A 207,567-nucleotide genomic window follows, 5' to 3' on the forward strand; every position below is an offset into this window, starting at 1 on the left:
CTGAGCTGAAGGCAGACACGTAACGACTGAGCCACCCAGGCGCCCCTGAGCGTCCCACTCTTGATTTTGGTTCAGGTCACGATCTCAGGGTCCTGGGATCGAGCCCCACATCGGGCTCCACACTCAGCAGGGAGTCTGCTTGAGGATTCTCTCCCTCTCCCGCTCCTCCCCCCCCACTCATGCACTCTCTCTAGGGAATAAGTAAATCTTTAAAGAAAAATACCGTCTTTAAAACTATTTTTTGCTGTAAGGCTGCTTTTTGCTATAGTAACTGCACAGTATCTATAGGTGAATCTAAAACTACATAGATAAAAAATTTTTTACACCTTCCATATGAAAAGACCCTTTTCCTTAGAGACTGAAAGAGTTTCTCTATGAAGTTTAGATGAAAGAAACATGCTTTTTGTGAAAGAAAAATTGGGGAATAGGAAATATTTCTAAAGATTCTTCCATTTCTCTCTGTGATCATGTACTCTAAACCTAGGAATTTCTTAATCTAGAATCTCTGGTTCCCTAGAAGATCTATGAAGAGAGAAAGCAGACCTCCATGATTGCCCAGAAATTCTATTGAAATTTTTGTGTACATGGATATGTGTATTTTTCTGGGAAAAGGATCCCTAGCATTAATCAGAAAAATTTAAGGACAATCTTAAACAATTTGCTTTCAAACTTATTTTTTAATTCATTTTGAAGACTATCAAGTGCCATTAGGTATCAGGCACTGTGCTTGGCTACTGAGGAACCAAAAAAATGACAAAAAATCCTGAGCTCAAGTTGCTTAACTGTAGTGGGGAAGACAAATATGTTTATTTATTTATTTATTTATTTTAAGATTTTATTTATTTATTTGACAGAGAGAGACACGGAGAGAGGGAACACAAGCAGGGGGGGTGGGAGAGGGAGAAGCAGGCTCCCAGCTGAGCAGGGAGCCCCATGGGGGCTCGATCCCAGGACCCTGGGATCACAAGCTGAGCCAAAGGCAGACGCTTAACCGACTGAGCCACCCAGGCACCCCAAGACAAATAAGTTTAAAATACATTGAGAAAAATTATAGAAGAAAGGTATGTATAAAAAGCCTTTCTATTGTTTTTCTTGACACTGGTTGACTCCATTGTATAATTTGACTTTTGTGTCACCAAATTTTATGATTTTCATGCCACCTGCCACCACAGACTTATTTCTAACAAAATGGTTGATTTTATCTTTTCAGCCTGTCAGCAATGGAACTAAATGGTGCTCTTCCGTCTCTGTTACATCCAGGAGTTTCTTAGGCCCTGTGATTACGGGATTTACAAGTAAGAGAGGAAAATACTCACTTTAACCCTATCTGTGTGCTGTGATCAAATGGTTATAAACCAGGGCATCTGGGTGGCCTAGTTGGTTAAGCATCTGACTCTTGAGCTCAACTCAAGTCTTGATCTCAGGGTTGTTGAGTCCAAGCCCCACGTTGGGCTCCATGCTGGGCATGGAGCCTACTTAAAAATTAAAAAAAAAAAAAAAAAAAAAAAAAGGTTATAAACCTCTAGCCCTTTGAGGACTGACATGGGACTCCTCTTGACCTGATAAGTATAATATACCCAAGAAGCACTGGTACATCCTATAAATCCAGAAAACACACTGTTAATTAAGATGAGCATTGAGTTGTTTAGATATGGTCCAGAATGAGTCAAGATTCCTTACTTCCTTCTCCCATCACTCTTAATTTTCCGTTACTACTAATAAGAGCTGACGGAAAAGCACCCAACTCTTCAATCCCTTACTGCCCATTTTACTTCTCTAACTAGGGATAGCAATTAATTAAGCAGATCAATGCAAGACAAAAAACTTTAGAGTTCCAAGTTTCATGACAACTTTTATACCCCATTTCCTTGTGTAAATGTACTGTAATTTATTTAATCAATTTCCTGTCAATGAGCTTTTAGGACATTTTCACTCTTCAGACATTATAAACAATGCTGCCAAGATTATCTTTTCAAATACATCGTTTTCCACAGCTATCAGTTTATCTTAAATAAATTCTTGGAAGTGTAGTTCCTGGTTCAAAGGGTAGAAGCATTTTAAGTATTGACAAATATTATCAAATTAGAGCCATGTCTCTTAATACTGTTTACTACAATTGTTTAACATTGAGGCAGTCACTAAAGATAAATGAGGAAAAGTGATGATTAGCAAACAAAGCAAAAAAAAAAAAATCTGGTGTGATATCTTTTATATTGCTTTCTTTCCCCCACTGGGTGATGAGAACTAAAGTATACTTCTTTGGGAAAGTGGTAGGAGTGATTCCAGACAGGAATTTTCTTTCAATTAGTGATTGGATAAGTCCTGCAAGGAATGTAAGACTTTATCCCAGAACAAAGCAGTCATCAGTCCTTTGTATTCAGGGCTAAGTGGGGAAAACCAAAAGATCCATTTTGTCATCCCTGTCCCAAATCAGATGCCTTTCTAGGGTCTTAAACATTTGTGTGACTGACAAGTGGGACTTGTGTTGTAATTCACAATGCAATCACTGTTCTAAACACGCACATGGCCCACTCTGCCTCAGCTTCAATTATAAAATCTTCAGCCAGAGGCTATTATCCTCTGTTTTGTTCAGTCAGCAGCACAGTTAGCCAGTGAATTTCCAACTGGGATCAGGTGGCAAGAAAGAAATTTCTCACACTTCATCTATCAATCCCTTATATACCCCAGCATATTTCTTCCTTTGGGGGGCCCATGTTGAGGGCAATTTTTCTGAAGCCATTTGGGAAGGTGACCCAACTTTACATTTCCTTTTTTAATTCCGCCTTAATTAAGGAGGGAAAGAGGACTAGTTGAATGTGACTTATCTAAATGAAGACAACCTCGAAATTCACAGAGCTCAGTCCTTCTGTGTAATGATTTTCATGTCACCAATTCTTCAGTAGATAAGCTACATCCTGTGGTCTAACCAGCCCTATGAATCCTCACTTTCTCTCCTGCCTTCCCTTTATTTCATCTTTCTCCCAAAAGACTAATTAGATAAATGGAAGATTTACGCAAATGTCTCCAAATCCCAGGAGGAGCATGACAGAGGTCTGAGGCAGAATGCGTAGCTAGTGAGGCCATGGACAAAGATCGGGGTGCTTTTTAGTTTGAGGGCGGGGGCTTGGAGGGCTTTACTCACAACATCCCATTTTAATTACAGTCAATATTCTAATGCCTGCATGCTAAATAAGACGTTTGGAAGGACTAGAATAGGGTAAATTATATACAACCACCCCTACAAGTAAATGCCATTTTAAAATGTTTGCAGAATTCTTAAGAGCTCTCAAAGATCTGGCTTCTTTCATAGCTCATCAACCCAATTTTAAGCAAGATTATATACTTGTTCTAGAAAGCCAGAATGCTGCTACCTGGTTGACCTTTTATCTATTGAAGATCAAGTTAAGGTGGAAAAAACATTCATTAAGCCCTAGTTAAATGTTTTGAATCCTAATTTAACTTTCCCCTAGTTAAAGCCAACTGCTTTTATAAGGGTGGTATGTATGTGTGTTCACTTCTGCAGAGACCTGAGTAGTTCCTCTGTCTACCTAATAAGATTCTCAGGACCATATCCAAATTTAGCCGGGCGTGTTAGTACAGCAACACACTGTTGTCTGTGGTGCCAGTAGACAAAATGTCAGTATGCCTGCTGCATTCCTCTGGGATAATAGAAATGAAGTCATTACATCAGAAAGTGGATCATGTGCTCAGGATACACTTCTGTCCCCCTGAACACACTGGCTCTCCCAGGTTAAGGTCACTGAACCAGCAGCTGGAAGGGTGCTCATAGCCGGGAAAGGGTGAGGCAGACGTGCCACTTAGCGACACAGAGGTTTCTGATATTGGAGACGGGAATGACAGAGGTTGGTATGGAGGCTGCAGTTTGAAGGTAACTGCCGGGAGGTCAGTGTTAGAATGCAGGGGCAAGAACCTGACAGCAGGAAGTGCGGGCTGCTAACCATTGCAGGACTCAAAGGGGAGGGGGGCCCTGATATTTAAGAAAAGAGTGTTTGGCTTCAAGATATACCTGTTTTGTTTTGTTTTTAAGATTATTTATTTATTTATTTGACAGAGAGAGAGACAGCGAGAGAGGGAACACAAGCAGGGGGAGTGGGAGAGGGAGAAGCAGACCTCCCACCGAGCAGGGAGCCCGATGCGGGGCTCGATCCCAGGACCCTGGGATCATGACCTGAGCCGAAGGCAGACGCATAACAACTGAGCCATCCAGGCGCCCCAAGATATACCTTGTATATAATAATATACAAATTATTATTTTAATTCAAGATAAGTAGGGGAAGTTTTCTTTTCAAAAGTAATATAAGAGAATATCTCATTACTTTCCAACAAATGTTCAGATCTTACTAACCTTTAATAATAAAAAGGTATGAAGTTAGAAGAAAACTCCTAGAGGCACCTGGCTGGCTCAGTTGGTGGAACGTGCAACTCTTGATCTCGGGATTGTGAGTTGGAGCCCCATGTTTGGTGTAGAAGTTACTTAAAAATAGAATCTGAAAAAAAAGAAAGAAAAAGAAAACTCCTAAAAACTTCCTTATTATCTCTTATGTATAGAAACTTTTGTAGTCTTGTTTTAATGGAACATTACCAAAGTTGACCTTTACTGTGCATGCCAGAAGAATCTAGCTGTCATCTTGAGACTCTAGAGGAAGCAATAAAAGGAGCTGTTTGACAAACTTGACAACCGTTTCTAACATTTCTAAACAGCCTAATCAATAAACAAAAGGATAAGTGGTGTGGGTCAACTCTCTAGGAACCTATAACCAACATAAATAACTCTCCCCCATCAGACTTGTGTCTCAAGTCTTAGAAATTATCCTTTTTATCATGATTTTTATCTTGAATACTTCTTTGTGCCCACAAAGCTCAGCCTGCACCTCCACCCTCTCATACAACGTTCTCACTTACACCACATTCTTTGGGTAAAGAAAATACAGTTTCAGGGTGGGTGCTTCTTCTGATACTAAGACACTTAAAAGGTAAGTGTGGAAATGCTTATTCCTTGCCCATCTGGATTTTGCAAAGCAAACTGCAAGAGAAAACAGCACGGTCTCAATCAGCGTGTGTTTAATTTCCTCTTGTCTCTCTCTCACTCCCCTCAGGATTAAATGTTCCCCTTGTCCTCAACCAAAATGGAAATATGATCTCATGTTTGTTTATTGGGTTGCCTTTGCATTTCCTAGGACAATGGAGTGTATATTTTTATTTACTGACCTTACCTCTTCCCCCAAACACAGGGAAAGTCCTCAGGGAGCTTGCTGTAAGCATATCCAAGTGCAGCTGAATCTCTTAGGTGTAGACACTGTAAAAATAAGAGTGGTGCTTTAGGATGCTAAAGTGGCATCATTCAGTAGTGTCATCTCTACACTCCAGATGCAAGTCCAAGGATTCTGCTAAACAGAGTTGCCAAATACTAATTAAACTAATTGGTTATCAATGCTATTCTTAAACCTTCTGACTTTGGGATTTCTCCCGTGAGAAGAAAGAGGGATATATTTCTTCCATTCTCCATACAAGATACACAGATTCTGATCACATTGTATATTTAGTTAAGTGAGCAAAACATTATCAAGAAAAATTACTTTATCTCAACAGCTTTGAGAGAAAGTGATGAGTGTGTTTATTTCTTTTCTCTCATTGTCATTTCACTGTGTCTAATAAATAATAAAATATATTTCAAAGGAAAAAGGCTAACTTAAATAAGACATATCAAGATGAAGAGACTCATAATAAGCACTACAATTTTCCATGATGAGGGAAAGAAAACAGATTTCCAACCTAGAAAATGGGATAAATTCAAGAAACTGTAGAGTTTCAAATGCATAGGAAACAGAAGGGAAGGAAGAAATTACTATACTTCTGAAACCAACAATGTTATTCCACATCACAGGCAGCAATACGACAAGATCTATTAAGGTTGAAGACTAACATGTCCAATAATTCCACTCCAAGATAGGTACCAGACAAACTCTTCTGAATGTGCATCATGAAATATCTACTAGAATGCTCAAATAGCTTTGTTTGGAATTGCAAAATAGTGAAAACCAAGAAGATATCCATCAACAGAAGAGTGGATAATACCCTGGGGTATATGTGAATAATAGGCTCTATTGCAATCAAGATGAGTGAACTAAAGGTACATATATCAATATAGGTATCACTTAAAAGAATATTGAATGAAAAGTCCCATTGCAGAAGGATATGTTCAGATTGGTATTTATATAAACTAGTGTATGTGTGTGTGCATGTGTGTGTGTATGTATTTAAAATAATACTATATCTTAAATCTATAGGTAGTATTAAAAGTATAACAACATCCACATGAAAAGACACCAAATCCAGAATATGATTTCCTCTGGTGAGGGAAAAAGAATGGATCTGGGAGAGATGCTCAGGGTGCTCCAACTATAACTGCAGCAGTTTTTTCTTTAAAAATCCAATGCAGGATGCCTAGGTGGCTCAGTTGGTTTAGCGTCCAACTCTTGGTTTCAGCTCAGTGCAGAATCTGCTTGAGATTCTCTCTCTCCCTCTGCCCCTCCTCCACTCACGTTTTCTCTCTCTCAAATAAATCTTCTTGAAAAATCCAGTGCAAAGATCACATAACATTAAGGTTTTCTAGAACTTTTTTATTCCTTGAAATATTTTTTAATTTAAAAAAATATAATACTTTTGAGAGATTTATCAAAGCAAATTTTTACCAGTCCATCCAACCTCAGTCTTTTTTTTTTTTTAAAGATTTTATTTATCTATTTTGACAGAGAGAGACACAGCGATAGAGGGAACACAAGCAGGGGGAGTGGGAGAGGGAGAAGCAGACTTCCCGCGGAGCAGGGAGCCCGATGCGGGGCTCGACCCCAGGACCCCGGGACCATGACCTGAGCCGAAGGCAGACGCCCAACGACTGAGCCACCCAGGCGCCCCATCCAACCTCAGTCTTGCAAGATGCAGGCATAGATAATTCCCACATTCAAGCATTTTAAGGATGCTCCGTGGGTGTCCCCACAGAAGTCAAAAATGAGCATTTTTAAAAAATTTTATTATGTTAGTCACCAAAAAATGAGCATTCTAATCCAATGAAAATCAAGTTGAGGTTGTTACAGGAAAAACATGAGAGTGAGAGGACCCAAGTCCTGCTCTCATGGCCTCCATGGTACTCTTAGCCACAGGACTTAACCTGAGAGAGTTGGATTTGACTCCTGACTGCTCTTTCCCAGGTGGTAGTACTCAACCAGTGCTCATTACCATTCCGCTTTCTCCTCTTTCCTAACAGAGCCCAGATTCTCAAGTATCTTGATTCATCTAAGGGCAATCCCATGGCCCTTGCCAATAATTGGCTCAGGAATGGGGATATGAATTCCTCTGGGCCAATGATAAGTGAGGGAAATTTGCTAAGGACTTCTGAGGATGGGTTCCTCATTTTCAAGACAAAGGGACAGAAAGAAATGCTCTTCTCCTCTGGCACTGTCATGTATAGTGTTGAGGCTGAGAACTGTATGAGGCTCAAGATGAAGCCAGTACTTCATGTAGGGCAGAACCAAGAGAATTGCAAAGAAATACAGTCAAGTGCAGCTAGATTGTGTCAAGTCTGAAGACCACCTCACCTCTGGGCATCCAAGTAAGTGAGCCAGCATATCTCTGTGTTATTTAAACCAGTTAGAATTGGGTTTTATTACTTGTGACCAAAGACATTCTAGCTGAAGCATACACCCAGGATTCAGCTTCCTCAGCCATCTGCGATGATATTAATGTCGGGCCTGCCCCACCAACTCACTGAGTGGTTTTGAAGCTCAAGATGAGCCAACCTGTGTGAATGTGCTTTGTTAACCATAAGTTGCTATTCAAGGGCAAACTGGTGCTATTATTAATAATTTTGCTATAAAGTTGGGATAAAAATTTTAGTTCTCTGTGAATTATGTATGTCTTAGAATGGAGTTATTTGATTCATTTATTTTAAATGATACTTCAGAAACCTTATGAGAATGTGTACGTCATTCTTTTGAATCACATAGAACAGTTATGTATTTATAGTATCAGTTGAGAATATCCTCAGCAAAGAGTTTTTACACGAGTACAGGACCGAGGCATTTTAAATAGCCATTTATGTTAAAGGAGTTAAAAAAAAAAAAGTTAAAAAAATTTGTCCGTAAAATATGGTCTCCTTACTTAAAAACTGTGGGATCTTTGGTATAACATGTCTGTATCTCAGCATCTGCTGTATTTGTCAGGGTTAAAGGAGAAAATTCCTGGGCGCCTGGGTGGCTCAGTTGGTGGAGCATCTGCCTTCAGCTGAGGTCATGATCCCAGGGTCCTAGAATCGAGTCCAGCATCGGGCTCCCTTCTCTGCAGGGAGCCTGCTTCTCCCTCTGCCTGCCACTCCCCCTGCTTTCTCTCTCTCTGTCAAATAAATAAATAAAATCTTTAAAAAAAATGGGAGAAAATTGGTGTAGAGTACTTAGAGCTTTATTAACACTAACTACATTCTAGACATGCTCTATGCACCTCACATTTATCAACTCATACACCAGAACTGGATTGTAGAGTAATTTTTAAAATAGCTTTATTCTTTTAGGGAAAATGTTATGTGCTTATTACTTTAAAAATTAAAACAATATAGGAAAGTATACAGATTAAATGGTCATCTTACTACCTGGGTGCTGAATAAGCTGGGTAAGCAACCAGACACATCTCTGTTTAATGTGGCATGTACACATGCATGCACATGCATATATACACACAAGTATATGTATGTATGAGCGAATGGTATATGTGTGTGTGTGTATATATATGTACACACACATACATACCTATACATAAGTTATACAGACATGTACACATCTCTTTTTAGTAGGAAAAACAAGTAGCATTTTAAGTATATATCTGATTCCACCTCCTAGGGGGTAAAGAAATAAGATTTTTTTTTTTTAAGATATATTTATTTTAGAGAAAGTGTACATGCGTGAGTGGGGGGAGGGGCAGAGGGAGGAAATCACAAGCAGAGCCTGATATGGGGCTGGACGCGGGGCTCCATCTTATAACCCTGAGGTCTTGACCTGAGCCGAAATCAAGATTCGGGGCTCAACCGACTGAACCACGCAGGTGCCCCAAGAAGTAAGACTTTTTCGTATTGTTTGGGTTATTGCTTGTAAGTGATTAATGTCTAGTTAGGCAGTAGACACCTAAATACACCTTTACATAAATAAGGTCATGCTTTCCTTTTTTACTGGTTTTAATTTTTTTTTTTAAAGATTTTATTTATTTATTCATGAGAGACAGAGAGAAACAGAGGGAGAAGCAGGCTCCCAAGGAGCGGGAAGCCCGATGCGGGACTCGATCCCAGGGCCCTGGGATCATGACCTGAGCCGAAGGCAGACGCTTAACCATCTGAGCCACCCAGGCGCCCCTTAATTTGTTTTTAATTTAAAGGAGCCCTCCAGTCACAGTATCTCACCACTATATTTTTCATCATAGCTACTTATTCCTACCTAACACTTCTCTTGTTAATTTGTTGGATAACTCCCCTAACAATAGTCTTTTCTCTTTTTTTGCTTTTTAAAAAACTTTAAATCGTATTTTTTCATCAAAAAAAATTTAATTGTGGTAAAAAAAAACAACAACAAAATTTACCATTCACCGTGTTCAAGTATATGGTTCAGTAAAGTATATTCACATTGTTGTGCAATAGATTCCCATACGTTTTCATCTTGCAAAACTGAAGCTGTACACTACTCCATCTCCTCCTCCCCTATCCCGGTACCATTCTACTTTCTGTTCCTATGAATTTGCAGCAATCGTATCTTCCTTTAACTCAACATTTATTCCCCAGCACCCAGTATAGACATGTTCCACAAATATGTGTTGGGTAAATGAATGGATTTGTATTTGCACTATACAGAAACAAGTAAAGAAACAAAAAGAGATCACAGCCTCATTTGTGCTAGGAAATCAATAACCCCCAAATAGCTAAAATGTATCGAACATCTACTGTGTATCAGATCTAATTCTGCACTTGGCCTCTGCAGTCAATTCCCAACATAGCAGCGAGAGTGATTCTTTTAAATAAGTCAGTCCTCTACTCAAAACCCTGCAGTGGGTCTTAATGACACTAAGATAAAAAGTCAAAGTGGACTATGGGCCTTATCCTAGCTGGACCTCTCTACTTCTCCTACCTTTTTCTGCTTTCTTTCTCTGTCCCTCCCACTCCGAACACACTGGATTCTTTGCAGTTTCTCAAACATTCCAGCAGTACTCCCCAGTGGGCTGTTGTGCGTGCTGTTCTTTCTCCCTAGACCATTCTTGTCCTCATATCCACATTGTTCATGGCCTCACTTCCATCTACAACTTGTTCAAACATCACCTTCTGGTGATCTGGTCCCCGACTACCCCAGTGAAAAGAGCAACATGTGCCCCACCCCCACCCTGGTTCTCCCCAATTACTTTCTCTATTTTTATCTGTGGAAATTACCACCATATGACCTACCTAAATTTTCCTTATAGATTTTTGTTTGCCTTCTGTTTCCCTCTACATAATGGCAGCTATTTTTATCTGTTTTATTCACTACTATGTCCCAGTGCCCAGAACTATGCCTGACACATAGTAAGTGCTCAATAATATTCGTTTAAAATGAATGAATCGATAAATCGTGACAGAACGCACATCAGTGGTTGCCTTGGGCTGGTGAGTAGGGGCAGTTGACTGCGCAGGAGTACAGGGAACTTCTTCTACATCTTGATCATGTGTATGATTACACATGTGTGTAAATTTGTTACAACTCATTGACATATACACTTAAATTATATCATATGTAAATTATACCTCAAGAAATAGATTTTTTTTTCACGTAGCAATTTGTTTAAAAGTCAGCGTTTGCCGAGTAGTAAAGCTGTAATTCAATCCCAGGTGTGTCTGATTCCAAAGTCCATCCTCTTTTTATGAGGCTGTACCACCTCCCCTAACCTCTGCCCTGCCTAGTTTCCATGACTGGCGCCACTGAGGTCTTCACCAGAAGGCTCAGTCTCAGTCGATTTCAGGTTTATAAATCTCCAAGACAGGCAATACGTTTTTGGGTTTTATCTCTCCCACATTTTTAGATCTTAGGAATGATAATCATAACAGATGGGTGGAATGCATTTGTCTCCCCTGGGGAAGCATGGTGTAATGCAAACTCAATGATACCGAACTGGTGTAATGGTCAGTTTAATTTGTCAACTTGACTAGGCTATAAAGTACCTGGTTATTCAATCAAACACTCATCTGGGTGTTTCTCTAAAGGTATTTTGTAGATGTGATAAACATCTACTGTTATTTGACTTTAAGGAAAGGAGATTATCTTCCATAATCTGGGTGAGCCAGAACCAGTCAGTGGGAAGGTCTAAGAACAGAATTGAGGTTTTTCCAAAGGAAGAAGAAATGCTGCCTGTTGACTCAAGGGTCAACTCCTTCCTGAGAGTTTCCAGCCTGTCCTTCCTCATGGCTTGCCCTGCAGATTCTGGACTTGCCCAGTTAGCCCTCACAATCACATAAGCCAATTCCTTGCAATAAATCTCTGTCTTTGTCTCTCTTTCTCTCTGTCTGTCTGTCTGTCTCTCTCTCTGTGTGTGTGTGTGTGATATAAATGAAAAGCATGCAGGAGTGCTGAAAATGTGACTTCTTCCAACTATTAATGTCATAATGATAATGCCTGGGGCTAATCAGTCCCCAAGTATTCATGTTCTTAACTGGACTTAGGATGTCTGCAGGGATGAGCCCTGAACGATTATGGTAATGTTACCATCTCCTCCCTCTCCCTGTCTATGGTAAGGTCAGCTCTGTATTGATCTTTGTACTTAAATTATCCCCCTATCCTTCCCTGTCCTTCTACCCCTTGCCCCTAGAGCACCCTTTAGACTGAGTCCTGAGTGGTGAGTACCTCCTGAGTTTCCACAGCTGTGCCCAGCCTGCTTTATTGGAAGCCCAGTGGTTATCACTTCTGGAATTGAAATGATTGTGTCCTTTGGACACTGCATCAGTGGCTCTCCCTGTCCCAACTGGCTAGGCTTCTGGAGTCCACCTTGGCAGCCAGGTCTGTCCGCTGTCCAACCATGTTCAGCAGATCTTAAACCTTCCCCATCTCGCCAACTTCATTCTGCGGCCACCAGCAAAACATCAGGCATGCTAGTCCTGGTATAAACTGTAAAAGATGATTAGAAAGACAATTCCAAGTAATTATAAGTGGTTCAGTCACAAAGAATAGGGCCTTTTTCTAAAAGCAAATCAAACCCAATCTTCCAAAGCTGAGATTGAAAACATGCTCTGTGTGTGTGTGTGTGTATACATGCATAACTTTGTGACTTTGATTATTTTCAGAAACTAAATTATTTTTCAACTAGCTGTTTTGTTGTATTATCCATAGTTCTTAACCATTCTATCTATGCAGCTAACAGCCCTATAAATTCTGTAAACTCTTAAATATCACTGAGAACGGGACAATGTTAAGCAAATATCGACTTCTTAAAAATTATTCATTTTAGTCAAGAATTTCAACTTCCTTCACCACAAAAACCTTGCATCCAAGTTGTGAACAACTACCAAGAATGACTAATTTGAGATTCTTTTTCTCTTCTCACTTCTCCCTTCATAATACTTAAAGCAGTGATTGAAAACAAACAACAAAAAGTGAGAGATCTTACTTATCTCTAGACTTAATGGTGGAGATTTCTGTACCTAATAGCCGCGTTCTTGGGCAGATCACTTAAGGTCCTTGAACTTCAGCAGCAGCTAAAGCAACTAGCCTGGCTGTTTTTCAAAGTCTCTTTTAGCTCTAAAGTCCTGTGAGGCTATGTGCTCTGGCCTTGGGAATCAAAGCAGTGTTTGAATTTGCCCAAGGAAGGAGGAGGCACAGGGCAGGAAGGCAGTAGTCCTGTTTGCATAGGTTCTCCTGGGCTCCACCCACAGCGAGTTGTAGGTTAAAAATATGGCCAGTGGACTGTGGGCCCCCCCCCCCCCACATAAAACAACAGAAGGACACCCTTCTTTTCTCTTTCTAGATGAAAAGGTGATTTTAACTAAGTAAGAATGGGGTTTTAGAGAGTGAAACGGGGGAGGGGGGCCGGTGTTTGTTTTTGTTTTATTTTTCTCTTGGTGGTTAGAAGGGAAATTGCCACAGAATGGAAGATATTCTAAGGTAGATTTCTTATGTGGATCCTGTCACAGGGGCTCATCAGGGGAGCTGGGGTGCTGCTGACCTGCCTAGGTGTGACTGAGCAGAGGCCAGGTCAGGTCAGTCAGGACCCAGCCCTCCTTCATGCCATTATCACTCCACCATCACCCAGTCCTAAGCCAAGCCCTGTCTGCCCACCTTCGTGCCACCATGGCCACTGAGAGGAATAGCAGAGGGGACTTGGGAATGGAGAGCCTCCCCACCAGAATAAGGTTCTTCCATCAGCGGAGCTGAAAGCTGCCCCCACCTCTGGAGAGACGGTCCCTGAAAAGGATAGAAACTTACCGTCAGATTGAAGAGAGGGGTATACATGCTCCTTTTGAGGCCAGGAGCTGAGGTTGTCGAAAATGCCTGAGAGAGTTGCACAGGCTGGGGTCACAGCAGTCGTGGCCATGACTAGCTCAGTCCCTGACAAAGATTAAAAACTGGTAAGAGCCAGACTATTTCTGAGAACCTGGAGAGCTATAATCGCTGACAGGCCCGCCTATTTCAGGTGGGCTGAAAGAGCGGACATGTCTGTTGAAAACATCTGCCTGTTATTACCCACAATCTCCCCGTGTCTTTCAGGTAGCTGGTAGAAGCTGAAGAAATAAGGGTCACGTATAAATAAACCTAACTGGATTGAAGGAAATGAAGAGGATTAACTCAATCCCTATTAATTTGGATTAATGTCACTTATACCTTCCAATGTAGGCCAAGCCTGGCTAAGGGAAATGAATTAAGATGAATAACAGTTTTCCGTTTTCCAAAGTCTACAGGTATTTTTCTGACAAGTTAGATCTTTGTTAGTCATGACAGAAATAGCTCTAGGTAGGAAAAGAAATTGTTTTTATTGTGGTAAAATAATCTATAACATAAACTTTACCATTTTCACCATTTTTTTTAAAGATTTTATTTATTTATTTGACAGAGAGAGAAATAGCGAGAGCAGGAACACAAGCAGGGGGAGTGGGAGAGGGAGAAGCAGGCTTCCCGCCAAGCAGGGAGCCCGATGCGGGGCTCGATCCCAGGACCCTGAGATCATGACCTGAGCCAAAGGCAGACGCTTAACGACTGAGCCACCCAGGCGCCCACCATTTTCACCATTTTTAAGTGCACAGTTCAGTGGCATTAAGTACATTCACATTGTTGTAGAACCATCACCATTGTATCCATTAAACCAACTCCTTATTCCACCCTCCCCATCCCCTAGCAACCAGCATTTTACTTTCTATGAATTTAACCACTCTCTAGAGCTCACGTAAGTGGAAATATATAGTATTTGCCCTTTTGTGTTTGGCTTGTATTATTTAGCATAATGTCCTCAAGGTTCATCCACATTGTAGCATGTATTAGAATTTCTTTCCTTTTTAAGGCTGAATTAACATCCCAGTGTGTGTGTGTGTGTGTGTGTGTGTGTATCACATTTTGATTATCCCATCATTTTGTCTCAAACATTTGGGTTGTTTCCACCTTTTGGCTATTGTGACTAATACTACTATGAACTTTAGTGTGCAAGTATCTGTTCAAGTCCCGGCTTTCGGTTCTTTTGCGTATATATATGGAAGTAGAATTGCTAAATTATATAGCAATTCTATGTTTAATGTTTTGAGAAACCACTGTATTGTTTTCCACAGCAACATTCCCACCAGCGAAGCAGAAGTGTTCCAATTTTTCCACAAAATTGTTATTGCCACATGTTATTTTCTTTTTTTTCTTTTTTTTTGTAATAGTCATTCTAATTGGTGTGAAGTGGTATCTCATTGTGGGTATGAATTGCATATCCCCTAATGATTAGTGATTTTGAGTATTTTTTATGTGCTTGTTGTTCATGTACATATCATACTTAGAGAAATGTCTGCTCAAGTCCTTTGCCCATTTTTTAGTTGGGTTGTGTTTTTGTTGTTGAATTGTAGGAGTTCTTTATATATTCTGGATATTAATCCCTTAGCAGATATATGATTTTAAGTACTTTCTCCTAAAACAATTGTTTAAGTTGGCATGTTTTAACTTTTTTCAAGCCAGAACACGTGTATTTTAGGACTAAAGAAATGAACAGGCTCATGATATGGTTTAAAAAAAAATAAAAGGAATAAAAAAGTAAAAACTACTCGAAACTTCACAACCCAGAGATAACATTATTTTGCTGTATATTCTTCCAGGCATTTTCCTATGCATGTAGAAAATTTTTCACAGCCCAGACTATACATGCTGTTCTATAACCTTTCCCTAGCATTAAACACAAGTATATATGATTGGTCCAAAGTACCACAAAGTACTCCACTGAATAGATATATCATAATGTATTTAATCACTCTACCAGTGATAAAAGATTTAGGTGGTTTCTAACTTATCCTTATTGTAAACAATGCTTCATGAAGACCCTTTATGTATCTCTTTACATACTTGTTCAATTCGTTCACTGGGATAAATTCCCAAAAGTTGAATTTTGGGGCCAAAATATATGCATGTTTAAATTTTTGATATCCTTTGTATTGCCAAATTACCTTCCAGAAAGGCGGAACCAATTTATATTCTTACTGCCTATGAGAGTACCCATTGTCCCACACCCTTGCCAAATTGGCATGCTTTCAACAATGGTAAAAATAGGTTCTTGTCTGCTTTCCTCCCATGAATCCTGCCAAAGTGCATGACGTGAAACTAAATGAGAGGAATATAAAGTTGACAGATGGGAGGTATTTTGGTCACTGTAATGTTTTATCTAAAGCACACCATTTTCCCCTCAAAGCAAATGTGATAGATAAGTCCTCTTCATTTTTTAGTACAAGTTCTAGGAAGCAATTTCCTAAATGGATTGATTCCTTAGAGAGAGAATGTCTCTGAGGATGTAGAAATTATTCAAACCAAATGTGCTTTCGGTTGATAGAGGATATACATTTTTTTGACGTAACAGTATCTTTTTTAAAAAGATGCAACGTGTTTCACTCTGTACTATTTATTCAAAGTGTCATATCACAGCTGATTCTCAATGTACTCATTTATTTGTCTAAAGTTCCTGCAGAGAAATTTTTTTCACTGACCTTGTTTAATGTTTTGTAAGTTTTTTAATTGAGGTATAATTTACATTTAGTGTAAGTTTTTTCTCTTTAAAATTTGATTGCACATAACTTTTTTTAATAATTTTATTTTATTATGTTAATCACCATACATTACATCATTAGTTTTTGATGTATTGTTCCATGATTCATTGCGTATAACACCCAGTGCTCCATGCAGTACGTGCCCTCCTTAATACCCATCACCAGGCTAACCCATCCCCCACCCCCCTCCCCTCTAGAACCCTCAGTTTGTTTCTCAGAGTCCATAGTCTCTCATGGTTCGTCTCCCCCTCCGATTCCCTGCCCTTCATTTTTCACATAACTTTTAAAGATAATCCTTTTACCTCAAATTAATGAGAGAGAAGTATATATTTAAATATACCCTCTTTGGAAAGCACAGAAAGAAAAGGAGGGAGAGTTTTTTTTTTTCTTAAGATCTCATTGATTTGTCAGAGAGAGAGAGAGTACAAGCACGGGGAGTGGCAGGCAGAGGGAGAAGTGGAGAAGTGGACTCCCTGCTGAGCAAGGATCCTGATGCTGGACTCAATCCCAGGACCCTGGGATCATGCCCTGAGCCCAAGGCAGATGCTTAACTGACTGAGCCACCCAGGCGTCCAAGAAGAGAGTTTTAAATCAGCTATTTCACTCTGTGGGTACATAATCCCAAGCATTGAATTTAACATAATAGGCTTGTTTTCTCATCTGATAACCTAGAAAAATGAAATCTATTCTACCTTCTCCATAGAGGTGTTGGAAAGACAGAGATGTCCCAATCCTATAGGGAACTGAATTGTACATTAAAAAAAAAAAAGTGTAGGGGCGCCTGGGTGGCTCAGTTGGTTAAGCGACTGCCTTCGGCTCAGGTCATGATCCTGGAGTCCCGGGATCGAGTCCCGCATCGGGCTCCCTGCTCGGCGGGGAGTCTGCTTCTCCCTCTGACCCTCTTCCCTCTCATGCTCTCTGTCTCTCATTCTCTCTGTCTCAGATAAATAAATAAAATCTTTAAAAAAAAAAATGAAAAAAAAAAAAAAAAAAGTGTAGCCAGTCAAATATATCTAATTGACTTATATCTGACCTTGAAGTTTTTGTGCCCAAAGGGATGTCTTTCATTTTCAAATGAAAACATGTAAGTCAGATGTATGCTTTACAATACAAAATTATCCTCTTGTTTTGGCATTCATATCAATTAAAAGCATTTTGAAACTGTTCAGCTTCACTGATAGAATTAATGAAACTTACATGACAAAAAGCCAGAAAATAGTTAAGATAATTATAAAATGAGAACTGTACATTAATAATCCTTCTTATTTTTCCCCCTTTTGGACACTTAATAAATTAAGTGTATCAAATTATTATTAATGTAGCACTTCCAATGTTAGCAAAATTATATTTTTAAAAAGGCACACCAATAAAATTATTTTGAGAAAAGAGAAAGACCCCCTCCAAATCCTGTTATCCTAGTAACAAAACTATGAAAAACTTCGCCGTTTTTCATATTCCTTCCGAGGCTATATTCTAATGTGTTTTTCTTCTAACAGACTGGTTAGAATCTGTCTGCTTCCCAGTGGGGACAACTTGGAGGAACTCAGGCCTCTCCTCCTTGCTCACTCTCGCCTTGGGAAAAAGCACCTTCTTTGGTGAGACTGAGTGAGGGGAAGTGTTAATGTGTCACCAGGCCCTTCTTCTCTTTCAGAGGGGCCTGTCCTTAAAGACTGACCTTGTGATAACCTTACTACAGTAGGTCCTGTCCTGCAAGAAGGTCTGAAGTTCGAAGCAGTTTATTTTAATCCTGCAAAGTATTAGTAAGCTCATTTGACCACAGATCTACATCACAGTCTCCTATCAGCTTTATTAGTTAAGAAACTGACTTCTATAAAAATTATTTTTTATTATGGTAAAAAGCACAGAACGTAAAATTTACCATCTAAACCATGTCTAAGTATACAATTCAGCATTGTTAATGATATTTGCGTTGTTATGCAGAGAATCTCTACAACTTTTTTTTGTCTTTCAAACTGACACTATCTGTTAATCAACAACTCCATTTCCCCTTTCTCCCAGCTCTTGGCAACCACTGTTCTACTTTCTGTTTCTCTGAATGTGATTACTCTAGGTAGCTCAGATAAGTAGAATCCGGCAGTATTTATCTTTGTTGTGATTGCCTCATTTCACTTAGCATATCTTCAGGGTTCATTCATGTGAAGCATGTTTCAGAGTTTCCTTCCTTTTTCAGGCCGAATAATATGCCATTGTATGTGTTTACCACATTTTCTTTCTCCATTTATTCCTTGATGAAGCTGACATTTTGAACTCTTACCTGACTGATTCTGGCTTCTCTTTCTACTTCTCTGTTGGTTCAAAACGGAAGATGGGAAGGGTTGGTGTAATTAATTTTCATCCCCTAAGACGAAGCAGACTGGACAATAGAGTGTTTGTGGTAAACATCTATTGTTTTGTGTGGCCAGTGCCAAGTAAAAAAACAAATCTGGAGTGAGGTAAGGAGAGACTTTATTCAGAAGGATTACTGCAGTGAAGGGAGGGGGACTGTTGCAGTAGAGGAGTGCTCTAATCATAGGCCATAAGACTTGCAAGCTTCTCAGAGGTCAGGCAGGTCAAAGGTAGGCCAAGTTCAGGGACCAAATTTAGGGGGAAGGAGAGAAACCTGATTAAAGTTTACTCAAGTTAAGTTAACGGCCATTTGTCCAGCTTGGTCAGTGACCCCACAGTTCAGCGAATCATTTATGAGACAAAGAATGGAAATTTATAGTCTGTGTCTGGCCTTGTCATAGGTAGACAAGGTGGTCACGAGTCTTCTCTAAATCACATGGGGAAGGGTGGTTCTTTGCAGGAAGCCATTTCTTGGAACACAAAGGATGAGTGGGTGTGTGTATGAGGGAGATTATGTTCCAGGAGAACAGGGCTCAGATAAATTTCAACATGGTCACCAATTCCTTTGCCACTCCATGTGGTAACAGAATGCACCTTGTGGAGAATCCACTTCACTTGTTTTGAGTGAGGTTGATCCCACTTCCCTCTTTATATGGATGAGTATGTGCCCAGGCCTTGACCATATCTTCTCCTTGGTCACTTATTAATGATCCAGGATAGGGTACATGATCCAAGCAGGACCACTTGGTCCTCTGAGATTTGATCACATGGGTGCTCAGAGAGAGAACCCTGACATTATCTAAGACCCTGGACTCAGCCTCGCCCATTAGTTCTACCTCTAGACTTCCCAGTTATATGAACCAATAAAACACCCTTAACTATGTGGTATTTCCCCCCCCCAAAAAATAACTGTGTTTGTAGTCCCCGAGGCCTTGGTTGGTTTGGGATGGTTGAAGGGCCCTGGTTATCTCTGATTATGGAAGATTCCAAGGGTCTTGTTTTAATTCCAAGAGAAGGAATATTGACTACAGAATTTTGGATATATTTCAAGCTTAAGTAATTCCATCTGCCCTCCCTGAAAATTTTTACTGCAAAAATATTCAGTATTCTTTACTTCCCTCACTGGACTTCTAAGCATCATGAGATCTCCTGGATCATTTTTCACTAATCAAAGACAAGTCCTGAATTTGGGGGAAAATAATTAGTAGCCCAACTTAAATTTTAAAAAGAAATCATGGTTTTTAAGGAGAAATGAGCTGCAATGCCCTAGAGTTAAATTGATTTTCAAGTTCTATTTTGTAAGTTATGTGAGCAAGAGATTAACGTAAGGAATGGAAGGAATTGTTTTTTTCAAATATTCAGGAGAATGCACAAGGAGGCATCACAGAAGAAATGCAATGTGGTGTTAATATAAATCATGAAGATTTTGTTTACATTTGACATTTTCCTAATTTCAACAGACATTTTGTATTTAATAACTACATTGTTCTGATAAATAAGAACAGTTGTAAAATGGAACATGAAAAGGAATTAAAATATTTTAATTATGAGGAGGAAAAAATAAAAAGTAGCAGCTAATCTTTGTAAGTAAGTGTGAAAAAAATAGCTAATTCAACAAATATTTCTGGAGTGTCCATTATGTGCCGGGCATCAGGATATAGCAGTGAACAACACAAACAAAATCTCCGCCTTCGTGGAAATTCTGGTGGGAAAATGCACCAGTAAAATAAAAATGACAAATCTCCAATAATAAACACCATCTGGGTTCCTAGAGCAGGAGAGCCTCTGACCTGCTCTTGGGCTGTTCTCTACCTATTAGAAATTGTCCTATACTGAAATGCTACAGTGGTCATCTTGTGAGTGATTTTTGGTTTCTCCTTAAAGTTCTTTTGTATTTCCCAAATTTTCTACATTGAAACTGTGTTACTTTTTAATTTAAAAAGAGAGAGAGAGAGCGAGCTTATCAAGAGGAAAAAAAACCTGACAGACGAGAAGTTCAAAGTATTAAATCTTGGGAGCGTGGAGGGCTGACCTCTTGTTGGCACCTTATTGCCTCTCCGGAACTCTGGGGCGGGGGGGAGGGGGGGAGAGGAAAGAAAAAAAGAGTCTTTAAAAAGCAGCACATATTACTTTCACTTTGGGTGACTCTTCCTGCCCTTCTCTTGTTCTTGAGCTCCTCGGATCTAGTCGAACACAGCTTATTTTGAAGTTTCACACACCTTTTTAAATTCACTTGTAAACATTCTGGCTGCCAAGAGCCTTGTCTCTTCCTTGCCCCTTTCTACCTGGTTCTCCTGTCCTTTTCCCCACCAAGGTCACCATTGCCCTGCCTCTGTGTGCCAGGTAAACCTTAGTTACTCATTACTGCCCTTGTCACTTCCATTTCAAGCTGCCACTTTTCCACAAAGTGAGCTCTGTCTCCAGGTTACCGCGGTGTCCCCAGATAAAAGGTCAGTCTAAGTTCCCTTTTATTCACCTACGTTTCTAAAAGTTGCCTAATAAATGTGTAAAAGAACTCCTTGCCCCTGGTCGGTCGAGGCATTACATTACAGTCTTTTCAGCTTTTGGGTTATGATAGAAAATTCTGGTTTTGTTTCTGTTTTGTAATTGATTTAATCGGGATTTTATTTTTACAATCAATAGTTGCTTCAAACTTCTCTCTTTCTTTAACTTAAAGAAGTTTTTGGTATTTTCCTTATTGCTTTGTTTTTTCCTTACTGACTCTTAGTATGGAAGTTGCCTTGACTTTTATCGATGTAAAGGGAGAAATCATTTTACGTTTGGGTGAAATTTTTAAAAATTATTTTATCTACTTTTTTTCAAATTGGTAACGTATTTTTTATGCTTTTTAAAAACTTTTAAAAATTCCATTAACATACATACAGTAAAATACACTCATCTTTAATGTAATGCTCAATTATTTTTTCCATATGTATATATCTGGTGTATAATCATATTTTACATGTGTATATATCATTTTAACCATCACCCACCTCAAGATATAGAACACTGCCAAGAACCCCCAAATTTATCCCTTCCCAGTCAATATCCTCCATGCCCCACCCTCTTAGCCCTCCATACCAGAGGTAATCACTCTTCTGACTTCTGTCACCATTGATTACTTTTGCTTGTATTTGATCTTGAAATAAATAGAATCTTCCAGTATTTACCCTTCTGTGTTGAATCCTGTGGCTCAACCTTCTATCCCTGATAGAATGCATCATGGTTTATTCTTTTTTATTGCTATATGGTATTCTATTCAATAAATATAATTCAATGTATATATCAATTTTCCTATTGATGGACAGTTGGAATGTTTTCAGGTTTTGCCTATTATGAGAAAAGCTACTGCAAATATTCTTGTCCATGTCTTTCAGAGAACATATGCATTCATTTCTCTTGTGTTTATACCAATGAGTGGAACTGCTGGTTCATAAAGCAGACGAATCTTTCCCTTTAGTCAAACTGTTGACATATTTACATGGCACAAAATTCTGAAGGCACAAAGGAGTATAGAGTCAAAAGTCTTTCTCCTACCCTTATATCTCCAATTTCATAGTTCTCCTTTCCAGAGGCAACCAACATTGCCAGTTTCTTGTGTGTTCCTGTGGAAACACACTCTGCATTTGGGAAGCCTATGTATGAATCATCTCATGTTTTATACCAAAGCAACCACACAATACAAACTCTTTTGTCAACAGCTGTGAATTAATCCCCCCCAGATAGAAGGATCAAGGTTTTCCAGGGGGCCGTAGTAATTTGTACAGATAGGTAACTCAGGTAGCTTGATGTGACTAAAGCGAGGCCATGAGTGTCCAGGGGCTGGGGACAGACAATGCTGAAATGATAGCCAGAGAGGACAGATCCTGGAAGTCCTTGGAGGCCATCCTAGAAAATCGTGGATGTTATCTTGAAGGAAACATAGAACCACCGAATGGTTCTGAGTTGTGGGTAGAGCTGGGGTGGGGGAGGGGCAGGATTAATTTGTAATGTTAAAGATCCCCGGGGAGGATTAAAGGGAGGAGGACCAGCCTGGCAGCTGAGAAACTGTTAGTCCACACAACAGTTGGCGATACAGCAATATGAGAAAGGTGAAGAACACACGCTGGTACTTGATGACTAATCAGATGTAGGCAGTGAGGCAGAGCTGAGAGATAATGGGGTGTGGAGTACACAACTGTTTTGGAAAAGATAAAGAATTCAGAGATGTTGTGTTTGAGGCCAAGTGTGACACCCAAATGTAATTCTAAGTAATTTCCAAATTTCCTGAGGTCACAAGAGACCACATCGATATGGTTAATTAAAATTGATCTGGGTCATTCCTAAACCTCCTTCTTCCCTTGTTCACTGATTTTCTGGGAGTTGGCTGTCTTCCTGGGAGCCCTGACCGAGCCACACTTTCACACAGGCACTCCTAGGAAAATTACAGCCCAGGATAGGTCCAAAGGCCTTGAGCTTGACTCACAGCTTTTTCTCCTGGCAGAATTAAGGAGGAGATTAATGGCCACAGTAGAAAAGAGAATAAAAAAGGATTGAACAATTTGAAGCACAGATAACTGATCTTTGAATAGATTTTTAGAAAAGTATAAGTTTCCTGATTTTTGAAATATAATATTTTCCCCCAAATGGGAAAATAATGGAATGAGGGAAAGTTAGTTCTGATCTAGTCCTTCCAATGTAACCACCGTAAGCATTATGGAATACTGTGCTCCCTCCCATTTCTTCCTTAGCCCCTTTTCACATAGCTGTAAATCATACTGCAGTCGTTAGGAGGATAAAATAGATTGTGGGATCTTAGTGCCATAGGATGATTTTTTTTTTTTTTTAGGCTAGAAGAATATTGAATATAGAGTAGTAAGTTATCACTGTTCTCTCCGTACCCCGGAAGAAGTTGTTACTCTCTTTAAGAAATAGAAGGAAATGTGGGCATACGTTGCACATACTCTAATATATAAACAGGAAGTAGCATTGACGCTGAGACAGTCTGGCTTATCAGCACTAGAATGGAACCTACGACTATTTTTTAAGTTAGTAAGAACTTTTTTTTTTTTGATTTACAGAGATTATGTGGCATGATGGTATGAAAAGAGCAGTGGTGCTTGGAATATACCCCTAGTTTGGGCATTAACTTGTGTGGTCTTGGATTTACTTTAACCTCTATTAAATCATTTCAGATTCATGCCTGTCAGTGAATGCTTAGTGTGATCTCCTTTGTCCATGCCTGGTTTATTCCCATTCCTGGACTTAGGGCTGGGATCAGCCCTCTAAAAACAGGAAGATCATGAATCAGAGAGGAGTACCAAAGAAAATTCCATGAGATGGGATGTTACCAGAAGAGGAAATAAATTCTGGGCAGGCAAAAACGCTAGATAGATATCCATCGTAATCTTAGTAATCTTGTAATCTTAGTTTCTTTATCTGTAAAATGATGGGGTTGGGGTAAAATGTTATATTCCTTAGTCCATGTGGATCAGTTTTCACAGGATTGAAAATACAGTACTGCTCAAGTTAAAGTAGGAGAAAAGCTGTGTTCTTCTCAGGACTTCTAATTTGTGATCTCCATTCCTTGTGACTTTAGGGCAATTTCATGAGTTCAGACCAGGAGTTTTAAAGCAGGTTCCTGAGTGACTTTCCTGTTTTTGTGTGCTGTCTGTGTATACTTCCTGCAGAGAGACTGTTTTAATAATAGCAACATACGCCCTGAAACAACATACTTCTTTGACCCCATCACCGTTTTTATCTTTGGAAAGGCTATGATGTGTTACTGGGTGTTAAGAATAGTTTCCTCTTCAGTGTGCTGTGGCCAAACTGAATTTATTTTTACTCAAATGGGATAGGGCCTGACTAATACAATGACTCCCCAGAATTCAAGTTTTTTCATAGCATATCTTGTTATCCTACAGCTCTGGGGGAGGGGTAGTATCAGGGAAGGCACAAACATACTTGGAACAGAATTTTGCCCCAACAACTGTTTTCTCTCCAATCTGTACTTCAGTGATTATTTTTAATGCAACTGGCTCTGGAAAGATAATCCTTGCAGGACCTTTAAATTATGTAATTACACAGAGATGAGGCCTAAGAAAAAGTTCCCTGCTCTATAATTCCAGCAAATTTGTCTATATATCAAGTTCATTAGCAAACTGGAATAGTAACATGGTTATCTCCCTATCTCAGAAGGTTGTCGAGCTGCTTAAAATGAGACAATACATGTAAAACACTTGGGCACTGTGTCTGGCACAGAGTAAGTGGTGGTAGTATTAGCTATTACTGATTATCTATACAAAGAATAGAATTCCTGTCATAGAGAGTTGTTCTGGGGATCAAAAAGGATAAAGCTGTGAACATAGCATTCAGCACAAAGGAGAGTTAGAAATAGTTTCTGCTGTTGCAACCAATAGAAAAAACTCATGGTTGTTTTTAAGAAATAATAATATTTCCAAAATCAATAGCTAGCAATCTTTACATTACTTGTGAATGAAAAAAAATTTTCTGATTAGAATACTGCTTTTCCTGCTATTTGTCAGTTTAGCCCGATTTTGAGTCAGCAAAATAGAATTATGGTTAATTATATATAATGTATTATAATGAAAAACCCATCCCAGGTTGCCATTTACCAGCTGTTCCATCTGGGGAATTCGAATCAAATGGGGAAATCAAACCGTTGATTTTTCTAAGCCTTCATTTCTTATCTTTAAAAGGTCTATAATAGGGGCACCTGGGTGGCTCAGTCAGTTAAGCATGTGACTCTTGGTTTCGGCTCAGGTCATGATATCAGGGTCGTGAGATCCAGCCCCACATCAGACTCTGCACTGGGCGTGGAGCCTGCTTAAGATTCTCTGTCTCCCTCTCCCTCTGCTCCCCGCCCCCCCCCCCCACACCACTCACACACGCTCTCTCTCTCTCAAAATAAATAAATAAATAAATAAGTAAATAAAATTTAAAAATAAAAAATAAAAGGGCTATAGTGATATTTACCTTACATACTTCACATGACTATAATAAAAGATCCTATGAGATTGGATTAATTAAAGAACCCTGAAAGGGACAAAAGAATAGCACTGCAAAAATAAAGTTTCTTGATTTTTACTGTGCCAAGCTACCAAATGCCAAGCTTATGCTAAGTGCTTTATTCATATTATCTCATTTAATCCTCAAAATAACCCCATGAAGCAGGTATTATTTTTGTGTTTGCTTTTACAAGGAAGGATACTAATTAACACATTGAAGATACAAGTGAGGATACAAACTAACATTTATTCAGAATCTTGAATACTCTCGACCTCTTTACAAATGCAAGGTGTTATTATCTTTGTATGGGGATACAATAAGCAGTTTTTATGACATGGTGGCATAGAAAGCACATACACGTGATTATTTCAAATAATAATTAACTGACATGTTTTACTCACACATTTCATATACTTTTAAGGGAATAGTGCTAAATAAAAATAATGACTACCTCTTACAAACTGATAAATGATCGTTTCCTAAGATGACATAGACAGTTCCTTTTCCAAATAGGAACCAGGCCAAACAGTGCCCCTTTCTATTCTGGAAGGCATCCACTTGAGGGACACAGGACTTCACAAGGAAAATAAATCCTTTCTCTAAAGTAAAGAGATTACAACTTATAGTTGGGTCAAACAAAATGGGATCTGGAACAGCTGCTCTCTTCTCAAAGAGCATTTGAACTTCATGAGAAAAAAGGGGCATGGTCAAGCATGCAACCATTACTGCTAATAAGTTGATTTAGTTGTTAGGTTGAATATCCTTTAAATTTCAATAAATTCCATGGTTCTAGCCCCAAATAATTAGTTTACTTTAGACTATAATTCTTATAAAAATTCTTATAAATAAACCTCCTAAAAGTGCTAATAGCTTAGCTTTCACATTGTTAGACCTTGGAGTCTTTGAAAGTCCATGCTGAGAAACTTGTGATCTAGGTGTGAGCTGGGCTTTCCTGCTTACCTACACTGAATTTTAAATAACAAAATGGCCTCAAGTCTAATAATCGCAGTGTATTTTAGCTGTCAATCTGTAGTCACTCACCAGAAAACCAAGATTGTTGATTCTTGGTGAGGTAGAATCCGCCGCATACTAGAGCCAGATGGTGAGAGCTGATTGTTAAATATTCATGATTTTGAGTGCTGGTTATTAGACCTTGGTAACCTAAAATCAGTCACAATGGAAGCATTTACACCACAGAAATTGGCAAACGCTGGAAATCAGCCCTCTCCCACCTGACTTCTGCCCCACAGAGCTGGTTTACCATCACACCCAGGGACATCCTGTTTGCAGTGAGATGCTATTGCCCAAGATCAGCAACCTGCTTCTCATAATACCTAGAAAGTTACCAACCCAGGCAAATATGAAACTCAGAATAGCAATGTTTAGAGATCAGTTTCCATCTCTGAAGGGCAGAAGCTCTCTTTCAAGTGTCAGCTGCTGCTTGGCAACGAGAGGTTGACATGGAGTACCAAAATATCCTGAGGTCTGTGGCAAGTGAGTTACTCATTCTCCTGGGCGGTAAAGTGAGGGGACATTCATCCCTCCCAACATGATGGGATTATCCTTCCAATACTCCATATGTTTGAAGATTATAGAGTAACAAGATGGGAAAAATCGGAACTCACACAGTTGAAATACTTGAAGAACAATTCTCCACTAGACTAATCATTCATTATTCTACTAATATTGCCTTGTATAAACGCTGCTTTCTCTGTATGTCAGTCAGGCCAGAGCTTCTAACTTAACATTTCCCCTTCCAAGGAATGTTCTAAGAACCGTGTTTGTCATTTTGTTTGTTTTCTGCAGATTAACCAGACCTCTATTTAATTCACCTGAGTCCGAACAGAATGTCTGACTCAAGGCCGTGAATACTTATATTTCTTAGCCTTTGTGGCTTAAAAGTGTAGAAATGAAATTCAGCCTTGGAATACAATCTAGGATCTTTGCCAACAAAAGAAATATAAATTTCTTCAGACTGTTACTATATAGTGCCTGGTTTGAATCTAGTGAGATCTCCCCCAAATGTGGAATGCATATCATACTTTCAAGACAGCCTCAGAAAAAGGAAGCTACATCAGGCATATTTATGAGGTGGGTGGGCATGGAATTCCAGAACTTCTAAAATTAACATTTAAAGCAGGAATCCTCAATTGTGGCTCATGTTAGAATCACCTAAGGGGATTAAAAAAACAAAAATCTCAATGCCCAGGCTCAGACAAATTAAGTGAGAATTTTGGACCCAGACATTGGACATGGGACCCAGACATTGATAGTCTTTAAAGCTCCCCAGATGATTTCAGTGCACACCAAGGTTTGAGAACCATTGGCTTAACATAGTAGGATTAGTATTCTGGCAGGTGAGATTTATTACATTCAGTCGACTTCCTACTACATTAGAAATCTTCATTTCTAAGGTGTCTGATTACCCCGTTGTTGGCTTTGAGACTTAAAATAGACAATGAGGGGCGCCTGGGTGGCTCAGATGGTTAAGCATCTGCCTTTGGCTCGGGTCATGATCCCAGGTCCTGGGATCGAGCCCCACATCAGGCTCCTGGCTAAGCAGGGAGCCTGTTTCTCCCTCTACCTCTGCCTCTCCCCCTGCTCATGCTCTCTCTCTATTTCTGTGTCTCAAATGAATAAATAAAATCTTAAAAAAAAATAGACAATGCATCATGCATTAAAAACAATGATCTGGAATTAGCCAGCTACCTGACATACCACAGTTATGATCATGTCACATCCTTGCTCAAAAGCTTCTTTGTTGATATGATCTGATGTTGGTGAAGGTGCAGAGAAAAAAGCATTCCAAAACACTTTCTTTGACCGTAGAAACTGACATAATTTTTCCAGAGGACAATTTGCAAACATATATCAAATTTTAATGTATATATATATTCAGCAATTCCACTTTTAGGAACATAGCCTAAAGAAATAATTGGGCAAGGAAGATAATCATACAAGGATATTTATTGCAACATTGGTTATGTTAATATATTTTAATATATTTTTTCTAATTTTTTTTTTCCATTTCAGTGCATCCAAGCTTTGAAATGCTTGGGGCTGCCCAAGAATCCTCATAGCATGTATTAACATGCAGCAGTATTCCTGGTACATTACTGAGTGAAAAAAACAAACCAAAAAAAACCCCACAAAAAACAGGTGGCCAAAAAACATGATGGTATATTCCACTTATGTTAAAAAGTAGATCCATATTTTTATGAATTTCAAAAGGTTGGAGGATGGAACCCAAACTATTAACAGTGACTGTTTCTGGGAAGTAAAATTATGGTATGGTGGGAGGGAGGAGAATTTTTGCCTTATTCTTTCTATACTTCTGTATTATTGAATTTTTTAAACATGCATATGGTACAACTATCATTTAAATAATTTAAACATGTGTTAAATCATTTTTGAATCACCACTTCCTGTGGAATAAGTCTAAACTCCTTAGTTTCATACCTAAAGCACTCAACCGCTTGTCCCCAAACCACGTTTGCCAGGCTTTTAGAAGTATTTGTTGATAGAATTTCACCTTCACTCTCCTACTTATACTCACTTGAGCCCAACTGTTCTCACCAAATTTGCTTTCATGTTTTCGACCTCTGGGAATACCTTCCCTCTTGCTTGCTTGCTTTCCCTCTTCTCCAGGAGCTAAAACCCAACTAAGCTACAAAGCTCAGATTGAGTGCTATCAAACAGAGCTCTCTGTCCCCTGAATTCTTATATACTATGATTCTGATACTCAAGAGGTGATCATTATTGAAGAAAGGAATAAATCTTCACAGTCATGTTCAAAATTTCTGTTAAGTTTGGTATTCTCATTTGTAAAATGGAGACATACTACCTATTATGTTCGGTTATTGTGAGGATTATAATAATTATAAAAAGCACTTACCATATTAGCAGAACATAGTAATCCATAAAATAGCTGGTATTATGATTATCTTTTATATCATCTGATGACATCTTATCTCTCCATCTAGACAGTCAACTACCAGGTAGCAGAAACTGTGTGCCATATATTCTAGTATCCTCCAAACTCTATGCAATAGGGCTTCCTATATGATATGCACTTATTGCTTGTTGTTAATGATGATCATGAAGATTGTGAAATATACATACTATTAACTTTCAAAGAAATAACAACTCAGTTTGGAAAAAATTATGACTTCATGGTCCTAAGAATAAAATATTAACAAGAAATTATAATAGTAGGGCGCCTGGGTGGCTCAGTTGGTTAAGCGACTGCCTTCGGCTCAGGTCATGATCCTGGAGTCCCTGGATCGAGTCCCGCATCAGGCTCCCTGCTCGGCAGGGAGTCTGCTTCTCCCTCTGACCCTCCCCCCTCTCATGTGCTTGCTCTCTCTCATTCTCTCTCTCTCAAATAAATAAATAAAAATCTTTAAAAAAAAAAAAGAAATTATAATAGTAAAACAATGCTGACATGAAATGCACAAAAGAAACAATATGCTCTTTCTTCAGTGAAATCCCAGAAAATAGGATAAGTCATTCCTAGAATTCTATTTTCCCAGTCAATATTTACAAGACGCTAGACAACAATAGTGAATTATTTACAGAAAACACCAGATGAATTTGGTTAGTTTAATATCTTGTTGGCAGATAACACATCATGCTTCTGTAGAAGGCTCCATGTGTTCAAGATTTTTGACATAATGGGATTTTGTATGTTGTCATAGAAGTAGAATGCTCTACTGCAAAGACATAACAGGAATCCCCAAATCTTGTTATGTTTACTTCCTCGGGTTCTAGCTTTAAATCACTACGAAATTACTGCTTTCAAATCTCAGTCAAGTTATTGGCAGCTTGACGGGACAGTTTCTGTTGTCACTTAATCCTACAGGACAGACGTGATCCATGTGGCACAGCAGAGTACCACTGAAACGATTGGAATCACCTGCTACACTACATTACCCAAGGACAACGCACTGATCCTGGAGTCCCGGGATCGAGTCCCGCATCGGGACTGCTCGGCGGGGAGTCTGCTTCTCCCTCTGACCCTCCCCCCTCTCATGTGCTCGCTCTCTCTCATTCTCTCTCTCTCAAATAAATAAATAAAATCTTAAAAAAAAAAACAAAAAAACAATAGCAACAAAAAGTACAAAGTATCTGGGAATACATCTAACAGAACATATGCAAGATAGAGATAATTATATACTTTATTGATGGACATTAAAGGAGATTTCAGTATCTGGAAAGATAAACCACTTTTTTAGATAGGAAGACTCAGTATTTTAAGGAAATTCTCACAAAATGGGTCTATGGGTACAGTGGCAGAATAGTGATTGTGCTGGTGTGGTATGAACAGACCGATGGAAAAGAACGGAGAGCCCAGACACAATTGGCACATTATGGGAATGCGGTTTATGGCCGTGTCACAAAACCGTTAAAGACAATTGTCTTGCCCAGAGTGATGCCGTCTCCCTGTGGCACCCTATAGCTAACGCGTGGCCACGTGGGACTGTGAAGGCCTAGCCCCCGAGCCCCAGAGAGGGACAACTCTGAAGTACCTCAGATTCAAAGCTCCCTGTGAGTGAGCGGAGGCTTTCCTCACGATTGCTTTATAGCCCAACTTCTCCCTCTGTCCAGCCCGGCTTCAACCCCTTCCCTCTCCCATCCACACTTGGCGCTGATCCCAAGAGTTCTCCCTAATAAATTTTCTGCACATAATCTCTGTCTCAGAGTCTGCTTCCCTAGTGGAATATAAATTGTTATGAGCACTTTATAAAACCATTGGGGATTACTTGGTGAAGTTGAAGACGCATAAATCTTAAAACTTCCCTTCCAGATCTAGGTATATATACTCGAGAAACTCTCACCCAAAAATTTACGATGGGGTTCTTCTTGGTGGAAAGAGATGAAGATGTTATCAGGAAGGTACCACATGGGCTTCTAAGGTACTGGAAAAGGCTAAATTACCTCAAACAATAACAAAATACAGAAGATTGTTCCCATAAAATGAAGAGAGGGAGGACTGACTTGTCTGAGGGATCATGACTTTGTTTTCAGGTGCTGAGGGAATTGAGGATGAACTCACTGACTGAACTCTCTAACTCATGGGTAAGAGAATCCAGAACAGTTGCACATCTGTAGAAGGGGAATCTAGAAGTTGGTTCTGAAGCCGGCTTTACATCTGAATACGCGGGAGGCAAGTTGAGGGGGTGGTCCAGGTAAAGGGAACAGCACCAGCAAAGTCTAAACTGGACAAAGCAGAAAGAGTCCAACAGATAGTTAGAAATTTTGCTGTAAAGAATGAGGCCAGGGGGGCGCCTGGGTGGTTCAGTCGGTTGGGCATCTGACTCTTGACTTCAGCTTGGGTCATGATCTCAGGCCATGGGGTCAAGCCCTGAGTCAGGCTCCACTCTCAGCGGGGAGTCTGCTTGTCCCTCTTCCTCTGCACCTCCCCTTGCTCTCTCTCTCTCTCAAATTAATAAACAAATCTTAAAAAAAGAATGAGGCCAGGTAATGGAATATCTTGAAAGCCAATTAGAAAGATGCATATTTGCTACATTGGAAAGAAGAGCCAGAACAGTTGTGAGCACAGGAAGAGCATCCTGGAAGAGGCATTTCAGGAAGAGGTAACCAGCACAGTTCCTGTTCCTGGGAGTAAGATTTCCACCTTTATAAACATGTACTCTTGTCCTGACTGGGGGGGGGGGAGAAAAGGCTTCTAATAAATGGCATTGGTGAATAATAAGACCAGCAGCTAACTTGGACCAATCTCTAAATTAATTACCAGACTGCTATTTGATTGCCCAGTTTGGTGCTGGTCTCTGATGAGGAGTGTATTCTCAGATGCAGCTGATGTTTCTGACAGCGTTGTTGTCTTTGCATGCTAAAATGGCTAACGTTGTCCTTAAATGACTGACGGAGAGCTGCTCTGTGTGGGATTTGGGGTTACAATAGCATCTATGTCTGATCTTAGACAAGCCGTGCTTATGTTCATGCATCTACTGATTGCAGTGGGAGAGTCCATCCTGCCATTCTGTTACGTGCACTATGTCAGTGACACATTCTGTTTCTCCACAAAGCTAGAAGCCGTGAAGGTAATAGACAAAGTCTCACATCCTGAAGAGGTTCAAGGTTGCTTTGGTTTCCGGTGCCTCTTACCTTTTGGAAGACACTTGATTAAAATACAATGTTATTGGGCCTAAGGTTTCAGGTTAATCCCTTGGTGAGAGTGAGTTTCCTTTAGTTTCTCTGGCTTTGGATGGTATTTCTAATGATTGCCCTGGCTCCTTTCACAAAAATGGGGCCACACAACAATCCTTCCCTGTAGTTTAATTCCACTGCAGATTCTGGAGCTAATCCTCTTGTCAGACCAGGGAAATCACAGAACCTGGGATATTAGTTCCACGGCGTCGAGCAAAATTATCACTGTATCCGGTCCCCTTCTGTTAGTGCAACCTCCAGGCAGGAAAGGACACTGGTCTACCTTTTTGTGACCAAGTCTCTGCAGTCCCTGTAAGTACCTAGTCCTATGTCTGCAGATGTCCCTTTCCTTTAGGGTTCCGGACTTTCCCTCCTCACTCGCAAATTTCAGGAAATGCACTCTACGCATACCGATTGCCCCCGTCTGGGACTGTGTTGCTGCCAACGCATCCCCGGCACCCTGCAGCAACTAGAGAAGATGCAAAGTGGCCCCTCCCTACACTGTTCCCGAGGAAGAGGAGCTCAGATGTAAACTGGCCAATGTCCTTGAGCTATATAACTTGTGCGGTGTGAAGGTGTGTTGCGGGGGTGGAAGGAAGGAAAGGGAAATGGGGTGAAAAATAAGTGATTTAAAAAAGTAAGTGAATTAAAAAGTAAGTAAATTAAATTTTTTTCTACCCCATCTTGAGGTGTAACATACAGAAAGCGTAGACGTTTTAAATGTATATTTTAATGAATTTTTACATATTGGATACACTCAGGAAGCTCCTACCCAGATCAAGACACAGAACATTCCTCACAGCCCCAAAGAGATCTTGAATCCCTTTCCAGGCAATATCTAACACCCCCACCAGCCTGTACCCAGAGATAACTACTATTCTGACATCTGTCACCATATGTTAGTTTTGCTGTTCTTGAACTTGATATAAATGGAATCATACAGTATGTTCTTTTTGTATCTGGCTTCTTTTGCTCACTGTTATGTCTGTGCTATTCACCCATGTTGTTAGTCTTTGTTCTTTTAACTGGTTCATTTTCCTTAGGTTTATCTCCCCTTGGCTCATTCCACCATTGGAGTGGTGAGACCAAGAGTTAGGAGAGAGCATGCTTTCAGGGTGGACTTTAGGTCAGAGGAAAAGCAGTCTCTGTGGCTCCCACACAATCTACCCAGTTGTAAGACACAAGGTTCCATGTAGGCTTTAGGACTAAAGCTTAATAGGGACGTTCCTAGAGCTTTGCAGTGGACACCTGGATGATGGTGAAACTTTCCATCTTGCCTCAATCAGTGCTGTGTTCCGTTTATCTTTTGGCATCTGCCTTGGCATATTCCTCTGACTATGACGCTTGCCAAACAGGGTTCTCCCCTGATCGTGTGATCTTCTGTGAGTGCTTAAGTACAGATCCTGCTAATTCCTAACCTGTACACTGCTCTCACTCCTGACCAAAGAGTAAAAGAGTAGAGCTGGTTTAGGACAAATCCACGATTATTCTTCACAGAGCAAGTCCTACTGATGGGGGCGCTGTAGCATTCTTACTGTTGACAAAGGGCAACTCATTAATTTAGTGTAAAATTTATTATCTTGCTGATGTCAGCTCTTGTGCTAGTCTTCCAGAAGATGCATTAACTTTCTGACACTTTGTTCTTTTTCCATGTGCAAGTAATTAATTCATATCCTGGTACAAAACTTTGTATCCCTCCCATTCTATCCCTTTAAACACTTAATTTAAATGTTAGGTTCTCATTTTATAAGAAAGGACTATGAATCCATTCTTTGCCTGCTCCCCGAATCCACATCCCCCTCAAAGTAGAGAGAAAGAGAGAACATGAGTCTTCTGGTGCCCCCCACTGATCCCTGAGCTCATCTTTGGTACAATCTTCCTAGAACTTCTACTGCACAAACCTTTCATTGTCATCTAATCACCTAATTTCTTTTCCCGTAAATAACCTGCCCTTTCTATTACTATCTTCTTCTGGAAAGGTTTGTGATTCCTTAGCTACTCACCTATGGAAGAAAAGGGGTGGGGGTGGAGGTGGGGACGGTTTGGTTGTGGGTATGTGTGTGTGTCTTCAATGAAACTCTACTTAGTGTTGGCTTTTATTACTTCATTTCAAAGAAACCTTCACATTTCTCTCTTGTCCTGGTACTGATGCTGTCACAGGTGTTTGAGGAAAAACATGGCTTATCTGCGTCCAAGTTTTATTTACTCATCTGTCTTCCTCATTAGGTTAGACTTCCGAGGATAGCACTGCACCCAATGCATAGCAGCTTTTCAGTGAATGGTGACTGCATGTGTCAGCACAGAGGTACTGACTTCAAGGAGAGTGATGAGAGTAGTGGACAGGACTCACACTTCACCCCTGCTTGGAAAACCAGGTCCTGCTCTGCTGCTGCTGGTAGCCATTTACCACTTGATTCATAATCAACACAAAGGGAAGATAAGTTCCAATGTGATCAGTATGACTTTTTTCGACACTGAGTCAAATGTAGAAAATAGTCGGATGACGATCTTTTTTGTTTGTTTCATAAAGGGCTTAGAACTTCAAGAAGGAGTGAAACAAAAGCCTTGTTGAAAGTGAAGACTTTTTCTTCCCTTTATCCCCATTCAACCGCATAGTTTGAGCACTGATTATGCATTAGACACTGGGAACACAAAGGGTTGGTGAGGAAAAGATCCCTTGTTTCCAGACTGAGAGTAGCAGGCCAGAAAGGCAGACTGACGCGGGGCATAAACGACAATTGAACACGAGGTGGTGAGTGCTGTAACGAAAGGAGGAAACTCAGTGGTGTGGTGGCGGAGAGGCGAGAGGCCAGCTCTGCCTGGGCAGTCTGTCCACCCCACATAGACATGACTAACCAGAGAAACTGGCTGATAAGAAAATTCATGAAAGCAGGATTCTCTGTAACCAATCATCACAGTTTGTGTACTCCTCTGGGAAGTGGACCTTCAGGCGCAGCTTACTGGTTGGTATATTTGCCAGGGGAGAGAGAAAGGATTGAGCAGAGGGAGAAGTCAAGCTTCAGTGCACGCCTCAGGCAATTCCTTAGGGAGCTCTGGAGCTTCCATCAGATCACCCCTCAGACTTGTCGCACATTGGGCCAAATGAGCCCGGCCTTTATATCCTTACCTTAACCCTTCACTGCGTATGGGCTACCCGAGAAGGGTGTGACCTTGGGGAAGGCAGATCTCTGCAGCTCAGGCAATCCCCACAAGAACCGACAGCTGAGGGCAGTCTGTCAGGTGCACTGCCAGATAACCCCTGTGCTTTGTGTATATCCAGCAGGCCTCCCTTCCTCAGGAGGGGAAGGCTAGCAAAACAAAGTACACCTGCTATTGCTGAGCCTAGTCTTGGGCCTGCAACCAAGACTCAGTGTATCTCTCCGCCACTCACCATTCTGGAATCCCCTCACTCTCAGGTAGCATCTCGGTTTCGGTGGCTTAGCTGGTGGCCTGACCATTCCTAAGGGGAATGAGCCCCTTGTCTCCATGTCCTTCTCAAGCTAGGGGTACTTACTCTCATCTCTCTCATCTGTTTCCACCACCATCTGGCAAGAGTGTAGCAAGAGGTACCCAAGTAGAGTTCCTGAGTTCCACAACATGTTCCTCCATGCCTCCATTGTGTAACAGTGGCCCTGCCTCCTCTTGATGATCAGGGTCAATTATTCCTGCCTGAATAGTGACTCCTCTTCACCTTTGCTGGTCCCTTAACACAAGAAGCTTGAAATGCTCAGGGATAGCCTGCTTGTAGCTTAATGAGGTTCTTACTGTTTTCCCTGGGGGAAAACAGTTCCCTTTGGCGATCAGAATCGCTAATCCTGAAGAACCTAATGTAAGGAGATGGTCAGCACAAATTCCCTAGGTGGGTTACTGGAATGATGGTAAGTAGGATCATGCCTGCTTTGACCTTTTGTCTCCTAGTATCATGAACTTGTTCTACTGGGGACACTGCACCCTGAGGATGGTGCCCCGTCCTTACAAACTATTGGCCCTGAGCTGATACTTAAGCATGTCTTCAGCAAGCCATTCCAAATATCTGTCTGGCCAATAGCTTCTGGTTGGGATGGTATGTGATAAAGCCAAGGGAATCCCATGGTCATGGGTCCATTCTCACAGTTCCTTTGCTGTGAAGTGGGTCCTTGGTCTGATGGCTATTATGTGGGATCCCATGTTGGTGGATCAAATGTTCCATAAGCTCTTGGACAGTGGTGCTAGCGGAGGCTCTGTAGGCAGAAAAAGCTAGCATATAACCAGAATATTTGCCTATTACTGTCAAAAAAAATAAGTGGAAGGGGTCCAGTGTATTCAACTTCTTACCAAGGTGCTATTTGGTATCCCTTCCTTGGGAAACACTGTTGCAGTGGTGGCTCAACATTGCTTTCGTTACTGACACGTTGCCCACTGGACCGTGACACTATTAGATCAGATTCCGTAAGTGGTGGCCTGCGCAGTTGGGCTCATACGCAGTCTCTGTTTTTCCCCGTGGCTCTGTCCATGTGCCCATCATGCCAGCTGTGGGGTGGTCAATGACGTAGGCTGCCTGACATCAACCAGCCAAGTCATTTTGTCTGTCTGGTTGTTTAGTGCCTCTTTCATGGTGGTTTCTCCCTAGTAGGTGTTAATGTGTGAAACAAAGATCTTCACATTCCATGCCAACTCTCATATGTCCATCCACAAATATATACGCTACTTAATGAGAAATACTCTCAAGACACCAAAAATCAGTCATTTCCATTTAACCTCTGGGAACTCATTATTCAAACTTTCCCAGTCTAACCTTTGGATAACTTTCCCCACAAGGACTATCTCTACATTGACAGCAGAATTGAGTGTCAAGATGCTTTTCAACTGTTTTTAGAAAAAGACACCACTGAAGCTTGCTCTCCATAAAAGGTCAGTAATTTATTACTCCCACCTATCTTCAAATATTCTAAGACCTCTATCCCTAATGTTGTTTGTCTTTGAGGAATGTTGGGCTGTGTTTTAAGATTTGATCTTTAGAATGTGTAACTTGGCAGGGCAGTCTAAAGTTTTACACTTAAAGGGATTAATCTCCATTACAGGAAGGTGAATGAAAAACAAAGCATTCTTATTCTGAGGGATGATTTTTCAACATGAATTTTTAAACCATTCAGAAAATGTTGTCAACCCTTTTAATTTGGGAAATATCTTCTATGTTATGTAACTATCTCTAACATTAAAAGATATTAAAATGTTAGTATACTCTTCGTTGCTGAAAGCTAGTCTCCCAACTTCGTTTTGTATATGAGCAAAGGATGAAATTATTTCTGACACCTACAATAAAAAATATATTGTTGTTGAATAAAGGGTTGTTATTAGAAAGAAGTTATCCAACCAGTTAGGCCTGTGGCAGTTGCATAAACAGGGCCATGTTCCCTGTTAATGGTAGTATCCCACAAACCCTGTGGGCTCACAGGTAAACCAAAAGTACAATCCAACTTGGCTTATGGGTTTATAAGGGCATTTCATCTTTTTCTGATGTACAACATGAAAGGTTTAGCATTGCAAGAAGTCTTGGTCATCAGCATCTCCCCATTTTAGCTACTCTCACCAATTAATTACACAATTATTAAGGCAAAAGACTGATAAAGCTCAGTGTTACATACCTTAAAGTTATCAAGAACTTCCTATAGTTGGTTCATTTCCTTCAAGGTTGCAGGTAGTATAGGAGTATTTTTTGGTTCCTTTGTATTTCTTTTTTCAAGGATGCTTGCTTTGAACCATGAATCACAATTCTACCCCTCCTGTTTGTACCTGCCCTTTCCCCCCTCTTTTTCCTCCTCTTTGGTTGCTACACCCCATTCATACCCATGAGAGAGTGAAGGAAAGCCAGAGGAAACAAAAGAAAAGGCTCAGTTGAGTCAGGGAAGTACCTTATACTAGAGAGAAGTGCCTATGTGCTGTTCCATTGCTTTCTCCGAAACACAATATAGATTGTTTTATATTCTTCCACTGTCTGCTGCTGTTAGAAGTAAAAATTCAGTGCATGAATTTGAGTATCAAGAAAAATCATGAATACAGTTATCTGAAACCCACTTCATTGGACACCGATGAATGTAACTGGGATACCAACCCCTTGTCAAATCAAAGGAAAGAATTAAGCATCAATTCTCCGTTTAAGCTAATAGGTTTAGTTGAGGAGGAAACATTCTTGTTTACAGAGAATTTCAGCTAAGTGTGGAAGGAATGATAGCTTTGTAAAATAATTATTTGAAATCCCTGAAATAACTGATTCAGGCAAAGATCGTCAACGGTTGATACCATTATTGGAAGGGCTGATGGGGAACTTTACAAGGGAGGGGTTCGCTGTCACTACATGGACCCTCTAATAATCTTACCATCACCAAGAGTGGAACAACCAGACATGTGGGCCTCCTCATACAGTGGTCTAGGAAGCTCACAGTGTCTCTGTGAAGTGTTCTTGCAGCAACAATTTTTTTAAAAATGAACTTGAATATAATCAAGCCTCTGGAGTTTACTTCCATCAGTAGCAAATATGGGAGATAGAGAAATAAGTTAAATGATGCCACAAAGAAGCAAACAGATAATTTCAGAATGTGGGACATTCTTCAGGGCAGCTCACCTGGTTTCTGCCACTGGTCAAGAGCAGTGGGTGGAGAAGAGCTGCTCCAGATTGGGCTGCACAGTAACCAGATGCCATGTGTTTGCATCCTGCTTTGAACAAACCAACTATGAAAAGACTTTTTTAAAATTTAAATTCAAATAACCAACCTATAGAACATCATTAGTTTCAGATGTAGTGTCCAAGAATTCATCAATTGCATATAATACCCAGTGCTCATCACAAGACTTTTTCAAAAAAGATTTTAATTTATTTGAGAGATAGAGCAGAAGTGGGAGGGGCAGAGGGAGAGGAAGAAGCAGACTCCCTGCTGAACAGGGAACCTGACAGGGGGCTTGATCTCACAACCCTGAGATCACGACCTGAGCCAAAACCAAGGGTCCGACGCTGAACCGACTACAGCACTCAGGCACCCATATGAGGAGCTTTTTTTTTTTTAATAATCTGAGAAACTTTATTAAGGAATGGATTTTAGATCACATAAAGGCATTATTGTTAAATTTTTGGTGTAATAATGGCAGTATGAGTGTGATTTAAGGGTTCCTAATTTGGGGGGCACCTGAGTGGCTCAGTTGTTAAGCGTCTGCCTTCAGCTCAGGTCATGATCCCAGGGTCCTGGGATCGAGCCCCGCATCGGGCTCCCTGCTCCGCGGGAAGCCTGCTTCTCCCTCTCCCACTCCCCCTGCTTGTGTTCCTGTTCTCGCTGTCTCTCTCTGTCAAATAAATCAATAAAATCTTTTAAAAAATAAATAAAGAATTCCTAATTTGGGGCACCTGGGTGGCTCAGTGGGTGTGACAGACTCTTGATTTTGGCTCAGGTCATGATCTCCAGGTTGCAGGATCCGCCCACATCTGGCTGGCTTGGGCTCCGTGCTCAGCATAGAGTCTGCTTGGGGTTCTCTGCCTCTCCATCTGCTCCTCCCCCAGCTTGCTCTTGCTCTCTCTCTGAAATAAATAAATAAATAAATAAATAAAATCTTTAAAAAATAAATTAAAAAAATAAAGTTCCTATTTTTAGAGATTCATAGGTCAAGTATGCAGGGATGAGGTGACTTGATGTCTGAGATGTACTTTTTGAAATTTCAGCAAAGGCAAAAACAGGGACAAATAAATGTTGCAAAATTTTATAATTATGTGATTACGATTATATGTAATTATAATCAGGGTGAAGGGTATATGGAGGTTTATTATACTATATTTGCTGTGCTTATGTGTGTTTGGAATTTTTTTACAAAAATTCCAAATGGGAGAGAGAGAAAAGAAGGCAAAAAAGCAAGAACATATACTAAAATGAGAGGACATGTAAACACTTTAAAACCTAAGAACCAAAGCTTAAACAACTTTAACTTTTTATAGGAGCTCACAGATTTCAAATATCCTATTATGGAGGAAAAACATTGCATGAGAAAACGATACAATGAAGTGTGTGTATGTGTGTCTGTGTTTACATTTCTAATTCCTTAAATAGCAAGCAACAAATTTAGTCTTTAACAAAATGATAAAATTCCTATATCCTATAGAGTATGTTCCTAGACAGACAACCCACGTGCAATATATGAGATAAATATTTTAATCTTACTGCATTTTTAACCCCCCCAAATGTCTTCATTTGAAAATAACAGTTAATAATTATTGGGGAACCTGGGTGGCTCAGTTGGTTAAGCATGGGACTCTTAGTTTTTACTCAGGTCATGATCTCAGGGGTGTGAGATGGAGCTCCACCTTGGGTTCTGGGCTCTCTGAGGAGTCTGCTTGAGGTTCTCTCTCTTCCCGTTTCCTCCCCCTCTGCCCTTCTCCCCACTCTCACTCTCTCTCTCTCAAATAAATAAATAAAATCTTAAAAAAAAATAACAGTTAATAATTATTGCCAATGTAAACAGCAAACAGAGAGATACAGCTTAGAACAGATGTATTATTAGTTCACTGTAATTGTATACATGGGGATTCAAATGTACCAAACTAAACAAGAACTAGTTTGGTACCTTGCCCTGCATTACAAAATGCTAGATCCCTGGGAATTAGAAGACCTGAGATTCATCCCTCCCCTGCCATGACGTATTATATGACCTTGGGCATGTTCATTCACTTCTCTTGGCTTTGTTCCCCCTTCTACTGAATGTGCATAATACTTTCCATCTACTTACCTTGGGGAAATGGTGAGGACTAATGAGAAAACATCAGTAAAGTGCTTTGAGCTCCTTAGGAAAAAAAATATTGTTTCAGTATTACAGTGTATTACATTTTTATTTTGACAGAGAACCACATAAAGCTTCTGAATTATAGACAACAAACCAAGCTTTACAATCATCAACAAACGCCATGTAAATCAAATTTCCTAACAAGGAATGCCGTCCAAATAACTTTTTAATTGAACTCAGATTCAATTCACATTTAAACCTCATAGTTTCACTAGAAAGGCTGTGTAAATTGCAATTAAGCAGAGATTTGCAAGATTTCAGCTATTCACTTAAAGGTCTAGAATGAAAGGTTTTAAAACCCTGAATTCCAGCTGGATGTGACTGTTACAGATTCTGATTTTAATTGAGATAACCACATGGGAGCAGAATAGGTTAAAATTAGTAATTACTTTAATTTTAATTCTTAAACAAAATTACTTTCTAATCTCCCCTTGGTAGGAATAATAAAAAAAAAATTAAATGTCCAGGGAATGTTGATTCTTCACCTAGAAACACTATTGGCAGGGATATTTCTAAATTCTCCTTCAATTAAGGAAATGGAATGTATAATAAATGCATTTTAATGTATCAACAAATCATTCTGGGTCCTGAAATGCTGAAAAGCACAAACACATGGTTTTAGTTTAAGTAAGAGAGGTTGAAAAAATACTTTTTCTTTCACTTTTAACTCCTTCCTCCTCAGTCTATAAATTCAAGAATATTTAGGTAAAGCCAGTCACTGGCTTAGAACCCTCCAGTGGCTTCCCAGTACCCTGTTTATTCAAGCGAACTCCCCAGCACAAGCTGAAGGCTTTGCTCCATCAGCTCCCGCCCACTTCCTTGTGCTCATCTGCCCTGCCACATTGTTTTTTCTTCTGTTCCTTGAACTTGCAAATTTATTCTTTGCACTTGCTATTCCTTCCAACAGGATTATTCTTCCTTCATTTCTTTACATGCCTGCCTCCTTTTCATTATTCACATCTCAGCTCAAAAGTCACTTCTTTATTTTTTATTTTTTTTTTAAGATTTTATTTATTTATTTATTTGAGCCAGAGAGAATGAGAGACAGAGAGCATGAGGGGGAGGAGGGTCAGAGGGAGAAGCAGACTCCCTGCCGAGCAGGGAGCCCGATGCGGGACTCGATCCTGGGACTCCAGGATCATGACCTGAGCCGAAGGCAGTCGCTTAACCAACTGAGCCACCCAGGCGCCCCAAAAGTCACTTCTTTAAAGAGGCCTTCGTTGACCCCCTATTGTAAGCAGCCCCCTCCCTCCCCCCACCCTCTATCAGTCAGCCTGTTTTCACATCATAACATTGATCACTTTCTGATTTTATCTTCTTGATTTATTTGTTTGCTTGCTGTCTGACTCCTCCCTTCTCTACAGCAGGGGCTTTATCTCTTGTTCACCTCAGTTTCTGGCATATTCCCATAAAAATATTCTAACTATTCAACCCTTCCATTCAAAACCTCTGTCACTGCATTGTTCTGTAGCACTAATCTTCTTCTCTTATTTGTTTTTCTGGAATCTAAGGTTGAAACCATCTAATCCCTAGAAGAATACTCCACCAAGGAAAAGAAAAGCAAATTCACTCTGCCTAGTTTATAACCCGTTTTGAAGATGAAATTATTTCTATTGGAATCAGGGATTAGGGGCTTTTTACAAGTCACATGCCTCAGATTCTTAAGGAAACAACTAGCTCTCAAGTCAGTTTAATCTAGGCCAGGCTCTACCAAAAATCAGAGTCTTGATTTTCTCCAATCTGGCCTAGGTCTACAGGCTTACTTGCTAATCCAAGCAGTCAGAATAATTTAACATTTATTTATAAATGTTCCAGCAGCCAGGGAACCTGTTATTTCTATAACTTTTTATTCATTCATTCAACAACTGTTAGTTGAGAAATACTGGTTCTAGAACTTTACTAGGTTCTTTACAAGACCTTTACAATATCACTTTAGAAGCGATGTAAAAGTAGACAAGACACTCTATTTGTCCATAGGGAGCTACCGATCTAGTAGAAGGACACAGACAAGTAAGCAAAAAATGAAAACACAAGGGTAAGTGGGGAGCATTACAGGAATATAGTAAGGTACCTTACTCAATCTAGGGCGTGAGTGATTCTGGGAAGGCTTCCCAGGGAACATGCCACTTACACTGAGATCTGAGACTGAGTGTAGCAGATAACCAGTATCAGGTGATGCAGAGAAGCCAGAGTGTTCCAGGTGGTGAGTGTGGTATATGCAAAGACCAGGAAATAATAAGGCACACAAAAAGAAGCTCATTGTGGCCCTGACAAGGTTTGGGGGAAGAGGAGGTGGGAGGGGGCTGAAACTGTAGAAATGAGTAGGGACCAGATCATGAAAATCTTATAAACCTAGGTTGAGAAATTTGGACTTAATTCTGAGGGCAGTGGACATCCAATACATCATTTGTAGTATAAGAATGACATGATCAGATTTGTGTTTTAGAATGATCACTCTAGCTAGATTAGATCTTCAAGGACAGAGACCAAAGACAAGGAAGTGATTTAGAAAAATTTTGCAGTAATTGAGGTGAGAAATGTTAGTGGTCTAAACTGTGAGTGGCAATGATGATGAAGAGAAGTGATTTGAGATCTGTTTAGCAAGCAAAATCAAAAAGACTTGACATTTGCATGTGGGGGATGATGGACAGGGATGGGTCAAGATAATAGGTTGCTGGCTTGGGAAACTAGGTCAATAGTGGGGCCATGCACTTGGGTAAGAAATTAAAGATGAAAGAAGAAATTAAAGTATGGAAAGAAGGGAAGTTTTGAATACATAGCATTGAGGTGCTTCTGGTACATTCAAATTGAGAAATTTAGCAGGTAGTTGGTTGTCAGGGGCTCAGGAGAGAGAGATCTGTCTGGGCAAGAGATGGAGAACTGGGAGCCATTGGCGTAGAGGTGGGAACTGAAGCCACAAGACTGGATAAGATCTACTGTTCTTCATGGGGTAGAGTGGACAAAACAATCACTTGACTTTTTTAGAAAGCGATTGATTTTTTCAATGAGAATGGCTAGAAAAGGATAGAAATATGCTACCCGAAAGACTGAAGCAGTGTATCATTACTACTCTCAGAATTTAGAGGCTTTTAAGTTCAAGGCTAAGTGCCCAAGATGGCTCAAAAGTTCGAATGACCAAGTAGTGAACAGGTAAGAACACTGTCTTTTGAGCAGGGGGGGAGGGGTTCTACATTATTGATTGAGAGAGCTCATGCTTCTTCCCATATTTCTTCCACCTAATGAGCTTTTAAACAAGTGCTCTGAAATGTACAAATAATGATTGTACTGGCTATTTCTCCCAGAATATTACCTCTGTCCTTCCACTTCCAAGAGTTCAACGCCCCTACGAACCAGTATAGTGGCTCTCAGGGAAACTGTCAAGAAATGAAGTTAACTTTGCTTTACTGGAAGGGCCATTTTCCAAGATATTTGTTTAAACTTTTATAAAGGAAAAAGACACATAAAATCTGGAGACTTTTTGTTGGGCTAAGAAATGCTACAGGAAAAAAGAATCGAAGGTAAAAATGGTTGTTGAGTTCCTTTATTGTTTTCTCAGGCATCACGAACATGAGAAGGAAATAAGAGCATTTACAGAATACCTACTTTCTCTACCATTACCTAATTTAAACAAATAGTCACAAAATCTAGTACCATCTGCAGGCTCTTGGAAACTGATTTCTGTCATATCCCATTTGTGTAAGATGTGCAGTTAGGTCAGAGGCCCTAGTTCATGTTCTGAATGTCCTGAAACATACACGTGCAGATTAAGACAAAAATTGGTAGCCACACAAGGAATAATGATCTGAAGACTATGTACAAGCTTTCTATGGAATTACATCCAGAAAGAAGAATCGCATTCCTGTTAAAAGACTAGAAGCAGAGCCATTAATGCTAAGTTCCTATGGGGACAGTATGTCACTCAAAGTTAAGACAAGAGTGTGTTGATTCACTTCATAAATTGAGAACTCAGAGACGTCAAGCATCGGAAAAAAAAGAAAAAGATACATTAAATACATCAGACCTATTTTTAAAGTTTATTGATTTTTGTTAATTATACGAAAAATACAGCCCTCCCCTTTGTAGAAACATTGGAGGAAAAAATGAAAGAAAACAAAAACTAATCATAATCCCACATCCACCAACCTTAACATTTTGTTGTGCTTTCTTCCATTCTTTTCTCCGTGTAGGTGTATGTTTATGTGAGTTCGTGTGTATTTAAGACATATTCTTATATTACAGCTTATCTGATATGCTAGTGAGGCTTAAGATTGTTGGCTATATCTAATTTCATATTTGCTTTTTCCCTGAAAAGGAAGAAAAATGTTTCAAAATTTAAAATTGAGAATTATAATGTATGATTTTATAAGAATTGAATTTCATACCATTTTATTTAGAGGTAAGAGCACTTGCTCATATTAGGATAAATACTATAAACTGAAAAGAGGTTATTTCAGAATATTTTGTGCAGAGGTAGGAGCTATAAGAGAAAGAGTGGTGGCAAGCAAGGTGACTTTCAGGAAAATTTAATAAAGTCCTAATCAAATAAATTAGATGTCCAGGTATTCTTATACTATACAATTCTCTAACCGCAGAGCCAACCTTATTAATGTGTGTCCTGGATATAAACATACCCTCAACTCAAAGGAAATATTCTAATGCCTTCCTTCCAGGAATTCAATAAAGACAATATCCACGAACAAAACTATATTAACACAATTTAATAAATTAAACTGATAAGATCCCTCTTTTCCATGGTTCCTGCCAGGCGAGTCTCTACTACCAAACAGGACAATCTTGTTTTTCAACACATAAGAAAGAATAGTTCCTTTCGGGGTGCCTGGGTGGCTTAGTCAGTTAAGCGTCTGCCTTCAGCTCAGGTCATGATCCTGGGGTCCTGGGATTGAGTCCTGTGTCGGGCTCCCTGTTCGGTTCGGCGGGGAGTCTGCTTCTCCCTTTCCCTCTGCCACCGCCCCCTTCTTATGCTCTCTCTCTCTCATACTCCCTCTATCTCTCTCAAATAATAAAAAATAAATAAAAACAGTTCCTTTCTCCTGAATACACCTGTAATTGGCTTAAGTGTTTCTCCGATCCAAGACTTGTGCTAAGGTCTGGGGTGTAACTGTATATGATCCCTGTCTTCCTGGAGCTGAGAGTCTTGTGTGGAAAGCAGGGGAAGTGAAGTAAGTACAGAGCAGTGAAATAACAGGCAATGAAAGGACGTACAGGGTGCTCTGAAAGAGAGGGTGTCTTCACCCAGATTTCGGGGGGCTGAGAGGCTTTCCATGGGATGTGATATCTACAAGAACTCAAGAATAGGAATTAGCCAGGCAAAGATGACTCTTCTGCTAGCAGACTCTTCTGCTATCCCAAGAGTCAGAGAACGCATGGAAAGTCAGAGGAGGTTTTCCAGAGATGGAAAGCTCAGATGGGGAGGGTGGCAAGAGATGATGATGAAGAGGCAGGGACCACATCCTGAAAGGCCTTGTAAGTCACATGAAGGAATCTGGATTTCCTCCCGAGGAAAATGGTGAGCTATCCAAGGGCTTTGAGCAGGAGCGATATGATTAGATCATGGGCCGCAAAGTGGAGAAAAAGGACAGAGACACAGGACTAAAAATAGAGTGTTGAGGAGACTAGAGGCAAACAGGAGAGAGCATCTGATGTCCCAGGTTAAGATAGGAGCAACAGGAATGGTGAAAACTGGACACTTTTGAGAGGTGGTCATTTAAATTACTTCTAGCCATTTCTGCCTCAGTAATTTTCCCATCAAGGTTCCACAATGACCAATAGCAAGGAGAAGATAAGTCTGGTTCAAGGGCTTGCCCTCAAATAACAAGGTAGATCAAATAGCTATTTTTAGTTAGCGACGTTCCTTGTTAAAAGAAGCTTATTAAAACAAGATCCAGGGGCACCTGGGTGGCTCAGTCGTTAAGCGTCTGCCTTCGGCTCAGGTCATGATCCCGGGGTCCTGGGATTGAGTCCCACATCGGGGTCCCTGCTCAGCAGGGAGTCTGCTTCTCCCTCTCCCACTCCCCCTGCTTGTGTTCCCTCTCTCGCTGTGTCTCTCTCTGTCAAATAAATAAAATCTTTTAAAAAAAAAAAGAAAAAACAAGATCCAAATTATGTGGAAAGGGAAGGAGATGAAAACCCACAGTCAGATCAATGGAAAAATGTATATGGAGTTTTTTTTTAAAACTTTTGATATTGACTGAAACCTGTATCAAAGATTTCCTTTCTTATTAATTAATAATTCAGTTAAGGTTGACTAGATAATACATACATATGATATAAAATTTCAAGGAGTACCAAACAGGTGTGAAATGAAAATTCTCCCTTCCACCTCCATCCCTTGCCCTGTAAGTTTCCTTCTGAGAGGCAATTAGTACCAATTTTTTGTATCTTCTTCTAAAGATATGCTATGAATATAAAAATATAAAGCATAGGATCTTGATACTTTATATATTATTTGATATATTATTTAGAAATCTCAGGTCTATAAATATTATCATAGACTTATTGGCAAATTATCCAATAATGTGATATTTTAATAACATACTGATATGTTTTTGTATATAATATAATAATTATTTTCCAGATAAGCCGATCTCATTTTCCATATAAGTAAACATTTAAGAACTTTTTAGGAATCTATGATCTAAAGTGTTTCATAAATACCATAAGAGGTAGATTAAGACTGACTCACCATGCGTTCTGCCACTCTCAAATTCCCCATCCTTTCACTCTTCATTCAATATACTTCTTGTTCCAGTCTAGTCAAACAGAAAACCCCTTACTATACCCATTATTTTCGTCTCTCACTGCAGCTGCATTGTGTTGAGCACTCTTTCATTGTGTCCCTGAAAGTCATCTCTATTTTATTCTTCAAAATATTTTAAAAACCAACCTCTTCCAAGAAATTGACACTAAAACACTCCAACCTTTGGAAATAATTTAAAGTGATGCAGAATGTTGTGGAATCTTATTCTCTGTTGTGTTTTTGCCCTGTGTTCCCCTCAACTCTGAAGCCAACCTTTCCTATGAATTTTTCAGTTTCAAAAGACAGTGCATTCCTTGAGATCTTGCCTTTTGCAACAACATGGATGGACCTAGACAGTATAATGCTAAGTGAAATAAGTCAGTCAGAGAAAGACAAATACTATATGACTTCACTTGTATGTGGAATTTCAGAAACAAAACAAATGAGCAAACGAAGAAAAAAAGAGACAAACAAAAAAAACCAGACTCTTAAACACTGGGAACAAACTGGTGGTTGCCAGGAAGGGAAGGTGGGGGAGAGGTGAAACAGATGAAGGGGATCAAGGGTACACTTATCTTGATGAGCACTGAGAGATGTATAGAATTGTTGAATCATTATATTGTACACCTGACACTAATGTTACATTGTATGTTATTTATGCTTCAATTTAAAAAAAAAAGGAAAAGTAGAAAGAATACAGTACATTCTCTTCAGTGTGTCAAAATGACTAACATAGATGGCTCTTTATGGTTAAGTTCTTCCTCCCATCAGATCCAAAGTGTCCATTAAACCTTCCATCCATTTGTATTTCCTACTAATGAAATGAGATTAACTCTTCCCTTATCTGCATAACAGCTGTTCAAATGCAGAACACAATCAGGCCTACCATACACCATTTCCTTTTCTTGTCCATAATAAACTCCTCCAGCTTCTTCAGTTTTTCCTTTTGTAACACATTCTTTTTCAGTCTTTTGGCTAAGATCAAACGTGTACATGTGGCATGGTTTCTAGATATTTCATCATCTTGATTGTCCTTAGCTTATTATTATGTCTTAACAAGACTCACATAACCAAATATAATGTTCCATCTTAGAGCGAACTGAGACATACCGAATCCCCTCTCCAAATTATTAGGGCCCGGAGCATGACCCAGGCTAGAAGATTTAGGCTGGTTGTGGGAGTGGACCTTGCTGGCTTGGGTCTGTGAAGTACAAGCAAAGAGACTTCCCATTTAGGTGTGGACCAGAAGTAAGGGACAATTCAAAATATCAAGTAAGAAGAACAGAGGGCAAGAATTGGACCTGAAGCAAAAAATTAGTAATCCAGAATGGTTAAATTGAAGTGTCCTAATGTGTTCTTGTTAGTTGTCTGTATGGGGTAAAGCCTACGTATTTCCAGTGACAGTAAAACACAAGAGGGGCGCACCTGGGCGGTTTGGTCAGTTAAGTTTGTGACTCTCCATCTCAGCTCTGGTCTTGATCTCAGGGTCGTGAGTTCAAGCCTGCCTTAAAAACAAAAACAAAAACAAAAACAAAAAAACCCACACAAGAACACAGGGATAGGAGCTGAATCTTTTTACAGCATCCTATCCGAGACACTGGTCAAGGAGAGAGAAGTCAAAGATGCTGAGCTATTTTGAACAGAGCTCCTATTGCTTTGAATGGGATATTCTATCTTGATTAACATAGCCTCAGGCGGCATCTGCTTTTTTACCTAGCGCATCACTCTGTGGGCTCAGCTGTGATGTGGTCAACTAAAGTCATCAGGTCTCTTATATGAAATGTGGCCATTCACAGTACACAGTTCTTCCCTTGTGTGATTTATTTTTTCCTCTTAAATTCAGGAATTTACATTTATCCCTCGTAGAATTACTTTTCTGAGCATTGTACCTGCTTAAGAAGTTACGTGCTTTGACGTTAGACTGCCTGGGTTCAGAACTCAGTTCATCCATTTTCTGGCTGGCTGACGCTGGGCAGACTGTTTTGCCTTGTTAATATTTTCTTAAATAACATTTTTTTCTTACTAGCCATATTGGCTTTGTCTCTTAGTCGTGCGACATCTCTTGCCATCCGTCCATTTAGTTACTCACTTATTCAACAAATACGTGCCTTTCTTGTTCCAGGCAGTGTCAGATATACAATAAATGTGGTTTTTTTCTGGTGGTCTTTGTTAAATTCACGAATAAAATTATTGCACACACTAGTTTCAAGGACCAACCCCTGGACACATCTCAACTCTTATTTTTTCTCTAAGTAGATATCTATCTATTCATGAACATACAAAAAGTATGGTTGTTGAACCTGATAGAAATACAAGTGAGTCGACTTTTCCCATTCCACAAGCACATCTGTTCAACTTTTTTGTTAAATGCTTCACACTGGGCAGACAACAGAGTTCAGGACCCAGTCGGTTTCATTAATGGAAGAACGAGAAGAAATACAGTCAACCTATGTAGTCTCCTGAAGAAGGTACACTTTGCAGCCTGTTTTTTTTTTTTCCAAAGAATTACTATTTTTTTATTTTTTTAAGATTTTATTTATTTATTTGGCAGAATGAAAGAGCAGGAGAGCACTAGCAGTGGAAGTGGCAGAGGGAGAGGGAGAAGCAGACTCCCCACTGAGCAGAGAGCCCGATGCGGGGCTCGATCCCAGGACCCTGGGATCATGACCTGAGCTGAAGGCAGTCGCCTAACCAATTGAGCTACACAGACGCCCCGAGAATCACTATTTTTAATAATTCCAACTGAAAACAAGCCACCAGTAGAGAAATTAATTGTGGGATATTAACTCATTGGATTAATACATGGCAACAAAAAAAAACCAATTACAGTTACACACACACACACACAAAACCTGGATGAATCTCGCAAAGTAATGCCAAGTGAGACAAGCCAGACACAAAATAACACACATTATATTATTCCACTTAAATAAAATACAAATATGGGCAAAAGTTATCAACGCTGTTAGAAATCAGTCTGGTGACTATCCTTGGGGGAGTTAGCGAGTAGAAGGGGTCATGTGGGGGGTTAGCCTGTGTTTTGTACTTACTCATGTACCATCCTGCTATCAACACTTAAGACTTTCTGATAGAAATAGATTTTTGACCATAAACTATATATAAAACACATAAAAGAGGCTAAAACATACTTTGCTTAAATGCATCAGAAATACTATCAAATGTATATTTCGGTTAGAAGTGATTACTTCTTCTTTGTGAAAATCTTTATTCATCAGGCCTATAGCTTCTCAGGCTCAATATGCTTTTTGGAATTTGGTTGCCTGACCCAAGCGTCTGGCAGACTTTCTGCTAGACCAGCTGTCAATGAATGAAAAACAGGCAAGCTCTCAACTGCACAATGTGTATCGAGTCATTCAGTTCTATAAAAGGAATACTTGATTTGATCATCAGTGGCTGGGGTCTGGCAGCCGGAAGGTGATTACAACCATGTCCTGTATTTATATCAACCTCAATCACTCACTGTCTACCAATTGAGAACCTTGGTTCTAATAAGATGCTCTCAGCCCTATATTTAATTTCCATAAATTACTTGTTTATTATCTACACTGCAGGTTATCTGCAATAAATTTTCTTTGTCCCGGGTCAGCTTCTTCTTCTCCTCTTTGCCACTTCCCCTACCACCCAGCTGGTGCGTGCCAGCAGAAGAGACAAATTAGCTTTGATATTGGTGTGAATCAGTGGGTTTCAGTTGGGACTGGCTTTGCCTCGCAGGGGACAGTTTTGGTTGTCAAAACTGGCATCTGGTGAGAGAAGCCAGAGGTGCCAGTGGCATCCTACAATACACAGGGTACCTGCAACAAAGAATAATCAGGTCCAGAATGTCAGTAGTTTTAAAGTTGAGACATTTTGACCTACATAAAGATACAATAAAGAAGCAATTTACAATGAACAAATGTATTTCAAATTGAAATATGAGTGATTTGGGGGTTATCCTGTGTTTGGAATGCCCTATTCCATCGCTTCTCTTCATGGACAAGGATAATGGACATTGAATACTAACTCATTATTCCTTGTACATGGCCTTCCCCTGGTAGACACCCCTTCTTTTTAAGTGGGAATGTCTAATGCTGGTCATATGTACAATGGCTAAGGGCGCATATTTGTGGGCAGTAGAAATTTATGTGAAGAACTTTTCAGAGGCTTAACTAAGAGTGTGGAAAATATTCTCAGTGTCAGATCTTTTGGACTCCAAGAGGGTAAGACCTCTGGATTTTTTGGTTTCTGCATGTTCACCCAATTTTTACATGTTCTTTTTTTTACCTCAAAGGCATATTTCATTATCCTCCCTTGACCCTGAGTAACTGAGTTACTTGCATACTCCGACTTCAGTTCTGCACGACTGGACAAATTCTTGGCATGAAACTTACTCTCTCATTCTCATACTAAAAGTACTGTTAATATTGATAAATTTAAATTGCTTTTCACGTTTCTTTCAAGAGTGGCCTTGTATTGCTCTTAAATTTACATTTGTCTCAACAGCTCTGGAAACAGCATTCTTTCTTTTAACTGAATAAATTACATTTTATTTGGGAAAATTAAGTCAGTACAATGCAAAGTTCTAAGAAGGCTCCCTATAGAGACACTTTTCATTTTGTGACTGCTTGTGTGCACCCAAATCCTAGGTAGCTTACTGCTTCCCTAACTTGAGTCTTCAGTGTCTAAAGGGTCAGTTGAAAGAGCCCAAGAAATGTGATCTTATTAATAGTCCATCTAGGAGTGTGGCCACATGTCTGGTTCAGAATTGAAATTCATAACAGCATCAAAGGGAATGGATTGACTCCAGGATCCTTGCAGGAGCTCTAAGCCATGCCAGAACACCATAATAGGTCCAAATACTACCACCTCTTAACCAGAACTCACTCCTGAGAACTTTGGAGTACAAGGAAGAAGTAAGCAGTAGGTCTTAGGAGCAGCATGCTGCCATAGGAGTATACAAATAAAGTACACTTCAAGCTTCTAAATTAGAAGAATGTGAGAGGTGACTACATTTCTTAAACTCAGATCTAACCCAAACCCTGATCTTCTCCCCAGACCCTGGAGACTCTAAAGTGGCTGAGTTTAGAAAGATAATTATGTAATTTCCCCCCCAGCAATTCCAGAAAGCTGCTGACCTCGTCTTGGAAAAATGTGTTCAAAATCCATCCTAAATTGCACCTTCTTGTTGACTCTGTCTCTCAGCTGAAATAGAGCAAATGTACCACCATCATCATTATTTGACATGACTATGAAATTAGTAAGAATAATCATCATAGTAATGATTTCTATGAAAACATAATTAACCAATTTTTAAACATCGCAGAAACACAAGTTTAAAAGTAAACATGGCAGACATCTTAAGTCAACTATATCTGAAAAGTTAGGAAATAATATATTATAACCACAAGAATGTGTAACTGGTCCCTATATGGCAATCCAGAGCTGGTATAGTCAAACTACTATAACATGGTGGTTAAGAGTAGTGATTTGGTGTCAAACAGACCTTTGGTGAAATCCTGTTTTTGCCGCTTACTAGCTGAGTGGCCTTCAACAAGTGACTTTAACTTTCTTAGCCTCGGTTTCTTCAGATTTAAAATGGAGATAATAATGGTACTTATCTCATGGACTTTTGGGAATATTAAATGATATCTTATGTGTAACATGTTTATTCAGTCCCTCAGTAAATATTAGTTTATATTTATTCTTTCTATACAACAAGCAAGTAATAATGTTTTGGACATCTGTCTAAAGAACATAACTTTATGGGGCGCCTGGCTGGCTCAGTTGGTAGAACATGCGACTCTTGATCTCAGGGTCATGAGTTTGAGCCCCACAGTGGGTATAGAGATTACTAAAACAATAAAAAAATAAATAAACTTTCAAAAAACATAACTGAAGTATGGCAAGATCGTGGTACTTGGTGAGTTTCATTTAATACTAGGGATAATGTGCAGTAACTTGTTTTACTTTCTTTAATTTTATTTTTTTATTGTAGTAAAATATACATAATATAAAACTTACCATTTTAACCATTTTTAAGTGTACAATTCACTAGAATTAAGTACATTCACAGTGTTATGCCACCATCACCACTATCTATTTCCAGAACTTTTTCATGATACCAAACAAAAATTCTGTATCTATAATACTAATTTATCATTCATCTGGTTGTTTTTAAATGATTATTTTATTATTTTTCTATATAAAGTAAAGCACATTTCCCTATAATATTATGCAAGTATATTGTCATTGGAGAAAATAAGAAAATACAGATAAAAATTAAAACTAAAATTAAATAATCTAAAATTTCATCCTTCACAAATAAGTACATTGTTATTTTGGTATATCATGTCACTGCTTTTTTTTCTTGAAAAATTTATACAAAATGGAATCCTATTATGAATTTTGTTTTCTAACCATTAAAAAGAATCCTTTAGGGGCACCTGGCTGGCTCAGTCAATGGAGCATGCAACTCTTGATCTCGGGGTTGTAAGTTTGAGCCCCATGTTGGGTGTAGAGATTACTTAAAAAAATAAAATCTTAAAGAAAAAAAGAATCTTTTAACTAGGTAAGCACATTTCTGTAGAGGTGGTAAATAACCATGAAGAAGAGAGCCAGAGAAGTACTTCTCCATTTAAAAAAGGCTTTGATGGCGGGACCCCTCGCTGCCTCAGTCAGTAGAGCATGAGGACTCTTGATCTCCTGGTGGTGAGTTCAGGCCCATGTTGGGCACAGAGCCTACTTAAAAAAAAAAAAAAGGCTTTGATGGTGAAGCCGTGAGAGAAAAGCCAAAATGGCTTGTTTGTATGAAGACCACTGCATCTGAACACTAATTCTTCCTAAATCTACAGCTGTCATGATCCTAGGAATTAACTGTAGCAGTTCAGCCTAAATACCAATTGTCATTCTTCACAGTCTCTCAAAATAACATAAATGAATGAAAATCTTTTAAAAACATAGTGCTAAACTGAAACTAATAAAAAATCACCATCTTGAAAAAGAAATGAATGGAGTGGTGGGGAAAAAAAATGAACCGGCTTCTCTGAAGGTATTTTGTTAGATCATTTGGCCATGTAAAGTATATGAATGTTGCACATATTCAAAAAATAAAATAAAAACCTTTTTAAAGCAATCTATAAAAATTACAAACAGACTGAAACAAATGAACTTAACTTGAACTGAACTGAATGAATTGAAACAAATGAACTTAATATCAAGTCAGTAACACAAAAGATACAACTAAAAAGATACAAAGGTTTTCAGGGTAAGGGAAACATGTAGAAAATCAGAAAATTTAAGAAAAATCCTACAGGATTATGTTGTTATAATGTCACAGTATTAATTTTGAATTGGAATTATCACTACTATCAACATTTTTTTCTTTTTCTAATTTACATGTTTCCTACTACTAGCTATTGAAAAGGTCTAGGAGCAGTGATATCCCAGTAGCAATGATGTAATACTTGACTCAGGCAATAATCATCATTGAGTGAAACCATTAGTTGGAAGGCAGATGAGAAAGAACTTTACCATGAGGGATAATAAGGCTGTCAGCATGACTAATCAATCTTAGCACCTTAAAAGTGAAACAACAGATACCTTGTGCCTCCCGATGTGATGTATTATGACACACATGGCATTTATCAAGTATCCTTGTGGGGGGAAAAAAGTTGACCCTGAATCTAATCAATTCTTTTGATCCAACTTTCATTTACAGTAACTACCGGGAATAAAGGTGCAAGCTAAATGACACCACAAGAAAGCAAACATTCTTCAGACATTATCTGGTTTCTGCAAATAGTTAATGGCCGGGGGGAAAGGGTTGGAGAAGTGATTTTTTTAGGAAAAAAAAAAAAAGGAGGCTAACAGGCACAATAACCACATGCTATATGTAGACATTGTTTGAATTCTTATTCTGAGAACTGTAAAAACACAATGTTGAGGCAATCAAAAATTCTGATTATAATCTGGGTATTAGATGATGCCAGAGAATTTTTGTTAATTTTGTTAAGTGTGATGATAACATTTTCATTATGTGAGAAAATGTCTATTTTTTTAGATATTCATACTGAAGTATCATATGATACTTGACATAACACATTGTCTAGGATGTAGTTTAAAGTATTTCAACAAAGAAGAAAAAGGGGACAAATGAAGCAATGTGGCAAAATTTTAATGTGTTGAATCTGGGTTATATACATGAGAGTTCATTGTATAGTCTCTCTACTCTAGAATATATTTGAAATTTTTCAATAAAATTTTTTTTTGTTTCAACACAAAAAAAATTTTTAAGTAAAAAAATTTGTATCTGTTCTGGTTACTATTGCTGTGTAACACAATACCCCAACATTTATTGGCTTAAATGCTATAAATATTATATCTCGTATTTTCCCTGAGTCAGAAATTTGGGGAGGGCATGGATACGCAGTTCCAGCCTTCATAATTTCTCATGTGATTGTGGCTGGAGCTGTGACAGTTATGGGGAGGGGAGGGCTGGAAGGAGAAGGGAGGCTGGCAGAACTTGAGAATGGCTGGTCAGCTCTCTCAATTCCTATTTATAGTCACAGGGCCTCTCTGTGTGGTCTTGCCATGTGGCTAATTTGACCTTTCTCATACATGATGGCCTCGGGGAAGACAGAACGTTGAGTTGGTAGCTGATGTCTTCAAAAGCTAGTATTCCAGTGAACAAAGTAGCATATTGCCTTTTATGCCCTCACCTAGGGAATCACATAGTGTCATTTTCTCTGTTCTCTATTGGTTGAAGCCAAATCAAAAGCAGCCCATTTACAAGTACAGAGTTCATAGATTGCACTTTTGGTGAGAGGGATATCAAAGAATTTGTAGATATATTTTATTTTATTTTAAAGATTTTTTTTTATTTGAGAGAGAGAGAATGAGAGAGCACATGAGAGGGGGGAGGGTCAGAGGGAGAAGCAGGCTCCCCGCCGAGCAGGGAGCCCGATGCGGGACTCGATCCTGGGACTCCAGGATCATGACCTGAGCCGAAGGCAGTCGCTTAACCAACTGAGCCACTCAGGCGCCTATTTTATTTTATTTAAAGACTTATTTATTTATTTTAGAGAAGGGGTGGGGCAGAGTGAGACGGAGAGAGTCCCAAGCAGACTCCATGCTGAGCGCAAATTCTGACGACCCTGAGATCACAACCCCAGCAGAAACCAAGAATTGGTCACTTAAACAACTGTGCCACCCAGGCACCCCAAAGAATTTGTAGTTATATTTTAAAACTGCCACACCATCCCATATATCTGATGAACAGTCCCCAACTCAAAAGACCACAAAAGAATTGATGGTCTGTTTGTAATGGTAACTCCTAAGTGGGGACTTTTCTGATTCCTAGGACCATAGAACAGCTGATTCTTCCTGAAATTCTAAAATTGCCATATAAATCATAGATTTCTCTAAGACTTCTTAACTTGATATCTCTTAAATTGCCTTGTGAGATATCACTTGTGAAACGCCTAGCCTCATACTGGATCCGTAATAGATATTCCACAAATGCCATTGATATCTAACGTCTGTTTGAATTCCTGAAGAAGTTTTTACTGTTTGAGTGTACCATTAATAAATAACAGGTGGTGTAACTTTGTGATTTTTTTCTGAAAGGCCTGGCACAGTTCCAATTTGAAGGAGCGAACCCCTGTAGAAATTTATTCTAGGGGCTCCTGGCTGGCTCAGTCAGTAAAGGATGCTACTCTTGATCCCAGGGTGGTAGGTTCAAGCTTCACACTGGGTGTAGAGATTACTTAAAAATAAAATTTAAAAAACAACAAAACAAGAAATTTTGAAGTTGGGCAATTGTTGGACATAATAGGGAGTGAGTTGTTGCATAGGCCAAAGTGCCTATTTTGTTTTTACCTTCTATCAGTTGTCTTTGTCCCCAGATTGTCTTTTTTTTTTTTAAATACTTTTTTTTAAAGATTTTATTTATTTATTAGAGAGAGAGAGCGCAAGAGGGGGTAGGGTTAGAGGGAGAAGCAGACTCCCTGCCGAACAGGGAGACCGATGTGGGACTCGATCCTGGGACTCCGGGATCATGACCTGAGCCGAAGGCAGTCGCTTAACCAACTGAGCCACCCAGGCGCCCCCCAGATTGTCTTTTTAAAAACTTTTTTGAGCAACAGAAAAGTAAGAGCATCTCCCTTACATGAAGTATGAATGTGTCATGCCAGAACTTTTTATAGAATACTAATGATGTTTAGGATCCAGTCTGTTTTAAAATATTTCTGAAGATTAAGCAAAACATACACCAGATTTTCAAGTCTATAAGAAACTGCAGATTTTCTTTTTAAATCTTAAAAGTCAAAGAGAACCTTACATTATGATATTAGACATCAAATCAATTTGTAATGTAAATTAATGTCTCATTTTACAAGCTGATAGAAGTGTTAATCAGATAATTACTATAGTTATTCAAAGAAAAATACTTAATATTTTATTTCCTTTAAAAGGAATTTAATATTTTACTATTCTAATATTTTCTTTTCCCTGAAAATTACAAGTCACATAAACAATGGGCTAATTATAAATTAATTATAAATTAATTATAAATTATGCATATTCATTTGTTGAAGTATGTCATTAATTTTTATTGATGTTACTGTATTACTTAAGAACAATAAAATTACACTGTAGTGTTCAAACTCTTCACTAATATAGATTGCCTACCCTTCCTTCACTTGTCCTGATTAGCAGGCTTTACTTACCTAGGGATATTTGTGGGATTGATACTTAGTTCCACATACCTTAGTCTAATAGCTTAAGAACTCCATGTTCCCAATCAGTCAAATATGATATATCATAAGGTATAAAATTTCTTTGGTTCAAAGGCTTGTTGACTGAATTCATTTGTGATGTTTGTATCACAGGCAAAAAAAAAAAAAACCTTTCAAAAATTGTGAACAAGTGAGCCTAGATTGATTGAAAAATCTCTTTACATTCTCTGCACTAGCTTATTTACCTTCTAAACCATGTTCTATAAGAACAATGCTTTTTTTGGAGATGACATGTTATTGAAATCAAGAGAAGGGATAAAAAAAAAGAGAGGTACTATGTATATTTCCTTTATTACATTCTTTGTGGAATATGTTCTGGCAAAATAGAAGGCATTACAGAAATCATTTGACTGAGGAAGAAATTCTACTCTGCACAAAACTCTCATTGATGTCAGTGGGAGATCTGTGAATGGAACAAATGTTGAACTTGACCCTGTAATGTTTAAACTGCAGTCCCTGCTCTTGGCAGAGCCTGGCTTCCCACTGAAAGGCGTTGTAGTCTGTGCAGGGATTACACAGCGGGTTAATAGTCTAGTTTTTCGCTTCTTTTGGAGCAACAGATGAAACACGTAATACCTTCCTTTAGGGCTATTACATACTTTTAAACACAAAAGACTTTAAATGAGGTGGTGTGAGAAAGTAAAAAGTAGAGTCTGTGGATGGAAATTTATGTTGGTAATGTTTGTTTGGTTTTTTTTATTTGACAGAGAGGGAGACAGAGAGAGCAGGAACACAAGCAGGGGGAGTGGGAGAGGGAGAAGCAGGCTTCCCGCCGATCAGGGAGCCCGATGCGGTTCTCGATCCCAGGACCCTCTAATCATGACCTGAGCCAAAGGCAGCTGCTTAACGACTGAGCCACCCAGGCGCCCCTGTTGGTAATTATTTTTAAACTACCTTCTCTGCCAGTGGCTCAGAAGCATCAATGAGTCATATATACATTAAAGGAAGAGAAGAATATCAAGATATTAGACACCACTTAGTACATCGGTATTGATGCCATGCTCACTCTGTTTCTGTCATACTCCATTAAGCATGCATAAAGAATAATTATCAGCAAGGTTCCGATGCAAATGGTTTTTGGTAAAATGAGACGGGATGATTACATAAGCGGTTAAGAGAAAACATACAATCAACACTTCAAAGTAAACTACTGCAGTACCAAATTGGAACAGCTTATTTTTTATCCAATCCCACCAATAAAGATGTAACTCCAGTTGTCAGTCTAGCATAATCTTGGCTGCTGCACAAAAATGAGCATCGGGTTCTGCAGAAAAGGCCTTAAACTACCGAGTCTCTACAGATATGTTCAGGCACTTGAATAACCTCATTACCAGGGTCCTATTTTTAATTGTTTGTATTCGGTGGAATATTTTTTTCTTGTTTTGTATACTTTGTAAGCCCTTTATTTTCTACAATGTATACACATGGGTTTTACAATAAAGAGGGAAACAAGAAGAAAAGAAAGGGACGAGCTTTTGTTTTAAATGAGCAGAGGAAGAAGCCTAAGAAACAGGAAGTATTTCAAGATGAAATTAAAACTGCTTTTGTTTTTATTCTACGGAAGGCTGTGAATTATGAAAAAAATCCCCAGTGATTAAAAGTGAGAATGTCGGCTTATAAATGGCTGTGGAAAAGCTACTGGTCCAGGCATTAAAAGTCATTACAGAATTTAATGGTTGGCATTGACACTCCGGGTTCAGGTTGCTGCGTTCATATTCTCGCTCTACAAATTCCTACCTAGGTGATCTTGTACAGGCAGGTTATCTATTAACTGGCAATATAACTTACTATGCCGATAAGAAGAGGAGGGAAGTCAGGGCTTGGCTTGGGAGAAGTTCACGCAGGCCAGGTAGTGCTACTTGAATCAGCTGTAGAAGTCAGATCTTGGCTTCCACAGGTAGCTCAGGGTCCCAGGGCAGCTTCGGAGGAGCCCTCTGTTCCATTAACTTAGGAGGTCCTGGGACAGCAGGACCCTGTTTCCTAGAGATATCAGACTTACTCAGAAACTGAATGGCCTCGAGCAGTTTTCTTTCTTTCTTTTTACACATTCACAATTATTATTATTTTTTTATTGTTTTATGTTATAGATTTGGGGGGTTTCTTTGTCTTGTTTTGAGTTTATCCAACGTCATTCATCGTTTGTTTTTTAGTTTCCCCCCTCATATATATAGTATGTTGAAATCAATCTCATTTTCTGGCTTTTAAGAAGGTTTAAATGTATTTTTTTTTTTTAAGATTTTATTTAGGGGCACCTGGGTGTCTCAGTCGTTAAGCCTCTGCCTTCAGCTCAGGTCGTAATTTAAGATTTAAAAAATCTTAAAAAAAATATTTTATTTATTTATTTGACAGAGAGAGAGAGAGAACACAAGCAGGGGAGCTGCAGAGGGAGAGGGAGAAGCAGGCTCCACACTGAGCAGTCGCAGGGCTCAATCCTAGGATCCTAGGATCATGACCTGAGCCGAAGGCAGATGGTTAACCGACTGAGCCACCCAGGTGTCTCTTCAACATAATTTTTTTCTACTTGCTCTTTTTAGTGATTTCTGACTCTTATTTTCTCTCTCCCTTCATCCATTGTGTTTTCTACAAATTTATTTCAATCTTTTAAAAATATTTTGCTTCACTTTCTGGTTTTAGGTTTGGTTTCTTTTTAAAAATTGTTTTAGGACTACTTTTTTCTCTTCTTGTCTTACCTGATCCCATTTTTCCCCTATTACTTGTCTTTGGAACACTTGCCCGAAGCAAGTCCAAGGAGGTGTGAAGAGTGGGGAGAGTTCACATTACAAAGAGAGGCTGACTTTCTTCTGCCTCTTCCCCACTCCTATGGCTACTCCTGCACTTGACTCCTTGGATCCTTTCACAGGATTCCCCAGCGCTAAACAGAACCTCAGTCTGTAACCCTAAGGGAATTTGGGAGTTGATTTCAGGGCCTTAAACTCATTACATAAACACAATTTTGATTTGCTAGAACAATTTGTTACCATCTCACACTGTTCAGCACTTATTTGAGAACGCTAGTATCTTAAAATCCATGGTTTTGAAAGTATATAACCTTAATTTGAGCACAATGTGGCAAATGCATATCTAGAAGCCTGGTGGTCTGGCCTAGGGGAATATGCCCAAAGAGAGGCCCACTAGTGTATGCCCAGCCCTGACCCTTTCCAGTTGGTGCTGTTGAGCTTCCCTATAGACATTCATAGAGAGCAGCAGCACCAGAAAAGACTAGTTTCTGGGACCACATTTAAGTTATTTATTTATTTTTTTTAAGATTATTTGAGAGAGAGAGCATGTACATGTGAGCGGGGGGGGAGCGAGGGGCAGAGGGAGAGGGAGAGAAGCAGAGGCAGGGCTCCATCTCACGACCTCAAGATCATGAACTGAGCTGAAATCAAGAGTGGCCACTTAACCAACTGAGCCACCCAGGCGCCCCATAAGTTAATTTAATTCCAATTTAGTTGTCATCAGAATGGCTCACTTCCCTTTCTATCAAAGACATAGGATCATCTTTTGATATAGCCCACTGGGGTTCCTTTTGCTCATTGAGAGAGTTGAAAAGGAGCTATCACCCCAACTGTAATACCAATAGCAAAAGCTGACTGGACTTTCAGTTATCTTGTTTTGTTTTATTACAAAGTTTATTTATTTATTTTAGTAACCTCCACACCCAATGTGGGGCTTGAACTCACAAGCCTGAGATCAAGAGTTACATGCTCTTACAACTGAGCCAGCCAGGTGCTCCAAGTTATCTTGGTTTTTAAATGAGATTGTTCTCTACCTGCTTTTTGAGGCCATTATGTATTTCTTTTTTTTTTAAGATTTTATTTATTTATTTGAGAGAGAATGAGATAGAGAGCATGAGAGGGGGGAGGGTCAGAGGGAGAAGCAGACTCTCTGCCGAGCAGGGAGCCCGATGCGGGACTTGATCCTGGGATTCCAGGATCATGACCTGAGCCGAAGGCAGTCGCTTAACCAACTGAGCCACCCAGGTGCCCCTGAGGCCATTATATATTTCAAATGTTTATTGGTTCTTCGTGTGTGTGTATCAACTATTGATTTATGTCTTTTGTAAATACTTCTATTGGATTATTATTTTGTTCTGGATTTATAAAAGCCCTTTATATATTATAAATATTAGCTATTGTTTCTTATATATGTTTGTTTGTTTTTTTCTCCAACTGTCATTTGTCTTTTAACTTGGTTTATAGTGGCTTTTGCCAAAAGAAGTTCAATACATTTAGGTAGTTCTGTCCAACTTTTCTTGGCGGTTTCTGGTTCTTTCATGTTTGGATTACTATATGGTGGCAGTATGGTATAGAAGAACACATACTGAAATGGGGGGGGAACTGTGTTCTAATTATGGTTCTGCCTCTAACCAGTAATAAGACTTTGGGCAAGTCTTCAAATCTAAGTTCTCTCACCTATAAAATGCAGCTGAACTAGGGGCGCCTGGGTGGCTCAGTTGGTTAAGCGACTGCCTTCGGCTCAGGTCATGATCCTGGAGGCCCTGGATCGAATCCCTGGATCGAGTCCCTGGATCGAGTCCCTGGATCGAGTCCCGCATCCGGGCTCCCTGCTCAGCAGGGAGTCTGCTTCTCCCTCTGACCCCCCCCCCCAATGTGCTTTCTCTCTCTCTCAAATAAATAAATAAAATCTCAAAAAAAAAAAATGCAGCTGAACTAGAAACCAGATGACCCACCTCTTAAGGTCCCTTCATGCTTATTCAAACACTACTAAAAATGTTCAGATTCTAGAGTTTTAAAAGCTTATTATCCTTAAGTAGGCCAAAGATTCTCCCTAAAATTAACACTTCTAATTTGCCTAGCAACATTTCATGGTGTAAAATCTAGCCAGTGTGTGAATAATAAAGCTTCTGAATTTTGGACAGCTGAATTAATGACTTGAATCTTTATATAGAATTTGATGGGTTTATACCTACCTCTTATTTTAGGTTATAGACTTTATAGAAAATAAACCCTGCATATAATATGTAATCTAATGTATGCACACTATTAGAGCTACTAAGTCAAGGGACATAGAATATGGCTTATGATATTTTATTGATGATAATAATGAAACATATTACTACTGATATAATAGAAAAAAGACAGTTTTTATTTATGTAATATTTATAGTGTGCTTTCATGTACCTCATCTCATTTGCTGTCTACAATAACCCTATGAGATATATAAGAAAAGGCTTATCTTTCCATTTTATAGATCATGAATTATTGCACAGAGATCAAATCATTTGTCCAAGGTCATCAGCTAATAAATGCTAATGTCAGTGCCAGAACTTTTCTGAAAGATGACAAGATTGATGACAAAGAACTTATTAGCTAAGGTTTCATTATGACAGAAGACAAACTAGAAATATCCGTTATTTATGAGGTAAAGTGGCTGGAAAGCAGGTAAATGAAATAAAATATCAAAAATGAAAAAGAAAAATTTTGTTGAAATTATCAAATAAAATATTTGAAAACTATTTCTTCTCTACATACTTATTTCTACGTAAAGAATTACAAATCCTTTGGAAGGAAAATGACATCTCTATTAATAGTTTGGCATGGTGTATAGCAGGAAATATGAAAAATATACAATAAAAAGTTTTGTATAAGGAAAACATAAACTCTCGGAGGGAGTTTCCAGAGGTAGAAGGAAGACAAATTTAGTATCTATTTTAGAGGGAAACTGGAAGATTTAAAAACTAAGAAAACTAAAATACTACATGATTGATCTGATGGTTGACATTAATTTAATGGCAGAAAAATAAAGGGATTGGGCTAGGGAAAACAAGATAGAGGAAACATTTTAAAATATGCTATTGTTTACCTCAACATCTTTGAAGGAAAATTTACACTCAATTCCCAGAAAATACATTTTTTTTCCCCAATGGAAGAAAGTATGAGTGTTAAAGTATATCCAGAATTATTTTAGAAAATCCAATTGAGAAGTTTCATTTTCCAAATACTGATTAAACAAGATTTAAGTGAGATTTCTCCAGTATTCTGATGATATTGCTGTCATCAACAACATAGAGATGATTTACTTTGAAATAGGAATGGTATGTTGCTTAGCTAAACAAGTTTTTATGTTACATAGTTGCCATTGAGAGCAAGGCATTTAGCCTCACACTACATCTCAAATTATGCTTCACACTCATGTATTGGCTATTTTCATTCATATTTGATGCTAAACAGTTTTTTTTAAAAATACTATAGAAAAATATAAAGTTAAGTGTGCGTTTAAGTAGGAAAACAGCTGTTTCGTTACACAAAGAAAGATGGTATTCTTTTTTTTTAAAGATTTTATTTATTTATTTGAGAGAGAGAATGAGAGAGAGAAAGCATGAGAGGGGGGAGGGTCAGAGGGAGAAGCAGACTCCCCGCGGAGCAGGGAGCCCAATGCAGGACTCATCCTGGGACTCCAGGATCATGACCTGAGCCAAAGGCAGTCGCTTAACCAACTGAGCCACCCAGGCACCCCGAAAGATGGTATTCTTAAGTGAAAGCCTGCATTGAAAGGCAGCAGTATTTAAACTTTTTTCTTGATTAATACTGTTATGATTTAAAAGGAAGTGTGCGTACTATAATATGATTGACATAGATTATGATTCATACCAGGGAAGATACGAGAGGGGAAGTGATCAGAAGGAAGTAGTAAAGTTGGAAATGATTAGGGTGACTATTTGTTTTAGTTGGTCCAGGACAGTCATGGTTTTATATTTGTTGTCTCTGTGTAATTGTTATTAATGTGTACTTTTCCTTTCAAAAGTATTCTGGTTTTAATAATACACTATATGGCCATCTTAGAAATGATGGAAGCATGGTACATGTTATCAGTGCATTTTAAAGTGAACTACTAATAATAGTTAACACTTCTATGTGCCAAACACTGTGCTAAGCAGTTTATGAGCATTGTCCTATGATGTCCTCCCAATAATCTATGAGGCAGTTAATATTATAGTCCCCATTGTAGAGATGAGGAAGCTCAAGTTCATGTTTATAGATGTTCAGGAACTTGCCCAAGGTCACTCAGTAGCCAAGTTTCTAATTCAAACTGTCTTGTTTCAGAGGTCATATAATCACCATGAATTATTTATTTTCTCTCCACTTTAAAAAAATTCATAAGACAGCTGAAAAGAAATTCAATCCTGTTAGGCTACAAAATGTATAGGATGGAAAAAAAGATTATCAAGCATATACAAGGGCAAAAAACTTGAAAGCTTTTCATAAAGCTTTTCACAAGAGGCAGACTTACCTCTGTTTCAAAAAATATTATTGGAAATATGTCAGAAAGGCAGGCTACGGGAGGGATGATTCCATTCCCAAAGTATTATAAAATCCCTAATTTTGGTTCCTGCATGTATTGCCTCTTTTGAACCCAAGTGTCCTTTTCCCACATACTTGCTACCCTAACCTCCTGCCCTCTCCCTATGAAGGCGCTAAGATGGAAGTGAAAATAGGGAAGTCAATCCTTATTAAAAATACATGTTATAATGCATTTTGATCTAGTTGATCTAATGCTTCCAGACTTTTAAAAAATCTAAATCTATTCTAGATTGATTTTCCCCTAATACTACCGTGATAAAGACTTTGGTTTTAGGTAACCAATTCTTCACTAGGTGTTGAGAAAGAAAGAAAAGAAGAATGATCATCCTGAACTTCTCTTACTTTCTTTTCATAGTGCTTCTGCATAGCTGCCTAGCTGGTATAGGGAAATGACAGGCGGACCCTTTTTAAAACAGTAGACAGGCTCTGTGCTGAGACTTTTTTTTTTTCTTCCCCTGATGGATGCTGTGTGCATTCCCTGGAATGCTTAAGACCTTAAGACTTTCCTTCAGATATGTGGCTTATCTCTAGCAGACAGTAATTCCTCTCCTGAGCCCAGCCATTGGGAAGGGGAATCCCAAAGAAAGAATTCCCTGCCTTTCACAGAGAATTATTTAGAGAATCACAATGGGGAAGATGAAGCTAGAGTATCAACAAAGTTATTAGCTTTCTCTCTAAGGTGGTCCTGGAGTTCAGTTAATCATTACAGAATCACAGGCAGGCTTGTTGAAGGTGGGGTTTTAGTTCTCCTTTTAATCATAATTGAAATGTTAAGTCCATCTTAGTTGAACTGTGGGAGGATTTTCAAAGGAAACTAATCTGTAAAGCACAGAACAAGAATGCCTTATAATAAAAGAACAAATGGAAGATTTGGCTATATCTGTATGTGCTGCTCATGTGAGTTAGAACTAAGTAGTCAGTGATGAATAACAAAGATGAATCATTATTTCTGATTACTGAATACCCTGATCATATATCTGTCATTTCATCTTCTATATGAGCACAGATACAGAGTTCCTGCCGAAGATACTTTACAAGGACATCATTAAAGAAATATTTGTCAAAATAGGTAATATTGGTAAGTGTATCCTGGCTTCCAACCCCTTAAGGTCAGTGCTTTGGGGCTTATTTTGCAGTACACGTAGGACTTATTTAACAATCAAATGGGAGCACTTTATTGTCGATACTTCTCTTCATGTATTTCCCCAAAGAATGGAACCACATTTCCCTCTCCTACCTTTTCAGTATCAGCATATGCTATCTCTATATTCCCTCCCATCAAAAGCTGCTTTGGGGAAGCAATCTGATGAATTAGGTATAAATGACTAATAAGGCTTAAATATTACCTTTCCCAGGATTATGGCTTTGTGGTAGAGAAATAAACGACTCAAAGGGATTAAACTCCAGCATTAAAATTTTAGGTGAGTTGGAGGAGGGGTTTTGGTTATAGAAACTTTTCTAGCCTAAATGGTAATCGTCCAAATTGGACCCCAGTAGAAGTTTAAGTAGGGTGGAAAAATCCCTAACCTAGGGACTGGTCTGGTCCTATTATTTAGGTTTGGGAAGGGGTGGTGGTGGTTAGGCTTAGCTGAATCTATGATGCCACATTTAAAGGGCTCTTGAACCAACCTGAGACTAAATACAACATTGAAATTGCAGATTCCAGGTGGTGACATGTTGGTATGGGAGATACTCCATCTTGGGATGCTTTAGTAGAGTGACCCTTTGAGTTCAGGGCTATGCTACTGAGTTTGGTCAGACTCAAGCCTGTTTTTGAAAGGGGAGCAGGAAATCTTTCTTGTGAGATTAAAAATAGTATAAGCAATATACCAACTTTAGATCTTATACAATGGCTAAGATTCATATTCGCATAAGATGGCTTAACTAGCTTGGTGTTACTATTACACCTGGCTGTCGTTTCATTTCCTAGCTGTAGTTAAATGCTCTCTTACCTCCGTCCCGCACTGAGTAAAACTGAACACTTTGGTACTATTTGGGAACCTTCAACTTCTGCTCTATCCTAAAGTACTACCTGTGTTAATTCCAGCAGTTCTGGAAGTAGTTAAAATGCTGTCACACTAACAGAATGTCTCGAACACCTTCGGAGTTATTTCAAGAGTTTTCACTAGCGTACAACTCACTTTGGTAAACAATTCTTTGATGGACTTTATGAACTCCTTCCTTTGGATGCAAGTCAGTAATTATCTATAGGGCATACAGGTCTTTGTTCAAACTTGGTAATAAATAATTATCTCTGGAACACAGACGGAAGAACTGAAGCAATGACTTCGGGGACACAGAGACTAATGACCATCATTGTACAGGGTTAAGAACAGCAGAGACTGGGGGGCGGGGAATGGTTTGTTCCGTATTACGTTCCTTCTCCGGTAAAACAAGGCCGTCTTGTCTGTTAACATATTTAAAGCAGTAACAGCAAAAACTGTGCAATGTTATGGTTGAAGCGTTTTATGCCATATGTGTTGATTGAATGCTTAAGAGTCTCTCTCCGCAATAAACGCAAACCCTGCCAGACTGAATTATTAGGGCCAGCGCAATTCAAGACTGCACCACCGAAACCGCCGGGGTTGGAAGCCTACGTCGCATTCGGAGTGTGTCCAATGCTTCCTCTAACAAAGGCACTATCTTGAGGCAATTTCGCGGGCCATTTTTCCCCTCCCAGCGCCAGCTTTGTCTCCTCGCCGGTGTGAGGCTGAGACTTGGAGGAGCCCCCACTGCTTTGCTGTGCGAGCAAGCTCTAAGCGAGGGCCGGCGTGGGAAGCTCCACCGAGCCGCCGCTGTGGTTTCCTGCAAACCGAGCGTGCCATTAGAGGAAGTTGGGAGGGCTGCAGTTGAAAGAGATACCTGCAGCCTTAAAATCGGGGCTGGACTTGAACCCTTCGCACCGATTACTGTCTTATAAAGAAACTCAATTGGCCGGGACGTAGGAGGCTTGGGGGCTCTCAGCCTCCCCGGCGGGGCGCAGAGGAATCGGAGTCCACGTCGTCGGCGTACCCCACCTCCGGCGGCTGGGGGCGGCAGGCAGGCCTCCCCGGGCCTGGGCCTGAGCGGGCCTAACGCCGCGCCTCGCACGCGAACCCCCGCCGCCGCCGCCGCCGGCCCCTCCCCCGCCCGGCCCCGGGTCCACCGCCCCCCGCCGCCGCCGACGTCTGCCCGCGCCGCCCTCGCGCGCGGTGACTGGCTCGCGCCGGCCTCCAGCCCGGCTGTTGGCGGTTGGGGCGAAGCCGGCGGGAGGCCGCCCCGCCCCCGCCGCGGAGCAGCGGCGCGCAGTCTCTTCCCCCTCACCGCCGAGGCGGTGGCGCTGTTGCCGCCGCGGCCTGTGAGGCAGTAACTCCCCTCCGCCCCAGCTCCCTTCCTCCTCCTTTCTCTCCTCTCCCTCCCCTCCCCTCCCCAACCCTCCCCTCCCCTCGCAGTCTCTCGCTCGAGTGAATGTGGCGCGGCGGCGCGGGACGCAGCCTCGGCCCCTGCCGCGGCCCCGCGAGCTCGTGAGGAGACCGAACCGCCGCCTGCCCCCACCCCCTGCGCTTCCCGGGGGAGCCACCGCCGCCTTGGAAGAAGAACGAGGAGGGGAGCGAAGGGACGGCGGCGGGAAAACGGGAGAGGGAGAAGAGGGTTCGAGGGCAAGAAGGAAAGGCGGGGAGGGACAGACGGAAGAACGGACGGCCAGACGGACTGCCCGGGGAAGGGGCCGCCTTCGAGCTTGCCCGGCCCCTCGGCTCCGGCCCGGGTCGGCCGCGACGGCGGCGGCGGCGGCGCGGGCGAAGGGCGCGGCAGGCGCTATCGAGACAATAACCCCGCCGCCCGGCTCTGGGGGCGGCGGCGAGGAGGAGCTGGCGGCCTAGCGCGGCCGAGGCTCGCCCAGCGCCCCGGCGGCATCTTGGTCCCCGCCGGCCGGGTTCCGCCGCCGTCGGGTGTGCGGGGCGCGCCGGACGCCCGGAGCTCCAGGCTCTCCGCGGACGCCCCCTGCCCTCCCCCTCCCCGGCGTGCGCGGAGCTGGTTTTCCGGGTTCCCGTGGACCGAGCTGGATCCTGCTTCTGCGCCAAGGCAGGAAGTGAGTTTCGCACGGTAATTCCGGGCGGTGTCACGAGTGAAAAGTTTTTTTTTCGGCGGAGATCCTAGTTGGGGCTGGGAAACTCCTGTATAACTTGAGACCAGGAAACCAGCCCGCTTCCCAGCCCCCTCCAAAGCCACCTACTCGTCCTACTGCGGGAGGCCACCCCACATCCGCTCTCACCGGAGAGAGAAATTCGGCTGGATCCAAACTGACTAATGAAGGGAAGGAAATCATGTCAGGCGAAGCCTTGAAAAAGCTGCCCTGAGACACTGCCCGACCGAAAGGTAATTTTCACCGAAAGTGTGTCTAGAAGTTACAAAGCTTTGGGCCAGGAAAGAGAGGGTCCTTTAGGGTTTCTCACTATTTCCCTAGTTGCCCTAAATTAATCTTTTGTAGTGTCGAAGTGGATAGTATTTCAGTTGCTAAATAGTGGAACTGATTTTTCCCCCCTTCTACCATCTGGACTCTGGTTACTTTAGAAGAGATTCTAAGAATGTGGTGAGACGAAAAGTTTTAAGCAATCGGAAGAAAGAGTGCCTTTGTTCAGCACTAGGTCCAGAAGTTTTAGTTTCCTAAAACATATACAATGTATATTTTTTTATTTATTAAGTCACGGAACCTGGCAACTTCTGTTTTGGAAAAAAGGTCGCTGCAGCGAGGGATTTACTGTTGTTGAGATGGCTGCCACATTTGTTTATACGGTTACCGATTTTTTGACTTTTGCGTTAATTGTATATAGAGTTATTTTTAGTTGCAACCCTTAGAAACGTATTTGGTTGGATTTTAGAAACAAACACTGCCCTTCTTATTTTTTGGTTTTGTTTTTTAGGTGGGAGATGTATTTTTTTCAGTAAATGGCTCCTTTCAGACGTTTACAATCTTATGATACTTGTTTGGTTAATTAATCGAAAGGAAGTGTCTGCTTAATTTTTCTTGTAAGTGGACCTAGGAAGGAGAAGGAGAGAGTATTATGGATAAACAGAGTTGTAATTAAAAAACAAAAACAAAAATACACCCGTAAGTACTCTGATCTGATAGGACTTCTCTGTAGTTAAGAACAGAATATATAGAGAAAGGGAGGTAAAACGCTTTAAAGGATTTTTATGGAAGTCGTATTGATTATAATAAACATCAGTTCTTTTAGAATAGTACTTTTTTACATTTTTGTATTGGTCCAAATGTTTTGGCCGGTTCTGTCTAGTAAGTGATAGGTACCTACAGTGGTGGCAGGAATTAGTGAAGCATGGGAGACATTCCGCCAGTCAGAGTTATAAACACTTTTGAACCAATCAGTAGTCCTTAAAGAAAAAACTAGTTCACAACAAACACAAAGGGCTTTTTTATTGGTATTTTAGTGTGTCTTAATTTTTTTTCGTCACTATTTCTGTGGTAAAGGAGGTGAAACATAATACCGTGCTTTGGAATAAATATTAAATAAGTATGGCATCCTGTTGGTAGGTGTATCTTAAATTAATATTTAGTTTGCTCATGCTACCCCATGAAAAATAGTTGACATTCTTTAGTTCAAAGAAAAGATAGCTTTTGAAGAGCAGGATCAGTTTATTTCACAGCTTGTTATGATGTTAAGTACATTTCAAAATGGGAGTCTTTTAAATATTACTATATGTTGTTTTGATTTTTTCCCCTCAGAGTGTAGTCTCTGGAGATCCTTTTTAAAAATTTATTTATTTATTTGTGTTGGTAAGATTGTGAGCCATCAAGTCATTCCTGTTAAGTCAAAATAGCTTTATGAAGGAATTTAAAGTGTATAAGTGATCTGCTTTATGATTTGGGGATGTAATATTAAGCAACGAAAGAGGTTATTCTTGGGCATCGGAAAGAGCAGAACAAAATAAATGGCATTGAACTTCAGTTTCCTTATATGGCTTATACTTGGCCTCAGAGCAACAGAGCCTTAATAGAGCAAGTCTTTTATAGAGAATTACCAGTCTGTGAAGATGTTTCTCTGCATAGTAAATTTTACAAGTGAAAAGTATTGTAGCACTTGAAAATGACTGCTTAAATCCGTTTTTAAATAAAGTTCTTGATTTTTTTACTTTTAGCATCTGTAGTAGTTTAGATGCAGACAGCACACTTTAAAAATGTGAAACGTGCACCTTTGTAGAACCTTTGATTCCTTTTGTATCATCAAGGCAAAATTTACTTTGTGGTTTACTTAAAATTTTGTTACTTCAGTACTGAATTAACTTAATGAATTTTAGGCTTATTACTATTGTCAAACTATACATATTTTCAAGCCTTGTTTAAAAGGTGACTACGGGGTTTGAAAAGAGGTTAAAGAAAGATGGTAATCAGTTGAAATATTCAAGTGGCTTTACATTTTGGATATTCTTCTTAGTATTCTTCCTCTATACTTAGTATTGTATGGGTTTTCTTAGATTAAATTGGTAAATCTAAAGTACTTCCAAAGCTTTTGTTTACACTGCACAAAATACATATTTAATGGCACTATTTATGAAGGGTACTTAGGAGTTTTCAATAGTGATAAACTTAATCCTTCAACTAATCAATTCAAATATTATATTATGAAGTCCGCCTGTTGTTTCAGATCAGGCTTTTGCGAACTTTTCATGTCTGAAAAGCTCACAGTGGTTCAAATAATGGAAACCAAATTTTTATTGCATGCTGTTTGTTAATGAAGCGGTAACTGTAGTTAGAGACATTTTACGTATATCATTGGTAAATCTCTAAATTCACTTCTTTTAGAGATTTTGATAAACAATATCTTACTTTAAGAAACACTTAAAAATTTCAGAAAATTAGGTGCATCTTTCAGCATTTATTTTAAATAATTGCTTATAGATAACATAATTTAGACTTAAAGCTGTTTCGGCTAGGAATAGATTGTGGCAGTGTTTATAAAGTATTTGGATTTATGCAGAATTTTAGTGATGCTGGATAGCAAAGTAATTCTCTTTTGTGAGTGCTGCTTAGCTAGATTCTTTTTAAACACACTTTGTTGCTTGCATTTTTTTTTTTTGACTCTTTCCCTTGCCCATTTCCCTATTAAATGCCTTTTTTTTTTTTTTTGGGGGGAGGGGGGGTTGGGGGGGGGGGGGGGGACACCTGTGTTGTAAATTCTAAAGAGGTCGTTATCTTTTCTTTGCTTGACAACATAAATTGTACTTATGCTTTGCTGGTCAAAATAGATTATTCAGTTTTTGCATGCAGGCTTTTTGCTCTTGCCATAGAAATGAATATGTGAATTATGCTTTACAGTACATACTTCTGAATTTTGTAAGGAAAGAGCTCAGCACTTCTGCCTCCAAGTTTTTTTTGATTGACTACACATTTTTTTGTTTTTCTTGGTGCCTCTCATCACTAACTCTTGAACCATACTACACCCATTTTTCAGATGTACCTTTACTTTCTCCTCTGTCTTAGGTTTCCTAATTGTAAAAAAGGAATCTAGCTATTATTAGGCTTTGTCTTCTAATTTCTTTAGCTTCCTATTTTGTAGTTTGCTTCATTTACTTCCTTTATTTTCTCCATGTTCAGCTGTGCTTTCTTGATTATATGTTGCCCTTCCCCTCTTTTCTAAACTTTCAGTCCATGCTCATCACCTAAAAAAATTATTCACAACATGAATAGAAAAAATTTATTTGCCCCATTTAATTGTAAATATGCCTTTTGCATTACCACTCAGTTTACATGAGTAAACAGGTTACAGTATTGTAACCTGATACTCACTAATAGATTTTTCACTTGTTTCCTAAACTCTTTTTTTTTAAATATCCCCAGAATTACCTCTGTTAAGATAAGATCAGGTTGTTATGTACTTTTTTATTACGACTCTACAAACCCCTGTACCTTTTTGTTTCATTATGCTTTTGGCTTTTTAAAACACACAAGCTTATATCTATTATAGCATAGTATAATTACAATAATTAGACCTAAAGCAACGATTCCAAATTTTTTGGTCTTAGGATCCCTCTATACTCTTAAAATTACAAAGAACCCCACAGAGCTTTGTTTTATGTGGGTTATATTTATTTCCCTTATTAGAAATTCTTAAATATCGGGCACCTGGGTGGCTCAGTTGGTTAAGCGACTGCCTTCGGCTCAGGTCATGATCCTGGAGTCCCGGGATCGAGTCCCACATCGGGCTCCCTGCTCGGCAGGGAGTCTGCCTCTCCCTCTGACTCTCCCCCCTCTCATGTGCTCTCTCTCATTCTCTCTCTCTCAAATAAATAAATAAAATCTTAAAAAAAAATTCTTAAATATCAATTAATTTGTTTAAAAAACCATAAATCTGGGATGCCTGGGTGGCTCAGTCAGTTAAGCGTCTGCTTTTGGCTCAGGTCTTGACTGGGATCGAGCTTGCTTCTCCCTCTCCCTCTGCCCCTTCCCCTGCTTGTGTGTGTGCAGGCGCAACTCTCTCAAATAAATAAAATCTATAGAAATAAATAAATAAACCCATAAATCATGGTACGTTATCATGACACTGATGTAACAAAACAATTCAAAACAAATCTTTAGCAAAAAGAGGGACATTGTTAATTTTGCAAGTTTCATGTGTCTGGTTAAATAGAAACAGCTTGATTCTCACATCTACTTTTATATTCAGTCTTCCAGTATGTTGTTTTGGTTTAAGTATATGAAGAAAATCCAAGATTATACAGATACATAGTTGGAAAAGGAAGGAGTATTTTCATTGCTTTTTTTAGATAATTGTGGATAAAAAAAAATTTTTTTTTAAATAAAGATTTTATTTGTCAGAGAGCACAAGCAGGGGGAGCTGCAGGCAGAGGGAGAAGCAGGCTCCCTGCTGAGCAGGGAGCCCGATGTGGGACTCAATCCCAGGACCCTGGGATCATGACCTGAGCCGAAGGAAGATGCTTAGCTGACTGAGCCACCCAGGTGTCGCCACACCAGAATTTCTTAAATAGCTGCAATGTCAAATCTCACACTGTATCAGTGAATTTTTCATTCTTCTTACCTGAAAATCCATTAGTTTATCTTGCACTTTGAATCTTTTACATGTTCATGGTTTTTGACATCATGTAATGGTTGTTAGAGAAATACTGGTTCACTGAGTTAATATATTTTCCAGAATTTGGTGCATTTTGTTAGGTAGTAGCAAACAAAAGAAAAAATTGTTAATATCACCACTAATTTCAACAAAAAAGTTTTTAATATTGTGAAGCTGTCAATCAAATTCAGGGTGGCAGGTAAACATTATCCACATTTCTAAATTTTCACTTGGAAGTTTGAATATTAATCACTGGTAACAAATACTGTTAGTGTTTTTCCCTTGAAGTTGCAGGCGTACTTGGTTTATTTTTTGAGAAAATGTCTGCCAGATTCCTAAGTCTACAAGCATACATAGTTTGTCATCTGTTCTTTTAGGTCAAAATCGTGTTTAGCTCGTAATTTGAAGTATTTACACAAGTGCTTCTCCTCAGCATTGCCATTCCTTCACATAAAATGTTAAAAAGTCATGTATTAAGGAGTTGACATTTAATAAAACTATTTTTTTACTGCTTTATTAAAGATACTAAGTGAACATGGCATTTAGAAAGAAATCTGGGAATTAATTATGGAGAACAAACTAATGGTTACTGGAGGGGAGGTGGGCAGGGGATGGGTTAAACAGGTAATGGGTATTAAGGAGGGCACTTGTGATGAGCACTGGATGTTGTAAGTGATGAATCACTGAATTCTACACCTGAAACTAATAATGCACTGTATGTTAACTAGCTGGAACTTAAATAAAAACTTCAGGGGAAAAAAAAAAAAGAAACCTGGGAATATGCAGTCGTGCTCATATAGCTTGATGCCAGTGCTTTTGCACTAAGGTGCTAGCAGTTTTACCCGCCCTATTTTTGCACCATTGCTGTTAATATAAGAGGAAAGGGCAAATGATGTTTCAGTATAATTGTGAAAATAGTTTTGATCTTGAAGACTCTTTCAAAGTGTCTGAGGAATTCTAAGGCCCAAGGAGTGCACTTTGCACTTTGAAAACTTAGGTGGATGTTGGGATTTATGGAGCTTTCATTACTTCCTTTGATTTTGCACGTGCGCGCTTGCGTGTGTGTGTGTGTGTGTGTGTGTGTCTCTCTCTCTCTCTCTCCCTCCCCTGGTATTACATTCTGGAAGAATCCTGAGGCTTGATATTTTAGTTCACCAATTTGGTCTTCACTTCTTTTTAATTTATTTAGTAGGGAGAGGATAGTGTTTCTGGGAATTCTTGCTTTTTCATGGGAGTTGATTTTTTTTTTTTTTTTTTTTGAGGGAGAGGGGTCTTTTTTTGGGGTTTTTTGGTTTTTTTTGGGGGTTTTTTTTTTTTTTTTTTTTTTTTGAGAGAGAGGGATCGAGAGCACGTGTGCAGTGGCAGGGGGTGGGTACAGAGGAAGAGGGAGAGAGAATCTTAAGCAGGTTCCACACTCAGTGCAGAGCCAGGATGGGGGGCTTGATCTCACAATCCTGAGATCATGACCTGAGCTGGAATCAAGAGTCAGATGCTTAACCAGCTGAGCCACCCAGGCATCCCATAGGAGTTGATTTTTAATTTTTAGTTGTATTTTTGATTTACTGTAACCTGTTGAATCTCTGAGACAAAACTTTTACATTGTTCTCTGTTTCCTCCGTTAGCAGTATAGGAGATTTGATCTTATTGTATTTGGTATATCCATCATGCTTCTAGGTTTTCCTCAAATGTTAGATTTTTCATTGTGGTTAAAGCTTTGTATTATGGTCCAGATTTTATGGTATTGGTCATTTCATGGTATTCTCCCAGCCCATGTGAATCCCTGTTCTTCTGGCTTTCGTATATTTAGTTAGCTAATGGCTTTTTCCTTTAGGGTATGTGGATAGCCTGTCCTCTTACACGTGTTTCCTGTCCCTCAGGGGATAGTATTTCCCTATTTTCACAGTTATACTGCCCAAGTGTCAGAAATCCCACAGTACAGAGTGCTTGCTGGAGGCCTTAACCGTGCAGCTGTCTTCTATGGTTTTATTACCTGGATGACTGCCCAGGACATGCTTCTCCCAATTCTTCTTGCTAAGAAAACTTACTCTTTTTGGAGATCCCACTTTGATTGTTTTGTATAGTTGGTTCCTCAGATGTGTTGTGTTTTGTTGTCATCCCCTCCCTTCCCCCCATTCACTTTGGATTCTCAACAAATTCCATTCTGTGTTGTTATCTGTAGATATACTCCTCTCTGGTACTGCTATATATTTTTTGTAATTTTTCCTTCATATTTAAAAGTTTAGAATAATGACAAATATACAGAAAAGTTGAAAGCATAGTACAAAAAACTCTTTTGTCCCTGACATATATGACGGTATGTTGCCTACCTGATTGATACTCCATTACCCCCCAATACTTCAATGTTTATTTCCTACAAACAGGGACATTATCCTATGTAATGACATCATAACTGTCAAAATTAGGACGTTAACAAAGAATACATTACCAACACCTAAATCTTACCAGTGACCCCCACGTCTTTTAGAGCAAAAAGATCCACATGACAATCTTGCATTACATTTAGTTGTCATGTCTTTTAGTCTCTTTTAATCTGGACCAGTTTCTGTGTTTACTTTCAAGGACCTGACCCTTTTGAAGATTATAGATCTAGTTATTTTGTAGAATATCCCTTAATTGTATTTCCATGACGTTGTTATGATTAGATCTTTGATTAGGTTTTTCATGATTAGATTTATAATTTTATGATTAGATCTTTGGCAGGGTTATCATGGAAGTGATGCTGCATTCTTCTTATTGCCTCTTACCAGGTCGTAGGCAATTTCAGTTGTCTCATTTTTTTTTTTTTTTTTTTAAAGATTTTATTTATTTATTTGAGAGAGAGAATGAGAGAGAGCAAGCACATGAGAGGGTGGAGGGTCAGAGGGAGAAGCAGACTCCCCGCCGAGCAGGGAGCCCGATGCGGGACTCGATCCCGGGACTCCAGGATCATGACCTGAGCCGAAGGCAGTCGCTTAACTGACTGAGCCACCCAGGCGCCCTGGTTGTCTCATTATTGATGGTAGTCATCGATTATGCAATTATGGTTGTAACTACCAGATATCTCCTATGTCAAGGTATTCTTTCCTCACTTGTAATCAATAAATATTTTGGGGTAGGTACTTTGGAATTATGTAAACATTTTGTTCTTTATTTTTAACTTACTCATTTATTTACATCACCATAATTACATTCACTGGGTTATAATCCATTATCATTTGTTTTGATACTCATTATCAATTGTTCTGGATTCAGCTAGTGAGAACCCCTTCTAGCTGGCTTAATTTCTTTTTTCTTTTTGATACAGTTCTTCCTCCTTGAGCACTTCTTTTTTTTTTTTTAAAGATTATTTATTTATTTATTTAACAGAGATAGAGAGCACAAGTAGGCAGAGCGGCAGACAGAGGGGGAGGGAGAACCAGGCTCTCCGCCGAGCAGGGAGCCTGATGCAGGGCTCGATCCCAGGACCCTGGGATCATGACCTGAGCCGAAGGCAGCCGCTTAACCGACTGAGCCACCCAGGCGCCCCCTCCTTGAGCACTTCTTGTATCCAGCACAATATGGTGTTCTAGAGTTACCATTAAACTTGCTCTTGTAATTTTTAGTGGAAAATGGTACTTAGAAGCCAAGATCTGGGCCCTTCTTGTCTTTGTTGCTCTTGGGGTATTGATGCTCCCAGGACTTCTTAACTGCATAAAGCTAGGGGATACTTTTATTTGCACACATGTACACGTTCACATTTATGAGTATATTTCAGTAAATATAGAATGGTTTCTCAGTGATACATCTGATTTTAATTCAGTACCACAGGGTTTATTCTCATATTTTCCCTTTCCATAGTTGTAATTTATCTCTGACAGTGAGAATTAGTTTTGTTTCTGTACTTTTTTTGGTGAGGGAGATGAGGTAAACATTTGTTCAGACAGACATTTTCAGACAGAAGTCAAGTCCCTGTAGTCAAATTAATTTTCAAAGTATTTCTAAAGGGATACAATTCTAAAATGTAGTATTTGGTACAATACATTTAGGTGAAATATTTCATTCCTTAGTAATCCCAGGTTACTATGTGAAAGGTGGATGGAAAGAATTATCTACATTGGATGCATCCTTGTGGAGGTAATGTTGGAGCTCAATTTTAGTTGAGTGCAGTAATTTTGATGTAACTGTGTTTTCCACATTGAAGTTATATTGTTTATATGATTCCAAAGTTTGGCATATGTATCTATCTTTCTGATAATGATGTCCTTGGAATTTCAAACCTTAGACTAAATCTAGAGTCTGGATTGGATGGATGGGGATGAGATTGTTTCAATTGTATTAGGACCAGTGTAAGAAACCTATAATCTCCCTGCCAAGGCTATCACTTAGCCTAGAATTGGTTTGACTTCACCATCCTTGGAGATTTTGAAGTGATTTAAGAGTATATTGGCGTGGCATCTGGGTGGCTCAGTCGTTAAGCATCTGCCTTCAGCTCAGGTCATGATCCCAGGGACCTGGGATCCAGCCCCACATCAGGCTCCCTGCTCAGCGGGAAGCCTGCTTCTCCCTCTCCCTCTGCCTGCTGCTCTCCCTACTTGTGTGCTTTCTCTATCTCTGTCAAATAAATAAATACAGTCTTAAAAAAAAAAAGAAGTATACTGACATTTCTTTTGTGACTAGAATTAAGATTTGCTTTCAGTCTTCTAGGAAAAGATAAGGATCCTGGCAGCAGCAAATGAATTCTTTGGGTGCCCTGTTAATCTCTGGGGACTTCAAAAGATTTTAATTATCCTGGGACCAACTGCAGAATAACAGAGACTGTATATAGTAGATACACTTTGATTTGTCAGAGATACTTGATATCAACATAGTGTCTTGTCTGTTCTTGTGAAAACCATCCCAAGCCAGAAACCTTGGGAGTCTTCTTCCTGGCCTTAGTTACTGATTCCAGCACTACTTCTATCAGTTCTTTCTTTTACGTATGTATGGACTGAGTTATTTTAGGGTAGGTGAGAAAGACTGGATAAAGTACAAGCAGTGAGAGGCTTTGGTAGGTAAAGGGCTAAAACAATTACATTAATTTTTTTTTTCTGATTATAAAAATTCAAATACAGAAATATATAGCAAATGAAAATTTCCATAATCCCATTTCCCAGAGATATTCTTATCAGTGTGGTGTGTATTTTTATGAACACTTCAGTGTGTATTCCATCATTTCACTGTGCATGGATATACACGTGTAAGTATTTTTAAATATAAATGGGAGATATATTTCAATTATATATATGGAGATCTAGTAGGTATGTATATGTGTTAATCAGCATTATGGTTGTTATACATACAGTACTGTACAGAATATATGTTTATTCTCTACTCTTTGCACATAAATGTTTGCACTTTTATATGATTTTTTTCTGTTGGATAAATACCCAAAGTGCTTTTGCTATGTATGTAATTCAAATTGATTGATAGAAGCAAATTCCCTCTGAAGATTTTGTATCAATTTATACTTCCACAAGTAGTATGTAAGAGTACCTTTCTAAGTGCATTCTTGAACAAATTGGATATTAGCTGTCTTAAAATACTTGCGCAAATCTGAGACAGGTAGTAAAGTATAAGAGGTAAGAACATAAGCTTTGGAGTCAGATTGCCTAGATTTAAATCTGCTGCTTACTAACTGTGACATTGGCAAGTTCATTGTAAGAATTCTTTAAGGAATACTATGTTTTTGTGTGCCTTTTGTGTTTCACATGGATTTAATTGGTTTGTTGCTTATATGCTGTTTGGTTATATAGAAGTTTAAATTTTGATATAGTCAAATTAATCTTTATGCATTTTTGCGTTTAATGATATTCTTGGAAAGGATTTGTGCCAAGATTATAAATATAATAACCTAAGTTTTTGGCTTAAGGAGTGAAATAATCATCTGGATTTATTCTTACAATATTTCTATCTAGTTGTATCACCATTTGTTGGGTAAATCATCTTTTTACCTATAAAATTTTATCTTTATCAATAGTAAATTCCCAAATATACTTAATATCAAGATTTTTGTTTTTTGGTATGATAATACTATGCTGTCTTGATTTTTTTTTTTTTCTTTCTTCATTATAGTATGCTTAATACCTGAAAGTTTTGGCTTATCACCCTATTTTTGTTTTTTTTTGTTTTTTTTTTTTAAAGATTTTATTTATTTGACAGAGAGACACAGCAAGAGAAGGAACACAAGCAGGGAGAGTGGGAGAGGGAAAAGCAGACTTCCCATGGATCAGGGAGCCCAATGTGGGGCTCAATCCCAGGACCCTGGGATCATGACCTGAGCTGAAGGCAGATGCTTAACGAATGAGCCACCCAGGCCCCCCCTATTTTTGTTTTTAAAGATGTATTTATTTATTTGGGGGAGAGAGAGCGTGCATGCACATGCATGCAGGGGGGAGGGGCAGGGGGAGAGGGAAGAAGACAGCCCAGAAGACACCAAGCTGAACATGGAGCCCAACCTGGGGCTTGACCTAACCACCCTAAGATCATGACCTGAGCCAAAATCAAGAGTCAGATGCTTAGCCGACTGAGCTACTCAGGCATGCCTATCACTGTACTTTAAAAATAATTTTCCAGATAGACTTGAGTCATTTTTAGTAAGTTCTGAATGCTTGTTGGTGTGTTGATTGAGAATAGCTTTTCAGCCTTTTGGCTAAGAGCAAGTGTGTGGTGTGTTGATTGAGAGTGCTTTGAGTTCATAGATTAACTTAGGAAGTAATTGATACTTCTAAAATAGCATATGTCTTTATAGGAAGGTAAGTTTTCCATTTATTTAATAGTTATGCCTTTCAGTGGCGTTTATGATTTTCTTGTCATATCCATGTTTCTTATTAGTATGCATTTTTTTTTTAAAGATTTTATTTATTTATTTGACAGAGAGCACAAGTAAGGGGAGCGGCAGGCAGAGGAAGAGGGAGAGGGAGAAGCAGGGAGCCCAATGCGGGGCTTGATCCCAGGGTCCTGGGATCATGATCTGAGCTGAAGGCAGGACACTTAACCGACTGAGCCACCCAGGTGCCCCTAGTATGCATATTTCTTGTAATTATAAAGAAATGTGTATATTTTTTGCTGTGTTTATTTCCACAAAGTTAATGGAGGGAGGGTGAGAGCTATTGCTGTTGTGAATGAGGCTGTTTCATTAATTGTATTCTTATCTGGATATTTAATAGAGGAAGGAGATTGATTTTTCATATGTATCACCTACTGTATTCTGAAGACTTGAAAAAATTCTAATAGATTTTTCTAGTCATGTGCTTAGATCTAGGTATATAATTTGTTGCACTAGTCAAAGTACTTTTTTTAATTGAATCAAATATATTGTATATTCTAACATTTGTTAGTGTGCATATGAACAAGTAATTAATAACCCATCTTTTTAACTACAAAATTTTTTGAAGTTTTTATTTAAATACCAGTTAGTTAACATACAGTGTACTATTAGTTTTAGGTGTACAATATAGAGATTCAACACTTCCATATATTACCCTGTGCTCATCACAAGTGTACTCCTTAATCCCCATCACCTATTTCACCCATCCCCCCACCCACCTCCCTTCTGGTAACTATTAGTTTGTTCTCTGTTAACTGCAAAATTCTTTCCTCAGTTTCCTTACATTGTTTGAGACCATCACCTCTGTCAGGGTAACAACATGATTAATTTAATCTTCATTAATGGGATAGGTAATTTTTATTGCTGCTCAGGACTTTCTATTTAATCACACTGTATTTGCTTTCTTTAGCATTGTTTGGCTGTGGGAATGGGAAGGAAAAAATATTATTTGCTAAACTGAGTGCTATTTGTTAGAAAAGTAAAAATCCTTGGGTTGATATAAGTAGAAATTGGTATCTTCTATAGTTCTGCCCCTTAATTGCCTCTTGAAGGTGTTTTCAAGTAATATTTGAATGGCTTCATGAACCTTCTTGTTTCTTAACAAGAAAAAAAATAATTCTAATTACAAACATTTTCCTTGAATTTGCTTAGTACTTAGTATGATGCATAGTAATAATTATGTATACCATTAAATGGCAGTTATTTTGGTCCTTTGATTATAATAGTAAATTCTCTACGTACATAGTTTATTTACGTAATAACCGTTTTTGTCAGTTTACATGTTTCACTGCTCTTGACCTTATCCTTCCTAGTCATATAATTCATAGATAATTTGGGTGTGAATGAAAGATATGTTCCCCAGAATGCTGATATTTTTCTCATATTCAATGGATTTTATCCCTGAAAGTGACTTAGAAAATAGTCTAGTCTAGATAACCACCTTTTTTTTTTTTTTAATTAGCAGAAAAGGAAACTATTGGCCCAGATGAGAAAGTAAAATCCTAGAGGTCATTTAGTTTGTTAGTGATGTAAATGAGGTTTGAAAAATAAATGCTGTTTTCCTGACTGCATCGGTTTTTCTCTTTTTTTTAAAATTAATTAATTAATTAATTAAAAGATATTATTTATTTGACAGAGACACAGTGAGAAAGGGAACACAAGCAGGGGGAATGGGAGAGGGAGAAGCAGACTTCCCGCTGAGCAGAGAGCCCGATGTGGGGTTCCATCCCAGGACCCTGGGATCATGACCTGAGCCGAAGGCAGACGCTCAACGACTGAGCCACCCATCTTTTTTTTTTTAATTTAAATTCAGTTAGCTAGCATATAGTACATCATTAATTTCAGATGTTGGTTTTTCTCTTATACCAACACTTTCCTAGGTATTTTTGGAAGTATACATTTTCTTTAGAATAGCACTGTTTGGGATGCCTGGGTGGCTCAGTTGGTTAAGCATCTGCCTTCGGCTCAGGTCATGGTCCCAGGGTCCTGGGATCGAGTCCCACATCGGGCTCCCTGCTCAGCAGGGAGCCTGCTTCTCCCTCTGCCTGCTGCTCCCCCTGCTTGTACATGCGCATGCGCGCTCTCTCTCTCTCTCTGACAAATAAATAAAATCTTAAAAATTAGAATAGCACTGTTTTTTGTGCCAGATGTTTATTTTTTGCCTTTTAATTTTCACCCCTCCCCAGCTTTATTGAAATATCATTGACATATAACATTTTGTAAGTTTATAGTGTACAGTGTGTTGATTTGATTGCTTCCACTGTTAGCTGACACTTTCATCACAGCACATAATTTTTTCTTAGCAATTTTCATGTATGTAATACTGTATTAACAATAATCTATCACAATGCTGTGCATTAGATCCCCACAACTGTACTTCCCCCCCCCGCCCCCCGAACCATACTTGTAACTGGAAGCTAGAATAGCAATATTTTCCAAATAATTTTAATAGGTATTATAGAAAAACAAGTTCTGGGTTCATGCAAATGATGAAACCTTGGACTGATAAACTCACCCCCCCCCCTTTGGCAGATGCCAGTTTGTCATAGATGATCATTTTTAAATTTAGAAGTAACTGGAATACAGCTCGTTTTACCAAAAAAAAAAAGTTGACATCAATATTTGAGCCAAGGGAAAGATTTATCCTAAAACAGTATGTATGTAGTTTGTAATCTCAAATTAAAAGAAAAATTTTTTTAAAGATTTTATTTATTTGAGAGAGAACACAAGCAGGCAGAGCAGCAGAGGGAGAGGGAGAAGCCACTAATCAGGGAGCCTGACATGGGGCTGGATCCCAATACCCTCAGATCATGACCTGAGCTGAAGGCAGAGGCCCAACTGACTGAGTAGTCCCTGTATCTCAAATTTTAAAAAACACTACTTTTTGAGTAGTTTCAGAAAAATTAAGAAGGAAGTATGGAGTTGCCATCTACTCTGTTCCATTCCTGTTTCCCCTTTAATTGATTGGTACATTTGTTACAGTTGGTGAACCAATATTGTTAACATTATTAACTCATAGTTTACATTAGGATTTACTCTTTGTGATGTACATTCTGTGGGTTTTATTTTTTATTATTTTTAAAATTTATTTATTTATTTGACAGAGAAAGAGCAAGAGCCAGGAGCAGGGCAGAGGGAGAGGGAGAAGCAGACTCTCTGCAGAGCAGGGAGCCCGATGTGGGGCTCGATCCCAGAACCCTGGGATCATGACCTGAGCTGAAGTCAAATGCTTAACTGACTGAGCCACCCAAGTGCCCCCATTGTATGGGTTTTGACTAATGTGTAAGGACTTGTGTCCACCATTGTTGCTAATGATAGCAGCAGCTTATTCATTGTTGACAGTTTATGGATGAGTGAAATTAATGACAGCAACCTTATATAGAATGAGAGGGAGGAGTTGGGAATATTCTCAGAATTCTCTTTTATAATACTCTGCATTACTTGAGAAGATCAAATTACTTTTTACTGGCATATATGTAGGAATAGTGTAATGCAGAATGTAAAATTACCGGTATTGAATATTTGGAAGCTGATTTTTAAAGAAATTATAAACATTTGGTAATTCATGTCCAGTGTCTGGAAAACTAAAAATTTAAATATTGACCTGTTTCGTTTCTGAGAAACAGGCACAATTATAGATGGAAGTGGGAGTATTCTCATCATTAAATTTTTTAATGATTGTTCTACAACTCCTACTTGGCTTCTTTCTACACACTGTCATCCATCAAGTCCAACTCAGGTACCACTGTTTCCACTGAAGCTTCCTCAGGTATTTAAGTTTTCCCTTCTTTGGATTATAACTTAAATTTTTTTTTGAATTGTGGTAAAATACATATAACATAAAATTTACTGATCTAACTATTTTTAAGTGTACAGATCAATAATAAGTACATATTTTTGTGCATTAATCACCACTGTCTATCTTTAGAACTTTTCATTTGGCATAATTGTAACTCCATACACATTAAACAGTAACTTCCCCTTCCTTCCCTCTTCTTCCCAGCCACTGGCAACTGCTATTAACTTTCTGTCTCAATGATTTTGACTAAAGTGCCTCATAAAAACAGAATTGTACAATGTTTGTCCTTTTGTGTCTGGCTTATTTTACTTACCATAATGTTCTCAAAGTTCATCCATACTGGGGCGCCTGGGTGACTCAGTTGGTTAAGCGACTGCCGTTGGCTCAGGTCATGATCCTGGAGTCCCTAGGATCCAGTTCCGCATCGGGCTCCCCACTCAGCAGGGAGTCTACTTTTCCCTCTGACCCTCTCCCCTCTCATGCTCTCTCTCACTCTCTCTCAAATAAATAACATCTAAAAAAAAAAAAGTACATGTTGTAGCATATGTCACAGTTTCCTTTTTAAGGCTGAATATTCTATTGTATATACCACATTTTTCTTAACTATTCATCTGTCAACAGACATTTGGGTTGCTTCCACATTTTTGCTATTGTAAATAATGCTGCCATAGAAATGTGTATCTCTCTGAGACCCCATTTTTAAATCTTTTGGTTATATACCCAGAAACAGAATTGCTGGGTCATAGGATAAATTTTTTTTGTTTGTTTTGTTTTGTTTTGAGGAACTACTGCATTGTTTTCCACAGTGGCTATATTATTTTACATTCCCATCAACAGTGCACAAGGGGTCAAATTTCAACATATCCTTGGCAACACTTATTTTCTGGTTTTTTGTTTTTGTTTTGTTTTTCATAGTAGCCATTCTTATGGGTATGAGGTGGTATCTTGTAGTTTTTTGTTGTTGCTGTTTTTTGTTTTTAAGTAATCTCTACACCCACTGTGGGGCTCAAACTCAACCCTGAGATCAAGAGTCACGTTCTCTACCAACTGAGCCAGCCAGCTGTCCCTCTCATTGTAGTTTTGATTTGCTTTTCCTTGATGACAAATGATACTGAACATCTTTTCATGTGCTTACTGGCCAGAAGCACTTTTCATGTGCTTATTTTGGAGAAATGTCTGTTCAAGCCCTTTGTTCATTTTTGAATCAGGTTGTTTTGTTCTTCAGATTTAGGAGTTCTCTGTATTCTGGATATTAATCCCTTGCCAGACATATGATTTGCACATACATTCTCCCATTTTGTGGGTTGCTTTTTTTTTTTTTTTTTTTTTACCCTGTTGATAGTGGCTTGTTGTACACAGATTTTTAAATTTTAGTGAAAGCCAGTTTATCTAATTTTTCTTTTGTTGCTTCTGCCTTTGGTGTCACAGTCAAAAACTCATTGCCAACTCCAATGTCCTGGAGCTTTTGTCCTGTGTTTTCTTTTAGGAGTTTTAGTTTGGATTTGTAACTTTTTTTAAAAGATTTTATTTATTTATTTGAGAGAGAGAGAGAGAATATGAGTGGTAGGGAGGGGCAGAGGGAGAGGGAGAAGCAGACTCCCCACTGGGCTTGGAGCCCAACTTGGGGCTCGATCCCAGGAACCTGAGATTCTGACTTGAGCTGAAGGCAGATGCTTAACCAACTGAGCCACCCAGGCACCCCTGGATTTATAACTTTTAAAGTGCTTAGCTATTTAATTTAAAACTTAAATACATAAACTGTTTTGTATTGTTTCTAATTGTCAGAGGATATTTTGATTGGCCTAACTAGATTTTTCTTTTTAAAATAGAAGTAAAAGTGCTAGCATTCTCTTCTCCCCCATTTTATAAATGTTTCATTTCAGGCTTCTTTCTGGAATTAAATCCTTTAATTTGAGATAATCGCAGATTCACAAGCAGTTTTAAGAAATAATATAGTGAAACCTTATGTACTTTTTATCCATTTTTCCCTTGAGGCAACCTCTTGGAGAACTATAGTACAGGGTCACAATCAGAATATTAAAATTGACCACAAGATACAGAACAGTTCCATCATCACAAGAGTGCCTGGTGTTGTCCTTTTATTACTACTATATTCATCTCCTCCCCATAACCCTTTCCCCTCCATTTTTGTCTTTTCAGAACTGTTATAATGGAGTCTTACAGTATGTAACTTTTGGGATTGGCTTTTGCACTCAGTCTAACTTTTTGGAGATTCATCAGAGTTGTTGCTTGTAGTAAGAGTTCATTCATTTAGGGGCACCTGGGTGGCTCAGTCGTTAAGCGTCTGCCTTCGGCTCAGGTCATGATCCCAGGGTTCTGGGATCGAACCCCGCATTGGGCTTCCTGCTCCGCAGGAGGCCTGCTTCTCCCTCTCCCACTCCCCCTACTTGTGTTCCCTCTCTCGCTGTGTCTCTCTGTGTCAAATAAATAAATAAAATCTTAAAAAAAAAAGATAAAGAGTGCATTCATTTAAGTGGTATTCCATAGTATGGACATACTAACATTTTGTTTAACCATTTCACGTTGAAGGGCATCAAGGTTGTTTCTCATTTTTGGCTGTTATGAATAAACCTCTATGAATGTTTATGTACAGGTTCTTGAATGAAGATAAATGTTCATTATTTAGGATAAGTATTTAAGTGTAATTGCTGTGTTGTGTAGTTTAGTTATATGAGAAACTGTCAGAGTATTTTCCAGAGTGGCCGTAGCAGTTTGCATTCTCACCAGTAGTGTGTGACAGATCCATTTTTCCCCATCTTCACCAGCATTTTAGTGATGTTACTATTTCTTTCTATTTTTTATTTTAGCCATTCTTAAAGGTATGTAGTGGTATCTCATCGTATTTTTAGTTTGTATTTCCCTCATGGCTAATGATATTGAATATCTTTCATGTGCTTGTTTATCATCTGTATATTCTCTTCAGTGAAATGTCGGCTCATTTCTTTTGTCCATTTTTTAATAGGATTTTTTTTTCACTGTTGAGTTTTTGAGACTTATGTATTCTAATTACTGATCCTTTCTCAGATGGGTGGTTGGTATGTATTTTCTGCCCTTTGTTGCTTGTCTTTACATTCTTTTAAGATTTTATTTATTTGTGAGAGCGTGTGTGCACACTCGGATAGTGGGGAAGGAGAGGGAAGATGGGGAAAGAATCTCAGCAGACTGCTGAGCATGGAGCCTGATGCAGGCTGATCTCACGACTGTGGGATCATGATCTCAAATGAAACCAGGAGTTGGACACTTAACCAACTGAGCCACCCAGGCGCCCCTGGTCTTTTTTGCAAAGCAAATGTTTTTAATTTCATGAGGTCCACTTTATCAGTCTTTCTTTCATGGGTTGTGCTTTTGTTAAGTCTAAGACTCTTTGCTTATCTGTATGTCCTGAAAATTTTCTCCTTTGTATTTTTCTGAAAGTTTTATCATTTTACGTTAAATCTGTGATTCATTTTGAGTTAATTTTTGTATAAGGTGTGAGATTCAGGTCAAGGTTCTTTTTTTGACTTATAGGTGTCTACTTGCTCCAGCATTATTTCTTGAAAAGGTTACATTATTACTCTATTGAATGGCTTTGAATCTTTGTTGAAAATCAGTTGGGAATATTTGTGTATAGACATTTTTAACTTAAGGAAAGGTTTAAAATAGTAAATAAAAATCACATGTATTTCCACCTCTGTGAGATAATCACTATTAATATTTTGTTGTGTTTATTTCTAGTCTTTTCTTGAACTTGTGTATATGTGCATGATATGATATACTTTTTGTTTAGAAGAAACAAAAATTGTGCCAACCTTTGTGCTTTTTATTATTTTGTTTTATGTAGGTCTACTGTAGTTGATTGATGAAATTTTATATAAATTATACATTTTTTTTTTTTTTAAAGATTTTATTTATTTGAGACAGAGAGAATGAGAGAGAGAGCACATGAGAGGGGGGAGGGTCAGAGGGAGAAGCAGGCTCCCTGCCGAGCAGAAAGCCCGATGCGGGACTCGATCCCGGGACTCCAGGATCATGACCTGAGCTGAAGGCAGTCGCTTAACCAACTGAGCCACCCAGGCGCCCCAATATATAAATTATAAATTTTATATATTTGACATACATCCCCTTTTTTTAAAAAAATATTTATTTATTTTAGAGAGAGAGCACGAAGAGAAGCAGACTCTCCCCTGACTGTGGAGCCTGACATGGGGCTCGACGCGGGGCTAGATCCCACGACCTTGAGATCATGACATGAGCTGAAATCAAGAGTTGGTTGCTTAAACCACTGAACGACCCAGGTGCCCCTCTCATAGCTCTTTAGACTTTAACAGCATTTAAGCACCTGCCTTGTACTAAGAACTGTCCTAGGCTCAGGGGAGAGGACAAAGAACAAATAAATCTATTAAGTCTTTCTTAATTATATTCCTCGTCTGTAAGTAGCCCTACCTGTATTTTGGTAAATGAAGAAACTGAGGTATATAGGGATTCTTTTGTCAGGGTCCCACTGTTCTCTTTAGTCTCTTTACTTAAGCAGTTAGTTTGCTATGTCACTTTCTAGCATTTTTTGTTTGGTGATCATTATAGATTTTTTTATTTTAAGTATTCTCTATACTCAACGTGGGGCTTAAACTTACAACCCTGAGCTCAAGAGATGCATGCTCTACCCGCTGAGCCAGCCAGGCGCCCCTGATTGGAGATCTTTTCAGGTAATAAAAGGGCAGCCTTTTTAAAAAGAAAAAAATCAGTTTTTCTTTTATTCTTTTACTATATGATAGAGTTACTTAAATAAGATCTTTTTGTGTGTTCAATTTGACATTATTTTTAATAGTTCTTCGTAAATATAAGATTTGAAGTTACTTTTAACAGGATGTAAATACTGTAGTTAATAGAAATAGAAAAATCACATCCAAGGAAATGAATATAAGGAAATAAATAGTTTTTAAGTAATTTAGCATGATTGCTGTGGTAGACCAGATTTAGCTAAGCTTCCTGGGAGCCAAGGTTCTCATTACCCTAAATAAAGAAATGTATCACAAGTTCTGCAGAGGAGACAAAAGATTTTCCTTGCAATTCTAAATGATTTCTAAAATCTGAATTCCCTTATGTAAGAGCTATTTAGTAATGAATAGACAATATTGTTGACAACAATTCAATAGCTCATTCTATAGCTCTCAGGCTCTTTTTCATAATGATTTTTTTTTTCAGATTTTTTTAAAAATAATGATTTTTTTTTAATAAGAGAAGGGTATAAATATAAAAAGCTCAGTGAAGATGGATTATATACAAGGATAAGATAATATAATTCAAAATAATAGTTTTTTTTTTTTTTGGTACTCTAACTTGATTTAAGGGTAAAATAGATGTGGATGGATATTTTTTATACCCCTCTATCCACCATTGTTCTAATTTGGACTTTTGCTAGCTGGATAGCAGACTATTTCAGGATTTTGTTTTCTAACGAAGGAATGACATATCACAATTCTATTTTGCTTATTGGTGGACTGGAAATCAGTTGAGGAAATGGTTTATTTTCATATTATGAAAGTTGAGAAGTATTTATGTCTGAGAGAAAGCCATTCCTTCTCTACAAGGTGTTCTTGCCATTATAAAGCTTGTAGTTTCCTCAGGAGGCAAGTTTACATCTGCTCCTGTCACCCAATGCAAATGCTTTACTGAGACCACTAAAACACTAAGAATATGATACAGATGATTTTAGCTTAGGAGGTTTTCAAGATTTCCAGTAGTATAGCCAGTCACATGTCTGCTATTAAAAAATCCTCATAGTCCCAGGAAATGTCAAATTTTGATCCGCATGGTGTCCCAGTTTGCTTGACTGAGTTGGCTTTAAAAATACAAAGAAAAACTTTTCAGCTAATTGAAAGAGGTGACTTTAGAGTGAGGTATTATTTAACACTGAATGGTTGCATGTTGGATGGAGTATGAATGTCACTGACAGAAATTGTAATTCTCCCAGCTAAGGTACACCTATTCCTTTTTTCATAATAAGTGTCAGGACTAGTTATCCTTTTTAAAAATAGAGTTAATTTTTCAGAGCAGTTTTTTAGGTTGACAGCAAAATGGAGCATCAGGTCCAGAGATTTCCCCATATACCCTTTGTTTCCACACAGGCATGGTTATCAGCATTCCCCACCAGAGTGGTGCATTTGTTACCATTAATGAACCTACACTGATGTGTAATTATTACCCAAAGTCCATCGTTTACTTTAGGGTTCATTCTTGGTGTCATACATTCTGTGACTTTGAACAAATGTATGATGACATGTGTCCATCATTAGAGTATTATACTGGGCAGTTTTAGTGCCCTAAAAATCCTCTGTATTTCTTCCTCTTCATCCACTAGTCCAACTCCTGGAAAGTTTTGATGCATCGTTTTGCTTTTTCCAGCATGTCATATAGTTGGACTTTTGTATATATGTATGTATGTAGACTTTTCAGAATGGCTCCTTTTACTTTGCAATATGCATTTATAGTTCTTCCATGTTTCTTCATGGCTTAATAGCTCATTTCTTCTTGGTGCAGTATAATCCGTTTACTGAATGTACCATTTTATCCATTCACCTATGGAAGGACATCTTATTTGCTTCCAAGTAATAACAGTTGTGAATAAAACAGTATGCAGGTTTTTCTATGGTCATAAGCTTCCAGGTCCTTTGAGCAAATACCAAGGAGCACAATTGCTGGATCATATTGTAAGATTATGTTTAGTTTTTTAAAAAACCACGAAACTGTCTTCTAAATTGTCTGTGAAAGTTTTGCATTCCCACCAGCACTGAATGAGAGTTTCACATCCTCAGTAGCATTTGGTATTGTCAATGTTCCAGATTTTGGCCATTCTAATAGTTTGCAATCGTATCTCATTGTTTTAATTTGAACTTCCCTAATAACATATGATGTGGAACACCTTTTCATGTGCTTATTTGCCATCTGTATGCCCTCTTTGGTGAGGTGAATATTAAGGTCTTCAGCCCATTTTTATTTATTTTTATAAAGATTTTTATGTATTTATTAGAGTGCGCACGAGGGGAGGTGTGGCAGAGGGGGAAGGAGAGGGAGCAGATCTCAAGCCAAGTCCACACTGAGCTCCAAGGAGCCCAGGAGCCTGGCTCAATCTCATGACCTGAAACCAAGAATCAGATGCTTAACTGACTCAGAGCCACCTAGGTGCCCCCTAGAAGTTATTCTAAAGGTGTCAGCAATGTAATTTTTTCCTCTCATCCATTTTGACATAGAACATTTGTATTGAAATTTTAGAATGGTTCCCACCCAAAGGCCATGGTATTTTATTGCAAAAGACTCCCAAGTCCATAGGCATGTAGGAGTTTTCTCAACAGGAACATTGAAAGTGTAATTTATTATTATGTTGGTCCTTGCCATTTATACACCCACATTGTCCTTAACAGTCATTGTAAATCATTGATGTCATGGGATGCTGTTATTTATTTATTTATTTTTAAGTAATCTCTATGTTCAGCTCATGACCCCAAGGTCAGGTTGCATGCTCTACTGACAGAGCCAGCCAGGTGCCCATATATTTGGAGTCTTAAGACTTCCTTCTTATTTGTCTTGTGAACTTTGTTTATATTTAAATATGCATAAAATACCTAACTTAGAGGCATGTCAGAGTTCAACGTATATGAGTGAACTGGGCACAAAACATGCACTTTTTAGTTGCTCCAACAATAATACTTTTTCACTTTTCCACAGAAAAAAAAATTTTTTTTTTTTTTTAAAGATTTTATTTATTTGACAGAGAGAGACACAGCGAGAGAGGGAACACAAGCAGGGGGAGCGGGAGAGGAAGAAGCAGGCTTCCCGCGGAGCAGGGAGCCTGACCTGGGGCTCGATCCCAGGATGCTGGGATCATGACCTGAGCCGAAGGCAGACGCTTAACGACTGAGCCACCCAGGCGCCCTCCACAGAAAATTTTTAAGAAATTTGTTAATTAACAGAAGTTCTTTCAAAAGTAGTGTTTGAAAAATGAAGGCTGATTTCCACACATTATAAATTAGGTAAGTCCAGGAGGACTTAAGTATAGGCAGGATATGTGTAGTAGGTAAAGATCTGGGACAGTGAGCCAGCAGGGCTGAGTTCAGGGACTCTTTATGACCACTTTCCTAATACAACCTAATTAAGCAACATCAGTCCCTCCTCTGTGAAATGGGGATAAAATTAGGGTTAGGGTTAGAACCTACTTTACAGGATTATTTTGAGAAATAAGATTATGTATGTAAGCATTTAACAGAGTATCTGGCACAGAGTCGCTATCAACAAATGCCCATTTTTATTTTGTATCATCAAGTAGTGAGACTTAATCCCTAAACCTTAATTTATTTTTTTAATTTTTATTTTTTTAAAGATTTTATTTTTATTTATGAGAGAGAGAGAGAGAGATTAGAGAGAGCATGAGTGGGGGGCGGAGGCAGAGGGAGAGGGAGAAACTCATCCCTCAGCGGGGAGACGGATCTGGGGCCTGATCCCAGGACCCCCAGATCGTGACCTGAGCCGAAGGTAGACATTTAACCAACTAAGCCACCCAGGTGCACCCCGTACCTTAATTTAAATTCTGACTTTTAGACACAGCCATTTCTTACAATCTTAGGAATACCAACACTTAGAAGTTTCTAATTCTATATTGGTTAAATGGAACAGTTTATAAAAGTTGGCACTACAGCAAGATAATGTTTTAAACTGTACATTCTCTATTACAGTGATTTCTTGCTAACATTTGGGATTTCTTCAAAGCCCAAAACATCATTCTCCATGATAACATAATAACAACAAAGGAAATAGTTTCTGGCATTCAGACTCTTAATAAAATGTTTATTTTTCACTTTGTAGCAGATTCTTAATGGTGTGCCCTTTTAATTATTGCCCTTTAGTCTTTCTAAACTAAATTTGTCTTGTATCCCCTATTATATTTCTAAGCCCTTTGAGATTGGAAAACCACATATTATATTTTATGTTCCCCCAACACCTTTGTAGTAAGGCATTCAATAAATAAGGAACTAAATGATGTGGTTAAAAAAAGGAAAAAATAATGTTTGAGTAGTAGAAGAAGCTTAAAATTTTCTCCCTTATTCTTTTCTATGGGTATTATGCTATTTTACTTAAAAAATAGATGAATCTTGCCATTTGCAGCGACATGGTTGGAACTAGAAGATATTATGCTAAGCAAAGTAAGTCAATCAGAGAAAGACAATTATATGATCTCACTGATACATGAAATTTAAGAAACAAGGCAGAGGATCATAGGGGAAGAGAGGAAAAAATGAAACAAGACAAAACCAGAGAGGGAGACAAACCATAAGAGACTCTTAATCTTAGGAACCAAACAGGGTTGCTGCAGGGGAGAGGGGTGAGGGGATGGGGTAACTGTGTGATGGACATTGGGGAGGGTATGTGTTGTAATGAGCAATAAAAAATGATTTTAGAAAATGTATGAGTCTTTAGGGGTGTCTGGCTGGTTCAGTCAGAGGAGCATGTGACTCTTGATCTCTCAGGGTCATGAGTTTGAGCCCCACGTTGGGTGTAGTGATTACTTTAATGAATAAAAACTTAAAAAAAAATAGATGAATTTTTTGCCCTAAGGGATGTTTGGGATGACTTAATAGAATAACAGATGTTATACCTAAATATTAATCTGAATTCTAAGACTTTTATGAAGTGGTGGTATTTTTAAGTTTTACGGATAAATCTTCTGCAACAGGGTGTTGAGAGTAATCTGGTTTTCTTTCTTTGGAAGGTTTGTGATGTTTATAATCATACCCCAACTAAGTTATCCCCAAAGCAAACACATTAGCTTTACAGAAAAATGAGGATTCAGACTGGCTTCTTGTTTTGGTTCTACCACTTCCTGCCCTTTTCTGGTGTTTGCTGGTGGTTTCTTCTCTTGAACCCAGGAAAAAATATACTTAGTAGGAAATTCACCTTAGGAAGTTAGGGCCTTGTCTTCACCATGTGAATTTGCATTTTAATAGAGGTTGATTTTAGAGGGTCCAGAAAATATAGCTAATGGAATTTCAAGCAGTGGGATTTGTGTCCAGGATTCTCAAATCAGGTCATGTGTTTCCACAGGTTAGGTTCAGTTTCTAGGACAGTGTACACACTGTATAAAAACATATTTTATTTATAGATCTCTTCATTTAAAACATCACATAGAGGACCAAAGAAGTAATTACCATGTTGAAGTGGCAGGTGGAATGAGAAGTCTGTAGTAAGGTAAAAGACCTCATCTGAGCAAGGGATTTGACTGTCTGGCTTCTTTACCATAGCATCATGTTTCCAAAGTTCATCCATGTTGTATCATGTATCAATAGTTAATCTCTTTTTATAGCTGAATAATATTCCATTGTATGGATAGACAACATTTTGTTTATCCATTAATTAGTTAATGGGTATTGAATTGTTTCCACTTTTTGGTCACTATAGATAATGCTGCTATGAACTTTAGTTACAAGTTTTTCAGAGAGGGTATGTTTTCACTTCTCTTTGTTACATACCTATGAGTGGAATTGATGGATCATATGGTAACTATGTTTAACTTTTTGGAGGAACTGCCAAACTTTTTTTCAAAAGTGACTGTACCAATTTACATTTCCATCTGCAATATATGAGGGTTCCAGTTTCTCCACATCTTCCCTGGCACTTGTTTTATTGCCTTTTTGATTATAGTCATCCTTAGTGGGTATAAAATTTTATTTCAGTATGGTTTCGATTTGTGTATCCCTAATGACTGATAATGTTGAGCATCTTTTCTTGTGCTTATTGACCATTAGTATATCTTTGGAGGAATGCCTCTTCAAATCCTTTGCCTGTTTTTAAGTTTTGTTGTTTGTTTTTTTTTATTGTTGTAAGAGTTCTTTATGTATCCTGGATAAAATTCCCTTATCAGATTTTCTCTCATTCTGTGGGTTGTCTTTTTCATATGCTTGATAGGGTTGATATTCTTTTAAATTTTATTTTATTTTTAAGATTTTATTTATTTGAGAGAGAGTGAGCAAGAGAGAGAGAGCACAAGCAGGGGGAGCTGCAGGCAGAGGGAGAGAGAGAAGCAGACTCCCCGCTGAGCAGGGAGCCCAATGCGGGGCTCGATCCCAGGACCCTAGGATCATGACCTGACCTGAGGGCACATGCTTTTTTATTAAAGATTTTATTTATTTATTTGACAGAGAGAGAGAGACAGGAGAGAGGGAACACAAGCAGGTGGAGTGGGAGAGGGAGAAGCAGGCTCCCCGCTGAGTAGGGAGCCCGATGTGGGGCTCGATCCCAGGACCCTGGGATCGTGACCTGAGCTGAAGGCAGACACTTAATGACTGAGCCACCCAGGCTCCCTGAAGGCAGATGCTTAACCATCTGAGCCACCCAGGTGCCCCTTCTTTTAAATTTTAATGTTAATGTTTTTAGTATTTATTTTATTTTCATGAACGTGACACAGATGTTTGGTTTTTTATTGAGGAATTATTCTGTTTCTAGTTTACTAGGATTTTTGTCAAGAATGAATGTTATCTTTTTTTAGATTCCCTTTTGGCATTGTCAAGAAGATCCATTTTACCCCCTTTTCATCTGTGTGTGTGATGTACTGTTAATAGATTTATTCTCTTGTCATTCCTAGAATTAATTTTCCGTAGTCATGTTTAGTCTTACTGTATTTGAGTTTCTTCTATATAATTTAGGATTTTTTGAAGTATTCTTGAGTATAAATGGCATATTGATGCAGTATCCTAACTTTGATAGGTGTTGTATAAGAATTCTATTGAATTTGTAATACGAATTGAGAACTTTTTCATATTTCCTATTAGCCCTGAATCTCGTGATCATATTCCATTCCTTTTAAGTTTGCGAGTGTTTAGGTGCTTAGTGTCTCTTAGAGTAGTGACTTATTGATAAACCCTTAAGTTTCATCCATGATTTTCTATTTCCTGAAACCATTTTATAATTTATATTTTTATAGTAAGTCATGTAAAATTTAGAACATCACTACATATTGAATTTAGTAATTTATTTTTAAAATACTTTTTTTTTGTTTTGCAGTATATGATAAAGATCCGCATTTACTCCAAAATACAGAAATAATTTTTGTCTGTGCTATTATATTCCCATTCTGATTCCTACTGGTGTGTTTTGTATCTTTAGACTTGCTGGGAAATTGTCATTTATTTATTTTTTTTTAAAGATATTTATTTATTTATTTGTCAGGGAGAGAGAGAGCAGAAGCAGGGGGAGCAGCAGACAGAGGGAGAAGCAGGCTCCCTGCTGAGCAGGGAGCCCGATGTGGGACTCGATCCCGGGACCCTGGGATCATGACCTGAGCCGAAGGCAGATGCTTAACCAACTGAACCACCCAGGCATCCTGCTGGGAATTTGTCTATTCTTAATGTTTATATTCTTCTCCAGTTGACCCTTCCTTGAACAGCCTGGGGTTTGGGGGTGCTGACCCCTGCACAGTCAAAATTGAAGTATAACTTTTGAATCCCCCAGAACTTAACTACTAATAGCCTACTGTTGACTGGAAGCATTACTGATAACATAAATAGTTGATTAACAAATATTTTGTGTGTGTATATATGTATATATATATATATATATATTACATATTGTGTCCTTACAATGAAGTAGGCTAGAAAAGAGAAAATGGTATTAAGAAAATCAAGGAGGGAGTCTGAGTGGCTCAGTTGGTTAAGCATCTGCCTTCGGCTCAGGTCATGATCCCAGGGTCCTGGGATTGAGTCCCGCATCCGGCTCCCTGCTCAGCGGGAAGCCTGCCTCTCCCTCTCCCTCTGCCCCTCCCCTCTCCCCCTGCCCATGCTCTGTCTGTCTCTCTCTCAAATAAATAAATAAAATCTTAAAAAAAATAGAAGGGCACCTGGGTGGCTCAGTCGTTAAGCGTCTGCCTTCGGCTCAGGTCATGATCCCAGGGTCCTGGGATCGAGTCCCACATCGGGGTCCCTGCTCAGCGGGAAGCCTGCTTCTCCCTCTCCCACTCCCCCTGCATGTGTTCCCTCTCTCGCTGTCTCTCTCTCTCTGTCAGATAAATAAATAAAATCTTTAAAAAAAAAAGTAAAATCTTTCTTAAAAAAATCATAAGAGAAAATACATTTATAGCACTGTACTGTATTTATATATAAAAAAAAAATCCACTTACAAATCCACTTGAATATGTGGAGATTGAACCCGTATTGTTTAAGAGTCAACTGTACTGCCACCAAAACCCGAACCACCTCTTGGATTCATTCATCATTTTTACCCTTTCTCTTTTCTAAATGATTAATTCCTGCTTTTTTCTTTATATTCCTCCACTAAATGGAGACATACAACAGGGAGTTGGATATGCAAGTCTGGGGTTGATAGGAGTGGTCTAGCCTTCACTCTAGCAGGCAGTTCTGGTGTGCAGCCTCTTGGCTTAGCCTCTGACTTTAACTGTAGGTGCAAGAAACAGTACCATAACAATGCAGAGTCACCTTAGGATGTCCTTCCCAGCGAAAGGAAGCCCCAGTGATTTCTCTGCTATGGGAAGCCATCTATACCAGAAAGCAAGCATAGGCTGGTAGCCAGTGAAAGTTAATGTCCCGTAGAGGCAACCCTTAATCCATGGCAAACAGGAGCAGATGGAGAGCAGCTTGTCTCTCATCCTATAAGCAGACAATTCTGAGAGATTGCCTGTGTGCTTCTCAAGAAGTGTAAGTAGAATAAGCCCCTGTTGTCCTTAGGAATGACTCTGACAATATACCATTCCTTATATTGGCTTTTTCTTTGTCCCTGCCTTACTCTTCCTGCTCCCTCAGGTCATTTCCTGGACAGGGAATGTCCTGTACTTAAATCCTTACTTAAGCCTTTGCTTTTGGGAGAACCCAAACTAGGACAGGTATCATTTGAGTACTTATTATTTAAAGAGTTGATAAGATTTCAACACTTGAAACTGGATGATCATCGAGGATGATGTGGATATGGAGAAGAGGACCAAAATCTGTGTTGTCGGTCGCTATAATGTGTTAAGTGGTTGGCATTAAAGAGGAGCAACTAGCAAAGGAGACTGAGGCACAACTAGTGGTGTAATAACAAAATTAGGAGCATGTGATGTCTTGGAAACTAAGTGAAGAAAATGTGTAAAGTGGTGGGAACAATGCTCCTAATGAAACAAGTCAAGTGAGATGTGAATTTAGAATTTATCTATTGAATTTGGCAATATGTGGGCCATTGATGAACTAGGAAGAATAGTTTCCATTGAAGTGACGGGGACAAAAGTGTGATTGGAGTGGGTTTAAGAACAATTGATGAAATAATTGAAGACAGTGTATATAGACAACTTGTTTGGAATTTTGCTGTAAAGGGGAGCAGAGAAATAGATTGGTAGCTGGAGAGATATATTGAGAGCGAGGTCTCTTTTTTTTTTAAGATTTTATTTGAGAGAGAGCGCGTGCACATGAGCGGGGGCGGGGGGCGTGGGGAGAAGGAGAAGCAGACTCCCCGCTGAGCAGGCAGACTGATGAGGGGCTGGATCCCAGGACATTGGGATCATGACATGAGCCGAAGGCAGACGCTTAACCGGCTGAGCCACCCAGGTGCCCCGAGAGAGGTCTTTTGTAAGATGGGAGGAAAAGTACACCTACTTGGTATAACATATTGCTGCACATGGTCAAAATCAATTGTTCCTTTAGAGTATTTTAGAGAACCAAAATTCTCTTTGGTTTATTTGACCATTTTGTTCTGTTCCCAGCAGGCCTTCCCAGATGATGCTTAATGGATTTCAAGCATCAAGAAAAAGAAGTTGTTAATAGTAGTTGTTAGCAGAAACTGAGGCTATTGGGTGTTACTCTAGCATGGAAATGAATACTAGGAAGTAAAAAGAAATAAAGGAATACACATAAGGAAGTTAATCCACCCACAAGATTATGTGTTATGAGGAAGAGTTGAGGATCCAGTCTATGAGGAAGCTATTTCTAGGTTTGAAATAAGGCCAAGATTTATTTTCCCTATCACAGTAATAAGCAACATCATTGTGAATATACATTTGTGATACATACTGCCCCAAATGTCTTTTTTGCACAGCTTTTATTGACCTATTGTTGAAAATTACAGAATCAACTATAATGTTAGGAACAGTGAATGAACACACAGACCTCCAGTATTCCTTTTCTACACCATTTCATCTTCCCACAGTTTGGTTATGAGCCATAATGAGCTGCTTTCTTTCCTGATTCTCCCTGTACTTGCTCTCTTTGATTATAGAATGATCTAATCTTAGCCTTTCAGAGTTAAGTAAACAAATTCTGTCTGGGGTGTTTGCATTTGTAGTCTTATTTCTAATTGCAGAATGAAATACTTTTTTTTTTTTTTTTGTAAAAATAACTAGGCCCTCTTCTTCCATAAATTAATGTCATTTCTCCTAAACTGAGATGGAGGAGAATTCGGAGATTTTTCCTCTACCTTGATCAAGTGTACTTGACAAAGGAGGGGGTCAGGCTGGACATCTTCCATGAGACTGTCTTTTCTATAAATAAAACAGTTTCACCTACATTGGAAATGCCCTGATATTTTTGCTTCTAGTTAGGTTATAGGAGGACACAGAAAACCTTTGATTCCCTGGTAAGAATAAAAAAAATCTGGAAACAAAAGGATCCTGCTTTAAAAAAAAATAGGGCTAGCAAAAATCTGTGAAATCAAGAAAGCCCTAGTGAACTAAATTCCACAGATAATGAACCTCTCCTAGGTGAGTCAAGAGTGTGATAGCTTCCCTCCCTGGGGACACTTGCCTGGTGTCAGTATAGGATGGAGAAGTGGACTTGCCATAAATGCAAAGACTGAAGTGATGAGGATAACTAATCCAATTTTTTGAATGACATTGTGGGCTTTTGTGAATGGGAATCTGACAAGAACCCCAAAGGCAAAACAAGTCATTACGCCTGATAATTCTGTCCACCTTGAATTTTGTCATGAAGCAGCAGTAGAGGAGGAGGCCTGGAAAAGCTCAGAGAAACGTGTAGTCCTGAAAATTCAGGGGTTCTTGCGTTGTGGGACCCTGCTGGATTAGAATCTAAAGGTAAACTGAACCAAAAAATACTTGGAACTGCATCCCAAATTCTTTCTACCCCAGATGTTGACAAGATCAAAAAGGTGGCTGTAGAAAAGTTGTGGGGTAGAAAAGTTGGGGGTAGAAAAGTTGTAAGTTGAAGTGATCACAGATGAAATCAGTCTAATTAAAGCTGCAGCCAGTCCCAGCTCATAGAGATTTTTGCTAGGAATATGAATTATCAGTCACCTATCCTGAGAGAAGAGTGTAGACTCTCTGGGAAATAAGGAAAACTTAACAAAACAATATTGTGCTTAATTCTAAACTTTAATCCTACAGCGTCTAGAATACTATGAAAAATTGTGAAACATACAAAGAAACAGGAAAATGTGATTGTATATTTAAGAGAAAATAATAAAAGCAGACTTACAGATGACGCAGTTATTAGAAGTAGGAGACAGGGATTTTAAAACAATTTACAGAGTAGTATGTGAGGGATTGGGTATTTCAGGAGAGTAATGGACAACCTGAAAGTGAGCCAAATACACCTTCTAGAACTGAAAAATTCAGTATCTTTAAAAAAAAAAAAAAAAACTGCTCAAATCAGCTTAACCAGCAAATTTGTAGTAAGAAACAGACTGAAGAAAATGGTAAATTTGTGAATAAATATGAGATTCTGTTTTCTTGTTTTTATTTTTTAATTATCTTTTTTATATTTATTTATTTTAGAGAGCATGCAAGAGCAGGGGGAGGGGCAGAGGGAGAGGGATTGAGAGTCCCAAGCCAACTTCACACTAAGCGTGGAACCCAATGTGGGGCTTGTTGTCATGACCTAAACTGAAACAAGAATTGGTCACTTAACCAACTGAACCACCCAGGTGCCTCTTTCTTGTTTTCAAATTTATGTAACAGTTGATGGTGTAAAGCAAAAAATATTGTGGGTTTTATAATATGTGGAAGTAAAATGTATGACAGTAGCTTGAAATACGGGAGAGAATAAATATAAGTATAAATTATACTCTTAAATTTCTTAGATCATATGTGAGGTGACATAATATTTGAAGGTGGACTGTGATGAATTAAGACTGCATATTATATATTCCTAGAGCAACCAAAAAAAAAAAAATACAGCAAAAAGGCCATAAAATGAGGGGTGCCTGGGTGGCTCAGTCATTAAGTGTCTGCCTTCGGCTCAGGTCCTGATCCCAGGGCCCTGGGATCGAGCCCCGCATCAGATTCCCTGCTCAGCGGGAAGCCTGCTTCTCCCTCTCCCACTCCCCCTGCTTGTGTTCCCTCTCTCACTGTCTCTCTCTCTGTCAAATAAATAAATAAAAATCTTAAAAAAAAAAAAAGGCCATAAAATGAGATAGTATGGGGGAAAAATAGCATTATTTGCATTATTTGAAGTCAAGAAAAAAGAGGAACAAAGAACTAATAGAAAATAAACAGTAATGAAATAGGCTTAAATTAAGCACACCAGTAATTATATAAATGGTCTAATCCCATCATCAAAACATAAAAATTGTCAGATTGGATAAAATAGTAAGACCCAACTGTATGCTTCATACAAGTAGGCACTTTAAATATAAAGATAAATTTGGTTAAAGGAATAGATGGGAAAAGATACACTGTATTAAAACTTACTGAAAGAAAGCTCCTATGGCTACAATGATATCAAGCAAAATATATTTCAAGGCAAGGATTGTTAGCAGAGAAAAAGAACATCTTATAATGATAAAAGGTTACACTTATCAAAAAGATATAAGAACCCTAAATGTGTATTCACTCTGTAACAGAGCGTCAAAATACATGAGATAAAAATAGGCAATTATAAAAGGAGAAATAGACTTACTTATACTGATGAAGATTTCAGTACTTTCAGTATTTAAAATTGTAAGGATATAGAAGATTTGAATACCACTGTCAACCAATTTAACCTAATTAACATTTATAAAACATTATACCCAAGAGATGCAGAATGTGACATTCAGGTGGACATGAAACACTCACCCATATAGAAGTTTTGTGGGGCTGTCCAAAAGCTTCAGCATATTGCAAAGGCTAGAAATCATAATATGTTCTCTGACCATAATGGAATTCAGTTAGAAATCAGTAACAAATAAGGTTTAGTAGGTCTCTAAGTATTGAAATAAAGATGATTCTAAATAACCCATGGGTAAAAGAATAAATCAGATGGAAAAACTGAAAGCATTTTAAATTAACAAAGACATAGCAAAATTTATGAAGTGCAGCTTATTAGAGAATTTACAGTTTTAAATCTTTTTTTTTTTTTAAAGATTTTATTGATTTATTTCACAGAGAGAGACACAGCGAGAGAGGGAACACAAGCAGGGGGAGTGGGAGAGGGAGAAGGAGAAGCAGGCTTCCCGCTGAACAGGGAGCCCGATGCGGGGCTCTATCCCAGGACCCTGGGATCATGACCTGAGCCGAAGGCAGACGCTTAACTGACTGAGCCACCCAGGCGCCCCTACAGTTTTAAATCTTGAAGAAGAAAGTATTAGAATCATTTATTTAATCTTTACCCTAAGAGGAAAAAAAGACAATTAAATTCAAAATAAATAAAACAGAAAAAACTGAAACTAATGAAATAGAGAACATACCCTAAGGAAATGAACAAAGCGTAAAGTTTCCTCTCCGGAAAAACTGATATGGTTGTTAAAGTTAGGAAGAGGGCGCCTGGGTGGCTCAGGTGGTTAAGCGACTGCCTTCAGCTCAGGTCATGATCCTGGAGTCCTGGGATCGGGTCCCACATCGGGCTCCCTGCTCGGCAGGGAGTCTGCTTCTGCCTTTGACCTTTCCCCCTTTCATGCTCTCTCTCACTCTCATTCTCTCAAATAAATCAAATCAAAAAAAAAAAAAAAAGGTTGATGGCTTAAAATAACAGGAATTTGTATTTCTCTTGAATTTGTGAATCATTGTTTTGGTCTTTTATCTTAGGCTGCTTTATGACATCAAGTTCTTAGGGCAACATTCAAAGAAGGTGAAGGTGGAAGTTTTAAATCTTCTTGAGGCATAGGTACTGTTATTTCCACAACAAACTGCTATATAGGCAAGTCACAAGATCATCCTGAATTTCAAGGAATGGGAAAATAGACTCAGTCTTTTGATCTTAGGTGGTATAAAACACTGTGGCCGTGTTTCCTTTTTTCTTTATTTCTTTTTCTTTTTTTTTTTTCTCAGAGGGAGAGTGAGTGCAGGGTCTGGGGGAAAGGGCAGAGGGAGAGGGAAAGAGAATCTTAAGTAGTCTCCATGCCCAGTGTGGAGCCCAACACAGGGCTTAGTCTCACCACCCTGAGATCATGACAGGGGCCGAAATCAGCAGTCGGATGCTTAACCAACTGAAACACCCAGGCGCCCCAACGTGTTTCTTAATTTATAGTGGTTAAATCAGAAACAGTAAAGGGTCTAGATTTCCCCATCTTTACAAGCTAGTATGTTAATCTGTCAGAATACACACCACCTCTAGATCAGAGACAGAGTTTATTACTCACTACAAAAGCAGCAACCAGGGCATGTCTTGTGTCAATTACCTGAGCCTTCATCTTCACAGGGCTACACAGTAAGGGTCAGATGGTACCTGCACAGGCAGTAATGTGCATTGCAGGAGAGCAACCCCAAATTGGGAGACTGTTTACATAGCACCACTGGTAATGAGAGTCTGTGTCCTTTCCTCTGAAAGTGAGAGATAGAAACCTTGTCTTTACTCTGGAATTTAAGCAAATCTTCTTGAGAGAAGATGTTGGACTGTCTTAATTTTGCTAAGCATTATTATCTTGGAATGTCTCTTAATACAAACATCTTAAATTGCCTGTAAATGACATTGCTCAGAGAACCCAGACCATGCAGAAATGTGAGATGTTCAGGGAGAATTATATTCCAATACATTGTTTTCCAACTCTCTTGCACAATAATTTACTTTCCTCCCATGTACAAAATTCTATCACTCTCTACTTTTTTTTTTTTTTAAGATTTTATTTATTTATTTGTTAGAGAGAGCACACAAGCAGAGGGAGCGGCAGGCAGAGGGAGAGAAGCAGACTCCCCTGCTGAGCAGGGAGCCCGATGTGGGGCTTGATCCCAGAACCCTGGGATCATGACCTGAGCCGAAGGCAGACGCTTAACTACTGAGCCACCCAGGCGCCCCTGCTGTGCCATTTGTAATTAGAGAAATGCAAAACAAAAATACAGTAAGCTATTGCTATGCACGTACTACTACTTAAGAAAGACTGGAGAATATCAAGTGTTGGTAAAGATGTAACTGGAACTCTGGAAGTGTTAAATGATGAAACCACTCTCTAAAACAACTTTAAAATATATATATAATTAAACATAGACTATGACCTAGCAATTTCACTCCTATGTATTTATTTTTATTATTTTATTTTTTTTCACTCCCATGTATTTATCCATGAGAACCAAAGCCTGCATTCTTATAACATTTATACATAAATGTTATTGCACTCTTATTCAGGACAGGTTGCTTTGGCTAGGGTGTTGATTGGAAAGCACATGGGGACCTCTGCTGCAGTGGTGGAAAGACTGTATTTATGTATGTATATAATTTTTTCACCCCCTTTACCCATTCCCCCCCTCCCCGGCTTCTGGCAACCACCAATCTGTTTTCTATATCTAGGAGGTTTTTTGGTTTGTTTTTAGATTCCACATATAAGAGAGATCAAATGGTATTTGTCTGACTTATTTAACTTAGCCTAATATCTGTCCGTCCAAGTTGTTGCAAATGGCAAGATCTCATTCTTTTTATGATTGAATAAAATTTGTGTGTGTGTGCACTGCAGTGTACATGGGGGTGCATATATCTTTACTGGTTAGTGTTTTTGTTTTCTTCAGATAAATACCCACAAGTGGAATTGCTTGATCATATGGCTGGATTTTTTTTTGTGGGGAGGGGAACCTCCATATTGTTTTACATAGTGGCTGCAGAAGGGTTCCCTTTTCTCTACATCCTCACCAATACTTGTTATTTCTCATCTTTTTGATAATAGCCATTCTAAAATGTGAGATGTGGTATCTCATTGTTTTGATTTGCATTTCCCTCATGATTAGTGATTGTTGAGCATGTTTTCATCTGTTGGCCATCTGTATGTTTGTTTTTTTTTTAAAGTGTCTATTCAGATCTTCTGCCCATTTTTTAATTGGATTTTTTTTTGTCATTAATTGTATGAGTTCTTTATATATTTTGAATATTAGTCCCTTAGGACTTGTATATATTTTTATCTCATTCTGTAGGTTACATTTTCCTTCTGTCGATGGTTCTTTTTGCTGTGCTGGAGGCTTTTTTAGTATGATGTAGTCCTACTTACTTGTTTTTGCTTTTGGTGTCAGATTCAAAAATCATTGCCAAGACCTTCATCAAGAACCTTACCCACCTGTGTTTTCTTGTATGAGTGTTATGGTTTTAGGTCTTAGGTTCATCTTTTTTTTTTTTAAGATTTTATTTATTTGAGAGAGAGGGAGAGCGAGCACACACAAGCTGGGGGAGGGAGAGGGACAAGCATACTCTGTGCTGAGCACGAAGCATGACACGGGGCTCGATCTCATGACCTGGAGATCATAACCTGAGTTGAAATCAAGAGTTGGACCCTTAACCAACTGAGCCACCCAGGCACCCACGGTTCAAATTGTTAATCCATTTTGAGTTAATTTTTGTGTATGATAGAAGATAGTGGTCAAGTTTCATTCTCCACTATCATTCATTGAAGGGACTGTCCTTTAGCCCTTATGTATCCTTGGCTCCTTTGTTGTAAATTAATTGACCATATTTTTTTTGAAAAATGGCAGTGGAATTTTGATGGGGATTGCACTGAATCTTTGGATTGCTTTGGGTACTATAGACATTTTACCTGTATTGATTCTTCCAGTTCATAAGTATGGAATAGCTTTTCATTTATTTGTGTTTTGAATTTCTTTCATTAATGTTTTAGAGTTTTCAATATTTAGATCTTTCACCTACTTCATTTAGTTTATTCCTAAGTATTTTGTTCTTTGATACAATTATAAATGGGGTTGTTTTATTTTTCTTTCTGAAAATTTTAGTGTATAGAAATTCAACTGATTTTTGTATCCTGCAACTTTACTGAATTCACTTATTAGTTTTAATAACAGTTTTTTGATGGAGTCTTTCGAGTTTTCTATATATACTATTATGTCATCTATAAATAGTGACAGTTTTACTTTTTTCTTTCCAATTTGAATGCCTTTTTATTTATTTTTCTTGCCTAATTGCTCTGGCTAGGACTAGAAGGCTTCACTGGTGAATAGTCCAAGAACAGTTAATACCTATCCTTTTTAAACTCTTCCAAAAAAATAGAAGAGGAGGGAAGTCTTGCAAACTTACTTTATGAGGCTTTCATTACCTTAATAGCAAAACCAGACAAAGACGCCACAAGAAAAAAAATTACACAGCTGTATCCCTGATGAACATGGATGAAAAATTCCTGAACAAAATATTAGCAAACTGAATTCAACAATGCATTAAAAGAATCATATACCATGATCAAATGAGATTAATCCAGGGATGCAAGGATGGTTCAACATCCTTAAATCAGTCAGTGTGATAGATTACATTAACAAGATGAAGGATAAAAATCATATAATCATCTTAATAAATGTGGAAAAAGCATTTGACAAAAATTCAACATCTAGTTACGATAAAAATTCTCAACAAAGTGGGTATAGAAGGAACATATATCAATGTAATAAAAGCCATATATGACAAGCCCACAGCTAACAGCCTACTCAGTGGTGCAAAGCTGAAAGTCTGGGGCGCTTAGGTGGCTTAGTCACTTAAGCGTCTGCCTTCGGCTCAGGTCATGATCCCAGGGTCCTGGGATCAAGCCCCACGCTGGGCTCCCTTTTCAGTGGAGAGCCTGCTTCTCCCTCTCCCTTTGCCTGCTGCTCCCCCTGCTTGTGCTTTCTTTCTCTCTCTGTGTCAAATAAAAATCTTGAAAGGCTTTAATCAGGAACAATACAAGGATGCCTACTCTTGCCACTTTCATTCACCATAGTATTAGATTTTATATTGTCATTGCTGTTAGTTACAGGGATTTATACAGTTTCCAAACTGTAAGAATCTGTCTATTTCATTATGTAAGTAATTTGTAGAAATGTAAAAATGGAAACTTCTTTAAATGTGGCACTCTTTAGTAACTTCAATATGTATGTCTGCTACTTTATTCCACAGTAAGATTTTTTTAAAACATGTTTAGGCTAACCATGGTTTGTTATGAAAGTAGGATTCATAGTACCAATATTGAAGAAAGTCTCAGCTTTCTACTGGATTAGAATCAGGCCAGTAGGGTTCAGACATTGATGCTAGTCTTACAGCTGGAAGTGTGGAACTTAGCTCTTTGTTGCTGTATATATTGTAGGCATAGCACATTTTATACATTCAGTTATTGATTTTTGTCCTTCAGGATCAAATGCTCTTACACAGCATTTATAATTTTTTCATTGTATGAATTTCTTGCCTTTCTATTCTTATTTTTTTTTCATATCACATTTCTTTACTATTCATGTACTTACCCGTAATGGGTTAATAGTGTCCATTAAATGCCTCAGAACTAAGTATAGATTAGCAAACACTGTGATGGCCATGATTAAACTAAAATGATCTTAAACAACCACTGAGTGTCAGCTAATAGCTGTGGGTATGCCTGAGGAGCCTTGGTTGTATCTTTCAACTTTTGAACTCATGTAGAAAGATTGTTTCAACATTAAAATTTCTCTCAAATCTACTTGGGTATATCATACTGATAGGAAAATATACTGTATTTTTAGATCGATAGGGAACTATAACATACTGTGTTTTTATAGGTTTTTTTTTTTTAATTTATTCATTTGAGACACAAATACAGAGAGAGAGGGAGAGGGAGAAGCAGACTCCCCACTGAGCTGGGAGCCCAATGCTGGGCTCCATCTCAGGACCCAGAGATCATGCCCTGAACCAAAGGCAGACGTTTAACCATCTGAGCCACCCAGGCACCCCTTAACATGCTATATTTTTTAAAAATTTTATAGTTTTTAAAAAACTTTATAGTATTCTCAAAGCTGAGAATTTGTCAAAATAATAGTAGAGAATTGGGAGGGAGAAAATATGGTGGTTTGAGCATAGATGAAATAAGATTGACCATGTATTGATTATTGTTGAGAATGTTGGACAAAAAGAATTACATTAGCACTTTAAGATAGAGAATCTTGAGTTTTATATCTAATCTCCAAAATAAGAATCTCCAGAGGGGCACCTGGGTGGTCACTCAGTTAAGCGTCCAACTCTTGATTTTAGCTCAGGTCGTGATATCTGGATCGTTGAGATCAAGCCCTGAGTTGGGCTCCATGCTCAGGGTGGAGTCTGCTGGTCCTCTCCCTCTGCTCTTGCTCTTCCCCCCACTCTCACACTCGCTCGCTCTCTCAGATAGATAGATACATAGATAAAATAAAATAAAATAAAATCTTGGAAAAAAAAGAATCTTAAGAAAGAAGGCACAATAATCTATATTTTTGAGAAATACCCTTTGTGAGTTTTATTTGGTTATTTATACCATTGCACCCAAGGTATGTTTTTTGTTTCCTCCTCATGAGCAGCTTTTTTCCTGGTGGAACATCTTGCTAGGACAGTCTATGAATTATTGCCCAAATCTCTTTATAAAAATTTACCAGTGGGCTCTTCTAGAATATTCCTATCTGTTTACGAATCAAATGTTGTGACTCTTGATTCACAATCTACTCTTGCTACTACTCTATTTTTTTAATGTCCTTTATAGCCAAACTACCTGAATTGTCTGTATTTGCTATATCAGCTTATCTTGTTTTTTCTTGAATTGCCTCCAAACATTGTTTTGTTTCTACCACTCCGTTAAGTGACCTTGTTAAGATAATCAGTGACCTCTGCTACACAGTGGTAATCCCAAATTCTTATTAACATAGTTGATAACTTCTTCCTCCTTGAAACATTCACTTTGCTTTTACAATATCATTTTTTTTTCTTGATTCCTTTTTGGTTCTGTCTCTACTTTCTGATCTCTTATTTTTGTGATATCGCAGGGTTTAATCATTGGACCTATTCTCTTTTCTATCTGTGCTCATGCTCTTGATGCTTTCATGTAATTTCATTGCTTTAAATATCATCTGTAGGCAGATGACTTCCAAATTTGTATCCTCAGCTTGGAACTGTCCCCACATCTCTGAATGCCCATATTCAACTGCCTACTAAAGACCCTGCTAGGACATCATTCAGGTATTTTAAACTAACGTTTCTAAATACAGGTTTCGCATCTCTCTTTTCTCCATCCTGCTCTTCCATAGCCATATTCTGTTTCAGCTTATTGGCAGTTCCATTCTACCAGATTATTACATATGTAGGAGTATGTTGAATGACAAATTTATTGATCATCTTTGTTTGCTATATGCACAGGTGTTTTTTGTGGCATGTACTATAAGAATTTGTGGGGAAGGTTAAACAACTCAGGAGTACTAAAACCATTTGGCACAGAGAAAAATAGCCCAATAAATTTAGGGTAACTGTAAAATTTTGAAACACAAATTTATTAACATTACTGAATTTTTTAACAAAAAGATTGTGTATACTTTTTATTAATGTTACTGTTTTGGGTTTAGGCTATTTTACTTTGTACTATGTACTATGTAATATTTCACTTTGTAATATGTTTATAGGTACAGAAAACTTCACAATGGTTTAAATAAATGGGGGATTTTGTTTTCTTACATACCAAGAAATCCAGAAGACAGCAGTTAACATTGGTCCAGTTGCTCAGCAGTGCATTTAGAGATCCCCAACTTTGTTTTTCTTTGTCAGCCTTATTAGTTGTTGTTTTAATTTGCTTTTTAATACTCACACTTGTCGACTTATGGTCATAGGATTGTTGTTGCAGCAGTAGACATGTTTACATCTATCCCTGGATAAGGAAAACAAATGTTTGCCCATAACCAACCCCATTCCATCCCAAAGCAGACTTAATATGTCACTGATCTCAACTGTGTCCTCCAGCCCCTTGAGCCTTCCAATTGTGGATATTTAGCTGGCTCAGTTACCGCCCCAAAGAAAGTAAAATTTCTGTAAGGGGAGGAATAGAATCTGATCAGCCGTTACCATTGTCTGCCTCACAGAACCATCAGAGACTACTAAATTTAGGGGTGCGCGGATGGCTCGGTTGGTTAAGCATCCAACTCCTGGTTTTGGCTCAGATCATGATCTTGTAGTCATGAGATTGAGCCCTGAGTCGGCTCCACGCTTAGCACAGTCTGCTTCAGATTCTTCATCCCTCTCTGTCTCTCCCTCACCCTGCTCACTCTCATTTGCTCTCTCTCAAATAAATAAATTAAAAAAAAAAAAAAACAAAACTGCTAGCTTTAAATATAATTGGTGATTTGAATTTATCTGCTTGGAAAAACTTCATTATTTCTCAGTAGGTTCAAATAAAATGGATTTTAATGTTAGGTGAGGGCTGTAATTTTAATGTATAGATGAGGGCTCACCATAGTTTACAAACAATCCAGTGACTGGTTAAGAAGCTAGCTATGTATTTAGAAGTTAGCAAATTTGTGTGTTTACACTAGTGAATTTTTAAGAATTATAATTTACATTTTGAGGCAAATAAGAATTTAGAAGAGATGATGATCCCTTAAAGTCATAAAGATCTATTTTTGTTAATTTTGTTTCTTTATTTGGTTTCCATAGAATGTTGGCTCAATTAAGAAACATCAGGGAGATAAATTCAGCCCAGTGGTAAGTAGCTTTAATTTCTTTTGTTAGAAAGTGTTTGGCTTATTGTTATGCCTTTTTTTTTTTCTTAGTTGGCTTCTCTTTCTCCATTTGATAGGAATATTTTATGTCTCCCGTGTTAAGCCTGGTTTATAAAATGACTCTTACTTATCATAACACTAAAATTCTAATGAACATTTCCCATGTTGATCGCTTCCTTTTGAGAACAGGCCAGGCTTCCTTTGGTTTACTTCCTTATAATAATTGTGTAATGGAGGATCTCTTTGGTTGTTATTACGCATTTATTTCTCTCTCATATGGTATTTTCCTCCTGTACCCTCAATAATTAAGTTCCCCCTCCTTTCTTACCAGTTTTAGTCTGCTAAATTAGGGTCCATTTTTGTATTAGCTCGAGGCCCACTGAATTTAATCTAAGGTCTAAACTGCTCTCTTCATAGCCTCTGTTCACAGGAAATTTTTACTTAAGATGTAAACTGTTTCCTAGAGCATCTAATTTCCTTTTCTGAATTCATTGTCTCTTCTGAGAAGTTTTACAATTTCTGACCATCTGTCTGCAACATGATCTGTTTATGGTTAGCACTACAAAAAAATCTTGGAGGTTGTTTTAGCTTCATTAACAATTACTCTGTCTTGTAAATTGCCTTATGCTTCAAGTGTGCTGCACAGATGATAACATCTAAAATAAATACACTCTTGGGGTGCCTGGGTGGCTCAGTTGGTTAAGCGACTGCCTTCTGCTCAGGTCATGATCCTGGAGTCCCGGGATCGAGTCCCGCATCAGGCTCCCCGCTCGGCAGGGAGCCTGCTTCTCCCTCTGACCCTCCCCCCTCTCATGTGCTCTCTGTCTCTCTCATTCTCTCTGTCTCAAATAAATAAAATCTTTAAAAAAAAAAAATAAAATAAAATAAATACACTCTTTTAAATTACATATATTTGGTAGTAAACATTTCATGCCCTTTATTCTCAGCTAGCAGTTATACTCCCAAATCCATTATGATTCAGGAATTTTTAGGCCATATCTTCCAATTCTTGGGTACTATCATAAATATAAGCATACAATGTTTATAATTTGATGAACCAGAATATTTTCAGACATCGAACCAACACTGTCCCACAGAACTTTCTGCACCGATAGAAATGTTCTCTGTCTTCTCTTACTGAGTGTAGTAGCCACTAGCCACACATGGGGCTGTTGAGCTTTTAAAATGTGCTTAGTGTGAGAAACTAGGTGTTTAATTTTACTTGAATTAACTTGAATTTTAAGTTAAAAATGGTTACGCTAAAATGGCCATATGTCTAGTGGCTATCGTATTGGGAAGAGCAGATTGAGTTCCCTTAAGGTTGTTAAGTGTCCTCTTAACTCATTATCAGTTGATCTTAGAATCCCTTGAGCAAGAAATTTCATATTCATTTTTGGAATCTTTTACTTTGGGGCATGTCATAAACACACAAGGATAAGCTAAATTCCCCTTTAGCAATGAAATTCTTATTAGATCAACAAAACTGTATTCTAATCAGTAAAACTCACCTACATATAAACATAGATTGTTAATAAACATTCAGTAAACTTTTCTGGGTATTTGTTGACAAAGTTTTTTTGTTTTTGTTGAAGTGTAATGGACATAACATTATATTAGTTTCAGGTGTAGAACATGATGATGATTCAGTATATGTATGTATTGCTAAGTGTCCACCACAATAAATCTAATTAACATCTCTCACCGTATGTAGTTACAAATTTTTTTTCTTGCAATGAGAACTTTTAAGATCTACTCTTTTAGCAATTTTCTTTTTTTTTTTTTTTAGATTTTATTTATTTATTTGACAGAGAGAGAGATAGCGAGAGCAGGAACACAAGCAGGGGGAGCGGGAGAGCGAGAAGCAGGCCTCCCGCCGAGCAGGGAGCCCGATGCGGGACTCGATCCCAGGACCCCGGGATCATGACCTGAGCCGAAGGCAGACGCTTAACGACTGAGCCACCCAGGTGCCCTTTTAGCAATTTTCAAATAATGCAGTACCGTATTATTATTATTAACTATAGTCACAATGCTATGTGTTATATTCCCATGAAAGAAAGATTTTATGTAGAAACTTTTATGTTTGACATCATAGTGTAGGGGAGGAAAAATTTTTCCTTGACCCTTTTAGGGTCTTTGGCTGGGTCTGAAAACTAACCTGACAAGTACAGTATTATTATTATTAACTGTAGTCACAATCCTATGTGTTTTATTCCCATGAAACAAAGATTTTATGTAGAAACTTTTATGTTTGACATCATAGTGTAGGGGAGGAAAAATTTTTCTTTGACCCTTTTAGGGTCTTTGGCTGGGTCTGAAAACTAACCTGACAAAAACAGTTTAACAGGAGAAAGCATGCACATTTATTTCATACAAGTTTTAAGTGCACAGGAGCCTTTATGAGGAGTAAGGACATAAAAAAACCATTAAAACTTAGTATATTTATGCTAGACTTGATGAAGAGTGTAGGCTTGTGTACAAGTATGATAGGTCAGAGTATGAGGTAAGTGTAGTAACCTGGGGGAAGTTTAGTAAAGCCCATTTGTTAGGATTCTTCTCCATTCCTGAGAGATTGGGCAGCTCTTTTCCTTCAGTTATAAGGAAGGCATCTCTCACATGAGGATTTTGTGACCTATTTCAGTGGAGAAGTAAAAGGGGAGGCCAGCATGACCTTCCTGCTTCGAAAGTATTCAATATGTCAGGGTACCGTACTTTGGAGTGGTGTGTTCTGAACCCCATCAGTATTTTATTTTTGTAAACCCTAAAGGAGAAGTGCCTAGTAAAGACCTATTGATATTTTAATCATTTTGAGAACCTGAGTTCAAGTGTATCATTATGTATGGAGAAGTAGTATAATGCAGTAAGAGCACAGAATCCGTTTTTTTATGGAAAAATAGGGATAATAGTACATGTCTTAGATATACGAAGATGAAATGAGAATATACATGTATTTTATCTAAAGAACTTAGCACAGTGCCTGGCACATGGTGATTGACTAAGAATAGTCCTATTTTTAAAAAGATTGCAGGGGAAATACTTAGTTGTCAAACACTTTAAGAATATCATGTAATTTAACTTACTCTCAGGAAACAAACTATGGGTTGCTGGAGTGGAGGGGTTGGGAGGGATGGGGTGCCTGGGTGATAGACATTGGGGAGGGTATGTGCTATGGTGAATGCTGTGAATTGTGCGAGACTGTTGAATCACAGATCTGTACCTCTGAAACAAATAATACAATATATGTTTAAAAAAAAAAGAAGATAGGGCGCCTGGGTGGCTCAGTTGGTTAAGCGACTGCCTTCGGCTCAGGTCATGATCCTGGAGTCCCGGGATCGAGTCCCACATCGGGCTCCCTGCTCGGCAGGGAGTCTGCTTTTCCCTCTGACCCTCCTCCCTCTCATGCTCTCTGTCTCTCATTGTCTCTCTCGCAAATAAATAAAGTCTTAAAAAAAAAAAAATTAAAAAAATAATTTAAATTAAAAAAAAAAAAGAAGATGATAGCAGGAGGGGAAGAATGAAGGGGGGGAAATCGGAGGGGGAGATGAACCATGAGAGACGATGGACTCTAAAAAACAAACTGAGGGTTCTAGAGGGGAGGGGGGTGGGAGGATGGGTTTGCCTGGTAATGGGTATTAAAGAGGGCACGCTCTGCATGGAGCACTGGGTGTTATGCACAAACAATGAATCATGGAACACTACATCAAAAACTAATGATGTAATGTATGGTGATTAACATAACAATAAAAAAATTTAAAAAAAGAATATCATGTAATTTGAAATAGAAGTTGGTAGCAGTGCATTGCAGAGCCATATTGAAGCCTGAGGCAAAAGAAAAAAATAGTAATACCAATCCTGTCTTTATTTAAAAATTAGTCATTTTGTTCATAAATAGATTATTTTTCAGTGATTTTAACTTAAAAAATAATGCATTAAAATATTTAATTTGATTACTGAGTTTTTTTGGTGCCTCTCCTATTTTGTGCTTGAGGCAGTTTCCCTCACTGGCTTCAACATTATCTTGGCCCTGGTTAGAAGTATTCTATTACGGGCGCCTGGGTGGCTCAGTTGGTTAAGCGACTGCCTTCGGCTCAGGTCATGATCCTGGAGTCCCGGGATCGAGTCCCGCATCTGGCTCCCTGCTTGGTAGGGAGTCTGCTTCTCCCTCTGACCCTCCCCCCTCTCATGCTCTCTGTCTCTCACTCTCTCTCTCTCAAATAAATAAATAAAAATCTTTAAAAAAAAAAGAAAGAAGTATTCTATTACTCTAATTGTCTTCTGACCAAGGCAAGAATTTATATTTTACAAAGAGTTGTTAACTGATTAGCAGTCATTCTTATTTATTGAAGTAGGCTTTTGTTTGGTAATATAATCTTAGACTAGTTGGAATTAACCTATGGAAAGGTTAAAATTAGCCTGGAGAATTTTCACTAATTCAGAATTAAACCTTTCTCCCATTTAATTTGAAACAACAAAGTGTGTATATACTTTATTGAAGCAAGTTTATTCTCTAATGTGTAACCTTACACAGATAGAGGACCTATAAGTTCTTTGACCAGTATTTAATTGAAACAAATACATTTGGCATGTATTGAAATTTTGATGTGGAAGAGCCTTGGAAAGTTAAAGGGGTGATGATTCTGATGGCTTATTAAGGAAGACCTGAAAATATCTTTTTTTTTTTTTAAGATTTTATTTATTTTTTCATGAGAGAGAGAGAGAGAGGCAGAGGCAGAGGGAGAAGCAGGCTCCCCGCGGAGCAGGGAGCCCGATGTGGGACTCGATCCCAGGACCCTGGGATCGTGACCTGAGCCAAAGGCAGACGCTTGACCGACTGAGCCACCCAGGCGTCCCAACCTGAAAATATCTTTGCAGTCCTACTTCCTACTCAAAACTGGTTGTAGTCAAATTCTTAGTATTAAATTTATTTATTTGAGAGAGAGAGGCATGAAAAAGGGGAGCAGAGGTAGAGGGACAAGCAGACTCCCTGCTGAGCAGAAAGCCCAATGTGGGGCTTTATCCCAGGACCCTGAGATCGTGACCTGAGCTGAAGGCAGATGCTTAACCAATTGAGCCACCCAGGCACCCCCAAGTTCTTTTTTTTTTTTTAAGATTTTATTTATTTATTTGCTAGAGAGAGAGAGCATGGGCAAGAGAGAGCGAGCGAGAGTACAAGTGGGGAACTGCAGGCAGAGGGAGAAGCAGGCTCCCTGCTGAGCAAGGAGCCCGATGTGGGGCTCAGTCCCAGGACCTGAGATCATGACCTGAGCCGAAGGCAGCCGCATAACCGACTAAGCCACCCAGACGTCCCAAGGCGCCCCCAAATTCTTAATTAAAAAATAGCTCTTACCCAGAAATTAAAGAAATATCTTTGTTGTATTAGGGTATTTCTAGTTGAGAATAAGCAAGACTCATAAAGCATGATTTTTTATTTATTTATTTATTTTTTAAAAGATTTTATTTATTTATTTGAGAGAGAGAGAATGAGAGAGAGCACGAGAGGGAAGAGGGTCAGAGGGAGAAGCAGACCCCCTGCTGAGCAGGGAGCCCGATGCGGGACTCGATCCCAGGACTCCAGGATCATGACCTGAGCCGAAGGCAGTCGCTTAACCAGCTGAGCCACCCAGGCGCTCAAGCATGATTCTTATAGAAGCATATAAATAGGTATTTAGCAGATCATTTTTTAAAGTACAGAAGTACATGAGTTTCATTTGAAATTCAATATGTATAAATTTATATAAATTTTGACAGTAACACCTATTTAAATGTATTCCTTTGGGTGGGTATAAAGAAGGAGGTACTTATCTTTGATATATAGATTGTGATAAATGAATTGTAATTTTTTTTTTTTTAAATTGTTGGTTATAACATGTTTTAACTAAATTTATTTGAATATTGCAGTGTCTAAAAATGACTACAAAACGAAGTTTGTTTGTGCGGTTGGTACCATGTCGTTGTCTACGAGGGGAAGAAGAGACTGTCACTACTCTTGATTATTCTCATTGCAGTTTGGAACAGGTTCCCAAAGAGATTTTTACTTTTGAGAAAACTTTGGAGGAGCTCTATTTAGATGCTAATCAAATTGAAGAGCTTCCAAAGGTATGTTCATACTTTAAGAATTGTCTTTGGATATTTTTATGCAAGAAATATGATATATCCCCAGTATTGCCATAATGCTGCCAGTATATTTGTGTTTCCATTGTTTCCTTTTTTTTTTTTTTTTGGTTTAATTTTATCTTGGGGTATGCAACAGAATTTTAAAAACATTTTTTTAAAAGATTTATGTATTTACGTGAGAGAAAGAGAGCGCATGAACAGGAAGAGGGGCAGAGGGAGAGGGAGAAAGAATCTCAAGTTCTCTGTGCTGAGCGTGGAGCCCTACACAGGGCTCGATCTCACGACCTGAGATCCTAACCTGAGCCAAAACCAAGAGTCAGACGCTTAACCAACTGCACTACCAGACACCCCCAATATTTTTTAAAATAGAATTTTAACCTTTGTTTCTTCAAGTTAATTGCTTGAGTATTTGAGCAAGTAAGTTAAAATTTTGTATTTAATTTCCATTTTTTATAGCCCCTATGGTAGATAGAACTACATTATTTCTCTAGCCAATAGATTTAGCTAGACAAAAATTGAAATTAATGTTTTCTTTTTCTAGTTATCATAAGACATTGGTTTACATGGGGCACCTGGGTGGCTCAGTCGTTCAGGGTCTGCCTTCGGCTCAGGTCATGATCCCAGGGTCCTGGGATCAAGCCCCGCCCCGCATCAGGCTCCCCGCTCTGCGGGAGGCCTCCTTTTCCCTCTCCCGCTCCCCCTGCTTGTGTTCCCTCTCTGGTTGTCTCTCTCTCTGTCAAATAAATAAAAATAAAATTTCTAAAAAACAAAAAAACATTGGTTTACATTATTCTAATTGAGAATAAATTGTCCTTTTGGTTGTCACCTAATACTTTTGTTATTAAGCAGGTTTTTAGAGGTAGTATCCTGTTTGCCCTATTTCAGTTTGTTTAGAAAGGTTTTGGAGGACGTAACATTTCTGAAATCTAAGAACAACTAGAGGGAGGAAAGTTGTTTTGTTGCCATGAAATATCCTCTTACATTATCAGTTTCTTTGCTAAAATTTTTCAGTGACTACTTTTTCTTTTTCTTAAAAATCCCTCTTCATTCTCAACTCATTTTCTTGTTTATTATGGAAAAGCTTCAGTAGCTTTCTTTTTTTTTCCAAAATTTTATTTAAATTCTAGTTAGTTAGCATCTAGTGTAATATTAGTTTCGGGAGTTGAATTTAGTGATTCATCACTTATGTATAACAAATATTGCTCAACATGAGAAGTGCCCTCCTCAATACCCATCACCCATTTAGCCTCTCCCCCACCCACCACCCCCCCAGCAACCCTCAGTTTGTGCAGTAGTTTTAATTTGTTAGAATGTTTTACTACCCAAACAGTAGTGTTTATCAAAACTGGATGGAGATGTGTTGGTGGCTTATAAATATGTGTGGCATTTCCAAAAAATGAACTATGATTTGCCCTGGTGGATTTAGAATATAGAAATAGACAACACCCAGTTAAATTATATATATATATATACTTTAAAGATTTTGTTTATTTATTTGACAGATACAGAGAGAGCGAGAGCAGGAACACAAGCAGGGGGCAGTGGGAGAGGGAGAAGCAGGCTTCCTGCCGAGCAGGGAGCCCAATGCGGGACTCTATCCCAGGGTCCTGGGATCAAGCCCCGCATCGGGCTCCCTGCTCAACGGGGAGCCTCCTTCTCCCTCTCCTCTCCCCTGCTTGTGCGCTCTCTCTCTCTCTGTCATATAAATAAATAAAATCTTTTAAAAAATTATTCATTGTTTATCTGAAATCCAAATTTATTATCAGGCATCCTGTATTTCATCTGGCAACCCTAATTGAAATAGAATAGAAAGTACAGTGTGTTGTATGTGTCCATTGTTGCATGAACTATATGTGTTAAATTTCTGTGTATGTGTACACATATTGGATGGCAGTGCTTTGAAAAAGGCTTTTCCTTTGGTGGCTAGTAGTAAAAACATTTGGAAAGCCAGTGCCATCCAAGGTTGTCTTATAAAGAAATCTGTATATGGCTGTGGATAAAATATTAAAGATTGTGGGTTGCATGTTTATGAATTACTTCCCTAGGTTATAATAAGGTGCTTTGTAATTTACTTTTTCCTTATATATTGTTCTTTAGAAAGTAATTTATCTTACTTAGGTTGTTCTGGAGAACTAGGAAGCCTGGAGAACTTAGTCCCTTTCTGTAATAAGCACTAGTAGGGTCTCAGCCTGGTGATTGAGTAGAAAAGAGAGAGGCTTGCTGTGACAGTGCAGATAACTGAATCACTTATACTTCCTTCGGGTTTTGGAAGATGCTCTTCTTAAAAAGGGCTTATTCAGTGTCATCCTGGTAACAGTTTTTTGTTTGGTTTTCTAAACAGTTTACTTTTTAAGAACAGTTTCAGATTCATAGCAAAATTGAGATTTCTTCTATACCTACACTATCCTCACACATGCATAGCCTCCACCATTGTCAACATCCTCTGTGAGAGTGGTACTTATATTAAAATTGATGAACCTATGTTGAAAAATTATCATCACCCAAAGTCCAGAGTTTATAGTATGGTTCATGCTTGGTGTTGTACATTGTATGAGACTGGACAAATGTATAATGAAATGTATCTGTGATTTGGTATTATACTGAGTATTTTCATTGCCCTAAAAATTCTCTGTGCTCCATACAGTTTTTTGGTATGGAATGTAGAAGTGACCCATTTACCTACACTTTTGGTTAAATATATTTTATTTTAAATACATTTTATTATTGTGATTTTAGCCTAAGCATATATTTGTTCCTTAATTTTTTTGTCCTCCCAAATCAGAATTATATATTTTGAGTCATTCTGAGTCAGTTGTACATATTTGGAGTTAATTTATGTAAATTTTCATTTTGGAATAAGGATGCTTGAAATACAAGTTCCAAAGTTTGCCGTATTTAATAGCCACTTATTTTTTACTACTTTAACAAAGAATACAACCATATAGGTACTGAGTGCATTTTGCTTGGGGCAGAAGTAGGAGGATGTAAATGATTGAGTAGTTCAGTTGTGTTCAGATCCATAATAGCATGAAACAATAAGAGATCTTCTCTGGTATTTATGTAGGTATAATTCATTCAGTTTAACCACACTAATAATGTGGTTATTTATTTGTGTAAAGGTTAATGAATGAAATCTTTAAGGAACCTTAAATAATCAAAATCCTTTCTTCCCTTGTTTCAATAGCAACTTTTTAACTGTCAGTCTCTACACAAACTGAGTTTGCCAGACAATGATTTAACAACATTACCAGCATCTATTGCAAATCTCATTAATCTCAGGGAACTGGATGTCAGCAAGAATGGTAAGATTTTTTTTTCCCCTTGGCTTTCTGTACTTAGAAACATGTAATTTTATTAAAATTTCTATTGTGCGTTAACAAAAATACAAAATTAAAAAGTGTTATATTACCCTTTGCATATATAAAACTTATACATATGATAGTTTAAAGCAATGTGGAGATAAATGTATAAACTTTAAATGACCTTTTAATTAAGATGCTGTGGATACATGCATGTATATACTTATGTATCCTTAAATTTATATATTTATATATATTCATTGTCCTCTTGTTTGTAATGATGAGAAGCTATTAACAACTGTAGTATCCACTGTTGGTTGTGCTATTCTATAGGTAGCCATAGAGAGGAATTTAATGTAGCTCCATTGATACTGGCATGAGTATTTACGTTACAGTGTTAAAGGTTAAAAATAAAGTTGTGCAACATTATAAATGAACTGAACATCATTGAATATTTATTGAAAGACCACTTTTGTTGAGTACTGTATTAGGACCTAGGATTACAGTTGATGATGAGAAATTAAGGGACATGGTCAGTGTTCTCTTCCTGCATATAGTCTAGGCTTAGTTTGATATATACTGAAGACCGTGTGGAATATTCCAAAATGTTAAGTGCTTACCTGGTCCAATAGAGAGAGAGGTAGATACTTAAATTTTAGAATGAACATGTATTTCTTACATAATTACAAAAAAAAATTACAAGAGAGTAAATATTAAATGGTCTGCCAAAAGATAAGACTTCAACAAACACTAAATACTAAGTTATATTTAAATAATTCTTGATAACATTTGGAAAAAGCTTTATAAACAAGTCCCAAAACGTTAGTGCAGTAGCACCAGTAAATGCCTAGCAATCATATTCATAGCTCTTGGTTGCATGGTTGGTTTTTGTCTTGATGATATGAATATACAGGAGTGATCTTTCTGTCATATCAGTTTTATATTTTAGGACTTAGTATGAAAACCACTTTAGGACTGATTAAAAGAATCATCCTCTTTTCACAATTAACAGTTAACTTTTAATGAATTTACAACTGTGCCTACCCATTTCTATAAAAAAATTACTTTAAATAAAATAAATATATGTGTTTATTACATGCCTTCATTTACTAAACCCTAATTATTTTAGTTGTGGGCAATCCATATCAAATAATTGTATATTTTGTAGGAAGGTCATCAATTTAATAACTTCTGTTTTAAGGGTTAAATCCTTTTTAAGGAGGTATAATGTGTTCACGTTCATTCTAGGTTCAGGGAAGGTTATAGTGGTTAGTGCACTACTGGGTTTTAGTTGTCAATAGCCAATAAATTTTAAGTTTGAAACTTGTAATTTTTTAAACTTCTTTTGAAACATTTAACTTTTGAGTTAAAAATTTTCTGTTACTTGGGGGCACTTGGGTTGCTCAGTCGTTAGAGCCTTGATCTCAGGTCTTGATCTCAGGGTTGTTAGTTCAAGCCCCATGTTGGGTGTGGAACCTACTTAAAATTTTTTTTTCTGTGATATGAAAAATCTGTGTTTAAAAAATTTAGGATTTAATTACTACTTAGATTGGATTCATTTATATCCTGTTTTTCTCCAACATTTAAAAAATTTCATAGCCAGATTAAAAGCCTGAATAAAAATTGACAGAACACTGGGGCGCCTGGGTGGCTCAGTCGTTAAGCATCTGCCTTCAGCTGAGGTCATGATCCCAGGGTCCTGGGATCAAGCCCCACATTGGGCTCCCTGCTCGGCGGGAAGCCTGCTTCTCCCTCTCCCACTCCCCCTGCTTGTGTTCCTGCTCTCACTATCTCTTTCTCTGTCAAATAAACAAATAAAATCTTAAAAAAAAAAAATTGACAGAACACTGATGGATTCACCCACTGTTAGCATTTCGCCAGGTTTGCTTGCTTTCTCTTTTAAAAATTATATGAATTTAAATATGTTCAGGGAAAAGATATGTTGTTGCTTATATAGAATTTCTATTTGGTAGACCTATTTAAAATTTTAAGTTGCAGGCATGAACTTTACCTTTAAATATTGGAAGAAGCATTTCCCCAGAACAAGGAAATCCTTACACATAACCACAATATCATTATCACTTTCAAGAAATTTGACATTACATTTTCCCTGTTGCTTAAAAATGCCCCTTTTAGCTATTTGCCCCTCTACCCCCCAGTTGAAGATCACATAGCATTCAGTTGTGTCTCTTCAGTCTTTTAAAATCAGGAACAGTTTGCCCATCTTTTTGTGTTTTTCATGACATTGCCGTTTTGAAGAGTTCAGGTCAGTTAGTTTTTAATTTGTGTGGCTTTTCCCCTCATGATTTTATTTAGGTTAAATAGATTTCCTCAGCTTGAAACATCTCTTTAAGGGTAGTTTGAAATGAGTTTCAATTCCTGGTGCTTTTTTTAGAGTGACAAGTATTGATAAATTTCAAAGAACTTAATCCACTGTCATTGTAGCTCTCCATATGCTGATAGTTAAGTGAACTCCATAGTATTATAGAACTATAGAATTGTTGTGACATTAGATATCATCAGGTTTAACATTCCATCCCAAAGAGTTGTTTTCTACTTTTTGATCTTTTTAAATGGGAAATGTTAAAGTATAAGGAAAGAGATCTGAAATAATCTTGAATATTACTAATACAATTGTATGCACCTGGGAAAAGCTGGCAAACTGCGACCACTCTTCATGGTATGAAAATAATACTTTGCTCATTTATGAACATGCTTGCATATATCCTAAAAAATGCATTAACTCTGGATTTGTTACTCTGAATTGAGAATGGTGCAATTATGGTGCAGCAGCATCCTTAATATCTTAGACTTTCACGCAACTTCTTAAAGAATAGTGTGTTTGAGTTATGACAACCTATTGGACTGTAGTGTTTCTCTTTTTTTTATTCTAGTTTCAGCAGGTTTTTATTGTTGATTATATTGAAAACCTGTTGTATATGATTGTATCAGCTGGTGTTTTTGAGGAGTTGGAAATAATTTCTATATGGTGAGAAGATTTAAGATAAGCACTCAAGTAGTCTGCCCAGAAAGACAATGACATTAGCTACTGCTGTCAGTGAAACCTTACAATTTATTTTCACTAAAAATTAATTTATATATTCTTTTCTTCTCTTTCTCTGTGATTTCACAGAGAAAGGACCTCCTCTATATTTTAAGAGGCATAATCAATCCCTTGCCTTTTACTTGTTTGCTTGTTTTTTTCTCCTTTTTGTCTTAAACTCATCTAAATGCAACTGCACTGAAGTGTGAATTTGTTTAATTTGCTCTTCCTTTTGTGGCTAAAGTTTTGCTTTATTGTTAGCTTTTTAAAGAAATAAAAAGTTCACCACACTGCTGTCCCAAGTCACTGCAAAAAACAACTAGTGTTTGAGAAATAATCATTTCTTATGTTCAAATGCCTATCCTTCTTGAGAAGACTAAGGGGATGATGATTAAAACATTCTGCTATGTGGTTGATTGGGAAAGCTGGTGGGGAAAGGGAGGTAAAAGAAATGAAGACTAACCTAGTTGTTAATTCATCTGTCTGAAGACACAGAAAGAACAGAAAGCCAGGAAATTATAAGGCAGAGAAACCAGAAGGAATAGCTCAGATATTTCTAACTGATAGGGGAATGCTAGAGAGGTTAAATAAGGCCTTTCTTTTTAATTGAGTCAGAAAGCCCTGGAAGAATGAATTGAAAGTTTGTGGTGAAAACAGAAAGCAGTTCACTGAACCTGAGAAGATCTGATGATAGGGACCAACTGCTAGAAGAGGCTCTTCACTTTAAGCTCAGAGAAGTTAAATTGATTATGAGGAAAATTACAGTCACTTTATTTTTCTCCTGTTTTCAAATTTCTGAAATTGCTAATATGCTTTATAGTTGTTTAAATTGAGCTCTTTTAATCAGTTTGATTAAGATCATGAAAGAGGAAAAACCGTGTGTTAAACTAACCTAGAACTTAAAAATATTTAGACCAATGATCACTGGTCACTGCCAAGTATGTTAATGTAGACTGTAACTGGGGTGTTCCACTTACTCTACCTTACCATAGGCCTTATCACTCATGTTATACCTGGTCAAATCATACATCTCTTACCCCTTGGCCAGTGTAATTATTTGAGTTTGCAATTCCTGATTTAGACTGTTTTGACTGGGACTCACTGTTATATTATGTACTGTTTATTACCATAGCCTTTTAAGTGCAGAAACAGTAAGGAACCACTATTAACTTATATAAGTTAATAATATAAGTTAACTTATATTCTATAAGGTGTTAAAAAAAAAAAGACTTATTATAGGATTTGGACTTACATTTGGTGATATGGGGGAGGGTTTAAGAATATGAGGTTTTGCTCTGGATGGTGTCAAGAAGTAGGGGTAGTTCTATCATTGGGAATCCTTTATTTGTTTATTTATTAAGATTTACTTAATGTGAGTCAAGGGAGAACAGTCTTCAAGCAGACTCCCTGCTTAGTGCAGAGCCCATGAGATCCCGTGAGATCACAACAACCTCAGCTGAAACCAAGAGTTGGACACTCAACCGACTGAGCCACCCAGTCATCCCTGTGATTGGGAATCTTAATTTTATCTATAGCGAGGGTAGCCTAGAACAAGTCTAAAGTTGTAATTGATAAAGAAACAGCAGTCATTCAATAGTTGGGAGAAGGGGTTGTTTGGTATTTTGTGTTTTGGATGATGTTCATATTTGTTCAGACATGATTATAGTTCACCCTTGAATGATGTGGGGGTTAGGAGCTTCAACCCCCTGCATTGTTGAAAATCTCTGTATGACTTTTAACTCCCCCCGCCGCCAACTTAACTATACTCACAGCCTACTGTTGGCCCGAACTATTACCCCTAACATATATATGTATAATACATATAACATACAACATACAAAATATGTGTTATATATTATATTCTTAACATAAAGTAAGCTAGACAAAAGAAAATGTTATTAAAATCATAAAATACATTTCTAGTACTGTAAAAATGGTTAAGTAGACTTGCACCATTCAAACCCATGTTGTTTAAAGGTTAACTGTACATACTTGCTTTTGTTTTGATCTTTCATGGTCAAAGAATGGCCTCGCCTGATGTTGATACTCTTTGAAATCGTGTAGTTCAATAAGATAATACCAAGATGTCCCTTTGAATGCCAAGTAGCTAGCCATAAGACCAGGCCAGCATCAGGAAGTATATTCTCTTTCCCAGCAGTAAAGAAAGAGTTCTTCTGTAATTAAGCGATAGTAATATAAAGAGGAAAGCCACATTTTATAATATCTAATCTAGTGTTTTCATTTTATTAAGGTTGAGCAACAGAGTCAAATTGTTATAAAAAGGGTATATCGCAAAGAAGGAACACTATTAAATTCAAGTGAGAATGAAAAAGGGAAAGATACTTGGAATTCTTAAAGAATTAAGAAGTAACTCATGATAAAATTTAGGTTCTGCATATGTTAAGGATAAAATGAGCCATCTTTGAAGACTGGCTAACACAAGCATTGAGAGTAGGCCTCACTGAGAAAGTGACATGAACAAGGACTTGAGATGTTAGCCATGTAGATATCTGAGTTAAGAATGTACCAGAAAGAGGGAACAGCCAGTGTAAAGTTGGTAAGGTATGAGTGTCCATTGTATGTGTGGGAAACAGAAGGCCAGAGTAGCTAAAACATAGTAAGCAAGATGGGAGAGTGAGAGGAGTAGAGGTCAGAGAGATAGAGCCTTGTAGGTATTAGTATGTTCTTTGACATTTACTCTCAGTGACATGGAATCATTCGGAAAGCTTTGAGCAGATCGATCAGAGCATGATCTGATTTGTGTTTTAAAGACTTACGCTCGCTATATGTAGAAACATTATGGGTACAAAGGTGAAAAGTAACCAGTTGGGCTGCTATTTCAGTCATCTCTGGTGATAGTGATGGAAGCAGTGAGATATGGACAGACTCTAGATGTACTTGAAGGTTGAGTCCACAAGATTTTAAGATGGATTGAATGTGGGACATGAGATAAGAGATAAGAGATAAAGATGACCTTAGTGGTATTGGTCTGTGCAAGTGAAGGGGTAGAGTTGCTGACAGCCAAGATGGGGTCATCTGTGGGAGCTGTAATTTTTAGTGGAAAAAATCAGGTCATTTTTGGACGTGTTACATTTGAAATAAGATATCTATTTATTCACAGGGGTCCAGAATTTTCAGTCAAGAGGGAACTCTGCTAGCTATACATATGTGGGAGTTGTCAGCGTATAGATAGTATATAAAGCCAGAGGTCAGATACAGTCACTAAGGGCATGAGTGTGAAAGAAAAGAGACCTAAAGAATGAGTCTTAGTGGCAACCCAACATTAAGAGACCTGGAAGAAGAGAAAGGTACAGAAGATCCTGAGAAGAAAGACTAGTGAGGAAGGAAAGAAACCAGTAGGATGAAAATATTTTTCTTTGCTACATTTTAGCTTCTGAAGAAAAGGAACCAAGTTTTAGTATTTATAGTCTGTAATAGTGTCTAACATTGTGTGTAGTTGGTACATATTTGCTGAATAATACAGAGTATAGGTAATTTCAGTTTGGGCCATGTTTTGTTTGAGATACATAAGCAATACCTAAAGGGCATTTGAACATTCTTATTTGGAGTTAAGGGGAGGGCAGGGAACCAGAGATACAGATTTAGACCCTGTAGGAATTAAAGTCATAGTAAATACAATGCTAGCAGTTTGTAAAAGCAGAAAACCCGTAAGTATTTCAAAACTACTCCTTTAAGGAAAAATTATTACTATGTATTCTGAAAGCTGGAGATGATTTAGAATTACTTATTTCACAGATACTGGTTACTTTTTGTAAACCTCATACTATGGATTAAAGTACTTTAAATTTTTAAAAATATAAAGTATATGGTTGTGGAAGATGATAAAAGCATTATTTTCTATAAAATATTAAAATTATAGAAATCTAATAGAGAACTCTTGAAATTATTCTTTCTCCATATAAAAGTTTAGATCAGTAGAACATGCTATACTCATTGGTCTTTTTCTCCTTACACAGACTTTATCATGTACTAAAAATATTACAGCTCTTGGGGCGCCTGGGTGGCTCAGTCGTTAAAGCGTCTGCCTTCGGCTCAGGTCATGGTCCCAGGGTCCTGGGATCGAGTCCCACATCGGGCTCCCTGCTCGGCGGGAAGCCTGCTTCTCCCTCTCCCACTCCCCCTGCTTGTGTTCCTGCTCTGGCTATCTCTCTCTCTGTGTCAAATAAATAAATAAATAAATAAATCTTAAAAAAAAAATATTACAGCTCTTGGGTAATATTTTTTATGTAGACGATTTCATGATACTTCAAGGACGTAAAAAAGGCCAAAGAAATGAGATATTTAGCTCAGTTTTTTAAAATGAAGTGGGTTGCTAATGAAAACTGTGGAATGTCCTTCCCCTGTCCTTCCTCTAAATGTGGGATGTTTTATTTTAAAAGATGTGTTTTGATAAGAATAATACACCGTGGGGGCGCCTGGATGGCTTGGGTGGTTAAGTGTCTGCCTGTGGCTCAGGTCGTGGTCCCAGGGTCCTGGGATCGAGCCCCGCATCGGGCTCTGTGCTCAGTGGGGAGCCTGCTTCTTCCTTTCCCTCTGCCCGCCACTCCCCATGCTTGTGCTCCTGCTCACTCTCTGTCAAATGAATAAATCTTCAAAAAAAAAAAAAAAAAGGAAAAAGAAGAATACACTGCATCCAAGTGGGATCCACTCCAGATATCCAAAGCTCCTTCAGTATTTGGGAAAATTAATCTGTGTAGTTCACATTAATAGGCATATAACTAATTCCATTTTTTGGTGTTTACGTAAGAGAAATGAAATATATGTTTATAGAGTGATTTTTTTTTTTTTAAGCAGATGTTGATAGTACCTTTTTCATAATAATCCAAACTCACTGCCTTTTTTGCCATTTTTTCTTCCATGTCTCCCACTTCTGGGCCCTGAGTACCACATCTGCCCTGGGACCCCTGCTGCTACCCCCCATACACATTTGTTAAAGTTTTAAGTCAGTTTAGCAAAAGAGTACTGTTTTAATCTATTAGAGTTATTTTAGTGTATCCTATAGAATTATCACTTGAGGCAAATTATTTGTTATTTAAAGGACTGATAAGAATTAGAATATGATTCAGCAACAAATATTTTGTATGTAAATGAATAAGAGAAAAGAAGAAGGAACAAAATTAGTGTAAAAAATATGGATGTTATTGGTAGTAAGTCAAATTTAGTAAATGTTTGCTATTCAAAGGTACAATATACTAAATAGTTACATGTGCTTAGGACAGAAAATTGCATCAACCTAAACAAAATCTTCGAGCAGTAATAGAAGACACACAGATACTATTAAGTAATTCATTGTGTACATACCCTAAAATGTGTAATTGGAAGTGTTAAATTTCTAGGTAAAAGAGATGCTCTGTAGATCAGTACTTACAATTTTACGACTTCTAACAAGGTTTTTAAGTTTTTTTTACCATTAATAAGAAAATAATTCTGTCCCTCATTCCCTCCAAAAGCAACATCTCTCATGTTCCTGTTACCATTATTTTATTAAAAAGTGGCTTTTCACTGAAAAAGAATGAATACTATAAAGCCACTAAATTTTATTTTATTTTATTTTTTTTAAAGATTTTATTTATTTGAGAGAGAGAAAGCAACAGATAGAGAATGAGCAGGGGGAGGGCAGAGGGAGAAGCAGACTCCACTGAGCAGGGAGCCCAAACGCTGAGCTTGATCCCAGGACTCTGGGATCATGACCTGAGAAAGGCAGACGCTTAACCATCAGAGCCACCCAGGTGCCCCTAAAGCCACTAAATTTTAAAACTTAGATGAAATGAAAAATAAATTTCCAAAATCAACTGAAGAAGCAGAAAACTTGAAAAGACCGGTCAATACAATATTAAATTGGATAGTCAGAAAAACCACCAAGCCTACTTTTAAGAGCAAGTTTGACTAAACCTTCATGGAATTGGGGTTATCCCTAATTTATAAAAACTATTCTGTAGATTAGAGTATGGGGGAAAGTACACAACTCTGTAAGGGTAAAATACACTTTGATAATGAAACTAGATAAAGACTATTTAAATCACAATGTTGGGATCATGTGTTGGGATGACAGGAATTACTCTGCCATAGATCTCTTCCTCCATCAGGCTAGCCCAAGGCATCCCAGCCATGTTTCTCACAGAACAATAAGAGGACCCTGACAGCTAGTGGAAATTAGCCAGAGAGCTATTTAAACTCTCAATTTCATCTACTCGGCTGATGTTTCATTGGCCAAAGCAGAACACATGGCTGAGCCCAGAATTAGGGAAATTATACTTAATATTTTGATGGGAGTAGTTGAAAGATCACATTGTAGAAAGTGGTATAGGGAGTGAGTCCATTAATGCAACTACTCCATCTCACATACCTAGAAATGAACTTTATAGAAAACGTGCAGTACAATCTAAATGGAAGAAAAGTACAAAACTATGGAATAGATGAGTAGAAGGATCTAAAAGGAAAGACTGTCAGGAAACATAACCATGAAAGAATCTGGAATATGACAGAGGTGCCTCTACAAATCAGTGGAATAAAAAAACCCAAATATTTTGTTAGCACTGGAACAGTGGTTTTGTATGGGAAATATACTAAAATAAATTGCAAATTAATTAAGGATAACAATATGAAAAAGTTACAATTATCAGATAATGTAGAATATTTTTATGACTGTGATAGGAAAGAGATCTTATTCAAGATACAAAGAGCACAGTAGGGGCACTTGGATACCTCACTTGGTTAAGTGTCCGACTCTTGATTTTGGCTCAGTGTCATGAGATCGAGCCCTGTGTCGGGCTCTGCCTGGAGTGTGGAGCCTGGTTGGGATTCTCTCTCTCTCTCTCTGTAATAAATAAATAAATTTTTTAAAAAGCACAGTAGTAAAGGAATGAAATTTCTGTATGACTAAATAATACATGACAAACTGTGAGAAAAATTTGATATACTTGTATTTCTAAAGAATGCTTACAATCAATAATGAAAAGATAATCCAATAGATGTGCAATAAACAGGGAGTTCAAAGAAGAAGAAATAAAAATGATCAGTAAACACATGAAAATGTGTTGAGTATCACTAGAAAATATCAAAAATATCTAGCTTTAATTTAAATATACATTTATATTATTGCTGGTGAGGTTCAACCCCTTATATTGGCATGTAAAGACAATAGCAGATGTTGACAAGAATATGTATAAATAGGTATTGTGGTATGTGAAAATTGGTATTGTCACCCTGGAAAGGAGTTTGGAAGTATCTAGTGACATTGATAACTCTGTGCCATGTTCTGTTCAGCTAGTGAAAAAGAGAGGCAAAGGTTCTCCCCTCAGAGAGCATGTATTCTTAGTGGTAGGCTGGTAAACAAACTTCTAAAGATAGGTAAGTATATGTTAGCCTGCTTGACATTGTCCCATGTATTCTGTTATGTTGATATTTTTTCATTCTACTTTTTCCCTATGTTTCAGATTGGCTAATTTCTGTTGCCATGTCTTCTGGCTCACTGAAATGTTCTCCTACAGTGTCTAATCTTGTTCTCTCTCTCTCTTTTTTTTTTTAAGATTTAAAAAAAAAATTTTTTTAATTTTTAATTTTTATTTATTTTTATTTTTTTTAAAGATTTTATTTATTTATTTGAGCCAGAGAGAATGAGAGAGAGAGAGAGAGAGCACATGAGAGGGGGGAGGGTCAGAGGGAGAAGCAGGCTCCCCGCCGAGCAGGGAGCCCGATGCGGGACTCGATCCAGGGACTCCAGGATCATGACCTGAGCCGAAGGCAGTCGCTTAACCAACTGAGCCACCCAGGCGCCCCTTTAATTTTTTTTTTTTTTAAAGATTTTATTTATTTATTTGACAGAGAGAGGGAACACAAGCAGGGGGAATGGGAGAGGGAGAAGCAGGCTTCCCGCCGAGCAGGGAGCCCGATGCGGGGCTCGATCCCAGGACCCTGGGATCATGACCTGAGCCGAAGGCAGACGCTTAACGACTGAGCCACCCAGGCGCCCCTTTTTTTTAAGATTTTATTTGAGAGAGAGAGCATGCGCAGGGGGAGGGGCAGATAAAGAGGGCAAGCAGACTTCCCACTGAGCACGAAGCCCGATGTTGGGCTCAGTCTCAGGATCCTGAGATCATGATCTGAGCCGAAGTTGGACACTTAACCCACTGAGCCAGCTACTCAGGAACCCCAACCTTCTTTTAATCCTGTCCTGTATTTTTCATTCAGATACTATATTTTTTATTTGTGAAGTTTCCATTTATTTCTTAAATTTAACCTTTTCCTCTTCACCATTTTGTTCATTTTTTTCCCTTTAAGTACAGTAACTGTTTTAAAGTTCTTTTGTCTCTGAGTCTGTTTCTAGTAACTGAACAGTGGTAATGTTTTATAGTGGAATATTTCAAGCATTTACAAAAGTAGAATATAATAAATCTGGTGTACCTGTCAGCCAACTTCAGCATGTATCAGTATATTGAATACCTCCTAGTATACCTTCGTCTATACCTCCTAGTTTGCCATTCCTGATAGTTTCTGTCAAGATTTTATTTATTTATTTTAGAGAGCGAGAGCAAATGGGGTGGGGGAGGGCAGAGGGAAAGGGAGAGAGGGAGTCTCAAGTAGACAGTGCTGAGTGTGGACCCCCACGTGGTGCTCGATCTCACAACCCTGAGGTCATGACCTGAGCTGAAACCAAGAGCTGGACGCTTAACTGACTGAACCAACCAGGTGGCCCTTCACCTCTGATTATTTTAAAGCAAGTCACATCTTTTTCATACATAGAGATAAAACCACTCTACTGTCATACTTGAAAAAAAACAGCTAACGGTAATTCCTTAATATCATTCGATATCCGTCATTGTATGTATTTGCTAATTTGAAGATTTGCATGACCTCTGTAAATTCCAGCAAAAGTAAAAGTTCCTAAAACTGAAATTGAGAAAATGAGTTATCTTGACTGTTAGAGAAATTGAATTTGTAATAACAATGGTAATAAAACTTTCCCTTAAGGAATTATTGAGCCCAGATTTCTTTAATTGAAATTATTGTGAACTCACATACAGTTTTAACAAAAATTGCAGAGTAGTCCTGTGTACTTGTTACCTAGTTTCCCCAGTGGTAATATTTTGTAAAATTCTAGAACAAGAGAGATACTGACATTGATACAGTCCCCCAATCGTACTCTTGGGTCTCCTCTTACCTGGGTAGTTCCTCAATCTTCCTTTGTCTTTTTTGACCTTGATAGTTTTAAAGTTTACTGGCCAGTTGTATAGTACAATTTCCCTAAATGTGGATTTGTTTGATGTTTGCTTATGATTAACTTCATGTTACATGTTTTTGGCAAGAATACGACGATAATGGTATTGCATCCCTTCCTAGTGCATCTTAGATTTGGTGCCACATGGTGTTGCTAACAGGTGATGCTAACTTTGAAGCAATTTAAGATGGTGCCTTTGATATTTCTTTAATGGCTTTTTTCCTTTTGTAATTAGTATCTTTTTGGGAGAAACATTGAGAGTATATTGGTATCCTGTTTTTCATCATTATTTTACCCACTGATATTAGCATTTGCTGATGAGTTTGAACTGAACAGTTATTACTGTAGTATTTGCCAGTTGGTGATTTTGCATTATTAATTTTTGGTTACCTGAAATTCTGTGTTTGGCACTGTGGTAAACTTGCTTACCTAGAATGATACAGTAATGAAGTTGAAAGAGGTTTAAATGATCCTCTAATGTCAACTATGTTGAATATTTGTATCGTGTTAGTACAAGAAGGAGTCTTACAAACAGAATTTTAAAAATATTTTAAAAAGCTTTTAGCCTTCTTTTAGTCTGGGTTATAACATTGCTACTTGAAGTTTGTGGGTTATTGTTGACAAATTATTGTTACTATATTTTTGCTGAGATAGTTTGAGGAAATAAGAGTAAGTGCTTAGAAAGTTTACTGTAATTTGGCCTGTTCCAGCATTTATGTGGTATTTTACTGAAGTATTGGTCAGCAGCTGCCATCAGGCGTATCTGCTAGCATATCAAATGTAGATTTTCTACTACTTCTATCTTCAGCTTTGTTCTCAGCTTTGTCATTTTACATGTATGCTAGGGACCACCTTAATCTGCAGCCCAGATTAGTGTAATGTGTCGGGGCGCCTGGGTGGCTCAGATGGTTAAGCGTCTGCCTTCGGCTCAGGTCATGATCCCAGGGTCCTGGGATCGAGCCCCACATCGGGCTCCTGGCTCAGCGGGGAGCCTGTTTCTCCCTCTCCCTCTGCCTCTCTCCCTGCTCATGCTCACTCGCTCTCTCTCTCTCTCTCTCTCTCTCTCTGTATCTCTGTGTCTCAAATGAATAAATAAAATCTTTAAAAAAAAAATAAAAAAAGTAATGTGTCTTTTTATGTCAGAAAACCAGGAAGACTGCAAAATTTCTGTATTTTATATCCTTAACATCATCAGATAGAGAAGGCACTAATTTTCAGAAGAGCTAAGAGAAGGAAAGGGAGGTAAAACTAATATAATTGGCAGTTATAAGGAGGCACATGAACAAAAGATGAAAGAGAAAAGAGAGAAATTGTTGTAGAGTTCTGTTTGGTTGATGTTGTCAGTTTGTCTAGATCCTAGTTGGTAAATTTTGAATCTGCAGTAATTAATTTTGTTATTATTTTATCCTTTTTAATAGATCCTTTTAATTTGATTATTAATTATCTGTTCACTTTCTAGGAATACAGGAGTTTCCAGAAAATATAAAAAATTGTAAAGTTTTGACAGTCGTGGAGGCCAGTGTAAACCCTATTTCCAAGTAAGTTCCTACTTGAATTACAAGTTAATTTTGTGAATAAAACAGCTGTGTAATGAGTAATTGGTATCAGCTTTAAATCTATACAAAATTTGAGTTTTAGATTAAAATGAAACCTTTAAATCATTTTTCTAACCCCATATTTTACAAAGGTAAATTAGACATCGAAAGAGATAATGCGAGTGTTTTGCTCCAGGTCTCACAGATAGTTTGTGTCAGAAATGAGGCTAGAATCCAGGTTTCCTCCCTCAGTGATACTTTCACAATGTAAGAATATCTTCACTCGCAAATCAGCTGTGTAGCACACTAAAACTTTCAAAAATACTAAAAGAAACTGAAAGACCAGCAAGGTAAGAACAGCAAAAAAGAAAAACCATATGATTGGTTGCACCATATACCAGAGGTCACAGATGTTCTTTTATGTTGGTAATGGCTATAAATAGAACGCTTTCCTGACACCAAAACTGTTAAGTTTTGCAAAAATGGATTGGTGAAGCAAAAAATGAGTAGAGCATGGTTTAGTATAGCTATGTCGAAAACTGAAACCAGCTTTCACGTATTACAGTACTGTATTTAATGAGTATTTTCAAACATCGTTGCTTTATTTGCTGTGGTAGATGAAGGAATGGAATGTGGGAGAAACAAGATGAGTCAAAGACTGAGAGGTCTCACTGCAGCAGAACTTCGTACTTTTTAAAATCCAGGAAAAACATGTACTGATGATGTTTTATCTTTGCTAAAAATATTGCTTTAGCATCTAGTTCTAGATCTAGAATTTCTTTTGTAAACCAGAGGAAATAAAGGTAAAGCCTAACACATACAGGTTCTCAGATGGCCTTAAAATGTCCTTTAGCTTTTTGTATTATTTCTTCTCATTTGCTTATTATAAAATTATGCAATCTTTATTTGGTTATTTAAGGGCCAGATGTTGAAATTGAAAATAATTCTAAACTAGTGGTTCTCAAATGGGAATGATTTTGCCCCCACGGGTCATTTGGCAAATTCTGAAGACAGTTTTGGTTTTTAAAACCTGTAGTGATGGGTGGTGCTACTGGCTTCTAGTGGATAAAGGCCAGAGTTGCTGCTAAACACTACAGTGCAGAAGACAGCCTCCTCACTACAAAGAATTATCCAGCCCCAAAAGTCAGTACTGTCAAGGTTTGGAATTCCTTATCTAGTCCTTTGGATTGATGTTAGATAAAGCAAATTTCAAGAGTGCCTGCTGATGTCATAGTTATGTCCTAATAAGTACATTTCTGTGTGTTGTGGTTCATTCATATTCGACCTTTTTGTGCACATTTTATCTTCTTGAGACAAATACTCTCATTTCCTATTTACAAAGAGAAGAAGTTATAAACATTGAAACAGGTAAATTATTACAAAAAGGAAATCTCAGTTTGAGGGTCCCTCATTAAAGTAAAAAGGTGACTGTTACCAGTTAAGAACATGTGTTGGTTAGACAGATTCTTAGAAGAGATTCTATGAGACTGAAATGCTGTGTATTAATTTAACTTAAATTCTGATATATTTTATATAGGCTTCCTGATGGATTTTCGCAGCTTTTAAACCTAACCCAGTTATATCTAAATGATGCTTTCCTTGAGTTCTTGCCAGCTAATTTTGGCAGGTAAATTACAGTTTCTTTTAAAATCTTTTCTTGTTAGCTCTTACAAAGTTTACAAAACTACAAGTTGCTTTAGTAATACTATTAATTACACTTTCATAGGCTCTCCTTTTGCTCTTCTTTTGTAATTATTTCCAAGCCTTGTGGTTTTTATAGCTTTTTCAGAACTTGTTATTTTGTTTTTGAATTTATTTTCCCAAGTAAATAATAAGCAGTGAGTACTTAGAAGAAAAAGGTAATTTACAACTTGAATTGGTTTTTGAAGTATGCAAAAATAGTTTAAATGTGGGTAATTTCTATATATTAGAGACACAGAATGCTTTATTCTTAGCATTTATCACATTTGAAAATGATCTAATTATTGATTTATCGGTCTTCTCCACTAGAATCAAAATTCTGGAGAAAAGAAAGTGTGTTTCTGGGGACCACCCCATTGGCACACTCCCACCAATATCTGAACATAGAGTAATTCTTGTCACTGTAGTCTCTGAGTAATTTTTTTTTTTTAATGAAAAGATGAATCAGTGAATGAATGACTAATAGGTATCAAACTACTATTGTTTTAAAACTAATTAGTAGAGAAAGTGCTTTTCAATGACATGTTAATTTTGGTCATCTTTTTGTCTATAAATAAAGATAAATACTGTATGAGCTCACTTATATGTGGAATCTCAAAATAAAACAAAACCCGAGCTTCATAAATACAGAGAACAGATTGGTGATTGCCAGGGGTGAGAGTGGGCAATATGGGTAAAGGTGGTCAAAAAGTACAAATTTCCAGTTACAAAATAAATAAATTGTGAGGATGTGATGTATAGTATGCTGGCTGTAGTTAGCAATACTGTGTTGTATATTTGGGAGTTGCTAAGAAAGTAGACCCTAAAAGTTCTCATCATAAGAAAAAGAATTGTGGTAACTATGGTGATGGATGTTAACTACACTTATTATGGTGACCATTTCACAATATATACATATATACATTATGTTGGATATCTGAAACTAATAATGTTATAGGTCAGTTACATTTCAATTAAGAAAAAAAGAATTCTGGGCATTGTTGTAGTCCAGTGACTGTCCAGTGGGAGCCGCCTTATCATGTTTCATATATTTATATACATACATATATATATGTTTGTGTATATGTGTAATAATGCATATACATTATATATATAAAAAGGTAGTGTAGGGGCGCCTGGGGGGCTCAGTCGTTAAGCATCTGCCTTCGGCTCATGATCCCAGGGTCCTGGGGTCGAGCCCCGCGTCGGGCTCTCTGCTCAGTAGCAAGCCTGCTTCTCCCTTTCCCACTCCCCCTGCTTGTGTTCCCTCTCTCTCTGTCTCTCTCTCTGTCAAATAAAAAAAAAAAAGTTAGTGTACTTGTCAGATTTCTGTATCTGGTATTTGGACCACTTTTTTAATGGAAATATATTTGGCATATAAACATTGTGTAAGTTTAAGGTATACAGCATGTTGACTTGATACATTTATATATTGGAATATGATTGACACTGTGGCATTAGTTAGCAACTCTAGACCACCTAATCTTCTCATTTTCCCTTAATTTTATTGGGATGTGCATCACTGAAGAGCCAGAGGATTTCTCCTTTATTATGTCCCCTTAGGTTCTCTTGTTCTTTTTTCTTTTCTTTTTTTTTTTTTTTAAAGGTTTTTTTATTTATTCATTCGAGACACAGAGATACAGAGAGAGAGAGAGAATATGAGCAGGGGGAGAAGCAGAGGGAGGGGGAGAAGCAGGTCCCCCGCTGAGCAGAGAGCCCTATGCGGGGTTTGATCCCAGGACCCTGGGATCATGACCTGAGCTGAAGGCAGACGCTTAACCATCTGAGCCACCCAGGCGCCCCATCTCTTGTTCTTTTTTCTCTCGGAGCTGGACTCTGAAGTTGAATTATTGTTCTGTAATCTACTAATGGCTAATAATTTGGGGAGGCATGTTTGCATGAAATGCTGTGGGATTGATATTTGGGGCAATAAATTTGTGCTTTAAATGTGTTTAGAAGTGTTTAACTTTTCCCCCCCCAACTAATTCTGAGGAGCAGGAGGAGTCTTTTCTTACTTTGTAATTACAGAATAAATATTGGCTGCTTTAAAACTTTAGAGCATGACATCACTTTGATAATTAAATTCATTGTCTTTGTCATAGATGCTTGATTTGTTACTTTGTTTTGCAGATTAACTAAACTCCAGATATTAGAACTTAGAGAAAACCAGTTGAAAATGTTGCCAAAGTAAGTAAAGGTGCTATTCTTGCTAAAATAAGAATTTTTAATTCTTTTGAAGATTTTATTTTTAAGTGATCTGTACACCCATTGTGGGGCTCGAACTTAAAATTCCCGAGGTCAAGAGTCACAGATGCTACTGACTGAGCCAGCCAGGCACCCCAAGAAATTTTAATTAAGTCCTTAGAGAAATGTTAACTTTGTAATATCTAAAATATGAGTGAAAATTATTTTTTAAAGACTGACATTTGTGGTCATATTTTAATTAGTGGTATTGAATATAAAACTTTCACATCTGTTGTTATTTTATAGTGGTTTCATAGCTTTCTGAAACCTGGTCTTGCGTGACAAATATCAAAATATGTCTGTAAAGCCCACTAGTCCCATATAAAGGTCCCAGTTCATATGCTAGAGCTCTTATATAGTATTCATTAGTGAGATCTGTAGCGTCTTTATGTGAAGTCTGATAACTGTAATTATAAGAATTTGTCCGGTTTTATAGTCTGTTGTAAATTAGAAGTGGGGTAGAGTGCCCCCTGCTGGTAAGCTAACATGAAGAAGAGATGGCAATCCAAGAGCAAATAAGATAAAACTAAAACAGATCTACACACTCAAAATGCACTGTAGTCTGTGTCCATTTATTGAAAAAATACATTAAAACTTCCTGAATTCATTGCTACATTTTTACAGTGTAGGCATTGGCAAACTACCATCTTGTTAAATCTGGCCCACTGTTTTTGTGTAAATAAAGTTTCATTGGAAACACATTCATTTACATATTTTCTATGGCTCCTTTTGCTCTGTAGTGCTAGAGTCAAGTAGTTGTGACAAAGACTGTATGCAAAGCCTAAATTATTTATTCTCTGATCCTTTACAGAAAACGTTGCTGATTTCTGTTGTGATTGATTTGTCAAGAGTTAATTATTACCTTTTAAGGGAGATATCTCCAGTTTCCCAGGAGTTAGTTTTGCTTACTCAACTTCTGTGGTATCTTATTTGTATCTGTTATGAAATTTACCATGTTAGCCTTATTTTTTTATACATTTTACTCCCGTTTTTACATGTACCTGTAACCTTCCCCATGAATGTAAGTCTTTGAGGACAAAGAGCATATCTAATTTTGATTCCCAGAAGACATTATCTATTAGCAGATAATTGTTCAGTGCAGAAATGATTGGTGTTTATAGGGATGGCTGTGAGTGTAAATTAAAATGGGAATTATGATCCATATTAAATTCAAAAAGGTTTAAATATTTTATAGATGTGGTACTGGCATTGATGACTCCTTAGTTCAAACTGACTGCTTTCTAAGAGATTTGAATAAGATGTAAATTGCTTACTGAAATAGCTAAGGCTATAATTAATACGGTGTATCTGATAGCATAATTTTAACTCATTATTTTATCTCCTTATTTAACTTTAAATTGGGCTCTGTCTGATGTATTTTCAAATATAATTCTTTACTGCTCTCTTTTTAAGACTTGTAATTAAAACTTTTGAGACCTCACAAACTCTAAAGAGGCAGTAGTTTTAAATGTTACGAAAGTCATGTGTATTTAGGTTATGTGAGTAAACCTTTTTATAATCAAAGATGTGAGCACTGGGAAAGCTGTTTTAGATATGTAGCTAAGTGAAATTTAATACCATCTAAGTACTAGAGGGTACAGCGCCAAGCATACAAAAGATGTGTTTTTTTTCCTCTGTGACATAAGAAGAGATGATAAAAAGGAGTTAAATACAAAGAGATTTTAGAGGTAAACAGGAAGAAATTTGAGGGATATATTGTTTGTAGATTCTCCTTGAAGTAGGAAGCTGGATCTTAAATGAAAAGACTTGAAAATGAAAACATGAAATTTTATCTTAGACTTTTGAGGTATCTTAGTAGGACTAAAGTTGCCAGTATAAACTAATGCAAGTTGAGATGGAGACATTTTGAAGATTTTACACTACATTTCTCTTTTTGTTACATACACATGTCATTCACTTTTTCCTGCATTAGTTTTAAAACTTCACTTGTTACAGTGTTTAACTGCTCCGTGTGGATTTTTTATGATATTGAATTAAGAAAAATAAGATTATGTTTTCTTTTAGTGTTTGCCTCCCTTCTCACACACCTCTCTACTTTTCTCAAATGTTTACCTGAGATAGTATTATGGACATAGTTTAATATCATAGCGTCTCATCTTTCTTCAGAAATACCCTGGAAACACCTTTTGCTTTGTTATTAAGCAAACTACAACTGACCTAGAGATTTTCTGGACAAAGACAGATATGAGTAAGGGAAACAGAATTATAGTACTTCATAGTACCTGAGACAAGGCCCTTAATAAGTCTAAGTTAAATAAAGCAGCTTTGAAAAAAATTGGTGTTATGAAATAAGTTAAAGGAATGTTGATAGAATGGCATACTTAAAATGGAAGGGTCGGGAAAAATTAGCTTCCTCTAATGTTAGTTCAGTAACATAGTGGCATTACAATTATGTGTGTTCTTTTATTTGTTTATTTATTTTTAAAAGATTTTTATTTATTTGAGAGAGAGAGAGCTTGCACACAAGCACGGGGTAGGGGCATAGCAGGAGGGTGAAGCAGACTCCCTGCTGAGCTGGGAGCTCAACATGGGGCCCGTGGGGCTCAGGGCTGATCAATCCACCGCTGGACCCTGGGATCATGACCTGAGCCCAAAGCAGTTGCTTAACTAACTGAGCCACCCAGGCGCCCCCAATTATGTGTGTTCCTATGTTTGTTAGTTTTTTTCCCTGAAAAGCCAGAGAAATGTTTTAAGTGAGTTTTATTTTACTTTTTCTAATTTGTTAGATTTCCAGAGAAGATAGAAATAGTCTGTGTTCTTGTGTCGTAATTTAAGGAGGCTGTTGGTTTTTAATGATGTTAATTTTTAAGTCATCAGCATATTAATATGTACTGATAATATGATAACTGTATTTTGCTTTCATTTTAACATATCCTTAAAAATTATAGCACAAAGTTCTATGTCTGGGTAGCTGGTAGTACCTCAGTCTATCAAATACTAGGGGTTTCTCTAAAAATAGCAATGTAAGAGTGTAAATATGTGTTTGAATTAATTAGTTTAGGTTTTTAAAATGCCATATTGAAGGAGAGATAAAAGCACAATTTAGTTTATTTCATTATTAAGTGAGTTTTTGTACAATTTTCAAGTCCCTGTAGTTGCAGAGAAATATTGGTAGTAAGTTGGAAGTTAAAAATGATTTTATCGGGCGCCTGGGTGGCTCAGTTGGTTAAGTGACTGCCTTCGGCTCAGGTCATGATCCTGGAGTCCCGGGATCGAGTCCCACATCGGGCTTCCTGCTCAGCAGGGAGTCTGCTTCTCTCTCTGACCGTCCCCCCTCTCATGAGCTCGCTCTCTCTCAGATAAATAAATAAAATCTTTAAAAAAAAAAAAAAGATTTAAAACTTTATTTTGAGTTGTCTTGAAATTAATTTGGAAATGTGATAAGAAATATTGTGTTTACTGTTCTTAGAATTTTGAGTATTAATTTTCAGAATTAAGCTATCTTAAAGTTTTACAAATATATGACCAGTCTTGAAAAACGGTAATAATTACTATGTAGCTGCCAAACAGTCTAATTCATTAGTTGATTAATATTATATGAAAATTTATTTTGTGAAAAAAGTGAAAACCAGTTACTCGTATTCTGGTCTATGTGTTTCAATTTACTGTGACTACGTATGAATAGAAATGAAGACCTGATGAGAAGCCAAATTAGAGAATAATTCATAACTTATTTTATTTAGAAATTAAAGAATACTTTCCTGAGAAGTTATATTTTGTCAATATGGTGAAACCTGTACATTAGATATTACATAAGAATGTTTAACACTATTACTTTTGAAAGCTTCCATTTAATTGATATTTTTGTATACTCAATTCTTCATTAATCCCTTGTGCATAGAACCATGAATAGACTGACCCAACTGGAAAGATTGGATTTGGGAAGTAATGAATTCACAGAAGTGGTAAGTTCATACCAGTCTCTATCCAGAGGTCTTAAATTTGATTGAGAACATGTGAAAATTAATGTATTTATTTCTTAGCATTTTAAAATATAGAATAGGTTAAAGATATATGTATTTTTTTAAGAAAAAAGATATAAAAGTTACTAATGGAAAATTAAGCAGACAGAAATATCTGACAGTAGTGAGAATAAAATGTAAAATAAATGAGAAACCCATGGAAAAGGGTAACTAAAAGTTTTAGGCACAGTAAGTAGACAGTTTGAGAGATTATAAGGGAAAAATAAAGTTTCATCAGCCTAGAAGGAATAATAAAAAGTACTTCTGAGTCAAAAGTAGCTCCCTGAGGGTATTGCTCAGGAATTGATTCAATGATAAAATATTTTTCTACAATTTTACTTAATAGCTAAAAGGAAAACATTGAGTGAAACAACTGTTATTTTTCAGTTGGTAATAAGACCTCTGAATTGTTTTTGTTTTGTATGCAAAATGTGCTATGGTAAAGAATCAAAAAGGAAAGGACTATGTAAGTAGATTTTTGTCTTTAGTGAGTTCTCCAAAAGAACTCAGAAAATAAGCTAGATATTTTTTCTGAAGAGGAATTCATTGGCCTGAATATCATCATCATTAAATTTTTTTACATTATAAGTTTGGTTTTTAAAATTATGGTAGATTTCAAATGATAGTCTTTTTTTAAAAGATTATTTGAGAGAGAAAGAGAGAGCTAGCTCGTGGGGTGGGAGGGCTTGGGGGATCAGAGGGAGAGGAAGAGAGAATCTCAAGGAGACTCCGTGCTCAATGCAGAGCTGGAGGCAGGGCTAGATCCCACAACCGTGAGATCACTACCTGAGCCAAAACCAAGAGTCTGACGCTTTAACTGACTGCACCACCCAGGTGCCCCTAGTCTTTTTTTTTTTTTTTTAATTCTAGTATAATTAACATACAGTGTTTATATTAGTTTCGGGTATACAATATAATGATTTCAACAACTTACACATTATTCGGTGCTCATCAAGAGCACTCTTAATCTCCTTTACCTTTTACACCCATCCCCCCACCCACCTCCCCTCTGGTAACCATCAGTTTGTTCTCTGTAGTCGAGAATCTGATTCTTGGTTTGTCTCTTTTTTTTTCTTTGTTCATTTACTTTGTTTCTTGAATCCCACATATGAGTGAAATCATGTGGTATTTCTTTTTCTCTGACAGACTTACTTTGCTTATTAGCATTATGCTTTCTAGAGCCATTCATGTTGCAAATAGCAAGAAGTCATTCTTTTTTATGGCTGAGTAGTACTGCACACACACACATCTCACATCTTTTTTTTTTTAAGATTTTATTTATTTATATAGAGAGAGAGAGAGCACAAGCAGGGGGAGGGGCAGAGGGAGCTGGAGAAGCAGACTCCCCTGCTGAGCAGGGAGCCAGATGCAGGGCTCAATCCCAGAACTCTGAGATCATGACCTGAGCCAAAGGCAGACACTTAACTGACTGAGCCACACAGGCGCCCATACCACATCTTTATCCATTCATTTATCAGTGGACCCAGGGCTGCTTCCATGTAAATAATGCTGCCACAAACGGGTGTGTATCTTTTCAAATTAGTGTTTTCACATTCTCTGGATATTACTCAGGAGTGGAATTGCTGCATATTTTTAATTTTTTAAGGAACCTCCATACTGTTTTCCACAGTGACTGCACCAATTTGCATTCCCACCAGCAGTGCAGGAGGGTTCCTTTTTCTACACACCCTTGCCAACACTGGTTTCTTGTGTTGTTGATTTTAGCCATTTTGACAGGTGTGAGGTGATATCTCATTGTGGTTTTGATTTGCATTGCCCTGATGATGAGTGATGTTGAGCATCTTTTTATGTGTCTGCTGTCAAATGATAATCTTAGGAACAAGAATTTCTCAGTATTGTCAGCTTCATGATTGCCCTGTGGGTGTTATATTATACATTTGCTCATCAAATAGACAGTGAACTTTACAGTTGAAGTCAGTGGAAGAGCATGGTGGTTTTGTATACCTTATTTTTTTTCTAAAATACACTTTCATATTCTTTACTATATATATATATATATTTAAAGATTTTATTTATTTATTTGACAGAGAGAGACACAGTGAGAGAGGGAACACAAGCAGGGGGAGTGGGAGGAGGAGAAGCAGGCTTCCCGCTGAGCAGGGTGCCCGATGCAGGGCTCCATCCCAGAACCCTGGGATCATGACCCAAGCCGAAGGCAGACGCTTAACGACTGAGCCACCCAGGCGCCCCTTCTTTACTATATTTTAATTGAAGATGGTTTATGATGGGTTTTGTTGTGTGTTGTGGAAGTTTTTAACCTCTTGTGAAAAAATACATACACTGTTCTTCCTAAATTGTTGAACTATTGTACTCTTAAGGTATTTAAAAGTATTAATCTACATCCATATTAACTGTTTGAAAAATCTTAATTATTGTTCGATGAATCAGTAACATTCAGAATCATTAATTTTTGTACCATTTCGGTCTGCAGCATTATACATTTTTTAAAAACTCACCCTTAAAATGATAACACAAACAGCACAAAAAGGTATTTCTTTCTTTTTCTTTTTTTTTTTTTAAAGATTTTGTTTATTTATTTGAGAGAGAGAATGAGATAGAGAGAGAGAGCATGAGAAGGGGGAGGGTCAGAGGGAGAAGCAGACTCCCCGCCGAGCAGGGAGCCCGATGCGGGACTCGATCCCAGGACTCCGGGATCATGACCTGAGCCGAAGGCAGTCGCTTAACCGACTGAGCCACCCAGGCGCCCAAAAAGGTATTTCTTTTAATCCAAGATACACCTTACCTATATTTATATGTTAGCAGTAAATCTGAATGACATGACTTTTATGTATTACTTGTGTGATGATGTTGATTAGGTATGATGGTACTCTATGACATCACTGTGTCAGTGACTACACAGAGCTTTGTGTGGTGACAGAAATACCTTTGAAGGATGCATTCAATAAAGCCTGCAAGGGCAAATGCCCAAGATCAAATTTTGTCTCAATACCAAGGTCCACTGCAACCCTCTGATTAATTTTTTGATTATCAAAACCATACTAAAAACTATTTCATTAAGTAATTGCTAAGAGTTTAAAATAACAGAATGTGCATATCATATGATTATGCCTTGATTTATTTACCTTTCCCTTATTATTGGACAGTTAAATTGTTTTCATTTTTCTCCCTCTTAGTCATCGGAGTATCTTTGTTCTTTTCATAAAAGGCTAAATCTTTTTTTTTTTTAATAGATTTTATTTTTTAGAGCAGTTTTAGGTTCACAGCAAATTTTAGCTGAGGGTAGGTACAGAGATTTTCCATATACACCCTTCCCACACATACATAACTTCCCCCATTATCAACACCCCCCACCAGAGTGGTACATTGATTACACTTGATGAACCTACATTAACACAACATAATTACCTGAGGTCCATAGTTCACATTAGGTTTTACTTCCAGTGTTGTACATTCTGTGGGTTTGGACAAATGTGTAATGATATGTACCACCATTATATTATCATATAGAATAGTTAATTGATAATAAGTAGTTAACAATGATTCGTTTTCTTAATTCTTAATTGGTTCTTTTTTCCCCATTTTATTTTATTTACAATTTAAATTTAAATAACATATAGTGTATTATTAGTTTCAGAGGTAGAGTTCACTGATTCATCAGTCTCATATAATACCTAGTGCTCATTACATCACATGCCCTCCTTAATGTCCATCACCCAGTTACCCCATCCCCTCACCCCCCCCCCACCGCCCAGCAACCCTAGTTTGTTTCCTATTATTAAGAGTCTCTTATGGTTTGCCTCACTCTCTGATTTCATCTTTTATTTTTCCCTCCCTTCCCCTATGATCCTCTCTTTTGTTTCTTAAATTCCACATATGAGTGAGATCATATGATAATTGTCTTTCTCTGATTGACTTTTTTTCGCTTAGCATAATACCCTCTAGTTCCATCCATGTCGTTGCAAATGGCAAGATTTCATTTTTTGATGGCTGAGTAGTATTCCATTGTGTGTGTGTGTGTGTGTGTGTGTGTACCACATCTTTATCCATTCATCTATTGATGTGCATCTGGGCTCTTTCCATAGTTTGGCTTTTATGGACGTTGGCTGCTATAAACATTGGGATGCAGATGCCCCTTTGAATCACTACATTTGTATCTTTGGGGTAGATAACCTAGTAGTGCAATTGCTGGGTTGTGGGGAAGAGGTGAAATCTTTTTACAGATAATGATTGAGAGTATCTTTTTGTACTCTTGAAAGCAATGGGACCTATTTTTATTTCTTTATTAGTTTTATAAATACTTGAGCCTGTTGTGTAATCAAAAGCTTAAATGAGTTTTATGCAATCTACTCTTCTGGGATGCTTATCTTTGAGTTCTCTTTTAGTAGAACCACTACTATTATAGTAGTAACTATAATAAAGTGAAAAGTCTAGAATCTTGGCTCTGCTCCATGCCACGCGCCCGCACCCCCAAGTTATTTATTACATGTTTTAAACCAGAAGTTACCATCACAAGTTCCTTGGAGTTTCTTTTTTTTTTTTTTTTTAAAGATTTTATTTATTTATTTGAGAGAGAGAGAATGAGAGACAGAGAGCACGAGAGGGAAGAGGGTCAGAGGGAGAAGCAGACCCCCTGCTGAGCAGGGAGCCCGATGTGGGACTCGATCCCGGGACTCCAGGATCATGACCTGAGCCGAAGGCAGTCGCTTAACCAACTGAGCCACCCAGGCGCCCCCTTGGAGCTTCTTTTGACAAATAAAAACATTCAAGGAAATTATTGAATCCCCATACCCCTTTCTTATCCAAACAGCCTGAAGTACTTGAGCAACTAAGTGGATTGAAAGAATTTTGGATGGATGGTAATCGACTGACTTTTATTCCAGGGGTATGTATATCAAACTCTAAATGGCTTCTCTTATCACAGTCTATTCTTTGCAGTTTTATGAATTACACATTTTCAGATTACTTTTTTAAAAAAGATGGTTATTTGTTAATATATTAGATAGAAGCAAATAGCATTTTTTTTACTATCAATATATTCTTGACTAAAATAGAAAATTACCATAGTAAACTTTGTAAAATAGACTCTTTGTATTAATTAATTAATTAATTAATTAATTATTTAAGATTTTATTTATTTATTTGACAGAGTGAGAGAGAGACAGCAAGAGAGGGAACACAAGCAGGGGGAGTGGAAGAGGGAGAAGCAGGCTTCCCGCTGAGCAGGGAGCCCGATGTGGGGCTCGATCCCAGGACCCCAGGATCATGACCTGAGCCGGAGGCAGACACCCAACGACTGAGCCACCCAGGCACCCCTACACTCATTTTAATTTCCTGGACCTGGAGTGTGTCCTTCACAGTGGTTGCAATTGAGTTTATATCCTAACTCATTTTGTCCGGAGAACTGTTAAAGTGGGATATTTCCCATGTAGTTTCTGTCTTACCAACTGACATTTATTTATTCCCATACCCAAAGAACCTAAGAATCCCTTTATGTCCTATCGCCCTAGTCAATGGTGACAGCTGAGTTCCCAACGAAAAGTATATGTCCATTGTCACTCTCCTAGGTTCTTAGCAGGAGCTCTTAGCTTTATTACTGAATACATTACTTATGGCATTTAAAAAAAATTGAATCTTTTCTCTCATATAAACATTTAATTGTGAATTATAACTTGGTATTGAGTGTATTACCTAAACTAGCCATAAATTCACTTAATATAGTCATGAGATTTCCTCTTTTTACTTACAGTTTATTGGTAGTTTGAAACAGCTCACATACTTGGATGTTTCCAAAAATAATATTGAAATGATTGAAGAAGGAATTTCAGCTTGTGAAAACCTTCAAGACCTCCTGTTATCAAGCAATTCACTTCAACAACTGCCTGAGACTATTGGTTTGTATTGCTTTCTAATTCATGTAATTTTTACTAATGTAAAATCTCAGAAATTACATTTTTGCCATTGTTTCACTCAAAGCTTTCAGATACCAAATTTTATTTGTTTTGAGCTAGTTTTATTGTACTGCCAGTCACAAATCTTATTTGAGTTTTTTCCTCGTGTGATCAGTTACACATTTTACTTCTTGGTTGACATTACTATATTTTTCTTTAAAGAAATGTCATTTTTATCACTATAATAAAATTTAAACTCTTTAAAAAGAGGTTAATTTATCCAAACTTTAACTCCTGTTCATAGCCCTTATCTAGTAACTTTTTTTCAGTCTCCATTTTAGACTCACAGATGAGAAAACAAACCACTTTAGTAAATCCCAGGAGAGTCTATATTTGTAGTTGCTTTTAGTCTGATGATAGTTCAAGGAAATTGAATTATTTTGATTCAAGAACCAAAAACATAGATCTTGCCATCTTCATGATGTTTAAACATAAAAACCAAAAAATATTTTTATATACTTAATTGAGTTACATAGCTGTTTTAGCTCAGGTTACATTTTGCAAATTCTATAATTTATTCAACACTTGTAATTTAATTTAATTTTATTTTTAAGAAGACTTTATTTATTTATTTGACAGAGAGAGACACAGTGAGAGAGGGAACACAAGCAGGGGGAGTGGGAGAAGGAGAAGCAGGCTTCCTGCAGCGCAGGGAGCGCGATGTGGGGCTCGATCCCAGGACCCTGGGATCATGACCTGAGCCGAAGGTAGACGCTTAACGACTAAGCCACCCAGGCGCCCCTCAACACTTTTTAATTTTAAATTAAACTCTGTTTTTATTGTTTTAGTGTTTAGAATACACAGAATAGTTTGCCATATACCTATGAATTTTATACACCTACCATTCCTTTTTGTTTGTGCTCACTTGTGCCATGGCATTGTTTTAAGGAGCAGGACTACATCTATGAACAAAGCAGGCAGAAGTCCCTACTTTTATGAAGCTTGCATTTTTAACAGGAGTAAAGTAGATAAATATACACTAATGTTAAAAGGTGATATGTTGGTAAAAATTGAAAATACAGGGTAAGGGAGTACAGAGTAATGAGGTTAGGTTGGTTTCTCTTGTAGATGCGTTGATTAAGAAAGTTCTGTGTGATTCATGTCAAATGTAGTATGTGCTCATATTGACTGTTGGTTGACCTGCTTCTAGTTCAAGCTGGAAAATTGTATATTATTTCTTCTCTCAAATAGGTTCATTGAAGAATGTAACAACTCTTAAAATAGATGAAAATCAATTAATGTACCTGCCAGACTCTATAGGAGGGTAAGATTTTTCTGAATCACTAGAAGACTTTACTTTCATTCAGCTTTATATATTTATGTTTTCATTCAATCATATATATTTTTAGATAACTGCATAAATAGCATCTAAAGGAGATTTCATAAGCATTTTAATAAGTAATTGGTTACAGGTTGGATAGGTTTTTTTAATAAAGGTAGGCTTATTTTTATTATTAAGTTTAGTGGAAATAGGGTTTTTCTAGATTTGTTAAAGTCAAGTTCAAATATTTATATATTCTTAAGTTTTTGATTATATATAGGAAACTTCTTAATGTGTGTTTTCTGTTTTAATTGATTAGGTTAGTATCAATAGAAGAACTGGACTGTAGCTTCAATGAAGTTGAGGCTTTGCCTTCATCTATTGGGCAGCTTACTAATATAAGAACCTTTGCTGCAGATCATAATTATTTACAACAGTTACCCCCAGAGGTATTGTATTTTAAATTTGTTTTGAATTTTCTTTTTTTCCCCCCATATTATTTATTATAGCTATCCAGTGTGGTTTTATCTGTTTTTTTTAGAAATAATTATGTAACTCTGTTACTTATTCTCTGAATAATAATTAGCTATACTGATTTACAGAGATACCTAAATACTTCTCTTTATACATGAAAATTAATAACTGAAAAGAGAAAATATGTTTCCTTTTATAAATGAGAAGAATGTTTTCATAACTTTTGGAAAGTATATTTTACTTCTGCCTATTAAGCAGTAGGCCAGAATTTTGATACCCAGTTTTATGTTTTTCTTTCAGATTGGAAGCTGGAAAAATATAACTGTGCTATTTCTCCATTCCAATAAACTTGAGACACTTCCAGAGGAAATGGGTGATATGCAAAAATTAAAAGTCATCAATTTAAGTGACAATAGGTTTGTAATAATGTTGGTTTATAGAAGACATTGGATGAAATTCACGTTTCATCATTTGATATAAAATGTCATGCATGTTGTTCTTTTCATATGCTTTTTTGATTTTTAAATGGAATTTTCATTTGAAAGAATGACCTAATTTTACCTGTGGTTTTTTTTGTTTTGTTTTTTGTTTTTTAAAGATTTTATTTATTTATTTGAGAGAGAGAATGAGATAGAGAGAGCATGAGAGGGGGGAGGGTCAGAGGGAGAAGCAGACTCCCTGCTGAGCAGGGAGCCTGATGCGGGACTCGATCCTGGGACTCCAGGATCATGACCTGAGCCGAAGGCAGTTGCTTAACCAACTGAGCCACCCAGGCGCCCCTACCTGTGGTTTTTTTGTTTGTTTGTTTGTTTTTTAAGAATTTATTTATTTATTTGACAGAGAGACAGCGAGAGAGGGAACACAAGCAGGGGGAGTTGGGAGAGGGAGAAGCAGGCCTCCCACTGAGCAAGGAGCCCAATGCGGGGCTCGAACCCAGGACCCTGGGATCATGACCTGAGTGGAATGCAGACACTTAACCACTGAGCCACCCAGGCGCCCCTGCCTGTGGTTTTTATACTGCGGTTATTTGTCATAGTTCATTTTGTGTCGACTTCAGCTATACAACTTACAGCTTGAGCTATACAGCTGTTCTTTCCTTATAGTCACCTTTTTTATTCCATATCTTCACCTTAATACTGCTGCTGAATGAAGCAGCTTTTCATCTAATCTACTCTCTGTATTTTTCTGAGCTGAGATGTGATTAGGCACCCATTCACACAGCTTGGGCAACACAGTCAAGGTGCAGAGCAAATAGATCACTAGAGTTACTAAATTGGAATAATGTTAAGAACAGACTGTAATTTTTCCTGAGGTAAAGATACTAATAATGATAAAAGAATGTCTGTAGAGCATTTTTACATTATGCTTTCATAGTATCTTACAAAGTATTCAAAACAATACTATAAAATAGTACAATAGGTATTGTCATTTTATGAGGAGAAAATTAAAACTCTAATTTAAGATGACTCATTTAGCTTATAAAGTAGAGCTTTAATGTAAGCCCAGTTTTCTGACTAGTTAGGGTATTCGGACTGTTCCATTTTATTTAAGAATAACCACTACCTTTTAAAAATTCAGTCCCCATTTTTGCCCATACTTTGTACCCCAAAGCGAGAGCCCTAGGTTCTAGCAAATTGCCTTGGAAAATAGGTATAGCAGAATGGATAGGCATAATAAGAAAGAAGATTTAAGTAGACATTCTTTTTAAATAGGTGCTGTTCTAATTTGGCATTCTGATGAGGTGTTAATATTACTTTTTTTTTTATTCATTATAATGTTTAAATAGTCTTTGGAATATGAAAGTGCTGGCTCACAAGAAAAAAACAGAACAGTGCAGTTTTTGTAACGAGTCATCACTAAGGCTTTCTGTAGTAGTTTGTTCTTTCTAAATACAAATAAAATATCCAAAGCAATGTTATGAGGCATTGCTTAATGTGTTCTTGTCTTTGCATTAAATAGGGATGGTTAACATTTTTTTTCTAGCAGATAATTTTTTGGGGGGTTATTAGATTATCCATTTTTCCCCTAGCCAAATTGATTCAATTGAAGAATTGTATTTTTAAAGTGAATTCTTATTAAACTGGATAATATTTTGTCTTCTATCTTATGTCAAAGACCTATATTGGGTTCTCTCCTAAATTAAATATTTTTCTTCTATGAATAATATAATATTGTTTAGAAGACCATTAGGTTTTGCTCTTACATTTTAACATTTGTTATTTTAATTTTGTATTTTCCCCACAGATTAAAGAATTTGCCCTTTAGCTTTACAAAGCTACAACAATTGACTGCTATGTGGCTCTCAGATAATCAGGTAGGCATTTGATTTTGTAAATTACTGGAATGCCAACTGTGTTAAATGATTATGCATAATAATTTACATGGGCTCATTTAAGAGCAGTTATACTCTGGTATACATTTAAAAATATATATAAGAAAAATCTTGGAAAATATTTGGATACAGATATTTTTGTGCGGTTTGTGTAGATTCAAAACAATAAATCCTATTGGACTTGTCTAATTTCTCCTGAATCTGTAAAAAGATATAGTGATTAAGAAATCAGACTCGGTATTCTCTAACTTCTTAAAGTTTTTATAGTGATCCTCTGTGGCATATATCTATAGAAATTTAATAATCAATTTAAATTATGCTTATAATCACACACTTTCACACAACTTAAAGAAATGTTTCTAAGGAACTAAGAGTTATTCCTTAGACTTTTCTTTGATTGATAAACATTTATTAAAGGCTTATATAGGTCCTGAATTGCTCTGGGAGCTTGAGATATATTGGTGAAACAAATAGAATCGTCTTATAGTCTCATTGAACTTATATTTTCAAGAGAGATAAAGAAAATAGATAAAACCACACTGGATAGCTATAATAAGTAATTATGTAATAATATGTCAGAGCTACAAAGAAAAATAGAACCTGATAGTGATTAGAAGAGTAGCAGGGCAAGAGTAAACATCCTATTTTAAATAGGGTGATTTAGAAGTGTCTTTCTCTAAGGAAGGCAACCAGTAGAGCAGATGCTTACGTGAAATTAGGAGTGAGTCATGCATAGACTAGGGCAGTGAGTTGGGAGAGGAAGTACATTTAAATATTAAGAGTAAAGTTCCCAATATTGGAATGAGCTTGGTGTAACTGAGGAATAGGTAAAATAGATAAAAGCTCTGATGGCTGGAATACAGTGAGCAAGGAAGAGAATTGAGTAAGATTAGATCAGAGAGGAAAACTGGGACTAGATTGAGCACATAGGACCTTGTAGGCCATACTAACCAATTGGGCTTTTACTCTGAATTAGATAGAAATATATTGAAGTATTTCGTGCCAGGGAATGGCAAGAGGTAATGTACATTTTTAAAAGATCATTTTGACACTTGTGTGAGGAATGGACCATAGTTGGGTGCTAAGGTTATGGGTGGAATATTCTGTTTTGGAGGGAGAAAGTTCAGTAAGGAGGCTGTTGCTGGGCTTCAACTATTGTGATAATAATGGAGATGGTGAGAAGGAATGTAGGAATGTCAGGTATTGGCTGGAGATAAAATCTGGGAGTCAGCATTGTACAAATGTTTCATTTAACACCATGGAACTGCATAAAATTACTAGGGAAAGAGGATAGAGAAGAAAAGAAGATCAAAGATTAAGCACAGGGAAGAGAGTGGCCCCAAAAGGAGAATAAGAAGAGCCAGCCAACCAGGAGAATGTGTTCTAGAGAGTCATCTGAAGAAAGTGCTTCAGGAAAGATATCTGTGCCACATGTTGCTGATGGGTCAGGTAGATGAGCTAATTGGCTGTTAGGTTTGTCAAGGCAGAAGTAGTTACTGACTTTGGGAAAAGTACATAGTTTTAGCGGAATGGTGGGGATGAAATACTGATTTCAATGTATTACAGTGCATGGGAGGCAGGAAGGTCAGGACAGTGAATCTATCTTAGTACTCTAGCTAAGTTTCCATTTGGACAGTTAATAGATAAGTCTCTTGGTATTTGCCTTGGTCTTAGAAATAAATGTTAGTATTTTATCCTTGCAAATAGTAGGTATCATTCACCTGTGAAAAACATTGGCAAAATGTTTTGAGTTTAATTTGAAATGTCTCAGTCTTAGGATTCATGGTGTAGATTGTTGTAAACCTTCTACTTTAATTGATCAGAAACCTCCTGTATAATGTTGCCAAAATAATAGATTTTAGGTCCTAAACAAAATAAGGGTTAACTTACTATCTGTAAGTATGAGGAAATCTTTTTTCCCTACCTATTCTCAGGTATTTCTTACTGGTAAAAAATTTTTTTAACATAGTAGAGTATACAGTTTGCTGATACTTTTAATACATTAATGCTTAGTATTTGACTTTGAGCAGTATCTTATAATAAATTATCTAAAGCTCTATTTTCCTAGGGTTTTGGATGCACTAGTCTCATAAGATCTTAAGTTTCATAGTTAAATTTGCTTGGGAGATTGTATTATATCCTTCTTTTGAATTATATTAACAACTTACGTGTTACTATAGTAAAGAAACCCACTTGTCTCTATTTCAGGATTCTCCAAACTTCTCAACCAAGATCCCTTTTCTTACCTAATTCTTACTAATATTCTAAAAGCCTTAAGTTGTTGTCAGTCCACACTTATGAATCAGATTGTAGTATTTCCTTGTTCTGCAAGTTAAGGAAATATTGAAATGATGATACCTCTGCTTCTGTTACAGCTTGAACACAGTGATTACTGCATCATCATTAAATGTGTCAGTTCATGTATATGGAACTTTTAATTTTCTGATCTCTCTTAATTGAATATTTACATGTGAAACATTTTGAAAATTTGCATTTGGATTCTCAAAACATTGCTGGGCCCTGGCTTATGCTGGATACTTATTATAGTTATGAGACATAGCTCCTGGTCTCAAGGACTCAGACTTTTAGTATAATAGCATTATTGCAGTAAATCAATACCAGCAAATTATGCCAGATGACTCATTTTAGTGAAATTATCTAGTATCTAAGACAATTTCTTCATATTTATAATGTTCTCTCATTTTCTTTTCTTTGTTTCACATCTGTTAATTACTTTAAAAAAACAATACACAGGGGCGCCTGGGTAGCTCAGTCGTTAAGCGTCTGCCTTCGGCTCAGGTCACGATCCCAGGGTCCTGGGATCGAGGCCCGCATCGGGCTCCCTGCTCGGCGGGAAGCCTGCTTCTCCCTCTCCCACTCCCCCTGCTTGTGTTCCCTCTCTCGCTGTGTCTCTCTGTGTCAAATAAATAAATAAAATCTTAAAAAAAAAAAAAAAAAGAATATGGAAGTCATTCAGGCTCAGTGGAAAATTGCTGTGATTAGGATGACTGTAATTTATTGTCATGCTAGGACACTTTTGATAGTGAAAGGGGCTTTATGATAATTATGTCAGAACAGCGTATGTAAAATGCAAATGTCCCAGGCAAATTGGGCGTTTGGTCATCATAGTCATAATCAATTATTTGTATATGCCATCAGTTTAAGAGGAAGAAGTGATCCTGTGATATATGTCAACCCTACTATAGTTGATGGTGAACCAGGATACCCTGAACAAGCCAAGTATAGGATCAGATTGTTATTTTGGAAAGCTTTTTGGGCTACATTGTGAAAGATGGATTTAGCAAGGGCGATGGTGCCAGGTGTGAAGGCAGGAGAGACTGGTTGGAGGGCATTGCCTTACTCAAGGCAATAGAAAATGTTGGCTTGAAGCAAGATAATGATAAGAGGGCCAGGGAAGAGCGGGTATATTTAAGGTATAACTTAAAAGGCCACATTAGTAGAGTATATGAAGAATGCATGTGTGTGAGAAGAAAGGAAGTAAAAGCAAAGATGAGCCTCAGAGATGTGGCTGGAGTGACTCACTGGATATTGATAAAGTAATCAAGATGAGGAACCATAACAGAAAGAAATAGGTTTATGGGAAGATACTAAGTTCCAGTTAGGCGTGTTAAGTTTGAAGTACCTTTGGTATCTGGGTAGGCACCTAGAGAATAATTTTAGTGGCCATGATTCCCCCCCCCGACCCCGACTTTGTTCTAGACTGTGGTTTCTGTGCTCTTGGTTTCTCCGTTCTTTTAATTTCGAACCTCCTGGGATTTCTCAAAATTGCTCCTGAAGGCACAATTTCCTTTTCTCCAGGACCATTATAGACCTATTCCTTTTGGTGTTTTTAAGATTTTATTTATTTGACAGAGAGACACGGCGAGAGAGGGAACACAAGCAGGGGGAGTAGGAGAGGGAGAAGCAGGCTTCCCGCCAAGCAGGGAGCCCGATGTGGGGCTCGATCCCAGGACCCCGGGATCATGACCTGAGCCGAAGGCAGACGCTTAACAATTGAGCCACCCAGGCGTCCTCCTTTTGTTTTTTTATTAAGAAAAATTTTTTAAAGATTTCTGTCACAAGAAGAGATATAGGAGCTCAGCCCATCATCTTAATCACTTTTTTCAGGAGTGGTTTCATAGCTTTTATTACTTTCTCAAAAGGGATTCTCTGAATTTATTTAATTGTTAGGGATGGATGAATCCTGAGGAATACTAACATACAGACATACATACATTTATTTATGTATTTATTACTAACATTTAAGTGGCAGGTGGATTAATAGGCTAAGAAAGAGTGGCCATAGAGGTAGAAGAAAAACTATATGATAGTAGATTCAAGTTAAGGATGAGACAGTTGGCTTAAAGGAGGAAATTCTAAGTTGAGGGGTCAATTCAAATGAAATCTGGAAAATATGCATTATATTTTGGCAAGTTATACTTAACTTGCCAACTTATTTTGACTACAGCTAATGTAGTTTTAGAGGTGTACATCAAAAACCCGATCGATGCAATTTAAGAAATGAATAAATGAGAGAATGGAGCCATACAGTTGTTGATTGAGCTTTTAAGAAGGTTGGATGAGAAAGAAGAGGAGTGGAACATAAACTGGTAGCTAGGGGCAGTGTAAGAAAGAATCCTTTAGTATTAGAGAACATTTTTATAGGTTGTTGCAAGGAGGCTGTGTGGAGATGAGATTAAGAATATGAGAGGGGGTTGGATAACTGGTGTGTAACTGATAGAATTTAAAACTGTGGTAGAGGGACACCTGGGTGGCTCAGTTGGTTAAGCATCTGCCATGATCCCAGGGTCCTGGGATCGAGCCCTGTGTCGGGCTCCCTGCTCAGCGTGGAGCCTGCTTCTCCCTCTGCCTGCTGCTCCCCCTGCTTGTGTGCTCCCTCCCTCTCTTTCTGTCAAATAAATAAATAAAATCTTAAAAAACAAAAACAAAAAAACCATGGCAGGAACTCTTGCCCTTTTGAAGGCAGCTTGGTCTGATGTTTGTGAGAGGGAGAACTAATAATGTGTATGTTGAAATTCTTAGAATATAGCAGTTTCCAAGCAGTTCTTAAATCCTATTTTTTTTAATCTTTTAGAAAATAATATCTTCAAGTATAATTTAGGAAACACGGAAGGGTTTTCAGGCAACATTGAGATCCCTGTTGAAGTTGGTTACCACAAACTCATAGTTATACTAATGTGCTAAATTGTGTGATACAGAGTACGCACACGGTTGGTATGATTCTGGATTGCAGCTTTGCCACACCCCGTGTAAAAGACAATGCACTAAGGAGGTCTTGGTAATTGGCAAGAAAATGGTTATAATGAGATCCAGTGAGGTACAAAGAGAGAAGCAAAGACAAGAAAGAATGATGGTGATAAAGTTGGAAGTTCAAGGGAGTGTCAGTCTTGGTGAAATTGACTAGCATGCATTGTGGAACACTGGAGAGAGCACCACATGCTGTCTGTCTTAGCATTCTCTCCTGGTTGTCCTTGTGATTGACTGCTCCTCAGTTTCCTTTTCAGGAATTTTTCTTCTGCCCATCTTTTATATGTTGGTGCCCCATGTAGTACTCTAGGTTCTTCTTTAGTTTCTTTTCCTGTACTTTCCTCTATGAAAGATACAATTACTCTCTGTATGCCCATTATTCCTAACAGTTATCCTCAGCTCAGTTCTTTTTCCTGAACTGCACAGTCATTGTCTACTTAACATTGCCACCTAGATGTCTCAAATTCACCTAGGTCAAAGGTGAACATTCCATCCTCTGCTCTAAATTTTTTTCTTTTCCTGGGTTCCCTAGATCAGTAAAAAGTCCTTGCTAGAGACAGAGACTTGGGTGTATAATTCTTAACTACTGTTCATCATATAGTGTATCATCTTTTACTTAGACCTGCACTGTCCAGTACAGTAGGCACTACTGTTGTGTGTGTAGTCCAAATTGAGATGTGCTCTAAGTGTGAAATACACACTGGATTTTGTATATGTAGTATAAACAAAGAAAGTAAAATATCACATTAGCAATTTTTATTGTTCACACATCAAAATTATATTTTAAATATCCAGGATATGTTAAATTTAATGCATTATCAAAATTTAACTTATTTTTGCTTTTTAAAAACATGCAGCTGCCAATAATTTATAAATTATCTATGGTTCTCATTTTAGTCTCACTTTTGTATTTATGCTGGACGGTGTTGATTTGACTATCGAGATTCCTAACAGGTCTCTGCCTCCATGTTGGCACCACTTCCAGTCTCATATCACCCTGATTGCATTCTGAACCACGATACAAATGATCCATTTATCTGGTTCCAGCACTAATCTATTTAAAACCTTTTCATGACTTCTCCTTTCTCATATTGTATCCTTCAAGACCTTGCTCATCCTCTATCTTCATCTCTATCCCTTACACCTTCATTTTCATATCCCCAAATGAGTTCTCTCCTGGAACATTCTCTCTCCCCCTTCTTACTTGGTTAATGTCTATTCATTGTGTAGGAAGGCATTGTCTCAGGAATGCTTTCCTAATCACTCAAGACTGTGATAAGTAACACCTTCTATGTGTTCTGTTCGCTCCCTGTACCCTCTCTAACCTGTAATTAAATCATGTTGTAATGTCTCATTTTGTTATCCCTATCTTTCCTCTCATATATTGTAAACTCTCCCAAATCAGTGACCACTGTATACCTGGTGCCTGTCATAGTACTTTGGCGTATAAAGGGCAAATATAAGTAAATACATGTTGAATGAGTGATTTTAGATTTCAAAGGATGAATATTTATTGGCTATATTGTGGGAATTATGGCAAGGAAGTAGAATGAATATCTGAAATGAAATAGGAATAGAGTGGTGCCTGGCTCTCAGTCAGAAGAGCATGAGACTCTTGATCTCAGGGTCGTGAGTTCAAGCCCCATGTTGGGTGTAGAGATTACTAAAAAAAAAATAAAATTTTAAAAAAGAAATAGGAATAGAGATCACTGGAGTTAGTGTTTTAGGGAATGGAGAGGCTTGGTAAATAATTCTCAATTTCTTTTTTTGTCTTTGTACTCCATAAATAACAGATGATTAGTTTTCTTATAACATCTTCATTGAAATATGATTCACATACCATACAATTCACCCATTTTAAAGTGTACAATTGAATGCTTTTAATGTATTTATAGAATTGTGCAGTTATTACCGCAGTTAATTTTAGAACCATTTCAGGGGCGGTTTGTTTGTTTGTTTTAAAGATTTTATTTATTTGAGAGAGAGAGCGCAAGTAGGGGCAGTGGCAGAAGGAGAGGGAGAAGCAGACTCCCCGCTGAGCAAGGAGCCTCCTCATCTGCTAAGACATCAGTGGCTTAAGAGAATGACCATGTCATTTACATTTTATATCTGTTGAATTATCCATGACTGTGGAAAGATTTGTCATAAAAGAATCAAGAATAGATGGATACTACCAAAGGTCAGTGGATATTAGGAAAGGAGATAGAATGGCAGAAGCAGAGTTCAGAATGGTAGAGGCACAGTTGAATATCCCTCAAAAGAACAGGTATTTATCGGGTGCCTGGGTGGTTCAGTCGGTTAAGCATCTCCCTTCAGCTCAGGACATGATCCCATGGTCCTGGGATCAGGGCCCGCATCCAGCTCCCTGCTCAGCGGGAAGCCTGTTTCTCCCTCTCCCTCTGCCTGCCACTCCCCTTGCTTGTGTTCTGTCTGTCTGTCAAGTAAGTAAATAAAATCTTAAAAAAAAAAAAAAAAAGAACAGGTGTTTATACTTGAAGAGATAAGAGTGATTAAGAGTGATGATCTCGGGGCGCCTGGGTGGCTCAGTCGTTAAGCGTCTGCCTTCGGCTCAGGTCATGATCCCAGGGTCCTGGGATCGGGCCCCGCATTGGGCTCCCTGCTCCACGGGAAGCCTGCTTCTCCCTCTCCCATTCCCCCTCCTTGTATTCCCTCTCTCGCTGTGTCTCTCTCTGTCAAATAAATAAATAAATAAATCTTTAAAGGAAAAAAAAAAAGAGTGATGATCTCACAGCATTTGTAAGCTCTAAATCTACCCCCTAATCCTTTATGAGCTCTGGGAAATAAGCACCCCAGTATATTAAGGGGAGCACTGTCTTTGGGGAAGGATTAGATCTACCATTTCTGTTATCTGAGGAGGTCAAGGAAAGTTTTCAGTGAAGATGTTTGAGATGCAGGGCAGTTTGTTTACCACAGAAAAATTGAGGGGCATGGAGGAAATGCTTGAATGGGAGTAAGATTATAGGATGGAATTAGCTAGCTGCAAAGTTTTCACAAAAGTCTAAAGATTTAATTATGCTAGGGTGGCAGGTGAGGGAGAGATTGGGTAGTTCCCTCCCTGTTTGGAGTTGACCAAGGCTTGGATTGGTAAGATTTTAGGTTAATAGCCTGGCAAAAGTTATTAGTTATATTAAGAATAAATTGAAAACACTTTATAACCAGTTAGGAAAGAAGGCTTAAGAAAAAATGAGGTCCAAAATAACGGGGTTTATAGTTTCACCACTGAGTAACTTATGGTACCATTAATGGAGACAGAAGACAGAAGAGAGAAGCAGGTTACAACTTAATATTTGTTTTAAGTACTCTCTTTTCAGCTAGAATTAATCTGCAGATAACTAGACTAAACCTTCTAAACCATTTCTATAAAAGCCTCTTCCCAAAGGGGAACGATAACATAAAGGGAGCACAATAATGTAAAATGGAAAGGCTTGTTTTATAGCTTTATTAAGTCACTGTGATAAGTAATTATTGGACTGGATATACTTGGTATGTGAGATGTTTTTAAATTGTATTCATAACATAATAAAATAAAATTTAAAAAAATAATCAGTGATAATTGCAATACAGTATGAGTTTTGTTTTATACTAAAAACTAAATTTTTTTTTTAAGATTCTTACAAGGTTTCAAATCAGTGCTTAAAAGTTTTTTATGTATATATAAGCTTGCTTTTGTAATCTACACATTGGTATTTTATAGAAAGAATGGTGAGTACTTATTCAGAAGAATTGCTGGATATGTGTTTGCTTTAGGAATATTGAAAATTAAACATTTATTTTCTTTCCTTAGTCCAAACCCCTGATACCTCTTCAAAAAGAGACTGATTCAGAGACCCAGAAAATGGTGCTTACTAACTACATGTTCCCTCAGCAGCCAAGGACTGAGGATGGTAGGAACTTAAGAATTTCTTTTCTTTTAAAAATTCAAATACTAACAAATCACAGCATAGGTGTGAAGTTAATTTTAAGTCTCTTAGACTTTTTTTTTATGTTAATCACCATACATTACATTATTAGTTTTTGTTGTAGTGTTCCATGATTCATTGTTTGCATATAACACCCAGTGCTCCATTCAGTACGTGCCCTCTTTAATACCCATCACCAGGCTAACCCATCCCCCCATCCCCCCACCCCAGAACCCTCAGTTTGTTTCTCAGAGTCCATAGTAGATGTGGTGTATATCTACAATGGAATATTATGCAGCCATCAAAAAAAAAAAAAACACCCCACGAAATCTTGCCATTTGCAACAACGTGGATGGAACTAGAGGGTATTATGCTAAGTGAAATAAGTCAGAGAAAGACATGTGTCATATGATCTCACTGATATGAGGAAGTCTCATAAACTTTTACTAGGTTGAAGGGAATTTGGAGAATTGGTCAATAAATTTCCGACAATGAGAAAATAAGTCAGTATCTCGGGGTTATAGATAGTTGAAGTTAGAGGTACATGTAGACCATATGCTTCCTTAAGTGATCCTTGAAATTAAACAGTCAACTTCATCTGTAATAGGTCTCTCTCTTAGGAATGCATGTCAAGTGTTAATGTAATTACGACTGTTGAACCAAGAAATATTTTGTTCACTTTTGTTGTAGTAATACTACCCTTGGATCTACATACCAGATAAGGATAATTTGTAGAATTCTGAGTAAAAGGTTATTTCTAAGTTCTTATATTTTGCCTAGAAAGGGGAATATATACACTTTACTATTGGCCACACATGTTTTTCAACAGTTTTGGTATGAAAGCCTTTTAGACTAAGGAGCAAATTATCTTTAATACATGTTATTATGTGTTCTGTGTGTAATGTATATTTTATGTTACACCGAAAAATATAATTTTTATGTGGATATTTTTCTGAAACCAGTGAAAATCTTTATGGCCCAAAGTTATTTATAAATTAACTTTTTTTTTTAAGATTTTATTTATTTTACAGAGAGAGACACAGTGAGAGAGGGAACACAAGCAGGGGGAGTGGGAGAGGGAGAAGCAGACTTCCCGCGGAGCAGGGAGCCCGATGTAGGGCTCCATCCCAGGACCCTGGGACCATGACCCGAGCCGAAGGCAGATGCTTAACGACTGAGCCACCCAGGCGCTCCTAAATTAACTCTTAATACATAAAAACACTGCAGAAAAAAATCTAACTTAATGATTAATTTTAATTTATAAAATATACCACAAGCAAGTTAAATAAATTCTTGAGCTTCAGTTTCCTTATCTTGGGATAATGATAATAGTATCTGTTTTGCAGGGTTTTTGTACAGATGAGAAGCACTGAATGTAAAGTGCTTAGCACAATGATAGAATCAAATTGGCTGTTATTATTTTTACATTGTTTTGGCAGGTTTAGCAAACAGTTTTGAAATACTTAAATAGATTAAAAACTAAAATCATTTAATTTCTTTTCCATTATTGGTGATAGAGAACTCATTTATCTGTGCTAATTATTTTTTATTCTTTGCAAGAAGGAATAAAAGACTTGCTTTGATAAGTTATCGTTTCATGGGAATTATTTAATGAGATTTATTTGGGTGAAGCAAAACTATTTAGCTTTTGAATTGAATTAAAAGTTAAGACTTGTGAGAAGTCAGATGTGAATAGCCTCTTTCATTGGGGATCTATAATTAATGCTTAGAGAATAGGTTTGTAAGCACGATTCCTCTTTCATATATTTAAATCAACCCCCAATTTCCATATTAGCAATATAGTTTGGAAATGTATACATAACAAAATGTAGTATACTTCATTTTAGATAGTGTTGAAGTATTGTTTTATGCAAGTACTCTATATGTGCATTAGAAGTTAAGAAGTTCAGGGGCACCTGGCTGGCTCATTCAGTAGAGCATGTGACTCTTGATCTCAGGGTCATGAATTCAAGCCCCTCATTGGGCGTAGAGATTACCAAGAAAAAAAAAGAAATTAAGAAGTTCAAAATAGATACACCAACTCTGGCTTATGCCCTTATTTGTGCATTGTGGGGAATTATAATGAATGTTTGGATACATCAGTAGGTGTTTTTTTTCTTTGTGCGCCATAGTCACTGGGACTTATGTCTCAATTTTCCACTTCATCTCTGAAGGTGATTTCTAATAGTATTACAGTCAGCTACATAATATACTCAAATAGTTCTTTTATGTGGGAAGATAGAATGCTAATGCTTAAAATGTTTATGAGGAAAAAGAATGAATTCTTAGTGTAGAGAAAAGACTTTAATGTCTTGTTGCATGGGTTAGAAATTATTTAAGTAAAGAACCATTTAATAAATATTATAGGCTTTGAAGACCATACTTCCCTGTTGCAGCTACTTGATGCTGCTTGTTTCATGCAAAAACAGTCACGGACAGTATGTAAACAAATGAGCATAGGTGTGTTCTAATAAAATTTTATTTATGGGCAGAGATGTAGATTTCATGTAATTTTCATGTGTCATGAAATAATTTTTTATGTTTTGGGTTCTTTGCCCCAACATTTAAAAATTTTAAAACCATTCTTAGGTTGTAAGCTATACAAAAACAGGAAGTTGGCCAGATTTAATAGCTTTTTGTCCCTGTCCTAAAGAGTAGAAAAGGCATATTGGGAAAATTCGTTCTTATTCTCATTTTGCTGCTTTTATTTCAGAAAAATAATAAAAACTGGTAATGGGGCACCTGGGTGGCTCAGTCGTTAAGTGTCTGCCTTCGGCTCAGGTCATGATCCCGGGGTTCTGGGATCGAGCCCCGCATCGGGCTCCCTGCTTCGCGCGAGGCCTGCTTCTCCCTCTCCACTCCCCCTGCTTGTGTTCCCTCTCTGGCTGTGTCTCTCTCTGTCAAATAAATAAATAAAATCTTTAAAAAAAAAAAAACTTGTATTAAAAAAAATAAAAATAAAAACTGGTAATTATTAGAAATCCAGTACAGAGCTCGTTCTGAAGGAAGATTGTCAAACAAAATTACCTTTTCCCTTGTGATTGAACCAAAGTCTCCAAAGGACATATTTAATCTTTGATATTTTTATTATATTTATGTGTTATTAGTGCTTTGTCTACCTGCTTTTGTTACTGCCACATAGGAACTTCAGAATGTTATTTTCCTTTCATTTTAACTAACACTAAAATAACCGAACATGATTCCAACAATGAATAAAACTAGGCAAAGGCATATATGTATTTTTTATTTGAGTAATGAACTAAACTGTTGTGTTTTGTTTGTTTTTTTTTTTAAGATTTTATTTATGTATTTGAGAGAGAGAGTGAGTGAGCACGAGTGGGATGAAGGGCAGAGGGAGAAGCTGAGCAAGGAGCCCAATGTGGGGCTCGATCCCTGGACTCCAGGATCATGACTTGAGCCAAAGGCAGATGCTTAACTGACTGAGCCACCCAGGTGCCTCTGAACTAAACTTAAATACACAATTGTGAGATACCATTGAAGGCCCTTCCAGGAAGCAATCAAGATAAATATATTCTGTCATAACACTTTTTGTTCCAATAAGAGTGATTGACACACTGTGGTTCATGGGTCATATCTGTCCTGCTACCTGTTTTTGTGTGGCCCACAAGCTAAGAATAATTTTTACAGGTGAATATTTACATCGGTTTGATGATAGTACCAGTTAAGCAAAATGTTACTCCAACAGTAAGAACTTTTAGTCTTCTCATTCACTATATAACAAAAAATGGTACTCAATTATTAGTATATTTTAAGTTTGTCACTAATCTTTGGAAATTTGGTTTCTCTCCTAATACCTACTGTAGTATCCTTGATTTTGTCTCTTGGTTCACAAAGCTTAACATATTTATTATCTGGGGCACCTGGGTGGCTCAGTTGGTTGAGCAACTGCCTTCGGCTCAGGTTATGATTCTGGAGTCCCGGGATCGAGTCCCACATCGGGCTCCCTGCTCAGCGGGGAGTCTGCTTCTCCCTCTGACCCTCCCCCTCTCGTGCTCTCTGTCTCCCATTCTCTCTCTCAGATAAATAAATAAAGTCTTTAAAAAAAAAAAAAAAAAAACATTATCTAACCATTTACAGAAAAAGTTTGGTGACTCCTGCTCAGAACTGTTCTAATCATGGGTATACTCATGCCTTGATCTCTCTTACTGTCTTCCCTTTTCATGATTCAGATTCACTTGGCCTCCTGTCATTTCTATCAGTTTAATTTATTCCCTATTTGTTTCTAAAACAGGTCATAGTTCAGGTAAGAAATGGATTTGTGATACAAAGAGTAGAAGTAGCAAAATAAAATCTTACCCCTTTGAATTTTTGGTATGAGAGATATATTTTAGAGTAGAAGAGTCTTAAAAGGAAAAGTCTGAGATACACTTATAATATGCTGAGTCCTTGGGGCGCCTGATTGGCTCATTCAGAAGAGCATGTGACTCTTGATCTCAGGGTTGTGAATTTGAGCCCCACCTTGCGTGCAGAGATTACTTAAAATCTTAAAAAAAAAAAAAAAAATCAGCAGCTCGCCTTCTAAAGGGGGATAATGATGGATAAATTTGAAAGAGAAGACATGGTATTTGGGGCCTACATAGAGGAATCAGTGTTGAATGGGAAGTATTTATCCATATAACAATTTGTAGCTGGGGAAAACTGGTTGTTGCAGGGGTTGGGGAGTTAACAGTCTGAGTGTTTTGATTGCATTTCTTTAGTCATTGAAGTCAAAAGAGAAGATTTCCTCTAGAGGTTGGGGGAAGGGCCTTTGAAGACAGTGATTTATAGTGGGAGAAAAGACCGACTAGAAATAAATAGAGGGATTCCTGGGCAGCACTGAAGATGGAGCAAAGATGAGGGAATACCATAAATTTGTAATGGTTCTAAACAACAAGGTGATGTCACTTTTCTCAATATAAGTGAGCAGTCCAGAGCAAAGAAGGTAGGTGATTGAAGTAGCACATTACGGGTTTTGTTGGATGGGTATAACCTGAGGAAAAGGGGCAAGAAATGTGAGAGTGGTTAAAATAATATATCATTAAACCTAAGCTGAATAGAAAAGAAAGTAAAACCTAGAGTGGTTTTACAGGAAGAATAAGAAATGAGAGTAAGGAACTCAAAGTGTACTAGCAATAATAATTAGGAAGTGAATGGTTTGAAAGGATGAGTGTAGTGATCAAGGAGGAGGAAAGTTTTACAGAAGCTTACGTTTTGAGCTGTGACCATGGTTATGAATCGCAATGGTGAAGTACAGATGGACATTGAAATTGAGAACATTGAGACCTGTGAAATTGTAGTGTTGTAGAGGGGGGTAATCACACACAGTTATCATTCTAGATATTGGCAGGTTTTAGGTGGAGAGAAGGGCTGTTAGGCAAATGCTAGAGTCTCCAATGAATATGCCAGGGTGATCAGGTCTAGTGGCATCTAAAATGAAGAGAAAGTAGTAGTAGTACTTGATGCCCTGAATCTCAGAAGATGTGAAATTTATACTAAAGGGTAGAAAGTGTAGGCGATCAGAAGTTGACAAGAATGAGAGGCATGGTAAAAGTTACTTCTCTTGGGGTTCTGAAAAAATTCTGGTGTAAGATTGCTTTGGCATGATGTAAAAACTCTTAACAAGATTTCTCAACTAGGCTGGTGATTGAAATTACTGCTTAAGATGGGAGGGGAATTTTCTGAATCGTGGAAATAGGCTTTGTTGCAAACTGCTTGGCTCTGCTTGCCTTTCTAAGTATACCACAAAAGTCAAAAGGGATTCCTAGGAATTTGAACCACTTTCCACAAACAAACAAAAACAAACTTTCTAATTCATTAACTATTAATGCCACAAAGTTACTTTAAAAAAAATTCTTGAGCCACATATTGAAAACAAGGAAAAGCTGAAGACAAAAACTCAGTTCTCCATTCATATTTGGTTTTGTGACATTTTTCGTTTGGATATGATATTAAAGAAGGGTAAGAAGCCCACAATAAGGACTAAAAATTAATGATAATTATGCTACTTTTGCCTGAGTATTCAAATTGACCACATATAGGTATTCCAGGAATTTCATTTTTCTATTAACTAATTTTGGGTGCTTTTACTCCCTTTTGTTTTGAGCAGGTGTAGTCAATTTCTTTTAAGAGGGCAGAAAACAGTTGTGACTTTATCTTGTATTGCACGAACTTCAGTATGGTGATACATAATAGTCAAATGGATTAATTTTTAAGCCTTAGATTTTTTTACTTGCCTAATAAGTGAAAAAATGTATAGTTGTTGAATCTTTACCTTCAATATTATATTGCATAGTAGGATTTGTAGTGTTGCATTTATATTAGATTTTCGGTTTTCCTTATATTTTGATACAGAAAATATCTTGCAAGCACTTTATTTACTTAGTAAAGTTATATACAAAGTATAATGTATAATGCAAAGATGTAATTACAAGGCATCGGAGTAATCTTTTTTAACCAAATAACTCACTTTGTCTTTATCTCCCCATTCCCCATACATAATGAACAATATTGGAATTGGGAAGATTATTCTGAGTGAAAAAACTTGGATGAAATAATTTATATATTACCATGGTGTATATGTGCTGCTGAAGGTAGCACTATTACCGTGCTGCTTTTTGTGGGGAACTGCACAAAATCACAGACCTCTTAGAGTTGCAATTGTTAGATTCTTTTCAGGAACCCCTCTGGTAACAAGACAAATTAGCTTTCGGGAAGAAAAGATATGTGATTAATATTGTAAAGAAATATTAGAATTACAGCCTAGTTGTTAATGTAGCATTTAATGCTGCTGGCATTGACTTATCTTAATGTTTATAACTCAAAATTATGAGAAAGTAGTGGTTTTTCATAATTACAGTAAAATATAATAGGTTTTTTTGTTTTTTGTTTGTTTTTCTCTAGTTATGTTCATATCAGATAATGAAAGTTTTAATCCTTCACTGTGGGAGGAACAGAGGAAACAGCGGGCTCAAGTAGCATTTGATTGTGATGAAGACAAAGATGAAAGGGAGGCACCTCCCAGGGTGAGTCCTGTTCTTCCTTCAGGTTTGAAACAGGTCCACTGATATTTATTTGGTGCTATTTACCTTACTGTGCCATTCTGGGAGATACAGAGAAATACTGGTTTCATCCCTTGCCCTCAAGGCACTTGAAGGGTTTTATTGATCCTATACATATGTCATGTGAAAGAATTTGAGAACAGTTTAAAACTATGTGATTATAAGCCAAATTTCATAATATAAAAATAAGAGAAAAACATTAAAGAAAGTTCCCTTTCTTTAATGACTTATTATTTAGATTCTAGGGATCAAGAACTCTCGTTATGAACATGTTATGAATCTGTGTTGCAGTGACAGAAGTAGTAATAATTCATTTCTAAATTACTCGTGGATGTAATTATTTTTCCCTTATATGAACTATATATAACCCTTATATAAAACTCTGGGATTCAGAAATCCCAGAAAATGACAATTAGACTGACTTTGGAAGTATTTGGTTCCTGGCATATAAGACAGGATATAAATGTAGGAATTTTATATGTGTCTGGGTAAATATCTAGCTGGAAAACAACTGTTTGGAAGCCAAGTGATAGTGTTGGCAATATCCATACCGTAAATCTTAAAATGGAATACATACAAGTCTGCTAAAAAAAAAGCATTCAAAACATTAGTTAAATCGGTGACTGTGAAGTCTTTCACTGTTGATAAAACCATACTTTTCTTGTGTCTAAAATGCTTTCAGTGGCCTATCATTTGTGTTTAAAGTTACCCCCAGGAGCCAGATAACCAGTGTAATTAAGATGGATTATAGATTAAATTTTCAGGTTGATGTTAGCAATACTTATCCGTATTTCAAATTTTACTTATTTTATTTCTCTAGGAGGGAAATTTAAAGAGATATCCAACACCATACCCAGATGAGCTTAAGAATATGGTCAAAACTGTTCAAACCATTGTACATAGATTAAAAGATGAAGAGACTTGTGAAGATTCTGGAAAAGATCTGAAACCACATGAAGATCAGCAAGTTGTAAATAATGATGTAGGTGTGAAGGTTAGAAAACTCAGATTTAAAAGAATTGACCAAAACTTATTTCAAGCTTTTTAAAACTTTAAAATAATAATTGATATAACGGTCCTTTTTGTATGCATGATAATGTCTTTCCAAATTTAGGGTGTTGTTCTCAGCCACCTGAAGTAAAAGCTGGAATAATCAGCAAACTCTAATTGCTATTATTACACTTCAGTATGGTTACAGACTTTCCATGTTGGCAGGATAGCATCAGCATAGGTTTTAAAAAATCTTGCCTGAACCAAGAATAAGATAAGGAATGTCAGAAAATTCATTGTTACGGAAATACTTTTTTTCTCATGATAACATTGATCCACTCTACCCAATTCTAATTTTAAATGTAATTGCTATGACAGACTACTTCCTTGGGAAATTTCAGAAATAGACTATTTCCTTGGGATATTTCAGACCCTTAAAGTGTGTGTTCCTTTAATGGACTTTTTTTTCTCCCTACTGTATTACAGAAACAGAAGTTTTCTCATGTCACTAGAGTTACTATACATTCCCCAATCAGCAGAAAACAGTTTGAGCATGCTGAGCTAAGTGACTCACTCATGAATGCCAGCTTTGCAGCTTAAGAGGTGAAATGTAGCCTCAGCTGAATTATAAAGCTTAATGTGGTTCATGAACCTTTGGGGGCGTCCTCCCCAAATGAGCATATGTGGCCTAAATATATATATAATATATATATTTTATGTGTGGGGGCCTCCTGCTCCCCAAATGAGCATATATGGCCTAATATATATTTCTACACCAATGTGGGGCTTGAGCTCATGATCCTGAGATCAAGAGTTGCACACTCTTCCTACTGAGCCAACCAGGCACCCCTACTTCTAAATTCTAATCTGAACTATAGTACAAAAATAGATACAGAGCTTTAAGGAATATGAATTCTTTCTTTTCTTTTACATAGACTTCAGAAAGTACCACTCCAATAAGAATCAAAGCTGATGAAAGAGAAAAGTATATGATAGGAAACTCTTCACAGAAGACCAGTGAATCTGAAGCTGAGATGAGTCCTGGGAGTCTACCAGTGACTACAAATATGAAAGCCTCTGAGAACTTGAAACATATTGTTAATCACGACGATGTTTTTGAGGTACTGCTTTGTGATTATTCTCTGGAACAGTTCTAACAACTTTTAAGAATTTAGTATTTCACTGTTGCTAACTAAAGATAAAAAACTGATATCAAAAGCAGAAAGTATGCTAACTCATTTGAGAAATTTCAGGGTATTTGCTGTAGTATCACTCATTTATCACTTTGAACTTATACCTGTATTGCACTCAAATATTTACTGTGTAAATTAGATTGTGGTGGTTCTATTCTGATTCTTTAAAATACATCATCTCAATTGTTTAACAATGGAAAGGTTGCCGTAGGTATATTTAAATTATTTCACTTATTTAAGCATTTATCATTGATTGTGAAGTGTTTTTTTTTTCTTGAATGTCTGACACTTTTTTTTTTTTAAAATTTCACTATAGTTAGCATACAGTGTTATGTTAGTTTCAGGTGTACAACATAGGGATTCAGCAATTCTATACATTACTCAGTACTCATCAAGAGCACTCTTAATCCCATCACCTATTTTACCATCCTCCCACTCTCCTCCCACCGTCCTCCCCTCTGGTAACCATCACTTTGTTTTCTATAGTTGAAAGTCTGATTCTTAGTTTGTCTCTTTCTTTCTTTGTTCATTTGTTTTGTTTCTTGAATTCCACATATGAGTGAAATCATATGGTATTTGTCTTTTTCTGACTGACTCTTCGCTTAGCATTATACTCTCTAGAGCCATCCATGTTGTTGCAAATGGCAAGAAACCTCGTGGCTTGTGAATGTACTTTAAGTGGATCACATCATTCAATACACTTGGTATATACATTGGACCTAATATAACATAGTCTGTGAAAAGGTTATTAGGTTTGTCTCAGTGAACTTAATACTTTATTTTGTATGATTTCTTTGTGTAAGGCACTGTGTTTGGAGCTATGGTGGCAGAATAGATATATGGGTATATAGATATAATCAAGGTTAGACAGTGCTGAGTATATAAGGAAAGTACTAAGTGATAAAAATATTAAGTGCTACATAAATTTAGAAAAGAGATACTTTCTGACTAGAACAACCAAGGATGCTTTAGGGTTGAAGGAGCTATTTAACTTGTACATAGGAATATTTCATCTAGCAGAAATATGAAAAATAGGGGAACTAAATAAAATATGGAAGGAATAATGATAGCAAAAGAGCGGTGCTTGAGAAATGTAGAAAAGAGCATGTTCCATCTCCCTGAGTGTATCAGGGGTGGTAGAATGAAACCGAATTAATAGAGTAGTTTGGCTCCTGATGGTGACGCTTCCAGAAAGCAATGCTAAAAAGTTTGGATTTAGTGTTCTGTAGTCTTTAAGGAGCCACTGAAGGCCTTTTAGCAGAGCAGTACTTGTATCGGGGTTATCTGGCAACAGCTACTGAATTTTCCCGAATTTGAGGGCTTTTTGAATAATAATACTAGAAAATGTGGACTGGAACTTTGTTTTAAGAATATAAGAGATTTCGTATGTAAATATCCCTGACTATAAGGAGTGGAGAAGAGGGAATAGTCACATAACTGTGCTTGAATAGGATGGTGATGCCATTAACTGCACTTGGGTGTTAAGAGAACAAGCAGCCTCTGAAGGACTAGTTTGTTGTTGAATATGTGGAATTTGAACACTTAACAGGGCCATCCGTTAGACATAAGACATATTCAGTAGGTCATTGGAAATGTGTATCTTTAGCTCAGAAGAGAAATGAAAGCTAGATTATAAATTGAAGCATTACCTACATTAAACTTGAAGAAAATGCAATCCAAAGGGAAACAGTGAGGAAGGACGAAAGAAGAGCTAACTGCAGGAACATTAGTTGACTTGAGCACAGGAGACAGAAAGGTGGGAGGAAACGTAGGAGCCCGTAGGAGCCCGATGCCAGGTGTAGTATAGAAGGAAGTCTGCTCAGCACTTGGAAGTACTGCATGTATCACAATTAGGACAGAACGTTTGCCCTTCCTTTTCCTGTTCTCTCAGTCTTTGCGCATTCATTCTGTCATTAGGTCTTGTTCATTCCAAAATTTCTGTCCGATTCTTTTTTTCTTTATCGGCCATCACTGCCATTGCCTAAGGATAAATGTTTTTTTTTTTCTTTAGGACTGTTAGGATAGCCAGATCCCCTTTCTGCTGGTCTCTTTCTCTTCCCGTACATTCTTAATATCAGAGTTACCATTTTGAGAGAGAATCTGACGTGAGTTCCTGGCTTGGCAACTTCCAGTAGTGACCAACACGTACTCGAGTCCATACTCAGAGCATAACGTTTCCCTCTTCAATCCAGTCTAACTTTTCTGTCTCCTGCCAGTTCTCTGAGCTCCAGCTCCATGGAGTTGACATGCTCTGCATACTTTCTCTTATTTCCATACTTTCATCTGTGCAGAATGTCATTCCTCTCTTACCGCACCCCTCACTTCTCTTCCTTCCCTCCTTACTTTCTCTTCCTATTCTAATTAGAAGTGTCTTTCCATTGTAGTACAGTCCTGAATAGTGGCCCGTATCTGGCCCACTGCCTGTCATTATATGACTTGCAAGCTAAGAACAGCTTTTACATTATTAAATACTGAATACAAATCAAAGGAAGAAGACTGTTTCATGACATGCGAACAATTAGATGAAATTCAGTTTTCCTGGCACACAGCCACAGGCGTTTTTTCACATGTTGTCTGTGGCTACTTGTGTGCCACAATGGCCGAGTTGGGTAGCTGAAACAGACTGAAGGCCCTTCTTACTGAAATAGTTTTCTGACCCTGGTCCATATCTGTATTATGTCACTTAGGAGTTACTGGAAGTCAGTACTTCTAACAGAACAATGTTTAAGACTTTTTATTTATTTTCATCATATTATTTACTTATTTTCATCATTAGGAATAATAATTTAACCTGCAAAAGCTCTGTTTTTTATATACAATATTTGCAGTGTTAAAATAGTTCTATAAATAGTTGTTTGCTACCAGGTCCTTTTGTTCACTACCCCCTTTCACTTAATAGCACTCAGTGGCAGATAATCTGGGACTTTTGTCAAATATTAGAGAAAAATTCATGAAGAATAATAAAAAATTCTGTCTTCAAATTGGTCAAAAATTGCCATTAACTCATTTTAATGGAAGAACACCTCAGTCCTGACTCCTTGCAACTTGATAACCTTGGAGGGAATAAATATGAGAATTAGGAAGAGATTTTTGGTTGGAACACCTCTAAACTAAGTTTTTCAAAGACAGAGATTGTGTTTTATTCATTTTTGTTTCTCTAGCACTTGGCATAGTACCAGGCACATATTAATCATTAATACACTTGAATTAAGGCCCACCATGGAATATTATCCCATAGCCACTTTGACATATTGTTAATAATTGCCATAGTTTTATTGCCGTATCTTGAAAAACTTAAATCATATGCTAGTTTTAGTTACTATTACCATAAAAAGGTTTTACATCCATGTTCTAAATATTCTTTCTCTTTGAAGTTCTTATGACTTAATATCTATTCATTTAAAGAAACCAAAATTTATTTAAATACTTTCTTTTTTCTTTAAATTAGGAATCTGAAGAACTTTCTTCTGATGAAGAGATGAAAATGGCAGAGATGCGACCACCATTAATTGAAAGCTCTATTAACCAGCCAAAAGTGGTAGCTCTTAGTAATAACAAAAAAGGTTAGATGTTGAAAGCATTAGGAATAGAAATGGGCTGAATTTATCAAATGCATAAATTTTTTTGAAATAAATTTCATTAAATGTGATTATGTTATTTAAAACACTCTTTCGAAACAATTTTTAAAATATGCCTTTCTAAAAGGTCTATTCCTTAACCCTCTTGTTTTTAAAGAAGAATCTTATTATGTATTTTCTCTTCCCTCATGCAAGGTTATGTGTAAGGGCGTGGGCTTCATAGGCAGACAAGCCTGCATTGTGATTCTGTTTCTGCTGCTTATTTGCTGGGTAATCCTTAAGCTACTTAATTTTATGCATATGAACTTAACCTAACTTGACATACATTGAGGCTAATGAAGGAATTTGTGAGTATCAAATGTGCTAGATTATTCAGTGTACTCAGATCTAGCTTGTTATTTTGTCTGTCCTGGAACTCTTTTTAAACCATCCTCACACCCCAGCCATTTTTTTTCATGTAATAGAATCTCAGACTCTTCTTAGAAATGAAAGGGAACTTGAAGGATATCTATCCCTTCTTTTCATCCTTCCCTCACTCCTCCCCCCGAGTGCTTGAACGTGTCTATATTATCTCTACCAAATATCCATCCAGTCTTTGCCTTTATGGCATTAATGAAACTTATGTCAAGGTGGCTCTTAGATAGTTTGGATTTCATAATAATAGTGGTAGTGATATTTGTGTACTTACTAGTTGCTGCTTATCATGCTAAATATTTTACATGTTACTATTTGTCACAAGGAGGTGGAAGAAGAGGAGGAATAATATCTAGGAAAGAACTTACCTACCATCTTTCTTAACAGTATTTTAAAAATTAAGACTCCAGCACCCAAATACCTTAAAGTTGAATATAGAAAGCCCCATGTACTATTATTGTCAACAATCCAGACTACTTGAACTGTGCTCCTAAGATATTTGGAACAGAAAAAATATCTTTAATGCATATAATCTCCTGTGACTGTGTCTATATATATACTGTTTCTATGATTTGGGTAGAATTGCATTAAATACAGTCTTCAGGGTTGTAAAGATATTAAGTTATTATCTTTTTTCATTTTGTTTTTAAGTAAGCTCTTTGCCCAGCTTGGGGCTTGAACTCATGATCCTGAGATCAAGAGTTACTTGCCCCACCGACTGAGCTAGCCAGGTGCCCCAAGTTGTTATTGTTTTATCATTACTTTTTAAAAAAATAATACTTTTTAATAGTACCACCTATAATGGAATATGAATATTGTCTATTTCTGTTTATATAAAAAACAAAAGCCGTCTCCTATATTGATCTTTTTTTTTTTTTTTTAAGATTTTATTTATTTATTTGACAGAGACACAGTGAGAGAGGAAACACAAGCAGGGGGAGTGGGAGAGGGAGAAGCAGGCTTCCCGCGGAGCAGGGAGCCTGATGCGGAGCTGGATCCCAGGACCGTGGGTTCAAGACCTGAGCCTAAGGCAGACGCGTAACGACTGAGCCAGCCAGGCACCCCTATTGATCATTTTTCATATGCAATTCTTTGAAATGGTTTAAAAATAGCAACAGAGAGCTCACCTTCTGAAACTTCTTGATTTGTTTTTTTTTTAATTGACAGTATTGCTCATTTTTATTTTCAGAATAGATGAAAACAACTCCATACTTGTATGAAATAATTTCTTCCCCAGATAAATGTACAAATCTAGGCTGTGAACTGTACTGTTTATTCTTTATTATTATGACTTTTTAAAGTCATGAATGAGGGGGCACCTGGCTGGCCCAATTGTTAGAGCATGCACCTCTTGATCTTTTTGTTGTGAGTTCAAGCCCTACGTTGGGTGTAGAGCCTACTGAAAAAAATATTGTGAATGAGTGGAAGAGCCATATTCACTAAAACTAATTGATGGCCTTAGAAAAACACTGTATAATATAATCTTGTCAGTAGTTAAAACGAAATCAAATTCTGGATAATCTTAACATAGATCATATTTGTCAAAAAAACTTAAAGGTATCACAAGTTTTAAATTATTTAATCTTTGTGTGTATTAGGACTACATTTTCAGAAGTGCCTTTGTTTATCTTCTAATCCACAGAATTCTTTATATATTGAACCTGGACAACATAAATGTCATTTGTCATCACTGCAAAGTATTAAACGCAAATCTTTAGTGACTTTATCAACAGCTTAAGTTTTTTTTGTTTCAGATGATACAAAGGATGCAGATTCTTTATCAGATGAAGTTACACACAATAGCAATCAGAATAACAGCAACTGTTCTTCTCCATCTCGGATGTCTGATTCAGTTTCTCTTAATACAGATAGTAGTCAAGATACCTCACTCTGCTCTCCAATGAAACAAACTCATATTGGTATTAATTCCAAAATCAGGTTTGTGAACATCTTAACAGAATAATTTATTTGTACAATAGAGATAATAGGGCAAATAAATATGTATGACTAGAACAAAGCAGATTTCACAAATTAATATAGAAGTAGTTCAGGTAGTATGTGATTTCTTCCCCATTTTATTACTACTTATTTAGGTTTGCTACATTTGCATTTTTATTAGTTTTTTTAAGTGGGGAAGAAAAGGAGCATCTGGGTGGCTCAATCGGAAGAGCATGTGACTCTTGATTTCAAGGTCGTGGATTTGAGCCTCACATGGGGTTAGAGATCACTAAAAAAAAAATTACTAAAAAACTAGAAAACTAAAAAAAATTAGGAAGGAAAGGATTTAAAATATTCTAATTCTCTTCATTAAAAAGTTGGACATTGTAACAGTATTTTTAGATATTACAACATAAACAGCTTGTTTGGAGTAATTCAAGTTGAAATGGGTGTTTTTTAGATACTCATGATTGGAGGGTGCCATTAAAGGGCATTCAGTACTTTTAACTACTTCTGTATCTTTGAATTAGACTTAAATTTGTAGGTCAGACTCTAAACAAGACTTAATTCCTACAGGCTAAAATTAGCTGAAGTTTAAAAGAACTTAAAACAACTGTTATTTGGGCTTTCAAAATACTTGGCTATCAAAATAAGATGTGTTGTTTTACCTTCATGTTATTGTATCAGCTAGGTGCTTATTAGATTTGGGTTACTACTGAACCCAAAGCTTACTGTACAGATATTGTTGACTACTTTTTAGAGTAAAATGGTTCTTAAATTCCAGGCACAGTTAAGTCAAATTTTGTTTGTATTGATTTATATTGTTGTAAAAGGAAGATGAATTTTACGTCGCAAAATGAGTTTAGCTATTATGTACTTGTAATTATGATTAATTATTTATATCTGTTCTTTGAAATTGAGGCTAAGACCTAGTGTGGTAATATAATAATTTTTATAACCCCTTAGATGTTAAGATAATGATTAATTTCTTGAATAATAAAATGTTACTGATATTTTGTTGAGGAGTTTAGTATTTTATAAATGTTTTTTGTGTAATGAAATAAAGGCTATCAAAGGGATATTCCATACCTTTGTTGTATTTCTTTTTTTTTTTAAAGATTTTATTTATTTATTTGACAAAGAGAACACAAGTAGGCAGAGCAGTAGGCAGAGGGAGAGGGAGAAGCAGACTCCCCGCTGAGCAGGGAGCCCGATGTGGGGCTCGATCCCAGGACCCTGGGATCATGACCTGAGCTGAAGGCAGCCGCTTAACTGACTGAGCCACCCAGGTGCCCCCCCTTTGTTGTATTTCTAATAATGAATGTAGTCTGTTACCTAATGGGAAGATCAATACTAAGGAATATTTGTTAAACATACTTGAATATTTTACAAGAGGGCACAAATATGTTTTCCTATTTGTGTGAAATATAAGTAGGTTTATTTCTTTCCACCAAGCAGAAGTAAAATGTTTTCTGTAATTTTGAAATAGCACATTTATAAATATTTGCCAAATACAATGGAATAACTTAGAAGAGTGATTAAATTTAGTTTTGCTTTTGATCTTCAGATTTTTTTCAGTGCTGCAGTTTATTTTATTTTTTAAATCACCATATGATAAAATTGACTTTTTGTTGAGTTCTTGTTTTTTTTTTTAGTATACCTACTTTCTTTACATTTTTTGTAGACCTTTGAGTAATTGTTTAATTCTTAGCTTTTTACAATTTCTTTACTTATATATTTGAATCTAATAATAACTACTTAGTTAATATGACTGACTTTAAATAATGTAAGGTTTCAGAATTATTTGTAAAAATGTTCTGTGCTCTTTGCTCAACTATTTAAGTTATTGGCTTTCCATGTGTCTCTCCATCTTTCAATCATTTCATCTTTTAGCACATTCATGAAAAGGTGCTTAAAAAAGTCCATTTTTCTTCACTATTTACCTCTGTTAAACTATATTCTGACAAAGTGATTGGTGATATTGATGAAAATTAACCTTGATTATCTATGAATTTTAATTAATGTTTTACTTGTCTTCATTTAATATAAATATATTATTTATTACAGTAATATTTTAATATTACTCCTTGCTAATAAATGACTTTCATCTTTGACTCCCATCAGCTCTTTTAACTTTGTGTACCTACACATTAACCAGTTAGTTATTAATGTTTCTTATTACTAAGAAACTGAACTTTATGATGTTTATGATAAAATTATCTTTGTTTTAGGCAAGAAGATGAAAATTTTAACAGTCTTTTACAAAATGGAGATATTTTAAATCATTCAATGGAAGAAAAATTCCAGGTTCATGATGAAAAAGATTTTAACTTACCTGAATATGATTTGAATATTGAAGAGCAATTGGTTCTTATTGAGAAAGGTGTTGACTCAACAGCCACATCTGATGAATCTCACAAATTAGACCATATCAATATGAATCTTAATAAACTTGTAACTAATGATACATTTCAACCAGAGATAGTGGAAAGATCAAAGACACAGGATATAGTGCTTGGAATGGACTTTTTAAGCATTAATGCTAAAGGAGAAGCTGAGCCCTTGGAAAATGGAAATAAGTATCCTAATCTAGAATGTGTAGATAAGGTAAATGGACATTCTGAGGAAACTCCACAGTCTCCTGGGAGGACTGAACCGCATGACACTGATTCTTCTGTTGATATGGGTATTTCCAAAAGCACAGAAGATCTCTCTCCTCAGAGAAGTGGGCCAATTGGATCTGTTGTGAAATCTCATAGTATAACTAATATGGAGACTGGAGGGTTAAAAATCTATGACATTCTTAGTGATAATGGACCACAGCAGCCAAATGCAACAATTACAGTAACATCTACTGTTGATGGAAAAAATATTGTCAGGAGCAAGTCTGCTACACTTTTGTATGATCAACCATTGCAAGTATTTACTGGTTCTTCTTCATCTTCTGATTTAATATCAGGTACAAAGGCAGTTTTCAAGTTTGATTCAAATCATAATCCTGAAGAGCCAAATATAATAAGAGGCCCTACAGTAAGTGGCCCCCAATCTACGCCTCAGATATATGGTCCTCCACAATATAACATCCAGTACAGTAGCAGTGCTGCCGTCAAGGACACTCTGTGGCATGCCAAACAGAATCCCCAAATAGATCATGTCGGTTTTCCTCCTCAGCGGCTTCCTAGATCCGAGAGCACAGAAAGTCACAGTTATGCGAAACATTCTGCCAATATGAATTTCTCTAACCATAACAATGTTCGAGCTAATACTGGATACCATTTACATCAGAGACCTGGCCCAGGAAGACATGGGGAAATGTGGGCCATCTCACCAAATGACCGACTCATTCCTGGAGCAACTCGAACTACGATTCAGCGACAAAGTAGTGTGTCCTCTACAGCTTCGGTAAATCTTGGTGAATCAGGTCCCACGAGGCGGGCCCAGATTCCTGAAGGAGATTATTTATCCTACAGAGAGTTACATTCAGCGGGAAGAACTCCATTGATGTCAGGGTCACAGAGACCTCTTTCTGCACGAACATACAGCATCGATGGTCCAAATGCATCAAGGCCTCAGAGTGCCCGACCCTCCATTAGTGAAATACCAGAGAGAACTATGTCTGTTAGTGATTTTAATTATTCACGGACTAGTCCTTCAAAGAGACCAAATGCAAGGGTTGGTTCTGAGCATTCTTTATTAGATCCTCCAGGAAAAAGTAAAGTTCCTCATGATTGGCGAGAACAAGTACTACGGCACATTGAGGCCAAAAAGTTAGAAAAGGTAATTAAATATGAATTTTTCATTTTCCTGTCTGTGAATTTATTTTTCTTAAAAATATTTGGTATTCTTTGTTTCTTAAACAAGGTGAAACAAGATACTCTGAATTACTGAATATATACTTAAATTTGAGGAGTTTTTTCTTGGTACTTAACAGAGTTCAAGTTTAGACTTAGCCAGACTCAAAACAACTGAGATTGTAGGATATGCTTCTTTTCTGTCTCTTACTCCCCAGTGTTTTCTAATGAGGTGAAGTTCGTTTCATATGTTTATGTGTATATCTTTTTTTAGATTGTGCTGTACATACTGTAAATAATACATGCATAAACATGTGTACCTCTGTTTAGCATTTTCTGACCTCCTGCTCTCATCTAATAATTAATTGGTTATGTAAGTATGTGTACAAAAATAGCAGTTTTACTATATAATTAGCAGAATAACAAGAAATATATCATAAATGTATATTTTATCTAAGATTTTTTTCCCAGTTATAAGACTGGGAAATGTTATAAGACTAACACTGTCACTGACACAGATGGCTTCTGGCATGGCATTTACTCTTGACCTTTCTGAACTGCATTTCTGACCTACCTGAACTCAGGTGTTTGTGGCTCTAATGAAGTTTGGAAATCATTGGTAAAACAACTTAAGATCATGTTCAGTTTATAACTTAATGTGTAAAGGTCAGTTTTTTGAAAGGAGTTAAAATTTTTAAAAATTATCATGTACAACTGATAAATTAGTGTCTCGGTTCTGTGGCTCAAGTGTGTAAAGCACGTTCTTTTAAGATTTAGCTTCCTGTCTCTCAGTGGGTTTTACCCAAGAATTTTCTTATCTTTGATCATTAAATATGTATTTTTAAAAACAGCTAAATGTATACAATCTCAATTAGTCATTTAAAATATTTCCTTAGGTCCGATTTTTCAAAAATGAATGCCTAAAATATGATTGGTACCATATATCAATTCACATTGAACCTCTGCCTACAATTGTTAGCTCTTTTGAATACTATCACCTTTAAATAGCTGAGCATCTAATGGCCTTAGGCAACCTCATTCTCATCCAGATAGTCCATCCATGGACTATCATCCATAGTCTCAGCTGTAGCTATACGTATTGTTGAGGCTCTTTGAGCTTGTGTGCTTTTTCTAAGGAACTTGGAAATTTCTTAAGCAGAGGAGTACCATAGCTGTTTTATACATAAACTCCTGGAGATACTATGGAACTAGAACGAGAAAGGGCTATAGTTTTTTGGTTTTTTTGTTTTTGAGGAGGAAGAGGCTGTATTTAAGTTGATTGAGTTACGAGAGTCTCTAGTGGTCCAGAAAATAAATGAGAAATGTACTGATGGAAGTGAGACAAAGGCAAGAATTCAAGAGACAGTTTTGAAACAGACTCTAGGATAGTTTACTTGTGATTAGAATATTCCTGTAATAAGTCTTTGAGGAAAAGGAATTAAGCTAGAGTGGTGCCTTGAGTAACTGGTTGTTGGAAATGCCAACATAGAGAATGAAGAGCAGATTTGGATGAAGAGATGAGTTTGGTTATCATATTCTGTGTAGTTGACATCTCTCAGGTGGCTGTTCTCCCATTACTTTCCTGTCTGATGGAGATGTACCTAGACTTGAGTAAATAGGAAGCAAGTAGCAGCTACCCCATTGTTCATTGTACCTCTCTGCTTTATATATTTAGAAATCGGCCATTCAGTTACTTCAAGAGTGCATGACAGTAGTTTCCCAGTTGTGCCCACTGGTAATTGAGAGGTGAGGAATAGGCCAGTGAAACTAAGAAAAGCCTTGTGAGGACACAGAGCAACATGATTTAGAATACCAAACTTGAAAGCATTGGTTAAAAATGGTGGAGGGTGATGGAAAATCTGTTTGCTTCTCTGCAGTTCATTCTTTTCCTCCCCCAAACATAATTCTTAAGGCCTGCTAGACATTTGAAAATATTTCACAATGCCTTACCCACTTCTAGAGGTAAGTCCCCAAATCAAAAGTTGCTACTTTGCCCAGTGTAGTTGCTTAGCATTAATACAAAAATAGTAAGTTTTTGCAGCTTATTTGGTTTTTAAACCTTCTATTAATAACCCCTCCTTCCCTTCCCTGCAACAAACTGTACCTGGAACCCAAACATATAAATAGACCTCACCTCCTGCTTCTCAAGCCTTATTTAATTAAACTAACAATTCTGGTAAGAAGCAGTCAACTAGAATATCATTAACATAACATGATAATATCCACATTCAGTTCCTACAATACAACTCTTAGCATGTAATGAACAGCAGTGCCCAGGACATATTTCTTAATTGAGCTCTGCACAAATGTGTTGTGTTGTGACAGCGTGCAGTTTTATATAGATGTCTTTGCACAGGCCTGAATTAAAAACCGCGCCTGCTCTGAGCTTTAGCCTTCTTAGTCAGTGACATATTTACAAAAACTTTATATATGTTCAAAGATGACAGAAAAAGCTTTGTTCCAGGATCTACATATAATTAAAAAGGATCATTTGGACCACTCAAGTTAAGAACATGTTAAAACTATGTGTAACACATCAGTGTGTGTTGTTTATGTTTCTGTCTATGTGTGATTGTGTGTATAGTTCCTTTATTTTTACATTATAATCAAATGTTTATGGAACCTCTGAATTGTCTCTGCCAAATCCTAATTGTTTGTGAAATGGTCTGGGAAAGTATAGGCCTGGCCTGTTAAGTTTAGCTTTTTCTTTAGTCATTACTTTGGAATCCACAAAAAAACTAAAAGTATTCATTGTAATTTTATAGATCCCTTTCATTCTGGAATGGCACATTAAGATTTCTTGGTATTAGAGATCAACTTCATAATTTGGAGAAGGCATATATATTCCTTAGGAATAATACAGAAATGCTTGTTATGACATTTCTATATTTCTTGATAACAAGCCATGCTCAAAATGTGGTTGCTCTCAGTTTGACCATAAGACCCTCAATATTCAGGGACATGACAAGAAGCATCCACATAAAAGAAAAGCATGTAAACAGCTCTGGGAATTAATAAGCAGGAACAACAAAAATCAGGCATTGTGTTTATTGAGGTACATTTTTCAGGCAGTTCTGGGATTAGTGATAAGAGATTCATCAGTGTAAGCATTCCATCAGTGGTTCTTCAAGTTTAAGCAGCAAATGCCACTACTAACTCCTAAAATATAATCTTAAGTATCTATCTATTTGAATGGGAGAATTTTTTTTACAAGTACATTGTCTAACTTTTTTCCCCTGGTAACTGTAGAGCAGTGGGAGCCTTTTAAGTGTTATATCCTAAAATTTTGTGTATATGTTAACTTTTTTTAATGTAAGACATGTTTCTAAATGGAGAAGGTAATTTCTTTTTAGAAATTACAGTGGCCAAGAGCCAGGTGTGTTTTGCAGATTTATTTTGTGGTATGTATGTATGTATGTATGTTTAAACTCTCCATTTATTTAATAATAATATAGAATTGATTTCTGTAAAATGAAGCAGACTCTAGAAATCCGTTTTGACTTAGAAATAACTGGTTGTCGGTAAAATTTATCTTTATAGAGAAAATAGCTGTGTTCCATATATAACTACATATGTACACATACATCTAGGGATGGCATCAGTTCCCCTTTTCTGACGAACTTCTAGTAAGATGTATTAGGAGTAAGGGAAATGATAGCATTATAAAAGCCACTGTATGTACTTTCTTCTTTAGTGTTTAAACATGTGAATGGTTGGATTTACATGTACTTTATGTGTATATGTGTATGTTGTCATGTAAAGATATGGTAAATAGTGCCAATCTCTTGCAGTGGCACTGAAAATTTGATGCATACTTATAAATATGTCTTTGTACATAACATGTCTTGTGAATTTTGCATGCTACACTAATCTCTGTTAAATCTATCCCCTCTTTATTCAGAGCATGCTGTCAAGGTCCTTTAATTCCAATTTTACTGCTGTAAGCAACTTTCACTATGGCAGCTCTAGGGATCTGCATGGCAGCCAAGGCAGCCTTGCCTTGAGTGTTGCAGACGGAAGAGGTTCTGGTGGGCACATTTTTCGAGTGAGTACCTGCAGTAGACCAGTACTTTCAGTACACAGAAGAAGAAAAAAAAAAACACATTTTAGTGTTTTCACATTTCTAGAAAATAAGTTTTTATGGTGGGTTAGATATCTTGATTACCTTCTAGTTCTTCCATAGCTTAGTTCTAAAACTCCCTGCAAAGTTGATTTAGTATTTATCTCTTAAGTTTCTTTGGTTATAAGCTAAGGATGTAGTATATTCTTATTTATGTAAATAGGGATGAGCGATTGAAATAACTGAGTGGTTTTTTAAAAATTATTATGCTTTGTGGTGTTTTCTCTTAATAAAATTAGCTAGTCTCCATAACTCAAGGTTTTAAGCCTATGCTATACATAGTACCCAGAAGTGTTGTGGGGAAGAATGATTTTTAGTTTACTGATTGAAAATTGGCAAATGAGAAGCACTACCTGGAAGTAAGTTTAATCACAATTCACTGAATATGAGTAAGGCTGGAGAAATTGTAATAAGTACCAATGAAAAGGCAAAACCCAAATCCTTTCTTATACATGTTTTAGCATAAGTCATTAATGATGAAGAAGGAAGGTTTATTCTCTTAATGAAAGTTAAGGGTAGGCGGTAAGAATGGCAGAGAAGGAGAAAGAACAGAACAACTCTGGTATGGCTCTATTTTAAGATTTTTCTCTTCATAACAACTTAAGGTGTTAGCATGGCCTCTAAATAAATATTTATTTCTCCCCCTTCCCTTCCATTCTGAAAAGATACTTCTTCTCTTACAACATTATTTTGTCTCCTCCCCGTAGTTTTATTTCCATATTGACTCTGCTTACTTCTGGATCCTTGCCTTTTCCTAAGGGTCCTCATCACCACCCCCTTTTTAATACACTGCTGGCTTTGCATTGTTGTGTTCTAGGACAAGAGTGGTCTCCTGGATTCACTTTGCTGTGGCGGGACCTCACCTTTCTTGCTCTGCCCTCTGTTTCTATGTTAGAGTCATAGCAATTGTTTTGTAATTTATCACTGAAATGGGAAGAGAAGAGTGATAGCTATTAAGCCCTGCATTTCTGGTACTCATTCCAACTGAAACCACAGAGTGGTTTAATTAACTTAGGAATAATCTTTATTGTCATCTGGAACGATTGTCTTTCCAAATTCTTAAACAGTAATATTTTTTGCTTATTATTCTTAAACTCAGAGCCTTTGAGTTTGTTGCATTTTGCTTTTTCATTCATAACATACTTGTTCTTGTTTTTTTAAAGACTAAATAGTTACACATTCAGACTTGAATTTAAACTTCAAACTATGACCTAAGTTGATTACTATGCGTTCCAAAAGCACATCTCAAAAATGGGGAAGGAAGGCAAAATACTCATTGCATAAATTCATAAAATCAGATCAAACCAAATCTAAAAATGCTAATCAGTGCTTCGAACCAGCAACTAACTGCACATGATAGCTCTGTTGAAAATAAAGTTTCTAAGGTTAAATCACAAGCCCTTAGAATTATGTGTATCTTGTGGCATATCATAATGAAGTAGATTTCAGATTATTTTTCAAAATGATGTAGTATACATAGCTGTGTTGCTAGCCACATATTATTTTGAAAGTAACAATAGTGCTATTTATCACAGTCCCTTTAGTTTTCAGAAATATAGCTAAGTGTGTTTAGAACTAAATTAAAATGAAAAGTATGGGCATCTTGCTTCCTAGCATATTATAAAAAATATTCAGAGACAATGAGCTACTGAATTTGTTTTTTCTCTAAAGCTATCAATGAAGTAGACTATAAGGATATTATTGACATACAAAAATATGAACTCTAGTTAATTTTAAAAGCAAATTTAAAACCAGACCATTGGTTTTAAAAAATACTGAGCTGTCCAATACTAGTATGATAGAATTAAGCTAAACTGAATTTTATAAGGTTGTGTATTTATTGGTACTGCCCATCATTAATAAGAAAATCCCGGGCGGCACTGTGCTGTTAATAGCAGTTATTATTTTTTTTTTTTTACAAAAACAAAAAACTTTTTTGTAGTACTCAACAGGAGTAAATTTTAGTTGCTCTTAAAATTTGGGACTTTTAACTTAGTTCATTAATAACTAAATTGTTCACAGTGTTAAAAGCTAGGTATTACTGTAAATAAAACTAAAAACATTATGAAGTGTATATTAAAGGTACTAATATTTTTTCCTGTTTTATTGAGATATCACATGGTGTTATTCCAGAGTGTACATCATAATAATTTGACACACACACATAGTGAAATGATTACCACAACAAGTTTAATATCAATCATAAAGGTACTAATGTTGATGGCAGTTACGATCATAATGTTTGACCTGGTTCTTCATCTTTCCACTACCTAGTAATATTTTTTCCAATCTCCTTTCAAGTGTCATCATCATTTTGGTTTCACATCTGAAAGAGCATTATTTGTTTACTTTTTATTTTCCCCTCATTTGAAGCATCCCCAGACATCCTGTCCAGGAGATCCTTGTCAAGATGATATATTCATTTCAGGACAGCCGAACTACTCGTCAGCTACACTTAGTCACAAAGATGTTCCTCCAGACAGCTTGATGAAAGTAGGTGTTCAGGAAATAAATGAAGACATGTCTTTGAACTTGTTTTACAGCTTTTGAACTGGAAATAACATATGCTTTAACACCGAAAATAATTTTTTGAGGACTTTTCCTTCTTGATTAGAAAAGATTGTTAAAAAACTAATTGGGAATTATGAAATAGATTTTTACTCTGTTATTTCTTAGTTTAGTCAATGATTTTTTTTCCACCGTGGAAAATGATTTTATTGTTATTTTTGGATTTCTCTACTATCATCTACTTATTGTATTGTTTGAATCAGAGGCTTTTTAGCATCCTGATAGTAAATCTTTTGGAGAATTAAAGATGAACCTGTCTTAAATTCTTCATTTGAGGATGTTTTTACTGTTATTAAAGGCATTTTAAAATACTTTAAATGTAATTAGAAATAACCTTGAAAGACTTCTGTATGTGGTAGAATAGATGATGATTGTATTCTTACTACTTTTGTAACTAAAGCATCACTTAGAGAGTTTACTTTTCTGTCACCAATACCAGGTAGATAATTCTTTTCTTTAATATTCTCTCTCAGCTGTTCTTTCAACTAACGCCAATTCCATATTCCTAGTATAACCAGATACAATTTTGAAGCATACTTAATGTATTTTATAAAAACTTCTACACTGTTCTTGAGAGTAGGAACCCAGCCATATAACATAAGTTCATACATAACTATTTATTTTATCCCTTTTTTTCTTTTAATGTTATTTGGTTTCTTTTTCTTTTCAATATCCATTTTTGTAGTTTAGGTTATTGGGTTGTTCCATACTTGTATTCTCCTGAGCCATCTGCTAATGATAGCTTAATATTTTCTATGGGTATGTTTAACACTGATGTAAAATGTCAGGCACAACTAAGAATCTAGGTATCAGGCAGTCTTAGCATGGGTCAGAAGTAATTACTGTTTGGAAAATTTTCCCCAGGAGAAAGGTATTGAATCTGCACATAGGAATAAATGATACAAGCTTGGAGAAAGCGAGTGTAGTCCACAGAGTTGTGCATAAGTAATAAAGTGACAACACAACCACTTAAAGCCTCCTGGCAGATTAATGACTTCAAATCTACAAAATTCAAGTAGTAAACAACCACAATTTTTTTAAAAAGGATACAGAGATAATGGAGTACCTCATTCGCTTTTTCTCCAACCAATGTAAGATTTGTCATAGAGTGATAGCATCTTTGTGCCCTGTTAGAAAACACCTGTTGGAAACTTTAAGTTCCCAAAGTTCAGAATTAACCAAGTTCTGAAGTATAACACAGTAAAAAAGATAACTTTTTTTAAAATAAAAATCTTCACCAAAGCCAGACTTCTTTGTTTCTTTCAGCAAGGTTGTTGTAACAAGAATGTAGTTCTGAAACAATTACCATAATCTTTTCCCAAACTTTTCTACTTTGGAATAATTTTAGGAGAATGGGGCTCAATATTTCTCTCACAGTTTTTCTATAATTCACTTGTGGATAAGATCACCTCTTTATTAATAATCAGTAATGAAGTTTTAAATGATTGAATAGCTGAAAAGTATTTCTCCTTCTATATAGCAATCTCTCTATATGCACATACTTATAATACAAATGTAAACTTATTTTTCAGATAGTTTCATCATACTAACATAACACATTATTAGCTGCATTTACACAAAGGTGATTTTAAGTCTAAAATTCAGATTCAGTCTAAACGATGAGAAGCATTAAAACAAGGATAGATCTTTAACAACAAAATAATTATCTCAGATTTTTGTGTAACTTGTGAAAAGTAAAATAGAATGTCAAGGTTTAATTTTTGTGGTTACTGTTTTATGGAACTAACATTTAAGGAGTTTAAAAGTTGCTAACTGCTACACACACACGAGGAATAAGTTAGTTTTCTACTGTATAGATGCCTTGACTTGTTAATTCTAGAAAGAAAGAAAAGTAGAAAATACAGTCAGATTAGGACACAGAAATTGCAACTTTTGTTCAGAAGAAAATATGAACAAATACATCTTCTACCCTTTTAATGGGCTTAAATTTTAAAATTTTGACATAATCACCATTTTAACATTTGGTTACTGTAAGAAAGATAGGTCCATGCATATTGAACAGAAAAGCAGATAATTTTAAATGTAGATAGGATTTCCTTTCATTTGAAACCTTTAAAGAGTGAGAATCTATCTGCAAGCATTCAGGCAAGTTTAGAATTAATAGCTTTTTTCTTTTAAAACTGTAAAATTAGAAAAAATAGTATAAGTGGCTTGATATTGTGTGACTTAGAATGTTAAACTCTAGTGCTTTTGTAATGCTCCAAGAAGAAAATCCAAATATTTGTAATGAGACATTATTGTTGGTCATTTTAAGACACTTCGTGTTTTTCTTAGATGCCTTTGATTAATGGACAGATGGGCCAGCCTCTCAGGCCTCAGGCAAATTATAGTCAAATACATCACCCCCTTCCTCAGGCTTCTGTGGCAAGGCATCCCTCTAGAGAACAACTAATTGATTACTTGATGCTGAAGGTGGCCCACCAGCCTCCATATACACAGCCCCATTGTCCTCCTAGACAAGGCCATGAACTGGCAAGGCAAGAGGTAAGAATAATCAAGAATATTTGAAATATGAAACTAAGCTCTTAATGTACTTTATAGGTTATTTAACTATTAGCAATAAATCCATAAAGAATTTTAACACAGTTTTTACCAATTTGTTGAAAGGTTTGGTTTCATGTTAAGTTTATAGGATGTCAAACTTAATGGTTAACTTGACTCTGTGATCCCCTATGTTCTGATTAATTGACATAGGATTCAGTGTTTCGGAGGTGATTTTTTTTTTCCCTAAGGTGGTTGTTTATACAAAACCATTCGATGATATTCCAGTAATTAGACCTTCTTCAGGAATATGAATAGTAGACCATGAAAATTGACTGGCATGTTATGGTTTACTATTGTTATTTGACACTGAGAGTTTGAAATTTGACTAGAGTCTCCAAACTACTTCAAGAATTAAATCTTACAAAGTACTTAAAAAGTAACTGATCATTCATTTACATATTTTGATAGCTTATTGATAAAAGGATATTGTTAGAAACTTAGGCAGAGAACATGTGCCTTATTCGTTTTGGTTTAGTCTCTGGGGAAAGGGAGTATTTTATAACAAGTTTAGTTCTTGATCTTTTTTTGTAGTGTGGTTATAAAAAATATTATCAATTGATCATCAGTCCCAGTGTCTGGCAAGCATATAAACAGGTTCAAGAAATGAGGAGTTGATATCCAACAACCACCCAGGGATTTTTAAATATCTTAGGAAACACCCAATAAACGGAGATACTATGTAATTTAGATGTTTTACAAATGGAAACTGATAATAAGCTGATAATAACTGTGTGTGCTCAATATCATTAAAATCCATGATATCTAAAAAAAAAAAAATAATAAGATCGGGGCGCCTGGGTGGCTCAGTTGGTTAAGCGACTGCCTTCGGCTCAGGTCATGATCCTGGAGTCCCGGGATCGAGTTCCCTCATCGGGCTCCCTGCTCGGCAGGGAGTCTGCTTCTCCCTCTGACCCTCCCCCATCTCATGTGCTCTCTCTCTCTCAAATAAATAAATAAATAAAATCTTTAAAAAAAATAAATAAGATCAATAGTAATCAGTTGCCTATCCTTGTAAAATAACAGGAGATTAACTTAGGAGCTATGCTTTATAATCCCAGCTGTGCCTTTAACTCACTAACTTATTAACATGATATTCCATGTTATAATTTCCCTTCATCTGCCCGAATATTTATTTTAGATGAATCTTTATATATTTTACCAATAGTTAAATACTGTGTTGTGGCTTTTTCTGAGATGTTAGTAATAGTTTATTTTCATATTAATTCAGATGCGAGTGAGAGTTGAAAAGGATCCAGAACTTGGATTTAGCATATCAGGAGGTGTTGGGGGCAGAGGAAATCCATTCAGACCTGAAGACGATGTGAGTTTGTCTATTTGTCCTTGAGATACCCATAAAGTTTATTCACTACTTAATGCCTCCTGTACATAAGTAAAAATCTAACAGATACTTATATTAATCTAGACAGATACCATCTTTTTTATTTCTCTCTGTATTGTTCAGCTTTTTGTTTTGAAATGTGATCACTTCAAATTAATTGTTTGAGGAAAACAAATTAAACCCCCAGTTTTAAATGTTCATCACACTGTGAAGTGATTTTTAAATTTGGTTATTACATTTCTGCCCATCTGTACTTTAAGAGAAGTTACTGTACTCAAGTCAGAATTACCAGCACCAAAAATAACAAGGGGTTGTAACAATATTCAGAGAAAACAGGGAGAAAACTTGTACTATGATTCAAATATTTACATACTGTCAAAGAAAAATTGTTCCTTGTTACTCTGTCATTGATGCATACTATTTTCCATTAAGTGTTTATCTTTTTTGTTGTTATTAAAGGGTATATTTGTAACAAGGGTACAGCCTGAAGGACCAGCATCAAAATTATTACAACCAGGTGATAAAATTATTCAGGTAACTAAGATACATCTTTTTATTATTTTCTTAATTTTTCATTTTATAAGATCTGCTTTCTCATCAAGAAATTAAATGCCAAATTTTGAAAATAATCATTTTGTGAAGTTTATCATTAAATATTTGTGGATGAAAATAGTGGCATTTCTTATAGGCCACTCTCTTAGTATTTTCATAGTTTATGATATTTCTTCCTAAAACCTTGGAAAATCATGGATATTTTTGAATACATGTTAGATATATCTTAGCATTTTGTGTAAGTTCAGGAATGTTAACTTCTTTAAAATAAGATGGTGAAAGAATCTATTTGTTACAAGAATTAAAGAATTTAATTCACGTGAAGCACTTAGAACTATATTTGGTATATAGTAAAACCTCAGTAAATGTTAAGCCTAAATTATAAGAAATGTAGTGTTTATCTGCTGGCCCAAGGCAATAGGAAGAGTAAGCCTTGCCCTCTGCTATCCTTGCATGTTGGTGCCCTCATTTACACGTTAGCACATACACATAACACCATGCCTGGCACTGTGTCTTAGCCAGGTGCTTTCTAACATTGGGTTGCTACATAAGAATCATCTGAAAACGTAGACAAGGTACAGGTTCCTGGGTCACACCTTCAGAGATTTTAATTTCATAGATGTGGGGTAAGGCCCAGGAATCTACATGTTTTAAATTGCCAGAATGATTCTTATTTTCTGCCAGGTTTGTGCACTATCAGCAGAAATTTAAATGTACAGATGCAAATAAATTATTATGAAATGTTTTTCTTAAAGACATTTTTCTTTTTTCTTCTAGGCTAATGGCTACAGTTTTATCAATATTGAACATGGACAAGCAGTGTCCTTGCTAAAAACTTTCCAGAACACAGTAGAACTCATCATTGTACGAGAGGTTTCCTCTTAAGAATTGTGGACAAAAAAAGGGGGAAGGCAGCAAGATTTATTGGAAGATATTTGCAGGGGAAATTAATATTTTGACTATTTTTATATGTAAAGATGAACTCAAAAAATTATGTTCAAATTTGTACATTAATGAAATAATGGAACTTGTGGTTAGAGGGAAAGAACCACTGTACAGTATATAGGGGAGACTGTTGAATTCATACCATATAAAAGTTCTTGTTAGGTTTTTAAACATAGCAATCAAGGCTGCAAAAACAAACATATGTTGTTTTTGTATAGATTGTAGGTTTATTTTTGGATTTCATACACATGACTGAACTCTGTGCAAGGCTCTAGTTAGCCTTGATTGTAGCCCAGAGACAGATGGCAGAGCTTTCTGTCTCATAGCTTTTGTGCCCTTATTTTTATTCAACTCGTATTAATGTTTTTCTGCTGAAACTACTTTTTTTTAATGTGGGCAAGAGATTTGAAGTGTTGGTTTTTGCTATGTGCATATTGAATTGAAGAGTGAGTAGGTGAAGGTGGTGCTGGTGGGTTCACTTTCCAAGGCCAGATTAAAACAGTTAATTCCTATAAAAATCTGGAAGCAAAGATTGAAAAAACAGCTGTTAAATGTTTTTATTAATAAAATAATGCAATAAAAATGTAATGTCTTTTTAAAGAAATAAAGACGATAATTGCATTTTATGAGCTCTACAGGATCTGTTCTTGTCATAGCCATTGACAGTACATTTGCTACTGGTGATTCAATTTTTAATTTTTTAGTCACAGGAAATTTTTAACTCTTCTGTAGATGCATGTCCATGCATTTTTTTGTGATATGGAAATCTCTTGATTTTTTGCAAATGGTGGTCCTTGCAATCTGTTTTATAATTAGTATTCCATTTTAATCTTAATTTATAATTTTTATTTTAAGCAGCAAATGAAACTAAAATGGCCAGTTTTAAAAGATTGTGTTGCTGTAACACAAAGTGTAAGCAGATTTAGGAAAGCCTCTTGATTTTGTTTGGCCTCACATTGCCTTGGTAAAGTAAAAGGAAATGTAGTACGCATGGAGCTAGGAAACCAAAGCAAGTTTGTGAAATTGGCACAGTGATAGAGAATTGCTGTGGAGAGTTGTAGAGCAAAGGGATGGGTCCTTGAGGCCTACCAGTGTGTCAAGGTATTCAAATAAAGGGCTGTTCCTACAGGTAACATTAAATGTGAACTCGACACTTCAGAGTCTTTAAAGGGTTTCTAAGTGTATCAGTGTAATAGAATAGTGTTTTACCACCAAGCTGCCTTTGTTCCTTGTTAGTGTAACAAATATTTCATAGATGTTTATTAATTTGTTCATCCAAACCATTAATTTTGTTTCTATTCTGTCGTTGTAATTCAATAAAATTTGAGTAACATGCAGTGGTAAGAATTAATGCATGGTTATTTGGACCAGAAAAAAGTGCCACAGAAGACCAATAACTGTTTTTAGTTGAGGCTAGTCTGGAGCCTTTCATTAGAGCAATATTCAGTTATTGCAATTCATTTTTAATTACTAAGAAATATAATTTTGGAATTTTTAATCTGTTACGCTTTGTTCTTCAACCTTGTTTTAATTAAGACTTTTATAGGACTAGCAAAAACAGCAAGTTACATTATTTTTGCGAAAGGAGTTGAACTCGTTCCTTTCTTGCTAGTCAGAGTAAATAGGCAGTAATTTTCAAAAGATGTGAACTCAAATATTGCACTTCTTTCAAGATGTTATCATTTGGTTATTGTACTGTATAGTTTTAATAATATTGATTGAAACCCTTTAACAACTCTTTGTAAATTTTAACTCATTTTAGTTGTTTTTCAGTACTATTTACATAGGAATTGATTTTTATGGATATAGTAGAAGAAATGTGATGTATTTTGATAAAATTCATTTACTGTATGTGTGTTGTAATCTCTAAAAAAAAAACAATGACAAACAGCTTCTTAAGACAAGCCTCGGTGTTCCCTTTATTCATAGTTTATTTTAAAATACTAATTTTGGCACATCCTTTTTTTATTTCAGTCAATTTTTCAGTCACATTCTACTTTTAATAAGGAATACATAAAATAGATATAATTGTGACATTTTCAACTACTTTATCTTGCATCAGATACACAGATAATTTTGGAAAAGGAAAATAGCCACAAAAAAAGATTGATTAGTGATCAAACCTTAAGTTAATTGTCTGCATATTATATTGATATATTACAAGTACAGCAAGTATTACATGCACTAGTATTTTATTCTCCTCTAGTTAGTTAAAAAAAATTTTTTAATGTTCTTTTAACACATATAGTTGAGTAAGAAAGTTAGTTACCAAGGAAGAGTAATGTGATTATATAACAAAAAATTAATAGCAAAACAGTTTTGCACTTAAATAGCCATAATTTTCTTCTAAAATATTGGGAAATTAAAATGAAGTAAGAACTCTTTGTCAGAATTTTTGTTTTGGTTGGTAATGATAAGGTTTCGAAATTTGAATAGAAGATTAAATCTTCCGAGGAAATGAAGAAGACATTTTTAGTTTACATATTGTTGAGTAATTTGTAGTCAAGGCCCATACCCATAACTGACATTATTTAAATATTATGTAGCAAACCATCACAACCAAAACTCTCATTTTTAGTGATAGTGTTTAAAATTGACCACCCTAAAATTTTAAACTGTTAAAAATTACATGTTCAGAATAATTTATTCTGTACAGAATTCTTTACATAAACTGACATGCTGATTCATGAGGGAATCAGTATCTAAATCCGTAAAATTCTAAAATTTCTTACATATTATGTATTTTTCTGAACTCTTTGGACTTGAAGTTGTGTATATACTTGAAAAAAAAATTTTTTTAAGTATTTTTAAGTAATCTCTACACCCAACGTGGGGCTCAAACTTAGAGTCCCAATATCAAGAGTTCCATGCTCCCCTGACAGAGCCAACCAGGAGCCCCTGAAAAATTCTTTAAATACTTACATTGGCATAAACAGAACTAAACTTTTAAGTATTAACTTGCTGTGCTTAAAAGGAAATCCTATTAGCAGCTATGTAATATTTTTATCAGCATTTGTAAAACATTCCAAATTTTTGTCCTTATTTAGAATGCTTGAAGTAACACAGTGAATAGGTGATAAACTTACGCTGTTTAAAGTTATGTGATTTATTTTATGAAATTCAGGGTGAGAAATTTGTCATAGATACACAATAAATTTTTTGGCACTTTAAACCCTTGTATTTCTGGGTATGGAGGAAGTGTAGTTTACCTTAAATTACTGTTTTATACTTCTAAAGGAAGCCATTGGAATGGGAAATGTTTTCCAGTTAGTTCAAGACTGGTGAGAAATCTATTTCAAAGGCTATTTTTTTCATTCCTTCTGTTGAAATTCTTATTAGCCTATTTTTTTGGTTTAATGTATAGTAAATAGATTTCTTATGAAATAAACTGAAATCAGAATAATTTTTTTCTTAAAAGATTTTATTTATTTATTTGACAGAGACACAGCAAGAGAGGGAACACAAGCAGGGGGAGTGGGAGAGGGGGAAGCAGGCTCCCCACTGAGCAGGAAGCCTGATGCGGGGCTTGATCCCAGGATCTTGAGATCATGACCTGAGCCGAAGGCAGACCCTTAACAACTGAGCCACTCAGGCGCCCCTGAAATCAGAATAATTTTATGTTTCATCAAAAACAATACACAGGGGCGCCTGGGTAGCTCAGTCGTTAAGCGTCTGCCTTCGGCTCAGGTCATGATCCCAGGGTCCTGGGATCGAGCCCCGCATCGGGCTCCCTGCTCTGCCGGAAGCCTGCTTCTCCCTCTCCCACTCCCCCTGCTTGGGTTCCCTCTCTCGCTGTGTCTTTCTCTGTCAAATAAATAAAAAAAAATCTTTAAAAAAAAAAAAAACAATACACATAGTTGATGTACAAGGGAATAAAATACCACTTGTCTTTTTTTTTTTTTTTTAAGATTTTACTTATTTATTTGACAGACACAACGAGAGAGGGAACACAAGCAGGGGGAGTGGGAGAGGGAGAAACAGGCTTCCTGCCGAGCAGGGAGCCTGATGTGGGGCTCGATCCCAGAACCCTGGGATCATGACCTGAGCCGAAGGCAGACGCTCGACGACTGAGCTACCCAGGTACCCCAATACCACTTGTCTTTTACAAGGTAATCTAGATTGTATGGGCAGCCTGCTCCAACTTTTAGGTATTTCCCTTGTTTCTTTCTTCCTTTCTTCCCTTTCTTTCCTTTCTTCCTGTCCTTTCTTTTTCTTCTCCATGCCCAAAGTAGGGCTCGAATTCATAACCCTGATATCAAGAGTCTCATGCTCTACTGACTGAGCCAGCCATGTGCCCCTACCCATTTTTGCGGGGAGGAGGGCGAGGAAGAGAGAGAATCTTTTTTTTTTTTTTTTTTTTTTAAGATTTTATTTATTTACTTGAGAGAGTGAGTGAGAGAAAGAGCACACGAACAGGGGCAGAGGGAGAGGGAGAAGCAGGCTCCCCCTGAGCAGGGAGCCCAACACAGGGCTTGATCCCAGGACCCTGGGATCATGACCCGAGCCAAAGGCAGACACTTAACTGAGTGAGCCACCCAAGTGTCCCAAGAGAGAGAATTTTTTTTTTTTTAAGATTTTATTTATTTGACAGAGACACAGCGAGAGAGGGAACACAAGCAGTGGGAGTGGGAGAGAGAAGCAGGCTTCCCGATGAGCAGGGAGCCCGATGTGGGGCTCGATCCCAGGACGCTGGGATCATGACATGAGCCGAAGGCAGAGGCTTAACGACTGAGCCACCCAGGCGACCCCCAAGAGAGAGAATCTTAAGCAGACTCCACGCTCAGTGTGGAACCCAACACAGGGCTCAGTCTCACGACCCTGAGATCATGACCTGAGCGGAAATCAAGAGTCAGATGCTTAACCAAATGAGCCACCCAGGCGCCCCTACCTCTCCCCTTGTTTCCCAATAGAGAGTTCAGAAAAGGTTGTCTATTTTATACCTAAAGCTGCAGTTTCTCTGCAGAATTTTTAATCCCAGGGGATAGCATAGTCATTTACAATTTTGGAAAACTTAAAAGACAGTGCTATCTTCTTTTTTTTTTTTTAGGAATATGCATTCATTCTCTTTGTGAAACAATTGCATTTTAAACTGAGAAAATCTTTTTTAGGAAAAACACCTCAGTAGAATCTTCTCAGCTTTTGTTTTAAAGAACAACTAAGTTACTCCTAAAACCTTTCTACAGGATTGTTAGGAAAAAGACTGGAAAAAAAAATAATTCTGCTGATAATTTCCTTTTCATATAACAATTAGAGAAAATTATGATCTCCCTTGGGATTTCATGTGGCCCATCTAGCTTCTTAATCAGCCCTCAATCTGATTATAGGATGATACGAGAAGCTCACATATCACCAGTAAAGGAAGAACTCCATAGTGTAAAATTGTACCACCTTCCACCATGATTTAATAGAGCTATTTTTATTTTGCATGAAAACATGTTAAAGTCTTATACATATTTTTCCTGAATTGAAGTTCCTTAAATCTAATAAAAACAATTTTGTTCCTCTAAGGCAAGCTTTAGAAGGATCTCTTTTTTCTTTAATGTGGTTTTTTTTTTTTTTTCATTAGAGAAACTAAAGAAAACTAAACTAAGCATTGAAGAAAAATGCACAGAGCATGGATTTTTAGGGTGGATGATTTGGAAGGCTCCTCATCTTCATGAAAAGCAAAACCTAATACTCTGAGAACTAATGCTATCCCAGAATGGGTATTAAAACATCTTTCACATTTGGATCATCCTTCAAGAGCATTCAATTTCCCAAGAATAGGAGGAACCATGTGCAGGCTTAGCTGTCACAAAGTAAATTGTTCAAGATTGTACACTGGTGCATCCTTCAAGCTCCTCCCATCCACATCCCTAGAAGTGACAGAAAAGATGATTATTTCATAGTATGATAGGTAAAAGTATTATTTAATCTCCACAGTTTGGAGAAATAAAAGTGCACTGGATAAATTTTAAGGAATTCTTTGAAATCCTAGGACAGATAGGGCCAAAGAATTCTACCATGAAAGGTGAATCTGGCTTCAGGGATGCTTCAAAAGTAGAGACAGAATAAAAGATCAAGAAGGAGTTGTAGATAACGCTGGGAGTACTGCATCATATGAGGTTGGTTATAATTACCACCTTTTTTATGCCAAGCACTATGCAGAAGATGATGTATGTGAGTGATTACATTAGAAGGGAAAACCAGTACAAGCCATTTTACCAGGCTTACCCAATGTCCTGTCCTTCCTTTTGCCCATGATTAGGGAAAATAGTTTGCAGTAAGCAAATAACATTCTCACACAAGTTCATATTAAGATGAGAACAATAGTTACTGAACATTTGAAGAAAAGCAACACCATGAAGAGAGTCACCAAACAGAAGTACCAATATTTGAAAAAATCATTATTTTGAAATGTTATCTTCTGAGGGAGAAAGAGATTATTGAATTTGCAAGATTAGCTGTTAGGGAAGCATTTAAATATCTTTATAATGGAAAGTAGAATTTGTTATAAATTCAGTAGTTGTGCTGAAGAATAGGAAGGATATCCGTAAGAGCAAATTTGCAAGCTCTTTAGATTAGGATTCCATAAAATGTAATGCAAATGAACTAAAAAATAGTGAGAAATGAGACATGAAAGAAAAGTCTTGTGTTCCAACATGGATCTAATAGGAGTTCAAAAGGAGAAAAGGGTATGGATACACAAGTGAGGGAAATTTTTAAAAACCTCGAGGAGATGCCCTAGACCGGAAGCACAGCATAGGTCTTCAGACCAAATGGGTCCATTCGTGGCCAGACAAAAACTATAAACATGCACACCAGATATGTCTTCACAAAGTTTCAGATCAGATATAAAGAACATTTTTAAAGTTTCAAAAAGAGTATCTTATATTCCAAAATGTGAAGGCAGTTACTTGCAAAGTGAACAAAATCACAACTTTAATGACCGACTTTGGATGCAGGGATATTTAAAGTTTTTCATGTCAGAGGGTAAAATAAAGACAGTTTCAGAAATTAAAGTTCTCAAAATTAATCTCCCACTGAGCCTCAACAAAAGAGCGGTATATATTTGAACCAATACCAGGGAATATATTGGAACAAAATGAGAAATCTCAAAAGTAGATTTGGGATCCAAGGAATAATAACCAGAATCAGATGTAGTGGAGCAAAAGTAGTGTAATTATGTTGATCATAAGTAAGAATGTGGTTGGAAAATACTAGATGATCTCTACAAGTGAGAAGAGAATTCCACTTTTTCTAAAAGAAACTATACATATCGATTAATTTTAAGTTCTTATAGTAAAATCTAAGTTGGAATTTATAGGGTGAAAATGATTATAAAAAGAACAGTGGTGGGGCGCCTGGGTGGCTCAGTCGTTAAGCATCTGCCTTCAGCTCAGGTCATGATCCTAGGGTTGTGGGATCGAGCCCCGCATCAGGCTCCCTGCTCCGCGGGAAGCCTGCTTCTCCCTCTCCCACTCCCCCTGCTTGTGTTCCCTCTCTCGCTGTGTCTCTCTCTGTCAAATAAATAAATAAAATATTTAAAAAAACAGTGTTTGGGCGCCTGAGTGGCTCAATTGGTTAAGCATCTGCCTTCGGCTCAGGTCATGATCCCGGAGTCCTGGGATGGAGCCCCGCTTTGGGCTCCGTGCTCAGCGGGGAGCCTGCTTCTCCCTCTGCCTCCCACTCTGCCTGCTTGTGTGCTCGCTCGCTTGTCTCTGTCAAACAAACAAATAAATAAAATATTTAAAAAAAGAATAGTGTTGGTTTTTTTTTTAAATATTTTATTTATTTATTTGACAGAGACACAGCGAGAGAGGGAACACAAGCAGGGGGAGTGGGAGAGGGAGAAGCAGGCTCCCCGCTGAGCAGGGAGCCCGATGTGGGGCTCTATCCCAGGACCCTGGGATCATGACCTGAGCCGAAGGCAGTCGCTTAACGACTGAGCCACCCAGGCGCCCCTAGTGTTGGTATTTTTTAATAAATGCAACAGGCTACAGATTTTTTTTAATGTGATGTATGTATATATATATATATATATATATAGTGTGTGTGTGTGTGTGTGAATCCACTACATTTGATTCAGCCATTTTTCTGGTGATGAACACCTGTGATGTCTCTACTTCACCTCTCTGCTTTCATAAACACCACAGTGGTGAGTATGCTCATTTATGTCATTTTTTGAACCTCTGAAAATTTCTCTAAAATACATAGCTAGGAGTGCAATTGCCAAGTCACAGATACTATTAATTGCACAAAGCACTGCTGAAGTAATTCCCGGGAAGTCTGCACCAGTTTACACTTTCACTGGCTAGACAAATGAATCTCATTCCCCACATATTTGCAGACAGTTTTATGTGACTTTCCAACTTTTGCATGTTTAATGAATATAATGTATTTTGACATTGTTTTATTTTCCGTTCCTTTGATTACTGGTGTGTTTGACAAGTACATACACTTGTTAGCCAGTAAGGTTTACCATTCTGTAATTTTCCTATTCCCTTACCCCATTTTTCTGATGTTTTCAAGACCAATTTGTAAGAGTTCCTTGTCTATTCCAGGTACTACTCTCCTGTCGCTTTTTAGACATCACCAGTATCCTAGTTCACAGTCTGTTTACTTTTGTTTATGATATCCTTTGTTTAAAAAGAAAGTTTACATAATCTATCATTTATGCTTCATTGTTCTTAAGTCTCCATATCTGAGTCAAAAAATGTTTTCCCACATTGACTTCTATTAACTAGATATATTTACTATTAATATTTCAATTTTAATCCCTCTAGAGTTCACCATTGTATATGGCACAAATCTGGAATGAAACTCCATGTTTTCTCCACAAGGCTTAAGAAGTCTACTTTTTTCTATTGACCTGTAATGTGATGTTTATTATGTATCAAGTACCTATGCATCCATGCTTGAGTTTTCTATAGTGTTTTCTTGGCCTGTTTTTCTGTTCCTAGATGTCTTTTTTTTTTTCATCAAATTTGAAAGTTTTATAATAAAACACCTATCATTCTCGATTCTTCCATTAACATTTTTCTGTATTTGCTTTTATGTACTGTTACTTTTATACCTAAAAATGTATATCCATCTTAATCTCTTAAAGCAGCAATCCTCAAGCTCTGCCGCATTAGAGTCAGCAGGAGCCCTTGTCTGGCTGCACCCACAGGGCTCTTGATTGAAGCAGGTCTGTGCCCAAGAATTTCTATTTCTAGCCACATTCCCAGGTGATGCTTGATGTTTATGGTCTAGAGATAACACTGAGAGAGAATCATTGTCTTACAGGATAAGTCTTGCTTCTTTTTTTTTTTTTTTTAAAGATTTTATTTATTTATTTGAGAGAGAGAGAATGAGAGAGAGCACATGAGAGGGGGGAGGGTCAGAGGCAGAAGCAGGCTCCCTGCCGAGCAGGGAGCCCGATGCGGGACTCGATCCAGGGACTCCAGGATCATGACCTGAGCCGAAGGCAGTCGCTTAACCAACTGAGCCACCCAGGCGCCCTAAGTCTTGCTTCTTTACTCCTGTTTTCAAAACTGGCTTAGGTATATGCAGACTTTTATTTTTTCACATGCATTTCAGAGTAAGTTTATTGGCATCTAAGTCATTGGGAAAATGCACTGAGTTTTGTTCTTCATTCAATCCCTCTTTAATTCCAAAGGGTGGCCTTCATAGTTTCTCCATTTTAACAAGAGCCTCACACCAGATGTGATATCATAGTCTCTGTCATTTGAACAGTAGGTATCTGTGAGATTTAGTCACATTTCAGAGGAAATCCCGGGTTGACATTATTACTGTCAATAGCCTCTCTCCTGACACCTACATATGCACCTCTGCAGAGAAAGTCAACTTCTGCCTCCAGCCACTCCTCCTCCTGCATTCTGTTTCATTCATTGTCACTGTGGGTAGGACATAGGCTACCCAATTACCCCTCCCAAGCTGTCTTGAATTCCAGATCTACCAATTAGCTAGGACTGTTTGTATGAACTTAGGGAAGTTCTTTAACATTTCTGTGCTTTATTTCCCAGTCTGAGGAATAGGGATAGTAATAGTGACTAGTAAATAAGTTAATGGATGACAATAAACCCTCAAGTTATAAAAAAGTGTAGGTATAAAAAAAGAAAAATTCCCTTTCATAATATATTTTCATAGCTAGTATCAGAGAGGGAGGAATAATAAAATGGAGGAGATACAGAAATAGATATTTTGAGAGAACGATAGGCAGACAGACACCAGGCCTTGTCTAAAAGACTTGAATCAAGAAAGATGTTCTGTTGACCTTGAAGGGGCAGTCGTATTGTGAACTGCCTATGGAGAGAGGCAACCTCTAGGAGCTGAGGGCTTCAGTTCCCAACTGCAAGGAACTGAATTCTGCTAACAACCTAAATGAGCTTGGAAGAGGACCCCAAGCTCCAGAAAAGCATGCAGCCTAGGTGCATTGAGTGCAACCTGTGGGACCCTGAGCAGAGGTTCCAGCCAAGCCATGCCTGGACTCCTGACCTACAGGAACTTTGGGATAATATACATGTGTGGTTTTAAACTGCTAAGTTTGTAGTCACAGCAATAGAAATTGAATGCAACTAGCATATTCATTTTCTACTTTTGCTCCCCATGACTCCTCTAATTCAACCCAACAGAGCTGGACCAGGACCTATCCAAGAGCCTAAAACTTTGGCCTTGGCTTTGCGCCTACATTTCCAAAGACCCTCTCCGAGACCCCACTTCACTCCCTTGGATCAGACCCTCTTGATTAATATTGGCCCTAGCGGGACTTGTTAGATCTTATAATAGGGAAAACACCCCAGTCCCTGCCATCAGACCTGGAAGCAACCAGAATGTCATCTTAAAAAGATGGATGACAAGCAGGGCCTCTGATACCATGCAAAGGATTTTATTCTAAGGACAATAGTAAGTGACATAAATGATGGATTTGAACTTTAAAAAGATCACTGTGTTGTATGTACAATGGGGTAGCAGTGGCTGGCTTGGGGGGAAAAAAACTTAGAATTAACACACGATTAAAAGGTTCTTGTAAAACCCAGAATAGAGATGACATTGGCACCAGCCAAGGTGCTGGAAAAGGACGTTTAGGGAAGGGAATCTATAGATAGGACATACTTACGAAGCGCCAGGGTAATAGGGTGCAGACGGGGCGAGGAGGCAGTTAAGGAGGAGGAACTGAGGGTTATTTCCAGGTTCTGGCTGTAGTTGGAAGACACGTGGTGATGCCACTAATTGAAATTGGGAATAATAAATTCTGGTTTGCACTTGCTTTGGAGCATTTAGAAATGCCTACTTGGTACTCAGGGAAAAGTAATGGGAAAAAGAGAAAGAGTTGGAAGCCTTCCGTTTAATGATAAATAAAAAAATAAGTAGTCAGTAAATAAAGTGATGATAACTGGATACAAGGAGACAGTCCTCATACATTTTCTGAACTCTGAACTTTCTTATTCTTTGATATTTAAAACTTAGGCAACTTATAGTTTATAACTTAGAGTAACAACTTATTTATTCTCATATTGTCATGTGTATTATTTAATCTCATTTCTGAAACTATTGGAAACTCCTCGATGAAAGCATCTCTGATATCCACTCTGATGTACCGGGTATGCAGTAAGTACTCACCATAATATAAAGGACCATTTGTTTTCCCACAATGGAATTTGACACTTTATCCACACATGAAAAGAGTCTGAGAGAGAAGGAAAGAGCAAGACAGAGAAAGAGAGAGAGGAGAGGTCAAGAGGTCAGATATATAAGGGAAGTTTGTGTAGGGTCTGTTAGGCCATTGTAAGGATCACTTTGGTTTTTACTCTTAAGAGGGAGGGTATAAAAAGAAAGTGATAAATGCCATGAAGAGAAGTACAGGAGGAACATAGGAATTCACAGGAAGCCCCATGCTGACTTGCAGCATAATCAGCTTTGAAAACAAAAGGTTTGTTATGTACATACTAAAGCACTCAGCAGTTGAGTTCAATAAATATTTGTGGATGATGAATAAATTATGCATGTGCCGTTCAGATGGTGACATAGTATCATAAAATAGCAACATTTCACATTAGCAATATTTCCAGGCATGAACATACATTCATTGAAAAACTGGCATCAGCCAACTGTCAAAAGTGAATCCTAAATCGGCTGCTTGGCCCCATAGGAGGTTATAATGAAGCTGTTCATGGCTTTAAGAAAAAGTACTTAAGATGTCTTCTGACTGGCAAATCCTGAATGGCACGTCTTTAATTGATTGAGGTATTATCAGCACCGTATGCTAGAGCATTAGCTCCTGCTGTCAACAGTCAGACTTGCCTACTCTTTGCCAAAAATCCCATCTGCTCTCCACCCTCAGTTTCTTCACAACCCAACAGCATGTTCGTTATCTCTAGGAACAAAGACAAAAACATTGCTATTTCAGTCATCTAAGTCATGGTTTAAAAATGAATTGGATTCAACGGGTTAAGTTTTTCAAGCATTATTTATCGATATATCAGGCAATCCTACAGATGTCAGGGTATAGAACATCAGCTTTTCTACCTCAATATTTTGTAATACATTCTTACTACTGTGTTGGGAAAATGGTACACAGCTGTACATAATCTTCCATTCCAAATATAATTATTTGTGCTATAGTTTTGTATATACTACTAGTAAGCTGAGAATTTGCTTTATCAAGCATTTATTATATTATGAAATATATTAGCAAAAACCAACTTATTGAAACTTTTAAAAGGAAGGCTTCTACTGGATTAGTACCTAGAAAAATCAAATGTTTGCTTATTTGTATTTGATAGTCTGTGGGCATTTTTAATTTTGGTCAATAACAAAAAAAATTTACTAAATTTTTCCATCACTCTGAAAATCCAGAAAAAAGCTTTCTATAACTGTAAGAAATAATCTGGGTATTATTTAATTACAGACAATTTCTATAAGCCTATATTGTCTAGTTCGCATTAAACTCTGCTAAATATGAAAGAAACAGGGTACTGTGGTGCCTGGGTGGCTCAGTCATTAAGTATCTGCCTTCGGCTCAGGTCATGATCCCAGGGTCCTGGGATTGAGCCCTACCATCGGGCTCTCTGCTCAGCGGGAAGCCTGCTTCTCCCTCTCCCACTCCCCCTGCTTGTGCTCCCTCTCTCGCTGTGTCTCTCTCTGTCGAAAGAAAGAAAGAAAGAAAGAAAGAAAGAAAGAAAGAAAGAAAGAAAGA

The 207,567-nt window shown here is 37.3% G+C and overlaps 1 protein-coding gene across 4 annotated transcripts; it reads left to right on the plus strand.

The window, feature by feature from the left end:
• The first annotated feature begins 69,915 nt into the window (after positions 1-69,915).
• ERBIN (erbb2 interacting protein) lies at positions 69,916-196,777 on the plus strand. Of its 4 annotated transcripts, none has more exons than XM_021701975.2 (27): positions 69,916-70,842; positions 112,954-113,001; positions 118,914-119,111; positions 122,314-122,431; positions 136,169-136,247; positions 137,782-137,871; positions 140,055-140,111; positions 144,031-144,094; positions 148,941-149,015; positions 149,880-150,024; positions 151,273-151,345; positions 151,662-151,791; positions 152,117-152,232; positions 154,061-154,130; positions 163,222-163,321; positions 170,237-170,358; positions 171,215-171,388; positions 172,320-172,505; positions 176,026-176,140; positions 178,324-178,507; positions 180,739-182,284; positions 186,200-186,343; positions 188,792-188,911; positions 191,282-191,491; positions 192,780-192,872; positions 193,350-193,424; positions 194,220-196,777. In XM_021701975.2, the coding sequence occupies exons 3-27, from the start codon at positions 118,923-118,925 to the stop codon at positions 194,325-194,327; spliced, it is 4,383 nt and encodes a 1,460-aa protein (XP_021557650.1). In that variant the 5' UTR covers positions 69,916-70,842; positions 112,954-113,001; positions 118,914-118,922; the 3' UTR covers positions 194,328-196,777. The 4 variants fall into 4 exon arrangements, with proteins under 4 accessions (XP_021557650.1, XP_021557652.1, XP_021557651.1 ...); XM_021701977.2 differs by having other exon boundaries at positions 191,363-191,491; XM_021701976.2 differs by having other exon boundaries at positions 171,215-171,376.
• Positions 196,778-207,567: the final 10,790 nt, after the last annotated feature.

This window comes from Neomonachus schauinslandi, chromosome 7 (assembly GCF_002201575.2).
Source record: "Neomonachus schauinslandi chromosome 7, ASM220157v2, whole genome shotgun sequence".
Lineage (NCBI taxonomy): Eukaryota > Metazoa > Chordata > Mammalia > Carnivora > Phocidae > Neomonachus > Neomonachus schauinslandi.

Bases quoted from the DNA above. Each gene is read 5' to 3' on its own strand.
- ERBIN (XM_021701975.2), top strand. From the start codon at position 118,923: ATGACTACAAAACGAAGTTTGTTTGTGCGGTTGGTACCATGTCGTTGT. The intron at 186,344-188,791 runs GTGAGTACCTGC...CCTCATTTGAAG, and splicing joins CTGGTGGGCACATTTTTCGA to CATCCCCAGACATCCTGTCC. The intron at 193,425-194,219 runs GTAACTAAGATA...TTTTTCTTCTAG, and splicing joins CAGGTGATAAAATTATTCAG to GCTAATGGCTACAGTTTTAT.